The sequence below is a fragment of the Bubalus bubalis genome, chromosome 8 (genome assembly GCF_019923935.1).
Source record: "Bubalus bubalis isolate 160015118507 breed Murrah chromosome 8, NDDB_SH_1, whole genome shotgun sequence".
In the NCBI taxonomy this organism is placed as follows: Eukaryota; Metazoa; Chordata; class Mammalia; order Artiodactyla; family Bovidae; genus Bubalus; species Bubalus bubalis.
In genome coordinates this window covers 31,480,072-31,768,429 of record NC_059164.1, presented here as the reverse complement: position 1 = coordinate 31,768,429, position 288,358 = coordinate 31,480,072, and the positions used below count along the sequence as shown (strand labels likewise).

The 288,358-nt window shown below is 40.5% G+C and overlaps 4 protein-coding genes and 1 long non-coding RNA gene across 12 annotated transcripts; 2 read left to right on the top strand and 3 right to left on the bottom strand.

Moving 5' to 3' along the window:
- Positions 1 to 22,173: 22,173 nt before the first annotated feature.
- Positions 22,174 to 40,738, top strand: TRA2A (transformer 2 alpha homolog). The gene is made up of 8 exons (XM_006069623.3): positions 22,174 to 22,392; positions 32,184 to 32,317; positions 35,384 to 35,549; positions 36,439 to 36,627; positions 38,328 to 38,443; positions 39,414 to 39,539; positions 39,854 to 39,921; positions 40,093 to 40,738. Exons 1-8 carry the CDS (start codon positions 22,357 to 22,359, stop codon positions 40,101 to 40,103), a joined length of 846 nt encoding a protein of 281 aa, XP_006069685.1. The 5' UTR covers positions 22,174 to 22,356; the 3' UTR covers positions 40,104 to 40,738.
- A 27,943-nt stretch (positions 40,739 to 68,681) lies between these two features.
- IGF2BP3 (insulin like growth factor 2 mRNA binding protein 3) lies at positions 68,682 to 214,784 on the top strand. Of its 8 annotated transcripts, none has more exons than XM_044946539.2 (17): positions 68,682 to 68,816; positions 69,941 to 70,133; positions 71,338 to 71,398; positions 110,032 to 110,080; positions 132,738 to 132,845; positions 176,094 to 176,145; positions 176,240 to 176,303; positions 188,327 to 188,608; positions 191,987 to 192,121; positions 193,405 to 193,527; positions 195,681 to 195,816; positions 197,382 to 197,507; positions 204,904 to 205,023; positions 208,558 to 208,632; positions 211,267 to 211,398; positions 212,092 to 212,205; positions 212,494 to 214,784. In XM_044946539.2, exons 2-17 carry the CDS (start codon positions 69,959 to 69,961, stop codon positions 212,590 to 212,592), a joined length of 1,851 nt encoding a protein of 616 aa, XP_044802474.1. In that variant the 5' UTR covers positions 68,682 to 68,816; positions 69,941 to 69,958; the 3' UTR covers positions 212,593 to 214,784. The 8 variants fall into 8 exon arrangements, with proteins under 8 accessions (XP_044802474.1, XP_044802475.1, XP_044802476.1 ...); XM_044946540.2 differs by lacking the exon at positions 68,682 to 68,816 and adding an exon at positions 68,864 to 68,976; XM_044946541.2 differs by lacking the exon at positions 68,682 to 68,816 and having other exon boundaries at positions 69,515 to 70,133; positions 204,907 to 205,023.
- Positions 169,548 to 170,787, bottom strand: LOC112586468. Its single transcript, XR_003110901.3, has 2 exons — positions 170,655 to 170,787; positions 169,548 to 169,769 (listed from the first exon to the last, which is right to left on the bottom strand). It is a non-coding gene; the product is annotated as an uncharacterized LOC112586468 (long non-coding RNA).
- Positions 214,785 to 215,640: 856 nt separating the features above from the next.
- MALSU1 (mitochondrial assembly of ribosomal large subunit 1) lies at positions 215,641 to 240,212 on the bottom strand. Its single transcript, XM_025290973.3, has 4 exons — positions 239,927 to 240,212; positions 238,287 to 238,465; positions 217,847 to 217,928; positions 215,641 to 215,853 (listed from the first exon to the last, which is right to left on the bottom strand). Exons 1-4 carry the CDS (start codon positions 240,165 to 240,167, stop codon positions 215,666 to 215,668), a joined length of 690 nt encoding a protein of 229 aa, XP_025146758.3. The 5' UTR covers positions 240,168 to 240,212; the 3' UTR covers positions 215,641 to 215,665.
- A 20,277-nt stretch (positions 240,213 to 260,489) lies between these two features.
- On the bottom strand, positions 260,490 to 285,830 carry GPNMB (glycoprotein nmb). The gene is made up of 11 exons (XM_006043367.4): positions 285,612 to 285,830; positions 280,146 to 280,298; positions 278,190 to 278,333; positions 276,160 to 276,324; positions 273,418 to 273,576; positions 272,774 to 273,085; positions 268,516 to 268,614; positions 267,624 to 267,726; positions 265,051 to 265,265; positions 262,015 to 262,108; positions 260,490 to 261,574 (listed from the first exon to the last, which is right to left on the bottom strand). The coding sequence occupies exons 1-11, from the start codon at positions 285,679 to 285,681 to the stop codon at positions 261,421 to 261,423; spliced, it is 1,668 nt and encodes a 555-aa protein (XP_006043429.3). The 5' UTR covers positions 285,682 to 285,830; the 3' UTR covers positions 260,490 to 261,420.
- Between the last annotated feature and the right edge of the window lie 2,528 nt (positions 285,831 to 288,358).

The following is a 288,358-nucleotide window of genomic DNA, read 5'->3' as shown; positions in this document are numbered from 1 at the left end:
TCAGGGAACTAGATCCCCTGTGCTACAACTAAGACTTGGTGCAGACAAATAAATATTTTAAAATAAAAGGTACAGACTTTCAGTTATGAGATTGATAAGATCTAAAGTCCTAAGGCATAAGATGGTGACTATAATTGATAATGGGCCTCCCAGGTGGCTCAGTGGTAAAGAACCAACCTGCCAATGCGGGATATGTGGATTTGATCCCTGGGTCCAGAAGATCCCCCGGAGAAGGAAATGGCAAGCCACTCCAGTATTCTTGCCTGGGAAATCTCATAAACAGAGGAACCTGGCGGGCTACAGTCCCTGGGGTCGCAAAGAGTTGGACCAACTTAGTGACTAAACAACAACAACAATAAAGTTGATAACACTCTTGTAATTTATAGTTGAAATATGCTGAGAGTAGAACTTAAGTGCTCTCACCAAGGGAAAAAAAAAACTCAATATGTGAGGTAATGGTTGTGTTAATCAATTCCATGGTGGGAATGCTTTTACAGTGTGCGTGTGTTAGTCGCTCAGTTGTATATGAGTGAGTGAGTGAAGTCGCTCAGTCGTGTCCGACTCTTTGCGACCCCATGGACTGTAGCCCTCCAGGCTCCTCCATCCATGAAATTTTCCAGGCAAGAGTACTGGAGTGGGTGGCCATTTCCTTCTCCAGGGGATCTTCCCAACTCGGGGATTGAACCCGGGTCTCCCGCATTGCAGGCAGACGCTTTACCATCTGAGCCACCAGGGAATCCCAATTGGTATATTTGATATACCAGTTGTATATAGGTATATCAAATCATCATGTTGTATACTTTTAATATATTAAGATTTTATTTGTCCATTGCACCTCAATAAAGCTGAAGGTAGAAAAAGGAAAGAAATAAAATAGTTGTCTACAAGAGGAGAATAAAGAGATCAGGGAAATATATTGGTGGGTAGCATTAAAGGCCCACCTGAGGTTAGGGTTCATAAGCCTGAAGACAGAACAGTTAGCATAACTGAATGCTTTTCTTCAGTCACATCCAGCTGCAAGGTAGGCTCTGGGTAGATGGATAATCAGATTTTACCAGGGACAAGGAAAAGTTGTGAGGATCTGATTGTCCTAATCAGATCAAAAGCTTGTGGAAATCAGACTACTAGAGGGAATGGGCTAAACTGATGGAGTGGTTAGAAAATGGGCCACATGAAATGATGGAAATGTTGTGGTTAAAGTCAATGACAATGAGAAGTGAGCAGGTGACTGAGGTGGGGTGGAGTAAGATTCTTGCAGGAGAGGAGTACAAGAAACTGAAGCAAGGATGTTGGATGGATAGAGAGAAATGACCAAGATTTAAGACAGTTGCAACATTGAAGAGAATGACGGTGAAAGAGGAGCTCAAATAGGTAGATGACTGCAGTAAAGAGAGGGAGTGTCAAGACTGAACAGAAATTCACAACTAAACTTTTCCTTCAGGATTTAGGGGTCGATGGGTGGGGGACTGTTTGAAAGCAGTGATGAGATGAGATACTTCCAACTTCTGTTATAAGAAAACACAGACATTTTATTATTAGATTTTAGTATTAGAGAAGGCTGCAGGGGAAGTAATTCCTCCAAGACAGAGGATCTCGACCCAAGCCCTGTTGATGCTTGAGGCCTGAAGATTCTTTGTTTTGATGGGCTGTGCACTGCAGCATCTTTAGCAGCATCCCTGGCTTCCAACCACTAGTTGCTAGTAGCATCAACCCAGCTATTGTTGCTGTTCAGTCACTAAGTCGTGTCTGACTCTTTGCAACCTCATGGACTGTAGCACACCAGGCTCTCCCATCCTCCACTATCTCCCAGTTTGCTCAAATTCATGTCCACTAAGTCAGTGATACTATCTAACCATCTCATCCTCTGCTGCCCCCTTCTCCTCTGTCTTCAATCTTTCCCAGCATCAGAGTATTTGTCCGTGAGTTCCACCGGGTGGCCAAAGTATTGGAGCTTCAGCTTCAGCATCAGTCCTGCCAATGAATAGTCAGGGTTGATTTCCTTTAGGATTGACTGGTTTAATCTCCTGGCTGTCCGAGGGACTCTTAAGAGTCTTCTCCAACACCACAATTCAAAAGTGTCAAATCTTCAGTGCTCAGCCTTCTTAATGGTGCAACTCTCATACCTGTACTACTAGCAAAACCAGGGCTTTGACTATATGGATCTCTGTTGGCAAAGTGATGTCTCTGCTTTTCATTATGCTGTCTAGGTTTGTCACAGCTTTCCTTCCAAGGACCAAGCAGTGTCTAGAGATATTCTTGGTTGTCACACTGGAGGTGTAAAAGAAGAGAAGAATTTAACTTCAAAGCTATAGTCACCGTCCGCAGTGGTTTTGGAGCCCAAGAAAATAAAGTTGGTCGCTGCTTCCACTTATTTCCCCTTCTATTTGCCAAAGTGATGGGACTGGATGCCATGATCTTAGTTTTTTGAATGTTGCTTCAAGCCAGCTTTTTCACTCTTCTCTTTCACCATCAAGAGGCTCTTTAGCTCCTCCTCACTTTCTGCCATTAGAGTGGTGTCATCTGCATATCTGAGATTGTTGGTATTTCTACTGGAAACTTTGATTCTAGCTTGCGATTGAACCAGACTGGCATTTCGAATGATGTACTCTGCATATAAGTTAAGTGAGCAGGGTGACAATATACAGCCTTGATGTACTCCTTCCCCAATTTTGAACCAGTTCGTCGTTCCATGTCTGGTTCTAACTGTTGCATCTTGACCTACTTACAGGTTTCTCAGGAGACAGGTAAGGTGGTCTGGTATTCTCATCTCTTTAAGCATTTTCAACCATTTGTTGTTACCTACACAATCAAAGGCTTTATCGTAGTCAATGAAGCAGAAATAGATGTTTTTTCTGGAATTCCCTTGCTCTTTCTATGACCCAGAAAATGTTGGCAATTTGATCTCTGGTTCCTCTGCTTTTTTTTAAAATCCAGTTTATACATCTGGAAGGTTTTGGTTCATGTACTGCTGAAACTGAGCTTGAAGGATTTTCAGCATAATCTTGCTAACATGTGAAATGAGTGCAGTTGAACAATAAGCTCAAACATTCTTTTGCATTGCCCTTTTTGAGGTTGGAATGAAAACCGACCTTTTCCAGTCCTAAGGCCACTACTGAGTTTCCTAAATTTGCTGGCATACTGAGTGCAGTACTTTAATAGCATCATCTTTTAGTATTTGAAAGAGCTCAGCTGGAATTCCATTACCTCTACTAGCATTGTTCGTAGTAATGCTTCCTAAGACCCACTTAACTTCACACTCCAGGATGTCTAGCTCTAGATGAGTGACCATATCATCATGGTTATCTGGGTCAAGACCCTTTTTGTATAGTTCTTATGTGTATTCTGGCCACCTCTTCTTAATCTCTTTTGCTTCTGTTGGGTCCTTACCATTTCTGGCCTTTATCGTGCTCATTCTTGCATGAAATGTTCCCTTGATATCTCCAGTTTTCTTGAAGAGGTCTCTAGTCTTTCCCATTCTGTTGTTTCCCTCTATTTCTTCGCATTATTCATTTTAGAAGGCCATCTTATCTCTCCTTGGTATTCTATGGAACTCTGCATTTAATTGGGTATTTTCCCCTTCCTCTCTTGCCTTTTGTTTCTCTTCTTTCACACCTCCAGTGTGACAGCCAAAAATATCTCCAGATACTGCAAAATGTCCCCAGGGAGCAGGGGACATTTTGAAAACCACTGAACTAGAGAAAGATTGTGCAGGAAATACTCAAAGAAGAGAGTTAAAACATAGGGAGGTTTTACAGATGATTAACCATGAGCATCAAAAGGCACAGTGGAAAAGATGGGGATAAATTTCATCTGAAAGGTCTTCTGTGCACTAGTCAAATCATACCATCAGCAGCAGACATATCAAGGTTGGTCCTATCAAAGTGTTTAAAAGATATCTCTCTGCTTCCTAAGTTGCTCTCTTTGATGTCACCATTGCCTAATGAAGGTTGATGACAGGGTCAATAAATTAACAGGCCTTGCTATTCCTGCAGCTGTAAAGACATAAGCTCCACACCAATGCAGGAGTGCCACTGAAATTCCATTGTGCATTGAGGTTGAAATAGCAAAGCAAGAATGTCATCACAGAAAGTTCTGAAAAATGGAAAAGATGCTACAAATTGAAATTAAGTTTAATCTGACTATTCTGTAAAAATAATGTAGGTGGTTTAAAATATTTTTTTGAGTAATCAATTTCATATGGTTCAAAATTAAGAAGGTACCGAGGGCTTCCCTAGTGGCTCAATGGTAAAAAAAGAATCTGCCTGCCAACACAGGGAACACAGGTTTGATCCCTAGTCCAGGAAGATGCCACATGCCCTGGAGCAACTAAGCCCATGTGCCACAACTATTGAGCCTGTGCTCTGGAGCCTGAAATCGTGACAGAATGTGGTCCACTGGAGAAGGGAATGGCAAACCACTTCAGTATTCTTGCCTTGAGAACCCCATGAACAATATGAAAAGGCAAAATGATAGGATACTGAAAGAGAAACTCCCCAGGTCAGTAGGTACCCAATATGCTACTGGAGATCAGTGGAGAAATAACTCCAGAAAGAATGAAGGGATGGAGCCAAAGCAAAAAGAATACCCAGCTGTGGATGTGACTGGTGATAGAAGCAAGGTCCGATGCTGTAAAGAGCAATATTGCATAGGAACCTGGAATGTCAGGTCCATGAATCAAGGCAAATTGGAAGTGGTCAAACAAGAGATGGCAAGAGTGAATGTTGATATTCTAGGAATCAGCGAACTAAAATGGACTGGAATGAGTGAATTTAACTCAGATGACCATTATATCTACTACTGCAGGCAGGAATCCCTCAGAAGAAATGGAGTAGCCATCATGGTCAACAAAAGAGTCTGAAATGCAGTACTTGGATGCAATCTCAAAAACAAAAGAATGATCTCTGTTCATTTCCAAGGCAAACCATTCAATATCACAGTAATCCAAGTCTATGCCCCAACCAGTAACGCTGAAGAAGCTGAAGTTGAATGGCTGTATGAAGACCTACAAGACCTTTTAGAACTAACACCCAAAAAAGATGTCCTTTTCATTATAGGGGACTGGAATGCAAAAGTAGGAAGTCAAGAAACACCTGGAGTAACAGGCAAATTTGGCCTTGGAATACAGAATGAAGCAGGGCAAAGACTAATAGAGTTTTGCCAAGAAAATGCACTGGTCATAGCAAACACCCTCTTCCAACAACACAAGAGAAGACTCTATACATGGACATCACCAGATGGTCAACACCGAAATCAGATTGATTCTATTCTTTGCAGCCAAAGATGGAGAAGCTCTATACAGTCAGCAAAAACAAGACCAGGAGCTGACTGTGGCTCAGACCATGAACTCCTTATTGCCAAATTCAGACTGAAATTAAAGAAAGTAGGGAAAACCACTAGACCATTCAGGTATGACCTAAATCAAATCCCTTATGATTATACAGTGGAAGTGAGAAATAGATTTAAGGGCCTAGATCTGATAGACAGAGTGCCTGATGAACTATGGAATGAGGTTCATGACATTGTACAGGAGACAGGGATCAAGACCACCCCCATGGAAAAGAAATGCAAAAAAGCAAAATGGCTGTCTGGGGAGGCCTTACAAATAGCTGTGAAAAGAAGAGAAGTGAAAAGCAAAGGAGAAAAGGAAAGATATAAACATCTGAATGCAGAGTTCCAAAGAATAGCAAGAAGAGATAAGAAAGCCTTCTTCAGCGATCAATGCAAAGAAATAGAGGAAAACAACAGAATGGGAAAGACTAGGGATCTCTTCAAGAAAATCAGAGATACCAAGGGAACATTTCATGCAAAGATGGGCTCAATAAAGGACAGAAATGGTATGGACCTAACAGAAGCAGAAGATATTAAGAAGAGATGGCAAGAATACACAGAAGAACTATACAAAAAAGATCTTCACGACCCAGATAATCACGATGGTGTGATCACTTACCTAGAGCCAGACATCCTGGAATGTGGAGTCAAGTGGGCCTTAGGAAGCATCATTACAAACAAAGCTAGTGGAGGTGATGGAATTCCAGTTGAGCTACTCCAAATCCTGAAAGATGATGCTGTGAAAGTGCTGCACTCAATATGCCAGCAAATTTGGAAATCTCAGCAGTGTCCACAGGACTGGAAAAGGTCAGTTTTCATTCCAATCCCAAAGAAAGGCAATGCCAAAGAATGCTCGAACTACCACACAATTGCACTCATCTCACATGCTAGTAAAGTAATGCTCAAAATTCTTCAAGCCAGGCTTCAGCAATATGTGAACCGTGAACTTCCTGATGTTCAAGCTGGTTTTAGAAAAGGCAGAGGAACCAGAGATCAAATTGCCAACATCTGCTGGATCATGGAAAAAGCAAGAGAGTTCCAGAAAAGCATCTATTTCTGCTTTATTGACTATGCAAAAGCCTTTGACTGGGTGGATCACAATAAACTGTGGACAATTATTCAAGAGATGGGAATACCAGACCACCTGATCTGCCTCTTGAGAAATTTGTATGCAGGTCAGGAAGCAACAGTTAGAACTGGACATGGAACAACAGACTGGTTCCAAATAGGAAAAGGAGTTCGTCAAGACTATATATTGTCACCCTTCTTATTTAACTTCTATGCAGAGTGCATCATGAGAAACGCTGGACTGGAAGAAACACAAGCTGGAATCAAGATTTCCAAGAGAAATATCAATAACCTCAGATATGCAGATGACACCATCCTTATGGCAGAAAGTGAAGAGGAACTCAAAAGCCTCTTGATCAAAGTGAAAATGGAGAGTGAAAAAGTTGGCTTAAAGCTCAACATTCAGAAAACTAAGATCATGGCATCTGGTCCCATCACTTCATGGGAAATGGATGGGGAAACAGTGGAAACAGTGTCAGGCTTTATTTTTCTGGGCTCCAAAATCACTGCAGATGGTGACTGCAGCCATGAAATTAAAAGACGCTTACTCCTTGGAAGGATAGCATATTCAAAAGCAGAGACATTACTTTGCCAACAAAGGTCCATCTAGTCAAGGCTATGGTTTTTCCTGTGGTCATGTATGGATGTGAGAGTTGGACTGTGAAGAAGGCTGAGTGCTGAAGAATTGATGCTTTTGAACTGTGGTGTTGGAGAAGACTCTTGAGAGTCCCTTGGACTGCAAGGAGATCCAACCAGTCCATTCTGAAGGAGATCAGCCCTGGGATCTTTGGAAGGAATGATGCTGAAGCTGAAACTCCAGTACTTTGGCCGTCTCATGCGAAGAGTTGACTCATTGGAAAAGACTCTGATGCTGGGAGGGATTGGGGGCAAGAGGAGAAGGGGACGACAGAGGATGAGATGGCTGGATGGCATCACTGACTCGATGGACGTGAGTCTGGGTGAACTCTGAGAGTTGGTGATGGACAGGGAGGCTGGCATGCTGCAATTCATGGGGTCGCAAAGAGTCGGACATGACTGAGCGGCTGATCTGATCTGATCTGATCTGATCTGAAGTCTGCATGGACCCTAGATCCTGTGCTCCACAAGAGAAGTTCCCACAATGAGAAGCCTGCAATCAAGAGTAGCCCCCACTCTACACAACTAGATAAAAAGCCTGTGCAGCACAAAGCATGAAGACCTAGCACAACCAAACCTAAATTTTTAAAAAAGAAGGTACTAAAAGGTTTATAGTAAAAACACTCCCTTCACCTAAACCTTTAAGTTCCCCACCCCCAGGGAAAGAATGTTATCAGGGTCTCTTACACCCTTTTAGAGATACTCTGTGTACATACAAGCTAAGCTTGTATGGATACTGAATAGGTTTTTTTTTAATATGTTATATTCTTAGACATGATCACACCACTACCATTCTTGAAGTTATAAATGATATTATTATATACAGCACAGTTTAAAACTCATATATATATATGTATATATATCTGTATTAATAGTTTATATAGGGATTTTCCTCAAGGTCCTGTAGTTAAAGACTCGGTACTTTCAGTGCAGAGGGGTGCAGCTTCGATCCCTGGTTGGGGAACTAAGATCCCACATGCTGCAATGCAGCCAAAGGGTAAAAAAATAAATTAAATAAAATATAAAAAAAGAATAGTTTATATAAATGATTATATATCATTTAATAAGTCACACAACATCATAATTTTTATATAGTGTCCTTCTATGACTTGTTTATAACACCTGATTCATTTTTACTGCTGCAAAAAACTGAAACAGAAAAAAATACCATCACAGATTCATTTTTGCCTCATTGGGGCAATATCATCTGATATCATTTTGGAACCACTTTAAGTGACTAAGGGTCAACATAATGGTTTCATATCCCAGATAGCTTGTTTAGCTTTCTCTCTGTTGACCTCTTTTTTTTTTTTAACTTATAGCATTTAAAAATTTGAGAAATACTTCATATAAAATAAAATTCACTAGTTTATACAATTCAGTGGGTTTTGGTATATTTGCTCTGTTGTGTAACAACCATTATTTTAGTTAGCTCTCAATTGTCAGTCGTGTCCGAACTCTCTGCAACCCTGTGGACTATAGCCCGCCAGTCTCCTCTGTCCATAAGAACCATTGCTGCTGCTGCTGCTGCTGCGTCGCTTCAGTCGTGTCCGACTCTGTGCAACCCCATAGACGGCAGCCCACTAGGCTCCCCCGTCCCTGGGATTCTCCAGGCAAGAACACTGGAGTGGGTTGCCACTGCCTTCTCCAATGCATGAAAGTGAAAAGTGAAAGTGAAGTCGCTCAGTCGTGTCCGACTCTTAGCGACCCCATGGACTGCGGCCTACCAGGCTCCTCTGTCCATGGGATTTACCACTATCTAATTTCAGAACATTTCCATCACCCCTAAAAGAAACTTTGTACCCATTAGCAGTTAGTCCCCAATTCCCCCTTCTCCTCATTCTCTGGCAATCGCTAATCTACCTTCTGTCTCTATGAATTTGCCTACATTGACATTTCACATTAATCATAAATATGTGATGTTTTATGTTTGCCTTCTTTGAATTCATATAATATTTCAAGGCTCATCCATATTGTAGCAAATAATATTCTATTGTAGTGTACCACATTTTCTTTATCCACTCATCAGCTGACAGACATTTGTATTGTTTTCACCTTTTGACTGTTTATGAACAATGCTTCTATAACTGTTTGTGTACAAGTTTTTGTGTGAACATATGTTTTCAGTTCTCTTGGGTATACACCTAGAAGTGGCATTTCTGACTCATACTGAAATTCTCTGTTTAACTTTTTCAGAAACTGCCAAACTGTTTTCCACATCAGCTACGCCATTTTACATTCCTATGAGCAATGTATGAGAGTTCCAACGTCCAATTTCTTTGCATCTTTGTCAACACTTGTGATTGTCTGTTCTTTTATTTTATATTGGAGTATAGTTATGGTTTTTAAAAATTACTAACCATCGGAGTGGGTATAAGTGGTATCTTGTAGTTTCCATTTTCATTTCCCTAATGACACATAAAGTTGACCATCTTTTCATGAGCTTATTGGCCATTTATATATTTTCTTTGGAGAAATGACTATTCAGGACCTTTGCCCATTTTCTAATTGAATCATTTGGGTTTCTTTTCTTGTTGAGTTGTAAGCGTTTTTATATAGTCTAGATACTAAACTCTAGCAGATACTTTCTCCTATTCTGTGATTTGTATTTTCACTCTGTTGATAATGTCCTCTGACACAGAAAATTTTAAAAATTTTGGGGAGAGGGATAAATTGAGAGTTTTGGATTTAACATATACACACTGCTATATATAAAACAGACAAACAACAAGGACCTACCATATAACACAGGGAACTATATTCAATATTTTATAATAGCCTATAATGGAAAAGAATCTGAAAAAAATACACATATATATATGTTCATGTGCTGTGCTTTGTCGCTCAGTTGTGTCCGACTTTTTGCAACCCCACGGACTATAGCCCACCAGGTCCCTCTGCCCATGAGGATTCTCCAGGCAAAAATACTGGAGTGGGTAGCCCTCCTTCAGGGGATCTTTGCAACCCAGGGATGGAACCCAGGTCTCCCACATTGCAGGTGGATTCTTTACCAACTGAGTCACCAGAGAAGCCAAAGAATACTGGAGTGGTAGCCTATCCCTTCTTCAGGGGATCTTCCCGACCCAGGAATCAAACCAGAGTCTCCTGCATTGCAGACGGATTCTTTACCAAGCTACCAGAGAAGCCCATATATGTACTTGTATAAATAAAACTTAGTCACTTTGCTGTACACCTGAAGTAAACACAACTTTGTAAATCAGCTATACTTCAATTTTTAAAAATTTATCCCTTTATTTTTTTAATCTCATTTACCTACCTTTTTCTGATTGATATTGACCTTTCTTTTACTTGTCAATGTTAAAATCTAGTTCCTCAGAACTGGCTAAACTGTTATAGGTTAATCTGGCAGTGACCTGCTATGAGCTCCCTAGGTGATAAAATGCATCTCAGTGGAAAAGCACAGCAAGTAGAAATCCCTTTCATTTCTATCATTGAAAAACCTCACGTGCCACTTTTGGAAGTGACTTATATCAACACTTTACTCTGAAATTGACAATTAAAGGTAAAAAATTAAGCATTTATCCTTTTTAGTAGGAAATATATTTCAGAGTAGTCAAATAATTTACAGTTTATGAAGAAAGCTCTTTCTAAAGATTATTATTAGAAAAAAATAAAAAAAAAATGAATTAAAACTCAAAAGGGAAAAAAAGCTATCATTTTACCAGAACATTGCCAGCTGGTGAGCACAGAGATAAGACGGAGGGGGAAAGTCGCCATTTTGAATAAAATGATTGATATAGGCAAGGATTTCCAATGGATACTGAGCCTATTATATGATGTGCTGATGGGAAATTATATATTTGGATGGTGTGGAGATATCAATCCCTGACTGCTTGCTGGTCAAAATGGTAGAATGTGGTTCTGCAGAGGAGGGATCTTGACTCATGGAGAAGGAAATGGCAGCCCACTCCAGTATTCTTGCCTGGAGAATCCCACGGACAGGGGAGCCTTGTGCACTACAGCCCACAGGGCTGCAAAAGAGTCAGAAAGGACTTATCAACTGAACAACAGCAACAACACTTGTACGTCTGGATACAACTGTAACCCTTTGCAAATACATGTATTGCAAATATTTTCTCCAAAATAAAAAAAAACCTTGTCTTGGTGTCAATGCTGATGGGGTGACTTGACACCAGGTTGCTTCTGATACATAACATACTGCTTCACCCATGAAATAATCTTGCCAAAAATATTTAAGTTGAATCTAATTAAGCCATTCAAAATTAGGAAGTATAGAGAATACAGGAGCAAATTAAATGACACTATTATTTTTTCAGTATTTATTTTTAGTTATTTATTTGGCAGCACTGGGTCTTAAGGGCAGCACATAGGATCTAGTTCCCTAACCAGGGATCCAAACCGGGCCCCCCTGCCTTGTAAGGGTGGAGTCTTAGCCACTGGACCACCAGGAAAGTCCCATTAGATGACATTGCTGTTTGTTTTTTATTTGATGAGTCACGTTGCACTCTTTTGCAATCTCATGGACTATAGCCTGCCATGGGATTTTCCAGGCAAGAATACTGGAGTGGGTTGCCATTTCCTCCTCCAATTAAATGACATTATGAGGAAACAGATATACCTAAAAAGATGGACTTAGCACAGGTCTGCAGGCCAGGTCTCTCTAACAAGTGAATGTCACTTAAAAAAAAGAAATAGAGAGGTGTGTGTAGGGAGGGGCAGGGCGTGGGGTAGAGGGGAAGGAAATAAGGAAGGGAGAAAGAAAAAGAGAGGGTAGGAAAAATTGGATCATTCTAAATAAAAGAGATTAAAGATAAAATGAGAAAAAGCAATCTTGGTGTTTGATTAGACCCAAACTTTAAAAAAAAATTTTAAGAGTTTTAAGACAATAGCAGAAATTCAAGAATGGACTATTAGGCAAATTTTTAATTTTAGGTGTGATAATGATATTGTAGGAAATAATATTGCAGTTATATAAGAAAATTCATTTTTTAAGATATGCATGTTGAAACAGTTATGCAATATCAGAGTATTTCAATTTAATTTAAAACACTTCAGCATTATACTAGTCTTTTTCGTGTGGATGTTTAAAGCAAATTAAAACTTTGTATGTTGAAAAAAACTATCACTGCAGGATAATGAACTTTTTGGACACTCCTGCTGCACTGTTAAAACAATATCAACTATTTTGTGTGTTTGCTTTTTCTTTTATGGAAAAGTTTTGTATGATCTCAACATTAGTTCTTGGTTAAAATAAGCAAGTTTTGAGTGATTGAACACTAACTTTGGGTCTGCTCATTTGAGCTCTGTATCTGCAATGCCAGAGGGGGCACTGGAGTCTGGTGGGTAACCCACCCAAGTTTAAATCCCAACTCTGCCTTGTGCCAGCTGGCTGGCTCACCTTGAACAAATTACTCTACTACTTTCAGCCTCAGTTTTCTTATCTACAAACTGGAGGTAATAATATTAATAATTCTTCAGGTTGCTGTGAGTAATAAGTGAGATAAACTATATTGATTTCTTAGAACAGTGCCTGATACATGGTGAGGACCCACCGGTATTATTATTGCTATAAGACCTTGGGTGGGTCACTCAAACTTGTGCCTCTGTAAAACCAAGAAATTGGATTCAGTTCAGTTCAGTTCAGTCGCTCAGTTGTGTCCGACTCTGCAACCCCATGAACCACAGCATGCTAGGCCTCCCTGTCCATCACCAACTCCCAGAGTTTACCCAAACTCATGTCCATTGAGTCGGTGATGCCATCCAACCATCTCATCCTCTGTTGTCCCCTTCTCCTCCTGCCTTCCATCTTTCCCAACATCAGGGTCTTTTCAAATGAGTCAGTTCTTCACATCAGGTGGCCAAAGGATTGGAGTTTCAGCTTCAACATCAGTCCTTCCAATGAACACCCAGGACTGATCTCCTTTAGGATGGACTGTTTGGATCTCCTTGCAGTCCAAGGGACTCTCAGGAGTCTTCTCCAACACCACAGTTCAAAAGCATCAATTCTTCGGCGCTCAGCTTTCTTTATAGTCCAACTCTCACGTCCATACATGACTATTGGAAAAACCATAGCCTTGACTAGACGGACCTTTGTTGACAAAGTAAAGTCTCTGCTTTTTAATATGCTGTCTAGGTTGGTCATAACTTTCCTTCCAAGGAGTAAGCCTCTTTTAATTTCATGGCTGCAATCACCATCTGAAGTGATTTTGGAGTCCCAAAAAATAAAGTCAGCCACTTTTTCCACTGTTTCCCCATCTATTTGCCATAAAATTGGATGAGATTATTTCTAAACTTGTTTCCATCTCTCTCTATTGGTGTAAGTGACTTCCCTTCCCCAAGCCTTCATGTCTGCATTTAAAATGAGGAAACTGGAGATACCATCTATTTCTAATATCTCCAATCAAAAAGGATTCTCTTCTAAACTTCCATGAATACAGATATGAGCAGGACAATTAGATTCAAATAACCAAAACCTCCTCACATGCTAAGAATGAGGAGGTGAGTTTGCGGAGGGAAAAGATACTTAACATATTTTCAATTCCTCCCAAAATCTACCTGAGTACTGATGCTTTATTAATGAGAAAATGTGCATAAAATGGTTAGTACATAGATAGTACAGCTGATGTGGATGACATCATGATGATGGTAGAAATGCTATCATGGTAATGATAATAAGGAGAGAACTAGGAAGATTGCTTTTTTCCTTTGTCAGGAAGTCAGCAATAAAAAGGTATCATTTATCCCTGAGCCAGGAAGATCCCACATGACACAGAGCAACTAAGCCCGAGGGCCATAGCAATTGAGCCTGGGCTCTAGAGCCGGCGAGCCACAATGAGAAGAACTACTGAGCGCTGCAACTAGGGAGTAGCCCCTGCTCGCCACAACTAGACAAAAGCCTGCACACAGCAACGAAAACCCAGCACAGCCAAAAATAACTAACTAAATAAAAACTTTTAAAAAGGTATAATTTCCCCATAAAAAAGAGTGGGGCTGTTAAGTAATCAGGCTAAGTTAAAAAAACATAAAAATGTATAAGAAGGGGACTTGCCCTATCAGTCATTAAAACTTAAAAATGTTTATAATTAAAATAGTGTGGCACTGATGCATGAATAGACAAAAAGATTAAGCAAACAGAATAGAAAATTCAGATATAAAATTAAATGCATAAGGAAATTTAGCATATAAAAAAGGTGGCATCTTGCATCATTGCAGCAAAGATGAGATTTTTAATAAACGTTGCTGGGACAACAGGGTAGCTATTTGGAAAAAGCTGTATGTCACACCATACATGAGAATAAACTCCAAATGGATCAAGAACCTAAATATAAAATATGAAACTACATAACTCTTGCAAGAAAACATGAGTAAATTCTCCTTTAACCTCAGTGTAAGGTTTTCTATTATTTAAAATCAAAAGCAATAATAAATGAAAAAATCTGACATGTAAACAACTGCAGGTAAAACAACTGTATGCAAAAAATGCCACAACCAAAACCAAAAGGCAACTCACAAACTATGAGAAAATTCTTATAACATGCATCACAGATAAAAGAGCAATATCTTAATACATAAAAAAGCTCTTCAAAATTGAGGGACAAATCCAATAGGAAAATGGAAAAGAGATATAAACAGACATAAATATGTATGTTTAAACATAAAAAATTAAAAATTTTAAACTAACTCATAAATAGTTCACTTAAAGAGACTCTTTATGGACAAATCAAGGATAATTTGAGCAACAAAATGATAGCAATGGATTAGACCACATAAATGAAATAAATATCCATGAGCCCATGCTGATAAAAATGAATAACTGAGAAGAGAGAAATAATGGGAGAAGAATAATGGGAGAAGATAGAAAGGTTTTCCTTAGAATCAAATTCCAATTAATAAATGTAGAAGAAAGGATGGAAATATAAACCACTGTTTGACAAATGGTAGGGTAATTCTTGCTGCTGGCAAGAAAATATTGAGAAGGAGGATATTTATAGAGTCTCAAAAAAATCTCCCCACAAGATACTTTTTCATTACTAAGAGAAAGAAAGTAACTTTACAGTGAGGAAATTCAGCAACTACTACTTGATAAACAGTAATTGAGGTTAACATCTCCAGTAACAAGACATACTGACATTATGAACCTTTTAGATATGATATACTGAGATGAATGCAACATCATTTCTGTGATACTCTTGCCAAAATGCGTAACACTGATTTAATCAGAAGAAAATGTCAGACAAACCCACTTTGAGGTATGTTTATAGAACAGCTGACCAGTATTCTTCAAAACTTTCAGTGACTTTAGGTGAAAGGCAAGGACTGAGAAGCTATCCAGATTAAAGGGAGATGACAATTAAATGCAATGTATAATCCTAGATTAGATCCTTGCCCAGAAAAGGGTGACCAGTAGGACAACTAATGAAATTTGAATATTCAAGTCTGCAGATTAGTTAATAGTATGTAAGCTTCCTGGTTTTGATGATTATACCCACAAAGGTCTGTATAGGAAAGCTATAGTTTTTCCAGTAGTCATGTACAGATGTGAGAGTTGGACCATAAAGAAGGCTGAGCACCAAAGAATTGATGCTTTCGAATTGTGTTAGAGAAGACTCGTGAGAGTCCTTTGGACTGCAAGGAGATTCAAATTAGTCAATCCTAAAGGAAATCAACCCTGAATACTTAGTTATTGGAAGGACTGTTGCTGACGCTGAAGCTCCAATATTTTGGCCACCTGATGCAAAGAGCCAACTCACTGGAAAAGACCCTGATGCTGGGAAAGATTGAAGGCAAAAGGAGAAGGGGGTGGCAGAGAATGAGATGGTTAGATAGTATCACCAACTCAATGAAGTTGAGCACATTCCAGAAGCCAGTGGAGGACAAAGGAGTCTGGTGTGCTACAGCCCATGAAGTCGCAAAGAGTCAGACTAGACTTAGCAAATGGACAACGACAATATGCAACACAAAAACACTTGAGGAAGCTGAGTGAAGAGAATTCTTTGTACTATTTTTACAACTTTAAAAAACAATAAGCTTGAAATTATTTCAAAATGAAAAGAGAAAAATAGAACTTTGTTCAAATAATTATTATCCTTCAAAATACTGTCTCTGAAATGTTATTTATTATAAAGTTGTAAAAACAGTTTTTGACTTTTTCTTTTGAAAGTGCTTTCTGTATCAGTATAATGTGACACAAGAAAAGCAGTTTCTTGCAATATTTTTAAAAAAAAACTATTATGAAAAATTTCAAACAAAAAAGTGGAGGGAATAACCCGTTTGTTTCCATCATGACCTCTACATATCCATTACCCAATTTTAACAATAAGTATCCTCATTATATTCACAGTATATATTTATTTGGGTTCTTTCTGGAATAATTTAAAGCAAGTCCAAGATGTCATTTTATGGTAAAGATTTTTTTTCTTTGAACATATCCACCTTAACATTATTACATCTACTAATATTAATTCCTGAAAATGATCAAATTCCCAGGCTTAATTCAAATTTTGGTGTCTTGAATCAGTTGGTTTGAATCAAAATCATGAGGTACATATTTGATTATGTCTCTTAAGACTTACTTTTTATAGCCCACCTTCCCCTTACACCTTTCTTTTTAAATTTATATAATTTGTTGGAGAAATTAGGTTATTTGTCCTATGAAACCTGATTACATCTTCTTGGTGTTTGGTCAGTTTTTTTAAACATATTTTTCTGTCACCTATATTTCATATAAATTGCTGGTTAGGTCTAAGCCTTAATCAGATTTGAGTTGAATTTGGAGGAATCATGAATACTTAAAGAAGGTGCTTTGTAGTTCTTACTTGATCACATCAAGAAGTATCTCACTTTTAATGGTACTAAGATTGACTGAGGGACTTCCCTGGTGGTCCAGTGTCTGAGACACCACACTTCCAGTGGAAGGGGCCCAGGTTTGATTCCTGGTCAGAGAACTAGATCCCACATGCTGCAACAAGACCCAGTGAAGGGAGGTTCAAATGGTATCTGGCCAATTCCATCTATCTTTTTTAAAAGTAGATGTTATAAACAAACAACTCAATCAAAAAATGGCTTAAAAGTCCACCTTGCATGGTTGGGGACGACAGTTTGATCCCTGGTCAGGGAACTATGATCCCATATGCTGTGGAGCTACTAAGCCCCTGTGCCACAACTGAGACCCAACACAGCCAAGTAGATGGATAAATATTTTTTAAGTCTACAAATAATAAATGCTGGGGAGGATGTGGAGAAAAAGCAACCCTCCTACACTGTTGGTGGAAATGTAAATTGGTGGAGAGTTTGGCGGTTTCTTTAAAAATTAAAAATAGAACTACCATATGATCCAGCAATCTCACTCCTGGGAAAATCATATCCAGAGAAAATCATAATTTGAAAAGATTCATGCACCCCAATGTTCACTGCAGCACTACTTTTAATACCCAAGACATGAAAGCAACCTGTTCATTGACAGATGAATGGATAAAGATGTGGTGTATATACATATATATATATATATACACACACACCTTGGAGAAGAAAATGGGATGGCAAAGAGTTGGACACAACTTAGTAACTAAACAACAACATACATATATATGTATGTATATGTGTATATATACACACACAGTGGACACAACTCTGTAAACCAATTATCCTTCAATTAAAAAATAAATTTAAAATTAAAAACAAAGAATGGAATAGTGCTATTTGCAATAATATGGATGGACTCAGAGGTTATCATACTAAATGAAGTAAGCTAGATGGAGAAGGATAAATATATAATATCACTTATATGTGGAATCTAAAAAATGAGATTAATACAAATAAACTTATTTATAAAACAGAAATAGACTCACAGTCATACAGTTTGTAAATTTATAGCTCCAGAGGGAAAAGGTGGAGGATAAATTGGGAGTTTGGGATTAAAATACACACACTACTATATATAAAATAGATAACCAATAAGGACCTACTGTATAGCACAGGAAACTATACTCAATAGCTTATAAGAACCTATAATGGAAGAGAGTGTAAAAAATGAATTTTATATATAGATAGATAACCGAAACACTTTGCTGTACACCTGAAACTAACACAATGTTATAAATCAACTATATTTCAATAAATATTTTTTTACAAGCCAATGTTATAAGATTTCCCTGGTGGGCCAGTGGTGAAGAACCCATCTGCCAATGGAAGGGACACGCCATTGGATCAATCTCTGGTCCAGGGTGATTCCACAGTACACTGAGCGATTATGGTCCTGCGCCACAACTACGGAAGCCCACAAGCCCTGGAGGCCGTGCTTGAGTAGCCCCACTCTTGGCAACTAGAGAAAGCCAATGGAGCAACAAATATCCAGCACAGCCAAAAATATAAATAAAATTTTAAAGCAGATAGTATATATGTTCAGCTCTATCAACAGCAGACACAGTCAAGTCTTGAAATCTAGACCAGGGGTAGCAATCTTAATAATGTTTTTCAATTACCTTTCCTAACATAGAACTGTGGTTGAAGGTTCACATCAACCTTTCATCACAAAGTATTACGGGAAAAAAAGTTTTATGAGGAAACTAATTTTATTTTATTTTATTTTTGGAAACTAATTTTAAAAATGCAAAATGCAAATAAGGCTCAAAGTCATCTCATAAAGTATCACCACAATTTGAAACCAAGTATTCAAAAGCAGAGACATTACTTTGCCAACAAAGATCTGTCTAGTCAAGGCTATGGTTTTTCCAGTAGTCACGTATGGATGTGAGAGTTGGACTGTGAAGAAAGCTGAATGCCGACGAATTGATGCTTTTGAACTGGGGTGTTGGAGAAGACTCTTGAGAGTCCCTTGGACTGAAAGGAGATCCAACTCTATTGGTCCAACCATGGACCAATAGAGTCCATTCTAAAGGAGATCAGTCCTGGGTGTTCTTTGGAAGGAATGATGCTAAAACTGAAACTCCAGTACTTTGACCACCTCATGTGTAGAGTTGACTCATTGGAAAAGACTCTGATGCTGGGAGGGATTGGGGGCAGGAGGAGAAGGGGACGACAGAGGATGAGATGGCTGGATGGCATCACTGACTCGATGGACGTGAGTCTGGGTGAACTCTGAGAGTTGGTGATGGACAGGGAAGCTGGCATGCTGCGATTCATGGGGTCGCAAAGAGTCGGACACGACTGAGCGACTGAACCGAAATGAGACAGATGTGGCGGAGAAGACAATGGCACCCCACTCCAGTACTCTTGCCTGGAAAATCCCATGGACGGAGGAGCCTGGTAGGCTGCAGTCCATGGGGTCGCTAAGAGTCGGACACGACTGAACATCTTCACTTTCACGTTTTACTTTCATGCATTGGAGAAGGAAATGGCAACCCACTCCAGTGTTCTTGCCTGGAGAAACCCAGAGATGGGGGAGCCTCGTGGGCTGCCATCTATGGGGTTGCACAGAGTCGGACATGACTGAAGCAACTTAGCAGCAGCAGCAGCAAACAGATTTGGGAGTTTTGACTATGAAGATTTATAGAAACATCTGAGTTAAAAAAGATTAGTTAGGGAACTTCCCTGGTGGTCCAGTGGTTAGGAATCTGCCTTCCAGTGCAGGGGACAAGGTTTGAATAGTTAGAGAATTAGGTTCCCACATGTCTCAGGGCTACTGAACCAGCGTCCCTCAACCTGAGAGTCCCCATGCCACAACTAAGACCCACACAGCCAAAAATAAATACATAATTAAATAAATTAATTTAATTTAATAAGGGAAATAAGCATTATTAAATAATAATAAGGAAAATAAGGGAATAATTATTAAATAATAATAAGGGAAATAAGTATTATTAAAAAATTGACACAGTTGTCTCAGGGAGGAGTGAACTCATTATAAATCCCATCTGTGAATCAGTTCAGTTCAGTCCTTCAGTCATGTCCGAGTCTTTGCCACCTTATGAATCGCAGCACGTCTGGCCTCCCTGTCCATCTCCAACTCCCAGAGTTCACTCAAACTCACATCCATCGAGTCAGTGATGCCATCCAGCCATCTCATCCTCTGTCGTCCCCTTCTCCTCCTGCCCCCAATCCCTCCCAGCATCAGAGTCTTTTCCAATGAGTCAACTCTTCGCATGAGGTGGCCAAAGTACTGGAGTTTCAGTTTTAGCATCATTCCTTTCAAAGAACACCCAGGACTGATTTCCTTTAGAATGGACTGGTTGGATCTCCTTTCAGTCCAAGGGACTCTCAAGAGTCTTCTCCAACACCACAGTTCAAAAGCATCAATTCGTCGGCACTCAGCTTTCTTCACAGTCCAACTCTCACATCCATACATGACTCCTGGAAAAACCATAGCCTTGACTGCTGCTGCTGCTGCTGCTAAGTCACTTCAGTCATGTCTGACTCTGTGCGACCCCATAGACGGCAGCCACCAGGCTCCCCTATCCCTGGGATTCTCCAGGCAAGAACACTGGAGTAGGTTGCCATTTCCTTCTCCAATGCATGAAAGTGAAAAATGAAAGTGAAGTCGCTCAGTTGTGTCCGACTCTTAGCGACCCCATGGACTGCAGCCTACCAGGTTCCTCCGTCCATGGGATTTTCCAGGCAAAGAGTACTGGAGTGGGGTGCCATTGCCTTCTCTATAGCCTTGACTAGACGGACCTTTGTTGGCAAAGTAATGTCTCTGCTTTTCAATATGCTATCTAGGTTGGTCATAACTTTCCAAGGAGTAAGCGTCTTTTAACTTCATGGCTGCAATCACCATCGGCAGTGATTTTGGAGCCCAAAAAAATAAAGTCTGACACTATTTCCACTGTTTTCCCATCTATTTCCCATGAAGTGACAGGATCAGATGCCATGATCTTAGTTTCCTGAATGTTAAGCTTTAAGCCAACTGTTTCACTCTCCTCTTTCACTTTCATCAAGAGGCTTTTGAGTTCCTCTTCACTTTCTGCCATAAGGGTGGTGTCATCTGCATATCTGAGGTTATTGATATTTCTCCCAGCCATCTTGATTCCAGCTTGTGCTTCTTCCAGCCCAGCGTTTCGCATGATGTACTCTGCATAAAAGTTAAATAAGCAGGGTGACAACATAGAGCCTTGACGTACTCCTTTTCCTATTTGGAACCAGTCTGGTGTTCCATGTCCAGTTCTAACTGTTGCTTCCTGTCCTGCATATAGGTTTCTCAAGAGGCAGGTCAGGTGGTCTGGTATTTCCATCTCTTGAAGAATTTTCCACAGTTTATTGTGATCCACACAGTCAAAGGCTTTGGCATAGTCAATAAAGAAGAAATAGATGTTTTTCTGGAACTCTCTTGCTTTTTCAGTGATCCAGTGGATGTTGGCAATTTGATCTCTGGTTCCTCTGCCTTTTCTAAAACCAGCTTGCACATCTGGAAGTTCACGTTTGACGTATTGTTGAAGCCTGGCTTGGAGAATTTTGAGCATTACTTTACTAGCGTGTGAGATGAGTGCAATTGTGTGGTAGTTTGAGCGTTCTTTGGCATTGCCTTTCTTTGGGATTGGAATGAAAACTGACAAATTACTTCAATAGCATGACAGCAAATGCTGAAGAAAAGTTGAGTGCTGACTGCTACTGCTAAGTCACTTCAGTCGTGTCCGACTCTGTGCGACCCCATAGACGGCAGCCTACCAGGCTCCCCCGTCCCTGGGATTCTCCAGGCAAGAACACTGGAGTGGGATGCCATTTCCTTCTCCAATGCATGAAAGTGAAAAGTGAAAGTGAAGTCGCTCAGTCGTGCCCGACTCTTAGCGACCCCATGGACTGCAGCACACCAGGCTTCTCCATCCATGGGATTTTCCAGGCAAGAGTACTGGAGTGGGTTGCCATTGCCTTCTCCGAAGTGCTGACTAAAACCATTCAAAATAAAAAACCTACTAATTATGAAGACGATTCCAGTTTTTTCTGTTCCATCTAAATCCACTTGGAAAATATATAAAGGGACTAAAGTCAATAAAAACTTATGTGGTGACTGAAAATCTTTAAAAGGACTGACGCTTAAGAAAGATCTGAAATTCGAACATCAGGCGGGCAGTGGGTTCCGAAGCGCGGAGGGTCAGAGCTTCTGCGGCGGGCGTTGCTAGGCCCAGGCCACCACAAAGCCTCCTTGGGGGCGGGGCCTCTTGACGTCACAGAGACGCTCCGCCCCTTACGTCGTACACTAGGGAGGCCAGAAGATTTCTGGCGGTGCCGGCGCCATTTTGCTGGAGCCTGCGACCGAGTGGGAGTGGAGTGGAGCGGCCGTTGTTGCCGACTCTTTCCTCCTCCCCACGGTCCAGTCAGCGGGTTGATTAGGCCATCGGCCCTCAAGCCGAGACTTGTCTCTTATTTAGTTCTGGGGAGCGCCTGGCCGACATGAGTGATGTAGAGGAGAACAACTTCGAGGGCAGAGTGAGTACAAAGCCGCGGGAGCCGTCTTTGGCGGCGGCCCCGATGCTCGGGGTTTCACGGGGACAAGCGCGGTCGGGCGGGGTTGCGGGGAGTCCTGCGGGGGCCCGCTGGGAGCAGCCTCTGGAGCCATCGAGGTCGCTTCTTCACATCCCAAGATGGCTTCTGGGTTACACTCTTGCCCCAAATACCACGGATCATCCCCCTTCCCCCTTTTTTTGGAGACTGACTGATAGCCGGACTCCTGGGTCCGGTTCCCACGCCCCCCGCGGGGCACCTTGCCTTCTCCCCACCCCGAGGCTTCCTTATCGCTGTTCCAAGGTGTGGGTCCCCGTCGCGGTGGGGCGGGAGGAGACGGCAGGGAGTTCCCCTCCGGCCGGATAGTGGTAGGTGCTTCCTGCGGTGGCGTTTCTGGCGACCCCGAGCATCGTAGAGGGTCTCGGGGTCGAAAGTGCGCGGGGCTGCTGTCCGGGCGGGGAGAAGCTGGCGCGGGACTAGCTGGGGCCTGTGTCTCCTTGGCTCTCTATTGCAGTGAGCGGCCGCGTCTCTGTCGGAACCGGCGGCGTTGCGTCTATAAAGGCGAAAGCCTTGAGGTTGAAGGTGGGACGAGCCTAATGAAGTGGTTAGTCAACGACCGCACCGACCCTTAAGCGTTCTTAAGACGAGAGCTGTGAGGGGAAAACTACGCAAGGAGCCCTTCTCCTTTAATGTCCCTTCTGCTTTCTTTTCACTTCAAAATGAATGTGGAAATGCTATAACGCCTTATTTTTCTAATTCCTTAATGTTGGGCTTTTTTTTTCTTTCTTTCTTCTTTATATCTCAACTTTATATCTCAATGCTTTTCCTCCTATGACCTTTAAACACTCACCACTCCTTTACAGGTTTTTACGGTAAAAAACAAAAAGGACTCTTCTGTCTTAATCTTACATAACTGAACAAATTTCATTGCTCAGTATTTTTACAATAGTTTGTGCTATTCTCTTAATTCAAAAAGGTTACCTGAAAATTCCAGCCCCTCTCTCTCCCATTTCTCTTCTCGACCCATCCTCCAGCAAAGAGGCTCGAAGTTTTTCATTATTTTGGGTGTGATGAATATAAACATCACACAGATACCTTATCCTCAGCTTAAAGATACTAGGAAGTTTAGCAGTGATTGGGTTATATTTCGGAAGTTACCCTCGTAGTGAAAATTGATGAAAGTGAGTTAGTGTAAAACCGTGTGAAGAAAACAATCCCCAGACAGCATTTTCTGGCTCCTGTGTTGGCATTCTGGTCACTAGGGGAAACGCATCAAAAACACTAGGTGCAGAATAAGTTTTGTCTTTTTTTAGACGCTCATAAGCATCTGGAAACAAATAAACCAGAAGAAGGTCGATTTAGACTTTTGTTCTTTTTGAGGTTAAGACAAAAAAAGCTATCTTGAATGCCTTTAAGATTGGTTTTCTCTATTAAAATGTGAAGTCTGTAGATACCAATGAATTAACCTGCTCATTTTGTAGGGTGAGGTATTGATGGTCCCAACAAAACTTTTTAAAAAATCATGTAATTCTTGGTAATAGGTAGTCGTAAGCTGCTTCTTGTTTTGAAAATGTTAGCTAATAATGGGAAGAAATTTTACTGTCAGTTAAGTGCAATTTTGGGGAGTTAATGTTTGTTTTGGTTTGTGGGAAATTGAAGAGAACTACTTTGGGGACCTTATTTTCCTTTGAGGTCTTACCTTTTTTGGGGGGGTCATCAAATTGAGAAATTTGGCAAGTTCTAGGTAATTGTTCCTTTACCCAGCTAAGAAAGTAATATATGTAAGATACCTACCCAATTTTAAGCTAAAATGCATGTAGGCATTAACTATATATTTTAATAGGAAAAGGCATTTTTACCTTTTCCTCCTCTTTTACAGTGTTCGTGGTCATAGGAAATACTTTTTCACATCTGATACCCAAGTGAATCAACTCAGTATGTTCACCAGTTACCTTTTGTTTTTTGGGTTTTTTTGGTAGGTTGAGGTAATTGTCTTTGCTCATAATTGGAAGAAGAATTAGAAGAGTGGGAGACAGTTTTCTGATGATGTACTTTTTTTTGTTGTTTTCTTAAAGCAGTTTCATATTCAGCAGTGCTTTTAAACTATAGTGCCCTTGGTTTTATAAAATAAAATTGTTGTGTTATCTTTCTACGTAAATGTAATAACGTTTTAGAGAGTCTCAGAAAAGGATTTTTAAATGGTGTTTCTGAAATGTTTTAAGTAGTTGTTATACTTCAAACTTTTTGATTGAAACAAAGAAAACATCAATAGGTTAGTGTTCAGATTTCATTTCGTTTATGTAAGGAATAAACAACATATGTTAACCATATCTTATTGAAAAGATATTTAAAATGACTCTATGGAAACTTTGAAACATATTAAAGAAACAGGATTGATACTAATAGTTCCTACTTTTATAGCATTTTACAATCTCCCCCCTCACCATCTTTGACAGATTTTCTAATTTACAATGGCTGGAGAACTCTTAACATTTTAGAAATTAAAAACTGATATACCCAAAAGACAATACAGCCAGGAATCTTGAGATTTGCAAGTCCTAATCCATTGCTTATTGCATGCAAAAAATATGCTATGTATATATTTTGATTACTTTTCTTAAAAGAGCACACTCCATGTCAGTGTCTCAGAGCTGTTAATGGAGTTTGCTAAAAACAATTACAAGAACTTAATTTTCCATTATAGATAATTACCTCGAGTTTCCTAAAACATAAAAGAGCTTTATAAAGGAAAATATAATTTGCTGAATTTTTGTTAAAAGTCACCCTAGCAGTTAATCAATCATATTCCCTTCGAAAGTATTAAGCATCTCTTACCTTTTTTGTAAAGACCAGATGTTCCCAAAGGAGAGAATTAGGAGTCTGATTTGTGATAACTGATAGCTCAAATCTGGGTAAAAGTCAGAAAATAATCAAGTACTGTGTGATAGAATTAATAAGAAATTCAGAAAATGAAGTTGAATGATTTTGTGAGCCCAGAGGAAAGGAAAAGTTTTATTTAGTATGTAAAACTTAACATTGCATATTATGATAAGGGAAATACGAATATTGATTGTAAGAATGAGACAATGGGGAGGTTGCTAGACTACATAGGCTTGACTGTGTAGTCAGATAGTGAAGGAGTTTGATTTCTAGATTTAGGAATTTGGACTTAATCCAATATGTGGTAAGGAGCCATCCATAGATTCTTACGAGAGTAGCATAATGAAAGGAATTTATTTCTTTAGAACAGAAAATAGCAGAGGAAGAGCAGCAGGGTACACTTAAAATATTTAAGGAAGGAGCTTATGAAAAGTCTTATCTAAACTGGACAGCAGTGGGATGTAAAGACTGAGCAAGAGAATTTCAGGGGATCCAGAAGAATAGCGATACTTATTAAAATAAGTCCATTTAAGCAGTTAGCTTGGCATGTGCATCAAGTTAACAGAATTTTAAGTGGAACTATCTTTATTTGGAGTTAGGAGTGAGATTGGCACTTGAGCTGACTTTCTTGGCATGTCATCTTCATAAAAATAATGAATAGTTTGCTGTGTACAACTTCAACTAAAATTAGGATTTCAATCTCAAAAAATTTTAGTGTCCTTGATAGAAATTAAGGGGAATGGAAATTAATATTTTCTTGTTATTTTACTTATTCCCCTCTTTAAATTTAAAATTTTAAAAATTAAAAAAAAATTTTTTTAATGAAACTTAGAAAAACATTGAGTCCAATTTTTTTTTTTAAAACAATGGCCCTGAGTTTCTAATCTAGGTTAAGGATCCTTTATCATGTAGGAGTCTATCTTGTAATTCCATGATTGTTATACTTAGTAGAATTGCTGAAGAGGAAGGATAATACTTACTCAGGCATCCTGTTTTGAGAGCTTGTTCTGGCTTCTTGAGTAGCTGGGATATTTTAAAGAGACCCTAGTATTCCCATTCTTAATAGATGAATAACTGGATAATAAAAGTGAAGAGCAAATGCAAATTCATCTATCAATTTGGAATTTAAATTTGTGTGTTAAGATATTTTGTTAAGGAATATCAAAAATAGGGAAAGGTTTTTTGCTTTTTCTTAATTGAAACCTGTTTTGTAATAATAAGGGTGATGACTATGCCATTAAACATCCAGCTTGGCCAGTAGTTTCTTTTTTTAAAAAAAAACCCCTTGTCTTTTTTTTTTAAATGAATACAAATAAAATTGAAATCCTATTTTATAGATAAGGATGTTAGCAGTTTAGGTTTAAATAAAAAGCTAGTCCAGCTTCTTCAGCAGTTTAGTTTTACATATCTCATCATGTCAACCTATTGCAAAAGAGTAAGGCTTCCATTCTTTTAGTAGGAGTATTATTGAACTTTGGGAATAGTCTGTGCCTCTTGAGTTTAATTTTTTTTCTGAAGTAATATGTATCCAATTTTAATACTTTTTTGTTCTCCCCATCCATTTATTTAAGCAGAGAATTTGTAAAACTTCAGAAAATGTTTTAACGTTCAAATTTTTATATTTGAGATTCTTTCACTGAAGGGTGCTCATTTGCTCAATCTAAGCAGAAGATGGGATTTTTAAAGGGAACAGTACAACCAGTTGTACCCAGGATGCCTAACTGTACTTCTACAGATTTGCCATAGTTACTACTTATAATTTGTACCATTCCTAAAATGAGTATAAAGAGTCTTGGGATCTGAAAGACTATCAAGGGTAATATTTAGAGATAAGAGTCATTTTTTTAAATACAGATAAACTTTGTTTATGGACTTAATTTTGTAAATGAACTGAAGTTACATCCTTACGGTATAGTGTGTAGTATACAAGTGTAAAAATGGCCTTGAGTAACCAGCATAAGTTTTTTAGAGCTTGTAAATACTGTGAAAACCTCTTGATAGCATCAGTGGGTGCTCAGTCATCATGTAACTAACCCTGAGACCCCCTCCCCTTTGGGTATAAAAGGTATATATCCTCAAGCTGAGTGAGTTAATAGTTACTATTCACACATCGTAACCAGTTTAGTAGGATAGACGCGAAGATGAGAAAATGGTAATGATTGGATGGGAAATCAGTAAACACTGTAAAAAGAAAAAAATTGAGAAGGAAATAATGAAAGAAAATGTGATTTCCCCTCCTTTAAGTTACTGCCATAATGTAGTTCTGTATAATCTTTATTGTCTCATGATTTTCACCAAAGTATGAGAGACTAGGCCTGAACAGTCGGAGGCAGAAGAAAAGTAGTTTTTTCCCTGAAACTAAGGCCCTGTAGTCTTACTTACTCAAGATTTGTAAATACTCCATAACACTAAAAGATGAGAACATAAGTAGGAAATTTTGTAATGGGTTCTTAGTGGTTTGTTTTAATATAGCTAAACTACTTTAGTCCTTTTACATTTATTTTTTATACCTTTGAAGTTGCCACTTACACACTGGTTTTTTGGACAACTGATCATAGCGTGTAAGCTGACTGGTTTATGAACCACGTTTAAAGTTTGTACAGAAGGAAATTTCCTGGTGATCCAGTGGTTAGGAATCCATGTTTCACAGGGATCAAGGGTTTAATCCCTGGTCAGGGAACTAAGATCCCACAAGCCACATAGCATGGCCTAAATAAATAAAATTTGTACGAAAGATTTGTAAATTTTACAGGTAATTTCACAGTGTGACATGAGTTTAAATTTAACTGCCAATTCTTTAATAAATTGTCTAACACGTTGCCAAAATTATTCCAAACTTTAGAGACTATAAAGACATACAAGTTAGAACATCTGTGAGCTTTTGTAGATACAAAAATCACTTTAATCTCACTTAAAATGCAGCATACTGAACTTTAAAAGAAGGTAAATTATTTTAAAATAGCTAATATTTTGAGCAGTTGGTATTTGCTTTTTAAGAAATTGCTCTAATACTAGTTATGGATTAAAAAGAGTGAAAATATTTCTTTTGTAAGCTTAAGGATCTATAAAAGAAACAGCTTAATACTCAAAAGGAAGGAAGCAGAACTCCTATAAAAACTGAAAGACTGAAATACATGAATTGAATAAACACAGACTGTTGTCTACAAGTCCTGAAGACTGAAGTTCTTCATACAATAAATATAAGTTATTTGGGTAATTTAAATCCCTCCCACCCCCAGGTATAGTTCACCTAAACGCACTAGTATGTTTCTGTGAAAATCTCTCAATTTTACAAAGTAGTAGGGAAATATATTTTGAGAATCTGTTTTAAAAACTTAGGCTATATTCATATAGACTTGAACTTCTGTCAACTTGGCACTGTTACTTGGCATTGGCCTTGGAATTTGCCTTGTCATAATATTAGAATGGGTTATAGCATAACATTTTTATTAGTTTATTTTAATGGGCTTTAAGTATTAAGCATACCTATGGTTGGAATTTGTTTTCCATCTATAATATACTAGGTGTATTAAAAGACACTGCAGTTACTTGCTGTAGGATTTTTTCATGTTCTGCAACTACATGTGCGTATTTAATAACCTTTTTCCTGATTAAAAAGTAGTACATGGTTATAATATTTTTACACGTAGATAATTCTTAGATTGAGTACATGGTCATGGTATATTTATACATAGACAATTCTTAGACTGCTTGTATGGGATACACTACAGTAGTTTTTAGAAATCATAGTTAGCTCCTTTTTATTTTTGGCTGTGTACTTCAGCTACCACTAGAGGCATCTTGTTAATAAAGAATAGTTAAAAAAACAAAACAAAACACTATTTAAGCAGGTTGTGCTGTGAGAACTTTCTGCCCAGCTCCTGGTTTATAGTAGGTAAGGTAGACTAGAAGCCTACTTAAGATATATTTCTATTAAAATTTGTGATATGATTTGGTTGAGTCATTAATCTGCCCATTTCAAGTAGGCACTGTGTTGGTTGGTGGGTCCAGATGTAGGTTACTTAGGAATTTGCAGAACTTCTTGACAGATTGAAGAGCAGGTTAAGTAGTCTCTAGTGAAACGGGACAGATAACACCCTTCTCAATGTTTATTTTTCTCTTTGCAATTTCGATTCTTTTTCCAAATTCTGAATAGTTGTATGAATTTATTTGGGAAAAGTTGATATTACCATTTCATAATGAAAATAGTCAAAGATGGAAAAGAATAATCTAGCATTTGTCCACAAAGGGCTTATTATAGTCTAATTTCTAATGCACAGTGAAGAGTAAAAGTTTTTTATGCTTTATAGTTTTATTTTTTAGTTAAAGTTTATTGACAGTTGTTGATTTACCTTTTTAGGTAGATGTTTCTAAATTGTTTTTGGAAGTTACTGACATCTTTATAAGTTAAAATGACTGACATCTTTATAAGTTAAAGGGGAGTTATGAGCACTCTTTCTTAACCTTGAATGATTCCATTAAAAAAATAGATGCATTTTGAGGTTTCCCTGATAGAAAAATTGAAGGGTAGGTAACAGAGGAGGTTAGGTATTTGTGACACCTTGGATAATAAAAAGCAAAAGATATTCTGTCATATCTTAGCTTTTGCTAACAAAGTAAAAGGAAAATTATACATTTTCCAGTGGGTTGCTATGCCAGAAATGAGATTTAAGATTTAAATTGTTCCTGGGTTACCTTGTTAATGTTAATACCTAAAAAGTGGTTACTTTCAGCACTATTGAATAATTTTCTACTATTGTTTTTATGATAGAAGTCTTTAATATATAAACTTATTTCTGTCTTAAAAATTAAAGGTTGTAAGAGTATCAGAGCACACAGAACACAAAGCTTTTTGCATATATAACAAGGGTTGTAGTGATGTTTGTAGATTTATACCAAGGGATCTGTTTATATAAAAAAAAGCCAAAAGGGGGGGTGGGTATATTTTTACCTAATAAAATATAGGTAATGAACTGGCCTATGAGACTTCAATTACAAATGAGTGGCCATACTTTTGTTTTTAGTCCTGAATATGCTGCTTTTACAGTTTCAGTGAATGAAAAAACCTAAATTGCTATGCCTGTTCCAGGCATCTGTCCAGAAATTTAGAAAGTATCTGAGATGTGGTGAAAGACTTTCTGTAGGTAAATAAATGGAGAAGGTGGATGTTGAACAGAAGGGTGGCTATGTATTTCAGTTTGTTTTCATCTGAAAAAAAAAAATAGGCCTGGTAGCATCAATAGTACCATTTTTGAAAAATAAGCCTGAAGGAAAACTTCAAGGAAGTTGGGTGATAATCTTAATGACATAAATGAAAATTGGTGGAAAATGGGTTTGTTTTTACTAATAATCAAGGGTTAAGTGGACAGAGAAAACAAACTGTCCATCCTACTTTGGTCATAAGTTCTTCATGTCTATCAAAATTTTAAAAACAGGCTTCTAATAAGTTTTAAATGATTTGGAAAGTTTTGATTTATATCCAGTTTTTTTAGAAGCCAGTCAGATTTCTGATAAATGATATAGTCACTGAAGGGAATATAAGTATGCATAACTATATAAAATATGCAAAAACTATGAAAAAGGTAGGATAAACAATAAAGACCATGATACTAATTTACAACTACTAGGAACTTAAAAGCCAAAGGGGAAATTTTTAAATTTCATATCCCTCCCCCCCCCCTTTTTTTTAGTATGCTTGTTTTATTTCAGATTGTGTCTTTCTGGTTAAAGTCAGAGTAAGCAAAGATAGGGGTCAAATAATCAGGAAATGTTAGTAATTTTACTAATTGTGTTTTACTTCTCTGAACCTCAGCATGTGTCCTATAATAGGTGAGTTTAGATAGGTGTGTTCAGATATTCCAGCCTGTGATGCTTTGCTTTAACTATATCTTGGTATCGTAGCCCGGCTTAGGGAAAGCTTATTTTGAGATCATTGGGAATCTTCAGGTTATAAATTAGTGAATACTTAAGACATAGGTATGGGGGGGTTGCAGTTAATGTTAGAGTTATGCTTGAATTAAGTATTTATATTAAAACTGCTCACATTTTAGGAACTAGGATGAAACTTGAAAGGGGAGGAGGGTGAACAGTATGGTAAAAAACATTTAGAGAAATTCAGTAAATTCTCTTTAATTGTTAGAAACTAGAGTTTTGAACAATTTTAAAGATTATAAAATTGTTTTTTTAATAAACTAGTTATTTGCACTTTACCTGCTGGCTTTTCCATTTGGTAGATAACATTCTGAACTCCAGCAGAGTTTTATAATCCCCACGTGCTTAAATATACTAAATGTTCTTTTTCCATTAAGGTTAATGTTCGTGAAGAAATTGAAGAGTTTTTTCCAAGAATGTGGAAGATAAATCAAGATAAAAGAAGGCTAATGAAAAGTATTAAAGATCAGAAAATTAAAATTGAATGGGGGAAAAAATTGAACAGAAGATTGGTCAGATAGAAGCACTTGAATATTTTTTTAAGGCTATTTTGAATTGTTTTGGGGAAGAATACACGAAGTATGAAAAATGAAAAACTCAATGAAGAATGAAGAGAAGTAGAAAGCAAGAGTGAAGTAGAATTAAAAGAATCTGGAAGAATGAATGGGTCCTAGGTTAAGTAAATGTATGGTTTATGTTCCAGTGTCTGTATGATCAAGTTGTAGATGAATTTGCATGATTACTTAGTTAATAGAGAATTGGTGATCTGGTTCAAGTAGGGAATTATTGAGGACAGTTAGCAGTATTAACAATGGGTTATTAATGAGCTGAAATTTTTTCTGGAGGGTGTTGCCTAACCATTTGTTTTTCAGGAGCAATCAATATAAATAATTACGGTACTTTAAATGTTAGGTGTTAGGCATCTATGTGACCAGTGCCATTTGTAATACTGTCTTCTTTGTTAGGAGTCTCGCTCTCAGTCAAAATCTCCAACGGGAACTCCTGCTCGTGTAAAATCGGAGAGCAGGTCAGGATCTCGTAGTCCATCAAGGGTTTCCAAACACTCTGAATCCCATTCTCGATCAAGATCAAAATCCAGGTGAGTGTTTAAAATAATATGTGAGTATGTTTAAAATGCTTTTCTTGGATTTTTCTGGGCAAAGTGGTTTTTACCAAATCCCTCATTTTTGTTGTAATTTTTTCCTAGAAATTTCACTCAAAATCATGACTTTTTTTTTTTAACAATGGAGTTTAGAAATCAGTGGTATGTTACAGATACAAAGACTTAGATAGGGTAGAATAATTTGTTAGCTCTATTAATCTAGAGCTGTTACTCGTTATTAATACAAATTAAATATGTTGATTGATTTAAATGTGCTGGGTTATTTGATATTATTTCAGCAGTATTTGCACAACAAAAAGAAAATTTTCTCCATTGGAGACCTGGCTTACAATTTAATGCAGAAAAGGTTGATATATGTACGTGGTACTGGTTATCAAAAGGATTTGAGAAGCTTTTTCAAGTTTCACATTACAGCTACATTCTTTAACTGAAGATTTTGACTCATTAGGTCCAGGGTGGAACTCTGATCCTCTGATCAGATAAATTGTTGGAAAGTGGTGCTGGAGTGATTCAGAGTTCCAGCCACTCCCCCTGATTACAGCAAAGACTAGTGAGCCCTTGCAGGGTTCACTGTTTCAGAGATCTCAGGTGTACTGTTGTGGAGCAGTGGGAGGAACAGTTAAAAGCAATTTGGACAGTTATTTTTATTTTGATAAGTCATTGTAATTTCTTGATTAAAAGACATAATTTATGTCTCTGAATAGAGTATCCTTGTAAGGGGACATGAAACAGGAATCAAAGGCTGTACTTTTCTTGTAGTCTACAGTTGGTTCTTTTTCTCTGTTGTATCCAGGATCCAGCCTAGTGCTTGATTTGCTAACCACTCTACATATTTAACTGAATCCACATGTGCAGAATTGTGCTCCATAGAATTCGGGTGTGGAATCAGAAGTGAGCATATTTTCATTTTAGGACTTTTGTGGTTGCTACTCTCAGCCTAGAATATTCTTCCTTCATGATATTCTCAAATCATCACTTGATTCAGTTTTATGCTCCTGTATCACTGGAGAACATTAAATACCAGTGCACACACACTATTCCCTTACTCCTAATTATTTTTCATGATATTTATCACTATCTGACTTGGAGAAGGGATAGGCACTCATGTCACTTTTCATTACTTTAGTCCTCCTTCAGTATCTGTTGGTGAGGGGGGCAGGATTGGTTCTCCTGTGCATACCAAATTCTCAGATGCTCATGGGTGCATGCTAAATCATTTCAGTTGTCTCTGACTCTTGGCAAGCCTATGGACTGTAGCCCACCAGGCTCCTCTGTCAGTGGGATTCTCCAGGCAATACTGGAGTGGGTTGCCATTTCCTCCTCCAGGGGATCTTCCTGACCCAGGGGTTGAACCTTTGTCTCTTGAGTCTCCTGCGTTAACAGGTGTGTTCTTCACCACTAGCACCACCTGGGAAGCCCCTCTCAGATGCTCAAGTCCCTCACGTAAAATGGCATAGTACAGTCAGCCCTCCATACCTCCATACAGGACCAACACATTTAAATGTAACAGTTGGTATTTTATGTAACAACTAGTTTTATTAATCTTTTTATTTTTTAAATTGAAACTATAAATTAATGCTAAGGAAAATAGAAAACCCTGTTCAGTGTTCCTATATGGACACAAGTTTTTTCTAGTTCTACCCCACCTCCCCATGATTAATTTCTTTTGGATAGTAGGCCATTCATGTTATTGTTTTCATTTCAACTCGGAATTGTTTGCCAAGGAACCTTTGCTCTTGGTATTCCTAGAACACTTTTCCCCTGCCTACCTAGTAAAATCTCCCAGCTTTATTTAAATTTTCTGGCCCTTAGCATTTATAACATTTACTGAATGCCTCGTGGAAGTTATTTTGTATGACTGTCATCACTGCTAGTCTGGGTGTTTAAGGACGATGAGATGAATAGTAATAAGAAATTCCATTTTCTTTGCAATGGGAAGAATGTGAGTAATTGGAAATAATCAAACAGTAGATGAACTAGGGAATCAGCAGTAGAAAAATTGGTGAGATGCTGTAGAAGGTTTGAAAAAAATGAAGACCATTAAACATGAGGACTGTTAGATTAGGTGGGCAGTTTAGGTTGTGATGAGTTAATTTAGCAGGTGCTAGATTGCCGCAGGCTAAGGAAAGACTGGAGAGGAAATGATACTTAACCATGAAGGGAATATAGGACAATACCAAAAAGGTAATAAGACTCAAACACTTTTATTGTGATGGTAGTTGGTTGGTGGTTTGTTATGTCTTTTTTTTTTTTTTTTTCCCATTTTAAGAGTATGGTATTAAATGCATTCATATTGTTGTACACATCACAGCCATCCATCTCCATAATTCTTTTTATCTTGTAAAACTGAAACTTCGAGTTAAACAAGGACTCTCATTCTCCTCCCCTTCCAGCCACTGACAAACCACCATCTTTGTTTCTGTCTCTATGATTTTGACTGTTTTTCTCATCTAAGTGAAATCACAATATTTGTGTTCTTATAACTGGTTTATTTCACTTGGCATAATGTCCTCAAGGTTTATCCATGTAGTAGAATATTAAAGAATTTTCTTTCTAGTGCTAGTTGATATCTTTCTTTTTAAAGAAGGTGAAGCCTTAACATGATTGTAAGGTAAGGTGAAAAGAGTTAACTGGAAACAAGGAGGAGATACAGTCTACAAGAGGAAGAATACTTTTTCCTCTAAAAGGATAAACAAGCTGAAAACAAGTAGGGATAAACGTATAGGTCCTTGGAATTGTCAAAAGTTCAGAAAGCTAAAGTAAAACTAATGAATCACTAACAAAATTTGTAAAAAATTTACTGTGCACATACCAAAAAGACAGTTTACAAATAGGGAGCACTCAAACCAAACATGGAATGAGGCTCAGTGGTGTGTTGTTATTAATACAAAGCAGCTTATAATGGTGAGCAGGCGATGTCTTCAAGTATTTGATGATTAAATTAATGACTAATCTGTTTTTATCAGCCTTCAGTTGTTCTTATTTTTAACAGTGTTAGCCATTTTGTTCCAATATTTTTACCTAAATTTATTTCTCTCAAAGGTCGAGGTCAAGGAGGCATTCTCATAGACGTTACACTCGATCCAGATCCCATTCTCACTCTCATAGGAGACGATCTCGAAGTAGGTCATATACACCAGAATACCGGCGTCGAAGGAGCCGAAGTCATTCTCCAATGTCTAACCGGAGAAGACATACAGGCAGCAGGGTATATGGTTTTTAAGTTAATGAAAACCTTTTATGTGTCCTGTGTCTTTAGTCATAGTATAAAATCTTGCTTTTGTAAGAGCTAGAGCACTGTTTAAAAGTGGTACTCCAGAAACATCCTTGGCTATATGAATATTGTTTATATGCATTCAATTGTATTTTCTTTTCTTGACTTTTGAGTCATTAAAAGAAATTTGAGGGAAAACATGTTGCAAGAATTGAAATAAAAAGCTAACTTGAAAATATTGAGATTAAAAGTTTTACCATGGGAAGAGGGTAGCAAGGAAATACCAAGCAAACACTTATATTGAGCAATATGCGAAGTTCCTCAGTGCGTTAATAAATGCAGTTAACCTTTCTGTGAGACAGGTTACCTTATTATTGATAAAGAAATTGAGTCTTGGATATGAGGTTTGATTCTATTTAACGGTGATGGAGTCTGCTATTATTTAATGGTGTTTTGAAATCAGCATATTAATTTTTCAAATCTGGAAGGAATATCCTTGCTAAAGAGTGAAAATAGAAGAGGGGAGTCTAATCAGCAATTGCAGATGAAGTCAGGTTGAGTACAGATCTATAAGGGATATAAAACATTTGAATAAACTAGAAATAGACATTAAACTAAAGATAAATTCTTAGTATTTGTTCTGAAAATTGCTGGACTAGTGAATTAGTGACATTTTTATTCAGTCTATAACCTGAAGTATATATTCTAAAGAAGGCTTGAGTGTACTGTGAACTGTAAAATATAGCTCATCTGGTTTTTTCCTTTTAAATTCTTGTTTCCAAGTGACTTTGTGTATTGGATGAAGTGCCCTAAGCAGAAGTATTTCTGTATGTTTGTTGTTGTTTTTTTAATTTGGAACTTAAATAACATCTTTATTCAACAGGCAAATCCTGATCCCAATACTTGTCTAGGAGTGTTTGGCCTCAGTTTGTACACAACAGAGAGAGATCTTCGCGAAGTATTTTCTCGATATGGACCATTGAGTGGTGTCAATGTGGTTTATGACCAGCGAACTGGACGGTCACGGGGATTTGCTTTTGTTTATTTTGAGAGAATAGATGACTCAAAGGAGGTAATTTTTTGTAATTATTTTTGTCACTTTGAAAAATTTCTGATGTGCATTATTTAGTATTGAGTTACTTTTGAAAGTTGATTAATAAATTTCCAGTTCCATAAACATTATGTGCTCTTTAATTCTCTGACATAGTTTAAACTCTTCCTGTTAGTGTTAAAATTGGAATATTCAGTTTCACTTTCCAGCTAAAATGCATATAGGCATATCCTGATTAAAATCTGGCCTTGTGAAGTAGTGTGTGAGTTAAATGGAAAAGGTGAAGTGTATATAAGTGTTCTCTTTTGAAAAAGCCTTATTCATGCTCTAAGCAAATGATTACATTGACTTTTAAAAAATTGTGTTTAGGTTTAATCTGTTTAATTTTTTTTGTGTCTGATTATCTCCCTGTCTATACAGAGCTTTGTTTTTCTATTCTCTTAATATTCATCTATCATTCTGTTCTATAAATGAATAATAATACATGGAAAGAGTTGATACCTTTTCATTTTTGTTTAGTGCCCTTAATATGCCTAACAGAATGATCCCAGTCAATGTCAGAGATTTGAAATAGTGTTGTTCTAATGTACTAGGTAATGGATTGTAGAGGAAGCAGTAGGCTTGCCTTCAAAAGTTCATGGTGATTGAATTGAAAATTCCATTTTAAGGAATTTTTGAAGCTCATTTGTTAAAGAACGGAAGGTACTGGCTTGTCTTTTTTGTACCATTTTATATGTGACAGTAGTTGGGTGTAGGTCATTGTTGCTCTTTGTATCAATAGTGTTTGGTTACAGTATAAACAGTCAAAAGCATATCTTTCAACAGTAATAGATGCTATTGACATCTGATGGTAAAGCAGAGATGATATTAAACCTTCTGCAATGCACAGGATAGCCACCGACAACACAGAATTAACCACTGCCAAATGTCAGTGGTAGTGTCGTTGAAAAACCTGGATAAGTCGAACAAAATAATGCTCTCAGTTGAAGGCATTTATACGATAGACATACTAATAGACACTAGTGGGTTTTTATTGTTGCATATTTGTGTTTTGTTTTTTCCTGTTCTCAATTAAAGGATAAAGGTGTAAATTTAGAAATACCAGGATATCTGACCTGAAGTAAAAGTGCAGACAATAGCACAATTAAAATTTGTGTACATATGAAGCTTGTTTGCCCTGCCTTTTGACGCCCCTGCTCCTTAGGTTTATTTCTGAATGAGGTAAAATGGAATGACAGCCTCACTTAGTTCCAAAATGCTTCTTAAAATGTGTTAAAGTGGTTGATTTATTAATGCTTTTATTAGTATTAGTACCAAAGGGCAGAATGATAGAGAGTATGAGCACAGGTATAATCTTGGTGGCAGATTAGAAAGTCCTTCGTATTTGAAGCTCACTAGGTGGCAGTATGTTATTTTAGGAATGGCTTGACAAGTTTAGACCTGTTCACTGAATTGCACTTTGTGCTTTGAGTTGCTCAGACTGAAGCTAGATTCTGAAGCCTCAGAATTCTGCAGGTTCTGTGGTTGCTTCTTTATAACTTTTAACACAAGCCTGCGTAAGTGTTCTTGTGTACATTGAAAATTCATTATTATTGACAGGCATATAGCAGGAATTAATATGTCAGGTCCTTGCTGTTTTTACTTGAAAGAAATGTTTACCAAATTTTCAGTTTTGAAAGTTTCCCCTTGGTAAATTATGCATGACTTTCTGTCTTTTATAGGCTATGGAAAGGGCAAATGGAATGGAACTGGATGGTAGAAGAATTCGGGTGGATTATTCTATCACCAAGAGAGCACACACACCAACACCAGGCATATACATGGGCAGACCAACTCAGTAAGATTTCGAGTTTCCTAAGCTGAAGTTTAAGAGTCAGAAAGCCCCAGAAATGTGTGCACATCTTTGGTTAATCAAAAGATAAAACTTTTTCCCCCTGTAATTAGAATTGAAAGTTATTTAATGTGTGTGTGTGTGTGTGTATTATTTGAATCACTTTAATTTTTTATATGTATATTTGATCAAGGGGACAAATTAAAACTAGTTGAAGTGCATTCCTACCTCTTTTCTTGTACAATGGAATTATTAAATGCTAGAAAAATACAGTATGCTTTTAAATACTTCTTGTTCTATTTATGTGACCTTGGAAGCCTCTGTGTGTAGGAAAAAGTTTTTTAATATATTAAAACCAGAGAGTGAAAGAAGGAATATAAGCTTTCGTTTAATGTGAAGCCTCTTGGGGGAAAAAAGGATTTGACAAGGAGAGCCCACTGAAAACTAAAGTGAAAATAATGTCCATATGATTAAGAGTTAGGAAAACAACAAGGAAAAGAGGGCTTAGAATTTAAGTTCGCTGATAGACATTTGAACACCAGACCTTAACATTTAGTGCTGGACTTCAGTATTAAAGTAGTTAGTTTTCTTTGGTGTTCAGGCTTGGATACTTTTAAATTCTTGAGGTTTATTAACTGCTTTTGAACTGGTCATAGAACATACATCTTAGTACTTAGGTACTTTTTCTCAGCACAGTGCTTTCTTTCACCTTATTGAAAAGGTCTTACTGATTTGGATAGTGCATTCTAAGTGCCTTATAATTTGTAGTTAGTGAAATTATTCCTGGCTATTTATTGTTATAAATATAAAGCAGAATACCATAGGAGTCAACAAAGTAAGACATTGAAGTAACTGGCATGAAAGGGTTATTGTTTCTCTCTTAGCTTCTTCCATTTTATTTAAGTATCTATTTGTATTAAATGATAATAGAAAATAATCATGCCTGTTGATGTGGAATTTGCACCTTTTTCTATAGCAGTGGCGGCGGCGGCGGCGGTGGCGGTGGTGGAGGTGGAGGAGGTGGCAGACGTCGAGATTCTTACTATGATCGAGGATATGATCGTGGGTACGACAGATATGAAGACTATGATTACCGGTACAGGTAATGTTGTAACTTACGATTTCTGTTCTGAATTAGATGATAATAGTATTGGCACTTTTAATTTGTTTAATGTGTATTGATAAAAATGAGTGAAATATGGGACTTCCCTGGCAGTCCAGTGGTTGATACTTTGTAGTTGAAATGAAGAGGCATGTGTATTTGTATTGGCCAATACTCACCTTGTATAGTTGGTGCATTGAAAAATTAACAGCTTATCTTAGATCTGCTACTATTTTGAATGATGAAATTTTTGTTCTTATCTGCTTCAGTGTAGTGATTATGTGCTTTGCTAAGTAATCTTTTATTTCCTACAGAAGAAGATCACCTTCTCCTTATTATAGTCGATACAGATCACGATCAAGATCTCGATCCTACAGCCCAAGTATGTATACTTTTGCTTTTGTCACATTAAAAGCCTAATTTGTAATTAATGGCTTATTTTAGAAAATTAGGGTGTGTGGTGACTGTTAATAGTTGGGAAAATATTAGGCAAGTGAAACTGTAATTGTCATTTGACTTAATTTTTTTTTTTTTTTTTTTTACTCTTTTGCAGGACGCTATTAATAAGCAGAGCGGTTGCAGTTGAGGACATCTTTTTCTCTTTTTTTAATTCTGGATTTCCCCAAGCTTCTAATCCTTCCTACTCCTCAAAAAGAACCCTTAAAAAATCTTTGGTTTGTTTAGCATCTACACTTTGTCAATTGTATTGCTATTTTCCACCCCTTTTATTATATTCTTAAAGATGTAATTGTCATTTTTGACTAGTTAAACATCTTGAGTAAAAAAGGAACCCCCATGTTATGCTTTGTAAATGTTTTTTTTGTTTGTTTTTTTGCTTTTATGGAAAATTCACTCCTAGCTTATCAAAATGAGGAAAGAAATGATCTTTTTAAAGCTTCTTTTGTGTTAGATAATGTATTAGACATTGTATTAGAGGTCTGCATTTACTACAAACTCCTTTTTCTTTTGGGGAAGTTAGTAGTAGTTCAGTCAGGTCAAGTTTGTCTGGGGTGGCATGGAACAGTCAAATAGTTGAGTGTAGAAAGTTTGAAGCTATAGAAGAAAACACTTACTTGGTCATTTCTTTTGAAGAACAGAATTTTTGAACCCTAAAAATTACATCTTTTTTTAGAAATGAAAAGCTTGTGGACTCCTATAAAACATGTTGTATTTAAAATACATTTGTTGAAACTTAAAAACGTAAAGTGTGATTTTTGTGTTGAATTTATTAATCAGTGAAGGACAGCCCTTATTATTTATTACTTAGAGCAATTGTATAATTGCTATTAGAAATTTTGGTATTGGGACAATGGTTTAGGCAGGCTGTTTGTATAGAGTTCTTAGAAGTAGTGGGGGTGGGGGTAGTCTTCTTTCAAATAAAAGTTAATTTCTTTGAAAATGGGACTCTCTCTTTATTGTGGTACAGTGGGAAAATATAACTGGATTAATTTGGATTTCCTTTTTCCTAGTACTTTTGCATGCACCTAAATGTATAATTTGTGTCTCTTCTTCAGTCTTGAAAAACCCTTTTCTTTCCTCCCTTTTTTTGTCAACTACCAATGTTGATAGTATTCAGTGTTGAAGAAAAGATAAATAGTATGGTTTATTTCTTCAAGAAGCCCACATTCTAATGGGAAAACACACTTAAATCACTGTAATGTAATGAAAGGGGAGGCTGTACGAATGAAGAGGTGGATGATTTTTCAGGTGACCTTTAATAAAAAAGTATAGGAACGTGAGCCTCCTTTGTTTTCTCCCTCAAAGCAATGGGAATAAAATTAGATTATTATGATCTGTATTGCTAGCTCAGTGAGATCTATGGAATACAAGTACCGCGGATATCTTTATTAAAAAGCTAACTTGCCACTAAGGGCTGTCTTAGAGAATAAAGCTCTCTCTTGTTGGTCCCTACAGGACTTTTGTTCTTTAAGCCGGGTTATTTAAAGACTGGAAATCATTGCCCTAATGAGAACATTAATTTGTTGACTGTAGGAATACTTTAAAAATTTATGTATCATCAAAAAGTAAAAATGTTAGCCAAAATGTGGAAGAGAATTAATAGCCACATAAAGAGATACTGAACACGATTAAAGACACAGTATGTAGAGAATAAATACCCTGGCAGTCCAGTGGTTAGGACTCCACTGACTGCTGAGGGCCAAAGTTGTCTCTGGTGGAGGAACTAAGATTTCCACAAACCACACAGTGTGGCCAAAAAAAAAATTATTCATACATACTGTAATAAAGGTGCATGAATGCGTTCTCAAACCTGCAGTAATGTGAGATGATACAGTGCCCATGTGATGAATTAAGTGAGATGAATGAAAGGCATTGTTAGGTTACAGTCGACCTGAAAATACGTCAGAAGGAGGATCATGTGCTCCAGGTAATGCTGGATCTTGGATTTACGATGATGCTGATGGTTGGAGACCCTAAGAAGGATGAATGAAGCAGGATGGTGCAAGAGTTCATCACTCAGAGTGGCTTACAATTTAAAACTTATGAATTGTTTCTGGAATTTTTAATATTTTTGGATTATTTGGTCAAATTTAGGTAATTAAAACTACAGAAAGTGAAAGGAGGGACTGTTGTATCTCTCTGATGGTAATTTAATCCAGGAATAGATTTTTAGGGCATGATTTTCAGACTGCTACAATTACTGCTTTGTAAATTTGAGAGGATACTTCCTTGATACAGGGAATGTAACTGGCAACATCCTTTAACAATGAGTTGGGAATAAAGGTGACAAACTTGGAAAAACTGACTCTTCAAGGAGAGGGCCTAATCCTACTCTTCCCTCAAAAGTAAACTGGGACGCATTGGTAATTGAAGTGTGACAGGGTTAGAGCGTCAAATGTGGCTCTGATCACTTTAATTAGGAAAAATTAAAAGGACAGATAAAGGGTTGAGTAGGGAGTTTAACTTAAATAGAATTTCCATTGCAGAAGACGAAAAAGTTGAAGGTGGTTGTGTAACAACGTGCTCATGCTACAGATCTGTGCACTTAAAAATGGTAAATTTTATGTATAGTTTGTTGTTCAGTTGCATCCGATCTTTGAAACCTCATGGACTGTAGCCTGCCAGGTTTCTCTTTGTCAACACATATCGTAAACAATGAGGTAATAATTATAGTACCTGTTATTCCTGATGGAGTAAGTGTCCAATAAACACATATATAAATGAGTGAGTTAACAGGGAAGTCATTGGTGGAGCCTGCTAATTGATGAAATGCCCAGTCCAAAATTTCCATCAAATTAAAATTGAAGTATAAAAGGGATATGACAGAAGGAGTCTTGGCTGAATCATGATGACCCTAAAAAACGGATTAAGAATCACTTTTAACATAAATCTGTTTAATGAAGAGGCAATTTTATAATTACGGACTTTCGTGGAAGTCCAGTGGTTAGGACTCAGTGCTTTCACTGCAGGGGCCTGGGTTCTATCCCTGGTCCAGGGAACTAAATTCTGCAAACTACATGGTGCAGGCCAGAAAAAGAAAAAAAATTATAATAAAAGTATTGGTACTTAAGTCACGTTGAAAATTCAGTTACCCAAAACATCCCTAGTGTCAGATAATTGAAGTTTCTATTTGATATTTACAAAATCAAGTGCAGAGTAGTCAATGGAAAATGGTTTTTGAAACAAAAAGGGACATGAATTTTATTTTCAAGTACTGTTACATTAACAAGTATTCCTTAAAATTACTTGTGAAGGCATATACTTTTAATACAATTTAACTTTTAAAAGTATGGGTTGCATGATCTGGTTTCTCAATTATTTAGGGTTTTCACTTTTTAATATAAATTTAATAGGTGCAAACTCAAGAAGAAGAAAACCAAAAACATTTGTTGTCTTGTATACAAGGATCCCTACACCATTATACATTATTGAATGGGAAGACCTAGTAGTATAAATACTGCAATCCTTACACAAAATTTCTATGTATGTAAAAACATGCAAAAGGGGGAAGGGTTCTGTTAACTGCTTATAATAACATCTGTAAGATTTGCAGTTTGGGAGGAGTGGATGAAATTATTCCAAGGACCAGATGGAAGAATGTACATAGGAATGAATAAACAGGAATAGAATCCAGAATAGATTCAACTACATTGGAGAATTTATAAAGATGACATTTCATTTTGGTAGAAAAATTAAGAGATGGTAAAATTGACTACTTGGAAGACGAAGTCACTCAGTTGTGTCCGACTCGTGGGACCCCGTGGACTGTAGCCTACTAGGCTCCTCTGTCAGCGGGATTTTCGAGGCAAGAATGCTGGAGTGGGTTGCCATTTCCTTCTCCAGGGGATCTTCCTGACCCAGGGATCAAACCCAGGTCTCCTGCATTGTAGGCAGACGCTTTACCGTCTGAGCTACCTACCCCACATTTGGAAGACAAACCCTTGGCTTGTACTACGTTAATGCCAACAAAGGTCTGTCTAGTCAAGGCTGTGGTTTTTCCAGTAGTCATGTATGGATGTGAGAGTTGGACTATTAAAGCTGAGTGCCAAAGGATTGATGCTTTTGAACTGTGGTGTTGGAGAAGACTCTTAGTCCCTTGGCCTGCAAGGAGATGGAACCAGTCCATCCTAGAGGAGATCAGTCCTTCATTGGAAGGACTGATGAAGCTGAAACTCCAGTCCTTTGGGCACCTGATGAGAAGAGCTGACTCATTTGAAAAGACCTTGATGCTGGTAAAGATTGAAGGCAGGAGGAGAAGGAGATGACAGAGGATGAGATGGTTAAATGGCATCACCAACTCAATGGACATGAGTCTGGGTAAACTCCAGGAATTGGTGATGGTCAGGGAGGCCTGGCTTGCTGCGGTCCATGGAGTCGCAGAGAGTCGGACATGACTGAGCGACTGAACTGAACTGAACAGGTGGATTAGATACCTAAATGTGAAAAATGAAGCTATAGGTTACCATTTGGCAACCATGATAATAATAATTAAGCAAGACTCTTTCATGGATGCCAAAACTAGGGTAAAGGTATGAGGAATAATGAGAAAAACAAGACTCTGAAAATCTTTCCCCTGAAGGTAATTGGTAATTACGAAGGGAAATAGTTTGTACAGTTGACCCTTGAACAACACAGGGGCTAGTGTACAGTTTATAGTTAACCCTCTGTATCTGCACTTCCTCTGTATCCTTGGATTCAGCCAACCAGGACCACGTAGTGCTGTAGTATTTACTACTGGAAAACTATCCACATAAAAGTGGACCTGTACAATTCAAATTCACGTTGTTCAAAAGTCAACTCTAATTGTATACTGGAGAAACCTGGCAGAGATCTTTTAACAAGTAATCAAAGGTAACATCACAGTAAAGGAACTGATGGACATCACATGCTTCCTGATACGAAACACGAATGACAATATCACTTTTGTGACAGTCCACAAAATATACATAACTTGACTAATCATGGGAGAAGTTAACTCCCAACTGAGAGGCATTCTATAAAATGACTATATGCTTCAAAAATGCCAATGTCATGAAAGATAAGACTGAGGAATAAAGGAAACTAAAAAGACATAAAATGCAAACCATGATCTAGGATTGTCTTTTATTCTTTTTAAAATATGACTTTTAGATAGTTTCATTGTGTTCAGTCATGGGGATGCATACCATTGATCAATCATTCCTCTAGCTCTTCCTTAAGTCAGCTTTATTGTATAGTTTACATAAAAGTACATTCACCACTTTTAAGTGTATAATATGATTTTTTATTAAATATGTACAGTCAGGGTTTATATTTTTAATCTACTTCAACAGTTACAGAGCACAGAAACCTTTTCATATCAAAAATTATTCTTAGTACTTTTTAGTACCTACTGTATTAGAGAAGGCAATGGCACCCCACTCCAGTACTCTTGCCTGGAAAATCCCATGGGCGGAAGAGCCTGGTAGGCTGCAATCCATGTGGTCGCTAGAGTTGGACACGACTGAGCGACTTCACTTTCACTTTTCACTTTCATGCATTGGAGAAGGAAATGGCAACCCACTCCAGTGTTCTTGCCTGGAGAATCCCAGGGATGGGGGATCCTGGGGGGCTGCTGTCTATGGGGTCACACAGAGTCGGACACGACTGAAGTGACTTAGTCATAGCCGTATTAGAGAATAAATGCTGCAAATTGGCTTTCCAGACAGACTGAATTGGTGTAAAAAAAGAATGTTGTATTTGAGTTTAAGTAAAAGTTAATCAGGGCTTCCCTGGTAGCTCAGGTGGTAAAGAATTTGCCTGCAATGCAGGAGACCTGGATTCAATCTTTGGGTTGGGAAGATCCCCTGGAGGAGGGTATGGCAACCCACTCTAGTATTCTTGCCTGGAGAATCCCCATGGACATTCTGATTCATGACATCAGAGGAGCCTGATGGGCTACAGTCCACGGGGTTGCAAAGAGTCAGACGCGACTGAGCGACAGCACAGCGCAGAAGTTAAGTTCTCACTAAGCTAAAGGTTATTCTACTTTTAGGTGACAGAGATGTCACCTATTCTACTTTTATGACACAGAGATGTGTCATAAAAAAAACTAAGTGCTAAAATCTTATTTAGTGAAACAATTTTCATAAGGTCCTATAAATTCCACAATAAAATACAATTAGACATTAAGGTGTGTGAAGATTGTTAAAAGTTGTTTATTGGAGTAAAAGCAGGAAGTAAACATTTTTAAAACTTCAAGAGTTGAAATAAAAGAGTTTCTGACTAAAAGTCAATTGATGAGAGCATTTAATTAACCAGATCACTCCAAGAGCTGATCAAAACTCTACTAAATCTTGGGACTTCCCTGGCTGTTTCAGTGGTTAAGACTCTACACTTCCAATGGGCACAGCAGGCACAGGAAATCCTGCCCAGATCCTGCATGCTGCCAAAAAATTAAAAATAAATAAAACTTTACCAAATCTTAACATGAATATTCATAGAAATGGGCCAAAGTTTGAGTTCAATATGTTGATAGTATACAGTACTCCAAATCTGAATTGGACATTAGAATTCTAGTCATCTCTGGAGAATAGGATGCTAATACATTGTAAAAACTAATTGACATTTTAAATTGGGTTTATATCTTAAGGTACACCAAAGATATACACTTTACTTACTAATTGCCAAACTATATAACATGAAAAGTTTGCTTTTAAATTTAAATAGTGGGACTTCCCTGAGGGTCCAGTGGTTAGGACTAAGCACTTTCACAGCTGAGGGCCTGGGTTCAGTCTCTGATCTGGGATCTAAATATCTGCAAGCTGAGCAGCACCACCAAAAACAACCAAAATAATTTTAATAGATACTTCTAGAAATATATCTTAGATATACATGAACATGGGCACAAATATTCACATATGAAATTCCTTATTGATGCAACTTAAATGTCCATCAACAGAAAACTAGTAAAAAATACATTATGGCAACCTACTCAAAACTCTTTAGTCATTCAAAAAATGAAAAACATTAAGAAAATGATACAATCTATATGTACTGATATAACCATCAAAATATACGGGTAAAGTGGAAAACAAGGTATAGTACAATATATATTCTATGCTGCCATTCCTGGATCTCTAAGTATGTTCACCCATTAAATGGAAATACAAAAATACCTGCTGTAAGTAGTACTCTGGAAATACATATGACATGGACATTCCCTCTTGGGAGGGAAGCTAGTTGACTGCAGGTTACATACTGAAGGGAGGCTTAAATTTCACAGTACCTTTTTTAGTACTGTTTGAATTGTAAAAACATAGGTGTTTTTATCTATCTAAAATAATGTAATCAAATTGTGATTATTTTTTTAACTCTGAAAATGTAGAATTTTAAAATATGAAGTGGTAGGTATACTTCATCAAATTCAGTGAAAAATAATTCTCAATATCTGGGAAAAAAACAAATTTTTGTAGAAAATTATTCAAGAAAAGAGAGGGACCCTCTTACCTGGAAGCATCTCTCAGTTGCCATTCTTAAAATTGGTCATTTGAATAAGTAGTCCATAAGTGCTTGGTCAGTCTTTTACACTGCTTTATTTTGTTTTACCATTCAGTCAAACATTCTAAATTGGAACCTCAGGGTTGAGTAATGTCTTAAAATGATCTAACCCAACTCTCCATCTAATAACTGAATTTTCTTTAAAATAAGATACTCCTTACAGGAGGTAGTTTAAGGAAATGAGTCTTAACCTAGGGTCCTTGGCTTGGGGGTAGTGTCAAGAGAAATCCTGAGCCTTTGAATAAGTATTCAGAACTAGCTGTGTTTGTGTTTATTTTTCTAAAGAGTTTAATGCTCCCACTAGATTCTAAAAGGTGTTCATAACCTTCCCCAAATTAAAAAAGCATGGCCTTTTGGACTTAACAGAATTGAAGCTGTGCATAATTTGAAAATAATGAATGGAAATACTGATGTTGGCAGCCCATATTTTTCTTTTTGTGAGAGAAGGAAGATAGAAATACATAGAAAGAGTAAGGGAAGGTGATGGAGATCTCTGCTGTGATGGATTTGAACTGGAGGTATCAACTGAGCTTACTGCTACTAAGTCACTTCAGATGTGTCCGACTCTGTGCGACCCCATAGACGGCAGCCCACCAGGCTCCCCTGTTCCTGGGATTCTCCAGGCAAGAACGCTGGAGTGGGTTGCCATTTGCTTCTCCAATGCATGAAAGTGAAAAGTGAAAGTGAAGTCACTCAGTCGTGTCCAACTCTTAGCGACCCCATGGACTGCAGCCCACCAGGCTCCTCCGTCCATGGGATTTTCCAGGCAAGAGTACTGGAGTGGGTGCCACGCCTTCTCCGATCAACTGAGCGTACTCGTGTTGAAATACGCTTCCTTTCATCAGTGTTGCCCTCCATAGTGACAGAAAGCTTAAACACACCAATTTCTAGAAGAAATAGATACATTTATTAAAGAACTAATTCAGGAAAAAGTGCCAGGCCCAGGTGATTTCCATGGGTAATTCTGACTCAAAAACCAGATAATACCACGGTTATCCAGATTATTTCAGAAAACTTTTTTAAAAATCCAAATTGTTTTGTGAAGTAAGTTTAACGTTGATATCTAAACTTAAAAGTGGTACAAAACATAAAACTGCAGACAAATTTCATTTAAGATGACAATGCAAATAGTCTCTATGAGTTATTAGCAAGTAGAATCTAAACAGCATTTAAAACAAATGTACCAAAGAGGATTAATTCTATATATACAAGGATGTTTAATAGTAAATTCATCATAGTAATAGTCTAAGGAGAAAAATCATATGATTATCTCCACAGCTGTCTAATGACTCTTGACAAATTCAATAACTGTCCTTTTTTTTTTTTTTTCCTTTTTTTGGAGGCCATGCCACATGACTTAGTGGGATCTTAGTTCCCCAACCAGGGATTGAACCTGGGCCCTTGGCAGTAAGAATGCAGAATCCTAACCACTGGACTGCCAGGGAATTTTCTCAATAGCTCTTTCTTGTAGTTCTGTTTTTATTTTTTATTAGAATGAAGCAACGATTTAAATGAAAGGAATGAAATCATATCAATTTGAAAAAAAGCATAAGTAAATTTATAATCTAAGTGTGAAAGAATCCTTTCTATTATGACTCAAAATCATTTGCAATAAAAGAAATTGATAAATTAAATTACATAGAGACATAAACTGTATGACAAACACCATAAAGTTGAATGAAAATGATAAACTGCAGAAAATATTTGTAAATATATTAAAGGGGCAAACTTCATGTTTGACACACACACACACACCCCCCACCACAAACTCTTAAAAATGAAGGCTAACACACACACACACAGAAAGTATGGGATAGTTCTTTACAGGTGATGCCAGTTAGTAAATGTATAACTGATAGAATTCAAAAGTCATCATCTATTCCTCAATATAATAACAAATTCACATAAATTAGCAATGGATTCTAAAACCCTTGGATGAATGGTTGTTGGAAGAAAGGATATTTGCATGGAGTCAAAGTTTCATGCTACATTATAATCATAAAAGAAAGCAATATTCCTTTACAATGGAGAGAGCTGGCAGTTACCACATTAATAAAAGAACCAGATTTAGCAACATTAATAATGGAACAACATAAGCGCTCCATGAACCTGTATTGTAATAAAGTATAGGGTTTACAACTTTAAGAGTATTCTTACCAAAAGTGTTTAACCTGAATCTAATTTGGAGAAACTAATTTGACAAATTCAGAATGTGAGAAATTCGATGAACAACCAGCCTGAAAGGCTGGGGTGGGGATGGAATGGTTTGGATTAAAACACATTGAAAAGATATGATTTCTGTAGGCTATACTTAAAACTTGATTGCATCTATGCTATGCTAAGTCACTTCAGTCGTGTCCGACTCTGTGTGACCCCATAGACGGCAGCCACCAGGCTCCCCCGTCCCTGGGATTCTCCAGGCAAGAACACTGGAGTGGGTTGCCATTTCCTTCTCCAATGCATGAAAGTGAAAAGTGAAAGGGAAGTCGCTCAGTGGTGTCCGACTCTTAGAAATCCCATGGACTGCAGCCTACCAGGCTCCTCCATCCATGGGATTTTCCAGGCAAAAGTACTGGAGTGGGGTGCCATTGCCTTCTCTGTTGATTGCATCTAGACCCTAACAAATAAACATCCACAAAAGGTATTTGGGTCAGTTTGGGAAAGTGAATTTGAATAATGCATATTAGCTAATATGATTGAATGAATGTTAATTTTCTTAGCTGTGAAAAATAGCATAACGATTCTATGGGAGAATATTATTATTCTTAGAAGGTGCAGATTGAAAGGGTGAAGCGTCAAGATGACTGAAGCCTTTTTCAAATAATTCATACAAAAAACCAATGTGTGTGTGTATATATATATATACACACACATACACAAATCAAAAAGGTATATGGAATCAGTGTACTATTCAAAGTTTCTATAAGTACAAATTTATTTAAATAAAAATTGAAATGTTTCCAACCTATAACTTAAAAAGGAGACAACTGTGGCTAAACCATAATTATAATTTTTTAAAAAAAACTGGAAAAAAACCTTAGCTTTGAAAGTAAAAATAATCCCAGTTTTCAGCAGCAAAAAAGGAAAGGAAAAAAAAGTAAAACAAAAAGGAGATGACTAACCCAGTTCCTCAAACAGCATTTCTGTAGCATGTGTGAAGTGGAAGTATTAGTCTCTCTGTCATGTCTCTTTGCCACCCCATGGACTATAGCCCACCAGGCTCCTCTGTCCATGAGATTTCCCAGGCAAGAATACTGGAGTGGATAGCCATTCCATTCTCCAGGGGATCTTATTGAACAAGGGTCGTCTGCATTGCAGACAGACTCTTTACTATTTGAGCCACCAGGGAAGCCCTTCTATAGCATATGTGGTGTGAATTACCATTCCTGGCTAGCACAAGGAATTTCACTTAGCTAACTATAATGCAAGTAGGTATAGAATCTTTTTCAGCAGATTAATCCTTTAGAAAAAAATTATGGTCTCATAGTGTGAGAAAAGTGCAACTAGTAGCAAATTGTGTACTATATAAACAGAATAGTCTAAAAAAAATTTTAAAGATCACCAGTTAGATAAAACCATCACATAATTGACAAGAATATATTGACTTTAGATTGAACTCTCTCATTATTTAATACTTTTTCTATTTAAGGTATGAGTTTAATTAGTCTTTGTTTTTTGAATCTTAATAGTTTCAGCCTACAGAAGGTGATCAGATCAGATCAGATCAGTCGCTCAGTCGTGTCCGACTCTTTGCGACCCCGTGAATCGCAGCACGCCAGGCCTCCCTGTCCATCACCAACTCCCGGAGTTCACCCAGACTCACGTCCATTGAGTCAGTGATGCCATCCAGCCATCTCATCCTCTGTCGTCCCCTTCTCCTCCTGCCCCCAATCCCTCCCAGCATCAGAGTCTTTTCCAATGAGTCAACTCTTCGCATGAAGTGGCCAAAGTACTGGAGTTTCAGCTTTAGCATCAGTCCTTCCAAAGAAATCCCAGGGCTGATCTCCTTCAGAATGGACTGGTTGGATCTCCTTGCAGTCCAAGGGACTCTCAAGTATCTTCTCCAACACCACAGTTCAAAAGCATCAATTCTTCGGTGCTCAGCCTTCTTCACAGTCCAACTCTCACATCCATACATGACCACAGGAAAAACCATAGCCTTGACTAGACGAACCTTTGTTGGCAAAGTAATGTCTCTGCTTTTGAACATGCTATCTAGGTTGGTCATAACTTTCCTTCCAAGGAGTAAGCGTCTTTTAATTTCATGGCTGCAGTCACCATCTGTAGTGATTTTGGAGCCCAGAAAAATAAAGCCTGACACTGTTTCCCCTTCTATTTCCCATGAAGTGGTGGGACCGGATGCCATGATCTTCGTTTTCTGAATGTTGAGCTTTAAGCCAACTTTTTCACTCTCCACTTTCACTTTGATCAAGAGGCTTTTGAGTTCCTCTTCACTTTCTGCCATAAGGGTGGTGTCATCTGCATATCTGAGGTTATTGATATTTCTCCCGGCAATCTTGATTCCAGTTTGTGTTTCTTCCAGCCCAGCGTTTCTCATGATGTACTCTGCATGTAAGTTAAATAAGCAGGGTGACAATATACAGCCTTGACGTACTCCTTTTCCTATTTGGAACCAGTCTGTTGTTCCATGTCCAGTTCTAACTGTTGCTTTTGGCTAGAACTCATGTTTAATTTTATATGTAGTAGAACCAAAAGAGCAAATGATGACCAAGGGTCTGTGAAATGTTGGCTCCCTCGGTTCTTAAAAGTAGTGTTAGGTCAGGTTTCTTCTTGGGGTGAGGAGAAGGTTCTGAAACTAAGTAATGGTAAGGTCACATAACTACATAATGTAGTAAACGTCACTGAATTGTACATTTTAATACAGTCAAAGTGGTTAATGGTCAAATGGTTAATTGTTTTAAAGTGATGCTAGAATTTCTAAAGGCTGGTGCCTGGGGGACAAAAGCTCCCTCCCTCTTCCTCTCACCCTTATTTATAAGTGAGGTTTTTCAAAAAATGAATTCTGCTACGATGACAACTCTCTAGATGGAAGTTATTATCCTCTTGTGTATTCTGCATTTGTTCCCACAAAAATCAACTGAATTATGTCTGTGTTGGCTGTAATGTTTCTCTTTGCTTCCTTGATGGCTCAGTGGATAAAGAATCTGTCTGCACTGAAGGAGACACAAGAGACGCAGGTTCAATCCCCGGGTCAGGAATATCCCTTGGAGGAGGAAATGGCAACCCACTCCAGTATTCTTGTGATAAAAGTTTCTCTAGAGAGTATTTCGGAGAAGGCAATGGCACCCCACTCCAGTACTCTTGCCTGGAAAATCCCATGGACGGAGGAGCCTGGAAGGCTGCAGTCCATGGGGTCGCTAAGAGTTGGACACGACTGAGTGACTTCACTTTCACTTTTCACTTTCATGCATTGGAGAAGGAAATGGCAACCTACTCCAGTGTTCCTGCCTGGAGAATTCCAGGGACGGCGGAGCCTGGTGGGCTGCTGTCTATGGGGTTGCAGAGTCGGACACGTCTGAAGTGACTTAGCAGAGAGTATTTAAATACTATACAGCAACAAATAAGCTATAAGGAAAGTCAGCCTTGGGTAGCAATTAACTGTTTCAGGAGAATTAGTAAAATACTAGAGTTCAAAAGGGCTTTAAAGATCACTTAGTCCAGGGAACAGCTAGATAAAATTATAAGGTTAAGCTTGCGTGCGACACTGAGATGAACCTGATATGTTCATCATTAGTAGGTAAGAGTATCCTTGGCATCCCCGGTGGCTCTGCGGCAAAGAATCTGCCTGCCAATGCAGCAGACAGGGGTTCGATCCCTAGTTTGGGAAGATCCCCTGGAAAGGGGAATGGCAACCCACTCTAGTATTCTTACCTGGGAAAACCCATGGACAGAGGAGCCTGGCAGGCTACAGGTCGTGAGGTCACAAGAGTCGGGCACGACTAAACAACAACAGCAAACAGTATCCTCTGTGGGATAAAACAGGGCTGATGATTTTTTTTTCACCACATTAACACACTGGTTTACAGTTATTTCTTTTCCTCCATCCATTCCTATAAATGTGTCTTCTGACTCATCAGCTTCCCTGGTGGCTCAGATGGTAAAGAGCCTGCCTGCAGTTCAGGAGACCTGGGTTTGATCCCTGGATTTGGAAGATCCCCTGGGGAAGGGAACAGCTACCCACTCCAGTATTCTTGCTGGAGAATTCTATGGACAGAGGAGCCTGGAGGGCTGCAGGGATTTCCCTGGTGGTCCAGTGGTTAAGACTTCATCTTCTAATGCAGGGGGAAATAATCAATTCCTGGTCAGGGAACTAAGATCCTACATGCCTCGAGGCAAAAAAACCCAAAATATAAAACAGAAGCAATACTTTAAAAAAAGAACATAAGAGTACAAAATAAGCTTCAGTGTAAGTAAGAGGAAAAATGAGAAGCTCTGATCCAAGCAATAACCAATACCTCAGAAAGAGACTGAGAAGTTAGTGTGTACCCAAGATGCAGGTCCAAGAAGCCTGAAATTTATCCACCCTGGGGGATACTCGCACATTGCTGAAGCAAGATGAAAAAACAGAAATTCTCCTTCCATGAAATTATAGTGAACCCCTGCCTGGATGTTGACTATTGTTCTGTAAACAACAAAAAGAAGACAGAAGTCTAGAAAAAAGCAATAAATAATCAAAGATAGCCATCAATGAGTATCTTAAGATCCCAGACTGAAAGAACCAGGACACTATAAACTAGAACATTAAAATAAAAGGTTATATGATTAAGGTTCAAAAATTGCTGAAAGGAACTGGTGGAATGAATGTGAACTTGTTTGGTATTTAGAAAGTGTACTTTCACTCTTGAGAGATCTTTGGAAAAATCAAAGTTGTTTAGAGGGTAGGTAGTGAGTTTCTTGTGACCTCTATTGCCAGTCTCTGTTAGGACATGATGAACCAAAAAACTTCTGAGAAAAAAATTTTTTTTAGTTTATTTGATAAAGTCATTGTTTTTTGAAGGTAGTTTGATATTTCATATTTAGATATATTCAAGAAGGGTTTGCAAGAATTCCTAAAAACAATCTTTATGGGCCATTAAAGAAAGTTAAGGGCTTTTGGGGTATGTCACTGACATTTTTAAGGGCTGTATAAATGGCATTTATATCTTCCTCTTACAGAGCGAGAAAGGACATCTCACATATCAATTTCTGCCCTCCACAATGTCCTACACCTTTGGGGGCTCAAATATTTGTTGAATAAATAAGAAAACGCTACTATCCCAATTGTTTTTTGATGACACTGATTAGGGTTTCCCAGGTGGCGCAGTGCTAAAGAATCCATCTGCCTATGCAGGAGATGTAAGTAAGAGACACGGGTTCAATCCCTGGGTCAGGAACATCCCCTGGAGAAGGAAATGGCAACCCACTCCAGTATTCTTGCCTGGAAGATTCCATGGACAGAGGAGTTTGGCAGGCTACAGTCCTTGGGGATGGCAAAGAGTCGGACATGACTGAGCACACACACACACAACATATATTAGAGAGAGAATTGTAGACATGAGTAAGTTCAGTTCAAAATATACCCAATACATCAAAGTCTTTACAGAAAAACGTATCGCTAGATTTCATCATTTTCCGAATCTAGTGATTCTATAAACAATTTTTGTTAGCTAACTACATAATAAAACCATATGGCTTTGTACTACTACATTTTGGATAATGCTGTTTGATATTGCCCATCATGAAATGATAAATGTTAAAGTTAAGGATTCCATAAAAATAATAGATTTCCATACCTGAAAAACCAGTTATTTCAAAGTAGAAGGGGAAGACTTCACAGTAGCCTTCCAGAATCCCATTTGATAATCTGTATGAGGTTCTAGACAACTTTACTTTTTTAACGTGAAAATGACTGTGTAATAATTTAGAGTTTTTGATCGTAGACTGGTTCTTTTTCTGGACAATTTTTTAAAAATGATTTCTTCTCTTGAAATAGGATTGTATCATAAAAACCTTATACTTACTCAATGTAAGTTGCCAAATGTCACAAAAATCATTCATACAACTAAGTCTCAAAAGTTTCCTCTGAATTCAGTTCTGCTCTCTATTACTTTTTAGAAGTTAGCCTGTGCATGAAGTGATTAAAGTTTATGAGGCTCTATTTGATGTGATTGTACTGATAACAGAGCTAATCAGATTCTTCAGCACCTCACAAAACTGGAAACTTAAATAGTTTTGATTAATTTTGTTGCAGTTAGTCTATATTCTCAATCCCCAAAGTAACTAGTTTTTTTCTTTGAAACAGGGTTACCACATGTCTTTTAGACAGTGGAATAGTGTGAATTTGTACCCCCAAACCCCAGCATTTCTATGTTCTACAACTTAAACTGAATACTTGCTTCATAAAGGGCTGGATGTTAGACAGTATCATGCATTCATTCATTCAACAAATACTTATTGAGTATATACTACGTGTCAAGCATAATTTTAGGTATTGGGAAATTAGCAATAACCAACATAGACCTAACCAAATCGAATAAAAAACCTCTGCAAACTTAGAGTTTACTTTATTTACAAGGATAAATCAGACTTGCTAATCAGTTTACACTGATAGAGGACATAAGTGTAAACAATTTTAATGATACATTTCTTACAATATAAAAAGTGCTATGTCAAATTTACATTTCAAAACTCTAACATCAGAGGAGTGAGAGGTTATTTCTAGCGTCAAGAATCACAGGATTCATGGAAAATAATGACTTAGTTGAGACCAGCCTACATGTGTAGTCTAAGCTATGAATAAGTGGTACATAATTACTTCAAGTTCATTACATTACAAAATAAAAGAACCAAGTAAAATGAGGTAAGCTTAAAATGTACAGTGTGTCTACTTTTGAATGTGTCATCGGCATGAAAGATTTTCAACATGAAAAACGCAACAGCACAAGAGGTAGAAGGAAAAATCAACCCAAATTTGATCGGCTTCTTTGTTTTCAAACATTATTCGTTCTGATTTTAGACCGTAAGGACTTTCCTTGTTAAAAATATAAATTATTGCAGTGGAACAGAAATTTTATAAAGTAAAAATATCTTCTATATTTACATTATAAATAACTTCAAAGTTGCAGGGCCAGGTTAAAAAGCTTTATTTTGGTAAGAACTGGAGGTATAAACTAAATAAGCTAAATAATCTTCTCTGCGATTATCAATGAGAGTCTTCATCTACTTTCATATTACAAAATTTTTGTTAACAAAATATATTTTCAATTTGCATAGATTCTAAAAATTTTAAGTCTCTGAAAAAATTTGAAATATCATAGGGGAAAAGCACAATAATTTCCAATAAATTACTTTTTGTTTGCTTTGGAACTTATTATTTTAAATAAGTGACAAATAGAAATGGCTCCTAAATCACTCAGTTTGTTCCACTGAGCTTTTCTCTTCTTCATTTTATGAGGATGAAACAGATAGAATGCACAGGGATACTCCTAATCACAAAGCATTAAAGCTGCATCTTATAATGGTACTCATTTCAAATACTGAAAATAAACAATCATCTGCAGGATCTTTTATTTTCTCTTACAGCCCTGCTAATCTCACTATTCTTGCCAGCTTTTCAAGTCACCACTCCTAAAGCTGTTTAACATAAGGGAGCAACTATGCTGAAGTTCTTTAATTTTAGGAAAAACTTCTCTTGAAAATGTTGCTCAAATGAACATTTCCAGTCTAGAGGAAGAAAAGCCAATCCAGGGATAGTCACCTTAGCACAAATGAAGTTTTTACGTCTCTCTCTTTTTCCAATTCCTACAAAATATTTCAAGAAACCACCAGGAACAGAAATAAACATGGACATTATAACTGAGCACTTTAAATTCTTTAAATTCAATGTACATGGTCTTAACCTAATGATATTTTGTTTACCTTTAGTTTGGTCTAGTATATTTTCCAATTGGTCTCAAAAGGCTCCAGTTTTTGTTCTAATTATCTTTGTTTCTATAAAATGAAAATAACCAAGTTGATACACTCTTTAGTAATCTAAGGGAAGCGGTCAGAAAATTAATTTAAAGGCAAAATGTAGTTATTAGTAAACATTCATACTGACTGATCTATCATCCAGTAATTTGATATTTGATTCATCGGTTCCAAAATTTTGATGTTTTGCTTCTCCTTGTTAATTCTCTTTTACCTATAAACTCTGTATTATGGTAATAATTTCTCATCTAAGTTCATACGAAGCATGAGGCTCTAATTCTAACAGAAGAAATCCATTTATGGAAATAAATTGGTTTACTTGGAGATTTGAGACAAATTTCGTACAATCTCTGGTCAAGACACTGGCTTGTGATGGTGGTTGGCATCAGTAAGGAATTCCTTTATAGAGGCTAGTTTTTCAATTGTATTCTGCTTTCACTACCAACTCCTATTTAGCTGAGGTATTTAAATAAGTTTTCTTTTCTCTGATACTAGTTACATACACACAAAATCTCCATTATTTTCCAGTGTCAAGCAATAATCCCTTCCCCCCTTGCATTTGACAGAACTTTCTGAAGTGGTCCGATAATTTCATTGATATTTCCAACCTTAGTCCTTTTTCTGAAAAACGAAATACCACAAATATTTGTAGAAAGCTTCCTAAGTGTTCTGTTGTTGTGAAAAAGGCAAAGGATGGTATAAATAGTTTAACTCTCTTTACAACTGTGGAAACAAGACCAAGGAGGTTAAAAAAAAAAATACAAACCGACCCAGGGTCACAGCAGGGTCAGCAACACACAGAGAAAACAGACTCCTCTGTGGCATCCATGGTTTCTGAAGATCAACAGACTTACAGGTACAAGAAGTTCCTTAAGTGTAGCTTTTAATTCAAAGGTACAGCCAACGACTTTGAGCTCTGAGAAAAGGTTGTGGCTCATGTCTCTAGTGAGGGGTGGGAAACCCGAAGGCATTATGGCTAGTGACTACCACTCTGTCCTGGTGTGAGTGAATAAGAAAAGAGCTAGGGGCAGGGTGGGTTTCTGCCAGTTGTTCTGCATCCTGCAGGAGATAAGGAAAGTCTGAACTACACCATGGGGGAGATACATATGCAAACAGACGTATGTGTGTATATATATACACACACTTCCCCCCATCCTCTGAAATTTCACTAAAGCAAAAGAAAACAAAATTCAAACCCAGTGAAAAACTATTGCTCATTTGGACTAAATCCCAACATACCATTTTAAAAGTTTGATATGAGGAGGGATTTCTTAGCTTGCTGCTGAGAGTGTGTAAGGCGGCTGTGAATACAGATTTCTTGGCTCCTGAAGGTTCTGATATGGCTGGGCCTTGAGTCAAGCTTTCGAGAGAAGAAAAATCTTCTTCCTTATCAGCTTTTCACACTAAACTTGTTTACTTGTTTGGGATGGTTTAAATGAGATCCTGGGTAAAGTGACTGAGATGAATCAGGTTAACTTTTTTTTTTTCCAAGGTCTCTTCTGCCTTCAATCTTTTCCCTTTTAATGACATTGCAGAACTTCTGATCTCAATATATGTAGGTGTTTGTTTGTTTGTTGTTTTTAAAGTAATGATACTGGGTCTGGGCAAACCTCACCTTGGGTTTTCTTATCACCAAAATTTGGAAAAAGCATTTCTACTACCTTCCACTTAGGATTGCCATGTGGTTTCATTCAGTGATAAACACACCTCTGCCCTGCCACCAAACTAGCTGGGTGTCTGCCTGCTTTGACCTCCCCTGGCCTCAATTTCCTCAAATGTAAAAGGAAAATCTAGCAGATCTCTAAAAGTATTCCCAGTCCTCAAATTTTAGAATTGTTTTATAATGAAACAAGTTCAACTGAAAGACATGTAAGAGAGAAGATACTCTGCACAATTCCCTAATTAATGACACAAAAGAAAAGTCCAAACTTCTTTATTCAAACATCCAAGAATCTGGAATATATAAAAGGCTATATTCCCACTCTGGATCTTTTAGGACTAAGTTCTAATATGAATTGCCTCAATCTCTGTTTCCATTAAATAAAAAAGTGCTAAGAGTTTACGTATCCAAAGACCAAATTTTAACTACCAAAATTACATTTTAGAGATATCCTAACTTACTATCTGCTATAGTGAATCTAGATATCTTCCGGTTCACACAGCCTTTTCCTGCTAAAATGCTTCAAACATTTTGACTTCCCTTTACACCACAGAGTGCTTTTTTGAGGTTACATCCATTTAGCCTGGGCTTTTGAAAACAATAATTTGCATATTTATATTGGTATATTCATAGTGGAATTTAAAATCCAGCATATAACCTCATTTTACATTGCATAATCATTTTGGTAATGCCACTCAGCGGCAATTTGCTTAAATTATATTGTTTTCAAAATGCATTTCTGTTTAAATGTCCAACTTCCAATTAGTTGCATATACATAAATCAAATTCTCTAATATCTGTAAGTTACCTGTAAGGTTATTTTTAAAAAAAAAATCAGCAAAACCTGTTCCATGGGCTTGTAAACGCCATTACATCTCCTGGTTTTTAATAGGTTATATTTTGAGTTTTCAGGGAAAAATTAGATGGAAAAGATCATATTTTAATCCACAGATTACAGATTTTAACAAAATAGTAGTATTCAGCTTAACTTTCATGTTTTCAAATTTATTGCAAGGAAATATGAAAAAAAATTTAAAAGAAAGTAATTGATTTTTATATCACATAAAGTTACATTAAATAAAACCACAAACTTTTGAAGAGATTCTTCTCATGATTAGTAATAACTGCAAACCAACAATACACTCAAATTTTAACTGTTACAGACTTTAAATAATAAAAACTATAAGCTTGATCACTGGGTTTGTTTGTGGGAAGATACTTTAATATTTAGCTTAATCAAGACATGCTGATTTTGATCTTTTTCTTGCTTATATATTTTCTCTGCACTTTGGTTGTAATATATTTATGTCCATTAACTATCACATCTGAGAGTAAATTCAGCTTATTACTATATTAGCAGAACATTGATAGAGATAAGGAAAGAAAATAAATACATCACTTATGACAACAAAAGACACTGTTTTATTTAAAAAGCAGTGGTCATTCTTCATCCGTCAAAAGCTCAAAGTGTTAAAAATATTTGGTTATCCTACTGTAACATGAGTTTCCCCCTACTTTGTAAAGAAATAATTTAGGGATATTTAATAATCAAGGAAAGAGAAACTTTTCTGAGAATAGTAATAGGAAGGGGCTATCATTGATTGAAACAACATACTTTATTTATAGCCACTAAAAACTTTATTGGTGGTCGGCCCTGAAGAAACATTACAGTTTAATCTGTTTCTCTATTCCTCAATAAATAGACAAAATGCAGTAAATAATAAAGTAAAAATTCACTTAAAATCTGAATTTCCTCTCTATAGGTTTCAAAACACGTTGTTTTCACAGTAACAGCACATCATACCTTTGGCTTTTTTCTAAAATTAGGGATATTTTCTCAAATAATGCTATTACCTCGGATTAAAATGAACCCTCCATATATGGATCATATGCACAGAGGAAGTGGTAGAATAATCTGACAGAAAGGATCTGTGATAATATTATTTCAGTAAATTGAACATCTATCATTTAAAAAATATGTGATATTATTCTATAAGTTTAAACATTCATTACATGTATGTTTTAATAATGTTATTTGATATTTTAAACTATGTATAATAGTTTTTAAAAAATAGATAATAAGGCAAAGAAAAACAGAAAATTCCAAACATACTTGTATTACTTAAATTCTAATGTTGATGTACTAATGACATCCTAATTCCAGTTCAGTCTGTATTATTACTCTTCTCTTCCCACTGTTAAAAGCATCATACTGAAGTATTCTGATGGTTAAAGACAAAACTTAGTAAAACAGTGCTTACCTTGCTTCTTTTAACCTGCAACTTGAGAACTGAACACAAGTTCTATCTTGCTTTACTCCACAAATCTCTACAAAGAACTTCTCAGCAGGAATATGTACATATGTTCTCCTGTCCAACTGCACACACTGACTGCATTCCATACCTTCCATACCCGGCAAAACTGCCCTCAACTGGAAGATTTGTTGATATTGAGGGGAAAGAGTAATGTCACCTTTTAACCCTGTTGTCTAATTGGATTAAAACACTTTCTCAACTTTTTTTGTTGTTATTAATTTTTAAAACAAAATTCAATTTAATCTGCAAAGTCATGATATCAGCTGTGGATTAAAATAAAATTGGAATATATCTCTACGGTTGCCAGAGATGAGCATCTATAGTATACTACACCAAAATTTTAGAAAATTTTTATGTGGCTTTTTATGCATGGCTATTCATTTAAGTCAAAACCAAAAAATGGCATCTGAATCTTGGTAGGAAAGAAATGCAAAAGCAAATGAATTACCATAAGGTGTATGGTACCAGAATCAAGGAGCAAAATTCTGGGCAATTTTCAACAAACGAAAGAAAAGATGGTGATATCATTCAGTATTTACTTGTCTCAGAACAAAATGTTAGTTAACAGTATAACAGAAATCATACTTTTTTTATATAACAAAATTGATTTTTTGTTGTTTTTTATGACCTTTGTTAGTGTCCTTTTTATGAATTAAATTTTTGATAGCTGGATTAGAATTAGAATGGGTTAGAATTAAAAAGAGGAACCATTCAGTTATGGTAGCTTAATGGAAAATATTCAATAGTAATGTTTCTTGTATCAAATTATACACATTTTTATGTCTTTAACAATATTTTACAGAATAAGATTTAGTTATATTTAAATTTTTCTCCAAGTCTTGGAAAAATACTTTTAGATTACAATAAGATAGGAATAGTTTACAAAGAAAAATAACTTAAAAAATAGAAAAATTACTTCAATGACTGGCACAAACCAAACCAAAATTAAATAAGGGGTAATTATCAATAGTTTCAATTATTGATATTAAATTTAAACCTCAGTTAAAGCAAAATCTTGCCTTTGAGAAGGCATAGAACTATTAGTTTAAAAAATAATTGATCAGTAAATACGTCATTGGAGAAAAGCAACAAAGAATACTACCAACTTTTGTATGTTTAAACAACCTACTACAAAAAAGAACTAAATGTTTCAACAAAAGTGTGTTAGGTATGAACTTTAAGACAAATCTTTATAGTGACAATTTTGATAAAAGCTTTAGACTAGGTATTGTTTTTTGTCCCCCCGCCCCTGCTGTATCTTATGTTCTCAGATTCTGATGAATTTTAGCTGAGATGTTTTGAAATAATAATAAAATCTTCACCTAGCCTGCTGCTTCCATCTTTAAAGCTGGAATCATCCTGCTAGAAAAGCTCAGGATCAAAATGTAAAGTGAACTCAAGAAAGAATGAATTTTAAAGACTCAAAGTGTAAATGATAATGATCTAACATCATTCCTGCAAGTAAGGAACTTATAAATATACTCTGCCTTATTAAACCTTAAAATTAACTTTTGATTTATAGACAGCATGAGGGCTTCATCAATTTATCTCTAAAGCTGATTTGTATATACATGTCATGAAATCTGCTGTTTCATTAAGGGAACTATAATCCCTTTTTATTTTTCTTTTTCTTTGAATGGGATTCTGGAAAATAATGTCAGGAAAACAAAGGGGATGTGTCTTTTAAATGTGTTAGAAAATGCTGAGAACTAGTTATAACCTCAGCATGTGCTTTGCTTTCGGATTATTTTAGTGGGGAGAGGAGGCTCTTATTGTTCTCTCCAGTGGGATTTCATGCTTGGATTACTGTCCCATTTTACTCCATTAGTCAATACATTTTCTCTCTACTACCATCTTACACCCTTAGCAGGAAAACCTGCAGGATAAATGAGTTGCAACCAAGAAACAAGTTTAAATATCCAAGTCTTCTCAGCCTCCCTATACCCCTCCCCCCACAAACAAAAGCCTATCTTCTTTGTTTCCTATGGCTGGTCTGCAAAAGCTTATATACACATCAATTGCCAAAGAGTCTTTTCATTAAAAGTTTCATCCCCTTACCCCCTAGAGTAGCAATAATAAGTGATTATTTTTTTTTAAGTTTCACTCATGTGAAGCAGTAAAACAAGAATATAATTGCAATAAAAGGAATCATATTTATCTACTGCTTTAACAATTATGTTTTAAGTTACCAGATGGATGAAAATTCCGATTCCTGACTTAATAATTGAAAATTTAAAAAAAGAGAGTTCTCTAACCAGAAAAAAGTTTTCTTAAATAAAATATTGGTTATATAAATCTTTGAATTCGAGAAAACATTTGAAAATAGCTCAGGTTTTAGAGTTTTGGTTTGTCCAGATTATTTTGGAACTTTTTTTAACAATTGAAATTTACTACATCATTTTCAAAATATAAAAATTACACAATATATAAATCAAAATCTAGGGTCATTTTACAAATAATTGTATCTTCATATTTTAAATTTCTTAGCTCTTTAAGATTTATATAAATTATTAGCTCTGTAATCTTCAGTATTTACACTCTAATTTAGTCTCTAAACTTTAATTTCAAGTCAAAGTAAGCCATTTGTAAGTTACTCTGGTTTCTGAGAAATAATTTTACATGAAAACTTCAAAAGTATTAACCACGTGGGTTAGTGAAATGTTGTTGAATCATACAAAATGTAAACAAAATGCATTTTAAAAGTTTTTCTTTACTAATTAAGTCAGTTTTAAAAATACGTTTTCAAGAGCTGCTCTTTAAAATATAAATTGCCACGTACAATTTATATTTTATTCCTTCAATTAGATAGTTTTAAGAGACTAAAAGGGAAAAAAAAATACAGAACTAAGCAGTTTTTCCAAATGAACTTTAGAGGATGATGTAACTTGACTACTAGCTAAGAGTTAACAATATAGAAAAAAAAATCTGAACCCTCTGATTTCAGCCAATTCTCTCAAAGTTTTAAAATATTTACTAGGTTATTTTCGTTTTACTAGTTTTAAACCAAATCAAGTATTTTGTCAAGACTTACAAAGAACCACAAAATTATCTGTAAACAAATTATTGTTATATTTCTGATACATTTCCTTTTCTTTAAATAATCAGTGAATTGAAAAGCCTGTTATGGAATTAGATATACCAAACAAATTCATACTTCCCTCTTCTGTAATGATCAGAATTCTGATTTTCAATTTGTTTTCGAGACCAATAGCAACTTATGTATAAATTACAAATGTATCGAACACACCACTACCTAGAACACATCACTATTGCTGGTAGCTTTTTCGTTTAATCTAATTAAATACGATCATTCGTTTGTTCTGTGCTTTTCCAAGATAGATTCATATTTATTTTTTCTCACCGTCTCCACCAAACGTCAGTAAAATTAGAACATTTCAGCTACAGAAATCGCTAATCCTTCAAGGTCGGTCTCAGCTCTTTAGTCTTAGGGAAGCTTTAACTAAAACGTGGTCTCCGTAGAGTTGATTTTACCAGGAATTTTTCGTTTGCTTTTTTTGGAGGGGATTGTTCGGTTTTGTGTGAAACAACGCTGTGGACCACAAAGGGGGTTAGGAAATGAGGGGGCGGAATACGTAGATTTCTCTAGAAGCCCCGGAAAAATCAAACACCTGGAAACGTATTGTTAATTTAACTAAAAAAGACATATAAATTCTAAAGCGTCGGTGGAGTCGAGCAGGGAGACGATGTGGCTCCAGTGGCGGAGCAAGGAGCAAACCTACGACCTCCGGACGCTGGACGTTGGGGGAAGGGAAGGGACTCAGCGGGCACCACGCGGTCAGCCCCAGGGGCGGAATTCACATGCACAACTATTTTTCATTCTTCCTCAGTTATCTCCCTCTTTTCTTTTTGGGGGTTAGGACTGGACTCACAGTTAAAGGGCAGGAAAAATGAGAGAACTAAGAGGGGAAGCCAATCTTACCCCTCAACAAGAACAAAACCAAAGAGAGGGAGCAAAGGGTTATTTTCGCGCCACAAAAGATGGAAATCCAAGGGCGGCTCGGGGGCCAATGAATGGAAACCAGCAAACTGCTTCGGCGGCGGCAGCCGACGGTGATAGGCTCCCTCCGTCCACCAATCGGGTGAGAGAAGCCCCCTACCCCCTCCGCAGCCAGGGGCGGCGTCTCTCTCCACGCCGGCTGCTCTAACTCGGGCTCGGCGAGTCGGCCCCTAGGAGCGCGAAACTCCTCCCCGGAGCCGCGTTTGCGCGCCTAGGGCTCCCCTCTCACTGCCCCGCCCCGCCCCGGCCAGAGGCAGAGGGTTCAGCGACTGCTCCTTGCGATTTTTCTCCGTAGGTACCAAACATCCCCCAGCTCCGATGAGCCCCTCGCACACACTAAACAGGCCGGAAGTGCGGCAGGGTCGCCAAACACGCTGCCAGGTTCGCCCCGGCGGGCAAGGGAAGTGCTCAGGTCGGGTAGTGCGGCGAGGGGGACACAGGCTCCCCTGCCTGGGCCCCCACGTCTAACGCGTTCACGCGGCTCCGCGCGCGGAGACCGAATCCGAGACGCAGCCAGAAGGCGCCTGTCCCACGGCGGGGCTAGGGCGGACGGGTGGTCTAGGGCCTCCGAGGCGAGCAGCGGCCGACGAAGGATCTTCCCGAGTGTGAGCTGCAAGGATCCCGCCCAGTTTCTCCCGGCAGAACCGCGGGGAGAAAGGAAACATCTCTCAGGGCACCATCTTTTATTTTAAATAAAAATCACTGAAGGCATATTCCGAAGAGAGGGAAGAACCAGGCTGCCGCTAATTATTATGCATCTGGTTTTAACAGATCAGAGTCCAGGAGAGCTGTTCGAAGGAGCAAGAGTATATTTTAAAATACCTTCTATGAGGCCCAGGCGACGCGGCACTACGTGCCCACCCGCCTTAAGGACTTCGGCTCTGGGCTGGTCTCAGAGGAAGCCGGGAATTAGGGTTAGCAACAAGAATGCCCTCTCCCCCTCCTCTACCTGCTAAGCCGTCGCTCATAACCTGTAGGTACAGCAGCGGTAACCGACCTTCTAAACACGGCTTTTCTCCTTTAATATTACACTGACCCATAAGAAACATTTTTATTGCCTTCAGGTCAGGAGATCAGGAGGAGGTGCAGCTGTCCAAAGGGTAAATAGGCTGCAGTTGGAAAGCCTAAACCGCCTCAGAGCACATACAATGGGTGGGAGTCCTTCGTGGACTTAACATTTACTAGGAGCTGCTGCTGCTTCAGAAAGAACTTGGAGTAGCCTATACACACAGTTAATTTCTTGTGACACTCATTAAGACTGGAAGTTAGATTAACCTTATAATCATTCTTGAAAATCCACCGAAGTTATTTTTACACTTGAAATGTCAGTAAAAAAAATACAATTACCTATGGTCTTTTTACTCAGCCATTGATTATATTACTGATTCCTCAAATGCATGGACGAGTCGAAGTGGAGTGGGCTATATTTAACTCCCTTTTTGATGGCTGAACTTATGTAACTCGTGTATGTTTTTAAGGTCCTAGACGGAGTATCCAGTTTGTTATAATAATACACACATTAAGTTCACAAGAGCCCCAGGAACATATTTCATCAAAACTGCACACACTTGTTTTAAATCCCAGCTGTTAGATTTGTTTGATAGTGAAAGACAGGCATGGACTAGTATTTATGGAATATAAACATTTTATCCCATGCTTTAGAAGTAGATATTTTCTTAGGTCTCAGTTTTAGTAAAAGCAAATACAGTCAACAATCCAGAGGGCACCATTCAATTGATTTTTGAAAGCATGCTGAACATATAAAGTTTTTATGAAAAATTACTAAAATTTAAATGATCAACAGACTAGTTTATAAAATTCAAAGAAAAGCAAATATTACTAAGTGAATGAAAAGTATATTTCTATAGCTTTTGATCACATGCAACAGGTAAATAAAATTTATAATTTAATATTTACATTTTGAATATGACACAATCAAAGAATACATGTGCTTTTTTCTTTCTTGGAACGAAGGTTCTCTTTTCAAAAATATGAAAAGGAAAAATAAGTAAGCTTTTTAAAAAAGTTATAACCAAAAATTTAAAATTTCACCACCTAAATGTTCTTTGAAGATACTGCTCATAATACAGTTGTAAACACTGAGGAACATGTTTACACCCTCCATATCATAAAGTAAAAACATTTCACTAAATTAAACATGAATGAAAATATTTGTGAAAGTGAGTTTACGTTTAAAAAGTTGGATTAGCTTGGCAGGAAAGAAAAACCTGTTAGAAAGAACAGTTGCATTTAAAATGGATGATCTGACACCTTCCGGTTTCTTAACACAAAACTGTAAGTTCTTTTTAAAAGAAAAAATGTAAATGCTCTTTATATCATACAACCATTCCCACATATTGAAAACATAATTTTCCATTCATTTTTCAGTTGGAAAACATACATCTTTAAATGCATGGGTTTGACCAAAAGAAATGAACTTTATCAATTATCATAATTACTGATGATATAGTGTAAACAGTATTTTCTGTACTACACATTTTTCTAATAATAAGAGTATTAAGTGATTATAAAGACTGCTTAAATTTCCATCCTATTAATATATATAATTGCAATCATTAAAAAAAATAAGCATTCTTTTCCATGGAATACCTGTTAAAAATATACCACAAGAATCCTGGTGCAAATGAAGCCTTTGAGTGGAGGACAAAATAAACGACTCGTGGCGATTTCGAAAAGAAACCCAGCACTCATTTCCGTGTTCCTCGTCTCCAGTCCTCATTTCGTTGGCCCTGTAAGGCTCCATCGGGCCCAGACCCTCCCCCACCGCCCACCATTGTACTCGTTACATACAGGGGAAATTATGAATGGTTATAATGGCCAAATGCAGGCAGAAAAGCAGCAGAAAGAGACTCAAGCAATTTTTCAAGTGCAAGTTACCACTTAGGGGTAACGCACAGCGGTGTTCCTGTTTTAAGAGTCCCAAGTTCTCCAACTAAAATTCTTTAAATAAAAGTACCAGCCTACCCCACTCCTCCTCTTCCTCCTCCTCTGGAAACTACAGGAAGAAATGGTTTCCGTTTAAATACCGACTTTTCCCACTTTGACTTTTCTGCTCCGGCCTCCGAGGCCCGGGACGCCCCCATCCCAACGCCAGAAACCTCGGCCCCTGCGCTCCCCTCCCCCACCGGTGGCCAAGCCCGCCCCCGGCCTCATTGATCCCGGAGCCTTTTCTGAATCGCGCAACCAATAGCAAACGCGAAGCCCAAAGCCACCGCGAGCGCAGGCGGAGGCGGAGGAGGTGTCGCCCAGACACCCGCCCAGGACGCCGCGGGCTCCCATCCCCCACCGGCCTGGCTCGGGGCCGCCCCACTTTGCCGGTACCCGCGCCAGCAAAGGGTGCACAGGGTGGGGCGCGTCGGCCCGCCTCTTCGGCTCCCTCACATCCCCCCACCCCCTCGTTGCGTTTCCGTCCCCGCCAACCCCTGGAAAGGTGCTCGCGGTTTGCCGAGGTTACACTTCTGTCATCGAAGCCACAAGGCGAGTTCGGAATTGTGACTCTTTGGCTTTGTTTGATTACCTATTTTTAAAAATCGAGTCTTTAAAACTCGGGTAAATAGAGCTGAGGGATTGCCTAGTTAGCACCCCCACTCCAATCACATTAAAAAAAAAAAAAATCAATACTCCTCCCGCCCCCTCTCCCCTCCTGGAGGATCCGCCCCGACCAGATAACCCTTTCTAAACTCTGTGATGACCATCAGCTCCCCCAGCCGCGCTTCCCTCCGCGACCCCGGCTGCGGCTTCTTTAGCATTTTCCGCCCCTCTTTCTCCGCCCCTGCGCAGGGTCCTTCGCCCAATCTCGTTACCCCTCCCCCTCTTCCTCCTCTTGCTAGCTTTTTTTTTTTTTTTCCTGCGAAACCCACTGAAATTGAGGCGCTGGGATTCCTCACGTGAGACGTTGATTTGTAGTTTGAACACGTGGCTCATTCAAAAAGCCGGACACTAGGAGCGGATTTTTTCCGCCTCCTGCGCCTTCCTCCCCTCCACCCCTTCTCCCCTCCCTCCTGCCAGTCACCCTTCTGGTTTTTTTTTTTTTTTTTTTTTTTTTTTTTTATGGGGAGGCGGCGCTTGCCCTCTCGTAGTGTGATATTTTCACAGTCCGTCGGTCGATGCCAGAGGGTTTGGGGAGGAAAAGACAAAAAGTAGTTTCCCCCCTCCTTTCTCTCCTCCTTTTTCTCGCTAATCCCGCCTCCTCCTCCGAGTTAGGAAGACTCTTGGATGCGTTTGGGTTGTCGCTAGGGTTTTTCTTTTTTCTTTTAATACCTAGAAAAGGAAAAAACAGGAACCCTCGGATCTGATTTTTTTCGCTTCTCGTTCCTGTCCTTGGTTCTTACTGTGTTTGTGTATTTTAACGGCGAGAAGAGGAGGGGAACTCGCCGGATCCATCCATCGCTGTGGGTGGTTTTAATTTTTCGTTTTTCTCCTAATTTTTTTTTTTTAAAAGCAACAACCACTCTTCACAATGAACAAACTGTATATCGGAAACCTCAGCGAGAACGCCGTCCCCTCGGACCTAGAAAGTGTCTTCAAGGACGCCAAGATCCCGGTGTCGGGACCCTTCCTGGTGAAGACGGGCTACGCGTTCGTGGACTGTCCGGACGACAGCTGGGCCCTCAAGGCCATCGAGGCGCTTTCAGGTGGGCCCCGGGCCGGGCCTGCCGGGGTCGGGCCCGCGACAGCCCACACCGTGCTGTCCGCACCGGGCCCCGGCCTGGGCGGGTGCGGGTGCGCCTGCGGAGAGCAGCCGAGGCCCGGGCGCCCGCACGCGCGGGTCGGGGCCCTTCCCCCAGTCGGGGCGCCTACCGGGCCCCGCGGCTCCCCTCCCCCGCCCGGATTTGCGGGCGGAGGGCGAGCGCGCTGTCCAGAAAACCCCGTCTCGGGCTTGGAGGGGAGCGGGGGCACCGTGCGGCGCCGGGGACCGGGGTTGGGGTGCTGGAGCGGGGAGGGGGGAAGCTCGCCCTGCGCGCCGCCCGGGCCCAGGCGCGTGCTCCAGGCTCCGGCACGCCGGGCCTTGGGGGCCGGGAACGAACGCCCGATTCTCGTTCCTTTCTTACCCTCTGTGTGTGTGTGTGTATGGGGCGGGGGGGTTCTGGCGGTGGACTCGCTGTCTCCTCTCGCCCCCAGAGCTGGGCCGAGGGAGAACTCCAAAGTGGCCTGGACCTCGCTGCCTAGCGAGGCCGCGGGCTGGTGCCGCGCACGGGCGGCCCCGCGCTCCCCTCGACCCTGCGGGGAGGCGGGCGAGGGCAACCCCCGGGTTCTGGGCTCCATCTTCCCGGGTCTGACGAGCTACGGGGAGGTGGGCGCGGGCGACCAGGGGTCGCCTGGGAGCCCGTCCCCCTGCGGGGCCGGGTTTCGGGCCGCGGCCTCCGGGGCTGGTCGGGCGCGCGCGGGGGAAGGATGCGCTCGGGTCCCGCTCAGAGCCGCGTGCCTTTCGGGGTGGCGGACGCCGTCCCTCGCGCGTGGTTCCGCTGGTGCCCAGCTGCGCCTCTGGACGTTCGCTCTCTCGGCGCCTGCCCGGCAGTCCTTAAGCCTTTCCCGCCACTCACTGCCCGTTCCCGGCGGGCCTGGGCCGAAACCCCCGGGAGAAGGGCCTAGGCGCCCCCAGCTGAGGAAAGCCCACGCAGCCCTTTGCCCCGAGTTTGTCTGCTAGGGTCTCGGGGGACGCGGGCGGGGAAGGCCGAGGGGGGCGGGGAGACTGTCACCGACCTCTGCCCATTGATTCCTCTTTTCCCACCCGCGCGGGGCCGCTTTCTGTCTCGGCCTCGAGCCGCTCGGGGTCTGAGAAGGCCCAGAGAGCCGCTCAACTCGGCCAACTGTCCTGCACCTCTTGTGTGTCCGCAGGTAAAGTGGAACTGCACGGAAAACTCATAGAAGTTGAGCACTCGGTCCCCAAAAGGCAGAGGTGAGCTTGCTTAGCATGTTCTCATTGATTCCCTTCTCGGCCATTGGGAGGAGAGAACACAGCTGAAAACAACTTTTCCACTTATTGGGGTTGCTGTGTGGCTTGGCGTTTCTCGTTTTCTTTTGCATTTATGTTTCTGGCAGGTGTGTGTGTGTGCACACTGCTCTGTAGGAATAGACAGCTCGTCTGTGGCCCTGCCACCGGATTGTTTATACTGGTATATAAAGTCGCTTAAGGAAGCTCTTTCAGTTAAATGTTCTCCGGCAGAGAACAGGTCAGGTTGGTGCAACAGAAAATCAAGAGTCTCCGAGGGCAGTTTCTGGGCATCCGTGGGAATTGGGAAGCAGTGGGTGACCGCCCCCCCCCCCCCCCTTAAACCATAGGAGAGGCGAAAGCAGCAGCGGCCGCGCGCGGGTGTGGCGTGCCTTTCCCTTCTCTGTCCCACGGTGGCGGGCAAGAGTCTTGGGGGGCCGTCCGCGCATCTGAGGGGAGAGGAATTTGCCTTTACCCTGGGAGCTCCCCGTGAGGGAACGCCTGGGTTTCTCCTGCCCAAAAGCGCCTTTCAGTTCCTGCAGAGTAAGACGGTTTTCTGCAAACCCGCCTTTGTCTCCCGGCCTCCCCCCTACCCTGCTCCTCAATTTTAAAAATATTTGGCTTGTAGATAAACCACCAAGAGATGGAGAAGGTTGAAGATTTTTGCTTCCTCAACAAGGGGGGGGGGCGGGGGTTGCACTTTTTGGAAAGCATGTGTAGTGTGTCAGTTTACAAAGCGTTTGGAGACTTTTGTCCCTGGACTATTTTGGAGAAATGGCTCCTTTCTCCCGAGCAGGCCAGATCCCGGCTCTCTAACTCCGGCTGGAAAGGCCCTGCTTCCTCCCAGTGGGTACTGGGGTTGGCCTGTGCCTTGCTGGCTTCTGTCCAGTGGGGTTAGGGGTTCTGCCTTCCCCCATCCCCCACTCCCGACCCGTGACCCAGCGGAAAACTGGAAGTTAATTTCAACTAGAGCTGCCGGAGGGGGAGCAGCATCTGGTTAGGTATTGGTGAGAGTGTTTATGCTGGAGGGCTGAAAGGGTTTGATATGCATTTCCCTGGTGCTTGACTTGGAGAATTGGCTACCCAATAGGTCAATCTTAAGCCTGTTTGTAGATGGAGTTTTCTTCCAGGTAAATAATTTCCACCAACTGTGTTTTTGTTTACGAGCTTGTGGGATTCTTGCGGATTTCTCTTCATGTACTATACTTAATTTTCGTTAGGATTAGTTGGGAAGTGATTTAGTTCTAGCTGGGAATTTTGGTAGTGGTCAAATTATTTTATATAGCAGAATGGAATTTTAAAAGCATCTAAAACAATACAATGTGTACTGAAAACTCTAAATTGATCTCAGTTTAATATCAGTTGAAAAATTAAAAGTGATAGTCTGCATTGTTTCCTTACTGGAAAAAAATGTAAGCATATTCTGCGAATTCTAATTGGTTTTTGTTTAGCCGCTGTGTCTTATTAATTTTCTTCAACTGTTGAATAAGAAATAGGCAAATAGTTGTGTTGAAGAACTGACATTTTAACATTCAGGAGTTGCTAAATTTAAACTTTAAATGTATTGACCTGCCTGTGAATGCAATTAGTTTGTCTTATTCTCCTGATTTTTCTTCTCTAACCTTGTGTGAGTTTGTTCCTCATGTGCAGGGAATTAAAAACATTGTCTGGTAATAGACTGCTTTTATTCTTAAAGGCTTTTACCCAACCTAAAAACATACTTAGCAGCCTCTGTCATAAAGTAACAAGTAACTATTGAAGAAAGCACATAAAGTAAAATGTTACTAGTGGCAGCAAGTATTAAACTGGAGAAGCTTCCACTGATGAACTTGGTAGATTAAATTTTCTAGCTGATTTTCATTAGTCATTGAAATGTTCAGGATTTTGAACCATACAGTGTTACTAGCAAAGTAAATAGGAGTGAGTACATTAGAGACAACGTTTTTTTTTTTTTTAACTGATTTATTAAGAGAGCCGTCAAGGAAGCCCTTTGCTTGTATTGAAGTGGTTAAAACCAATAATGGAGCTTGATTTTTCTGCCCAGGGAGATTTGCTGGAAACCTCTATTACAATTTGGATTTAACTGACCCTTGAAACGGTTTTGCAGTTTTCCTTATCTGGACTGTTCTACTGTCTGAATAGGCTTTGGAAGAGAGCAGAGAAGGCACCTTGGTGATCCACATATCCAGCACCTAGAGGGTGGTCAGGTGGTATTGATAAGAGTGACTTGAATACTGAAGCCCAGTTCTTGCTGGTGAGCCTGCTGGGCTTCTGGGTGGAGTTCTTTGTGCTTAGCAGTCATTGCATTCCATCCCATCATCATGTGGGCATCTGAGGCAGGCACACCCACATGTGCAACAGTGACCTTTATACCTGCTGTGCAAGGCATGTTGGGAGCCCTAGGCTGAAGAATGCTTATGGCAGCACTCTGAGATGGATGAATGGGCTTGTACCAGCTAAATAGGGGAGCAGGCCAATGGGTGATGTGATGTGACGTGTGGTAGGCTGGCCAAAATTCTGACGGGGAGCAGAGGTGGGCGGACCCTTGCTGGAAGGGGCCTTGCAGAGTTTGGTTCAGACCAAGCTTAGTTCCTGATTACTGAAGTCTCAAGGGAATGTGGAAGGAATGTTGCTTTTCTGGATTCAGATACCCCTCAGTTGGGGGAGATTATAGCAGTGCTTCAGTTTGAGATCCTCTGCATTCAGAATGAAGAGAACATTGCATAGAGTACCTGTGATAGTATTGCACTTTTTTTTTTTTTTCCAAATGTGATAGATACAACACAGGACAACTTGGCTTCACTCTGGAGGTATAAACTTTAAAAAAATTTCCCTCCCTACCCCTGGGGGAAAAGGTGGGTGTGAAAATTGTCCTGGCTTTGGAAGGCCATAGCTGACTTTGGGTTGGAAGAGTCACTGGTGTCTTGTGGTACCTTGTATGTGCCCCTATATATTTATGTAAATAGCACTGATTTCCTTTTGTTATGTTGTGGGCTGTTGGGCATGGGAGAGGGAACAAGAAAGTCGCTGACACTGGGGAACTTAGAGGATGGTGGTTTGTTTTCCACTACTTTTAAATTACGAAAATTGTCACATTCTCCAACTTTTTCTAGCTTAAACTTCCTCATGCTTTAGCTGTTAACCTTGATTAAAATTGTATGTAGCCAAAACCATATTGAATAAAAGAGAAAAAATAGTGGGATATTATAGTTAATATTTTTCCAGGAAGGATCTGTTAAAATAAATAGTGGTGCCTAAGCTCAAGTATCTTTGTTTTTTGCTTCCTTGCAATAATTTTTAAAGAAAGGAAATTAAATGGATAACTTATTTCAATATCAGAATCTTGTGTTTAGCATATAAATGGGATAGAGCATGTATAAAATTACTGGGGTTTTAAATATATCTTACTTTAAATGGCTACGTAAAAGCTAGTGCTGCATTTTATATAAAAGTGGTTAAGTATAGACTAGGATGGTGCCAGGGTAGCCATATGCCAGTTAACCAGGGCATAAGACCCTAGTGTCTCAGGACATTAAAAGCTGTTTTTAATGGTAAATATTTTAACAGGATATGCCCCAATGTGTTTTAACAGGAATGCTCCTGGGTTATCAGTGGTGGTCCAGGTGAATCTTGTGCATTAGGGAAATTTCTCACACATTCGTAGACCTAAGGTTCTGAATGTTAGGAAACTTTTGTGGCTAGTAAAGGTTATCTTTGCAATGCAGGGTTTAAGATCAGTAATGCATGACTGCTTAAGTGGTTGTAGCCAATGAGATTTTTCTTGATTTCATGTTTTCTCAGTACAGTTTGATAAAGTTAGGAAGATTTCTTGCTTTTCTTTCTCACTTTATTAGATTTTTATTTTTATTTTTTTCGGGTTTTATTATTAGATTTTTAAAAAAATTTTTGATAAGTAGCTTCTGTGTGTCTGTCCATGATAACAAGGAAGACGTTATGAAAACATGACATGTGCCTGGAGCCAGTGGGAACTGAGAATCTTGGCTTCTGTTTCTGGCTTCCTTTTGATTTGTGGGATGACTTACATTCTCTGTTCATGCCAAACGCCATTATAATAAACTAACAAGGGGCATGCTTTGTTCAGAGTTTTGAGTTCTGCTTGAAATGAGTGAGTTACCAGCTAAGATTTAAAGGTGTATTTTGGAATTACAGAGAGATGGGCTTTCCCCTGTAAGGAGCTTGCATTTCTTTTCTGTAGTATGGCCGCTTAGTTGCTTTTGCACCTGTACCTCGTTTGGGCAGTCAGCATGAGGGACACGGTCTTCATCATACTTTGAAAGGCTTTTGTGAGTCACACCACTGCAGTTCATGTGTTGTTGTAGGTCTGGGATTCCATATTAAAGTGAAGCTGTTGAGCCACCTTGATGTATATTTTGAAGCAGCTCCATTTTAACATTCTTGAACAGCATTCAGACAGCAACTATTCCAGCAGTAATTTTGATAAGTGTGAATTATCCATTCAGGAACACTGGTAGTTAGTTGGTTTGGTCTGGGAGGAAAGAGAATCTACTATTTTTAGTGGAGGTTCCTTTATCAGCTGTTGATTCTGATTCAGGCTTGTAGAGTCATAAGACAGGAGGTGGCAGTGTGGGAGCAATGACCAAGGGATAGAATTGGCATTTTTAGTTAGGATCTCTGCCCCATAAATCTGATGTTTACTAGTGGGCTTTGACTGTGGAGTTTTGTTTGGAAGCTGGTTGCAAACATAGTTTTCAGTGCTATGTTAAAACTGTGTATTTTATCATGGTCTGAAATTGCTGTTTGGTAAGTGTTCGGTATTGGTAAATACACACAGTTAAAATACCAATATAGTATGTGAATTTTGTTGACCTGAAAGGGAATCTATAGTACATAAATTATGTGTTTTAGAGAATTATGCCGAGACTATTTAACTTGCTTAAGAAATGGTTTGAAATTAGAGACGTATTATTTGAGGAATCTAGTGTAAGTCTAAGAACCCGCTTGCCCCAGTTCAGGAGATACGAGAGATGTGAGTTAGATCCCTGGGTCAGGACGATCCCCTGGAGAAGAGTAAGTTGCTGTTGTCTTGAGCCACCAGTTTTCAGGGTATTTTACTGTGCTTCTCTGTGATCATATGGGTCTGCTAGGTGGTTAGTTCTGTTCCACTTGGTATCATTTTGGGTCATTTACTAAGCTGGGCTAAAAGGTCCAAGAAGACTCCACTCACATGTCTGGCCTCTTGGTGCTTGTCCAGGTCATCTTTCACCATATGGTATCTTGTTACTCAATAGTGGCCCCTGGCTGGTTACCCCTAGTGAAAGCAGAAGCTGCTGGGCCTTTTGAAGGCTAGGTGCAGAATTGGCACATTATTGCTTTTAATTTCATTCTGTTGATTAAGGCAGGCCATGAGGCCAGCACAGGTTCCAGGGGAATGTGGAAAGAAGTTAATGGTAGAATTGCATGCATGTTCAGAGAGGAGGAATTGGTGGTTGCAATCTGTATAGTTCTTCCACAAGTTGAAGGATCCACAAGCATCCCACATGCATTTTGGCTTGAAAATGCTTAGAACGTAAAATATCTGAAAATTGTATTTAGCTCTAGGAATGGGGAGCCAGTCGACTTGTAATGTCTTAGCAAGAGAGGATGGTGTTAGCTCAGAGGTGATGAATAGTGGTCAGTCTCGGTTTATTTCGAACGAACAGTTAGTAGGATTTACTGATGGGTTAAATGAGGGGTGTTTGAAGAGAGAAGGATGACAAGGTTTTTTGGCCAGAACAATTGGGTGGAAGGTGGTTGCCATTTTCCCAAATAGAGGGTATTGTGTGACAAATAGGTTCTTGGGTGGAAATTAGGAACTTTACTTTTTGGCATATTATGTTTCTAATTCATATTAGAAATTTGAAATGATGAAGCTGAGTAGATATTAATAGTTGGATATATTGGTCTGGAGCCCAAGAAAAGGTGGGAAGTACAGGTGAAAAATTAGAGGCTTTGTTAGCTTATGATATTGAAGTCACGGAATTGGACAAGGTCATCAAGGAAATAAGTGTGGAACTCTTGAAAAAAGGGGCTAGCAGAGAAGAGTGAAGGAGGCCAGTGATTAGTGGAAATCAAGCACAGTAAACTGTTTCTGAGAGAGAAGTGAGGAAAGCCTGTGGAGAAGGAGCGTTTAATCCACTGTGTAGAATATCTCTGAACGAGTGTGCTTTAGATGGATGAGTAAGTGACTGAGGGTGGTGTTAAGTCTCAGCCTTCTGGCTGTGCTGTAAATAAATGTAGAGTGATTTATGAATTTTGGAGCAACCTGAAATACAGCCTCTCTTCCAGAATTCATGTATTAGGCTCTTTTTTCATTTTTTTTTTAATGTTCTGGAAACATCTAGAAGCATATTCTATTTATAAGTTGCTAGAGATGGAAGAGGCTCGTACGTTCAGTAGATCCTCCTCTTGCTCAGTGGACAAGATGTTGGTGACAGTTGACCTACCCTCTGGCATCTGTTTTGACACTTCGGGTGACTGTGAGCTCGCCTTCTCAAAGACAACCCCTTCTGCTTTTTATTAGTACACATTTGGTTCCAAAACAGTGCAGACAAAGTCCAGTGCTTCCATGTGCTTGTCTAAATACTTGATTAAAGACAATGTTGGAAACTAATGGTCACAATATTTATGAATATTATGGGCTAGGTTTAAAATATTTCAATCACTTTGTCATTTTAGTATACTAGAATAAGTAAAACATTCCGTGTATTTTATTCATAACAGTGAAGTTGTAAGAAATGTAAGAAACCCTTGAAGTACCCTAAATTCCCTCATTTTTGCATATTAAAAAATCTGGTCCTTGGTAAAGTAGCCGCCTCCTCAAATTATGAATTCCGTCTTTGGCCACAGAAGTCACCGAAACAAGGTGATGTGTTAGAGTAGTTGGTTTTGAGACAGGTGGCTTGGTGTGAATAACTCTTCTGAAGACTTTCTTTGTCTATGCAAGTCCTTTGGTTATAGAATACTGCTTTCAGAATGTGTTAAACACCTACTATTTTAAGAGAGGAAAACTAATAAAAATGAGATAGCACAATAGGGTCCCCCCGCCCCCAGTGGTATTTGCCATAAGCCCTGGGAGAAGAAGTGACTTGCCCAGGACACTGATTAGTGGAACCCATTTCCAAACTGTGACTCTACCCTGTCTTCATTCCTCCCGTTTAAAGTTGTCAAATCCTCAAAAGTAGCTTACACAGCAGCCTGATCATGTTTGCAGTGGCAAGTCAGAGCAGACACTGTTTCTTGGTGTCTCTGAAGAAAAAAGAAATCTTGTTTGGCTTCTTCGAGGGGTTGATTTTCTTGTCTTGGAAAAGGACAGATACAGCTAGTCTGGATCCGGGCTTACTACAGAGTAAAAATATCCGGACATCCTGTTTTAAGATAGAAAATGAGACTACTTTTTCCGTGAAACTTTTTTTTTTTTTTTTTTTTAAGCAGCTTCATGTTTGTATAAATGAACGGCATGGAAGTTGGAGGGGGCCTAAGGAGATAAGAGAGTGGAACAGAGGGTGTGAAGAGGTCGATGCTGTGGCTTTGTCCCAGGCAGGTGGTTGTGGCTTACAGCATGTGTTGCAGATGACAAGGATGTAGAGGTGTCCTGGGTGGAGTGCATGGCGCCTGGTTGTCCCAGTTTGTCACCAAGTTTAGAAGGATCCTGCCTCGAGGGAAACGTCTCTTAAACTTAGAATATTAAAGATTAAGAAAGAGTAGGAGGGAGAAGTAATGCTGAAACCTCTTGATGTAGAGTCCTGATGCCTGCCTCACATCGTCTTGTTGAATAGAAGAGTGTAGCCAGAAAAATGTTACATCTGAGTTTGAATCTCATCTCTGCTTTTTGAATTCATGATGTTAAATGTCTAAGGATGAGAAAATGAAATCTGGGAGGTCAGTGTGGAAAAGAAGCCTTATAGAGCCCTGGGGAGGTGTATAAAGCATCACCCAGTAATCACTCCCATATCAGCTGTTGTGTTTCTCCTTGATGTTGAAATGTGAAGGCTGGATGTATATTATTTGGTGGTAATAACAGATATAAAAAATTTTTTTCTTCTGGGATGTGTGCTCATAAAAGTAGAAATCTTTGGGTGGTGTCTTTTGTGTTTTTATGTTCATTGAGCATGAATTACTTTTTTTAAAAAGGTATAACCTAGGAACGATAGAGTACATAAATATTAAATAAACATCTTGATACATTCTTACAAATGTGTACACTTCAATTAATTTGAAATGTATGAATTATGAAAATGTGAAAATACTTTTTCTTTAATCCTCCCCATTCCCATGCATTTCCCAGGTCTTACATTTGGTAACTTAGTATATTATTTTTCAGAAATTCTCCTATGCGTGTATCCACAAAACACTTTATAGTAATCCAATCATACTGGTTTTTTTTTTTGCTTTTACTGAGTAATGTATCCTGAAGAAACTTCAGTGTAGGTACAAATAGTTAACTCTCCTTGAACTAGCAGTTACATCAATTTGCTTAGGAGTGCAACAAATTAAATGTTCTTTTCATAGTGATTTCAGTTGACCATGAGTGTATGTATGTCATAGGACTCTTGGATATTCTTTTTACTTAAATATTTTTATAAGGTAAATTCTTAGACTGGAAATTGCTGTCAAAAGACATGCACATTTCAATTTGGAAGTACTCTACTGAAAACACTAAATTTGTTATGTAGAGTGAAGTAAACCAGAAAGAGAAAAATATCATATATTAACACATATATATGGAATCTAGAAAAATGGAATAGAGATAAAGATGTACAGAATGGACTTGTGGACATGGGGATAGAGAGTGGAACAAATAGAGAGAGAAGCATTGACATCTATATGTTATGATGTAAAATAGTGGGAAGTTGCTGTATAACACAGGGTGCTCAGCTGGGTGCTTTTTGATGACCTAGATGGTCCGGATGAGGGGGCGTAAGGGAGGGGACATATGTTTATGACTGATTCACGTTACTGTACAGCAGAAACCAACACAACATTGTAAAGCAGTTATCCTCCAGTTAAAAAATTCAAAACACTAAATTTACTGATTGATACGGTTAGTCATAATTGGACAACCAAGGAGCTGTTCGAAATGAATTGGGTAGAGAGACTATTGGTCAGAGCTCAAGCATGGAGGGCTGTGTCATTTTAGGAACAGCCTTATTCTTTCTACATGGATGTTGTGCCGACTCTGACAAGTCTAGGTCCTGATTCATTTGTGTCCCTTGCATGTAAAAATTAAGTCAGAGCTATAAAGATTAAATTCTGATAACTGGAACTTCCCTTGCGGTCCAGTGGTTAAGACTCCATGCTTAGGATGCAGGGGGCATGGATTCAGTCCCTGGTCAAGGAACTAAGATCCCACATGCTGACTGGCATGCTTCCTCCGCCCACGCCCCGAAGCCCCAAATCTGCTAACTTAGAGTTTGATTACCTGGGGTTTATGTTCTTTTAGCAACTTGAATTTTGGATCTTACCCCAGAAACTTAACAATATCTTTTTGCAGTCGGAGCTTTACTAAGTAATATTTTGAGGAGAAATTTGATTGAAAATTAGTTTTCAAAACAAAGTTTTACTCCTCTTACCACTTGAGCTAGCCAGGTGGGTACTGGAGAGCTTATTTAAGAGAACCTATGACGATGTTAAAACTGTTGGAGCTGTGACTGAGTTTTTTCTAGTGATCCCCAAATGCTGATTTTTTTTTTTTTTTAAGTCAGCTGTTCTTGCAAAAATGGAGAAGCTCTTGCTTTTCTTTGGAGAGATAAGTGAGGTTGAACATTTTAATTTCTCTGTTTTGTGGTCTGCAGTTTACCTATTGCTGCAGTTTTTTGAGTTTCAGAAATGGATTCATTCCTTACGGCTTAATAAAAATTCTTAATTTAACTAGCATAGATGGAGCACCTGTGCTGGTAGACCTCTCCATGCTAGATTTCAGGGGTTAGAAAGAAGAACACATTTCTTTTTCTGAAGAAAAGTAAATGGAGTATAGTGACTTGCACTTTGTTCTGCTTCAATTCCTCAGTGATATTTTTGTCTTAACACTAACAGTGGCTTACTGTGCCAATGATCCCAGAGGTGGATTAATATCTCTACAGGTAGAGAAGTTGTAAATACACCATAGGGTATGTATGGGATACCCCAGAAACATAGGGGGGTCGTTGGCCTTAGCTGAGTGCTGGTGCAGCCAGCCAGAGAGAGGTTCAGAGAGCAAGACATGTGAAGGCAATTGAAGCTGTGTGCGGTGGGGATGGCAGAGCAGAAGGGAAACAGAAGCCAAGGCATGGAGGTGCGAAATACCCTGGTGTGTGTGGGGGCATGGCAAGCTGTTTGGAATTAGAGAGACCCGAGTGTGAGGCAGGATGTTGGTGAAGGCTGAGCCCAGAGGGGCAGCGAGAGCAGCCGGTGTGCTTTAGGAGTTCTGATTCTTTGTGTGTTTAACTTCAGGGGCTCACTCACTCCAGTTTATGTCGGTTAGCAGATGGTTATTTGGGATCATCTCATGCAAGACTTGGTGCTTGGGGTTAATTTTGGGATCTGCTCACCAGAGATTATGTTGAACTGCTTTTACTTTATAAGTGCTTCCTGGAAACAGCTGTTCCCCAAATCATTCCATGGGCATGGAGCTGTTCCCAGCCCTCTGACTAGGATTTGGGTAAATCGTGAGAGGACTAAGAACGCTATAGTAAGGCTGACTGAGCCTTAGCTGCTTTTTTTTTTTTTTAAGGTTGAGTGAAGAACCTACCCGTCAATGCAGGAAACGTGGGTTTGATCCCCAGGTCAGGAAGATTCCCCTGGAAGAGGGCGTGGAAACCCACTCCGGTATTTTTGCCTGGAGAGTCCCATGGACAGAGGAGCCTGGCAGGCTCCAGTCCATGGGATCACAAAGAGTCAGATATGACTGAAGAGACTTAGCACATGATAGTCATAGTTTTAATCAGTGGTGATGATTAAAGCACCTAGTATTTGATTTTTATTATGACATCTCAAATGATGTAATGAACCTTTGAAGAAAAATGAGACCCTTCAATGTGCATGTGCTATTAACTGAGCAGAATTAGAGGCAGCAGTGCACACTGTTGGGAGGATCAGTGATCTCTTGCTTGGAATCAGACAAACATCAGTTAGAATCCTTGCTCAGCTCTGTGTTCCCTGGCAAACTGATGCTACTCTGGACTTCTCAGTATATCTGTTCAGTCCAGTCACTCACTTGTGTCCAACTTCTGGTGACCCCGTGGACTGCAGCACACCAGGCTTCCCTGTCTATCACCATCTCCCCGAGCTTTGCTCAAACTTATGTCCATCAAGTTGGTGATGCCATCCAACCATCTCATCCTCTGTTGTCCATTTCTCCTCCTGCCTTTTTATCTGTAAATAGGAGCAATAAGCTTACTGTACAAGTTTATCTGTAAATAGGAGCAATAAACCTTATTGCAGAAGGTTGTTGGGAATTAAATCTTAATGTTTGGAAAGGACTTCATCGAGTATCTGACACAAGTAGTATTGTTTCATATTAGTAAGCTTGTGTATTTATAAGTGGTGATTGAAAATAAGAGATGAGTGTATCTATTTCTGTGTAATCCCATACTTTGCTACTGATACATGGAAATGTTTGACACTTCTTTGTAGAGCATGAGTAATGCATTGTGGATGTTAAGAGTTTGTACTTTAGGTCTAGATGTGTATATCTTGGGATCCCTAAGATGTTTTAGTTAGGAAACTATCTTAAGAGAGATCATATTTTTTAAAAAGACCAGGAGATAAACTCCTGTTAATTTGAAAAAGGTAGGCAACATATGACAAAAATGTATACAGGATAAGCAGCAGTTCAGAAAGGGATCCCTGAAAGGCTTATCTACTTAGCAAAAGATATCCTCTCTTGCTCATCATTAGGGAAATGCCAGTTGTAATGCCATTTTCCCCCATCAAGTTAGGAAAATGAACAAGATTAATAATAACTGGTATTGGCAAGCGTGTGTAGGTATGGGCATTCATACAGCAAAGACTTCTTGGCATGCTATTTGGGAGTATCTGTTAGAACTGAAATGTGACTGAAAGGTATCATGGGATACAACCTAGTCTTCATAGTTGTGTGGCCTGTAAGTATAGTTGTAATGAACAGTATTGTAAAGGAGCTCAAATCGCTAGGCAGGACTTGGGAAGAAGGTCTTTGGGTAGAAGTCTAAAGTATGTGCAGATAGACTTTCAGGTTTTATTATTTTACTTACTACATTTTAATAGGTATTATCAGATAATCTGAAACTTCCACTGTTGTCTACTTTCCAAGCAGAGAAGATTCTTAGCCTTAATTTGGCTGTCTGGGATATTTTGCTCATATATTTGCTCATATTTACTCATTTTCGAGCTTTAGGTTTTTGAAAAGGAGGACGAGAACCAAGAACTGCTTTTCTTTCTTCAAAGCACTTTGAAGTAATGTTAAACAGTTTTTAACTGCTGCTGCTGCTGCTGCTAAGTCGCTTCAGTCGTGTCCAACTCTGTGCGACCCCATAGACAGCAGCCCACCAGGCTCCCCCATCCCTGGGATTCTCCAGGCAAGAACACTGGAGTGGGTTGCCATTTCCTTCTCCAGTGCATGAAAGGGAAAAGTGAAAGTGAAGTCGCTCAGTCGTGTCTGACTCCTAGCGACCCCATGGACTGCAGCCTACCAGGCTCCTCCGTCCATGGGATTTTCCAGGCAAGAGTACTGGAGTGGGGTGCCATTTAACTGTTAGGTCTTTGTTAAAAAGACATTTTTTTCCCTCCCCAGTATTGTTTAATAGAAAATTGGAAATGTCCTCTCAAAGAAAATGTACCATACTCTAACAAATTATACTGTGGTATATTTCTTAGCATTTACGAAGAGTGATATAAATTTAAATATGCTGACATGTGAAGAACAAACTGAAAAGCATGTATGGTATAGCTCTTAAAAGATAGATGTTTGGCAGTGGAGGGGTGGAACTTTCATAGGCACATTTGCATGAAAACACATGAAAAGGGCTAGAAGCTTACCCACCAAAAAGATTGGTTATCTTTGCAAATAAGAAGTGACTGAGGAGGAGAGAGGCTCATCTTTGGCTTTATTCTTCATTCTAATGGTCCTCAGACTTTTTGGTTTTGATTCTTTGATACTTAAAAACTGAGGCTCCTCAAAGAGCTTTTATTTTTTTTCTTGAAATATACTGTGTAGAGGGCTTCCCCAGGTGGCTCAGCAATAAAGAATCTGCCTGCGATGCGGGAGATGCCCGTTCCATCCCTGGGTGGGAAGATCCACTGGAGAAGGAATTGGCAACCCACTCCAGTATTCTTGCCTGGGAAATCCCATGGACAGAGGAGCCTGGTGGGTTACAGTTCTTAGAGTCTCAAACGGACTGAGCATGCACACACTGTATTAGAAATCAACTCAATACTGTTTTATATTACTTTAAATGAATAATACATAGTGTGTATATTGTAATATATGTTACTATAATAAACATAACAATAGATTTTTGTAACAAACTCATCCAAAGCCAAAATAAAAATTAGAAAAGTGGAATTGCTTTAAACATTTGAGGATTTCTTTAATGTTTGCCCTAATAGACAGCTGGACACTCATAACTACTTAAACATTCAATTTGTTGCAGTATATTGTTCTGATTGAAATATATGAAGAAAATCTAACTTCACATAGATAAACTCTTAGAAAAAGAAAGAACTATTTTAATAGTCTTTTTACATGATTATGGGTATTTTTGTTCCTGTACTAAAACTCTGCAAGTGGAATTTTTTAAAGGTTAGTTGCATTGTGGAACCTGAAATCATACCAGTAAATATTTTTTGTTCTTTCTTACATTAAAATCCATTGGTCTGTCTTGCATTTTGATCCTGAAGTATTGGGAAACTGTCGAAGCTCTAGGTGGTAGATAAGTCTACTGAAGTTCTGATTTTTACTTAATAGCTTAAAATTCAGTCATGGGCAACAAATGCTATTAGTTTTTCTTGAAGTATCTGGCTGGTTTTGTTCTCTTTTGAGAAAATGTCTATCAGACACTCAATTTTTAATAACCATGGTTGAAAACTGAAAGTGTTAGTTACTCAGTTGTGTCTGACTCTTTGCAACCTCATGGACTGTAGCCTGCCAGGCTCCTCTGTCCATGGAATTCTCCAGGCAAGAAGACTGGAGTAGGTTGCCATTCCCTTCTTCAGGGGATCTTCGCGACCTAGGGATCGAACCTGGGTCTCCTGCATTGTAGGCAGATTCTTTACCCTCTCAGCTACCAGAGAAGCTTAATAACCATTGTTAGTCTATTGTTATTTCAAGTAAAAGTGGTGCTCCATGAAAAAAATTGAGTGGTTCACTGTTAAACGGTGCTTTTTCTGCAGACAACCGTATTAGGTAGCCAAGTGCTTTCTGTGTATAGCCCTTCTCTTCACATAGGTTTTAACAGGATGTGTTCTCAAGGGTTACTTAAGAAAATTAATTTTTACTGCTTTATTAAGGACATTTAAAAATGAATCTCAGGGGTCTTCTCCAGCTGTCCAGTGCTTAAGATTGCCTTCCAATGCAGGGGTCAAGGCTTCGATCCCTGGTCTAGGAACTAAGATCTCACATGCTGCTTGGTGTGGCCAAAAATTAAAAAAAGAAACTTGTAATACTGCAAGTGCCTGTGATTACGACTACCACAGGTTGGTCCCATTGCCTTAATTCATGCTAAGGTGCCAGCAGTTTACCTACCACTGGTTTTGCACCATCAGGGCAAATGTCAACACGGTGAAAGAGGCAAATGACATCTTAGTGAAATAGTTTTGACTTCTTGGACCTCTTTGAAAATGTCTCCAGGACCCCCAGGAGTCCACCTGTTGTATATTGGGAATTGCTGCTCTACAGAGGAGTATGATGTTTGAAATTATTAGTATTAGGTATTCGTGTGAATATGTATTTACATCATAACACAACAGATGGCAAGAGAAAGTGAGGGTTTTATGCAGCTCCATGACATGTTAGCCTCAATAGGGAATTTTACCCAAATCAGTCTGTGAAAAACAAGAGTGAAAGAGAAAAAAGATGGAAAAAAATACAAGAAACTAAATATGAAAAGAAATGAAATTAAAAGACGCTTACTCCTTGGAAGGAAAGTTATGACCAACCTAGATAGCATATTCAAAAGCAGAGACGTTACTTTGCCAACAAAGGTTCGTCTAGTCAAGGCTATGGTTTTTCCTGTGGTCATGTATGGATGCGAGAGTTGGACTGTGAAGAAGGCTGAGCACCAAAGAATTGATGCTTTTGAACTGTGGTGTTGGAGAAGACGCTTGAGAGTCCCTTGGACTGCAAGGAGATCCAGCCAGTCCATTCTGAAGGAGATCAGCCCTGGGATTTCTTTGGAAGGACTGATGCTAAAGCTGAAACTCCAGTACTTTGGCCAGCTCATGCGAAGAGTTGACTCATTGGAAAAGACTCTGATGCTGGGAGGGACTGGGGACAGGAGGAGAAGGGGACGACAGAGGACGAGATGGCTGGATGGCATCACTGACTCGATGGACGTGAGTCTGGGTGAACTCCAGGAGTTGGTGATGGACAGGGAGGCCTGGCGTGCTGCGATTCATGGGGTCACAAAGAGTCTGACACGACTGAGCGACTGATCTGATCTGATACAAGATAATGAAATAGTTAGGGAGCACTTAAGTGTGCATGAGCAAAATGAAGTGAGTGTGGACACTTGGGCAACCACAGTTCAGCTTTAAGTTCCTCAAACCAAAGTGAACCCTACATGGTGACTCCAAGTCTTGCCTGAGAAAACGAACAGCCTTCGGTGTAACCTTTGGTTATTCCTAAAATGTTAAAGAGGCCTAACTTTTAGAATGAAAGAGCAACATCAGAGTTTCTTTTGGCAGTTGAGATGTTTTGAGGCTGGAAGCTTGTGGTGACTCGTATTTGTAAGGGTGACCAAGTGAAGAGTCGAGCCTCTGACACATTTCAGCCAGCTTTCCTTGCCCTATATAAGTTAGTTAGTTTTAGAAAATAACTAATTTTGTTCATATCTCCAGAGAGGTAGTTTTCTTCTCTTAGGCAATGATTTTTTTTTTTTTCTTTTCAAGAATTAAATACAACAAGGACCTTTCACAGTATTAATATTTCACAAGTCTTTCCATTTCTTTTATTGGCTTGAGAAACCTTGGTAGCTTGCTATCAAGCTCTCTTTCTCAAATGGCTTTGTGTTAGAGATCTTGACATTTTTTAAGTGATCAATTCAACAAAATTTGTTTCTTACCTGCCAGGTACTGCTTTAGTACTGCCAGGTACTGATTCTTGGGAGACAGAAGTGAGCAGAAGATAGTAACTTGCTCTCATGTAGTTTAGCGTCTAGGACTGCACTGCCCACGAGGGCAGCCACTGGCCACATGTGACTGTCAAACAGTCAAAATGTGGCCTGTCCAAACTGAGATTATGTACGTGTGAAATATACACTGGATTTTGAAGATTTGGTTCAAAAAGAGAATATAAAATGTCTCATGGATAACTTTTATATTAATTTTACCTATTTTCTTTTTACTTGAGTGTGGTATTGAAGAATTTAATATTATTGCATAATATTATTGCATCTGTGGCTTGTTTTATGTTCTTGGACAGCACTGCTTTAGATGAGAGGGACAAATACACAATGTGAGGCATATTAAAGGCTACAGAGGGAAAAATAAGGCAGGGTAAGGAGGGATGAGGACAGTTGGCAAGGGTTTGGGTTTGGTGTGTTCGTGTTGAATGATTAGGGGAAGCCTCATCCATGTGGTGCCTCATGAGCAAAGGTTTATAGGGAGTAAGGGGGTGTGAGAGGAGCAGGTGGGTGCCCTGGGGAAGAGTGACACAGGCAGAGGGGGTGGTGAGCCCAGGAGTCCCAGCACCTGCACATATTCTCTGCCTTTCTAGTCACCCAGGAGTCATCGTGGCTGAGTCAGCGCAGGAAGGGGGAACTCTGTAGGAGATGGAGTGCCTGCTGGCGGGGCGGGATGGGATGAGGAGAACCCGTGGGAGGGTCTACAGAGTGGACAGTTTGGATGTTGTTCGGTCGCTAAGTCCTCTCTGACCTTTAAAAGGGAATTCTGCTGGAACTTCTCTGGCGGCCTGGTGGTTAAGGTTCTCTGCTTACAATGTAGGGGTGTGGGTTCGATCCTTGGTTGGGGAACTAAGACCCCATATGCCACGAGGTGTGGCCCAAAAAAGGGGGGAACTCTGCTGAGGTTACACTGTGGTGGATGAAGGGTGATGAGGAAGGCCAGTTAGGAGAAAATGGGCTGCTGTCCACGGGGTCCCCAAGAGTCGGAAACGATTGAGCACACACAGTTGAAAAGGCTGCAGTGGTGGTGGTGATGCGTGGTTAGAATGTTGTGTTTTGAACATGGAGGGACTGGGTGCAGGGAATGAGGGGAGAATCAAGGGTACCTTGACTCAAGCAACTGGAAGGATGATGTTTCCACTAACTGGGATGAGCTAGACTATGAGAGCATCATGATGAAGGGAGAGGGAGATGAGTTCAGTTTGGCCAGGTTTGAGATGCCTGTTAAGACGTGGAGAGAGAACAGTGAGAAACAGTCTATGGAGGAGGAGGCAGTTTGAATGGGGGCTCTGAGAGGATGGAGAGGAAGTGAAGGGGAGCAGGGAAGGAGCTCAAGGAACAGCTCGTGAGCTGGGAGGAGAGACTTGAAAGAAGCACCTGGAGGTGGTTAGGAACGTGTTTAAGAAGAGTTGCAAGCTGTGACAAATGATGTGGAGCAGAGTGACGCAGGAGGTGGCAACATTGTCCTCACGGGTATCCCGACAGGTGCAGTGGTGATGGGACTGTAGGGCTCGGAGCCCTCAGTGGTGGGGATGTAAGAATGGGTAGACGGAAAGGAAGTCAACAGTCAACAGTGAGCGTGGATACTTTTTCACGGGATTTGCTGTGAAGACAGCAGAGAAATGGGGTGGTACTTGGAGGGGTTGTAGTTAAAAGGAGGGCTTTAAAAGTTTCCTATTTCAATTTGTAGGAAAGTTGCAAAAACAGTACGCATTATACATGTACCTTCCATCCAGTTTCCCCAAATATTGGTTTTGACTACTCCAGTTTTCCTGGGTCATTTGAGAGTAAGTTGCAGAATTACCATTTGTCTCTAAGTACTTGTGTATATTTTCTAAAAACAAGGACATTCTATTAAATGACCTAGTGAAATTATTAAAAAAAAAAAAAAAAGAATTAACATTGAGACAATGGTATTTACTCTACAGATGTTATTCACATTTTGCTTTTTGTCCACAAATGGTCTTTTTGGATCCTGGATCCGATCCAAGATTATAGACTTCATTTAGGTGGGTGTTTCCCCCCCCCCCCCCCAAACGGGGGCAGTTCCTTAGTCTTTTGTCTTTCGTGGACTTCATGTTTTTGATCAGTGTAGGCTGGTTATGGTGTAGAATATCCCTCAGTGTGGGTTGGTCTGATATCTCCCTGTGGTTACAATCTGGTTATGTTCTTTAGCGATGATGTGGTCAGTGTATCTCACCAGGACGTTTGAGATGCGGATTTTGTCTGGTACTCCTGCGGATGTTGACAGTTGGCTAAGCTGTGTCTGCCAAACTTCTCCAGTGTAAAGTCACTATTTTCCCCTTTGTATGAAGACTCTTGTGAGGGAATATTTTGAGACAATATAAAGATTCTGTTCTCATCATGCTTTCATTGATTTTAGATTTCATTGATGATTCTTACCTGAAACTACTATTAACTGTAGTGGCTGCCAAATGGTGACTCTCCACTTCTGTTATTTCTTACATTAGTTAGAATTTTACTTTAAAGAAGAACTTTCTCTGCTCCATTTATTTTGTTTTATTAATTTAATTTTTAACTTGAAAAATTTATTTTTAGTTGGAGGATAATTGCTTTACAGCGTTGAGTTGGTTTCTGCTGTGCAACAGCGTGAATCAGCTGTAAGAATACGTGTACTCCTCAGTCTTGAGCCTCCCTCCCGTGCCCGCCCCCGTCCCCCCGGCTGTCACAGAGCACTGAGCTGAACTCCCTGTCTTGCACAGCAGCCTCGCACTTCCTGTCTGTTTTACGCGTGGTGGTGTGTGTATGTCAGTGCTCTCTCAATTCGTCCCAGCCTCTCCTTACTCCATTTATTCTATTCCTTTATGTTAGTATGGATTCATACTAGTTTACAGAGTACAACATGTTGCTGCTTTGTCGTTCTGTGACAGTGAAGGCCTTTAAGGTGAGAGGTATCACAGCATGGTGGTGTGTGCTGAGGACATGATTCATCACACATGGAAAAATGATTGTGATGATCTACTGTCCACAACACCAAATGAAATCTGTGCGTGCTTGTACTTCATTTGAGCAGCTTTGTACTTAAAAACAGGCTTCAGCTGCCTAAATGCTACATAAATCTAATATATTTGAATCTGTTCTGGGGCTGTCTTATAACTAGTGAAAGTCAGGTCATTCTTCATGTATATGACACATGAAGTCTAAATTCAGATAATTTAAACTCTGCCCCTGAAAATGTAATAATCACCTAGTATGTGCATCACTTATAATAATTGTTAATCATATGTAGGTTATTTTTTCCACACCATTTTAACTTTGTTTTTGCTCATGACCATGTATTTTTCCCAGTTGATTGCATTTTGATGTACTAATTCTATAGTAGGTATGAAATTGGAAGAGTATTGCCATCTATTTCTTTGGTGTTCCTCTTTAATCTTAGAACTGTTGGTAAGCTGTGTGCACACTACAATGAAATCTTAAACTTTTTTTGGAGATAATATATTGGATATAGAATACCCACCAGAATAAAGCAAAACTAGTTTTCTTTTTTTTTTGTGGTAATTAAAAAAGTTGGAAGATTAAAAAAAAACATATATATAGTAAAGTTTAAACTGTAAAAATGGCTAAAATGATTGCAATAATCTTTTTTCTCCATCCCCAAATGGATCCATTGTGTAGTTTCTTGTGGCTTTATTGTTGGGGACCAGACTTGTATACATATACAAGCATCTATGATTGTTTACTTTTTATAAAAGTAGTTTAGTTCTGCCCCTTACCATTTTGATGTTTTAAAGAGCAGTTTTAAAGGTGCTTTGGAAACTGGGAGGGGGTAAAATTGTGAGAATACAGTGTATGTTCAATACTATTAAAATGGTGGAGTCTTCGGGTAAGAATAAAGTATACTTACCCATATATGGGCTGATAATACATTAAAGCTTGTTTAAATGTGTTTGTTATTAATAGAGTGTTAGCAGCATGTTAGGTTTCATTATTAGTACTTGGTGTAGATTATTCTGATTTTCTGAGAACTCCAGCACGTGGCTTACCTCTATCATCAGTTACAGAATGAAGAAATGTGTTGTGCAATGTTAAACTAAAAATTTTAAAAAGAACGAAAAAACCCCCAAACCTCTGCAAAACCTCAAAGTAGTCCTTTTAAAATAGTATTTACATAATGTTAGATTAACTGGAACTCCTTGAGTGCTCTAAATTTAATTGATTTTTTTCCCCCAACATTTTGTTTATGAAAATTTCTTTAAAACTTTAATTTTACTTTTAGTCTTTTAACTTTTTGTTTTTATTAATTTTTTTTAATGGTGTTCTTGAATTGGTTTTTTGGGTTCCCAAACTGCTATTTAAAATTAGGGTTTTTTACGGAGAAATCTTTAAAAAACTCTGGAAAATACTGAAACTGATTTGTTAGTTAAAAGGTAAATAGGTTAGAATTTTAAATAAAGAAATTATTTTTAGTTTTTAAACTTCATTATAAACATTTTAAAGTGAAGTTATGTTAATGAATTTTTAGCAAGTGAGATGAAATAAAGATGTGTTTTAATTCCAAATAGAAGTGAAGGACATTTAGTGCCCATCAGTCTGGCTGATTCTGAATTTATAGACTTGTTTAAACTAATAGGTTTTAAATAATAAAATAGTTGTTATTCAGCATCTCAGAATTATAGCTGATAATTCATTACTACATAATACAATATATCTAAGATTAGTTGTCTTGAATTTTAAACGATTCACTAAGTTTATTTTAAAATGTTACCATTTATACTGTCTAAATATGTAGATCTGACACATCTTAGTTTTGCTTATGTTAGATTTTTGTATTAGTAGTATTAGTGTTTAACTTTTTCATAACAAGTGTTAAATTTTATAATAGTGTAATTTAAAAGTTAAAATTTCACCAAACTACTTCTGAATGGTTTGGTCAAACATAAAATTCCAGTTAGCTAGTTTCATTGTAATTTTTAATTTGGTTTAAATACTGCCACCCTATATCTCTATCTTTATGAAAGGACTAAATGAATATTTTAGTAACATCAGAATACCTAAAAAAGAATATTTAACTTTTTGATTAAATTTGAAACACTAAAACCTTTTAGAATCCGTAATTGGTTTCATCAAATCTGAGTTTGTGTATTTATATTTCTTGTTATTCTAGTAATGAAGAAAACAGAAAAATGCTAAGAATTGAAATTTTTCAAAATAAAGTTAAAAAAAATACATAGTTCTGACTTTGCAAAGTTTTTACTGATTTCGCAAAACTGAAAAATTTCCAAGATGCCTTTAATTCACAGCCAATTGATAATAACTTTTCCTCAAGAGATGGCCTTTTAAAAGGTCTGTGGTGAATTTGCAGTTTTATTTTCATTCAGCTTGTGAGTTGAGTGTGCCCAGGTGCTAGAGAGACACAAAAGCAGTAACTTACAGTGTTGAAAGAGGAAGATTAACATTTTGTAGTAATCTTATACTCAGTTAAGAAAGCAAATTTTTAAGAATGATATGTACATTAACATTTTTAGCTATTGTCGTAATTGGCAGTAATGTTAAATGCATTGCTGGACTGAGTTTTTTAGACGGTCTGCTTAGGTAATTTGCAGTTTTTGGAAGAGCTGTTAAGATTCTGAAAGTGTTTATATAGAATCTACACAATTTTAATGTGTGTGTTGTTACAGATAAGTCAGATCTGGTTCTGGTTGGATATCTTGAAGCTATTTGTTTGATCTCATAACTGTTAAGAGTGAATTTACAGGCTCTTGGAAAGATAGACCAAGTTGTATATATAGTATTTTTCATGTTGGTTTTTCTACTTGTATGAGAATGAAGATAGAATTTTGTAGCTAGTTTTTAAAAACTTACCTACTGTATATTTAGCATCTAACCCCAGTCCCCAAATACCTAAAGTTATAAACCCAGGAGTAAATAACTATTTTAGTGATGTCCAACAGATAAATGTATAGGGAAGGTATTTAGGATTCTCAATATTTGTGTTTGTGGGTTTTTTTTTTTTTTTTTTTTTTACTTCATCGCTTGGTTTTGTGTGATCTTAGTTCTCGGACCAGGGATTGAACCTGCGCCTTTGGCAATGAGAGTTCCTGGAGGAATGTAACTGATATATTTAAGATGTGTTCTGGTTTTCATCATCAGTGGAATGTGCTAAATGTAGGTGTATGTGTATAATGTAGAATCTCTTAGGAAAAAAAAGTTAAAATTTTGACCTAGGTCTTTCCCCAGCCTTTCTGAAGCCTGTGTAAAAATAAAAATGACCCGGTATGTGAACAAATGGTGGAGAGAGAGGTTTTACAGAGCCCTAGTGTGCTGCCCCCTGGTGGATGGTCTGTCTGGCTCACATAGGTTTTTGCACTTGTTTCTACAAGTCAGTCTTTAGCCGATTAAAGTGCTTGGCTGTTTTACATGTTCTTAAGTGTTTTGAAAATGCATAAGCTTTTATTTCAACATTTTTACAAGGTGTTAAAGTCTAAAGTCCAGCCCACTAAAATTTAATGTCCTGTACAGATTGTTAATGACAGATTTAGTTTATGGTGGTTTTTGTATAGTAAAGCTTTCAAAAGGGTTACAACATTTTGGGAGTGGGGGGAGAAAGGGCCATTTAAAACTTGCGGTATCTGTGTTATGGAGGAAGTCTGAGAGCAGGTGGATGACTTCCAGGTACACTTGAGGGTAATTAGTGAGTCCTCTGCAAAGGCGAGAGCCTTTTATACCTTTGGTGCTCGGTGTCCTCTCCTTCTAGCTTACTCTAAACTTCTGGGCCAGTCATCTCTATATAATAAAGATGACCAGAAGTTTCTTCCTTTGAGAGATTTGTGTCCTCCATGGGCTTGGAGATGTTAGTCATGGATAGTGTGCTTTTGTGTATTATCACAGTGAAAGGTTATCTGCAAAGTCTAATAGACTATCTAGGTTATTTGCAAGGCTTCAAAAAGAGTTGAGTTGCCTTCGATGAGGAATGTCAGAGAGACTTGGATTAAACTTGTCCACCTTGTTTTCTTGATACATGACCAACTTTTCTCTACAAAATAGACAACAAGGTCCTACTGTATAGCACAGGGAATGATATTTAATATCTTACAATAACCTATAATGAAAACAGAATATGAAAAATAATACATATGTATAACTGAATCACTTTGCTGTATACCAGAAACTAACACAACATTGTAAATCAACTATATTTCAATTAAAAATACTCCAAATCAGAAAAAAATTCAATTACATAAAACAGAATTTTCAGGTTCTCTTGCAAGCAATAACAATTATTATTTTATTTGCTTGATTATACAAAATGTATTAAAATTGGAAATATAAACCATGTGCATTGTATAACTGTGCTTGGAAACAAGGCATCTAAACTTTATTGTTCAGACTCAGGTCTACTGAGATTATTGTAGTTACTAAAGTTAATGAGAAGATATAACTTGACCAACTGCAACTTTCTCACTTAAAAAAATAGAAAAAAACACAAATCCAAGGATTTGTCTTGGGTAAGGAACACATCCAGGTAGGAGTAATATGAAATAAAATGTTAATATTGGGATATCCCTATGTTCAAAATACAGAACTTTGGAAACTTTAGTTCTCTTGAAACATCTTCTTGTAGGTATAGTTCACTTAGTGATGGTGACTTTTATATGGAAAATAACTATTCTATATAAAATGTTGTTAGATCCTGAAATTACCTTGATAAATGGAAATAAAAATCAGTTTTGGCTTTGAGTAACAAGTATACTGGGCTTCCCAGGTGGCTCAGTGGTAAAGAATCCGCCTGCCAATGCAGGAGATGCGGGTTCCATCCTGGGTCAGGCAGATCCCATGGAGAAGGAAAGGGAAGCTCACTCCAGTATTCTTGCCTGGGAAATCCCATAGACTACAGTGGGCTGGTGGGCAACAGTCCATGGCGTTGCAAAGAGTTGGACATGATTTGGGGACTAAACAACAACAATCAAGTATACTAAGTTTTAGATCAGCTCGTCTAATTGAAAGATGTGAACTAGATATATCTATAAAATTTAAACTTCTCTAGTTGCCTCAGGTAGAAGTAAAAAGTAGGAGGTGAAATTACTGTTTTATACTGTCTAACCTAAAACTTTAATGTGGGATGATTATAAAAATTGTTGAGTAATTTTATACTCTTGTTTTTGTACATCTTTAAAATCTGTTAAATGTGTTACATTCCTAGAACAATTCAGTTTGGACTGGGTGTGGCCAGTGAGAAGTCTATTGGACAGAGTAGCTTTAAGATACACAGCTTGTAAAATCACTTGTTAAAAATATGAGTCTTGCTGGAAAAAAAATGTAAGGGTATTTATAAAATTAGTTTAACTGGAAAAATGTGGGAATGATTAATTTTCAGTGTGACTCAAAGTAGAGATTTCATATCTTAGTACTTCATTCCCTTGTGACCACCCTAATTTTTAAGGAATATATGTGTAATTTGCTATGTTGTGTTACACTTAAAATTTTTTAGATTTAATTTTGAATAGATAATGCATTTATAGTACATGGTTTAAAATATTTTAAAAGACATTAAAAGAAAGTTCTTTCTTATTCCTATACCTCAAACACCCATTTCTCATCCCAATCTCTTCCACATGTCCACTGTCGGTAGTTTCTTTATTCATAATCAAACAAAAACTAACATACATTTTTTTTCCCTCCCTCCTTTTTTACTCAGCAATGGAGTTTTTTCCCCCTGCAACTTGCTTTCTTCCCCATATATTTAAAAACATATCTTGGATTTGTTTCTCTATCAAGATATAACTAGCTCTTTTTTGTAACAGCTAATCGATTTAGTGAGTCCTCTATTGATACACATCTAGGTTGTTTCTGATATTTTTCTATGCAGATAAGTCTGCATGGAAGCATTGTGTGTATGTGTGTGTGTATGAGCATGTGTGTTTACATACTGAAATTTCTGTTAAGGGGGAAGAGTTTTTCTCGGTTGGTGCAGGTGCCCTGGTTCAAATAAGGAATCTCAGGCGGCTAATATTACACTTTTGAAAGAGCTATCCTTTGGAGTCATACAGGCAAAGAGTCTTTTCTTTAAATAGACACTGCCCCTGATGTTCAGCTGCGTGTGTTTCTCTGGTTGGTTGAAATACTCATGGTGACTTTTCTGGTGAAAGACACATTTTCAGCTTCTCAGTGTGAAGACTAGAGAAATCGTTTTGTTATTCAGGAATCAAGGATCAATTTGTGTTCTGTTAATTCAACTATTATTTTTCAAAGTGATCTGAAATCTTGCTTTGCACATATCCTAATAAAGTTCAAGAACTTTATGGGACATGTAATCTACAAGGAAAAGAGCTGGCAGTGCATATTTGCAGACGTTAGTAATAGGAATGGCTCGCAGAAGAGCACCCAGCCTTTCTTGGATTCTTCCAACTTTCCAGCCATACACTTAGGGCTGTCAGACTGTTCCCTACAGATGAGGGTGGGAGTGTGCACCTTTAAAAGAGAAATACCGCTGTTTCCCTGAAGGGGACATGGATGTTACTCCCATGAAGATCTGGAAGCTGGGAAATGACAAAATGAATCACCTTGGATTCTCACTTAGAACTGTAATGTTTAAAGAGACTGTTGTTCCTTTACTTGAGTAATTGCCGGTTATGAACCAGGCAGTTGGCTAAGTGCTGTAGTATACAATAGTGAATAAGATAGAAATGACTTGGCCTTCATGGGACTTGCCTTGTTAAACAGACCTCATGGGTGCGCGGGTGCCCAGTGGCCCCCAAACTTAAGTGTGTGTGAAACCGCAGTTCCCTGCCCCATCCCCAGAGGTCCTGATTTAGGAGGTCTGTAGTGGGGCCCTGACGTTTTCGTTTTAAGTAAGCCTTCCTGGTGATGATAATGTGGATGTTCTTTAGACCACACTTGGAATGACATCTCCTTAGTTTTTAATTTTATTGAAGATACTTAATTTATATTGTTGTATTAATTTCTGCTCTACAGCAAAGTGATTCAGTTATGCATACATTCTTTTTCATAATGGCTTATGACAGGATATTGAATATAATTCCCTGTGCTATACAACAGGACCTTGTGTTTATTCATCCTATATATAAAAGTTTGCATCTGCTAATTCCAGCCTCCCAAACCTTCCCTCCTCCACCCCTTCCCCCCTTAGTAACCACAAGTCTGTTCTTTATGTCTGTGCGTCTGTTTCTGTCCTGTAGATACGTTCATTTGTGCCATATTTTAGACTTCACATGTAAGGGATATCATAGGGTATTTGCCTTTCTCTGACTGACTTTGGCTGAGTGTGATAAAATCTCTAGGCCCACCCTGTTGCTGCAGATGGCCTTATTCCATTTGTTAATGGCTGAGTAGTGGTCCATTGTGCTTATACAGCACATCTTTATCCACCCAGCTATCCATGGACCTTTCGGCTGTTTCCAGAGTGACATCTCTTTACTGGTACAGTTGAGGGGACAGTTTGTTTTCTTTTCCTTTCCTCCATCCAGAATTAAATTCACCAGGCTCCTGCATTCCCTTTAAGTGTTGCAGCAAATATGCTTTTCTTTACAGGACATGTGACTTGTTACCTGTCAGTGCAACTGATGGGACTCAGTCTTGTATAGAGATTCTTAACCTGAGGTGTACTCAGGTTACTCCTAACTCAGCCTTGCTCCCTCCTTCCCAGTTTTACTGACCCTTCTTGAAGAGTGTCCTGAAATGTCTAATATCTTCTGCGAGACTCAAAAATCTTTGGGGGACAGAGAAAACTGATGTTAGAGAGCTAGTTAGAACTGTTGGAATCTGTAACTGCTTTCTCTTGATTAATCTTATGAATAAGAAATGATATCTTATTTTTCCCTTAACAATTAGTAACATTTATTTTATAAAACACAAAAGCAAAAAGAAATTGAAAACTACCCATGATTCTACCAGCCAGAGCTCATCATAGTCAGTATTTTGGTGTTATACTTCTTCTTTATTTCTGTTTGTTTATGTGAATGTGTGCACATTTTTTCTGTTTCTACTTGGGGACATTTGTTCATTTATTGTGGTAAAACACATTTTAAAATGAGATCATATCCCATGTTTTATAATATGCTATTTTTCAATGAACAATGTTATGAACATATGTCCTGATTAAATATTACACATTTATAATGTCTCTGAGATTTTGTTATATATTGTAATTTGTTCAGCTTTTTGTCCAACAGTTTTATTGAGGTATGGTTTATACAGTCAAGAGCGTCTCTTTTATTTTTATTGTTTTATTTTATTGTCTAAGTGCATCTTTTTAAAATTAGAGCCTAGTTAATTTACAGTGTTGTGTTTGTATCAGGTGTACAGCAGAGTGATTCAGTTACGCATATATAGATGTATTCTTTGGCAGATTCTTTTCCAGGATAGGTTATCACAAGATAACCTGTATGGGAAAAGTTGCCTGTGCTATACAGTAGGTCCTTGTTGTTTACCTGTTTTATATATAATAGTGTGTTTATGTTAACCCCAAACTCCCAATTTATCCCCTGCCATCTCCAAGTGCATGTTTTTTAAACTGTGCAAGGCAGTGAGTTTTGACAACTGTATACACCTGTTAAAGTACAACCACTGTCAAGATATGGAACACTTCTATCCCTGAACGTGTATCTATATTTTTTAGGGGGTAAGATACTTTTTTTCCTTTGAGCGTAGCCCTTTTGCCTGGACATCTGGGTTCTTCCCAGTCTTCCTCATTTGCATGCTTATAGCTAAGTTTTTGAGCCTGTTACAGCTTTGCCTAGGGGGAGAATGAAAGGGGAGAAAGCTTGAGAGGCTGCGCTGCTTGTCCGAGGACTTCATAAGAGACTGCCGGCTCACCCAAGAGGCAAGGTTATGCCGGTTGGTGCTCGTCACCAGCAGTGTGAAATGAGTCATTTCCCCTGAAATTCATCTAACTGGAGTATTCTGCTTAAAAAAAATTGAGGTCGGCCTTTTAAGGAGCTCATTCTTAACTGTATAAAATAAGAAAAGATAGATTTAATTATTAATACATTATTGAATGTTGGAATTAGTACAGGTAATTGTATTGAATTTGGCCAGGTTGAACAAGTTCCTCTTTGGGCGTAGCTTGTGTTGGTTGGATACAGGTAAGAATGAAAATCTGCAGCGGGTAAAGAGTGCCTCCACGTGACAGGTTGAAGAGGCTATGCCACACTCCTCTGAGCACAGCCTCGGTTTTTTATTTGAAAGTGACCAGTGCACACGTTGGAGAAGGCAGTGGCACCCCACTCCAGTATCCTTGCCTGGAAAATCCCATGGATGGAGGAGACGGGTGGGTTGCAGTCCATGGTGTTGCAAAGAGTCAGGCGTGACTGAGCAACTCACACACACGGTGCACACACGGACCATGTCCCGGCTCTTTTTTTTAGTTAGCTGCACCTAGTCTTAGTTGCAACATGCAGAATCTTTAGCTGCTATATGTGAACCCTTAGTGTGGCATGTGGAATCTAGTTCCCTGAAGAGGGATTGAACCCATACCCCCTGCATTGGGAACTCAGGAGTCTTAGCCACTGAACCACCGGGAATTCCTGTCCCAGCTCTTTGTGTAAGAAATCAAGGCAAAGAGGAATATGTCACAGGTTTAGTTAGATTTGGTTTTTTCTTCCCAACTTGAGCTCATGTTAGCTGTGTTACATCATGATTCAAGCCTCAGCCTCTTTATCTGTGATGTGAGAAATTGGTGATTCTCTTGATTTGTTTAAGAGATGGTAGAAAAAAAGAGCACAGATGGCCTTTGGGAGGAATAAAGAAAATGAACACGAAGGACTTACAGCTTCCAGGAAGGTGGATGGAAGATTGCAAGTCTGATACACTTGTGTGTCTTGAGTAGGACTTAGCATGAAATGACTAACTTTTAAGTGCCTAGGTGCCAGTGTATACAATTTTCATAATATATCTTGAGGCAGCTGAATTAGCTGAGTTTCCAGCATAGTTGGAAACTATGGTTTCCATACTTTCTTGGTGTTCACAGGTGTCCATTTAATGTCAGTATTGATTCTTAGTAGTGAATTGACTGTGTGCCTTAAAGCTGTGGGGCGAAGTGAGCATTTTGCTTGAGGTTGGCATGTCTTTGATCTTTGGGTTTGACATGCAGGCTTGTACTTTTTCTAAAGTGTTTCTTGATAATAGTTATGTTATTGATTGGATTATAAGTGAAATCAGTAAGATGGAATATAGTTAGGAGGATGGACTGTGGAGCCAGAATTCCCAGAGCTGGATTCTGACTCTGCTGCTCCTTAATGTGTGTGTTTGGACAAGATGGTGGTGTTCAGTCGCTAAGTCACGTCTGACTCTTTGCGACCCATGGACTGCAGTGTACTGGGTTTCCCTGTCCTTCGCTATCTCCTGGAGTTTGCTCAGATTCATTCATGTCCATTGAGTCAGTGATGCCATCCAACCATCTCATCTTCTGTTGCCCCCTTGTTCTCCTGCCCTCAGTCTTTTCCACCATCAGGGTTTTTTCCAACCAGTTGGCTTTTCACATCAGATGGCTAAACAGTTGGAGCTTCAGCTTTATCATCAGTCCTTCCAGTGAATATTCAGGGTTGATTTCCTTTAGGATTGATTGGTTTGATCTCCTTGCTGTCCAAAGGACTCCCCAAGAGTCTTCTGTAGCACCACAGTTTGAAAACATCAATTCTTCAGTGCTCAGCCTTCTTTATGGTCCAACTCTCACATCTGTACATGACTACAGGAAAAACCACAGTTTGGCTAAACAGACCTTTGTCAGCAAAGTGATGTCTCTCCTTTTTAATATGCTGTCTAGATTTGTCATAGCTTTCCTTCCAAGGAGCAAATGTCTTTTAATTTCATGGCTGAGTTACCACCTGCAGTGATTTTGGAACCCAAGAAAATAAAATCTGTCCCCGCTTCCACTTCTTCCCCTTCTGTTTGCCATGAAGTGATAGGACTGGATGCCATGATCTTCGTTTTTTGAACATTGAGTTTTAAGCCAGTTTTTTTACTCTCCTTTTTCACCCTCATCAGGAAGCTCTCTAGTTCTTCTTCACTTCTGCCGTTAGAGTGATGTCACCTACATATCCGAGCTTGTTGATATTTCTCCTGGGAATCTTGATTCCAGCTTGGAATTCATCCAGCCTGGCATTTCTCATGATGTGCTCTGCATATGAGTTAAATAAGCAGGGAGACAATATGCAGCCTTGCTGTACTCCCTTCCCAAGTTTGAGCCAGTCTGTTGTTTCGTGTAATATTCTTACGGTTGTGTGTGTTCGTCACTCAGTCATGTTTGCAACCTCATGGACCGTAGCCCGCCAGGCTTCTCTGTCCGTGGAATTCTCCAGGCAAAAATACTGGAGTGGGCTGCCATTCCCTTTTCCAGGGGATCTTCCTGACCCAAAGATCAAACCCATGTCTCCTGCATTGTGGGTGAATTCTTTACTGTCTGAGTCAGTAGGAAAGCCCTTGGACAGGTAAAGTTGTGCTTTTATCTTAGAATCTGTAAAGTGCTGACTTGTGAGGTTAGATAACAGACGTTGTCTTAAGCAGTTTGGGCTTCTATATAGACTGAACGGCTTAACAGATGCTTATTTCTCACAGGTCTAAAAACAGGGGAGTCCAAGGTCAAGGTGCAGGTGGGTTCTTGGAGTTCTTGCTGAGGGCCCCCTTCTCGGCTTGTAGACCGATGCCTTGCTGTGGTGTCACATAGCCTTTCCTCAGAGTGTGCAGTGAAGACAGCCCTGGTCTCTCTTCTTAGAAAAACTGTAGTCCCATTATGGGGGCTCCATGCTCCTGTCCTCAGTAAGCCTAAATAATCCTCAGAGGCCCATCTCCTAACACCATTGCATAGGACGAGGGGCTGCAACATACGAATTTGGGGTGGGAAATGTAAACATTCGGTCATTAATGGACATAAAGCGCTTTCTTGTTTACATTCTTATTTATACCTGGTGTCTGGCTTTAATGTGAGGGGGGGAGTAGAGATCAAAGACTTTTGGCAAAAACCTAGTAATCTAAGTCGAAAATAACCATTCGCACTTCCCTGCTGGTCCAGTGGCTAACTTCTTGCTCCCAAGGTGGGGGGCCCGGGTTCGATCCCTTGTCAGGAAACTAGATCTGGAATGCTGCAGCTAAAAGATTCTACATGTTGCAACTAAGACCGGGAGCAGCCATTTAAATAAATAAATATTAAAAAAAAATAAGAAACAAAATAACAATTGGCCCTCCATGTCTTGTGAGTTTTGCATCCATGGATTCAACTCACTGCAGATGAAAAATAATTGGGAAAATAATTCTGGGAAGTTCCAAAGAGGAAAACTTGAATTTGCTTTGTGTGGGCAACTATCTGCCTTTTATTTATATTGTATTTACATCCGTTTACATAGCATTTACTTTGCATTAGGTATTATAAGTAATCTAGAGATTTAAAGTATTTGAGATACTATCCATTTTATATAAGGGGCTTGAACATCTGTAGACTTTGGTATCTGGCCAGCAGGGCTGGGGGTACTGGAACCAGTCCCTTTGAATATGATGGAAGGATGACTGTAATCAGCATGGACATGTGGTTCATTTCTTGTTCCAAAAAAATGTATATTGTCTAGTTCTGGCCTAGAAGCAATATGACCAGCCCAATATCAGTGAGCATTCTAGTGACCAGGTTGTGTTTCAGTATATTATTTCTGACTAAAAGGAACCAGTGTTTGTAGACAGAACTGGTTGAAGATGGCGGCCGAAAGTGTACAAATTGGAACCTGGATAATCATAACAAAGCAGACAAGCTCCCAAAGATTACTGGAGAGCTGCATCATTTCAAAAGATGCAGGATCTGTGTGCAGAAGCTTCTACTGATTAGCCAAAGATGGGGGATTTCATGCAGTGGGTTGATAAACACAGAATATCCATGCATACATAATGCTGTGTGTGTGTGCTAAGTCACTTCTGTCGTGTCTTGACTCTGTGTGACCCTATGGACTGTATAGCCTGTCAGGCTCCTCTGTCCATGGGATTCTCCAGGTAAGAATACTGGAGTGGGTTGCCAGTGCCCTTCTCCAGGGGATCTACCCTACTCAGGAATCAAATCTGCGTCTTTCATCTAACCTGCATTGGCAGGCTGGTAGAAAATAAGCATTTAGCCGTCTTTGGACAATGCCAGGGGACCAATTCATTGTTCTGAAAAGTTTGAAATAACAATGTCTTTGAACTGCAGAAGGAGGACACTGAGATGAGGGTTTGCATGAAGCTGGTTTATTTTGGCGATGGTTTCAAGAAGCAAGAGTGAGGGAGTGGAAAGAGTGAAACGGAGGCTTGGGAAAAGCCAACAAAGGGCACTTTATTGAGGAAACAGGGCCTTTGAGACATGAACAGATATGCTTCCCAGGTGGAAGAACAAGGGCATTTATCTACTGGTTCCCACATTCTCCTCTATAATCTGCAGATTGTCTTCAGGGTTTCATCTCTCCTCTTCCTCTGGACTATCCTTGAACTCTGCTGAGGCTTGGGTGAAAAACCTGAGGAAAAACAGATGCCTAAGGGGTGCTTAGGGATAGAAGGAGGACAACTTCCCTGTGCCCAGGGCTGTCCCACAGTGGTGGATGAAATCAGAGATGAGCTGGGGATGTGATAAGTGGCACAAAACCCTCTGCTGCAGAAAGGAAAGAATCAAATGTTTATCCTGCCTTCACACTCTTCATTGTGGTTCAGAGTCTCCAGATATGTGATAAAGGAAAGTTGTTCTTCATGGAAGAACTCCAGGTAAATTTAAAAAGTATGGAAGGCATGATACAATGCTGCTGCTGCTAAGTCGCTTCAGTCGTGTCCAACTCTGTGCGACCCCATAGACGGCAGCCCACCAGGCTCCCCCGTCCCCGGGACTCTCCAGGCAAGAACACCGGAGTGGGTTGCCATTTCCTTCTCCAATGCATGAAGGTGAACTCGCTCAGTTCTGTCCGACTCTGAGCGACCCCACGGACTGCAGCCTACCGGGCTCCTCTGTCCATGGGATTTTCCAGGCAAGAATACTGGAGTGGGGTGCCATCGCCTTCTCTGATGATACAATGAGGAAATCCATTTTCAACCTTGAATGCAACAGTGGGTTTAGGGACTGATCATTAGTGACTGCAGCATCACAGGAAGACAGCCAGAGATAATGTATCTTTTCATGGAAGTACACAGCCTCTCCCTGACCAACAAAAATCTTCAGGTCCAGCTACCACTTTTATAGGGTCAGAGTAACATATTAAATACCACCATGGGGAGTGTAAGTAGCAAAATCCAGGCAGTAAGAAACCAGAGAATGGCAGGTTTGTGTGTGTTTTTTGTTTCCTGACTGAGTGCAGCAGTGTGTGCATGGGACCTTTTGAAGCAGTTAGCCATTATCTTCATTACCTCCACCATAGTTTGGCCTCAGGTCAAACAACAGGGGGTTTCCCTTGTGGCTCAGCTGGTAGAGAGACCTGGGAGAACCTGCAGGAGACCTGGGTTCGATCCCTGGGTTGGGAAGATCCCCTGGAGAAGGGAAAGGCTACCCACTCCAGTATTCTGGCCTGGAGAATTCCATGGACTGTATGGGGTTGCAAAGAGGCTTTCTTATCTCTCCTTGCTATTCTACTTGCTATTTGTCTACTTAAAGATTAACTTAAAGACAAACTTAGAGTTAGTAAAAATACTATTTTAAAAGACATGAGAATGACAGAATTTTAAAAGACATGAGAATAAAGACAAACTTAGAGTTAGTAAAAATACTATTTTAAAAGACATGAGAATGACAGAATATATGGTTACATTCCGGGAGGTAGGCATCGGGGAAGAGCATGGTAGTTTCAATTGTCTTGTTCTAATTATTTGGGTGGGTGGATTCATATATGTCTTTGTTTTGTATTAACAATATAAAGATGTTATGCATCTGTGTATATCAAATTCAACATAGCAAACAATTATTAATATTTAAAATGACTCAGAATGCAGTGAATAAAACCCAGAATGAGTTACTTGTACAAGATTTATGACCTTGACCTTCAAATTAATAGCAAGAAAATGGAGTGAAGGGATTTTCTTGTGTCAAACAGACCTTAAGAGACATCTACTCTACACATGTGGGCATATTGTTGGTATCTTGATATAAGCAGATCAACTGTAAAAAGATAGCAATTAAGCAATTGGAAATAGAGTGGGTATTCTGTACCTAAACAGCATATTAAAAAGCAGAGACATCACTTTACTGAGAAAGGTCTATATCGTCAAACCTCTGGCTTTTCCAGTCATCATATATAATGTGAGATGAAGTGTGTACAGTTGGTTCAGCAAAAAGGCTGTGTGCTGAAATATTGATGCTTGTGAATTGTAGTGCTGGAGAAGACTTCAGTGTCTCTTGGATTGCAAGGAGATCAAACCAGTCAATCCTAAAGGAAATCAACCCTGAATAGGAGGGACTGACGCTGAAGCTCCAATGCTTTGGCCAAAGACCCTGAGGCTGGAAAAGATTGAGGGCTAAGAGGGTGACAGAGGATGAGGTGGTTAGATAGCATCACCTACTCAGTGGACATGAGTTTAAGCAAACTCAGGGAGATAGTGGAAGACTGAGGAGCCTGGTGTGCTACAGTCCATGAGGTTGCAAAAAGCCGGACACAGCTTAGTGACTGATCACCAAAAATGTTCTGTTCTTAAGGAATTTTTGTTAATCATTTTAAGAAACTATAATGATGATAGTTATTTTCAAAGCAAAAAGGTCCTTTAGTAGGTTTTTCCAGATGTACTACATATAGCATGACAGGTTGTGTATGTGGGATTTGTTGGTACACATTTGAGTAGAAATAAACAAGATTTAGGTAGGTAATCATACTTGATAAACTGATACAGGCATATGGAGGTTGATATGATTTCTCTAGTTTGGTGTCAATATGAAAATTTGTATAAAATCAATTTAAATCTGTTCTATTTATTACTAAAAATTTTAAAGATGCCCTTAGAAGTCTATATGAGTTCTGTTGGCTCTTAATCCTGTACTTAAACCAACTTTTAATAAATAGTGAGTACTGGATTTTACAGAAACTATTTCAAGCATAATAAGCATTTTTGAAAGGTTAAATGGAAGAATTCCCTGGTGATCCAGTGGTTAAGACTCTATGCTTCCAGTGCAGGGAGTGTGAGTTTGATCCTGATCAGGAAACGAGGATCCCACAGGTTGAGTGAGTGGCAGGCCAAAAAAGAAAAAAAAGGTTAAATGAGAACTTAAACTTTACCTCATTTTTCCCTGTTGGCAGAAAAGCCTTAAATTAAATTCTATATGACTAACTTATAAATAGATTGTGTGGAAGTTTTCTTTGAAATAGCACAGGTGATTAACTTCTTATTCTCTTGTTTCTGGGGCTGTTGATCTTCCCACTGTAGTTTTCTGTATTCCCACTGTCTTCCCACTGTAATCCCACCATGATTTTATTACATCAGCTGTAATAAAATCATTGGGAATGTTAGTAGTTTCTGCATGGTGGATCTGTGAGTCTTGTGTTTTTGTTCCCCTCTCTGTATTATAACAAATGTTAATTTAACTATCAATTGAGTGCTTCTCAGCTGCCAAACAGTGTTCCACGCTGTGAATGCGACAGTAAACAAGAGAGCCTAACGAGTCCCTGCCCCTATGGGGTGTGATCCTCGTAATAATACTTGGGTGTGTTTTAGGAAGAGGTGAAATGCCAGCTTATTTTGTTGGTAGTTAAAATTAAACGCTAATGATTCGGTAATCACAGAGGAGAAACAAATACCAGTATCTGTTTTCTTGACTTTTAGATATTTAGAATCTAATTTAAATATAACCCAGTTCTGAAAGCTCAGATGGGAGATGGGAGCTGGGAAAACAAAGTCAGAAAACACAGTTCTAGATGTTAAAACACTGTGCTGTGCTTAGTCGCTTCAGTCTTGTTCAACTTTTTGAGACCCCATGGACTGCAGCCCACCAGCCGCCTCTGTCCATGCGATTCTCTAGGCAGTAATACTGGAGTGGGTTGCCATGTCCTTCTCCAGGGGATTTTCCTGACCCTGGGATCAAACATGAGTCGCCTGCATTGCAGGCGGATTCTTTATCTCTGAGCCACCAGGGAAGCCTGTCAAAATACTAACTTTATGAAAATAATCCTGATGTTTGTCTAAAGTGAAACTTTAGAGAATCAGATAATGGAAACTGGACAGTTAAGGGAAATAATTATTCTGGTGTAACTTCTAATAAATAAATAGGTGTCAGATGTACAATTTGGAGAATATGTGGGGAAAACATGGCTAATGGATTACTTCTAATGAACAAAAAATGGTGTCCTGTTTAAAGAAATTCTTGGGAGCCTTGTGAAGTAGGCATTTGTTCTTGTAATAAAGAAGAATTACCTGCTTGGTGACCGTAACTCTCTGTGTACACTTTTGTGTGTGCATTGGGGAAATTTCTTTAGTAATATATATACACATATATATACACCCAGAAACAGAGTCCAATAGGGTTGAATCCTGGGTTTCTTAACATTGTGCTGTTTTTTCTTAATGTGTCAGTTGCTTGATTAAGACAGATTAGTACTTGCAAATGTGTAGTAAATAATTCTTACTTCTTAGTTACCCAGGCTGAATATTTACACAATGTGAGTAACTTTTCTGCTTGCTAAAGCAGTACATGGAAGATTTGAAATCTGTGTTTTAGGAATACTTTTATTAGGGTGTGTTTTTTTAAGGTTTTTATAGAAGAATATAAAACTTATACAAAGACAGAGATACAGTATGCCTCCAGCAGCTTTAACAGTTATTAGCACACGATTTATCTTTTAAACAAATTCCAGGATAGGATGTGTAAAATCTAAGACTACACGGTGTTTGAAAATGTTTTCTTAAATTGACATTCTCTCACTATCTCTGATACTTTGCCCTTGGTGATTATGCTTTGTTTTACTATCTAATAAAAATAATGTAAAAATGATTTTCCCTTTATCCTCTATTTTATGATTACAAGCAGGACATACCTGAGTTTGGCTAATTTACATGCTAATTTAGCGTTCCCTAAAGGCGGGCCACAGCCCATGGGATCGCCAGGACCCAACCTCGCGACTGAACAGCAGCGAGGGGATGGGCGGTGTGGGTGGCGTTCATTGAAGTTTTGTGATGAGCGGGAAAGAACTGTGGTATCAATGTAGTCTGCGCTGAGGTCCCTAGAAGCGGATCATTGGCCTGGAAAGGGAAACTGACTGTAGAGCTAGAGGTTAATTATTTCGCTTGAGATGTCATGCCCAGTTGCTAGTCTCTTTTTAAAAAATAGCTCGTTGACTTTAAATTCCTTTCCCTTGTAAGAGGGTGATTGGTGTCCAGAGTACAGTCTCAACATAATTTGTGTTGCTTCCTTCTTTCCATCCTTCCTCTCTTACTCGGATAGTTTTGAGGAGGGGGTAGAAGAGCAGGAGGTGTGTAGTATAATAGTTTTTATTATTTTACAAAGTATATATTGTGTTCTATATACATAGTATATATATATAGGAATATGTGTAGGCATTGAAACTCAGGTGGGGGGGTTTTAATGTTTTTTTTTGTACCCTGGATTCCTTTGGCAGCCTGAAATGTGTGGACCTCTTGGAATATTTTTAAATGCATAAAATAAAGCACATAGGATTATAAAGGAAATTATTTTGAAATACAGTTAGAAAATGTTAAAGCTAATAATAACATGTGTTTCTTAACATACATAAGTAACAAGTTCTAGCAGCACAGCAAACTATCACAGTAGTGAATATACAAGATCTGCAACACCTTAATGTAAAATGAAAATGCCTGACTTATTTTAATGTCAAGAGTACAAGCCATGTAATTCTACTGTGGTTTAATGCCAACATTCACTATTGAAGGCGGCTAAATATCACTTAGGGGATAGTGAAAATAAATGTGACCCCCACCCCTCTGCACCCCACTGCTCCTGTCCACCTTCGTTGAATTCTGTCCATGAATCCTTTGGCTGTGATCTCAGATTAAGAACATCTGGACTAAGGCTTTGTGTTCTGGGATGCTTGCTTTGAGGCTAAAGGGTTTGAACTTAGCATACAGTCATTAGATGAAATGTGTTCACACATTGTATCTGCCAGTTTTAGTGGCTTTTAGAGTAAGCCACAACAATCCAATGATGCTAGGTTTCTAGTGGTCTCAGTGTGCATCTTGTGATTAACTTGGTCTCCTTTTTCTTTCTTGGGCTGTGTTTTCTTAGTATATATTGGTATGTAGTTAATAAATATATCTTAGGTAGTTTCAAAACATCCATGTTGGCTATAAATATCTTTTGCTTTTATGTTTTTTTTTTTTTGTTTTCTTTTAAAAAACATTTTAATTCTTCTGCAGGATTCGGAAACTTCAGATACGAAATATCCCGCCTCATTTACAGTGGGAGGTAAGAACTTCTATGTTTAAAACTAAGATTTTAGTATCTAAGCCTGTTGATAGTTTTTCCGAAGATTTTCCTCCTCTTTCCACCTCTTGGATGTGCTTGAACACAATCCTTCTCTATTATGGTCTTTGTCTTGCACTGGGCTTTTCTTTGTAAGAGTATATTACTTCTTTGAAAACAATCTGCTCTTTGAGATACTTTAAGAAATTGAAATAGGTTCTGGTATAACTGGGCAAACTTCGTCATTCAATCACATCCCACAGAATCTTGTTTGAGATCTTTCTATGAGTTTTGCTCATTGTATTTAAATATGAAGTTCTCTGGCAGTCTTTTTTAAAAAGATAAATACTGCTATTTATGCTTTATTTTAAAATGTTACTGTGCTTTCTTTTGCTCAGATGGTGGCACTGTGGTAACTGTATATAAACCCAAATCTTTTAGCACAGTTGAATAGCCTGTGTCAGCAATTTCCAAACTATGTTGATGATGTCAAGGTGAGAATTTGAGAACTCAGTAGCTGAAAAGATAAAAGAAAATGTCTGTTGACTCTTTCAGATAATGGAATGTGAAAATTCTTAAAACCTACTTCGGAGATGGTAGTGCAGGGAAAACTGCTCAGCTTTTATGTATTTTTAATATAAAAATCAGGAGTAACTAGGTTTGTGTGTTTAACATTAGTTTTCTAAAATGACATTTGAAGAGTCTCTGAACTATAACCATCATCAAAATGCAAAGAATGGTTAAAAGATTTGAGTTGGGTCTCCAAGTCCTAGTTGGTAACAGATCGCTTATGCTCACAGTATTTTGCAGCACATGTATTTTCAGAACAGTATTACTGAATTTAATCTTTGCAGGAGGACTTGATTCTTTGGTCTGTCCTGAACATTTTTCAAGTTACATAATGTATAAAAGGTATATTTTGTAGACAGAATCAGTGACTTCTTAGGTTAAACTCAATGCATTTTCTTGTTTTAGTTTAACATTTGTTTAGGAAATTCAGTATCTTGAAGGGTGGGTCCCTGAATCGAATGTTATGGTATCAAGATTACTGGTTTAATCCCAATTTTTATTAATTTATTTTAAAGTGAAGTATTGTTGATTTACAATGTTGCATTCGTTTCTGGTATACAACTAAGTGATTCAGTATTATACACACACACATATATACATACATATTCTTTTTCAGATTAGTTTCTGTTATAGGTTATTTTGTTGTTGTTTAGTCACTGAGTTGTGTCCGACTCTGCAACCCTATGGACTGTAGCCTGCCAGGTTCCTCTGTCCATTGGATTTTCTAGGCAAGAATACTGCAGTGGATTACCATTTCTTTCAGGGTATCTTCACCCACCAGGGATCAAACCCGTGACTTCTTCATTGACAAGTGGATTTTTTTTACCACTGAGCCACCAGGGAAGCCCCTATAGGTTATTATAAGATACTGAATATAATTCTCTGTGCTATGCAGGAGGTCCTTGTTAGTTTATTTATAGTAGTGGCATCTGTATTCATTAATCTCTTCATTTTAACCTGGGCAGCGTTAAATGTGATTTTCTATCTGGGAACTATATCTGGTGTGACATAGCTTTCGACGAAAGAGTCAAGTGGTGGCAGCCACTTTTAAGTGAGTTACTGGTGTACTAGCATATCATCTGTAGGCAGTGGTTGTTGCCTTATAATTCATCCATCCTGTTGCTTCAAATTTGGATCGCAGTGGATTCTCAAGCATTGTTGATTGTACTTTTGGTGGCTTCTCAAGCTTTCAGTTCATTGCATTCTTCCTTATTCTGGGTAAAATTTAATCTCGGATAATAAATCTTTATTTGTCATATCTAACTTTTTCTTTTATATTTCATTTTCCCTCCCCATAGTCCTTTGAGGTGAAGTAAAGTTGGAGACATTATCTCCATTTTCAATTAGGCAAATATGGGCCCACAGGGTTCAAAGAACTAAGTAAGAACAGATACAGAATTTAAAGAAGCATGGAACTAGACTTTGAAACTCTTGACCTTTGATCCCTTTGAAATTTAAAGAGTGGTTTGAAATACTGATTAACAAAATTTATTGAGGGTTTGTCAGAAGTAGGATGAACTGTTGGGATTTTTGCTTTCCTTGAAGACTTGAATGAACACCATCTGTTATTTCCTTTCTGAGGAGTCAGGTTTTTGAGGGTCTTTGTTTTCAAACTTTTTATTTTATACTGGGGTATAGCCAATTAACAATGTTGTGATAGTTCCAGGTGAACATCGAAGGGACTCAGCCGTACACACACACATCCATTCTCCCCAACACTCACCTCCCGTCCAGGCTGCCACATAACGCTGAGCAGAGTTCCTTGTGCTATACTATAGGTCCTTGCTGGTTACGCATTTTAAATATAGCAGTCTCTTTCATTTGTATCCTTTCTTTTTAGATTTCCACGTATAAGGGATGTCATACGATAGTTCTCCTCCTCTGACTTCATTCAGTATGACAATCTCTAGGTCCATCTGTGTTGCTGTAAATGGCATTTTTCATTCTTTTTAATGGCTGAGTAATATTCCATATGTATATATGTACCATATCTTTGTCCATTCCTCTGTTGATGGACATCTGGGTTGCTGCCATGTCTGGGCTATTGTAAATGGTGCTGCGGTGAACACTGGGGTGCATATACTCTTTTGGATCATGTGCTTCTCTGGACATACGTGCAGGGGTGAGATTGCAGGGTCATGTGGCAGCTCTGCCGTTAGTTCTTAGGGAGCTCTGTGCTGTTCTTCACAGTGGCTGCATCTATTTAATTCCCACCCGCAGAGTAGGAGGGTTTCCTTCTCACCCTCTCCAGCATTGCTGGTGGGTTTTTTTGATGATGGCCATCCTGACTGGTGTGAGGTGGTATCGCATTGCAGTTTTGATGTACATTTCTCTAATAATTAGTGATGTTGGACACTTTTTCATGTGCCTTTTGGTCAGCTCTGTATATTCTCTGGAGAAATATGTATTTAGGTCTTCTGCCCATTTGTTTATTGGGTTTTTTGATGCTGTGAAGCATCATGAACTGTTCATAAATTTTGGAGACTAATCCCATGTTGCTCACATCATTTGCAAATGTTGTCTCCCAATCTGCATTGTCTTTTCGTTTTGTTTATTGTTTCCTTTGTTGTGCAAAGTTCTTGAGTTTAAGTAGGTCCCATTTGTTTATTTTCATTTTTATTTCCATTATTCCGAGGAGTCACTTTGTGTAAAATTTGATTTGTACACCCTGACTGTGGCGGTTGTCTCATGCCAAAGCCTTATAGAAGGTGATGGTTTTGCACTTACAGGTTTGGACTCGCTCTACAATGGAGAAGTTAGACTTTGACTCCACTAATTAGTCTTAGAATCACTATAGGGAATGACCAGACATTGCATACTTCCTGACTTGATACAATAGGAAATATATAGCAACACAGATGAAGTACTCTTGTTAAAAAAATAAAGGTTTAAGTGGGATTCAATGTCAATCTGACTTTGAGTTTCTAAAAAGTATGGAAGGGAGAGGCACAGGTGAAATGATGCCATAAGAAACATAATAGCCAACTCCAGTATATGGGACATTGTACAGGACAGATGACATTATTTACTCATCGAGCAATAGCATATTAAAAGGGAAGGGGACTGTTAAGGAATGAGACTTCTGAGGATAACAAAAAAGCAATCATACACCTGAACTAAGTTATTTGTGAACCTTGTAAACAGTCTTGAAGGAGCAGCATGGAATATCTTGAAAAGCCTCAGTTTTTTGCAAAAGGCTTTTGGAATCAGAATTGTATCCCAGCTCCACTACTTACTAGTTAGGGGATGTCTGAAGTGATTTTTAAAAAATTCTTTTAGTCTCATTTTCTTCCTTTCTAATATGGGGATAATAATAGCCACTTCATTGAATTGCTGTGGACATTAGAAGGATTATATATGCTTAAGCCCTTAAAAAATGCTTAGTACATGTAAGTGCATGCTACATTTTTGCTATGATATGAACAACGAATTCATTTCCTCCCAGCTTTAAGTTCTTGTGCTTAACTCAGATCCAGCCTACAGCACAACACAGAAGACCACTAGATATCACACCAAGAGGAATTTAGTGTGCAGAGTTACACAAGTGCTAGTTACACAAGTGCTGAACGAACAAAGATGGAACACATAGATACTGGCTGTAGAGAGCAGTTACACCCTGAGGCTGAGTGCGAAGACAGGGGCCAAGGGAAGAGGTTGAGGTTATGAGATACCAGAAGCTGGAACGAAGGGCTTAAGTAACTGAGAATGAGCAAAGGGATGCTCCCTGGCCGTGGCTGGTGCTGGGGATGGGGAAGAAGGGAGGTGATGAAGCTGGTTCTGGGGATGCCCAGAGCATCTGGAGTCTGAAACCCATTGCTGTTAGGACGATGCTGAGAGGAACAGCTGATTAATGGGGAAGAACATGTGCCATTTCTTCTTCTGCCTTCCATTTTCCCTCTAGTGCCTTCTTTTTTGGATATTTTAAATTTTTATATATGTATGTATGTATTTGGCTCTGCCAGGTTTTTAGTTGCAGCACGTGGGATCTAGTTTCTCAACCAGGGATCGAACCTACGCCCTCTGCAGTGGGAACATGGAGTCCTAGCCACTAGACCACCAGGGATGTCCCTCTTCTAGTGCCTTCAATCAGCAGAAACCAGTGAGAAACCACTGACAAAGGTGCAACAGGGTGCAAAGTCCCAGCCCCCAGCATCGCAGAGTTGAAAGGTGAATTTGGAACTGAGAGCTTAATATCCAGTCAGAGCTCCATCTCAGAAGCAAAAATCCCTCGCCTATGCTGTTGGTGCTCTTCTGGGCCGTTTTCTGTGAGGTCCTCAAAGAAGTGGCAGATCTGGGACCATGATGCTCTGAGGCGCTTTATAAAGTCTATAACTGGATTGTTAGTGATCCTTATACCACTGTGATAGCTTACTTTCTATTTCTTATTTATAGTGTCTTTACACCACTATATTCTACCGAATGACACAGGGGGACTCGGGTTCTTCGGATCCTGCATGCCTTGTGCGTCATGCTGGGGCTAAATGATTTCTAGCCATTTTGTTTTGGATGATGATAAAGTGCACTCAAGGACTCTGGAGTGGCTAAATGTTTCACTAATGTGTTTTAGTAGGTAAAATATGGGAAACTTAACTTTTAGAAGTACCTGCTGCCAGAGAGGTGAAAGTGAAAAATGAAGTCGCTCAGTCGTGTCCGACTCTTTGTGATCCCGTGGACTGTAGCCCACCAGGCTCCTCTGTCCATGGGATTCTCCAGGCAAGAATACTGGAGTGGGTTGCTATTTCCTTCTCCAGGGGATCTTCCTGACCCAGGGATCAAACCCACGTCTCCCGCATTGCAGGCAGATGCTTTAACCTCTGAGCCAAAGAGGTAGGTTTGTTTTTTCCCCTAAGTATGTGGGATGTAGAAGGGAACTAGGAGAAACTGTTTCCTCTCCACCCCCCACCCTGTGGCCTTTTTTATTTAAACCAGTTGACTTAGTAAAATTATTTTTTGGGGGAACATAGTTGCTTTCCAATGTTGTGTTAGTTCCTGCTGTACAGCAAAGTGAATCCGCTCTACGTACACATATATCCCCTCTCTCTTGAATTTCCTTCTCATTTAGGTCACCACAGAGCATTCAGTAGAGTTCCCTGTGCTATACAGTAGGTTCTCATTAGTTATCTATTGTATACATAGTATCAACTATATATATATGCCAATCCCAATCTCCTAATTTATCCACCCCCACCCCCCACCCCTTGGTATCTATACACCTGTTCTGTACATCTGTGTCTCTGTTTCTGCCCTGCAAATAAGGTCATCTGTACCATTTTTCTAGATTCCACATCTGTAGGCTAATATATGATGTTTGCCTCCCCACTCCCCCACCCCTGATTTCACTCTGCATGACAGACTCTAGTTCTGTCATGTCTCCTCAAATGATCCAGTTTCCGTCCTTTTTATTGCCGAGTAATATTCCGTTGTGTACATGAATCACATCCTCTTGATCTACTCATCTTTCAATGAAGCATCTGGGCCTTGAGGCAAAGGCAACATACATTCTGCATTTTCCAGCAAGTTGTAATTTTAAAGTGTGCATTTCTGAAGTATTTTTCAGATCACATATTCAAAATTATGTGATATTCAAGCCACCCTCTTGGCTAAAGTACTTGAAGAGTAGATTTGTGATGTGACCAGAACTGGAAGGGCTCCTCTAAAGATAGGTCTTGATGGTGGACAGATCTGGATCCTCAGATGCCTCAAGAGACATAGACATGATTTATGGGACAAGGATTTAAGGGTTCCTTGGCAAACACCAAAGAGGTGAGGAGGGGATAGAGCCCTAGCAGAGCACTTGACTTTATAAACAAACTCCTTGAGAATCCTTTTTCTTTTGCCTATCTCAATGTCTTAAATTGGTCCCATTTTCTGAGTTTAAGGAGTGTCTGTCTTCATTTAAAAAGTAAATTGCCAAGGCCTCAGGAAAGGGCTTCTTACAGTTACTCCTAATCTTACTATCGTAATACTACTCTCCAGTCAAGGTTACTAGTACTTACAACATGTTAAAAGAGGAGACCTCCCTTGAAGGGAAGTGTAAGACCCATTAATTACCTAAATGAAGTGTCTATAGTAAAGGGCAAGTTAGGTTCTTATTTGGGGGTCACGTATTGAAAGTAGAATAATGTTTTTTCACAGAGGTTATTGTCTGGGAAAATACACTGAGCTGTTGGGTAATGGTCTGCTCTTGCCTGGAGTGACTGTATTTTTGGAGGCAGGATTTTGAATATGTGATCTGACAAATACTGATGGGGAATGCATAGATGACCAGTGCAAGTTCTATGTGTGAAGCAGGGCACTCAAAGCCGGTGCTCTGGGACAACCCAGAGGGATGGGGTGGGGAGGGAGGTGGGAGGGGGTTTTAGGAGGGGGGATACATGTGCACCCGTGGCTGATTCATGTCAATGTATGGCAAAAACCACCACAGTATTGTTAAGTAATTATTCTCCAATTAAAGTAAATTAATTAAGAAAAATTAAAAAAAAGAAAATTACAATTTGCTGGAAAATGAAGAATATAAGTTGGTTTTATCTCAAGGCCCAGATATCAGATATTTCCTGGACTTCATTGAGGTGAGAAGATGAATATTTCAGGAAGAAACTCTGAAAAGGTTTCCACAGTGTAAAGTTCATTGTTCTGCCACGTTCATTGTCTGGTGTGATGGAATAAAGGAAGTAGGAGCTGTCTCCTGGTCTAAACCTAGGGAAGTAAAGGGGGGCCCCTTCATAGCTAAAGCATCCTCAGCTTGCATCCAGGCTTCTGACATAGCACTGGATTAGCCTCTGGTTCTTGGCATGGAAAGCAAGTAGCCAGTACACTGAAAATAAAAGCCCAAAGTTTTAAGTTGAACATTGTAATATAAGATATTCTTTGCTTTTTTTTTCTCAGCAGAGTCATCTTAATTTCTCTTTCAAAGGTCTCTTTGGTTCTTCTGTGTAAGCTTAAAGCAGTTTTTGGCAGTAAGTGGATCTTGTCAGAAATCTTGAAAGGCTTTTTCTGTAGGGACCTAGGATTGTACTAAACACTTTCTGTATTGAAACACTTAGGCTTGTTAGTTTGAACGTACCTCCTGGTTTGGAGAAACTTGACTTCTAGGGCATAGGGAATGTTAGAAAGCCTTGCTTCCTTCAGTGATTAAAAGACTTTTTTTTCCTCTGAAATTCGGGGGTGGGGAGTGTGGCATTAGTGTAAGATGTAGTATGAAAAGGCGAAACTTCCCTGTAAATTACACCAAAGTGAGTCCTGGCCACTGTGGTAAAAGGGCTCGAACTTCAGAGAGATGCCCGCATTTCAGACTGTACCGAAAAATACACTCTGATCAGACATCTTCTTGTAGGATGAGGCAGGTACTTCTAATGGAGAAATGCTTACTAACGAGGGTGAGGTGTAGATGTCAGAAATTTCCATATGATTAATAACAGTTTCTTAAAGCTGGTAACATCTCAGTGAAGACTCTTTCTTTCTGTGTGGACTCTGAAAGAAAGACTGTAAGAAAGTCTTTCTGTAAGAAAGACTGATATTAGGAGACCTCCCTGAATTCACTACTGGGATATAGAAATAGCAATGTCATTATGCTGGGTGCTGGCAGAAGAAGGGAAAACAAAAGGGTCTTTATTTAGAAACAAGGAAGGAAGCAAGAAAGTAGTGACGCCTTGTTAACTAGTCTGGGGGGAAATAAATAATAGCATAGTTAGAAGCATAGCATAGAATATTAGCATGGCATAGAAATAACTCATAGCACTCCTTCATGGGAAGCCTTGGATGACTGTGTGCTGGGAACCCGACTGCCTGAGAGACTAGGTTTGGGTGGGGTGACTTCCAAATGAAGAAACTTAGGCAGGGGCCTTGGAGTCTGTGAGGTGAAGTCCCCAGTGAAGGCTGATGTCCTTAAAAGCACAGGATTTGTCATTCATATTCATCTCTCATAATGCTGAGTCCTGTTTGGTGCCCTGGTCAGTGTGGTTTGGTGCTGCGTGGTCCATGAGGGGTATGCAAATGAATGCCATACAAAAATTAGATGAGACCAAAGCATCTTAAATATAATCAACAACGTAACAAGGTGAGGTCCTTTAACTCAAACAGCAAAAAAATACCTGTAGAAACTTGGGGTTTACATTTAAGCATGAACTGAGCAAGAAGTCATAGGCATTAATGTGAAATATATCCATAGCTGTTTGGTCTGGACAACCTGGGGAATTGGCCTCTGAAGGGTGGAGGGCAGTCTTGTGGGACTGAACCCTTAACCTGCGAGCCAGGTTCTATCTACCTGTGTCAGAATTGAGAAAGTGTCAGAATTGAGCTGAGCGATCGGACACGCATCTAGTGTCTGAGAATTGGTTATTGGTGGTGTGGGAAACACCCCCTCCCATGTTGGAATTGGACCTAGCAACCCAAAAGAGGAAGTGTATTCTAAAACAGTATTGTATTTATGTATTTGGCTGCACTGGTTCTTAGCTGCGGCCTGTGGGATCTAGTTCCCTGACCAGGGATTGCACCCAGGCTCCTTACGTTGGGAACACGGAGACTTTAGCCACTGGACCACCAGGGAAGTCCTGAAAGAGGAGGTTTTGTTGGATGGTTTGAAGAATCATCATGGCTTCAGTGAATTTGAGTACGAAGAGTTGTTAGAAGTAGTTGACGTCGATCAAATAATTTTGAAGGGATGTAGCAGGCAACTGAGACCACTGACGCTGCCAGGTGATCTTTCTTCCCCATGGCTTGACTCTGAGGACTGGCCAATAAACCACTGACACTTACTGAGCACTAACGTGCCGGTATTTCTGGTCCTGATCTGCTGAATAACTTGTTTTAATCTTCACCACAGTCCCATGATCTTACTTTACAGATGAGACAGCTGAGGTCAGAGAGGTGAAGTAATTTGCCCAGGGTCATGCAGCTGGAAAGTGGTAGAGTTTCTGCTCTTAATCAGGTTACTCAAACAGAACACTTCCCCTGAAAGGTAAGTTTCTATTTCTTGAAATGATCATCACTTATTTGCTTTCATAGCAAATATGGCCCTGAAAGTTTGACAGTGAACCCAATAGAAACTGGATCTTCCCTGGGTCTGGAGGAAATACATGGTTATGTGCAATGAATGGGCTCAGATTATTTGGGGAAGTTATTGGTAAACTGTTCTGTTTAGCCACCTGTAGACAATAGAGTTCTTCATGCATCGTTGCTCTGGGAGGGCCCAGACTCTGCCTTGTTTAAAATGAGCTGGTGCAAGTTGTTCGGGGAATACCAGTGTTCGCCTGTGAGCCCTGGATGATTGGTGTACGAGGCATGTGTTCTGGTCCTAACCAGCTCCCTATCTGTGTTTGCTCTGCCCTTGCATGTGATGTCTGGAATTGTGTCCTGTGCTTCATAGTTCTTCTGAGATGGTCATCTCAAAGGTCTCCAGGTCCTTTATATAAGCTTTTTATTATGAAAAATATCAAACAAAAAGGCTAAATCGACGATACTTTGCAACCATTATCAATGTACAGTCAGTCTCTCTTTTTAAAGTATTTATTATTCATTTGGCCGAGTCAGGTGGGTCCCAGTTGTGCTACGAAGTTATCTTTCGTTGCCGTGTACTGACTCTCTAGTTGTGGCTTGGGCTTAGGAGTTCCAGTGGCAGGGCTCAGTTGCCCTGAGATATGTGGGATCTTAGTTCCCTGACCAGGGATCAAACCTGTGCTCCCCTGCATTGCAAGGTGGATTCCCAACCACTAGACCACCAGGGAAGTCCCAGTCTCTTCCTTTTTTAAATAACTCTATAGCTTCTTCCGTCTTTGCCCAGATTATTGAAGTACATCCTGGACATCCCATCACTTAATTCAGTAAACACTGACTTCATCTCTAAAAGTTAATGTCTCTGTATTAGTTTGCTAGGGCTGCTGCAAAACACCACACACTGGGTGGCTTAAACAACAAGTCTTCAGTCTCACACTTCTGGAAGCTGGAAGTCTGATATCAGATGGCACTAGTGATAAAGAACCTGCCTGCCTAAGATGCAGAAGATGCCTAAGACACAGGTTCAATCCCTGTGGAAGATCCCCTGGAGGAGGGCATGGCAATCCACTCTGGTATTCTTAGCTGGAGAATCCCCATAGACAGAGGAGCCTGGCAGGCTACAGTCCATGGGGTCACAAAGAGTCGGACAGGGCTAAAGTGTACTTAGCACGCATGCATGAGGGCCGTGAGAGAAGGATTTGTTAAAGGCCTTTCTGATCGGGTAGTTCCTTGGTTTGTGACACTGTAAATCCAGCCTTCACATGGTTTTGCTGTGTGTGTGTCCGTCCAGATTTCTTTCTCTCTCTCTCTTTTTTTTTTTTTTTAAGATTTTTTGATTTGAACCATTTTTAAAGTCTTTATTGAATTTGTTACAATACTGCTTCTGCCTTATGGTTTTGTTTTTTTTTTTTTTTGGCCAGCAAGGCATGTGGGATCTCAGCACCCTGACCAGGGATTGAACATGTACCCTCTGTGTTGAAAGGCAAAGTCTTAACCACTGGGCCACTAGAGAAGTCCCCAGATGTCTCCTTTCTATAAGGATACCAGCTATATTGGATTAGGGACCATCCTAATGACCTCAACTACCTCTGTAAATATCCTATTTCCAAATACAATTGAATTGTATTTGGAATACAGTCTAGAAATCAAGACTTCACCCTATGGATTTTGGGGAGGATGGATATAATTCAGTCCTTAACAGTCTCTTTAAAAAATTCATGTGTTAAATGAATAGTAACTCTTACATATCAAATCTAATCATATTTCCTTGATTATCTTTTATAAAAATTTTTTGAGTCAGGATCCAAATAGGATCTTTTTTAAGACAGTTAATAGGTTCATCTTTTGGGGGGAGGGTGTAGTGTATTTGTTGAAGTTGGTTTTATTCTTTAGAATGTTTCGCATTCTTTGCTGAACTATATCCGTGTGTGGTCACTTTACACGTTCCTCTGACCCTTGTGGGACTTGGATTAGAATCAAGTTCACTTTTGGCTTGCTTAAACATAATTTGCATTTTGGGGTTGTGAAATGCCATTGATCATTGCTTAGATTCAATACTATGTGGCTGTAAGATGGTAATACTCTAATTCTACTGTTTCTTCATATATTAGTTAGAATGCATTTGTATAGAGGAACTTGTCCTTATTAGCTATGGAATTATTGAAGGAAAGATTAAAGGCAGGACAAAAAGGAGATGACAGAGGAGAAGATGGTTGGATGGCATCATTGACTTAGTGGACATGAGTTTGACCAAGCTCCGGGAGATGTGAAGGACAGGGAAGCCTGGTGAGCTGCAGTCCACGGGGTTGCAAAGAGTCAGACACGAGTGAGCAACTGAACAACAGAAATAGTCTGTGTAGGAGAGAGGGAAAATGGTTGATTCTTTCCACTCATTTACTGCCTTAAAACATTGGGTGCCTTGGCATCCTACAGGGATAACCAATGAGTTGTTTTTGTTTTTGAACCAATGAGGTTTTGTGTGTAGTTGTGAGCTCATGAGTTGAAACATACATGGCTTTCAAAATTACTAGAATCGTTCTTACTGATGATCAGATTATCCAGTCCTGAGAGGCCCGTCCTCCTGATGCCTCCTTACTAGTTGATAGCTTCCTCGATTGTTGGTTTAAGAAATTCCAAGTTTGTCTTGTACATTTCCTGTTGCAAGGACTGGAATAAGCCCTTGCTCCAAAAAGCCTGCTGTCTTGGGCAATGGTGTTTAGAGATCATAGTGTGATCACATCCCTTGGGACAACATCCATTGACGTTTCCTCGGTCATTCATTTTCTTGCAGCATTTATGTTCAGTTCCTCTCCCTGCAGGCTTTAGTCGTGGTTACTCTTGTGTATTATTCCCCGACATGTGCTTCTTCATTCTTTTTTTTTTTTTTTTTTTCTGGCCACGCTGAGCTGCATGCAGGATCTTAGTTCCCCCACGAGGGAGTGAACCTGCACTCCTTGCATTGGAAGCTCGGAGTCTTAACCACTGGACCACCAGGGAAGTCCCATGCTTCTCCATCTTAAATGTGAACAGTTCTATACACTCTTTTGTTTTTTTCTCTCTGAGAAATTCCACTTGTTTCTACTGTCTTTGTTTTTGCTATTTGGAAGCAAACATTTACTTAAATATCCATTCAACTAAGGTGTCTAAAATCGAATCTTCTCTCTTGAATCGTTGCTTTGCTTTCTCTGTGAAATGTAATATTGCTTAGGTCATTTGGGCTTGGCCTTGACGTTATCCTTGATTCTCTTTCTCGCTGTTGCTGTCTGACCACAGGGCACCGGGTGGTGGTAAGCACCCCTCCTCCACTCCCAATGCCATGCTTCCTTTGGTTTGGTTTTCTTTCCTGACTACTACCCTGTGGAGGATTCACCTCTAAGTCAGCCATCGAAAGCATCTCACCATGTGTAAATAGGGAAAACAGCCTGTAGGCACAACCATCCTGTGGAGGAGTGTCCATGGAGGGCTGCTGTTCATGTGTTCCCAAGCTGTAAGATAATTTTTAGAGGTGCCTGAACACTAATTTTAAGATGCTGTGTTAGTGCCAAGTTGTGTTGGTTGGCCAAGTTGCCAAGTGCCAAGCTCTTTCAATTTCACAACCTGCAGATGAGTCCTGTAATACTTCCAGCGAAAACAGTTGGCCCTTTTCTGTCTGAATTACATTAAACTACTCACAACCACAAACAGATTGCTTATGGTTGTAAACAGGAAAGGTCATAAAAAAGAAGTTTTCAGTTTCAGTAGTATTCACTTCAAGTCATAGGAGATTAAAGAAAAAATAATTGGTAAGTCTCTGTTTCTGATTTACATGATTGCTATACTGCTTCAAGTTTAGATTGGTGATTAGGAATAAATGCTACCCCATGAAAAACCACTGAGAGGAAAAGAAGTTAACTACTTGTGGGTGGGAAATAGTGTAATAGTTATCCAAACTTTAATGCTCCATAGCCAAAAAAAGTGACTTTTAAAAAGCTTTAAAGATGTTAAAGCTTTGTAATCTTTTATTTGCACAGGATCCAATAGATCTTTGTTTTAATGTACCAAGAGCTCTAAAAGCACTGACCTAACCCTTGCTGTTTTTGGTGCAAAATGGTACTCTTGGAGTGTGAAGTAAGAGATTTGTCCACTTGATTGAGGCCATAAAGACAGAGGACCTGTGTCATTTTCTTGACATTTCTGATATCAAATACATGGCATCTTTCCAGTACCACTTCTTTGTTCCTCCAAAACCAACTTAAGTGTCTTAACAATTCAGTTCAGTTCTGATGTTGTTCAATTTAGCATCAGACTCCACAGGACCACCCTTGTTTCAGATGCCAGGTGCAGAGGAATGCCCAGGCTACTCACAGTTGTTCCTGGCTGACCACAAAGCTGGATGGAGGGTCCCACAATACCCTGCTACCCTTTGACAGTTCACTAGGATGGCTCACAGAACTCAGGAATGTCCGCTACTTACTGTGACTGATTTACTCTGAAGGGTACAACTTAGGAACGGCCGAGTGGAAGAGATGCACAGTGTAGGGTGTGAAGAGAGGCTGTGGCGCTTCCATGCTCTTTCCGTGTTTGCATTCTCCCCACATCTCCACATAGTCACCAGCCCAGAAGCTCTCCAAGCCCTGTCCTTTTAGGGTTCTGTGGAGACTTCCTTACACTGGTGTGATTTATGAAGTCATTGGCCGTTACTGATTAACCCGATCTCCAGCACCTCTCCTCTTGCCAGGGGTGGAGAAGTGAGAATGTAAGTTCTGAACCTCCAGTTGTGCCTTAGTCTTTCTGATGACCAGTCCCTCATCCTGAAGCTGTCTAGGGGTCCACTGAGACACGGCTCATCAGGGTGAAAGATACTCCTCGTCACTTCTGTCATTCAGGAAACTAAAGGATCTGTGTGTTGGGAACCAGGGATGAAGACCAAATACATATTTTTTATGCCTCAGGAGACAGATTTATCCTCAGTGACTGGCATCCTTGGCACAGAACTTTTCAAAGTAGAAATGGTGGGAGAACAAGTTGAATTCTAGCTTTTTATGTTGTAGCCATCTTATTGTAGAGGGGCCTTCTGGTAATTTAGAAGAAGGCAGTCACAAACCAAGGAGATTACCAAGTAGCTTGAATTGAAAAAGAAAGCCAAAACAAAACCCCCCAAAACCCCAAAACCTCTGGTGGGAGTTGAGTTAGGAATAAGGTTGAGGGTCACACCTTGTGTCCCATGTAGTACTTTGAGCTCCCCCTCCCCTTTCTACCTCTGCCTCCTACCTCTTGCTGCTAACACCATTTTATTATAAAATATCCAAACCAGGAACAGCCAGGTGAAATGGACACATAGGGCTAAGTATGGGGGAAGGGCACGGGGCTTCTTCCCCTCATATAGGCTTTCCCTTTTTTCCTCCCTCTACTTTTTTTTCCTTCCTGTTTTTGAAAGCACAGAGTTATATTTAAACAAAACAAAACTCCTAGTCCCACATTGAGGTTTTCCTTTCTTGTGATGGTCATTAGAGAGCAGTTGAACTGAATCAAAGGTGAGTTTTGTTCTGTTAATTCTGTGATATGTACAAAAGTGGATCAAACTCAGTGAAGATCATCAAAATGAGGTGTGCGAGTTAGCCTGTAATTTAATGGGACATTTGTGTGTGCCCCCCACCACCCAGTGAGGGTTTATTTTTTAAACAATAGTGAATGGAATTCCCTGGCGCTTCAGTGGTTAGGACTGGCACTTTCACTGTGGTGGCCCTGGTTCCATCCCTGGTCGGGAAATGAAGATCTCATGGCCAAAAGAATAAAATTTCGTCATGGCCAAAAGAATAAATAAATAAACAAAAAACAAACAAAACAATAGTGAAAACTTCACTTTAAGGAGAAAATGAGTAACCTATTTCAAAATATTGAAAAAATGAAGAATGCTTAATTTACTCATACAAACCATCTAAGATCATCTGTAAAAGGACAAGCCCAGAAGAGCAAAAATCAAAACGCTGACCGTAGTGTGATAGCCTTGTAGGTAACTTTTATTTTTTATCTTCTTCAGAGGATCTCTGTTTCATCGTTAAGACCCTTTTCTTAATGGGATATAACTTAAATACTTTAATTGGAAGCTAAGGTTGAGTGTATTTTAAGGATGAATATGGGCTTATTTACAGATGGCTAATGGCTCAGACGGTAAAGCATCTGCCTGCAATGCGGGAGACCCGGCTTCGATTCCTGGGTCGGGAAGATCCCCTGGAGAAGGAAATGGCAATCCACTCCAGCACTCTTGCCTGGAAAATCCCATGGACGAAGGAGCCTGATAGGCTGTAGTCCATGGGGATGCTAAGAGTCGGACACGACTGAGCGATTTCACTTTCACTTTCATGGGCTTATTTGATAACCAAAATAGGGATGAGTTACTGAGTCCAAGAAGGCAATGGAGAGAAATAAGTCTGATTTTTTTTTAACTGGAGGATAATTGCTTTACAGTGTTGTGTTGGTTTCAGTCATACATCAGCATGAATCAGCCATGGGTATACATATGTCCCCTCCCTCCTGAAATTCCCTCCCACCTCACATCCCACCCCACCCCTCTGAGTTGTCACAGAGCCCCAGGTTGAGCTCCCTGCATCATACAGCAAATTCCCACTAGCTTTTTGTTTTATATATGGTAATGTATATGTTTCAATGCTACTCTCTCAATTCACCCCACCCTCTGCCCCCACCCCAGTGCCCGCAAGTCTATTCTCTGTCTTTGTCTCTGTTAGGCTAAGGCTAGGCTAAGTCACTTCAGTCGTGTCCGACTGTGTGCGACCCCATAGATGGCAGCCCACCAGGCTCCCCCATCCCTGGGATTCTCCAGGCAAGAACACTGGAGTGGGTTGCCATTTCCTTCTCCAATGCATGAAAGTAAAAAGTGAAAGTGAAGTCGCTCAGTCGTGTCCGACTCTTAGCGACCCCATGGACTGCAGCCTGCCAGGCTCCTCTGTCCATGGATTTTCCAGGCAAGAGTACTGGAGTGGGGTGCCATTGCCTTCTCCATTGTCTCTATTGCAGCCCTGCAAATAGGTTCATCGGTACCATTTTTCTAGATTCCAAGAGGAAGCTTTAAGATTGATGGTCAGGAAAGCTTACATACTGTGTCAGATACAAACTACTGGATAGGAAATCTCTTTTAACATCCCTTAAAATAAATGAGTATTGGAATCCATTGAAAGTGACATGCCGTTCAGATAAACTGGGGGCTCTTGGTTTCTTCATCCTATGTAAAAGGAGTCTTCAGGAGTCAGACAGGACATATGTATAGAGACTTAGGTTAGGGGGTGGAGGAAGATGTTAGTTTTGTTGGCTTTCTTTATGACTCTATCATGTTCTTGATGTCTTCCTGCCAACTAATTTACTGTAATAAAGAACGAAATTAAATATGTTTGAAAATGGACTTTTTTGGGGGTATAATTTTTTTTTTTTAAGTTTTACCGTGTACATATTTGTGTTCTGTCCTTGCAGTCAGGATATACGACCATCCTGTCACACCAAAAAAAGCAGCCTCATGATAGCCTTGTGGCGGCACACCCAGCTGCCCCACCACCAACTAGAGAGTTTTTGGTGCGTGTCATATGATAAACACATTTAACTTTATCGGAAACTGAGACACTGGTCTCCAAAGTGGCTGTACCGTTTTTACATTCCCACCAGTAATCTGAGTGATCCAGGTGGTCAGCACCATCACCAGCATTTGGTGATGCTGGTGTTGATATTTTTTATTTTAGCCGCTCTAATAGTGTGGTATCTCATTTTGGTTTATTTACGTTTCTGTAGTGGCCAGTGATGTTGAGCAATTTTTCAGGTACAAATTATCTTCTGCATATCCTCTTTGAAATGTCTGGTTAAGTCTGTTGCTACTAAATTAGGTTATTTCCTTTTTATTGGGTTTTGAGATTTCTTCATCCTTTGATACAAGTCCTTAGTCAGCTATGCGATTTGTAGATATTTACTCCTCTTCCCATCCCCTTTTCTTTATCAGAACAGAAGTTTTAAATTTTACTGGAGTCCAACTTACTGACTTTGACTGTTCCCCCTTTATGTTTAGTACTTTGGGCATGTTGTCTAGAAGCACTTTATTCAGGAACCTTTATAAAGGTTTTCTCCTGTTGTGAAGTTTTATAGTCTCATGTTTTACATTCAGACCTACAACGCATTTTGTGTTAACTTTAGTATAATTTGTGAGGCTCAGGCAAACACAGCTTTTGCATTTAGATGTCTAGTTAATCCAACACAGTGTGTTGGAAGACTATCCTTTGGCCATTGAATTGCATTTGCATTTTTTAATTAATGAATTAAAAAAATTTTTTATTTGAAGGATAATTGCTTTACATAATTTTGTTTCCTGCCAAGTATCAACATGTATCAGCCATAGGTATACATATGTCCCTTCCCTCTTGAACCTCCCTTTCATCTCCCTGCCTATCAGACCCTTCTAGATTGTCCCAGAGCCCCTGTTTGAGTTCCCTGAGTCATACAGCAAATTCCACTTGGCTGCCTATTTTACATATGGTACTCTTGCCTGGCAAATCCCACGGACAGAGGAGCCTGGAAGGCTGCAGTCCATGGGGTCGCTAGGAGTCAGACACAACTGAGCGACTTCACTTTCACTTTTCACTGTCATGCATTGGAGAAGGAAATGGCAACCCACTCCAGTGTTCTTGCCTGGAGAATCCCAGGGACGGGGGAGCCTGGTGGGCTGCCGTCTCTGGGGTCGCACAGAGTTGGACACGACTGAAGCGACTTAGCAGCAGCAGCAGCAGCATTGTAAGTTCCATGTTCCTCTCTCCATACATCTCACCCTCTCCTTCCTCCCCTCCCCACTGCATCCGTAAGTCTGTTCTCTTAAATCTGTTTCTCCATTGCTGTCGTGCAAATAAATTCATCAGTACCATCTTTCTAGATTCCATATATATGCATTAGTATATGATATTTATCTTTCTCTTTCTGACTGACTTCACTCTGTATAATAGACTCTAGATTCATCCACCTCATTAGAACTGACTCAAATATGTTGCTTTTTATGGCTGAGTAATATTCTATTGTATATATGTACCATAGCTTCTTGATCCATCTATCAGTGGACATCTAGGTTGCTTCCATGTTCTAGCTATTGTAGATAGCGCTGCAGTGAATATTGAGGTACATGTGTCTTTTTCAGTTTTGGTTTCCTCAGGGTATATACCTAATAGTGGGATTGCTGGGTCATATGATGGTTTTATTCCTAGTTTTTAAAGGAATCTCTATACTGTCTTGCATAGTGGCTGTATCAATTTACATTCCCACCAGCATGCAAGAGAGTTCCCTTTTCTCCACACCCTCTCCAGCATTTATTGCTTGTGGACTTTTTGATGATGGCCATTCTAACTGGTGTGTTAGAAGACTATCCTTTCTCCATTGAATTTCCTTTGCATTTTTGTCACAAATCATTTGGCCACAGTTGTGAGTATGTGTCTACATTCTCTTCTGCTCCACTGATTTATATGTCTATCCCTTTTTCAATACTATACTTTCTTGGCAGGGGCTTTAAATAGTAAGTCTTAAAATTGGGTAGTGTTATTGTTCTAATCTTTTTCAAATTGTTACTGCTATTCTAGTTACTTTGCCTTCCATATATATTTTAGAACCAGGAAGTCTATATCTGCAAAAATTCTACTGGAAGTAAACAAGTCTTACTTGTGTTTTGTGAGGTTCATAACTATGTACTCAAATTGGGTGCTGTGTGGGTTCCTATTATAAGTGATTTTTTATTTTAAATTGTAAAATATGCATAAATTCACCATTTTAACTATTTTAAACCATATAGTTCAGCAATGTTAAGTATTTACATTGATGCTAAACTAATTCTAAAAGTATGTGCGTGTGTGTTTTAATGTTTTGACCTCTCCATGAGGCTGGAAGGACCTTAGTTCCTTGACCAGGAGTTGAACTCAGTCCTGGCAGTGACAGCACTCACTCCTAACCATTAGATTGCCAGGAAATTCCCCTAAAAGCTTTTTTTTTTGGTTAATGATTGTGTGAAATTTTCTACTTAGACAAATCATGTCATTGCAAATAGGCATAGTTGCACTTCTTTTCCCTTCTGTATGCCTTTTGTTTGCCTTGTTACACTGATGAGGGCTTTGAATGAGAATAGAAATAATAAGACGTTGCCTAATTCTCAGTCTTTGTGAGAAAACATCCAGTCTTTGACTTTTAAGTAAAATGTTAGCTGTAGTACTTTTGTGGATTCCCTTTATCAGGTTGAGGATATTCTTTGTGTTCGTAGTTTGTTGACAGTCTTTATAGTGAGTGAATGTTGGTTTGTGTCAAATGCTTTTTCTGCACAAATTGATATGATCATGCAGTTGCTTTAGACTGTTACTGTGATGGATTACATTGTTCTTCAAATATTGAACCAATCTTAGATTCCTGAGAAAAATTCCACTTGGTTGTGGTGTTTTATTCTTTGAACTTATCCCTTGATTCAGTTTGTTAACTTTGTGGTTGACAATTTAGTGTGTCTCTGTCCATGAGGGATATTTGTTGGTAGTTTTATTTTGTGTGTGTGTTGTCTTTGACTTTGTTATCAGGGTGATATAGTCTCAAACTGTCCTGTGAAGTGCTTGTTTATGTGTTTTGTAAGAGGTTGTGCTGAGATGACAGTATTTCTTTTAATGTTTGATAGCATTTGCCAGTGAAACTACCTGAGCATAGAGATTTCTTCCTTAGAAGATGTCTTATTTATTTTTTAGTTCAATTTTAATATTTTTACATAGTTACAGAGCTTTTTGGCTATTTTATCTTAGGTAGTTTTGGTGATTTGTAGTTGCTTCAGAATTGGTTAATTTCAGTCAAGTTGTTGAATAGAGGTGCACAAAGTTTTGCAGTATTCCCTCATTATCCTCTTAATTGTCTGTGGGGTCTGTAGTATTATCTCCTTTATTCCTTATATTGGTAATGTGTTCTCTTGTGTACACACACTCTTCCTCTTTCTCTCATCATCATTGTCAGTCTTGCCATAGGTTTATCCATTTTATCTTTTTTCTCCAAGGAAACAGTATTTGGTTTCATTAATTTTTTTCCTGCTTTTTTCTTTTCATTAATTTGACTCTTCATTATTTTATTTATTCTACTTGATTTGGGTTTATTTTATGCTTTTCTTTGCTAGTTTAAGGTGGAAGCTTTGGTTATTATTAATTGGAGACCCTTTTTTAATTCCTAATGTAGATATGTGATGCTATGAATTTCCCTTTAAATAACTTAATCCCATAAATCTTGGTGGGGTGTTTTTTGTTGTTCAGTTCAAAGTATTTTCTGATTTCCCTTGAAACTTCCTTTTTGACCTATGGACTTTTTTCCTTAATAACTTGTAGGTTTTTTTTAAATTATTTATTTATTTGGCCGCATTGCATCTTAGTTGCAGAATGTGGGATCTAGTTCCCTGATCAGGGATGGAACCTGGTTCCCCTGCATTGGGAGCAGAGAGTCTCAGCCTCTAGACCACCAGAGAAATCTCTTAACTTGCATTAATAGTTTAATTACACTACAGTTGGTAAGTATATCTTGTATACTTACATTTCCTTAATCTGTTGCCACTTGTTTTATATCTTCATTTTAGATAGGTACAGTATATTTTGGCAAATGTTTTGTGTTGTTGGGTAGAGGGCTCTATAAATGTTGTAGTTCCAGTTGGTTGATACTGTTCAGTTCATCTGTATGTTTGCTGGTTTTTGGTCTCTTGTTCCATCTACTCCTGAGAATGGAGTATTTAAATCTCTTATTATAATCATTTGCCTATTTCTCTGCTCAGTTTTGTTTTTGTTTCATATATTTTGAAGCTCTGTTGTTCCATCTGTTTACACTTAGGATTGCTATGTCTTCAAAGTGAATTGACCCTTTTATTATGATGGAATGTCCTTCTTCATTTCTGATAGCTTTCTTTGCTCTTACTTTGAGATTAAATACCACTCCAGCTTTCTTTTGATTAATGTGTGCATGGTATCTTATTACACTATTTTTTTTACCTTCAAGATTCAGTGAGTTTCTTTCTTTTTTTTTTTTTTATTTAGGCTTAGCCAGGTCTTAGTTGTGGCATGTGGTATCTAGTTTCCTGACCAGGGATTGAACCCAGGCCCCCTGTGTTAAAAATGCAGAGTTTTATCCACTGGACCACCAGGGAATTCCCTGAATGAGTTTCTTTAAGGTGTCACATAGTTGGTTTTGTAGGCTTATTATTATTAACATCCTTAGTCTCTACCTACTAGATACCAGCAGCTCCCTACCTCCCCAAGTTGTGACCATTAAAAATGTCAACAGATATTTTCAAAGATCATCTTGGGGACAGTGTAATCCCCAGCTGAGAGCCACTGTTGTGTAAGTAATGTGTTATTTTCCTTTGGCTGCTTTCAAGATTTTTCTTGGTCTTTGATTTTCAACAATTTATGATATGTCTTCAGATAGATTTTGGGGGGGGTTTATCTTGTTTGAGGTTGTAAAGAGAAAGAACCCCGTTTTCCTCCTATGTTGGGAAAAACTCAGTTCTTTCTATGTGTTTTCTTTCCTGAGTGTCTCCTTTATCACTCAGAACACTTCACTTCTGTCACTCTAGTCACCAAAATATGTGGAAAATTTCCTTTCAACAAGCAGTTCTCTGTAGCACCTGATGGGTGCCCTATAATTTAACTTAATTCTAATACTTTCCACCTGGAGAAAGTGTCAGATCCCAGAAGTTAAAGGCTTGGTCCCAGGAGACTGCACGTGTTAGTTGCAAATCTGGGTTGTTATTATTACATGTGCTTCTGACCAACCAGCAGTTATTATACCTATGCTTCTGACCAACCAGAGTTAGATAAGAGGTTGCAAAGACCTCCCTCCTTGGTTTTGATTGATTTGCTAGTGGCTTACTAAAATCAGGGAAACATATGCTTACATTTACCAGTTTATTCATTGTTGTTGTTTGGTAGCTAAGTCCAACTCTTAGTGACACCGTGGACTGTAGCCTGCCAGGTTCCTCTGACCATGGGTTTTTCCAGGCAAGAATACTGGAGTAGGTTGCCATTTCCTTCTCCAGGGGACCTACCCAACTCAGGGATCAAACCCATGTCTCCTGAATTGGCAGGCAAATTCTTTACTGCTGAACTACCCAGGAAGCCCCTTGCTGCTGTTACCAGTTTATCATAAAGGATCCAAATCAAGAACAGCCAAATATAAGAGTCGCATTGGAAAGGTAATGGGGGAGGGCATGGGGCTTCCCTTTTTCCCTCCCTCTACTTTTTTTTTTCTTTTCCCTGGTTTTGAAAGCACAGAACTATATTAAAACAAAACTTGTAATCCTACATGGAAGTTTTCACTTCTTGTGATGCTCATTAGAGAGCAGTTGAACTGAATCAAAGGTGAGTGTTGGTCTAACCCTGACTCAGGAGTAAAGAATCCACTTGGCAATGCAAGAGACTTGGATTCAATCCCTGGGCAAGGAAGATCCCTTGGAGGAGGAAATGACACCCACTCTGATATTCTTGCCTGGGAAATCTCATGGACAGAGGAACCTGGCGGGCTACAGTCTGTGGGATTGCAAAGAGTCAGACATAACTTAACCTCTAAACAATAATGACAACCAGTTTGTTAAAGGATATAATAAAAAATACAGATGAGTAACCAGATGAACGGATCCATAGGGCAAGGTCTGGGAGAGTCCTGAGAGCAGGAGCTGCTGTCCCTGTGAAGTTGGGGTACATCACCCTCCCACTGTGGATGTGTTCACCACCTTTAAGCTCTGTGAACCCCCTACTTTGGGGACATCATGTAGGTAGGTTCAGTTAAGTCCATTTCCAGTGCCTCTACCCTCTCTGGAGGATGAGGGATGGGACTGAAAATTCCAGGCATCTGATCATGGCTGGCTCTTGCTGGTGACCAGCTTCTAACCACAAGCCATCCAAGAACCCACCTAGAGTTTCCTCCGTAAAACAGGAGATATACCTAATGCTCTTACCACTTAGGAAATTAGAAGAATTTTAGGAGCTCTGAGCCTGGAAGGGAAGAGGTTGAGGTAGGGAGACCAATATATGTATTTTCTATTATCTCACAGGGGTTTGCTGAACTTTTTCAATCTATACATTTATATCTCTTATCACATTTGGAAAATCTTCAGTAACCATTTACTCAAAGGTATTTTCAGCAAACATTTTTCTTTTTTCCTGTCTTTCTGAGATACTGATAACATAAAAGTTGGACCTTTGGTAATTTCCCATGGGTCTTCGAGCCTCTGTTCATTTTTTCCCTCAATTGTTCAGATTAAATAATTGCTGTTGATCTGTCTTCGTGAGTAATGACGCTTTTCTGTTGTTTTCAGTCTGCTATTGTGTTTATCCGTGAGTTTACTTCAGGTTTATTTTGGTTCTAAATTTTTATTTCTTTTTCATCTCCTACTTCTTGGACATTTTCTTCCTATACTTTTCAAGGGTACTCACCCTTTGGAACATTTTTGTCACGGTTTCTTTAAAGTCTGTCATAATTCCATCATCTGTGTCATTCTTGGCATTTTCATTTGTTGATTGCCTTTTCCCATGTGGGTTGAGATTTTCCTAGTTCTTTATATAAGTGATTTTTGGATTGTGTATTGGACATTTTGAGTATAATATTATAAGACTCTGGATCTTGGTTCACATCCTGTGGAGAATGTTGATAATTTCATTTTCGAATGCAATTCGACCCAGTTGGCTTCAGGCTGTGAGTTGCAGCCAGCCTTCTGCAATTTCACTTCTATTTTTGAAGCCTTTGAAGTGCTCTCTGGATTTGTCTCTTGTGTGTAGCGCTCAGTGGTGGCCAGTTTGGGCCCTGGGTGGTGCTCTCTCCCGTGGTTCTGCTCTCCAAGTCTTGGGTATGCTGTTTGGGTTCTGACATAGCATGCATGCGCTGGGGCTAAATCCAGGAGTTCCTAAACACCCTCATGCTGTTGCTTTCCTGAGCGCCTCTTTTTGCATCAGCTGATTAGTGCTTTGATTCCCAAGGGCTTCTCTTTCTGGTTCTTCAGCCAGAAAAGATACGGCCTTAGTTAGTCTGCTTGGTTGTGTGTTTCTCATGACTGCATTCATGTCTGGGACTAAGTGGCAGGAAGACTGGGGCAAAAAAGCGATATGATTGAACCCACCCCCTGGGGACCAGAACTCCTTCCATCATCAGCGTTTTAGGTACCCTTTCCTGCTCCTTGAACCAGAGCTATAGGCCTTCTCCTAGAGCTCTGTCTAGGAGAGTTTCCAGTTTTAAACTGTTCCAAGTCCAGGCTGGGGCATACCAGAGGGAAGAAAGGCAGAATAAATCAGCTTGCATTCAGTGGTACTTCAAATTCACCATTCCACCTGCTGTCATACACTTTTCAGAGTCTTCAAATAGTTATGTCATATGTTCTGTCCAGATTTTATCATCATTCCATGGGAGAAACAGGGTAGAACATCCCCACTCCATTTATAGTTTTCTTGTTACTTCTAAACTTCAGGAGGTGAAATTAGTGATAAATGATTTGATAGCATTTATTTCTCAAGAATAGAATAACTATTCTCAAGTAATTTGCTTTAAAGTTATTTATTTTTTTTCTCATAGGTAACCCTTGGTTGAACTAAGGCTGAGCAGGAACTTAGCTATCATATACAAAAAGAAACTTGTATTCAAGCTGTCCATGTGATCGAGTACTGAAGGTGTGTGTAATGCTAAAAGAGATCGTTTCACATTTACACTTATCAAAGCCTTTACTTTTGGCTCTTTCCTATTGCTTCCCACCTTTGATGTTAATGAACAAAATACTCAGGGTTAACACGAGGGAGAGAAAGGTTCCCAGGCAGGAGTTTAGAACAAAAACCAACTGGGAATGGCAGGGTACTCTTAATCCTATTTCTAATTTTAGCATCAGCAACCAGAGAGGCAGGGTTGCCTCAGTACTCAGGGCAATTTTTTCCCTTTGTGTTTCTGTGTTGCTGAATGGCCTACTTGATCTTACCCCAAATACAGGCTTACTATTTAGAGTTCTTCTTATGTGGGGATGAGAAAGGCTATAATTTTCTGTAGTCGTCCCTGGATGTATAGTATATACCCTGACATCTTTTCGGGATTCCTCAGCTATTAGTACTTAGAGACAAAGGAGGTATTCAGAAAGCCTTGGTTAAACTGAGAAAGTAATGTGATGCAGTTTAGGACATGACTATAACTCAGATAGACATCGGTGTTCATCTTAATAGATTCTTTCTTGGTCTAATGTTGTTTTGTGTCACTTCTTCTCCATGTACAAGTGTATGAAAATGAAAGTTATTTAATTAGCTTAGTTGAATTGATGGTAATGAACTGACAGTTCAGTCTTTTTTTGTTTTAACAAGTCCTATATTTGGTTTGTCCTTTTTTACTCATTTTTAGGCTTAAGATCCCATTGCTAGCTCCCATTTCCCTCTTTTCTTTACTACTCTGCCTTTAAGTTTTAGGTCAGCTTCGTGGCGTATACATTGGAAGCCCTGACCATGAGCAGGGCAGGATGCTAAACTCGGTAATAAGTTCTCATTTGATGCATCCAGCCAACCCTAGATATAGGAAGGAAATAGTGCTACCTGACTTTCGGGGTGGGGTGGAGGGAAGGTAGCTGAGAGATGGAGAGACTTGCCTAGGTCTTGGAGCTGACATTGGATGAGTGGGCTTCACACCACGCAACCTGACCCTAAAGCTTCCTTTTTAAACTGCAGTAGTTTTGTCATCTCATATGTAAGCACAGGAATGTGACTTTTCACGTCCCAGCACGTCTCTTTATGACTTTGAACACCACTCTATCAGCATGTTTTTATTTAAATAGACTGTAATTTCTTACCATGTTTGGCCTATAATAAATACTGAGATACTTAAATCAATAGACCTACATTTTCAACCCTCAGACCTACACCCTGCTTTTGTTGCTGTGTTTGTATAGCATCCAGGGGAGAAGGCAATGGCACCCCACTCCAGTACTCTTGCCTGGAAAATCCCATGGACGGAGAAGCCTGGTGGGCTGCAGTCCATGGGGTGGCTAAGAGTCGGACACTACTGAGCGACTTCACTTTCACGCATTGGAGAAGGAAATGGCAACCCACTCCAGTGTTCTTGCCTGGAGAATCCCAGGGATGGGGGATCCTGGTGGGCTGCTGTCTGTGGGGTCACACAGAGTCGGACACGACTGAAGCGACTTAGCATAGCATCCAGGATCCTAGTTCATCTACCAGCAATTGAACCCATGCTCACTACAGTGAAAGCTCAGAGTCCTCATCACTGGACCATCAGGGCAGTCCCTGTACCCTCTTTTTACCAAATATTTTCTGATGTCCCAATTATACTGCTGAAGTGAGATTCATAGAAAATGTAATAATTATACATGATTTAAGTATTTTAAAATATATATCATTTAAAAATCAATACAGTGTCCTAGTAATAGCAGAAAGGAGAAATAAAAGGTACATAGTTTATACAAAATAATTTTTCAGTACAGAAACACTTCAGCAAAAAAAAAAAAAAAAGAAGAAACACTTCAGCATGACCAGAGCTTGAGGCACAGTGAAACAGTCAAGGACTAGTACTTGCACTATTACACAATAACCCCCAGCAAACTGATACTAATAAATAGGGATGACATGTGTGAGTGTTGTGCTGTTCTCAGTTAAGTGATTTTTTTTATATAGTGATGATGTTACTGTTCATTTGCTAAGTCATAGACTCCTCTGTCCTCCATTATCTCTCAGAGTTTGCTCAGACCCACGTGCATTGAGTCGGTGATGCCATCCAACCATCTCATCCTTTGTTGTCCCCTTCTCCTGCCTTCAGTCTTGCCCAGCATTAGGTCTTTTCCAGTGAATTGGTTCTTCAAATCAGGTGGTCAAAGTATTGGAGCTTCACCACCAGTCCCTCCAATGAATATTCAGAGTTGATTTCCTTTAGGGTTGACTGGCTTGATATCCTTGCTATTCAAGGGACTCTCAAGAGTCTTCTCCAGCACCACAATGCAAAGGCATTGATTCTTTGGCGCTCAGCCTTCTTTATGGTCCAACTCTCACATCCATACATGACTATTGGAAAAACTGTAGCTTTTTAAAAAAATTATTTGACTGCACCGTGTCTTAGTTGCAGCATGTGGGATCTTTAGTTTCGACAGATGGGATCTAGTTCCCTGACCAGGGATTGAACCCAGGCCACCTGCATTGGGAACACAGAGTCTTAGCCACTGGACCACCAGGGAAACCCCCATAGCTTTGACTATACAGACCTTTGTCAGCAAGGTGATGTCTCTGCTTTTTGTCTAGGTTTGTCATAGCTTTCTTTCCAGGGAGCAAATGTTTTAATTTCATGGCTGCAGTCACCATCTGCAGTGATTTTGGAGCCCAAGAAAATAAAATCTGTCAGTGCTTCCACTTTTTCCCCTTCTAGTTGCCATGAAGTGATAGGACCAGATGCCATGATCTTAGTTTTCTGAATGTTGAGTTTTAAGCCAGCTTTTCATTCCCCTCTTTTACTTTATCAAGAGGCTCTTTAGTTCCTCTTCACTTTCTGCCATTAAAGTGATATCATCTATATATCTGAGGTTGTGGATATTTCTCCCGGCAATCTTGATTCCAGCTTGTGCTTCATCCAGCCTGGCATTTCGCATGATGTACTCTGCATATAAGTTAAACAAGCAGGGTGATAGTATACAGCCTTGATGTACTCCTTTTCCATTTTGGAACCAGTCTATTGTTCCATGTCCGGTTGTAAATGGTGCTTCTTGACCTGCATACAGATTTCTCAGGAGGCAGGTCAGGTGGTCTGGTATTCCCACCTCTTTCAGAATTTTCCACAGTTTGTTGTGATCCATACAGTCAAAAGCTTTGGCATAGTCAATAAAGCAGAAATAGATGTTTTTCTGGAACTCTCTTGCTTTTTAGATGATCCATGGATGTTGGGAATTTGATCTCTGATTCCTCTGCCTTTTCTAAATCCACCGTTCACATACTGCTGAAGCCTGGCTTGGAGAATTTTGAGCATTACTTTACTAGCGTGTGAGATGAATGCAATTGTGCGGTAGTCTGAGCATTCTTTGGCATTGTCTTACTTTGGGATTGGAATGAAAACTGACCTTTTCCAGTCCTGTGGCCACTGCTGAGTTTTCCAGATTTGCTGGCATATTGAATGCAGCATTTTCACAGCATCATCTTTTAGGATTTGAAATAGCTCAACTGGAATTCCATCTCCTCCACTACTTTGTTCGTAGTGATGCTCCCTAATGCCCTCTTGACTTCGCATTCCAGGATGTCTGGCTCTAGGTGAGTGATCACACCATCGTGATTATCTTGGTTGTGAAGATCTTTTTTATATAGTTCTGTGTATTCTTGCCACTTCTTCACTAAGGGAAGTGCCATAGTGGTGATTTATTATTTATTGTTCAATTGTTCAGTCGTGTCCGACTCTTTGTGACCTCACGGACTGCAGCACGCAAGGCTTCCCTGTCCTTCACTATTTCCCAGAATTTGCTCAAACTCATGTCCATTCAGTTAGGGGTGCCCTCCAACCATCTCACCCTCTGTTGCCCTGTCTCCACCTACCAACCCTCAGTCTTACCAGCATCAGGGTCTTTTTCCAATTAGTTGGTTCTTTGCATCAGGTGGCTAAAGTATTGGAGCTTCAGCATCAGTCCTTCCCACGAATATTCAGTGTTGATTTCCTTTAGGATTGACTGGTTTGGTCTCCATGCTCTCCAAGGGACTCAGGAGGCTTCTCCAGCACCTCAGTTTGAAAGCATCAATTCTTCAGCAATGACGGTGATAAGCAGGTTAAAATATAATTGCATCTTGGGACTTTCCTAATGGTCGAGTGGTTAAGAATTCACCTTGCAATGCAGGGGACATGGGTTTGAGCCCCAGTAGGGGAACTGAAATCCCACATGCTGTGTGCTGCAACCAAGACCTGGCACAGCAAGTAAATAAAAGAAAAAAAAAAGCATAATTGTATCTTGACTTACTTGGTGGTTGCAGTTCTGGAAGGTAGATTACATATTAAAACTGAGCAATAAATCCTTAGGGTATATACTGAGGAAAAAAATGTGGTTTTTGTGTATGTGAATGTTCAGACCTTGAAGAGCTGTGCATGGCAGGGGCGTCTCCCCTGTGTGAGGTTGTCCTCCTTGAGTCAGGATGAGTGATGTATCTGGTCTCTGCCTGGCCAGTGTGATTAAGGTCCTTTCTCCTACCCCAGAGGGCCCACAAATTTATAAAACCACCCCCTAAGTTGTGAGATTTTCTCCATTGAGAACTACTGCTCTAGGTCATTCCTTCTCCAGCTTAATGGTAGGATCAGTTTTTTGGGTTTTGTTTTTGACCTCTCCATGTAGCATGCGGGATCTTAGTTCCCCGACCAGGGATCGAACCCATGTCTTCCCTGCATTGGCAGTGTGGAGTCTTCACCACTGGACCACCAGGGAAGTTCCAAGAATGAATTCTTAAAATTTCTAATCAGTGACTTTTTAATGCAAAAATTATTAGGAAAATGAAATTTTAAGTCAGTCCAAAAGGCAAGTCCTGACTTTTTTACTAGATTCAGCAGACATAAAAAATTCCTGGCAATCTGCCATAAAAATTTCTTTTTATCCTTTTGTCTGTTCTGCAACTTGTAGGATATTAGTTCCCTGAGCAGGGACCAAACCCCGGACCTTGCAGTAAAAGCACTGAGTGCTAGCTAAGTCCTAACCACTGGACTGCCAGGGAATTTCTGTAAAAAGTTATAAAAGTTCTAAATACTTAATATTCACTCTGAACCTACCTTGTCACAGTATGGTCTCTTTATCTCTGTCTTTCTATCCCTGATGTCACCCAAAATGAATGAATGTATCTGAAAAAGTCTTTCTTTTGGAAGATTATAATTTCATTCTCTCTAACCAAGCACTAAAATGTTTTATTCACAACACCTCCTTTGTTGTCCATAAATATTACTTTTTATAAAAATTCTTATTGTTGGAAGTGAACTTAACTGCCTTCATTATCCAGGGATACTTCCTATTCCATGACACAAATTTGCAGTGTTGTGTGACAGGCATAACTCAAACTGGTTTGATCTCTCATGAGCTAGTATTAAAGTCTACTGCATTTTCTCTATGCAGATCCATAGAGAAGCAGTGACTTTTCCAATCTTTAGTTCAGAGGACTTCCTGCAATGTTTTTCATACTGTGAAGAGTCTTAGTGAATGAAGACATTTTCCACAACAAGCCAAGATGATAAAATGCCTCCAGCAGTTCACGTTGTCGACATTGATGGCAGAACACCCCCAGCAGGGGCCCTGCACCTGTGTTCTGAGAATCTGTTGGGAAACTGCAAGCACTGTCCGAGAGAATGGATGCTTTTGGCTCAGTGACCGAATCTGAAATGTGACCGGCTTCCTTTGCCTATTTTTTGGGTTCCCCTGAAACAGAACAATTGTTTGATTTTCATAGAGCTCTTCCTTCAAGTGTAAGTAAAAACATGAGTTGTGATACCATCCTGAATACCTTCTCTCCTCCAGCTGACTCTTCACACTCCGTCTTTCTGCTGTGATGCATACAGCTGGCCTTGGCCTGTGATTGTGTGAGTGTTTAAGGGGTGGGCCCAGGCACAGCACCACAAGGTGGCTTTTGAAGTGAATCAGAAATGCTGGGGCCTTGAGGTTTTGGTGCATTAGGGAATTATCTAGTGGTCCAGTGGTTAGGACTCTGTGCTTTCACTGCCGAGGGCATGGGTTCCATCTCTGGTTGGGGAACTAAGATCCCTAAGCAATGTGGTGTGGCTAAAAAAAATTTTTTAAAAAGAACATAAAAAAAATTTTTTTTTTGGTGCATGTTACATGTTATTTGTGCGTCCCACGTGTCCCTAAAGAACCCGCCTGCCAATGCAGGAGACGTAAGAGACACAGGCTCCATCTCTGGGTCAGGAAGTTCCCCTGGAGGAGGGCATGGCAATCCACTCCAGTATTTTTACCTGGAGAATCCCATGGACAGAGGAGCCTGGCAGGCTGCTGTCCATAGGGTCGTAAAGAGTCGGACACGACTGAAATGACTCGACACACGTGCACACGCTATTTGGTGGAAGGGCGTGATTCTGTTACCTACCTTGCCTTGGGAGGCCAGGTTGGCCTCGTTGGAGCAGCCCCCTTTCGCTGTGACTGTGTAGCAGAGGTGGTGGTGTGCTTTGGGGAAGTTCTGTGAAAGCACCTGGCTCTCAAGATGTGTGTCCTGAGGAGCAGAGCACGGTCAGCTGGGGCTCTCGGAAGCTAAAACCACCTGTTCAGATATGGCTCAGATACATCGTGCTCTTTGACTTTTACGGAGTTGAGCTGTGTTCATCCTAGATGGATTTACCTATATGTGGTCAGCAGTAAAGAGCAGTATAATAATTTGGGTGGAGAATTTCTGTATATCGTCTTACTCCACAATCCTCCATCCTACGGAAATGGGGTACAAGAAATATGAATGATTCTTCAGCTGCTTAGCTCCCCTGTGCCTCTCATGCAGACTGAGGATAGGTTGAAAGCTCTGCAGTTTTTGTCGCATGTCCCGTAACCACTAGCCAGTAAGCTGATACGGTATTTGTGGGACTTGGTTTTATCTCGGTTGAGGCCCTCCTGCCGTCTTCTTGTGGCCTCTTTGTCTTCGGTTGTAGGGTATCTCTTTTCGTAGGTTCTAGTGGTTTTTTTGGTTGATGGTTGTTGAGCAGTTGGTTGTGATTTTTATGTAAGACGAGGTTAACTCATGTCCTTCTACTCTGCCATCTCGAGCCGAGAGACCCTGTAAAGAAATAACGGTTTGTTCCAATGTTGGAGGAATAACTGGCTCATCTGGCCTTAGTGTGTGCTGTGAACTGAATGTTTGTGTCTCCCCAGAATTTTCACGTTGAAGCCATAATCCCTAATGTCATGGCATTTGGAGACAGAGCCCTTGGGAGATAATTAGGTTAATAGGGAAGAGTAGAGCCCTATGTATCGGATAGGTGCCCTTACAAGAAGAGACACGGGAGATACTTTCTCTCTTGCCATGTGAGACTATAGCAAGAAGGGACTGAGTGTAGGCCAGGAAGAGGGCCCTCAGCAAGAACTTAACCAGGCTGACACCCTGATCTGGGACTCCAGCTTCTAGAACTGTGAGGAATCCGTTTCTGTTGGGTAAGCCCTCCAGTCTCTGGTATTTGCTACAGCACCTCGAGATGACTAAGATGTTGGGGACACTGTAGAGATGTGGTATTCTGCTTAGAAATTTTATCTTATAACTGACTTTTTAAAATGTAATTTTTATTTTGTATTAGAGTATACAGTGTTGTGTTAGTTTTAGGTGTACAACCGAGTGATTCAGTTATACAAATGCATATACCCATTCATTTTCAGATCCTCTCCCCATATAGATTATTACAGACTATTGAGTAGAGTTCCCTTTGCTATACAGTAGGTCCTTGTTGATTATTTTCTATATAGTAATGTGTATATGTTAATCCCAAACTCCTACTTTATCCCATCACCACCTTTGGTAACCATAAGTTTGTTTTCAGAGTCTGTGAATCTGTTTCTGTTTTGTAAATAAGTTCACTTGTTCCATTTTTGTAAGATTTCATATATATACGTGATGATCATATGGTGTTTGTCCTTTGTCTGACTGGACTTAGTATGATAATATCTAGATCCATCTATGTTCCTGCAGATGGCATTATTTCATCCTTTTAATGGCTGAGTAATATTCCATTGTATATATGTACCACATCTTCTTTATCCATTCCTATGTTGATGGACATTTAGGTTGCTTTCGTGACTTGGATGTTGTAGATAGTGCTACAGTGAGCATTGGGATGCATGTATGTTTTGAATTATGGTTTTCTTGGGATATATGCTTAGGAGTGGGATTGCTGAATCATATGCTGCTGCTGCTGCATTGCTTCAGTCGTGTCCGACTCTGTGCGACCCACAGACGGCAGCCCACCAGGCTCCCCCGTCCCTGGGATTCTCCAGGCAAGAACACTGGAGTGGGTTGCCATTTCCTTCTCCAATGCATGAAAGTGAAAAGGGAAAGTGAAGTCGTTCAGTCGTGTCCGACTCTTCGCGACCCCATGGACTGCAGCCTACCAGGCTCCTCCGTCCATGGGATTTTCCAGGCAAGAGTACTGGAGTGGGGTGCCGGTATTAGTTTTTTACAGAGCCTCCATATTGTTCTTCATAGTGGGTCATACTTAGATTCCCACCAACAGTGTAAGCCGTAGGAGAGTGCCCTTTTCTCCACACCCTCTCTAGCATTTATTGTTAGCAGACTTTTTAATGATGGCCAGTTGTGACCAGTGAGAGGTGGTACCTCATTGTAGTTTTGATTTGCATTTTTCTAATAATCCATCAGGATGAACATGTGCATTTCGGCCATCTGTATGTCATCTTCCTTAGGAATTTTAAAGTGACTTGTAAAGTCTTCTGTCGTTCCAAAGTTTCCAAATATATATAAAGAAAATAGTGTAATAAACCTCCACGTACCCAGCTTTAAAGATTATCAGTATTCTGTTCTTGTTTTATTGTCTCTATCCCCTAACTTTGGTTTTGGGGACTATTTTAAAGCAGTGCAGGGTTGACTGGCACAGAACATTGGCTTTACATGCAAACATAAAAATAGGCATGCTAGGCTCCTATTGGTGCTCTAAGAATTACCACACATTCTGTGGCTTAAAACAAAATTTTATTCTCTTTTCAGTTCCAGAAGCCAGAAGTCTGAACTCAGTCTCAGAGGTCAAGGCGTTGACAGGGCTGTTCCTTCCAGATGTGGAGGAGAAACCATTTCCTTGCCTTTTCCTGTGTTCAGAGGCTGCCTGAATTTCCTGGCTTGTGGCCTCTTCTTCCATCTTCAGAGTGTGTCACTCTGGTCTCTGCTTATATTGTCACACGGTCATCTCTCTGGCTTTGATTCTTCTTGTGCCCCTTGTATAAGGAGCTTTGTGAGAACATCCAGCCCACTCGGATCACCAGGCATAAGCTCCCTAGCTCAAGACACATAATTGAATCATATCTGCAGTCTCGCTTGCCATACGAGATACTTCAGGGATGTCAAATCAGTGGTAGGGCCACGATCTCAAGAGGAGGGGCCCTAATCACTGGGGAACACATGAAGGCTAAGCTTTTCAAAACCTAGCGAGATTTTGATTCAGAATACAGCTTGTCATTTTGCACTGAGCACTTACCTTTCCTGTCCGATAACAGGGAAGAAGGAAGCACGTGCTGGTGAATAACTGATGCCTTTTCGGACATCACATTCATGGTGGTACTGTGCATGCCCTCTCTTGGGTTTGACCTTAACCAGCCCATGTGACTGTGTTCTCCCAGACCTAGGGTCATTTTTATCTCTCTCTCTCAGGTTGCTGAGCCCAGTCCCTCCCCACTTCTTCTTCTGTCTGTTTGTATAAGCCTTTGTTAAACTGATTTGTGTCCTTACTATATGCAGGAGCTGGAGAGGCTTCCAGGGCTTTGCTTTTTGTCCAGTAAGTCTGAAGACTTGTCTTCGTAGAATATAAGGCAGAGGTGACAGGGCTTCTGTGTTCGAATATCTAACCCCAAAATGATGGAGTGGAAGACTGGGAACTTTGTGTGAAGGTGACTCAACCTGACAGAGCCTCTCCCTTTCAGGATCACCATGAGAACCAGCAAATAACACAGGTGCCTCGCCCCATAGTTCAGTAGGAATTAATAAACTTCTTCAACAGATTTTGTTCTTTGGCTGGAGCCAAAACCCCATCACTCTCTTCGTTTCAGGGCTTTTGCACACGTTTTCTCTGCCAGTAATCCATTTGCTCCTTTCTTTTTTTCCTTAATTCCCGTAATTACTTAGCCTTTAAGACGTCATTTCTTTCACAAAGCCTGATATTTTCTGCCATATCTGAATTAGGTGTGTCTCTTATATTTCTCTTAACCCTACAGTACCACTCAGCACTTGATATTTTAATTGCCTTCTGACTTATTTCTGTTCTCCCCTCGGACTCTCACCTTAGGGACCAGGGGCTGTCTAATGTGCTGTCAGCAAAGACACAGAACCAAGCCTGGTGTAGACCAGATCTCTGGTGTGCCAAGCCTGGTCAGCATTCATATACATTTCTTGGCTGGAAACTTTTTTAACTCTGTAATGGATTTTTAAATTTTTTTAAACAGTTGGCTGAATTTTAGAGGGGGAATGTTGGGAGGTGTGGAGAGGATAGGTAGAAGGAAATACGATGTAAATTTTTTGTCTCAGGTCATTGCGTTTACTGAAGGAGGAATGAGTCATTGAAATCTTCTTTTTTTTTAATTTTATTTTAATGATGTTGATTTTGTTTCTTGTGCTTTTTTTGTTTGTGGATTTTTTGAAGGGATGGGCAGAAGCAAATTGAAATCTTGCTACAAGCAATATGGGGCCCTTTGCTAGCAGGGAGCAAGTGTTTTAGTGAGAAATCTGGCTGGTATTTTATCTTGCTTTGACTGCTTGTTTTAATGTTATAAGTAGTTGAGTTAATAATTTAAATACCATTTTACCTTAAAATTCAGCTTTGTGTTTGGGGTAAAGCTGTTTCTTCCCTTCCCCACCCCTCCCAAAGAAAAACCTCAGACCTTGTGTTGAAGCAATGAGTCACAAAGGAGTCAGAAGCATCACTGAGTGATGCTCCCAATGGCTGTTGCCGAGCAGGCTGTTTTCCCAGATGCCCGGCTCATTAGGGAGGATTAACGCTAAGTCGTCCTGAGTTTATACCCATCATTACCTCTACATTCTCCTTTCTCAGCAAATCAGATGCCCATCAGCTTTGAGCAAGTTCTCTGTGCCTCCAGTATTCCACTATTGTTGAATGCTACTTGAAGTGGCCCAGCTCAACAAATATCTCTGATTATTTTAAATAATCTTTATGATATCTTTTCCATAAAACACCTTAGTCATGTTTCTTTGCTTAATTAAACATGGGCAAGTCTTCAATCAGACACAGCTTTGTTTCTATATGCCAGAAATTTTATTCTGACTTGGTATTAATTAATGTTTGTTTAATAAGAGGACCTTTGGTCCTGTGCTTCCTCTGCTTCCAGAGACTGAGCTGTGTATTTAGTACATGGCAGAGTCTTGCTTTCTCCTGGGTGCAGCTTGGTGCTATTACTGAGCTTCAGGGTCACCTCCACCTGATAGTGTGCTTTTTGGTTTTAATTTTCTCACTAACTTCATACTAGTTTAAGTTCTTAACTTCCTCTGGCTTTATTTTTCTTTCATGGAAAATAATTTTTTAAATGTTGTCTTTGTAAGTTGCTTCATCCTTTTGGAAAGTGCAGATTTTTCTATAGCTAGAAGACCTTGGTGTATGAAGTAGATTCATGGTCTCCTACCTTTAGAAAATGAGATTCAATCACTCTTAGTTTTTTCTTTATTTATTTTTAATTGAATAATTACGATATTGTGTTGGTTTCTGCCATACATCAACATGGATCACCTATAGATACACATGAGCCTCCCTCCCACCCCATCCCACCACTCCAGGTTGTCAGAGTCCCAGTTTCTAATCAGTTTTTTAAATCAAATGACCCATATATACTTCCAAAAATTATGATATGCATATGTGTAAGATTCATCCTTCATTCAGCTTGCCAAAAATTCATGAAAGTGTGCATGGATTTGTATACCCCTTACAATTACTCTGGGTTTCCCTCGTAGCTCAGCTGGTAAAGAATCCTCCTGCAATGCAGGGGACCCTGCTTTGATTCCTGGGTCAGGAAGATCCCATGGAGAAGGAATAGGCTACCCACTCCAGTAATCTTGGTCTTCCCTGGTGGCTCAGCTGGTAAAGAATCCACTGCAATTTGGGAGATCTGGGTTCGATCCCTGGGTTGGGAAGATCTCCTGGAGAAGGGAACAGCTACCTACTCCAGTATTCTCTCAATAACTCTATGGAAACTCTCTTGCCTCTGAAGGACCCAGTCCAATGATCAAGGACCAATGGTAGGACATCCGTGGTACTTGGGTTGCCTTGCCTCTCCTTTCCACAGCAGAGACCCTAGTCTGGAGGGACAGTTAGTTCTTAGTCATGGAATCTAGAGTGGGTTAACTCTAAGCAAGGTGACAAGACTTGATGAGTGTCCCCTTGAGGAATTGGGTTTTTCTCACTATGAACTTCTAAGAAATTGACCACTGGCTTTTGATAGCAACAAGTGTTGGTCCATTTTAATTTTTAAAATTAAAAATATTTTATGTTGGGATTTCTGTAGTGGTACATTGGATAAGACTCGGTGCTCGTGGTGCAGGGGGCCCAGGTTCAGTCCCTGGTGTGGGAACTAAGGTCCTACACGCTGCAACCACTGAGCTGCGTGCTCTAGAGACTGCCCACCACAGCCAGAGGGGCCCAGGCGCTTGCGACGAAGACCCGCTGCAGTCAAAATTATAATAATAAATTTTGTGTTCATTGTAGGAAAAAGATCAAACTGCCCCTCCCCCCCCCCCGCCCCCGCAAAGAACCTATAATGCTATTATCCAGAGGTTGCTATCATTACTAGTTGGGTATTTTTGTTATCTATATAAAGGGTGAGTTTGTTAACTGTCCTTACATTTTTTTTCCTCCAAAATGGTTTTCTGCACTGAGTGAATCAGCTTTTTCTTGAGCTGAGCCTTTGTGCTATCTGAGACTCTGACAAGTTCACTCACTCCAGTTTCCTTTCTCATGTGAGGCTTAGCCAGGCATTGGGAATTCTTCACAGGTCAATGAGGAGGGTTCCGCAGGTCTGCCTGAGTTTTGGCTGTGGCCACATCTATGGCACTGAAGGCAGTATTTGCCAGTATTTACAATCAAGGAGTGTTCTCAAGGGAGAGAGGAGCGTTCTCCTTTTTTGTATGCTTTCCTCCCAAATCATTTCTGGACTCGAATATTGTCTCTTGGTATTTTTGTAGTGCCAGTTAAGCTGGGTAAGGTGTGTAGCAGATGACAGGGGTGTTGTGCATTTTAATCTGAATGCACTGTATTTTAATGTCATGGATATCCTAGAGAGGTCAGTAATGAGATTTTACTGTGTGTTTTAGCTTTGTTTACAGATGCTTAGCAATGTACTTAGAGAAGGCGATGGCACCCCACTCCAGTACTCTTGCCTGGAAAATCCCATGGATGGAGGAGCCTGGTGGGCTGCAGTCCATAAGGTCACGAAGAGTCGGACACAACTGGACGACTTCACTTTCACTTTTCACTTTCATGCATTGGAGAAGGAAATGGCAACCCACTCCAGCGTTCTTGGCTGGAGAATCCCAGGGATGGGGGAGCCTGATGGGCTACCGTCTGTGGGGTCACACAGAGTCGGACACGACTGAAGTGACTTAGCAGCAGCAGCAGCAGCAATGTACTTGTGCTTGAACTTAAATGCATTTGAGAGTAAGGGTTAGAAGTGGTGGATACTGTAAAACCACAACATTCCTTATGCTTCATCTTCCTCATCTTGATTTTATTCTGCTTTCTATATGTTGTGATTTTGTCAACCACAGTATGTGTTGGGATTGTCTACAGACATCTGTCAGTATTAGCTATTTTTGTTTCTACCCACAGAAAAGTTTTTTTGTTTGTAATTTTTGAATGAAACGTCTTTCTTATTCTGCCTTGTTTTGGTGATGTATTTGATTCTAAGAAAGGCCATTGTTGGGGCTTTTGTGTTTTGGGGGTTTGGTTCTGAAGGGGTTAGAAGTGGGTAGCGTGGGCTTCCAGTAATAGGTCTGGAACAGTGATGTCTGCCTGTGTGTCAACGCCCATCATCGTCAGAGCTGTTGTTGCAGCCCTGGAAAGTGGGAGTGTTGTGGAGAGGCTCCCCCTCCATTTGTGGGTGACAGATCTTACCTCAGTAGCCGCAGAACTAAGAAAAGGCAGAGACAAAATCAAAGTAACAAGCAGCTGTGAAGTTTTTAGGCTTCTTTCCATAAATAAGAGTCCTGTGTGCTATAAAATCGTGGTATGGCATCTGTGTCCTGCATATACACCCTGAGGAGGGATGGAAGGGGTAAGGACGCTGTGTGCTTTCAGATTCTGTATTTAGCTCTAGCTGGCATCTGAGGGATTTCATTCATGTGCGGAAATGAGGTGTCCTGGAGGGGTTGCCTGCTCCCTGATTCTTTCAATTAGCTGCTCCTGATAAGAGGCGTGGTGGTTTGCACCATCTCACAATATTCTCATGGCTTCATCCTTTATGTCCTGGCCAGTCAAGAGACAGGCCAACTCTTTTTCATTTGGTGTTTTGATTTGAGCTGCTTTTTTTCCCCACCAGAAGCTGCTGTCAAAGGAATGACTTAAATACTATCCTGCTCCCACCGCCATTATAAGAAATACAGCTTTATTGGATAATATTTAGAAAGTAAAGTACAAAATAGTTTTAGTATACCTTTCCTATTCCTATGCAGAAATACACATGTTGAATCGGCAGATCAGAGTGTGAATTTTTAGGCCATTTACTGTTAGAAAATATAGGTTAAAATCTTGTGCTCCTTTATAAGTCCCCCATGAAGAGATGAGACTAATTGTTCACCTTTATCCTCTCCAGCATAATTCATGTTACAGTAATTAAAAATCTTAGCCAATTTTACTTGGAAAATTTGGCATGATTATTTCAACTGGTATATTTACATGACTTTGACCAATAATGAACATTTTAAAATGCATGTCAACCATTTTTAGCTGTCAGTTCTGTTCTCCAGTTATGTCTTGATAATAACCTCTCACACTATTAGGGCATACGGTAGTTACGGTGTGTCACAGTTTGTGATTAAAAGATTTATCATCCATTTGTTTCTTTTTTCCATTTCTGCAGGCTTGTAATTTTTAAAAAACAGTATTGATCCTGTTGCATGTAACTTAATATCCTGCTTTTGTTTTCCCCCTTATTTAACCTTAGGTGAAGAACAATAGAAGAAATTCATAGAATGAATAGAAAGACATTTATAGAAATATAAATGTATAATTATAATAGACATTTATAGAAAGATAAAAATTTAAACAATAGGAAAAATAGTGAAATAGAAAAGTGAGAAGATACAATAATCAGCAAAGACAAACATTTCCTTGAGAAAACTGATAAAGCAGATGAGTCTCTGGCAATATTGAGGAAGTTTAAGGCCCAAATAGCTAATTTTAATATGGGTGAAACTCACAACATAAATGTTAAATAGAAAAAAAATTTGCACAGAATACAAAAAATTTCAAGAATATGTATCTTAATATATTACTTCTGTATAAATACATATGTGATAAGGCTTTAAAGAAGAGTAGGGGAATGATAAGCACAAAATGGTGAACAGTGGTTCCCTTTGTGGACAAATGAAATAAGACGGCTTTGCAAAGTGGCTGTAGATCATGGGTTTGATTTATTTCTTAAAATGGATAATAGGCACTCAAGAATTAATTGAACTACTTTCATTTTCTTTTAATGTGTGAAAAATTTTAAAAGTTAAACATTCTATATGTCAAAAACAAAAACCCAAGAAGTTTTTCCTCATGTAAGACTGGGAGTAAATCTTATTTTCTCAATTTATAACAATTAAAGCCATTATAGTAAATATTTTATATGTTACAGTAATATCTTTAAAGTTTACTTTGGTAAGTTTTTGGAGACGGCAATGGTGCCCCACTCCAGTACTCTTGCCTGAAAAACCCCATGGATGGAGGAGCCTGGTGGGCTGCAGTCCATGGGGTCGCCAAGAGTCAGGCACGACTGAGCGACTTCACTTTCACTTTTCACTTTCATGCACTGGAGAAGGACATGGCAACCCACTCCAGTGTTCTTGCCTGGAGAATCCCAGGGACAGGGGAGCCTGGTGGGCTGCCGTCTATGGGGTCACACAGAGTCAGACACGACTGAAGTGACTTAGCAGCAGTTGGTAAGTTTTGACATAAGTTTATCCATGAAACCATCACCACACACATAAAAAAAGAGTGTAACTATTACTACCTAGAAGTTTCTTTATACCCTTTTGTATTACCCTCAAGCAACTACTGCTCTGCTGTCTTTCATTAAAAATTAATTTGCATTTTCTGGAGTTGTATATAAGGAGTTATATAATATATATTCTATTGGTCTGGCTTCTTTCAGTCAGCATGATTTAAGTTCGACTCAAGTTAGTGAATCAACAGCTCCTTCCTTTTAAAATCTGAGTAGTATTCCATTGTGTGGACATACCACAATTTGTTTATCTGCTGATAGACATTTAGCTTGTTTTCTGTTTTGATTACTAGTATAAACAAAATTGATATGAGCATTTATGAGCTGGCCTCTGTACGCATGTATGATTTTGTGGGGACTCATTTAGACCGCCAAGGTTGATAATGAAACTTATTTTAAACTGAAGACATTTAAAATTCAACAGATGCAGAAAGAAGCCTTTTCAGAGCTTTCCTTATCTGACTGAAGGCAGAAGCTTCTGGGAGTGTTGTGAAGTCACTCAGTCATGTCCGACTCTTCGTGACCCCATGGACTGTAGCCCACCAGGCTCCTCCATCCATGGAATTTTCTAGGCCAGAGTACTGGAGTGGGTTGCCATTTCCTTCTCCAAAAAGAAGATTTTCTCCAGAAAATCTTCTTTCTGGAAGTGAGGCTGCCATAAATACTTTTCTGGGAAGTTTAACTGGTCTGAAAAGAAATGAAGACCACTCACTCCTTTATAAGCAAACATCATCACAAGCTTTATCTCCCATTTGTTTTTCCTGTGAAACCTCTTTCCTCCTCGTTTTTCCCTCATCAAGTTAGGAGTATAAATGCCTATCTTTGTTTCAAGAGCCACTTCTTTTGTGTGCTTCAACACACATATATCAACAAACTTTGTATTTTCTCCTGTTAATCTGTCTGTTGTCAGCTAAATTCACAAGCCACCAATCACTGAACCTAAGTTGGGAGAGGATAAGCTTTTTCCTCCCAACACTTTGATTTCTCTTGGCGGGAATTCTAGGGTGAAATAACTGGGTTATATGGTAAGTCCGTGTTTAACATTTTAAGAAACTGCTGAACTTTTCCAAAGTAGCTGGGTGTGAGAGGTTCAGTCCTAAAGTGTGTGGTTCAGTGGTTTTTAGTATATTCACTGAGTTTTGGAACATCACCACTGTGTAATTTTAGAGTATATTTTCATCACTCCAAAAACAAGCAATTAACATTCATTTGGTTTTCCCTTCACACTAGCCCCTGACAGCCACTAATCTGCTTTCTGTCTGTATAGATTGCCTATTCTGGACATCTCATATAAATGGAATTCTACATTATGCAGCTTTTGTGGCCAGCTTCTTGCACTTGGTGTACTTTCAAGGTTCTTCCATGCTGCAGTGTGTTCCTTTTTTAAAAAATAAACTTATAAATAGTTACAGATTTCTAGAAAAATTGAAAAGAGGGAGTTTCCATTTTCTCCACAGCTAGTCTCTCTGGTTGTTAACAGCTTTCATTCATTTTGTGGTACATTTATCATTTTTCTTGACGGCACCACGAGTCATGTGGGATCTTAGTTCCCCGACTAGGAATCAAACCTATGTCCCCTGCAGTAGAAGCACAAAGTCTTAATAACCATTGGACCACCAGTTCAGTTCAGTCGCTCAGTCGTGTCCGACTCTCTGCGACCCCATAAATCACAGCACGCCAGGCCTCCCTGTCCATCACCAAGTCCTGGAGTTCACTCAGACTCACGTCCATCGAGTCAGTGATGCCATCCAACCATCTCACCCTTGGTTATCCCCTTCTCCTCCTGCCCCCAATCCCTCCCAGCATCAGAGTCTTTTCCAATGGGTCAACTCTTCGCATGAGATGGCCAAAGTACTGGAGTTTCAGCTTTAGCATCATTCCTTCCAAAGAAATCCCAGGGCTGATCTCCTTCAGAATGGGCTGGTTGGATCTCCTTGCCCCATTTATCATAGTTATTGAACCAACATTGTTGGGTCCTGGTTGATAATAAGCTAAAGCTCATACTTTGTTTAGATTTAGTTCCTTCTTACCTAACAACCTTTATCTGTTTCTGGATCCCATACAGGATTCTGCGTGACATTTCATTGTCCTGTCTCCTTAGTTCCTCCTTACTTTCCTTTTTAGTTGTTGCAGCCTCTGTGTTTTTGATGACTTTGACAGTTTAAAGGAGTACTGGTCACCTATTTGTAGAAAATTCCTTAGTTGGGACATGTCTGAAGTTTTTCTCATGATTAAACTGGTTTTATGGGTCCTGGGGAGGGAGACCAGAGAGATAAAATGCCATTCCTGTTACGTCGTATCAGAAGAGTGCATACCGTCAACATGACATTGCTGTTGATATTAACCTTGATGAAATATGTATGTTAGATTGCTCCACTGTAAAACTCCTCCCCACCCCAAACCCCCTTTCATACTGTACTCCTGGAAAGAAGTCAGCCTAGGGGAGCAGAGTGTTATGCGCTCCTCCATGAGAGTGGAGTGTCTATGTAAATTATTAGGATTTCTTCTCCATGTATATTTATCTATTCTCCCCCATTCATTTGTTCAGTCATTTGGACTCATGGATATTTGTTTTGTTTGGATTATAATCCAGTGTTAACTTGGTTTTGTTGGTCTAGTTTTGGTTGTTGAGAACTTTCAGTTAGCTCCTGGGTCCCTAAGCACCATTGTATGTGTTTGGTGGTTTCTTGTTTGTTTGTTTGTTAAGCACTTTCTTTTTGACACTGGAAGATATTCCATAATCATCCTGTATAATTCTTGCTACAGTCTTAGAATCAGCCATTTCTCTACGGAGATTTGGCTCCTTTTGTTTGAGAACGGTATTAGAAGCCAAGATCTGGGCAGTAGTTATGACCTTTGCTACTGGGGTGCTTATTGCTTTCATCTTCTCTCCGCTGACAGAGCAAGGGCATGCATGTGTATAGACTAACCTGTGTTATAAATGTCCATAAATATCAATGTGTAACCATCTATGTTAAGCTAAATATTACTGATACTTCATTTCTTTTAATTGCTAAATATTCCATTGTGTTGCTATACCACAATTTATCTGTTCTTCAGTTGATGGACATTTGGATGGTTTCCACTTTTTGAATATTGCAAATAATGCTGCTGTGAACATTCATTTCATATACAAGTTTTTGTGTAAGTATATATTCTCAGTTCTCTTGATAGTAGACTTAGGATCATTCTTGATGGAGGTGCTGAGTGATATGGCAACAATATATTTTGAGGAACCGCCAAACAATTTTCCAAAGTGACAGGGCTGTTTTATATGCCTACTAGCGATGCATGAGGGTTTCAATTTCTCCACATTCTTGCCTGCAGTTATTTTCTGTCTTTTTATTTTAGTCATCCTAGAGGGTATCATTATAATTTTGATTTGGATTTCCCTAATTGAATTTTTTTTCATGTGTGTATTTGCTATTGTTAGCTCTTTTTTTTTTTTTTTTTTGGTGAAGTCTTGTTTAAATCTTTTGAACATTTAAAAATGTGTTTTATCGCTGAGTTTTGAAATTTATAATATATATTCTGATAAAGGGTTTTTGTCAGATATTTTCTTTGCTTGCAGTCTCCGGTTTGTCGTCTTATGTTCTCAAGTGTCTTTCAAAGAATATTGGTGATAATTCTTATTATCTTATTGATTTGCATAAACTGTGTCCTCATTCTTTAGTTATATTAGATCTTTTAACTTCAAAAATATTTCATTTTTTTAAAGCTTTCTAATGGCACCCCACTCCAGTACTCGTGCCTGGAAAATCCCATGGACGGAGGAGCCTGGAAGGCTGCGGTCCATGGGGGTCGCTAGGAGTCAGACACAACTGAGCGACTTCACTTTCACTTTTCACTTTCATGCTTTGGAGAAGGAAATGGCAACCCACTCTAGTGTTCTTGCCTGGAGAATCCCAGGGACAGGGGAGCCTGGTGGGCTGCCGTCTATGGGGCTGTACAGAGTTGGACACGACTGAAGTGATGCAGCAGCAGCAGCAGCAAAGCATATACAAATGTAAAGAGACCAGTATAATAAACTATCCCATAGACCCATCACCTAATGTTAACAACTGTCAGTTTATAGTCAATCTCATTTCCTCCCCCATCAGATAATTCTGAATAAATCTTACTAAATAAGTTTACTGATAATTATTTCAGCATGTATTTCTAAAATATAAGAACTTAAGAAAATAAACCAGTATCATCACACAAATTCATATTATAAAATTTGAAGCATTCAGATATTGTAGTTGCCCCACACATTTAAAAATTTTGTTTCCATTCGGTTTCTTTTTCTTTTTTTCCCCTCTGCCTCTTGATCTTTGGGATACCTAGTTCTTTTTGTTTCTTATTTCCTTGCCATTTGTTAAGCTGCAGCTTTTGTTCCTGCCTGATCTTTTTGTTGATCAGCGGATTCATCCTTGCATTATACTTTCATTTCTCAGTCCTCTATAGCCCCGTGTATTGGTAGGTAGATCTAGAGCAGTGGTCTTAATCTTGGCTGCATGTTACAATCAATTGGGGATTTTTATTAAAAAAAAAAAAGTCTAGTGCTCAGGCTATATTGTGGACTAATTAAATCTGATCTCCAGGGTATTAGGACCTAGGCACAGGATTTTAGGCTTCTCAAGTGATTCTACTGTGTTGGTAAGGTTGAGAACCACAAAAGGCTTGATCAGATTCAGATTCCCATTTCACCTCCTCTCTTCCTCCTCTTCTCTTTAAGCAAGAATTATTCATAGGTGCAGGCACAGACTTTGGTCAGGAAGTGCATACCTGGTTTTCTCTTTCTGTGGTGTAGCAGCAATAGATTTTGAGAAATCTGTTTCATGAAAGGCAAAGGGATTTTCTGATTTTATTATTTTTTCATTTATGAATTGAACCACTTTCATAAAAAGAAACTTTCTCAGATGAACTGTGTGGTTACCATGACATTCTGTTCTTTAAAAAATGGCAAGCTGAGTATTTGCTAATATTTATTTACCAACTTGAAGGTCTCCAGTAGTAACTGATACTTTTCTTGAAACACTTTGAGTTTATAATAACACTTTCTGTTTCAGTCCATTTTTGGTTAGCTTTACTGTGGTCAAATTCTGGTCAAATTGTCTCATTTTTAGCCTCTGGGAGTTCTTTCAAGTTGGCTCCTGGGTCCTTTTGAAAATACACCTGCTGTCTTCATGATTAAAGCAAGGAAGCTGACATATAAATAACACTGAACTAAAAGTTTTCCTTATTTTTGTAAAGAAAATACACAGTGCTTAGATAAAATACCACACAAAAAGTCACAATTTCAGTTGGCTAGGGAATTGAGCGGACGACTTTCTGAACATCCTTTAAGTTTTGGCTACACACATGTGGCACACACAAAGAGGATGATAACGGGCAGTGTTGTTTGCACGCTAGTTTTGGGTACCTACCAGGTACGCTGTGCAAACAGTTCATGACCATTTTTTCTTTTTTTAATGTCTGTATAACTGGTAAAACTAATTTGTTTATCTCATTTTGTGTACAGACTGTTTGTGGTTTCTTATTCTTACAAATAGGGCCCCTGGCTCCCTATTGTTTAATTAATATAGTTTTATTGAGCTGTAGTTCACATATCAAACAACTCATCTATTTAAAGTGCACGATTCAGTGTTTTTGGGTATATTCAGACACATACAACGAACCACAGTTAATTTTAGAATGTTTTTATCACCTCAGAAATACTGTACTCTTTAGCTATCACTCCCCCCACCCCCATCTCTCTTAGTCCTAAGCAGTCTCTAAACTTCCTCTCTCTATAGATTTGCCCGTTCTGGACATATCAGAAAATGTAATCATTGTAGCCTTTGTGTCTGGTTTCTTTTACTTAGCAAAATGTTTTCAAGACTTCTTCATGTTGTAGTATGTATTGCTTTTTATTGCTGAATAATATGAGTCATATGGATATACCATGTTTGTTCATTCATCTGCCGTTGAATATTTGGGTTGATTGCATTTTTTGGCTGTTAAGAGTGATATTGCTTTGAACATTCACGTACAATTTTTTTTGCTGTGTGAACATATGTTTTCATTTCTTTTGCATATATACCAAGTAGTGAAATTGCTGAGACTGATGGTAACTCTGTTTAAGGTTTTGAGGAACTGCCAAACAGTTTTCCAGAGTGGCTGTACCATTTTACATTCTTAACAGTAATGTATGAGACTTCTGGTTCCTCCACATTCTTTGACATTCTTGTTATTATCTAACTTTTTGATTTTAGCTGCCCTAGTGGTGTAAAGTGACACCTCATTATGGTTTTGGTTTGCATTTCCCTTATGACTCATGTTGGATGTCAGGCATCTTACATGTGCTAATGTATGTGAAGAATTGAAAGAGTATTTGGAAGTTAGTTTCTGTGTGTACATAGAGCTGCCCGTGACATGGGTTCTCTGTTGCTCTGTAGAATTTCCAGTCTAATTGTTTGCAAAGTCCTGTAATTGTTTGCAAAGATAGCACCGTGAAGTACATTCTAATTCGAAACTGAACAGGTAAATGGCCTATTATAGTAAAGACAAGACCCACAGTTAAGTATAAGGTGCTTACTGTGTGGAGGATGGGGGAGGGTGTGTTTGTTTCAAAAAACTGCCATAACAAATTTCCGCAGACTTTGAGAGCTAAGAGAGAACTGTCATCTCCCACAGTTCTGGAGGGCAGCAGTCTGAAATCAGTGGTGGCGAGCCTCTCCGAGCTCCTGGAGGCTGCCGGCAGTCGTGGGTGTCCCTGGGCTTGCAGTTGCGTCATCCTGGTCTCTGCTAGGTGGCCCTGTGGTGCTGCTCCCCCTGTGTGTTTTGTGTCCAGTTTCCCCTCTTCTTCAGCGGGTGCCAGTCATTGGGTTAGAGGCCATTCACAGTACTGGCGGGGCTTCCCTGGTGACTCAGATGGTAAAGAATTCAGCTGCAGTGCAGAACACCCAGGTTCAATCCCTGAAAGGCGAAGCTCCCTTGCAGGAGGGCATGGCAACCCACGCCAGTATCCTTGCCTGGAGAATTCCATGAACAGAGGAGCCTGGCGGGCTACAGTCCATGGGGTTGCAATGAGTTGGACATGACTTAGTGATGAAACCACCTCTGGTACCGGTGGACATGGATTTTTAACAGACACTCTTCAACCTAGAACAAGAGACTGAGGGATGGCATTCTAGACAATATTAAGAACCAATAAATGTTCTGTTTTTAAAATTGATGAGAGATGAGGTTGGAGAGTAATTCGTGATAATGTTTTGAACCATATTAAATTGCATGGGTTTTTTTTTTTCCCCCCTGAGAGCCAAGGGGAGGTTCAGGGGTTTTAAATTTAAAATTCACATAGTATAGTGGCTGTGTTTGTTGTATTCATGGCTGAATATTAATTTTGAAATAGCTTTTCTATATTTGAGGAAATCACCAAGTTATGAATCTTCCAACCCATCTTAAAAATTGGTGTTCAAATTTTTAGCACCCCCTGCTACTAGGATGTAGAGAGCTGACCATGGTTTTGCTTCTAAAATATACCCCTATAAAATAGACTTTGATTCAGTGAGCAGTAAGAGACGTGGAGTTGCCATGTGGACAGCAAGTACATGGAGTTGGTACATGGAGTTTTAAACTGACCAAGTAGAAGCCACGGAGCATACAGATTCCAAACCAAATATGTGCTAGAGGTGGTGAGCTGTAGACAGGACTCTGGGAATCTCTGAAGTTGAAGGAAGCACAGAGGAATAGTTAGAAGAGCAGAAAATTGAGACCCACCTCTTCTCAGAGCCCCAGCATCTTCTTAAACCCCAGGTGACCCTGGTTGGTGAATAAATAGAACTTCTAAGAGGTGAATTTGCTATTTGATAGATTTGATTTCCTGAAAAGTTGACAGTTAATTAAATTGTCTTCTTCAAGTATAACTTCTGTTTGACTTTTTTTTTTTTTTTTTTAATTTTATTTATTTGGCTGTGCTGGGTCTTAGTTGTGGTGTGGAATCTAGTTCCCTGACCAAGGATCAAACCCGGGCACCCTGCACTGGTAGCACAGAGTCGTAGCCAGTGGGCCACCAGGGAAGTCCCTCGCGTTGACTGTCGATAGAACTTTGTTATTTATTAAAACCTTTACAGTTACTTAAGCATGTCCACTTCCAGTCCCAGTTTATCAGTAATAGATACTATCTAAGTTGGTACCCAGATCTTTCTAAACAGCATGAATGAAGAAGGATCATGTTACAGTGCAAGGCGTGCAATCTGGGTGAAAAGCTCGTGCAGCAGAATTTGGTACCGAAAGCAATACTCAGGGGCTTAGTTAGCAGTTTTTAAGTATAGCAAATATATGTCTGAGCTCCAAGTAAAGCCTTGATTTTGAACACACACTGCCTGAGACTGAGAGCCTGGGTAAGTGTGGGGTCACCCTGGGGGACCCTCCTGCCCCACCTGACCAAAGCATTTCAGAATGGGGAAATGCCAAGGACATTTGTATAGGCTACGTTTGTCACTAACTTGGCAGTGCTGTGGTGGCTTGTCCACACCGCTGGTCAAAAGCAACTAAACTTCTGACATACATGTTTGTCACAGGGAACACTTAAGCCATGGAGGGAAAGGATCTCACTTGACTTTTATCCCCGGGCCACCCTTCTGGTGCCCTGACCTTGTCTCGGCGGTGTCTGTGCGGTGCTGTACGGGGGGTTGGTGTGGGTGGACGCTTTCCTTCCTCTGCCCAGTCCCCGAATAATTCATGGGTGTGGCTTTGCCATTTGTTCAGTTGAACCAAAAACATGTTCCATTTTAAAGATGATTTAAAGATGGTCATTAAGGAATAAGCCAAATTTTTGGTTCAAACTTTCAGTTTGTTCAGTTGAAAAAGAATGTGTTTTATTTTAAAGATGGTTATTAAGGAATTAACCAATTTTGGGTTCAATTGTTTCTCTAGCACTCTCCAGTGAGAGTCTTAAAATAGGACAGGAGAACCTTCATTTTCTTTCTTTCTTTTTTTTTTTTTTGGTGGCCTTGAGTCATGTAGGATTTTAGTTCCCTGACCAGGGGTCTTACCATGCCCTCTGCAGTGGAAGCTTGGAGTCCCAACCATTGGACCGCCAGGGAATTCCCAACTCTCATTTCTTGGTATTACCTTTTTGGAAAACAGTGTAAAGACCAATATAATCCAATTTAATGACCTCTTTTCTTCCCTGATTGCAAGATTACTTGTTCATTGTAGAAAATTTAGAAAGTGACAAGAAGAAAAAGCCTTTTTCTCAATGGCCACATTGTAAGGTTGGACTCCAGGTTTAGTCTAGTATGGTAGGTGCTTTTACAAGGTTGGGTCATGTCTGTTTATATCCTGTTATGCTTTAAGATTTTCTGTATTGGAAATTTGGGCTATGAAGTACATATCATAAAATAGGCCCCTTTAAAGCATACAATTGGGCTTCCTGGTAGCTCAGATGGTAAAGAATCTGCTTGCAATGTGGGAGACCTGGGTTTGATCCCTGGGTCAGGAAGGCCCCTTGGAGAAGGGAATGGCAACCCACTCCAGTATTCTTGTCTGAAGAATCCCATGAACAGAAGAGCCTGGCAGGCTACAGTCCATGGGGTTGCAAAGAGTCGGACACGACTGAGCGACTAACACTTCTTTCACTTGCAGTGGTTTTTAGTGTATTCACAAGGCTAGGAACCATCACCGCTATCTAATTCTGGAACATTTTCATTATCCCAAAGAGTAAATAAACTCACAGCATTTACAGGCACTGCCCTTCCCCTTCTAGCTTCTTCCCAGCTGCTGGCAGCCATTAATCTGTTTCTATGGAATTGCCTATTCTAGATATTTTGTGTAAATGGAATTATACGTATCCTCTTTGACTTAGTCTGCTATTCTCTAGGTGCGTCTATGTTGTAATATGTACTTCATTTCTTCTTTTTTTTAAATTAATTTTTGGCTTCACTGGATCTCTGCTGCTGCACATGGGCTTTCTCGTTGCAGAGAGCAGGGGCTACTCAGTAGTTGTGGTAGGCTTCTCATTGTAGCGACTTCTCTTATTGAGGAGCACAGGCTCTAGGGCGCGCGGACTTCAGGAGTTGTGACTCACAGCCCTGGAGTACAGGCTCAGTAGTTGCGGTGCACGGGCTTAGGTGCCCCTCAGCATGTGGAATCTTCGGAATATTCCCGTACCAGGGATCAAACCCATGTCTCCTGCATTGCAAGGCAGATTCTTAGCCACTGGACCACCAGGGAGGCCCTACTGCATTTTTTTTCTATAGCTCTGATAATATTCTAGTACATGAATATATCATGTATTGTTGACCTATTCATTAGTTCCAGTTACTATAAGACCCCATAGACCCAGTAGAAGAGCTGCTGTGGATCTGGAGGACTAATTCTTATGGGAAATATTTTATCAGTATTTACTTTGGAATCAACCTTTATTTTTCTTCTCCAGATGCTATTTTTTTACTTTTAAATAAGCTTTAATTGGGGAAGTGGGATGGTCTGCTACCACTTTTGAAGGCCTCTACAATTTTGAACATTTTTCACCTCTTTTAGATAAGTCATTTCTTTTATTTCCCACAGGAATTCTGAAAAGTTTTATTTTACTCATTCTCACAAAATCAGGGGGAAATTTTTTTTTTTTAGATGTAAAATGCACCATCTACTGTATTCCGATAAGAAAGGCTTCCATTTTGAATAGACAAAATGGGAACCTAATTCTCTGCTTAGTTTCACATTTCTGATGCCTGGAAAAAATTTTCTACTGGCTAGTTTCCCATTTCATATATCATAAGCCTGGTTTCTCCTCCACTTACTAGATAGGTCTAAGGAAAGGGGCCGTAGGTACGTTTGTATCATGATCGGCAACCTCTAGCCCCGCACACTTTGTGTCAGATATCTGGTGGGGCAGCATAGGGTGGTAGGGGCTTTTCTGGAAGCTAGCAATATTAATTATTGTTGTTCAGTTGCTAAGTCCTGTCCAACTCTTTGCAACCCCATGAACTGCAGCATGCAGTATTGGAGCTTCAGCACCAGTCCTTCCAATGAATATTCAGGGTTGATTTCCTTTAGGATTGATTGGTTTGATCTCCTTGCTCTTGGATAAGAATCTAAAGAGTCTTATCTAGCACTGCAGTTTGAAAGCATCAATTCTTCAGTGCTCAGCCTTTTTAGGCCCAAATCCCACATTCACACATGTCTACTGAAAAAACCGTAGCTTTAATCATACAGACGTTTGTTAGCAAAGTGATGTCTCTGCTTTTTAATACACTGTCTAGGTTTGTAATAGCTTTTCTTCCAAGGAGCAAGTGTCTTTTAATCTTGTGGCTCCAGTCACCATCCTTAGTGAAATCGGACACTTTCCATTTTTTCCCCATGTATTTGCCATGAAGTGATGGGACTAGATGCCATGATCTTTTATTTTGAATGTTATGTTAAGCCAGCTTTTTCACTCTTCTCTTTCACCTTCATCAAGAGGCTCTTTAGTTCCTCTTCACTTCCTGCCTTATTAAAGTGGTATCATCTGCATATCTGAGGTTGTTGATATTTCTCCTGGCAGTCTTGATTCCAGCTTGTGAGTCATCCAGCCCAGCATTTCATATGTACTCTGCTTATAAGTTAAAAAAGCAGGGAGACAGTACTCCTTTCCCAATTTGGAACCAGTCCGTTGTTCCAGGTTCGGTTCTAACTGTTGCTTCTTGTCCAGCATACAGGTTTCTCAGGAGGCAGGTAAGGTGGTCTGGTATTCCCATCTTTTCAAGAATATTCCACAGTTTGTTTTGATCCACACAGTCAAGGGCTCTAGCATAGTCAATGAAGCAGAAGTAGATGTTTTTTTTGAAATTTCCTTGCTTTTTCTATGACCCAGTGGATGTTGGCAATTTGATCTCTGATTCCTCTGCTGCTGCTGCTTCTGCTGCTGCTGCCAAGTCGCTTCAGTCGTGTCCAACTCTGTGCGACCCCAGAGACAGCAGCCCACCAGGCTCCCCCGTCCCTGGGATTCGCTAGGCAAGAACACTGGAGTGGGTTGCCATTTCCTTCTCCAAAGCATGAAAGTGAAAAGTCAAAGTGAAGTCGCTCATTCGTGTCCGACTCTTAGAAATCCCATGGACTGCAGCCTACCAGGCTTCTCCACCCATGAGATTTTCCAGGCAGGAGTACTGGAGTGGGGTGCCATTGCCTTCTCCATCTACCTTTTCTAAATCCAGCATGAATATCTCAAAGCTCTCTCCATTCACATACTGCTGAAGCCTAGCTTGAAAGACTTTCAGCATTACTTTTCTAGCTTGTGAGATGAGTGCAATTGTGCAGTAGTTTGAGCATTCTTTGGCATTGCCTTTCTTCGGGATTGGAATGAAAATGACCTTTTCCAGTCCTATGGCCACTGCTGAGTTTTCCAAATTTGCTGGCATATTGACTGCAGCTTTTCACAGCATCATATGTTAGGATTTGAAATAGCTCAGCTGGAATTCCATCTCCTCCACTAGCTTTGTTGGTAGTGATGCTTCCTAAGGCCCACTTGACTTCTCACTCCAGGATGTCTGGCTCTGGATGAGTGACCACACCATCATGGTTATCTAGGTCGTTAAGAGCTTTTTTATATAGGTCTTCTGTGTATTCTTGCCACCTCTTCTTAATCTCCTCTGCTTCTATTAGGTCCATATTGTTTCTGTCCTTTATATGTCTATCTTTGCAAGAAATGTTCCCTTGGTGTCTTCAATTTTCCTAGAGAGATCTCTAGTCTTTCTCATACTGTTGTTCTCCTCTGTTTCTTTGCATTGTTCACTTAAGAAAGCTTTCTTATCTCTCCTTGCTGTTCTCTGGAACTCTGCCTTCAGTTGCGTATGTCTTTCCCTTTCTCCTTTGCCTTTCCCTTCTCTTCTTTTCTCAGCTATTTGTAATGCCTCCTCAGACAACCACTTTGCCTTCTTCCTTTTCTTTTTCTTGGGGATTGTTTTGGTCACCACCTCCTGTTCAGTGTTACGAACCTCCATCTATACTTGTTCAGGCACTCTGTCTACAAGATTTAGTCCCTTGAATCTTTTCATCACCTCCACTGTATAATTTTAAGGGATTTGATTTAGGTCATAGCTGAATGGCCTTGTAGTTTCCCTACTTTCTTCAATTTGAGCCTTGAATTTTGCAATAAAGAGCTGATGATCTGAGCCACAGTCAGCTCTTGGTCTTGTTTTTGTTGACTGTTTAGAGCTTCTCCATCTTCTGCTGCAAATAATCAGTCTGATTTCAGTATTGATCATCTTGTGATGTCCATGTTTAGAGTCATCTCTTGTGTTGTTGGAAGAGTGTGTTTGCTATGACCGGTGTGTTCTCTTGCCAAAACTCTGTTAGCCTTTGCCCTGCTTCATTTTGTACCGCAAGGCCAAACTTGCCTGTTACTCCAGGTATTTCTTGACTTCTTCTTTTTGCATTTCAGTCCCCTATGATGAAAAGGATACATCTTATTTCAGTGTTAGTTCTAGAAGGTCTTGTAGGTCTTCACAGAATCATTCAACTTCATCATCTTCAGCATTAGTGGTTGGGGCATAGACTTGGATTACTGTGATGTTGAATGTTTTCCTTGGAAAATAACTGAGATCATTCTGTCTTTTGGGACTTCAGCCAAGTACTACATTTCAGATTCTCTTGTTGACTCTGAGGGCTACTCCATTCCTTCTTAGGGATCCTTGCCCACAATAGTAGACACAATGGCCATCTGAATTAAGTTCGCCCAGAGCTGTCCATTTTAGTTCACTGATTCCTAAAATGTCGATGTTTACTCTTGCCATCTCCTCTTTGACCACATCCAATTTATCTTGATTCATGGGCCTCACATTCCAGGTTCCTATGCAACATTGTTCTTCACAGCATCGGACTTGACTTTTACCACCAAATACAACCGCAGCTGGGTGTTGTTTCTGCTTTGGCTCGGCCTCTTCACTCTTTCTGTAGTTACTTCTCCTCCCTTCTCCAGTAGGATATTGGACAACTACCAACCTGGGGGGCTCATGTTTCAGTGTCATATCTTTCTGTGTTTTCATACTGTTAATGGGTTTCTCAAGGCAAGAATTCTGAAGTGGTTTACCATTCCCTTCTCCAGTGGACCACATTTTGTCAGGCCCTAACTAGCAGGGACATGCTCTTCAGCCCTGGTTGTCCCACTGCTGGCCCTCATTGATTGTGTGAAACCTTCACTGGCTGTCGAGTGTTGATCAGCGGGTGGCCCGGGGTAGAGGCAGAGGCCCTGCTGGAGTGGCTGGGAAGGGGGTCCAGGGGAGGCTGGAGCCCGTGTTGGAGGATACCCAGGAATGGAGGGCTCCTCAGTCTCTCTGCTGCCAGTGAGCTGCCCTGGGGCCAGTCCGCTGCCAGTTTAGCTATAGGCTATATGAATGTGAATCTTAAGATATCCTGCTGATCTCTGACTTGGTGTTTGTCAAACCAGCTCCCTCTAACTGGATCCCCCAAATGCTTCTTCTCACTCCAGCCCCACTCACTAGGGGGTGCATGACAGTTCAGTTCAGAGTAGAAATAGGGGTTTGCTGTGTTTATTTTAATCACAGTATGCGTTCGTTTTGCAGCTTTAAGAAAACTTAACTGTATAATCTATTGCCAAGGTCCTTCCTAGGGCCTAGAAGCAGTTCATGCAAGCAAGTACTTAGAAGCTTAAAGAAATTACTGGGAAATTGAACTTCTGATATTTACCTTAATGAGAAAGAAGGCAGATATTGAGGGAAAGAGAAAGTTTTTATTATAGTGTCCTCTTTTTGCCTTGGGTCGGAAAAGGTAAATAAGTCACTTCATTAGTTATTGCCTTTACGCAGAAGTATATTGGCAGCTTCATCAGGCTTCTGAGCCCATGTCTTCCCCATTTGCTGTAGTTGTTTGGAGTGGTGATCCTGGCCGTATCCACTTGGGTTGCTTCTACGCTTTGATTGTGAATAATGCTGCTGTGAACATAGGTGTTGGGATATCTCTGACTCCCTGCTCCCTTCTTCTGGGTAGGTATCCAGGAGTGCAGCTGTTGGATTGTATGGTAATTCTATTCTTTTATTAGATTTTGAGGAGCTGCCATACTGTTTGCTGTAGAGGCTGCACTCTTTTACATTCCTCCCAGCATGTATGAAAGTTCTAATTTTTCTACATCTTGCCAAGACATGTTATTTTCATTTTTAATTTTTTTTGTTATAGCCATTCTAGTAGGTACAAAGTGTTATCTCACTGATTTTGATTTGCATTTTCTTAATGACTAATGGTTTTGAGCATCTTTTCATGTGGCACACAAACTTCTAAAAACATCCAGAAAGATCCACCCAAGCTGACAGTGGTTTCTTTTAGCACTTGGGGGAATAACTGGTTTGAAAGTCATTACCTAGTCAGTAAGAATCCTAACTTTGCATCATTTAGAGAGAGTGTGTGTGTGTGTGGGTGTGTATAGCCATTATTTCTATTAGTAAACTATAGAAGAAGTTCATGCTGGTTAATATCTTCATCTGATTGAGGTACCTAAAAATAAACTGAGCGCTTGAACAGGTGGGGAGGTTTATTGACCCAAAGAATTGATATAGTTCTTTGCCTTCTGAAAGATGATTTTGATCTTGCTGCAAAATAAGGATTAGATTGCTTCAGTCTGAACCATTATACGTCTTCTAATTGTACAGGGAAATGAGGCAGTTTATTTGACCAAGGACTCAAGAGTGTGAGCTCTGAAATCTGACAGCTGGGGTTTAAATCATTTCTCCATCACTTCACTGTCTGTCCAGCTTCAAATACTGTATAACTTCTCATGTCTAATTTACCCATCTATAAAATGGGATGTTACCTCCGTGGGGTTTGTGTGGATTAAATGAGTTAAAATAGATTAAACGTTTGGGACAGTGCTACCACTAGAAAACACTCAAATGTTATTACTCATAATTTATTACCAAAAAAGGGCCAGTGTAGTTGGAGCGAGAGTGCCATAGGTGATGGGCCCCTCACCTGGAGTCTTCAGGGCTCTCATTAGGGACTTTGTGGATTTTGTTGTTGTTGTTGTTTTGTTTGTTTTTTGGCTACCCCATGGGCATGTGGGATCTTAGTCCTCCACAAAGGGATCGAGCATGCACTCCTTGGATTGGAAGCATGGGAATTCTGAAGCACCAGGGAAGTCCTTATTAGGGACTTCGCGATTGTGTCCCAAGTACAATGAGTTGATTAGCTCAGCTTTTAAAAATTAGTCTAGCCCAGTGCTGTCCAACAGAAAGCCCCTTCAGGCCACTTATATAGTTTAAAATTTTCTAGTAGCCATGTTAAAAAAGCAAAAGAGAAATGAAAAGTATTTTTGATATTTTACTTAACCCAGTGTATTACAGTTTTAACATGTAATCAGTATTTTTAAAATTGAGATTTTATATTTTTTGTACTAACTAGCTGTTCAAAGTCTGCTGTTTGTTTTATACTTAAGCGCATCTTGGACATGGATTGGACACATTCCCAGTGCTTAATAGCTACATGTAGACTTTGGATGATGAAGATCTATTATGAGAACAACTGGAAACAAAAGTGAAGATGGGAGACAACATGGGAGCATGTTGCAGTAGTCCAGAGAGAGATCTGGAGGCAGTGTGGTGGCAGAGAAGAAAGCAGCTGGCCGGCCGAGGGCATTAGGTAGGAGGCAGCGTGTGTAGGTGGACTTCCGTAGATGAGCTTGAGGGAAATGCAGGTGCAGTTGCCAAGGTTGAGTGCACGGTTCCTAGCGTACGTGATTGTAGATGGTCTTGCCAACTTACTGTGAAATGTAGTAACAGACGAGAAAGGGACTCACGCTGGGCTTGGACCCCAGGTGTCAGGTTTCAAGCATCGCCTGAAGAAGATGATCATCTTTCTCTGTGACTTCATGGTCTGTGTGAGTGGAGGGTAACTTGGACTGTTCTTGCGCTCAATTGCTCTAATCACATGACTTTTATGGAATCCTAAATTATAGTCGCCTCCCCATGTAAGAGTGTATCTTGTGACAGGTGAGGATGGCTAGAAAGTTGTGAGGGCTGGGAGATCTGTGTGCTACACTGGAGGCTGAGATTCCCCCTGGATGTTTATTCAGTTTAGCCACTCTGTTGTATCCAACTCTTTGTGAACCCATGGACTACAGCACGCAAGACTTCCCTATCCTTCACTGTCTCCCAGAGTTTGCTCAAACTCATGTTCATTGAGTCCATTCACTGAGTCAGTCCATCGTCCATTGAGTTGATGATGCCATAGAACCGTCTCATCCTCTGTTGCCCTATTCTCCTGCCCTCAGTCTTTCCCAGCATCAGGGTCTTTTCCAGTGCGTCGGCTCTTTGCATTAGATGCCCAAAGTATTGGAATTAAGCGTCAGTCCTTCCAACAAATGTTTAGGGTTGATTTCCTTTAGGATTGACTGCTTTGATCTCCTTGCTGTCCAAGGGATTCTCAAGAGTCCAGCATTACAGTTCAAAGGCATCAATTCTTTGCTTGGCCTTTTTTATTGTCAAGCTCTAACATCCATACATGACTACTGGAAAAACCATAGCTTTGACTATGCAGACTTTGTCGGCAAAGTGATGCCTCTGCTTTTTAATATGCTGTCTAGGTTTGTCATAGTTTTTCTTCCAAAGAGCAAGCGTCTTTTCATTTCATGGTTGCAGTCACCATCTGCAGCAATTTTGGAGCCCAAGAAAATAAAGTCTATCATTGTTTCCATCGTTTCCCCTTTCTAAAACATCTAGCTGTGGTTTTTGTTTGTTTTGTGTTTGGCTGTGCCATGGGATCTTGATTCCTTGACCAGGGATTGAGCCCTGGCCCTTGGCAGTGAGAGTGTGGAGTCCTGACCACTGAACTGCCAGGGAATTTGCTCCCTCTAGGTTTTATCAGTGATGAAGATGATGTGCAGCATGGCTTGTCAGGTTGGCAGTGATCTGGTCTGTCTGTGTATGTTGATCCCCTTGAGTTGAAAGTCCATTTCACAGGAATGGTTTGAATGTTACCCAAGTAGTTATAATGGTAACATTTAAGAGAAATATATATTAAGGTAAATATTTTTAAAAATTATCTTGTATTTGAAATTTGTATCATTATTTATTAGAAATGTAATTGGTACGTGCAGTATAGAATTTTTGTTTTTTTTTAATTAATGTAGCTGGTTGTCTGTAGACAGATGTAAGAGAACAAAGTTCCTGGGATGATTTATCCACAGCTGGCAACAACTGGTTCCTGTTGCTGTAAAATGTGTTGAGCTGTATTTGTAGGAAGTTCCTTTCATGTCTGATGGCTTTTCTTCTGCTCCTGTGGGAATGAAGAATAGGCAGAATGACTTCATTTTTACAACCCCTCCTCAAAGATTGAGTTTGATTTTGTGTTCGGGAGGTTGTTGTTTGTGTGTGTGTGTCTGCGTGTGAACAAAGTGTGCTGGGGCAAGAGTATTGAATATCCTACTTTTAGTTTTAATTTTTCTGGCTTTTATAATGCTTGTGACTTTGCACGTGTACTTTATTTAAATGTGTGTTGTGTCACTTCATTTGTGTCCGACTCTTTGCAACTCTGTGGTCTGTAGCCTGCCAGGCTGCTCTGTCCTTGGGATTCTCCAGGCAAGAATACTGGAGTGGGTTGCCATGCCCTCCTCCAGGGGATCTTCCCAGCCCAGGGATCAAACCTGCTTCTTTGTCTCTTGCTTTGGCAGACGGATTCTTTACCACTAGTGCCACCTGGGAAGCCCTTTTTATATCTATTCATGATAAATATTTCTTTATATCACTGTAGACTTTTTAGTGAATCTAGAATTTGTTTCCTTTGCTCCCACTGAAGAGGGTGCCTAGACTGTATCCCCAACACTGTCCTATCATCTTCAGAAACGCACACGTTCAGTAAGGAGGACTTGGAATCTAGGGTCATGCATGTCTTATCCATTATCTGGAGCACGGGAGCCAGGGTAACATTTAGGAAGAGGTTACTTGAGACACTCCTTACGAATAATCACATCACTATGGTTAATAATCACTAATCTGGTGGGAGAATAAAGATCAGTGAAGAGATCATGAAATGACATTGCTTTCTCTTCCAGGATTAGGTCAGCTCAGGTGCTATGGAAATGGGGACACTTTTCACAGTCTTGAGGGTATGGCTGGAGCAAGTGTGTGAGGGAGATGTGGGCAGTACCAGATCATTGATTACCTCCTGCACCAGGTAGAAGTTTGGCATTTTGAAGACACCGAAGAGAAGTAACTTGCAGCAGGAGGGCAGTTACTGGGCTGGAAGAAAGGCTTCAATCAGATCCTTGCTTCAGATGATTCAGAATTGATGGGACCTGAGCAGTGGGTATAAAGAATAAGTCGTCAGCAGTTGATATATCTGCAGAGCATGGATTACACCACACCCATAGGTGGTCAGGCTTCCCTGTTGACCCAGTGGTAAAGAATCCGCCTGCCAATGCAGGAGGTACAAGAGACGTGGGTTCGATCCCTGGGTCAGGAGGATCCCCTGGAGAAGAAAATGGCAACCTACTCCAGTATTCTTACCTGGGGAATTCCATGGACAGAGGAGCCTGGCAAGCTACAGTCCATGATGAGGTCACAAAAGAGTCGGACACAACTTATCAACTAAACAACAGCAACCGTAAGGGGTCAGCTGAAATATGGTTTTATGGAGGGTGGAAGGAGGACTTCTGTGGCAGAGGAAATCTGAAGGAAGATTTTCAGTTCTTTATTTTGGTATTCTAGATTGAAGAGAGGCAAGAAGAAACTGTTGATTATGATGGTTTCCCGAATGTATACACAAAGGCAAAACTGATCAAATTTTGCACAGTTCATTGGGCTTCAATAATATTTCAAGGTTTAAAAAAACAAGGCTGTTATCTAGTAATATCGACCTTAGTTATTTTTAACAGCTTTATTGAGATAAAATTCACATACTGTATAATTCACCCATTGGAAGTGTACAGTTCAGTAGTTTCGAATGGTAACAGGCATGTGCAGCCGTCACCGCTGTCTGTTTTAGAACATTCCCGTCCCCTCAGAGAGAAACTTTTAGCTTTGTCCTCCACCCTCACCTGCCCTATACAAACACTTGTTTACTTCTTGTCTCCATAGAGCTCTCCGTAACAGATATTTCATATGCGATATGTGGTCTTTGTGACATGTCTCTACAACATATCTCTGCAGCGTGGATGAACCTTGGAAACCTTATGTTAAGTGAAAGAAGCCAAAGTTTTCCAAGGTTCATTCACGTTGTAGAGACATGTCAGTTCTTCTTTCCTTTTTATGGCCGAATGAAATTTCATTGAGTAGCTGTTCCACAGTCTGTTTATCCATTCATCAGCTGATGCACACTTACATTGCTTCCACTTCAGTCTGTTGTAAGTTTAATTCTTACTGCTCTCTGATGGCAAGCAATGATCTTTGCAGTTATCCTGTTATTCTTTCCTTGCTGTTTTCTACATTTGGATGAATATTTTAAAATAATGTTGAACATTTGGGATTTTTAAGTCCTAAATGTATAAAAAGGAAGAATTCAACCAAGACATCTCCTATGAGGCTTTAATTTACTTCAATACTTTCGTTTTCCTCCAGGAGTTTAAACTCTCCAGTTCATAGAGAAATATTTCCTTTCGGATTTGAGTAAAATAAATGTATTTAGAAATAAGAATTGGGGTTTAAGAGATTCGAGAAAATGTTGGAAATGAGCAGTGCAAGAATTTTTGTTTTTAACTTCTACACAAGGCTGTTTAAAAGAAAACATTTAGTGGCTGAGCTAGATGGCTGCTGCTGCTGCTAAGTCACTTCAGTCGTGTCCGACTCTGTGCGACCCCATAGATGGCAGCCCACCAGGCTCCTCTGTCCATGGGGTTTTCCAGGCAAGAGTACTGGAGTGGTTTGCCATTTCCTTCTCCAATGCATGAAAGTGAAAAGTGAAAGTGAAGTTGCTCAGTCGTGTCCAACTCTTAGTGACCCCATGGACTACAGCCCACCAGGCTCCTCCGTCCATGGGGTTTTCCAGGCAAGAGTACTGGAGTGGGGTGCCATTGCCTTCTCCGGAGCTAGATGGGAGAGATGGAAAATATAAGATGTTCTAGGAGTGGAGAGGAGACAAGAACCTAGGGGTGGATGGTTTCTGTGTCAGATACTAGGAACCTTTGTCCTTCTTCCTAGTGAATGCAGGATGAGTCAAAACGTTAGAACTCATCAAGTGGAAGTTGTGTTTACTCTGAGAGTTCCGTGGGTTGCAGTGTCGTGATAGAATTGAGTAGTCCTGTAGCACGTCCGGGTGCCTACCTAGTAGATTTAGAACTGGTTACCATGGCATTGCTCAGTCATTTAGGGGTCGGAAACCCTTCTGGGATTTGTGAATCTGACGAGGTTACTGACAGTAGACAGACTTCTCCCATCTCTAAGTTGTGATCACCCCCATAAAGCTTTGAGTTGGCATCCATATATGTCTAGGTCAAAACCGCCTAGGTTGTGTTGTTAAATTGTTCTCATCTATGTACCAAGATTGATGCTTGACTTTTTTAGAGTTATAGTTTTTTTTTTTTCCTTCTGGTTTTAGAGTCAGGTTTACATACAATAAAAATTTTTTACATATGATAAAAATTTACCATTTTTAACATATAAGGGCTGTAGTTTCTAATTCCTAGAGATTTTACACACGGGATAGTTGACAACCAATAGCATTTATCATTACTTAGGAATAAGATGAGTAAATCTTATAAGCAATTTTGTTTTGAATATACTAAACTTTGTATAATATATGCAGTGAAAAACTTGGACATTTCCTCAATTTTAGTTAAAAATTTACTTGTATTTATTTCTGTATGTATATTCACACATAAATACATACCTGTTTGTGTGTGTACATATATCAGTGTATATATACACACATCACTTTGCCATTGGGCCTTTTGGAGACATGAGTTTCATGAGCATTGTTGCAGGTTTAGTCAGCATTGTTTATAAGTCATGAGCATTTAACTTTCATAGTGATTTCTCTTAATAGTAAAAGTTAATGTAGTATAAGCTAAATGATGTGACGACTACTGTATTTAGTGAAAAAATTGCCTTTAGGGAAAATTAATGATGTTTATTTAAATTATCGTACTAAATTAGCACTTACCCCCTATTTTCTACACGCCTCTTCCACCATCTCTAGCCGCCTCAGTAGCCCTGCCCCTCAAGATGCCCAAGTTGTCTTGAAGTGAAGTGAAGTCTGTCAGTCGTGTCCGGCTCTTTGCGGCCCCATGGACTGTAGCCTACCAGGCTCTGCAGTCCATGGGATTTTCCAGGCAAGAATACTGGAATGGGCTGCCATTTCCTTCTCCAGGGGATCCTCCCAACCCAGGGATCGAACCCGGGTCTTCTGCATTGCGGACAGACGCTTTACCATCTGAGCCACCAGGAAAGCCTTAAAGCTCTACTATTAGAGTGACTTTCATTTAAAAGCTAAATTTTAAATGGCAGATGTCTTCCCTGCTGTTTTAATTATTTAAATTGGAATGAGTTAAATATTTTTTAAGAATTCTGTTAAGTGACATAGAAAACCATTTATTGGTATTATTAAAAATTTTTTTAGTTTAAAAAATATAAGTAGATTTCTGTTTAAAGTTTTTGGTTTTTTTTTTTTTTTTTAAGGCATTACGTGTTGTATATTACCTATTTCATGGCATTATGGAAGGTTTCCTGTTCTTTGGCCCTTATTAAAAATTATGTCTCATCCAACATTACATGCATAGCAAACTTATCTCTAGAACAGGTAAACACTGTTATCAGAATACTGTTCCTATTAAATTATACTAGTATTTCCTCCTGAGAACTAGTCACTTCTTTATGAACTATTTGAATGTCTTTTTTAGGTACTGGGGATAGTACAACAAACAAAAAACATTCCCATTCACACTGAGCATGCTTTCTGGTGACTGAGACAGACAAATTAAATTTTAGGTAGTCAGTTAAGTGTTTTGAGTTCAAAACAAAAAACCAAACAAATGAAGCTTTATGATTTAAACAGTAGCTGTAATTTGAGACAAAGATCATGGCGCTTCTAGACCTCACCCACGGGAAATTCACCATGTCAAAGCTTACCTGTGAAGATACTAACAGTTCCATTCACAAATAGGGGTGAACCTTATTTAAAATGGAAAAACAATTAAAAGTTCATCTCCAGACAAACATTGCTGTACATTTCAATCTGCACTCAGCAGACAAAATAAAAGCCTGAAATGTACCATGTAAGATAAACATTCCTTTAGAAGAAATTGCTTGAAGTTTAGTAGGAAATTGCCATTAAAACTTATTCAGTGTGTTTCTTGATGGTTTACTGTGTCCTGGGGGAGGGGGGCGGCCAGAAAACATTTCCAAGGGCTGTCCTTCAAATTTTGCAATAAAATTGATGAGTAAGTGCTTTACTATAAACTAATAGAAGCTTTGTTTGTTTTACTTTTCAAGAAAAACTTGTTAACAGTTCTTAGGAGCAAAAGATAGTTGAATTTGGCTTATACTGATGAGGGATGCCTGCAGTTTATAGTATGATAAAATTTAGTGACTGTTTTCACAGCCTTTTGTTACGTTATCATGCATGTGTAATAATGCAGCTACAGGAAAGACAGTGTCCAGTTGTACTTTTTCCCAACCCATTCTAGGCTTAGAAGACTCTTAGTATAGATGTACTTCTTTTTATATTTTCTACTGTTCAGGAATTGATAAACCACTCAGATTAGTCTTTAGTTCAAGATTCCAAGCAGGATATCTTTCTTCATTTTGCTAGCCTGCCTTGAGAGTGGTCTGTTCTGATACATCCTTTAAGCTGTAAAAGGAAGTTCTTTAAAAAGGAAAATCTTAAGAAATAAGCCTTGACTTGGGCCCTTCTCCTCTGCAAGGAGAAAGCGTGACTGTGTGGTGGTGGTGTGTGTCTGAGGAACACACGCGTCCTTGTCCTCGGCCTCAGGACGGGCGGCTGTGGCTCTGCACACTGGCTTTCTGGGCCTGTTGTTGTTGTTCAGTTGCCGAGCCGTGTCCGACTCTGCAACCCCTTGAACCCCAGCACACCAGGCTTCCTTGTCCTTCTGTCTCCTGGAGTTAGCTCAGGCTCATGTGCATTGACTTGGTGATGCTATCCAACCATCTCATCCTCTGTCGTCCCCTTCTCCTTTTGCCTTCAATCTTCCCCAGCATCAAGGTCTTTTCCAGTGAGTTGGCTCTTCACATCAGGTGGCCAAAATATCGAAGCTTCAGCTTCACCATCAGTCCTTTCAATGAATGTTCAGGGTTGATTTCCATTAGGATTGACTGGTTGGATCTCCTTGCAGTCTAAGGGACTCTCAAGAGTCTCCTCCAGCAACCAGAATTCAAAAGCATCAAGTTTTCAATGCTCAGCCTCCTTTACGGTCAACTCTCACATCCGTACATCTTGGTTAGATCAGCTTGAAGTCAAGGACCTCCAGAGAGGCAGGAGTGAAAACCCACCAGATGCTCTCTCTGGGGCCCTTCTCGCACTTCTGTATTCCCAAACCCCAGTTAATTTTGGGAGGCTCATTTCCATCACAATTACTTAAAAACCTTCTCCTGCCCTTGCTGATAACACGGGAAACTGAAAACTTGTAATTTTGTCTCCCCCTCCTGATAGGTGCTGGATAGTTTACTAGTCCAGTATGGAGTGGTGGAGAGCTGTGAGCAAGGTACATGTCTTCTCAATTGCTTTCAAATTTGTAAAAGGAAGAAAGTAGAAAGAAAACTAACTTGTTTTCCCTCTTCTTTTTTTTCTTCCTGTAGTGAACACTGACTCGGAAACTGCTGTCGTCAACGTAACCTATTCCAATAAGGAGCAAGCCAGACAGTAAGCAGTTTGAAACTTCTAATCTCTATGTAATAACAAGGTTGAATATAGTACTTTTATTTTGGGATAGTGGGTAGCAGACAACTTTATTTTGCGAAGTTTGACCTTGCAAATCTTTTTAAGTTTGAATGTCTGTTAAGAATCTACATCGGTTAAAGTTTTATTACATTTTCAATATAATGTTAATGCCAGTAATAGTTATAATATGATGCTGAATTATATCCTGTTGGCAAAGTGTTCTGCACGTGGGTATCATTGCCAAATTACATTAATAGACCTTTTTTCCCCTTATTATTGGTATGATACATACATTCCTGCTGTTCTACACAAAGATGGTAAGTTAATCATGTGTTAAACCAACACCAGTGTTAAATGTTAAGTTTACCTGTTACTTATTTTTCTCATGATTACCAAATGTCATTTAGAAGTGTGTAGGCATGGCACTAATGTAATTTGGTGGGAAAAAAATATTCCAGTGCAACAGACAAGCAAAATTTCACAGATCAAAAAATTTCCCCTAGGAAAAGATAATTCTGTTGGCTTGGGAATAATCTTAACAAGCTGATTGACCACTGGAGAGAAGAAATGAGGTTCCCGCAAATACTGCTTTTGACTGGTCTGCTCAGAACACAGATGTGGAGGGATGCGCCCGGGGTGCCGAGTTGCGCTCAGTGTTCAGGCGGAGCCAGCCTGTCCTCTCTATGGGGGAGCAAGGGCCATGCTGACTGATCCTGAACCCTAAAGGGGAAGGGCAGAACCAGCGGCACGAGTGGGAAAGAGCGGAGGGCCTCTGAGAAGGAAGATAGGGCTGGGGAAAGAGATGGAAATCTGCATAACACAAGGGGAACTTTTGTTTTTAAAAGTCAGTAATATTTACATGGTTCAGAATTTTTAAAGTCTAGATGCGTATACTGCATGTCTTCCCTCCAGTGTTGTTCCCCGACCACTTGACTTGACTTCCTCGGAGATAACCATATAGAAGACTAGTACATCTGTGTGTTCTTCCTCCTGTTTTACACAGATGATGCCATAGCATTTGAGGGTTTTAAACATATATAACATCTCTCTTATAGTTGCATAGAATTTGGTTGTATAGATGTGGAATGTCTTAGTCTCAAATTAGATTTTTAAGTCTCTTGCAGTTGTGAACAAAGATAATAGTGAATCCCTTTTGCAGTCATTTTTCAAGTGTATAAGTACAGTCATAGGTTAAATTCTTAGAAGTAAATTTGCCAAGTCAAGAAGGATGTGCCTTTTTTGTTGGATATTGATGAGTTATCCTTTCTAGATCTTAAATGAGTTTAAATTTCCCCCCAGCACTACGAGAGTGTCCCTTTCTCCTTGATTTTCCCTAACACAGGGCTTTATCAAACCTGGCCTGTCAAGTGAGTAAAAAGTAGTATCTAATCATGTTAATTTAGCATTTTCTCAGAAGCCAGACTCGAGATTCACTTTAAACGCTTTGAGACTTTTAATATATATTAAAGACTTTTTTTTTAATTGAAGTATAGTTGATTAGTAGTGTGCTAACTCTGCTTTATAGCAGAGTGACTCAGTTTTACACATATATGCTTTCTTTTTTCAGTATTCTTTTCCATTATGATTTATCTGAGGAGACTACAGGAGAACCTTGTTTGCCCATTCTAAATGTAACAGTTTGCATCTGCCAACCCCGAATTCCTGGTCCATCCCTCCCCCCACCCTTAGCAAGCACAAGGCTGATCTCCATGTCTGTAGAGACTCTTAACAGATTTTAAAATATTCAAATTTTCCTTCTCTTTGTATCTTTCATTTATTTAACATAAATGTTAGCAGTTTATGTGCTTAGTCGCTTAGTCATGTCCAGCTGTTTGCTACACCAGGCTCCTCCGTCCATGGGATTTTTCAGGCAAGAATACTGGAGTGGGTAGCCATTTCCTCTTACAGGGGATCTTCCTCACTCAGGGATTGAACCTGTGTCTCTGGAGTCTCCTGCATTGGCAAGCAGATTCTTTACCACTGAGCCACCTGGGAAGCCTCAACAGTTTATATGGAGACATAGAATTGTAGTATTAGTTGTAAAATACACTGATTTCTCACAAACTTTATTCTTTAATCATGGTATGAGAGGAACAACAGGAAAATACCACATTTTATACCTAAAGTAGAGTGAGGGTAAAAGTGTGCAGTGAGAAAGACAGGTGCTCCATTCATTTACACGATTCAGTTTGTGCAAAGAGCTCTGCTAAGTACTTGACAGAGCCAGCTCTCTGGTAGATGGAAAATAAGGGATGCCATGATAAACCCAAGGATATTTGAGGGTTGTTGGAGGCCAGTCCCAATTGCCTTACTTGATGATTTATTATCTGAGGCTAGCTTGGTAAAGAGGGAAATGCTTAGTGTAACAGTTATTTAGCCATATGGGAGAATGTCTGTTGGAGAATACCTACATAGCTTTACATAGCTTTGAAGAGATTTAAAGTGAACTTGGATGGGGACAGGTTGACATTTAGCACCCTACCCGCCTTAGAAAAATTCCGAAGCATTAGGCGGCACGGGGCAGACTGCCCATCAAGGCAGAAGACATGCCTAGCAAATGTGGAGATGTTTTAATTCCAAAAGTACTTTGTAATGATTGTTAGAGATTGTCAGGATCCTGTGGATCACATGAAGGGAGGAAAAGACTGTTAGGAGTTTGTGGTTTAGGTACCTATAGCATCTAAAAAAATGAGCTGGGCATTTCCAGGAGGGAAGGTCATCATGTCCTTTATTCTGGTAGCCAGTCCATTACCATTCATTGAGTGTCAGCTGTTGACCAAAGGTTGCCAGTGAATAAAGGCAGAGTTTCTGTCCTCAAGGGTGTGCCCCTGGTGCTGGAAGAATGTTTGGAGAGGGATTACTTGATTTAATTCTTGTCCAAGTTGAATTTTCCTTCTAAGAATCCTGGGTTTTCTCCACCTCAAGAATTTCAAAGATCAAAGAGAATTAGACAATAAGTGAGTATTCATAGGAAGTTAACAGAATGGACCAATAGTTTTGTGGACAGTGTTATGAAAGCTATTAGTTTTCTAGTAAATTTTTTTTAAAAGATAGGAAGTGCACTATCATTTTTTAAAGGAGAATTAATTGTATTTGAAAGGCATTTGATAAAGTGGAAAAAGCATGGACTCTGAAGTCAGGCAGCTCTGACTGTAACCGTAACCTCTCTGAACATCTTTTCTCAGCTACAAAATGAAGGCTGACAAGAAACAAATATATTTGTGTATATATGCCCACATATATAGACAGTGGTCTTATCAAATGGCCTGGCGCCCAGTAAATAATAATTCTGGTTCAACCCATTGGTCCTGGGCACGCACAGAGCAGCTAGTCGCGCCTTGCGCAGGGGAAGGCTGATCCATTCAGGACTTGTCTGCCGAACGCAGCGAGCCTGTTCTCTGAGCTCCACCAAGACTGTCTGCTGCCTAAGCTAAGCTGGCATGATTTCTTCCTGCCTTTCCCATGGCAGCCATCCAAAGCTTACTTCTCTAGGTGATAAGGGCTGAGTTGACATTCTCAGTTGACATCTTTAGCGTGTGTTAACATAGGCGTCTCTGTAACTGGGATGTGCTTATGCAGGTGTGAGTAGAGTGTGGAGACTAAGAGGGTTCATTTCTAGAGTCTGGTTCCATGGAATGGACTCCTTGTGACACTTTTCTAGCTGTGACTCTGCTCAAGTTAATGTTCCTTAATATAATCCTGTCTGTGAGATGCGAAGGTAGTAAGGCAATAGCTATTAAACATTTTCCCAGCATTTTTCACTGCTGTAGAGAATGCCCTGTTACTGTACAGGATGCTTCTTTTCAGATAATAACTGGAGTTATTATAACCCTCAGGAGTTAGAGACCTAGTTCCAAAGCCTCTTTTTACTCAAAGCTTTATGAGTGACACACTTCTTTTTTTTGGTAATGAATGACACTTTTAAGAGGATTCCTCAATAAGGCTATGTCTATAGGACAGAATTTAACCTGGAAACTCCTGCCATCTTGTGGCTAAGAAAAAAAATCAAAAGTTAACAGTGCTAATAGTACTAGGAAATACATATATTTGTTTTAACCACAAGCCTCAAATTACTAATGTCTTAGAATAATAAATGAGTAAAAATAACGAAAACTTATTTAAATCAGGAATATGTATTTAGTGTTTCTTGTTCCTGGAAGCAAGACAGACTTGGATCTCATAGGTAACCTATTCCTTCCATCTTCTAGGGATGCTCAGATAACAAAGACTAATTCATTGGAAGATTTGTCATGGGTGACAAAGAAATAACCCTTCAGAATTTCTACATATTTAGTTCTTTTTTTACTTTAGAGTTACTATTTATTTTCTTTTTTTATGTATTTAGGGCTGTTTATTATCTAGGTCAGTTCAGTCCAGTCGCTCAGTCGTGTCGAGCTCTTTGTGACCCCGTGGACTGCAGCATGCCAGGACTACCTGTCCATCGCCAACTCCCAGAGTTTACTCAAACTTATGTCCATTGAGTCAGTGATACCATCCAACCATCTCATCCTCTGTCGTCCCCTTCTCCTGCCATCAATCTTTCCCAGCATCAGGGTCTTTTCAAATAAGCCAGTTCTTCACATCAGGTGGCCAAAGTATAGGAGTTTCAGCTTCAGCATCAGTCCTTCCAATGAATATTCAGGACTGATTTCCTTTAGGATGGACTGGTTGGATCTCCTTGCAGTCCAAGGGACTTTCAAGAGTCTTCTCCAACACCGCAGTTCAAAAGCATCAATTCTTCGGCGCTCAGCTTTCTTTGTAGTCCAACTCTCACATCCATGCATGACAACTGGAAAAACCATAGCCTTGACTAGACAGACGGACCTTTGTTGGCAAAGTAATGTCTCTGCTTTTTAATATGCTTTCTAGGTTGGTAATAACTTTTCTTCCAAGGAGTAAGTGTCTTTTAATTTCATGGCTGTAGTCACCATCTCAGTGATTTTGGAGCCCAAAAAACAGAGTCTGACACTGTTTCCCCATCTATTTCCCGTGAAGTGATGGGACCAGATGCCATGATCTTCGTTTTCTGAATGTTGAGTTTTAAGCCAACTTTTTCACTCTCCTCTTTCACTTTCATCAACAGGCTCTTTAGTTCTTCTTCACTTTCTGCCTTAAGAGTGGTGTCATCTACATATCTGAGGTTATTGATATTTCTCCCGGCAATCTTGATTCCAGCTTGTGCTTCCTCCAGCCCAGCGTTTCTCATGATGTACTCTGCATATAAATTAAATAAGCAGGGTGACAATATACAGCCTTGATGTACTACTTTCCCTATTTGGAACCAGTCTGTTGTTCCATGTCCTGTTCTAATTTGCTTCCTGACCTATATACAGATTTCTCAAGAGGCAGGTCAGGTGGTATTCCCATCTCTTTAAGAATTTCCCAGAGTTTGTTGTGGTCCACACAGTCAAAGGCTTTGACATAGTCAATAAAGCAGAAGTAGATATTTTTCTGGAACTCTCTTGCTTTTTCGATGATCCGTCTAGTCAAGGCTATGGTTTTTCCAGTAGTCATGTATGGATGTGAAAGTTGGACTGTGAAGAAAGCTGAGCGCCAAAGAATTGATGCTTTTGAACTGTGGTGTTGGAGAAGACTCTTGAGAGTCCCTTGGACTGCAAGGAGATCCAACCAGTCCATTCTGAAGGAGATCAGCCCTGGGATTTCTTTGGAAGGAATGGTGCTAAAGCTGAAACTCCAGTACTTTGGCCACGTCATGCAAAGAGTTGACTCATTGGAAAAGACTCATGCTGGGAGGAATTGGGGGCAGGAGGAGAAGGGGACGACAGAGGATGAGATGGCTGGATGGCATCACGGACTCGATGGACGTGAGTTTGAGTGAACTCCGGGAGTTGGTGATGGACCAGGACAGGGAGGCCTGGTGTGCTGCAATTCATGGGGTCGCAAAGAGTCGGACACAACTGAGCAACTGAACTGAACTGAAGGTTTTTCTAAAGATAAATTTGGCATTTTATTTTTAAAAATTGATATAGTTAACAATGCTGTGTTAATTTCTTCTGTACAACAAAGTGATTCAGTTATGCATACATATGTATGTGTGTATTATATATAATGCACTGAGTTATCCGCAGTGGCTCAGTGATAAAGAATCTGCGTACTATGCAGGAGCTGCAGGAGATGAGGGTTTAATCCCTGGGCCTGGAAGATCCCCTGGAGAAGGGAATGGCAACCCACTCCAGTATTCTTGCCTGGGAAATCACATGGACAGAGGAACCTGGTGGGCTACAGTCCATTGGGTCACAAAGAGTTGGACATGACTGAAGTGACTTAGCATGTATATATATATGTGTGTGTAGACACACACACATTCTTTTTTGTATTTTCCATTATGGTTTATCCCAGGACATTGAATATAGTTCCCTGTGTTATATAGTAGAACCTGTGTTGTCCAGGGATTCTTATTTCTGGTGTGTATTTTTTTTGTTGTGAAATAGAAATATAGTTTATATATTGAAGCTATTATTGCAGATCTTTTTATATCAGCCTGAAGATTTGTATAAAGTACACACAGAAGTGTTAGAAACAACTTGGCTGATGGCTAAGGGGAGGATGTTGACTCTTAAACTTTGAAAATTATGTAAATGGAAGATTTATTCTAGAAAAAGGAACAATAGATCAAGTAGTAAGACAAAGAAGTTTTTTGCTTTTTTTGCCATTCACAGATAACCAGTGTGAAATTTGACATCAAGTTCAGTAGACTTTTTCTCATGCATTACAACTTATTATTTATTATTTACAATTGATTTTTATTGGAGTATAGTTGATTTATGATGTTGTGTTAGTTGCTGCTGTACAGCAAAGTTAATCAGTTATGAGTGAGTGAGTGAAAGTCTCTCAGTCATGTCTGACTCTGCGTCTGCATGGACTTCTCCAGGCCAGAATATTGGAGTGGGTAGCCGTTCCCTTCTCCAGGGAATCTTCCCAACCCAGGGATCTAACCCAGGTCTCCCGCATTGCAGGCATCTTCTTTACCAGCTGAGTCACCAGGGAAGCCCAAGAATACCGGAGTGGGTAGCCTATTCCTTCTCCAGTGGATCTTCCCAAGCCAGGAATCAAACCAGGGTCTCCTACATTGCAGGTGGATTCTTTACCAGCTGAGTTAGTAGCTGGTAGCTACCAAGGAATCAATTATGCATATACATATATCCAGTCTTTAGATTTTTTCCCATATAGGTCATCATTACAACTTTTAAAATGCCAAAGATCATTCTGTAGAATTGTGCAGGCTGTCTTTCCATTAGCTGTATTTATACTTTTAGTAGTCTCTCTCTGGTATAACATCCCTACCACAGTCTGTGTAGCTAGTCCTCTGGTGGGCATCTAGGTTGTTTGCAGTGTTTTGCCATTAGAACTAGTTTGGTAATGAAGTCTTTCATTGTTTCCTTAAGATGCCTCCCTGCAGTGGTATTACCAGGCTTTTGGTAATTATTGCTGAATTGTATGTCTCAACCTCTTACTCTTGGTACAAGGAGAAAATGGAATGATGTGACTTTTCAATGATGGCTAAGCCTCATTTTGTTAGGACCTACATGATACCCAGCAGTGAGATCTAGGAAGAAGGAAACAATTTTAGACATGGCATTTATCAAGTCGAAAGACCATAAATCTGGTCGTTTATAGTTTTTCAGGTGAGGAGGCTAATGCCAAATCACAAAACGACTTTTCCAAGGTTCCTTGGCTACTTACTGTTTAAGCTGGTTTAGAATTCTAGTCTCTCATTCACTACTCAGCTCTGTATGTGTGTACCATTGGATACATTTAACTTCTACGAGACTCTGTTCTTCTTACTCTCTAATCCTTGAGATAAACTACTTATTCGTTCTTCCAAGGCCCTTTCAGTCCTACCCTGTGATCTACCCCAATAAACTTAGCAGTGCGATTAAGTGCTACCAGCCAGCAGAACTGCTCATGGGTGGGAATTTCCTGGTGGTCCAGTGGTTGGGACTCTGCGCTTCCAATGCAAGAGGCATAGCTTTGAACCCAGGGCAGCCAAAACGAAGCAAAACAAAAACTACTACTCACCATCTTCTGATTGACTGACAATCACAGCAAAGCAATCAAGTAATGATGGGAAACAGCATTCTGAGTAATACACATGTGGGATAAACATCCTTGAGTTCTGCTGAACTGAATGCATATGTTTTGAATAATTAGATGACAGTTTTTTGATCAGGTATCTTGCATGTACAGTAAGGTTGGTGAAAATACTAGAATGTTTTCCCCTGAACTCAGCAGACCACTAGATAACATAGCACGGAGAGGTTACAGCGGTAGACTTAAAATTCATCAGTGTATAGTCTTCAGTCATGAGACAGTCGTTGCTGGCAGTTTATGCACTCCTGTACCTTCAGCTGTGCCCAGGTGTGGAGTGCCATGTGGTGAGGGGTCAGGAGCCCTGGCAGCTAGCAGTGGGGTATACACAGGGCAGGCTGTTTGCTCTCTGACGGGAACAACCTGAGTTTGGAATCTCTGGGGCCCAGACAGCACTGGGTCCTGGAGCACTGTGCCGCCTGGCCTCCCGATGGAAAGCATCTTTTCTTTTCCCCTCAAAGAAATCTTAAAGCAGAACAGTGAAGCTGGGAAGTTATAGTTATAGTTTATTCCAAGTTGAGAGTTGTTTCTCGGAACACACGTGACTGTATTTGGATACACAGAAGCATCTGGTGACTTACATGTTTATCTCTATTTATTTCCATGGAGAAGGACATCTGTCTGTCTGTCTGTATATGTCTCTTAATCAGGAAAGAAGCTAATTAACTTTTTAGTAACATGGACTGTAGCCTGCCAAGCTCCTGTGTCCATGGAATTCTCCAGGCAAGAATACTGGAGAGGGTTGCCATTTCCTTCTCCAGGGGATCTTCCTGACCCAGGGATGGAACCCACATCTCCTGCATTGCAGGCTGCTTCTTGACTTTCTGAGCCACCAGGGAAGGGCTCCCCTGCCCCCAACTTCTTTTTTTAAAGTAACATTACTGACTTAATTGCACAGTCACTCACTGTCTTCTGAAGTGCTCAGTTTTAGAGTGGGGAAGGATGTTACTGTGAACTGTTGCCTTTTATGTCCCAGGTCGAGTTGAGCCCTTCATTGCATGCAGCTCTCCTCTTGTCTCTGAAAGAACCTTCAGGGATAGGTTTCTCTTGGGCTTTGAAAAGCTTTATCTCATTTGTTGAAACATCTGTAATTCCAAACTTTCTGTAGTAAACGTACATCATCGATGTTAATAAAATTTCTAGCTGTTGTCTTCCTTTAGAAATAGCCAAAATACTTTAGGGCCTTTAATCCACATATTCTTTAGGAAAAAAGGAGAGGGAAGAAGGCAGGAAAAATGTGTTAACTGAGGGTTCTTGTATCAGGGCATTGGTAAAACAAGTTTTTCTGTGTGTCTGCTATCACCTGTGAAGCTTATGAAAAGAATGCCATCTTTAGCTATTTTTAAAAAAAAAAAATTGAAGTATAGTTGATTTACAGTGTCTTGTTAATTTATGCTATACAGCAAAGTGATTCAGTTACACACACATACATACACAGGAAAAGAATGTCACCTGATACAGAACTCAATGGAAATATCCCAAGATATATTGTATTTGGAAAAACAACAAATCACAAGACTATGTATATCATGATCCCAGCTACACTTTTTAAAGAAGGTACTGAACACTTAGACACCTATGTGAACAGATGGAAAGAACTGGTCCGTTTGCAGAAGTTAATCACAGTTAACAGTTACTCTGGGAAGGGTCTTGGAGGTAATGGTGACAGAAATTTCTTGATACTTTGCTAGTCTGTATGACTGGGATCTTTTAAAGAGTTAATTCGTGTGCACGGAACTGTAGGACAGTGATGAACAGGCCACTGATGTGCGAAAAGGGTGGAGTTCTGAGTCCTGAGGACATTGGTGTGTCTTGTCTGATTTTCTACATCTGCCATGCAATTTCATGGTTTTGTTACCCTTTTTGGTGCTGGGCCTATTCTCTTTCCTTTTGAAATGGAAAAATCTCCAGATAAAGAAAGCAGTATGTGAACCACAAATGATCATTCTGAGCAACTAGACAGAGCATTTTATGCCTGTTTTTCTCTCCTTGCCTGGGTTGAACTCAGGGTCCACTGGAATACCATCTGAGCAAAGATTCTGAGTAACCCTGGAGAAAGCATGAGGCCTTTTTTTTTTTTTAATTTTGTTGTGCACTGGGAGTGTGTATTATTAGGGTGATGTCTATATGGCAGTATCTTCTGTCAACTTTTATTGAGTTCTTCACATTTAAAATATGTAGGTAAGCTAGAACACACCAATTTATCTTATAAACTTAGGAATCTTACACACTTATCTCATAAATGATAAGTTAAAGATGCCAGACATCAGTATTTACATAGAAATGTAAACAGGCAGACTCCTTCTATGGTGTGAGGAGCCGAGGGAAGGGGCAGTCACTGGAAGGAGGTCCTAGCGGGGCTTCTGGGACACTGGGGTGTCCTAACTCTGAATCTGGAGATGCATGCTCACTGTGAGAAAACTCATTGAAATGTTTGCTTAAGATTGGGTACTTTCCCATAGTTCAGTTCACTCGCTCAGTCGTGTCCAACTCTTTGTGACCCCATGGACTACAGCACGCCAAGCCTCCCTGTCCATCGCCAACTCCTGAAGCCTGCTCAAACTCATGCCCATCGAGTCGGTGATGCCATCCAACCATCTCATCCTCTGCTGTCCCCTTCTCCTCCTGCCCCCAATCTTTCCCATCATCAGGATCTTTTCAAATGAGTCAGTTTTTTGCATCAGGTGGCCAAAGTGTTGGAGTTTCAGCTTCAGCATCAGTCTTTCCAATGAATATTCAGCATTGATTTCCTTTAGGATGGACTGGTTTGTTTGATCTCTGTGCTGTCCAAAGGACTCTCAAAGAGTCTTCTCCAACACCACAATTCAAAAGCATCAATTCTTCGGCCCTCAGCCTTCTTTGTAGTCTAACTCTCACATCCATACATGACCACTGGAAAAACCATAGTTTTGACTGGATCCGCCTTTGTTGGCAGAGTAATATCTCTACTTTTTAATATGCTATTTAGGTTGGTCATAGCTTTTCTTCCAGGGAGCAAGCAAGCATCTTTTAATTTCTGTACTTTTCCATAACAAGCCTCTAAAATGGAAAAAAAAAAAAAAGAAAAAGTAAAGCTCCTCTCGAAATAGATGAATGGGTACATGGATGGATGGATAGATAGGGAGAAGACAGTTTTCGTTGTTTCCTTTGGTCCACCACCACCCCTGTCTCCCTGCCTCAAATCAGATCATAAATTCCACAAGGTCATGGATTGCCTTTTTCCCTCAAGAACAGGCTCATAAGAGGTATTGAGTGATTTTATAGTGGTAAGTAACATGAGTATTAAATTCTACTTCCTCCAGTGAGTGGCTCAGAGATTTTCATCCTTTGATTCTGAAAGTGCTTTAAATATTTGTTTTTAAGACATTAAAGCAAGGGAGGTGTGCATTGTAACATCTTTTCTATTCTGATTTGGAAAGACTAGCCAGAAGGAGAGCCCCCTCTCCTGACCTGTGGGGGTCCTCATATGCTGTTATTGACTTCGTGGTGAATAAATTAGTAAGTGTTGTTTTTTGTTTGCTTGGGTTTTTTCTGGCCACACTGTATCTTCTGGGACCTTACTTGCCCGCCATGGATTGAACCCAGATCTCAGCAGTGAGCGCACCAAGTCCTAACCACAGGACTGCCAGGGAAGTCCCCAGTTAGAGTTTGACAAAATGTTTTTTTTCCACTTGACTGGTAAATGGCTAATATGTTCCCTTGGAAACCTGTCTGTTTTCCCCATGTGTCTTTCAAAGGGAATGTGGGCAGGGAGTGTTAGGTGTGTTCTGTATTTGCTATCTGTTCAGGGGCTTTATTCATGAGCTTTACAACCAGGAATCCTGAGTGGAAGAGGTGGTATTGCTGTTACTCAGCCGGGTTCCTGTTCCCACCCCCTGCTCCTTGTTGATTTTCAGAGCTTTAGACAAGCTGAATGGGTTCCAGCTGGAGAACTTCACGCTGAGAGTGGCCTACATCCCCGATGAGATGGCGGCCCAGCAGAGCCCCTCCCAGCAGCCCCGTGGCCGGCGTGGGTTTGGGCAGAGGGGCTCCTCGAGGCAGGGGTCTCCAGGGTCAGTGTCCAAGCAGAAGCCGTGCGACTTGCCTCTGCGCCTGCTGGTTCCCACCCAGTTCGTTGGAGCCATTATAGGAAAAGAAGGCGCCACCATTCGGAATATCACCAAACAGACTCAGTCTAAGTGAGTATTTCCTGGGGTACGGTGGGTATTTGAATCTTCATAACAGGGTATGCTGCTTGCTACTTCATGTCCTCCTGACATGGTTATGATCCCTTCTTGTATGCTACTTGGGAATCTGGAAAAACCTTGTGATTTGATATCTTTAGTGCTCATTTTATAAAAACCTGGGGCTGAACCTTAATCTCAAAGAGAACTTTAGATTTTCACACATGAATGGAAAACAAATGATACTTCTGATGGGGGAGGCCCTGACCTCTAGGTGGTTCTCTGCTCCCCCACCTCCTCCCCGACCTCCACTGGTACCTGCCTTCTGTGCTTTTAGAAGTAATTTTCTGGGTCCAACACAGAAGAGTTTTTCAGTCTTGCTTTAGTTCAATGAGGAATAATTCAGTTTATGATCTGTAGTTATCCTGTGTTTAAGCCATGTAGTCAGAATGGTTCTTTCTTGAGGATGTTGTTTGATAGTTTTAATTTGCAGATTTTGGGAATTAGAAGATTCTCCATCAAATACTGGAGCTAACTTTTTAGGAGTAGAAAGCAGGAGCTATTTGTTTTTATTTACCACTGTAGTCCCAACACTGGGCATGTTGATGGCTCTCATTTTTGTCAAATGAGTGAAATAACTGCATGTGAATTATGTTTAATTCTTTTAATGTATATCTAAGGCACTGTCTCAGCTTTGGAGCTCCAGTGATTATATGTTCGTGGTTTTGCTCTAGTAACCATCCTGTGATGCTGTATGTGACGAATTTGACCCAAAGCAACTTGATGATGAACTCTGTCCTTGCCCTTCGTTGTGTAAATTGCTACCAGGCACATCTCTGGGGCAGTTGCCACCATGTTTCCTGAAGAACTGTGGATGTACTAGAGAGAAGAGGGAGTGTGTACACGCCTCTCGAGTCATTCTATACGGAAGGGCAGGGAGATGGCCTTGGGCCAGCTACAGAGATGGCTATGGATCGTTTTGCTTTTTAATTTTAGTAAGAAAAATTATTTTGTGTGGCCCCAGGAGTTAAGCAGTCTTTTCCAGAAAGTACAGCTATGGTGCTGTGTTTGTTCCAAAGGCTTAAGAGGTTGTCCACGTTGATCGCAGGCCCCACGCCGGCCTTCAGGTGGCGGGCCCATTTCTGATGTAGAAGCAAAGCGAACCTTGTCTGGTGGTGGTCATGCGCTCACTCCCCCGGAGGAGTGGTGCCTGGCCCTGCCTCCCCACACTTGGGAGTGGGGCAGATGCAGAGTGCTGGCTACCTTTGTGCAAAGTCGGTGGCCTTGACTTCATCATGTTAGAGGGTGGGGACGCCACCTGAACCATAGCCCAGGCAGTTTCCATCTCAGATTTGCCTCATTTTCATACAAGAGCTTCTCTTTAATTCTCTTATCAAGAGCGTCTCTCTTGCATTGATTCCCTGTTACCTGCAGAAACTATTCGGTCGTTTCCCTTCCTCATCACATGGCAGATGAAAGTTGTTCCTTTTAAAGCTTCTCATTTCCTTGTCAGAGAAAAGAGCTTCTGTGATTTAAATGAAACTGTTGGTTTTATTTAAGCAGGAAGATGGAGGATGGAGAGGGAAGGGAAGCGATAGTTGTATTCGATGATTCGCTTGCAGCTCTGCCAACAGATTTAATTAACTCTTGCCATTGAAACTAGTCATTATCAGATGCTCTGCTTCTGGAATAGCCTCACAGGGCTGCCCTAATCTGTAAAGCAACATTCCTTACTCTCGGAGGATCAGAGTTTAGTAATCCTTAGCACAGTGAGCAGGTGCAAATAAACCGGAGGAGGGAGATGAGCACGTCAGCTGCTGGAAGAGAAGCAGTACTTAGAGTGATCGGAGATGGAAACCAGTGACTGGAGAGGGTTCCTGAGATCAGAGCTGTTACATGAGATACTCTTTTTATTGGTTATTTCTAGATATTCCTTATTTGTTTCACTTCTTCATTGCCCTTATTTTTAGCTGTAGGTTTTAATTCTGAGATAAATCTTGGGTTTTCAATTAGGCATTTGGGAAAATGAAATCCAAGCCTTGATTTTATTGGCAAAATGTAGTGGTCATTCAATAAAAGAGTTAATCTCCATCTAACCCCCAAGGTGACCACTGTTGAGCTGGGAATATGTCTTTATAAGACTTGTTCCTCGTATCTACTAACACATGTAGCTTTAAAAGGGAGTTCATATCATGGTGTGTAGTGTGTTGTTTTTTCACATAAGATCAAGGACCTTTTGCTGTGTTGGCATCTGTAATTTTACCACATTTATGAACAGCTGTGTGATACGGATATGTTCTTTAACCGTTTCCTCCTGAGTGGTATTTCCAAGATAGTTCAATTTTCCTTGTATTACAAACAGTGCAGCGGTGCACATGCTCGCACCAGTGGCTTCACCCCATGGTGATGTCCCCCAGCAGACATCCGTCAGTGTTGGGAGACAGTTTGGGTTGTCACACCTAGATGGGGGCGGGGGTGCTACTGGTGTCTACAGGGCAGAAGCCAGAGATGTTCAACATCCTGCAACGCACAGACTAGCTTCCACACCAAAGAACTAGCCTGACCCCACATGCCGATACTGCCGGAGGGTGAGAAACACCACTCTTAGCCCACGTGTGAGACTGCATCCGTAGGAGATATTACAAGAAGTAGAATTCTTGGGTCAAAAGATCATAAGCAGTCAAGCAGATTGTTCTATACTCTGCACCATGCCAGAGATGTGCGTGTCCCAGACACCCGTCCTCTTGCCAGTACTGAATTGCATCTGTGCAGGTCTGGAAGAGAACGGCACCTTGGTATAAGGACCAGTGAGACTGAAGATAATGGCGTGTTTAGCGGCCGTTTGCCTCTTTTGATAAAGAACCGCCGCCCTGTCTTTGGGTTCCACTCCTGCCCTGTTTGTTGTGGACTTTGCCCTGATCGGGAAGGCAACGTGGAGAAAAAACCCGGCAAGAGGAGCCCGGGAGTGAAATCCCACCGTGACGGACGGTGGCCACGCTGCATCGGTGGAGTCAGCAGCCCCCGGCTTGTGGGGTTCCAGCTCCAGTCCTCTAGGCTTGGGTTCCAGGCTCCCTTGTGTTTTGAGTGGAAGAAAGCCTTTTGTTTGAACCCAGATTCTTGGGTGTGAGATGTTTGACCTGTGGCACTTAAAATTAAGTACGTGCAGCTTGGGCAGAATAAAGAGATGCCCCTGCATGAGCAGAGAGAGGGGAGTATTCTTGGAATTAACATTGGCCTCATCCATGATGACAGCTTATCAAGACTTGCTTTTGAGGAAAGTGAGTCACCCACTCTTTGCCCAGAAGTGCTGTGACTTTATAGGTGGTGAAGACAGAGTTTTGTGAATACACGCTTACAGCTCTTGTTTCCCTCTCCCCTTGTGCCCACCCTAAGAATTGATGTCCATCGGAAAGAGAATGCAGGTGCCGCTGAGAAGTCAATTACTATCCTCTCTACCCCTGAGGGCACCTCTGCAGCTTGTAAGTCTATTCTGGAGATTATGCATAAAGAAGCTCAAGATATAAAATTGTGAGTAAGGAGGATTAACTGGTGGGGAGGTTGATATTTATGCGGTCTTATTTTGGGGATTCTTTGACATAATTTTTGGGAATTGCCAGCAGACAAAGGGAAATGCTGTCCCGAAGAGCGACAGAGGGTTGGCACTGTTGTTTTGGTGGTTATAGAGCATAAATCTTTTAAACGCTTCGTTTTCATTCATGTTTGGCTATGTTGCGAGTGGTGTTAATTGGAAAAGTTCAGCTGTAAAAAGAAGGCAATTGGGGTCATAGGAAGCTCACCTAAGGTCCAAGAAGCATCCCTGGGATTTACCCAAAGCAGGGACCCCAAACCCTCACTCCTATACTTGGAGCTCGTTGGAGCTCGGCCTGCGTCTGCCAGCCCACCCTGCAGGAGCAGGGAGAACGGAGCTGGGAAGTCCCCAGTCTTGTGTCGTGGGAAGCTGGATGTTGACTTAGGTGTTTCCAGTTGAAGCTCTCAGTCTCTTGTGGGAGCCTTGAGCAGAGGCGGGTTCTCTGCTGCCTGAGGCATCTAGCACAGATGTGCTGAAAGGGAGGGTCCAGAGGAAGATACTGGTCCTGGCCTGGGGGCCTAACAACCTGACCTAATTGGAGGGACCTTTGAAGTACATTACATATATTTTAATTAGAAGGTGTTATATGTTGCTTTATTATAAGAATAAAATTCCTTTTTAGAATAGAGAAAAGTGAAGGAAAAGCCCACCACTTAGATGACCCCAATGACATGTTGACACAGTGCTATGTCCATGACTTGGAAAGTCAGAAAGGTGCAAAGTGAAAAGTGAAAGCCCCCTCTCTTACTCTTAGACTCTTCCCTCCAAAGTGTAGCCCTGTTGAGTTTCTTCTGTTTCCCTCTCTAAATCATGCATTTTATCTCCAGGGGGGTATTTAAACATTATTCTAAAACCATCCTGTTTCGTGTTGTACGTGGTATTCTGGTATCGGGGGTTTCAGAATATGAGTTTGAGTAAGGTGTTTTTAAAGAGCTAACTAGAATCCATTATTGGAAGACATTCCCTGAGATGAATAAAAGAAAACTTTTAAAAATTAACTCCTATCCAAATACTTGCCAGTGTTTTTTTGTCCCCCTCTCTTCATGCATTGCTAGAATGTGGGCTAATGGTCAGCAAGCTTTACAGCGTACCTGGCAGAATGCTTCCCCTACGGAAGGCAGGAAGTCAGTGTTCAATGAATGAATATTGTCCTTTTACCCTAGAATAGGTATACTTACTCTGATTTGATGGCCTTTTTATTTTATTTTATTTTTCTTTACAGCACAGAAGAGATTCCTTTGAAGATTTTAGCCCATAATAATTTTGTAGGACGTCTCATTGGTAAGGAAGGACGGAATCTTAAAAAAATTGAGCAGGACACTGACACTAAAATCACAATATCTCCGTAAGTGCTGCCTGGCTTTCTTTTGAATTAGAAAACTTGGAAAAATACCATTTCCGAGCCATAGGTTATGTATGAAGCGGATCACAACTCTTGGAGCTGGCCTGCCCCACCCCACTTATGCTTCAGTTCTCAAACCCCTTCTGTCCTGCCTGCTGTCTGTCACCCACGGTGAAAGCGTCCTCTGTTCCCACTACAAAGGCAGGACACGCTAATACCCGACATGCGTATTTCCTCACTGAAGTCTTGCTGGGGTTTTCTGGCATCTGCTCGGAAAGCTGGAATGTATAACCCTGCATATTATCCATCACTGTATAACAGATTATCCCAACATTGGCCACTAAAGACAAGGGTAAACATTTCTTGCTCACCTGGTTTCTGTGGAGCAGGCATTCAGGAGCACAGCATGACTGGGTAGTCCTGCTTTGGGGGTCTGTTGATGTTGCTGCCAAGCTGATGGCTGCTCTTAGAATGTGGCCTCAGCTCCTCACCTCAGCTCAGCACCTCCACAGGGCTGTGTAGGGGCACCTTCAAGTCATAGCAGCTCTCTTCCCTCACAGTGAACAACCTAAGAGACAGCAAGATAGAAGCAGCTGTGTCTTTTGTAACATAGTCTCAGAAGTCACTCTCTTGACCATTTTTCCTATGGTTGTTGACACAAGTCAGCTTCAGTCAGTGTGGGAGGTCGGTCACTGGGGAGTGGGGATCTTGGAGGCTGGTTCCCATGCGTACAGTCCATGAATGCTCTGAAATTATGTGGAAAGGCCTTTCTCTTCTGAGGGTGACTTTTATTTCCTTTAGGGCACCCTAAAAAGTTGAGGGGGAAAGAGACTGATGAACTAATGAAGAATAGTAGAGAAAGACTGGGGCAGTATGTTCATGGAGCAGGGAGTTTTCGTAGAAGTGGGGGTGGAAAGGAAAGGGGAGAGTCCCGGTTGGTGGGAAAGGAAAAACTGCAGAACAGTAAAAAAGAACAAGTGATCCTACCCTGTCTTGAATTTTATGCTCAGAAAGGGGGAAGGTTTTAAGAGGAGAAAAAATACATCATAAAGGCTATTCTGGAAGCAGCTATTTTAAAAGCTGTAATAGAAAATGCTTTTCAGGGGAGAGTGGGTTGAGCCTGAAGAGGAGACATACACTTGTTTACGGGGTCTGAGACGAAGCATCTTCATTATGTAGATGTTTATATTTTAACAAGTATGGGAAGAAGTTAACGAATAACATCCCATTCATCTGGCTCATGTTTAGCTTGAGACACTTTGCTAGTAGTGAAAATGAGAGTTTTAACTCTACGAATATGAAGGGAAACTGTCCCAATATTCTGTATCCTTTCCATCCATTTCCTGAGTCTTGTTTCCATGGTAAGTGCCTCCCGTGGGTCTCCCTTCCAGGCTGTTGAATGGCTGAGACTTAGATGGCCCCAGTGTCATCTGAATGGATTTTGACGCTTCTACAGGAGCTGAAACGGCAGGGAGTTTCTGAATATTGCTGTTACGTCTTAGCTTTTTAGTTGTCTAAATGGTCATCAAGGGACTGTTTTTTAAATTCAGTCAAAATGGATTGATATGTATTATTTCCTCAAGCCTATGTCAATCTAAATTCTAAAATTAGCAACAAAAATAAGCTTAGACATATGAATTCTGGGTGCCATTTTGGAATATTTTCTTGCTTATCCCTTGCTTGGTGACCAAAAAATGCAGTTGCACGACAAGGCCAATTACACCCCAGTTGGTCAGTGCAGACTAGAAATGCACTTATTAAAGGTTATATTCATCTGGTTCTTGGGTTCCACTAAAACTGTGGGTTCCTCTGGATCATTTTCTTTACATTTCACTGTTCAGTTGTGAAAAAAGCTCACCTTAAGTGGTCAAGAAGTATAATTTGTTTAAAACATGGACTTAGTTGAATTGCATACACCCAGAGATACTTAATGAGAAGGTGGGAGGGGCAGTATTTTCTATTCTCCTGCAGCTTTACAATTCTTGTATTCACAACTTTTGGGGCTTACTCAAATTTCATGATGTCTAACCACCTACTTTTACACATTGCCAGCCTCCACAGTTGGGTTTGAATTGCCATCTGTGGTTGAACTATTATTAACTGTCTCCCTCCTATAATTTCCGGTCTTTTTCTTGCCTCTCTGTTTCAATCTGCAGATTGCAGGAGCTGACACTGTACAATCCGGAGCGCACCATTACGGTGAAAGGCAACGTGGAAACATGTGCCAAAGCTGAGGAAGAGATAATGAAGAAAATCAGGGAGTCTTACGAAAACGATATTGCTTCTATGAATGTTAGTTTTCTTATGAAGGAAATGTCTTTGTTTTGATGAACAGTTCAAAGATGTTTTCAATTGCCTTAACATTGATTTCTTTAATGGTGTCATTGTTAGATGTGGTTTCTAATTGACTTTGAGCACCAGGGTGAGTGCCCTGGGATAGTTGGGCAGACACAGACTTGGACTTCAGGCTTGGCCATCTTTTGTGATTTTAGCCAACTTTGCGCCTTAGCTTCTTTACCTGTGAGGTAAGGCTAATACCTCTCTAAAAAAGGCTAATCTCTCCCATACAGTGTGAATTTGAGGGAGATTGTAGTATTATAGGAATGTGGGCTTTAGAGTGTGTAAACTGGTTTGAATCTTAGCTCAACCATTTATTAGCTGTAGCTTTATTCTCATAGATGACATACTTGGTCTCTCAGAGCACCAGTTTCCTCATTTGTAAAATGGGGCTACTGCCTACATTGCATGCTTATTAGGATTATAATAGATACAGTGCATATATAAAAAACTACTGTTATGAAGAGAAATTTAAAACCTAGTTACTTGTAAACCTTGATAAAACAATTTCAAATGACAAAACAATCTGTGTAGCGCAGGTAAGGTAATTAAAGTGCATTGCTGCCGTGCCATAATGGATGGAATGGTATGGAAAATGTAGCATTTCAAAAGTCCATCTTGAATTTTCAAGTAAATGATTGAAAAAAGAAAAGTTCCTGTTGGGCCTGCCATCTGAAACATTACACCTGAAAGAAGGGAAAGTGTAAAAATGGTACTGCCGTTGTGAGAAGTGCCTTAACTGCTAATCATTTTACCCCCACATGACTGCCTCCCTACCTTCACATGATCACTGCTCATCCAGATGTTTCAGGGTCACCTGGGAGTAAATCCAAACCCACATAGGCCTTGTAAAAACAGGCTTGAGGATGCTCAAGTCTGAACTCTGCAGTCTCCACCTTATTTTCTCAGCCCTTGGCAAATGAAACCAAAACCAAATCCCATTTCTGGCTCCTGGATCCGTTCCAAAGATAGGTTTATCTGAAGGGACAGGAGGATGGAACCTGATTCCCAAAGGGCTTGGTTTTGTTTTAGGTCTATAGACTCAGGACCACCAAATTTTTTTCATGGAGTAAAGATCTCTTAATATCTGTTACCTGTTCTGCTTTTTAATGAACATATCTTGTTTGCTTGCTTCTTCAATTCATGCAGGATACTCAGTTTCTCTTTACTGTGTGCCCAGAGCATACAGATAACATGTATGTCTGAGCACTGAGAGCTGCTCGTAAAGGCAAGGAAGCCTGTGTTCCCTGCTTGGAGAAACCTGGTGTGCCTTCAGATCAAAGAGGAGGCAGACAGCACATGGAGTTGAAAATAGCAAGAATTACGTGCAGACATAACCTGTAACCCGAAGTATAATCACATGGAACATCTGCTTTGTTTTAAAATTTAACTCACAAAATGATTTTTTTCTTTACTTGACAAGAGGTCACAATCTGGATATTATCACATATAAATGCTCACTTGTACTTGATCTTGTAATTGTAAAATGAAGGGACCTTTTTTTTTTTTTACTATTGCAGCTGCAAGCACATCTGATTCCTGGATTAAATCTGAACGCCTTGGGTCTGTTCCCACCCACATCTGGGATGCCACCTCCCACCTCAGGGCCCCCATCAGCTATGACTCCTCCTTACCCACAGTTTGAGGTAAGAGAGTGTGCCCTGCGTTTCCTTATGGTTGAGGGGGGTGACGTCAAGGGACACGGTCAGACTCTGTCGCCCTCAAGGGGTGTGACATTAAGTGCTAATTGGGGAAAATCTTAAGGTGAAGCCTGACCCCTGTGGGACCACTCGTCACTGTGGATCTGGCTTTCCGGTTCTTGTCACTGGGACCTTCTTCTCTTTGTAGACATACATGAGTTCTTTCTTTTGACGTTCTTGGGTGGCAGGGTTGTCAACATGTGTTTTCAGATATCAAAAGAAAAATCTGAGACTCTGGGGAGGGGGAAAGAGGTTACTTATTTTTAAATGTAAAGGAGAGGATTTTGAATAGGCTTCCTTCATCCTGAACTTCACCTGAAAGGTCAGTAAAGACTAGATACGTTTTCCATTCTTCATGCTGTACTTTATTAAGTGGTGGGCTCAAATCGTCTTGCCCACAAATCTGCTGTGTATGTGTGTTTGTGTGCAGACATTATAAACAGCTCTTACTTGTTTTGTAAACAGGTGTCATTAGGAAATAATTGTGTTAAGAAATTGTAATTTTTAAATTGCTTTTTAAGAGTAGCATTTTCCCTGAGGTTAGAAATAGGAGGCCAGTGATAGCATGAAGATAAGTGCAGCCTAGCAGACACTGTATACAAGAATTTTTTTGGAAAGGAGTTCTCAGTTCATTTGCATTATCAATAATAATTTAAGACAATCGTGAAATAAAATTAACATTCTAGGATCTTCCTTCTTGAATTCGCTTTTCTATCTCTTTCTTCCTGTTTGACTCTCTTATGATATAAAGTTGTGAGTGGTACCTGCTACACCAAACTGAGGGAGGTGTTCAGGGAAAAGGTGGGGGCTCTGTTCTGTTAGTGCTTTGAGCACTTGTAGAATAAAAAGCCATTGGAGGTCTGCAAAGAACACGGGTTATGAGACTGATCATATTTTATCCCTGTAAGAGTGCGAATTTCCTTTGCCTGTCCTTGAAGCCACCCAGCTGTTGGGTGTGCTTATTAGCTTTTGCTCTGGCCTTGTAGTGTGTGTCTTTCTGCCATTGCTGTTGGCGACATTTGCATCTTCCCCTGCTGCTCACCTGCCACTTCAAACCTCTTTGAGCCTAGAAACCATGTAACAAAGCTCCTTAATCTAAAGATAGGTATCAGAATTTCATATCACGTGTGAATAGACTTGATTCTAAAGCTTTGTGAGGCTTCCCAGGTTGAACCAGTGGTAAAGAACCCACCTGCCAAAGCAAAAGATTTTAAAAAAACATGGGTTTGATCCCTGGGTCAGGAAGGTCCCATGGAGGAGGGCAACCCACCCCAGTATTCTTGCCTGGGAAATCCCATGGACAGAGGAGTCCAGCGTGGTGTCCCACAGGGTTGGACACAGCAGAAAACTTAGCATGCTCACCCACAAAGTTTTGCGCCACAGCTAAAAGTGATGTGACGCGGCTACTGTGTTCGTAACTTGGTGCTAAAGGGGATGGGTGGGAAGAAAGTGAGCCCTGGAGGGAGGCCCTGGGCCCCACCATCTCTCTGTCGCTGTAGGTCAGTCTCCTCTTTGCTCTAGGCTTCTTTGCTCATTCACACAGTGAAGAAACTGAGCTAGGTGAATGATCTCTAAGAACTCTTCTTTCCAGCAGTTTTAATTTTTACAGAATTTGAAATTTTTTCTTACAAATTGAAGGTTTGCAGCAATCTGCATTGAGCAAATGTATTAGTAACCATGTTTCCAATAGCATTATTTTTAATCAGGTATGTACAGTTTGACATAATGCTGTTGTACACTTAATAGGCAACAGTGTAGTAGAAACTTACATGCACTGGGAAACAAAAAAATGTGTGCGAATTCACTTTATTCTGATACTCCATCTAATGCAGTGGTCTGACACTGAATCTGCAGCGTCTCTGGGGTGTGCCCGTATTTAAAAACTGGGTTAGAGAATTAAAGGTCGGTAGGTGCTTGCTCTCGGCACTTGACAACACTCCTGCATTACTGTTCTGTAGACATTCTCACCGAGAAGTCAGGTTACTCACAAAGATAGTCTCTTTATCCTCAATGCCTGTAGGTTAGTAGCAAATCTCTGTGTTTACTTTATACATTGCCTGGCAAGGAGTAGGTATTGATGACTAAATCGTTCAAAGACTGACTCTGTTTTTATGCGCTGCTTCCTCTTTTAGAATTGTTTCATTTTTCTGCTCATGTTTTCTTACTTGTGCTTTGTAACATGAAGTAGAATTTGATGCATCTCGTCTTTGGATAAATTCCTTGTCTCTGTTCTGTTCCAAAACTTTGCCCGTCCCTCCCCCTAAAACGTACTCTTCTTCCCGAACCTGCCAGGTTGGTGTTTCCAATAGAGCCAAAGAGTTGGTTCTTCCAGCAGACAAAAAGTCTCTAGTTCCTGCCTAGCAGCTGGCTCATGCAGTACTTAATTGGCAGACTTCGAGTTTATAAATGACAGGAAATGCTCCTTTCAGAGATGCTCACACAGTAGGGAAGAGGCAGTTGGCAGCTAGTGAGCAGAGGAGGAGCTGGAATTGGCATCACACACAACAGCAGCCATAGCTGGATGGTTTGGCAGCTTGCGCTGGGGTTGGCAGAAGTTAGCTCAAGAGCTGTTGTCCCCATCATTTTGATAGTGCCTTTGGAGTCTTCCCAAGCCTCTAGAACAACAGTGTAATCTTAAAATTGCTAACTTTCTGCTTATGGAAGAGACAAGAAAGGTGAACACTTTCTTGGGTCTTATCTACTTTGAAGTGGTCTTTAAGAAGCAAAACTATAATTTGAAAGGGACTGTTAGATCAAATGACTTGCATGGAGTCTTAGACCTCCTCTTTAGGATGTCTTATGGTGGGTGTGACTCATATGCTGGTAAACAATCTCAAAGTAAATAACTCATTGCATATATTATCTCTAAGAGGTCTTGTACTTAGTATATGGAGAAACTTTCTTTGCCTTTTTTAAAAAAGACTTAAATATTCTGTTCAGGTCATGAAGTTGAGTAAACTCAATTCCAGTTCCAGGCCAAAATCCATTAAAACGCAACAAACAAAACAAAAAACCCCCAGGAGTATGTATCTTACAAGCCAAAGGGAGATGCTGGCATCCTTCCAGGTTCCTGGAGGCTGGTCTTGTTGGCTGGCATGCTTGTCTCCGTGCCTTTGTGATGTCTTAGATTCTGTTCCCCACAAAGTAAATACACTTAACCTTACTGTTTGCTCATTCTTCTATCTCCTCATGATAGATGATTAGGAATTACTCATTGGCAGACTTCACCAGTTAAGCAAACTTTCAGTTGAGCAGCTTTGTTCTTCTGTTATTTCAAGCACAGAGGCTGCCAAGGACTCCAGAGGAAGTGCTGCCAATAGGCATCTGGCAGAAATCCACTGGGAAGCAGCTTGTGGCCTGAGTATCATTCACCTCTGAGGGTTTAGGAAGAAGGGTTCAGGGTAACGTAGGTGAACATTAACTTCCATGTGAAGAATGTGGAACATGAAAAGGTAAAGTTGATGAATCTTCTCAAAACCACCTCAGTCTTAAATTCACAGGTGAAAGAGACTTGTCATAACCCACTGTTATGGCTTCTGAACTTTATAAGTAAAAACTGTTTGCTTATTTGGGTGTCCTAACCTGAAAGCTGAGCGCCGAAGAATTGATGCTTTTGAACTGTGGTGTTGGAGAAGAGTCTTCAGAGTCCCTTGGACTGTGAGGAGATCCAACCAGTCCATCCTAAAGGAGACCAGTCCTGGGTGTTCATTGGAAGGACTGATGCTGAAGCTGAAACTCCAATACTTTGGTCATCTCATGCGAAGAGTTGACTCACTAGAAAAGACCCTGATGCTGGGAGGGATTGGGGGCAGGAGGAGAAGCGGACGACAGAGGATGAGATGGTTGGATGGCATCACCGACTCGATACACATGAGTTTGGGTGGACTCTGGGAGTTGGTGATGGACAGGGAGGCTTGGCGCGCTGCGATTCATGGGGTCACAAAGAGTCAGACACGACTGAGCAACTGAACTGAACTGAACCTGAAAGTATGGCTTACCATGCAGAGTCCCATATAAGACTGGGCTGGTTTAGTGACTGTCCGGTAGACAGGACATTTATGTCTGTGCCAGTATAAGGTGCCTTATACTCCTCGAGGAAATTTTGCTTGGGAAGTAATTTATGGTTAGGGATGTGCTTGTTGGATTTGGAACTGGACAGAGGGATCTGGGTAGCATTCAGAAAGGTCTTCATCAGGCTGCAGACATCTGATGAGTCACTTTCTCATTAAGGTGCCATTGTCAAGAGCACAAACCACAGTCCCTGAGTCTGGGGCACCGCCTCCTGGCATGCTTCCTTCACTTCCTGCTAACCTGCCTTGTAGATTTCTGTTACTTCTGCTTTCATCCCAGCGTGGAACATTTTTGTCTGCATAGCAATGCTTTCTTCATGACTTTGCCCTTCTTTCTGCTTGTTCCTTTCAGTCCTTTTCTCTTGACCGCCGTTCCTTTCCCACAGCTTCACTCACTTGATCTATGTATTCATTCATCATCTGCTACCTCACTCCCACCTCCCCAAGGTCAGTGAAACAAAAGCACCAGTAGCCTGTCACCCACCACTGATGGAAAGATGATTGCTTTGTCCAGCTTTTGAGATGGCAGTAGGTACGCCTGTGGCTTTTCTCGTAGCTGTGGTGGTCAGTGTGTTTCTTCCAGGCTGAGATGCTCAGGCTGTACTGTGAGGTTTGGGGACTTTTGGTCTGATGGTCCTGGTACTTCAGGCCACTAAGAACATTCAGAAGTTACGCTCTGGGGTCAGTCCCAGGAAAACCAGTTTTTACTAAACAAATAGCTTTTCTCTCAAATATATGATAAATCATGTTATTAATTTTTTTCTTAGTTTTAATTAATTGCTAAGAAGCATAGAGCCAAATTTGTAGAACAGCAGCATTTCTGATTCTCTTTTCTGTTGAGGTCCCTCTGCTCTTATTTCTTCACTTCTTTTGTCTTTCTAAATCTTCTGTATTTTGTAAGCAGCATAAAGTATTCCTGGAACGTGGCCCAGAAAGCAAATAATTACATAGTCATGGCAAAATACAATGGGGCAGATTTTGGCAAGTTACATGATAGATTTAGTCTGATCCTTAGAAAAGTCTTAAAAAAAAAAAACAAAGGTCTTTATTACTGCCAGAGCCCTGACTCCTCACCACCCCCCTTAAAAAAAGTGTACTCAGAAGAACATTACACGGATGTTCTTAGCAAGACAAAATAGATCCTATCTTTACTTTAGAAGAGCTTCCCTTGTGGCTCAGCTGGTAAAGAATCTGCCTGCAGTGTGGGAGGACTGGGTTTGATCCCTGGGTTGGGAAGATCCCCTGGAGAAGAAAAAGGCTACCCACTCCAGTATTCTGGCCTAGAGAATTCCAAGGACATCCATGGGGTCGCAAAAAAGTCAGACACGACTGAGCAACTTTCACTTTACTTTAGAAAATTGGTTAATATAAGGACCGGAATGACAAAATAAATTGATATTAACATTGAGCACAGTTTATAGGCAATGTCATCATTAATTCAGTTCTATCCAGTTACTAAGAAAGGCCTTAAATTGTCCCTCTGGAATAAATGAGTTGCTGTGTTCAGCTGTGTCTGACTCTTTGCGACCCTGTGGACTGTAGCCCACTAGGCTCCTCTGTGTATGGAATTTTCCCAGCAAGATTTCTGGAGTGGGTTGCCACTTCCTTCTCCAAGGGATCATCCTGACCCAGGGATCGAACCTGTGCCTTTTGCATCTCCTGCACCGACAGGTGGGTTTTTTACCCCTGCACCATCTGGGAAGCCCCTGGAATGGATAGTTTACGGTAATTGCATAACGCCCTGGCAGCCTGTGATGTATGGTGCTTCCCAGAAAGAGGCATTGTTCCTATGACTTGGAAATACTGAAGGGTGGACTTATTTTTTGTTCTTCCCTGATGAATAGCAGTAAAAGTTGGTTTGGCCAGGCTGTGCAGGACAGGCCTCTTCCAGAGATCTCTACAGGCAAGAGTTTAGTGGGAAGGCAAAACCTCTTCTGGTGTGTGTTCTAAGAATGCTTACCGAGCCCCCAGGGAGATTTCATTAGGCTGACAGCTGTGTGAAGACCTGCAGTGTTACAGCGTCCTGGGAAACATAGGAAATACCAAGTTGTGAAGAATATAATGTGCGCACATCTATTTATACTGACGCTGAAGAAACAAAGTGTCGTGATCAGAGAAAAGCACAATGGCTTTTGTCAAGAATACTTTCTGGAGTTGAATTTTAGGTTAACTTGGATAGGAACTGAAGGGGCACAGGGTGCAGGGGTGGTTAACAGAAAAAGGAAGAGGCTTAGAAGAGCAGAGTTCCGATTTTTCTGTGTAGGAAACAAGACATCGGGTCTAGAATCACACGCTGCTTTAATTTTCTGTACGTGGGAAAGGCATGTTTTAAACCAAAATGACTTCCCTCTGTCTTTTACACATTTATTGACTGTAAGATAATTAACATGAGAGTTTAGAAATATAAACTTTAAATGTGCATGCTGCAATCCAGCATTTTTATTACATAAAATCTTAGAAGTATTTGTACATGGGCACAAGATTTATGTTGAAAGATCTGACTATAATGTTAGACAAATTAGTGAGAAACTGGAAACCATACTTTCTTGAAGTGTTCCCAAAAAAGTCCTCAGATACAACAATATAACTGTCAGGGAAAGATACAGGAATTGGGTTTTTTGGGGGTCAACTTTTCTGTGATGTGCTTATTTTAGTCTCATAATCCTTAAAAGTTTCAGTTGAAAGTGTCTTACAGATGCTTCAGATGGATGTATGCAGATGAGACAACAAAGCTGTTGATTTCTTTTCCTTGGTCCAGTAGAGCATCTTTCCTTTGTGACTCAATTAAACTTTTTTCGGGGCGGGTGGTGAATTTTTAACTGAGGTATAACTGACATACATTTTCCGGTGATTCAATATCTGTACATACTACAAAGAAAGAAACGGAAGACTTGGCATGCTCTCCGTCCCCACACAGGGCTTACGGGGAGAGAAGGAAGTGGTTATTGACACGAGCAACCTTTGTGTGCTAAGAGTGGTTATGTCATTTGCTGGACCAACATTAAGTGCCACAAAAGTTGTTGTAATTCTGTAACTCAACATTCTAAGCTTTAAGGAAATTGTACACAGAAAAGTGGTATTATTATAAATACTAATGCTTTCAGGATGAATATGGGAACTTGCCAACCTGTTAGGTAGAGTCATATCAACTTACTGTGGTGATTTTTCCTAAACTATGCTAATATTCCTAACAGTACAAGAATGCCCCCGCCCCTATGCCCACACCACAGCCTGATCCGTGTCCACTGAACACGGATGTCCTGTCTTTCCAGCAGCAATCCGAAACGGAGACGGTCCATCTCTTCATCCCAGCGCTGTCTGTAGGCGCCATCATCGGCAAGCAAGGGCAGCACATCAAGCAGCTCTCTCGCTTCGCAGGAGCGTCTATTAAGGTACTGTCCTGCCAGCTGCGGCTCTCCTCTGCTTTGAGGACAGCACGCCACAGAGATGTGAGTCTGTCTGTCACTTTCTGTGAACTGAATGTAGCAGTCTATACTGGGGTTACGTAGGGTGTGGTAGGAAACTCCGTGTAACAACACTAGCTTAAACAAGGTAAGCTAAATTCTCTCTCCAGAAAAAGCAGTCTGGAGGTAGAGAGCCCAGCACTGGAGTGGGGTCCTGCTCCGCCATGTCCTTGGACATATTTCTTATAGCTCATCCCCGGGGGCGGCCTTAGTCCCTTCCTCCCTCCCAGATGACGCTACTGCGTGTCCTAACAATCAAGGCTGTAATGCATTTGTTTTAAGGAATACACAAGCCGACAGAGCCTTGATATAGCCATAGCTTTCGTCAGGAAAACATCAGTGTACTGGAGGTTTTGTTTTGGTTATGTCTTATAAATATTCGAATATGGTACCAAAAAACCCACATTGCACTCAAGTGTTTATAATATCTTTATTTATAACTGGGAAATGGGGAAGAAGTCAACTAGGAAATGCATGAACTGTGGCTTATCTGTATAATAAAGATTCAGTTCAGTCGCTCAGTCGTGTCTGACTCCTTGCGACCCCATGAACCGCAGCACGCCAGGCCTCCCTGTCCATCACCAACTCCTGGAGCCAAACCCATGTCCAAAATAAAGATTGCTTAGCACTAAAAAGGAGGGAGCTATTGATAAAGACCACACATATTATATTAAGAGAAAGAAGACTCAAAGGCTATATACTGTATGATCCCACTTATGAAAGTTCTGGAAAAAACAGAACTGGAAATGGAGGAGAAAAATCAGCAGTTGCGAGGAACTGGAGGGAGGGTTGGGAACAAAGAGCCAGCAGGAGGGGTGTTGAGAGCACTAGGCTGCTGACCAGGCGGCGCGCACAGCTGTGCGCTTGTCACCAAGTGGGCGGCCGTGTACATACACCACACAGGTAAGGAAAAAGCAAAGTACACAGGGCAGCCCTCATATGCTGTCTTGCAGCAAAAGATTAACAAAATATGTGAACAGTAAATGCGGCCAAAATAAACAGGTAAAGGAAAAGACATGGTAAAAAGACCAAGTGGTGAACTAACTTTACTATCCTGTTAGTTTCCTGATTAATGAATTAAATTAAAACATGCTCATGCACAAAAAAGAACCTACCAGATACGTTGTTTTTGGAAAAATTCCATCAAATCTTTTATGAACAAGAATTGGGTATTTAGACACCAGGCTCTTTTTCTTTGTCTTTCTTGGAGTTTTGATGATGAGGGTAAAATGTTTTTCTTTCCAAAAAGTCTGAAACATGCATAATGTGAAAGGTGCTTTAGCACTCTTAACACTTGGCTAGATTTCCATAATGTAAGTTCCCGTGTAGGGACTTTAATATGTACCTGTATGTCTGGTATCACCAAACCATAGTTATTTGTTAATTTACTGGACGTTAAGATTGTTCCAAATTTCTCCTGCACAGTGATGGAGTAAGTTCTTTTGATCATATTGTCATATACAACCTTATTCTTTCACATGCGTCTACACAAATGGATCTGGTGAGTCTCAGGGCATGTGCTTTCTTTTCAGCTTCTCAGACATTAGAGCAACTTGTACTCCTAACCTCAGTTTTAAACTCAGTATTAAAACTCAACATTCAGAAAACTAAGCTCATGGCATCTGGTCCTATCACTTCATGGCAAATAGAAGGGAAAACAGTGATAGACTTTATTTTTGGGGGCTCCAAAATCACTGCAGATGGTGACTGCAGCCATGAAATTGGCTCCTTGCTCCTTGGAAGAAAAGTTATGACCAACCTAGACAGCATATTGAAAAACAGAGACATTACTTTGCCAGCAAAGGTCCATCAAGGCTATGGTTTTTCTAGTAGTCATGTATGGATGTGAGAGTTGTACTACAAAGAAAGCTGAGCGCCGAAGAATTGATGCTTTTGAACTGTGGTGTTGGAGAAAACTCTTGAGAGTCCCTTGGATTGCAAGGAGATCCAACCAGTCAATCCTATAGGAAATCGGTCCTGAATGTTCATTGGAAAGACTGATGCATGAAGCTGAAGCTCTGATACTTTGGCCACCAGATGCAAAGAACTCACTCATTGGAAAAGACCCTGATGCTGGGAAAGATTGAAGGTGGGAGGAGAGGATGACAGAGGATGAGATGGCTGGATGGCATCACCAACTCAATGGACATGAGTTTGAGGAAACTCCGGGGGTTGGTGATGGACAGGGAGGCCTGGTATGATGCAGTCACAAAGAGTTGGACATGATGAACAACTGAACTGAACCTCAGTATAGGAGTGCTCTCCCCTCCAGGCCTCTACCACCAGTACTGACAAAGACAAAAGTTCTTTTTAAAAAAGGAAGCCAGGGACGTCCCCCAGTGGTTAAGATTCCGTGCCGTCACTGCAGGGGGATGCAGGTTAGGTCGCTGCTCAGGGAGCTGAGATCCCGCAGGCTGGGTGGCCCAGTGAGGGCTACGGGGGAGGGAAATCAGAATATTACCTTCTTTCTAGGGGTTTTCTGTGAATAATTCTGAGTGTGGCCTACAGTAATTATTGGCTTTTTTTTTTTTACAGATTCAAAATTAGTGCCCAAAGTAGGAATAGTATCATTTTGGGCCTAAGTAACAGAAATGTTAGCTTTATTTTCAGGGAGTGAGAAAGCATGACTCTGGTAAAAGAAAAAACCTGGTCTTGATTTGTAGCTGTGTAGGACAAGGTGTACTAGACTGTCAGTCATTGATAGTGATCACACTGAGTGGCAAGTGCGGTAGCTTTTATTGTAGTTTTTGCTTCCTACTCCCATTATTTACTATAGGGAGTTGCTTCTTGCACAGCAAATGTCTAGCAAAAAATTTTTCTTCAAACAATTCCTACCAGCCAACTGTCTAAATCCTTTCTTACTGAGGGAACACTGGATTTTTCTCCCTTCAACAGTCTCTGCAGCATATCCCTGGCCTGGCCTTTTGTGTGATTTCATATGCTCTGCTAAAATAGAAGAGTCTGAGTTCACTCTTCTGTCAGATTAACATTTACTCTACGTGTTACTCCAGTGAGTGTACTTTGGGGGGACATACGTACCATGTATCTATACGTATGTGTACATACCACGTTGTAGATTTGTGACCCGAGCAGTTTCTTGCACTTGTGGGAAGCCCAGGGTGTGATGCTGCGTGTGGGACCAAGGACCACACGTTGAGCACCCGCTGGTGCAGCGAGGAGCAACATGACGGTGGAGCCAGACACGGCTCTTCCCCCAGTTCCACTTGCCTGTGTCATCACGGCCAGGTGACGACTGCCCTAGCCTTTGGTCTCCCTGTCGGTGAAGTGGGCCAGGCGAAGTGTAGGCAGGAGCCATAACTAGTGGACCCGCGCTCACCACTGCCTCTCTAACTTTCTTCCAGAAGGCTTATTTTCTGCATTCAGTAAGTCATGTGCAGTTTGTGTAACATTTGGTATCAGTGGAACTGGAAAGTGCTGTGACCTGTTTCTGGTCTGTTACAGATCGCTCCAGCTGAAGCACCAGATGCTAAAGTGAGGATGGTCATTATCACCGGGCCTCCGGAGGCTCAGTTCAAGGTACGTGCCCTGGAGTGTGTGCACAGATGACAGACGAATGCTTCTTTTCAGAACCTCCATAACCTGGCCTCTCCCTTAAATAAATCCAGTACTCAGTAGAAGGACTCTCTCAGTGAAAATTGCTAAGACTGAGAACAGAGTAGAAACATTCCCCATGTTAATTACATTTTAAAAATACACCAAAACCTCGGTTTGAGAGTTGTGTAATGGTCGTTGGGTTTGCCTATCTCCCAAGGGAATTTGCTCAGTGCCTTGTTAGCAGAGATGAAGGTGAGGTGATAAGAATGGTTTGTATGCTTTGTTACTCTCTAATCTTTCCTCCTGTCCCTAAGAAGCTTCGACCTTGACTTCAGATGTTCCTTTTTCCTCTTACCCTTGAGTTAACTTCGGTTAACACCCTGGTCCAGTTTCTCGATTAGTCACTCTAATCTTCAGAATTTTAGAGGTAGAAAGGGCAGGGACTCTTGAGGCATCTGTCCTGGTATGAACCATGGGTCATTTTGGGGGGCTTGGGGCCAGAATGCCTCCCACTCTGTCCTGAGAGGTGGTGCAGTAGGGGGATGAAGACCAGAGCCTTTGCAGCCAGGCTGCTGGTTCAGGTACCAGCTCTGCCATTTACTAGTAATACGACCTTGGGCAAGTTACTTAACCTTTTCCTAGCTAGCTCCTCATAGTAAAATTGGGGTTAAAAACATCCACAAAGTTTAAACAAGGTTATATGGTTTAATAAATCAAGTAGTTAAAATAGTGCTGGACACACAGCAAACAGCATAAATGCACTGGTGTGTTAAGCAGACCTGGGCTGAATCAGACTAAGGCCATGCTAGAGCCTCAGATTCACACATACATACATACCTTTGAGTATATGATTCTTCCACAAAACTCAGTAGGGTGTCTGGTTTGTCACAGGTAAAAGCAGCTACTCAGTTCAGTGTGATTTACCGGAAACGCCTGTCCTGTTTCTACTACTTAGCAGCTGTGTTAACAGGACAACTCTCTAAGCCTTAGTTCTCCTAGCTCTAAAACATAGCTAAGTTATAAACCATCACTTTCTTTGACCTCTGTTTCCATGGGCCATTTTTCACTAAAAATCTGAGTTATTTTTCATTTCATTTACAGGGTACAGGAAACAAAAGGAGGTGCTTTGAGATGTAGGTACAGTTGGCTAGGCTCAGACTCAGGCAAGAAATTTACTTCTTCATACCAGCCTTGTGGTCCTAGCAGTTCAGATCAAAACTCAGAAATGCATCCTCCCCCAGATACTTACAGGACGAGTTACTTTTAGCCTGAAATATTAAAAGATGAATACAAACATAAGTTATGTTCTTACTGTTTTATAAATGGATCTTATAATTTTTATAATGCTTGTATGCTGGGAAGTTTAGGTTGTTTCTCCATACCCTCTGTTGCCCATGTCTTAAACGGGACACGTAAGAAAAGCTCTAATGCTTCAGTATCAGTTATGTGATCAGTGATAATTACAAATTATTTTAGAGGTCTAAGTATTAGAAACAGATCTAAATATTAGAAAATAAGCTCTTAAAATTATAAATACTGTTTTGGAGGACAATATATATCCTTTGGGAGAAGGCAATGGCACCCCACTCCAGTACTGTTGCCCGGAAAATCCCATGGATGGAGGAGGCTGGTAGGCTACAGTCCATAGGGTCGCTAACAGTCGGACATGACTGAGCGACTTCACTTTCACTTTCCACTTTCATGCATTGGAGAAGGAAATGGCAACCCACTCCAGTGTTCTTGCCTGGAGAATCCCAGGGACGGAGAAGCCTGGTGGGCTGCAGTCCATGGGGTCGCACAGAGTCGGAGACGACTGAAGCGACTTGGCAGGCAGTAGCAGCATATATCCTGTGTGTCCTTCGACTGTTAATAAAATTATACCTGTGGCCTGAGACTTTGAGGATGACTGAAATATAGGGTACTAAGATGAATTTTTTGAATGTCTGTAACCCCCTAAAATGAGCTTCTCTCTGCACCGATGAAAACATGTTTTGTACCTGTGTTTTTGTTCTCTGCTGTGGCAGCCTGTTGGATGAAACCAACTCTGGCTTCTTTTTCCTTTGGTGTATAGCAGAGCAAATTTGTGGCTATACATAAAAGAGATTTACTATGTATAATTTCTGGTTGTATGCAGCAATTGACAGGATCTGTTTGACTGCATCAGTTGTATATGTTAACTTGATTTTGTAGCTTCCGTCAAAGTAGAAACCATCTGGCTAAGATGAAGAAATGTTTGACAGAAAATACTCCTTGCTGGCCCATTTAGACATGAGCTTGGCTTCCTGTGAGCCTTGTGGGTGGCTCTGTAGTTCATTCAGTCTCTGTTACTCAAGAAAACTGCAGTTACTATCTTACTGCCAGCAGGAGAGTGTTACCTTTCAAGACTGGAGCCAACGGTCAGTCATCAGCTGCCGCAGCGGTGCTACGCCACCACTGTCGCCACCTTTGCGCGGGCTCCTGCCACCTCCTGGGCAGCGGGCCACCCTCAGGCGCAGATGTATCCCTGCAGAGGGCTGCTCCCGTGGGGCCAGGCCATTAACTTTGCCCACTGCAACATCAGTGACCCTTGGCCTTTCCTACCTGAATGACACTGATAGGCTATGTTCTCATCTGTAGGCTCAGGGAAGAATTTATGGAAAAATTAAAGAAGAAAATTTTGTTAGTCCTAAAGAAGAGGTGAAACTTGAAGCTCACATCAGAGTGCCATCCTTTGCTGCTGGCAGAGTTATTGGAAAAGGAGGCAAAACGGCAAGTACTTCAGCAAAACCTGTGCAGTGGTATGACAGGGAAAGCATCGAAAGGTACTTAGGAGTTCCACGTCCCTGAATTTGGGCTAACTTATAAAAGCAGGACACCTGGGCCAAGGTTTGGAGAAGACTGCCCTTTGTTCCTCCTGAGGGTTGGGTGTCAGCTACTGGGGAAAGCAGCGCCTCTCTTTCAGACCACTTTGTGGGAGAGGACTGTCTCTTGAGGGGCCTTTTGCATTTTTCTGTTGATAAACATCAGCTTTTTATTTCTATTGTGCAAAAATACTAAATGACATGAAAACTTTAAAAAGTTTCATCTACCTTTATAACTTACACATCCTCTATAACTGAAAACTGGTTTCCAGTTTCTCTTTAACATATATAACTTCAAAATTGTAAACAGCTTTGAAAATGACTTGGAAGTAACTGCAAGTATGTTTTGGAATCAGATTTTTAGGGTTTGAATTTGGCTTTGTTATTGATTTATGTAACTGTAGGTAAGTCAGTTTCTTTGGGGATTAGTTTTAATTATCTTGAAATGGGACAATACTAATAACCAAATAGAATTATTAGTATATTAGATGAGATTTACAAAGACATATTTTGGTACAAGCGTTCAGGAAATGGTAATTTTTTAAAAAATAAAAAAACCCCAACAGTTCCACTTAACATGATTTCTGTTTATCTCCTTCAGGTGAATGAGCTCCAGAATTTGTCAAGTGCAGAAGTTGTTGTTCCCCGTGACCAGACTCCTGATGAGAATGACCAAGTGGTCGTCAAGATAACTGGTCACTTCTATGCTTGCCAGGCAAGTGGGCTCCAGTGTGTCAGGGCAGCTCTGCAGCTGCCTTCGCAAACGGAAGCCATTCTCCTGTGGGTGTCTCCATGCCATACAAATATTCAAGGCTGTGTTTGATGCTTAATACGTTAAATCCCCTTTCAGCAGGTGATTTTAGAGACTCTGCTAGCAAACTAATTAGTACGTGTCTTTAATCTTCAAATTTTAATTTGAAGTTAATTTTAAAAATGGAAGAGGTAAAATAATTTCCTGTAATACTTGATCAGGTAGACGTTTCAAGGCCCTCTCCTTTTGCAGGTTGCCCAGAGAAAAATTCAGGAAATTCTGACTCAGGTAAAGCAGCACCAACAGCAGAAAGCTCTGCAAAGTGGACCATCTCAGTCAAGGCGGAAGTGAAGGCTCAGGAAACAGCCCACCACAGAGGCAGACGCCAAACCAAAGACAGACTGCTTAACCAACAGCCGGGCGCCGACCCCTTACCCAGCATCACATGCACAAGTTTTTACCTAGCCAGTTGTTTCTGAGGACCAGGCAACTTTCGAACTCCTGTCTCTGTGAGAATGTATACTTTATGCTCTCTGAAATGTATGACACCCAGCTTTAAAAAAAAAAAAAAGAAAAAAGAAAAAAATGAGGGGGGAGGGAGGGAAAGAGACGAACTCTGCACTTCCCTTTTGTTGCATTTCTCAGTATAACAAATATCTAATTTTTAAAAACATTCATTTCCCCCATGATGCCAGAAATTGGCTTAAATGGTGCATTCATGAAACTCATCAAGTAAAACTAGATTGCTCCTAAGTCCAATTGTTAAAATTGGATCAGAACAGAATTGTTACAAGTACTTAAATGTTAACCTATTAGCATAGAAAAACTGTTCTCAGTTTAACACTAACATAAATAACCTAAGGGAAGTGCTGAATGGTGTTGGCAGGGGTATTAAACGTGCATTTTTACTCAACTACCTCAGGTACTCAGTAATGCAATGAAAGCAAAATTGTTTTTTGTTTTTTTTTTTTCTGAAAATTTTATATACTTTATAAAGATAAGTCCAACTGTTTTTTAAAAAATAAATTTAATTAGCTAACAGGCGAATAACTGAAAAATTTTACTTCTGGCTGGTGACAGTAAAGCTGGAAAAATTTCACGTTTTTTGAGGCTTCTGACAGTTATTAGTTGGAAATTCCAATAAATGTTCAGTGATACGGAGCAGTGCCTATATTTGGAGAGCAGCAAATACCTTTTGTTTATGGTAGGGAAGTTTTTGATGGTACTAACGGAGCAAAGTGGTTGCAGGAGGTTTTGGAACGACTAGTTTTAAATGGCTTCAGGAGACTTGTTTTTCTGTTTGGCTATGTGATTGAATGCATAAATGCTTTGTGCTTTTGACTATCACTACCTAAAGTAAGTGTATCTGTGGAGACATGCAGCCCCCGTGAATTTAATCACTTGACTGGCAGGAAGAAAGCTTTAGCTTGCCTTACAGGATGCTTAGTTTGCCAATACACTTCAGACCAGTTGGTCTATGCTTGGAGCAGACCCCAAAAGAGTTGCTTTGTGAAGACCAGTGGGGCAATCAGATGGTGTGACAGTGTTTAAAGGCAATAAAAAGGCTACATCTCCATGTGCCAGGCACTGTCATGAGCCTCAAAGTAAGCTGTTTTGAAGATTTTAAGCAATGATAAATCAAGATAAATGAAAGGCCACCTAAAATATCACATACAATGCAGGAGGATTTCTGTATTCTCTGCACCAGTTATCTGAAAATAAGTCAAAAGATAGAAAAAAGAACAACTTTGGAAATATAATTTCAATGACTGTGATAATACATTTGACCTTTGCTACTGAACGCATTCACCCATTCCTTAACTTGACGGCAAAGCCTGGTATGTACAATTACATGGGTGTGGGTGGTCTCCGAGGCCACGCTGCTCTCAAGAGTTGTTGCTTTTGTTCATTAAATAATCACAGTCATCATATAATACTGATCTGAAGGGCAGATATCACCCGTAAAGTATCATTTTGCTTCATTTGTATTTCAAGATGAATTTCTACACGGACTAGGTAAGTTTTTCTGAAGATCACTGTATCAATTAAACATTTTGAAAATGACTTGAAATGTTTTTCTAAATGTTTTGAGAAAACCAGTTTATTTTGTAGTTTTAGCCAAAAAGTGCCCTTTTTGTCACTGAATTCATCAAGCGTTTGTTTTTTCTATACAATGAATTGCTTAAAAGAAGTAATGGACTGGCTTTCTGGTTGGATTTTGGGTATAATGGGCTTAAGGCCAGAGCTCTTCCTCAGTATTTGATTTTTCAAGCTTTTTTTTTTTAAATACAGATAGGTGCTACATTTATATCTGCCTGTTTAAATTCTGTCATATTTCACTTCTAGCCTTCTAGTGTGGCAAATCATGTTTTACTTTCAATGAAGCATTGGTAATGGAGTATCTGGTAATACTAGGAAGTAATTCTGTAATTGAGTTTTGCACTCACCACATATGGATCATTCCTCATCTGTAATGTGCCCCAAATGCAGCTCCATTATCCAGATACCTTGATGCAGAATAAAGTACTTCATTATTAGGTGCAGCCTGGTGCGTAGTATGTTTTATTTTTGGCTTTTCAGATTACTGTGAATGTCCTGAATTTCATCAAAATATAAACTTAGTATTACTAAAAATCCATGTCAATCTCAAGGTAGGCACCAGTATCTACTACTGGCCTTACTGTGAACCTTGATATTAATACTGTTACATATGAACTGAGAGTGAAAAGGTAAGTTACAGGACCTGTGGGGTGGTTTTGTTTTCTGCTTTGGCTATACTATTCCATAGAATAAGATTTAAATTTAAGATTACGATCTCAACAGATAGTTCAAGTGAAAAACACAGGAGCCAATGCAACTTTTAGGCAATCTGCTGGAGTCTCAGGAATAAAGACAATATATTTAATATGAATATAATGATTCGTGGCATGAAAATGAGCTCAGTCAGTCAGTTCAGTCACTCAGTCGTGTCCAACTCTTTGCGACCCCATGAATCACAGCACGCCAGGCCTCCCTGTCCATCACCAACTCCCGGAGTTCACTCAGACTCACGTCCATCGAGTTGGTGAAGCCATCCAGCCGTCTCATCCTCTGCTGTCCCCTTCTCCTCCTGCCTCCAATCCCTCCCAGCATCAGAGTCTTTTCCAATGAGTCAACTCTTCGCATGAGGTGACCAAAGTACTGGAGTTTCAGCTTTATCATCATTCCTTCCAAAGAAATCCCAGGGCTGATCTCCTTCAGAATGGACTGGTTGGATCTCCTTGCAGTCCAAGGGACTCTCAAGAACCCCTTGAAAATGAGCTCACTTACCTACAATTTCCATGTGTCAGGATTAGAACCCAAAGAGAATACCTGTTTTCGTAACAACTAACTAGGTTAAAAGAAGTGACTCAATCCAAATTTGAAATGACTAAAGCAGTTCATTTTATTCACATTTAAACTCCACAGGAGTCAGAGATGAAGTGTCATCTTCTAGTCCAAGAATGAAGTCTTCAGGTAAGGTCTCAGGTGCTATCTGAGCTAACTGGTCATCGTAAGAACGTAGGGTCCATAATTTTTCTAATTCATAGGTTTCTCTGGTTTCTGGAAGCATCAAATGAATCACCATGCTGCCTACCAAGGACAGATAAGAATCACAAGTGAAGAAGCAGTTCATTTACTTTTATCCTTCTGATCTCACAAATCTGTGACAACTGGAGCAGTGGTTCTCAAAGTGTGAACCCCAGATCAGCATTACCTGAGAACTTATTAGAAATGTAAATTGCGGACACCATCTAGCAAAAATACTGAAGTGATGCTGTGCTTTTCTCAGTGCATCATATTTAATACTCCTTGTGATAACCTACACAAGCAAAGGTGGGATCTGTCAGGCTTCGCTTGGTAGACGATCCGGAAGCACTGTAATTCCGCACAGCCTGTGAGCTAAGCGCTGGCAGAGTTTTATCTTAGAAATACTGTCTCCTGGCACAGAGAGAGAGTTTGCTTACAACAGTGGTTCTCAGGGACTTTGTTGTTTTTTTTTTTTTTTCAATTTCACCTTTTTTTTTAATTGAAGGATAATTGCTTTATAGAATTTTGTTTTCTGTCAAACCTCAACATGACTCAGCCATAGGTATACATATATCCCTCGCCCTTTTGAGTTTCCCAAGAAATGCAGCAAACTCCCATTGGCTATCTGTTTTACACATGGTAATATAGGTTTCCATGTTACTCTTTCCATACCTCTCCCCCTCTCCTCCCGCCCTGTAAGTAAATTCTTCAGCACCATTTTTCTAGATTCCATACCTATGCATTAGAATACGATATTTATCTTTCTCATTCCGACTCAGTTCACTCTATAATAGGTTCTAGGTTCATCTACCTCATTAGAACTGACTCGAAGGCATTCTTTTTTATGGCTGAGTAATACTCCACTGTGTATATGTACCACAACTTCTTTATCCATTCATCTGCTGATGAACATCTAGGCTACTTCCATGTTCTAGCTATCATAAATAGTGCTGCAATGAATAATGGGATACATGCATCTTTTAAATTGTGGCTTCCTTAGGGTATATGCCTAGGAGTGGGATTGCTGGGTCATATGGTGGTTTTATTCCTAGTTTCTTAAGGAATTTCCATACCGGTAGTCTTCCATACTGGTTTTATCAATTTACATTCCCACCGACAGTGCAGGAGCGTTCCCTTTTCTCCACACCCCCTCCAGCATTTATTGTTTGTAGACTTTTTGATGGCCGTTCTGACCTGTGTGAGGTGATATCTCACTGTAGTTTTTTTTTTTTTTTTTTCCCTCTGTAGTTTTGATTTGCATTTCTCTAATAATGAGCGTCCATCGGGACATTTTTAATTTTCACCTTTTCAGGGTGCTGCTAAGCATCCTACAACGCACAGAGTATCCCTCCCCGCCCCAAATGCTAGCAGTGGCATGGCTGGGAAACCCCGATGGGCGCAGCCTTGGCAGAGAGTTTCTACCAGTGTAGCTGCGGGCCTGCTTCCTGCCCATCGCAGAAGACGTGCACCTGATCACAGGGTTCATCTCTTTGAACTACATGCTCAGGTGTCATCCAGTCCAAAAATGCTGCTTGATGTTGCTACTGCTCTTGCTGAGGAACAACTATGTTTTATCAACCCCAAAAAAACTCTTTTAGCTCACAAGATAAGATTTCAGAGCCTGCACAGTTCTACAGGCACTGTTTTTACCTTTGTATTAAGTGCATTCTGGGGAATTACTTTGAAACTATGTATATTAATTCGCAAATCTGTTAGGTCTTCTCAGAATTCCAGTCTGCTTTTCTTATTCCCTGTGCCTACAATGCCCTTCCTTACAGGAGTTACTTAAGGCCAAGGTTCTATGTACACCAAGGAGCCTTCTACCGCCTTTGGGGATCTCTCCCATGTTATTCATCCTGCTTGCCATCAGCTTTCTGACCTGTGTGGCTACTTAATACACACAGGTGAAATGAAGATTTCAGATGTGAAAAAGACCAAGTAGGTTAAAACCAAAGAAAACTTAAAACAACTATCAAAAACTTTTTGTGGGAAAACACCCAGACCGTGATCCTTGCATAACTGAACGTAGTTTGAGATTAGTGATACAGTAACTTACCAAAGTCCACACAGAGCCAGTCATCAGTGTCCTTCCCTTCGATCTTAACGTGAGGCTCACTTTTATATTTCAGGTGTTTGTACTGAAAAAAGCCAAGTCACATGTTAAAGGGGAAGAGGCTGAGGGACGTCTATTCTTACTGAGGAGTCTTGGACTTATTTGGGAACATGCTTATTCATTTCTCACAGCTATGCCAAACCCCTTAATAACAACTCCCCCCTTAAATCCTACCCACGTCCACAGCTCTCTCCAGAAGCCCAAACCATTGTGATAGGCAGTCAAAGTGCTTCTGAGGTAGACAGGCCTAAATTCAATAACCAGTTCTCACCAACTTCTGTCCATCACAGCTTCCCTTCACCCTTGGGAGGCAGAGGTTTCTTCCTGTTTCAAGGCTCAGGCTATTCAAATGCACCCCATATTTAATACAGCACTATTTACAATATCCAGGAGATGGGAGCAACCTATATGTCCACTCACAGATAAATGGATGAGATGTAATACATATATACAATGGAATATTACTTGGCCATAAAAAGGAGCAAAACTGGGTCATTTGTAGTGATATGGATGAACCCAGAGTCTGTTAATCGAGTGAAAATAGAGAAAAACATCATATATTAACGTTAATATTTTATATTCTATGTTATATAGAAAAAAGGTACAGATGCAGAAGAACAAATTGGTGGATGAAGGGAAACAGAAGGCTAAAACTAATTGGGAGAGCAGCACTGCCATGTGTAAAACAGCTACCAGGAAGTTGCCACACAGCACGGGGAGCACAGAGTTAGGTTTTCTGATGGCCTAGAGGGACGGGATGGGGGAGTGGTGGTGGCAGGGAAGCACAGAGGGAGGGGCTGTATGTATACATATAGCACTGTAAAGCAATTATACTCCAAATAAAAATAAATTTTAAAACAGATCAGTAATCGTGAAAAAAAAATTTTAAATACCCTGAGAAAACTGGAATCAACAAGAAAAACCCACCCAAATGTTCATGGCAGCACTATTTACAATAAATAGCCAGGAGATAGACGAAACCTATGGATAAAGAAGATGTGGCACATGTATACAATGGAATATCACTGAACCATAAAAAAGAACGAACTTGGGTCATTTTAGTAAATGTGGATAGACTGATCAGAAAATATAACAACATATGTGTGAAATCTAGAAAAATGGTACAGATGAACTTATTTGCAGGACAGGAATAGAGAAGCAGATGTGGAGAAAAGACCTGTGGACACAGGGAAAGGGGAGGGTGGGATGGATAACATAACTCAGCCAGAAAAAGGAGCAAAATTGGGCCATTTCTAGTGAAAGTGTCATTCAGTCGTGTCCAACTCTCTGTGGCCCCATGGACTGTAGCCCCCCAGGCTCCTCTGTCCGTGAAATTCTCCAGGCAAGAGTACTGGAGTGGGTTGTCATTTCCTTCTCCAGGCGATCTTCCCGACCCAGGGACTGAATCCAGGTCTCCTTCATTGCAGGTGGACTCGTTACCAAATGAGCCACCAGGGAAGACCAATTAATATAAAATATGGAATCTGGAAAAATGGTACAGATGAACTGACTTACAGGACAAAAACAAGCAGAAATAGAGAACGACGAGTGGACACAGGCGAAGAGGAGGGTGGGATGAACAGAGAGCAGAGTTGCTAATATATACACTGCCATGTGTAAAATACATAGTAAGCAACTGCAGTACAGACAGCTTAGCTCATGTTCTGCAGTGGCCAGAGGGGTAGGATGGGGAAAGGTGTGTGTGGGAGGGAGGCTGGAGACGATACATGTATACTTATAACTCATTCACAGTGCTGTATAGCAGAAACTGACACAACAATGTAAACCAAATATCCTCTGATCACCATTATCTATGGGGAAAAAAGAACTATCTTATGACCCAGCTATCACAATACAGGATGGATCTCACATCACGTAGAGAAAACCACAATTCAAAAACACATACCCACTGTCCACTGCAGCACTATGTACAAACAGCCAGGACATGGAATCAACTAGATTTTCATCCACAGATGAATGGATAATAAGATGTGGTCCATACATAGAATGGAACATCAGTCAGTGAGGAACTAAACTGGGCCGTTTGCAGTGATGTGGATGTACTGAGAATCTGTCATACAGAGTGAAGTATGTCAGAAAGAGAACCAAATATGGTATATTAACACATATGCATAGAATCTAGAAAAATGGTACAGAAGAACCTCGATGCAGGATGTGACGGTCGCAGAAGCAGAGAAGGGACATGTGGACACAGGGAGAGAGGAGGCTGAGACGAACCGGGAGTGTAATGTTGACATATACACACTACCACTGTAGTGAGCCAGTGAGCCCGTGGGGAGCTGCTGTGCGGCTCGCTTGGTGCTCTGTGAGGACTAGCAGGGTGGGATAGACGGGGTGGTGGCCGCAGGGAGGCAAAAAGGGAGAGGATCTATGAATATATATGGCTGATTCACTTTGTTGGACAGCAGAAACTAACACAATATTGAAAAGCAATTATAGTTCAATTTAAAAAATGTAATTATAAAAGGATCAGTAATAAAAAAATTAAACATGGTACTACCACACAACCCAGCAATCCCACTACTGGGAATGTAATCTGAGAAACCGTAATTCAAAGACACAAGCAACCCCAATGCTCACCGCTGCACTACTAAAATATCCAGGACATGGAAGCAACCTACATGTCCATCCAGAGATGAATGGATAAGATACTGTGGTACATACATACAAAGGAATATTACTAATAAAATGGACACACTTGAGTCACTTGTAGTTACATGGATGGAACTGGAGCGTTGATATAAGTAGGAAAGAGAAAAATGAGTATCGTATTAGCACATATACACGGAATCTAGAACAAGGGTACAGTGAACCTATTTATAAGGTAGAAATAGAGGCACGGAAGCAGAGAATGGACATGCAGACACAAGGGAAGGGGAGCCGGGGGACAAACTGGGAGGGCAGTCTTAACTCGTCCACACTGCCATGTGTAAAAGCGGCAGCCGGTGGGGAGCTGCTGCGCCGCGCGGGGAGCTCAGGGAGGTGCCGTGTGATGACCTGCAGAGGCGGGACTGGGTGGTGTGAAGTGGGGAGGCGCAGAAAAGGGGACATATGTACACATACAGGTGATTCTCCTGGGACAGCTTTACAATATTGTAAACCATATATATACTCCAATTGAAAATAAAATTTAAAAGATCATTTATCATGAAAAAGAAAATAAAAATAGAAATAGCATATGACTCAGAAATCCCATTATTAACATACCCTGAGAAAATGATAATTGAAAAAGACACGCACCCCGATGTTGACTGCAGCACTGCTGACAAAAGCCAAGGCGTGGGACGGACCTAAAGGTCCACCACAGGGGAATGGGAAGAGGTTGAAAATTTGCAGATTTGGAAATGATGCAGTATTTTTAGCAATAAAAGCAATGAAATTGTGCTATCTGCAGTGATAGGATGGGCCTAGAGTCTACCTCACAGAGTGAAGTAAAAAAGACAAAATCAAATATCACATATTAACACATATACATGGAATCCAGAAAACTGGTACAGATGAACCTATGTGCAGGCCAAAAACAGATGCAGAAGCAGAGAATGAACATGTGGACCTGGGGGAAGGGCAAGCTGGGATGAATTGGCGGCGTGGCGTTGCCATGTCTGCACCACCGTATGTGGAACACACCGCTCCTGGGAGCTGCTCCAGCACAGGGAGCTCCGCGCCATGCTCTGCGAGGGCTCAGGTGAGCATGATCTGGTGGGCTGGAAGGGGGGCTCCAGAGGGAGCGGGCTTACGTATACTTACACTTCCTTCACACTGCTGTAGAGCAGGAACTACCACAACACTGGGAACCAATTACACGCCAATTAAATATAATTTTAAAAAAACAACCATTATTCATGAAAAAACTAAAAACAGAACTACCACATGAATCAGCAATTGCACTGTGTATACACCCAGAGAAAACCACAACTGAAAAAGACACACGCACCACAATGTTCACGGCAGCACTACTCACAAAAGCCAGGACATGGAAGCAACCCAGATGTCCATCCAAAGATGAATGGTTGAGAAGATGTGGTACATACATACAATGGAATATTACTCGGCCATAAAAAGGAAGGAAATTGGGTCATTCGTAGATATGGATGGAACTAGAGTCTGTTGTACAGAGTGAAGTAGTAAGTAAGTCAGAAAATCAAATACTATTTATTAACACATATATGGAATCTAGAAAAATTAGACATATAAACATATATGCAGGTCATGAAAAGAGCTGCAAAAGTAGAGAATAGACATTTGGACATGCATGAAGGGGAGGGTAAGAACAATTGAGAGAGTAGCCTTGCATATATACACTGCCATGTGAAAAATACCTAGTAAGTGGGAAGCTGTTGTAGAGCTAGAGACCTGAGCTTGGTGCTTTGTGATTTCCTAGAGGTGTGGGATAAAGAAGGTTGGGGGTGGGAGGGAGTCACAAATGGAGGGGATTATGTATAAATACAGCTGATCACTCTGTTGGATCAGCGTGATCAGCTGTATTCTAAATCAATTAGAGTCCAATTAAAATTCAAATTAAAAAAACTGAAAGAAGATCAGTAATCATAAAAAGAAATTAAAAAGAACCACCATAAGCCCCAGCAATCACATTTCTGGGCATAAAATCTGAGAAAACAATAATTCAAAAGCTATGCATATACACCCTGATGTTCAATGCAGCAATATTTACAATATCCAGGACATGGAAGAAACCTAGATGTCCATCCACAGATGAATGAATTAAGAAGATATGGTACATACATACAATGGAACATTATTCAGCCATAAAAAGGAATGAAACTGGGTCTTTTGTAGAGCTGTGGATGGTCCCTGACTCTGTCATACAGAGAAAACTCAGAAAGACAAAAACGAATATGATATATTATCACAAATATATGCAATCTAGAAAAATGGTACAGATGAAACGATTTGCAAGGCAGGATAGACACGGAAGTAGAGAATGGACATACGGTCATAAGGGAAGGGAAGAAGGGGACGCACTGGGAGAGGAGCTCTGCCATGTATACACTGCCGTGTGTGAGGCATTCACAGACAGCTGGTGGGACGCTGCTGTGTACCCGGGGAGCTCAGCCGGGTGCTCTGTGATGACGACAGTGGGATGGCATGGGCTGGGTGCAGGGAGGCTCCAAAAAGGAATATATGTATACAAGTAGCTGATTCCTTTTATTCTGAACAGCAGAAACTAACACAATATTGTAAAGCAATTATACTCCAGTTAACATACAGATTAAAGAAATAAAAGTTCACTAATCTTGAAAAAAGACTAAAAATGGAACTACCATATCACAGCAATCCACTACTGGTATACACTCTGAGAAAACCATCATTCAGCAAGGCACAGGCACCCCAATGCTCATTGCAGAACTAATTACAAAAGTCAGGAGATGGAAGCAACCTAATGGTGAATGGATAATGATGTGGAACGCATACAATGGAATATTACTCAGCCAATAAAAGGAACAGAACTGTGCTATTTGCAGTGATGTGGATGGGCTAGACTCTCCGAGTGAAGTCAGTCAGCAAGGAAAATCAAGTAACACATGTTATCACAAATATATGGAATCTAGAAAACTGGAACAGATGAACCTATTTGCAGGGGAAAAATAGAGATGCAGAAGCAGAGAACAAATACGTAGACACGGGGAGGGGAAGGTGGGACAGCTGGTAGAGCAGCTGCCATATACACCACATGAGTAAAGTGCGCAGAGGGAAGCAGCTGTACAGCACAGGGAGCTCAGCTCCATGCTCAGGGATACCCCAGAACGGCAGGATGGGGAAAGGGCTGTGAGGCAGGGAGGCTCAAGAGGAAGGGGATATATGTATAATTCATTCACATTGTTTTACAGCAGAAAATAACACTCAAATCCAAGTTTACTCCAATTTAAAATATAGAAAACCATTATTCATGAGAAAAAAAAAAAACACCTAAAAACAGAATTGTCATATGACCCAGCAATCCCACTAATGTGTATACACCCAGAGAAAACCGCAATCCAGAAAGACACGCACTAACTACTACGTTCACTGCAGCGCTGTTCACAACAGCCAGGACGTGGAAGCCACCGAAGTGTCCATCCACAGACAGATGGTTAGGAAGATGTGGCAGATTATATAATGGAGTATTACTCAGCCCCAAAGGAAGGAAACTGGGTAACCTGGAGTTTGATGTGGATGGACCTAGAGTCTGTCACAGAGAGTGAAGTAACTCAGAAATCAAGTATCCTATATTTACACATGTATGGAATCTAAAAAATGATACAGATGAACTTACATACAGGTCATGAATGGATGTGCTTAAGTGGAGAACGTCACATGGACACGTGGAAAGGGACAGGCACGCCCAGTTAAGGAGAGCAGCGTTGTCACACACAGTGACACGCGTGGGCGGCTGCTGTACAGCACTTCAGCTCACTGCCTTGTGATGACCTAAAGGGATGGGCAGAAGGGGTGGCAGTGGGAAAAACGCACAAGGTAGGGTGTATATGTATACATACACCTGATTCACTCTGTGGGACAGCAAAAAATAACAATGTAAATTGATTGCAGTCCATTTTAAAACAAACTCAAAAGAATTTTTAAAAGATCAATAATGCTGGACAAATAAAACTGCCAAAAATAGAAGTACCATATGCTCTGGGAATCCCTTACTGGGCATGTATCCTAAGAAAACTGTAATTCAAAAAGACACCTGCACCCCAATGTTCAATGCAGCAGTATTTACCATGCCCAGGACATGGAAGCAGTCTAGATGCCCGTCCACAGATAAATGGATTAAGAACTGTGGTAGGTACAGTGGTGTACTGCCGGTGGTGCTTGAGCCACTAAGTCGCGTCCACCTCTTGCGACCCCATGGGCTGGAGCCCACCAGGCTCCTCTGTCCATGGGGTTCTCCAGGCAAGAGTACTGGAGTGGCTTGCCATTTCCTTCTCCAGGGGATCTTCTGGACCTAGGGATGGAACCCAGGTCTCCTGCACTGCAGGCAGTTTCTTTACCAACTGAGCTACCAGGGAAGCCCATACAATGGTGTATTACTTAGCCATAGACAGGAACAAAACGGGCATTAGCAGTGATGTGGATGGACCTAGAGTTTGTCATAGAGAATGAAGTGAGAAAAACAAGTATCATATATTAAGACATATATATATGTAATATAGAAAAATGGTACAGATGAACTTATTTGCCAGGCAGGAATCGAGAGGCAGACGTAGAGAAGGGGCATGTGGACATGGAGAAAGGCAAGGGTAGGATGGCTTGGGAGACTAGCGTTGACATATATACACTGCCATGTGTAAAACAGAAAGCTCTGCTTCAAGCTCTGTGGTGACACAGAGGTGAGGGACTCAGGAATGGGGTGGGTGGGACACTCGAGGCAATCTATTTGTAAGTCATTCAGAGTGCCACACATCTAAAACTAATGCAACATTCTAAACCAATTCTACTCCAATTAAAATACATTTTAAAAATTAAATAAAATACCACTTTTCATGAAAAAAAAAAAAAAAAAATCCCCTAAAAACAGAACTATCATATGACCCAGCAATCCCACTACTGGGCATATAACCTAAGAAGACCATAATTCAACAAGACACACTGAACTCAATGCTCAATGCTGGACTATTTACAAAACCCAGGATATGGAAGCAACCTAGAGGTCCATAAACAAATGAATGGCTTAAGAAGACATGGCAGGCTTCAGATTCAAGATGGTGGAGTAGAAGGACGTGCACTCATCTCCTCCTGCGAGAGCACCAAAATCACAACTAGCTGTTGAACAACTATCGACAGGAGGACGCTGGAATCTACCAGAAAAAGATACCCCACGTCCAAAGACAAAGAAGAAGCCACAGCAAGACGGTAGGAGAGGCACAAACATGATAAAATCAAATCCCATACCTGCCAGATGCGTAACCCACAAACTGGAGAACAATAATACCAAAGAAGTTCTCCCACTGTTGCAAGGGTTCTAAACCACACGTCAGGCTTCCCAGCCTGGGGATCCGACAGAGGGCCTGGGAATGCCCAGGTAATTTCACTGGAAAGCCGAAGGGATTCAATTACAAGACTTCTGGAGGACTAGGGGGTGAGGGAGACCCAGTCTTAGAAGGCACAAACAAAACCTTGAGTGCACCAAGACTCAGAGGAAAGGAGCAGTGACCCCACAGCAGACTGAACCAAAACTACCTGCTAGTGCTGGAGGGGCTCCTGCGGGGTGTGGGTTGGCAGGGGTTCATCACAGGGACGGGGGCACTGGCAGCAGCTGTCTGGGAAGGTCCCCTTTGGAGTAAATAAACCTTCTTGAGGGTCACCATTAACCCTACCAGAGAGTCCATAGAACTCAGGGCTGGGTCGCCTCAGGCCAAAAAGGTATCAGGCAAAGAGTGCAACCCCATCCATCAGCAGATAGTTGGATCTGAGCAAGACCCTGCCCACCAGAGCAAGACCCAGTTTTTCCCCACCACAGTCCCTCCCATCAGGAAGCTTACACAAGCCTGGCCCCCTCCACCAGAGGGCAGACAGAAGAAGCAAGAAGAATCGCAGTTCTATAGCAACTAAAACAAAAACCACATTACAGAAAGTTAATCATGAAGAAAAAGCAGAAAGTTACGTCCCACATAAAGGGACAAGACAAAACCCCCCAAAAAACAACTAAATTAAGTGGAGGTAGACAACCTTACAGAAAAAGAGTTCAGAATAATCACAGCAATGATTCAGGATATCAGAAAAAGAATGGAGGCAAAGATTGAGAAGATGCAAGAAATGTTTACCAAGGCCTACAAGAACTAAAGCACAAACAAACAGAGATGAATAATACACCAGAAGGAATCACTAACAGAGTAACTGAGGCAGAAGAACGGAAAAATGACCTGGAAGACAGAATGCAGAAATCACTGCCACAGAACAGAATATAGAAAAAAGACTGAAAAGAAATGAAGAGAGCCTAAGAGACTTCTGGGACAACATTAAACACACCAACATTAGCATTACAGGGGTCCCAGAAGGAGAGAGAAAGGACCTGAGAAATTATTTGAAGAGATAATAGCTGAAAACTTCCCAAACATGGGAAAGGAGATAGTCAACCAAGTCCAGGAAGCAGAGAGAGAGAGTCCCAGGCAGGATAAACCCAAGGAAGAGCACACTGAGACACACAGTAATCAAACCGACAAAAATTAAAGACAGAGATAAAATATTAACAGCAACGAGGAAAAGACGACAACATACAACGGAACTCCCATCAGTCTATCAGCTGATTTCTCAATTGAAACTCTATAAGCCAGAAGGGAATGGCAGGATGTATTCAAAGTGAGGAAAGGGAAGAATCTACAACCAAGAATACTCTATCCAGCAAGATACTCATTCAGATTTGATGGAGAAATCCAAAGCTTTCCAGACAAGCAAAAGTTAAGAGAATTCAGCACCACCAAACCACCTTTACAACAAATGCTAAAGAAACTTCTCTAGGCAGAAAACAAGAGAAGGAAAAGACGTACCTACAGAAAATAAACCCAGAGTAATTAAGAAAACAGTAATAGGATCATACATATCGATAATTACCTTAAATGTAAATGGATTAAATGCACCAACCAAAAGACAGAGACTGAGCAGATGAAAACATGTGCATGCATGCACTTCCACTTACCACATCACTCCGCTTGACCCCCCCAAATTGAATGTAATTATTTTATATTGTTAGGTTAATTATGCACCCATTATGGTTTGCAATTGTAATTATCTTTTATTTTTTGTCTAGCTACTGATTGTGAAAACTGATAAACATCTTTCAATATTATGATTATGGAACTATTACTCACTTAAGTGCATCATGATTGGTCAACAGAAAAATAACAGAATTCTATATCACCAAAACAACCATTTAATAGAAAACCTTATAATCCTTTTAAAAATCCAAATGCATATCAAAATTATCTTGGAATTTTTTGAAAAATACAAATACCCAGGTATTGCTGTATTTTGGTCAGAGTTCCAAGTATGTTTCTAATGAGCAGCCATGTTTAAAAACAACTGGACTATATGAGGATCTTTTATCCTATTTCATTTTTTCTATTTCATTTTCAATGCTCCCATTTCATTTAGTTTGTTTTCCACTTTCTCCATCTCTTTTTTTTGGATGTTCTTTCTCAAGCCTTTATCAAGCATAGAAGAAAAGCCCTTGTATACACATATATAGATAATATGTATAATTATATATATTTTAGAAAACTTACAAGTTTTGCCTAACTAACAAATTTATCAAATTAAAATCTACATTTTGATTCCACTTGTTTGACTTAGTATAAATAGAATGCTAGATTTCTATCCAAAAAGTAACAGCAGTTCACTATACAGCACACAGAACTATAATCAATATCTTGTAATAACTTAAAATGGAAAATAATTTCAAAAATAATATATGTATAACTGAATCACAAGAAAAAAAGAATTCTACTCCTTGAAATTTAGTACTTACCTTTTTGCCAGTTTTTCTAAATGTCCTATGGACATCTAATAACAATGTATGAGATACAAAATTTTAAATATATTTGTGTAGGATATAAGATGAATACAAATTAATATAAATAGAAATCTATTATATTTTGAATTATTAATGACATCATTCAAAATGCCTTTATTCTTATTTTTTCTGCACTTGATAAAATATTCTCAGAGAAATGTTAATACGTCTCACTATGACTATATATTTTTTTCTTTTCCCTTCTATTTTCTGCTGATTTTTGCTTTATGTATTTTTGCTTCTTTGTTATTAGGTGCCTAATGGTTTATGATGTCTATCTTCTTTGTGAATTGTACCTTTTACCATTAAGAATATTCATCTTTGTTTCATTTAAAAATAGATAATCGTCCCTAAAAAAGATGTGGGGGGTGTGGGTGTGTGTATGTATATATACATATACGTACACAATGGAGTATTATTCTGCCATAAAAAGGAACAATATTGGGTCATTTGTAGTGATGTGGATGGACCTTCACTCTGTCATACAGAGTGAAGTCAGAAAAACAAATACCACATATTAACATACAGATATGGCATGCAGGACAATGGTACAGATGATGCTATCTGCAGGGTAGAAGTAGAGAATGGACGTGTGAACCCAAGGGAAGGGGAGTGTGAAGCAAACTGGTAGAGTAGCGCTGCCACATAAGCATCACCATGTATAAAACACGTAAGTGCTGGGAAGCTGCGGTGCAGCACAGGAAACTCAGCTCGATGCTCTGTGATTGACCCAGACCGGTGGGAAGGAAGGGATGTATGTATACTTATAATTTATTCACACTGCTGTACAAAAGAAACTATATAACAATGTAAACCACTTTTACTTCAATTAAAAATAAATTTAAAAAAAAGACCATTATTCATGAAACAAAACTAAAAACAGAACTATCACATAACCCAGTGACCCCACTACTGGGTGTACACCCAGAGAAAACCGTAATTCAAAAAGACACACACATCACAATGCTCACTGCAGCCGTATTCACCAGAGCCAGGACATGGGAGCAAACAGTGTCCATTCACAGATGGATGGATAAGCAGATACGGTTTACACACCCATATACACGCACGGTGGAATATTACTCAGAGATAAAGAAGAATGAAGTTGGGTCATTTGTAATGATGTGCATGGAACTAGAATCTGTCACACAGAGTGAGTTAAGTTAGAAAGAGAAGATCAAATATTGTATATTAACACTTACATGGAATCTAGAAAAATGGTACAGATGAGCATACGAGCAGGGCAGGAAAAGAGTCCCAGAAGTCTTCCCCAGACATACGGACATGGGGGAAGTGCAGGACAGGATGAATTTAGAGGCAAGTGCTGAAATATATACAGTGTCATGAGTAAAACAGGCAAGCAGCGGGAAGCTGCTGTATGCACAGGCAGCTCAGCTCAGGGCTTTGTGATGACATAAAGGGCTGATGGGATGGAGGGCATGGCAGTGGGAGGGAGCCCCAAAGGGAGGGTATATATGTACACATGTAGGTGATTCGCTTTGTTGGACAGCAGACACCAAGAACACTGTAAAGCAACTGTACTCCAATTAGAAAATAAATTAAAAAATAAAAGATCATTAATGTGGTAAAAAAAAAATCTAAAAATAGAACTATCATATGCCCAAGCAATCCCACTCCCAGGTATATAATCTGAGAAAACCATTAAGTCAAAAAGATATGTGCACCCCAATATTCAACACATTATTTACAATATCCAGGACACAGAAGCAAACTAAATGCCTATCCACAGATGAATGGATAAAGATGTGGTATATGTATATACACAAGGGAATATTACTCAGCCTATACACCCATAGAAAACTCTAATTGAAGAAGACACATGAGGCTTCCCTGGTGGCTCAGTGGTAAAGAATCTGCCTGACATTGCAGGAGACATGGGTTCCATCCCTGGTCTGGGAGGATCTCAGGTACTTCATCGTGACTAAGCCCGTGCACCGCAACAATTGAGCCTGTGCTCTGGGGCCCAGGAACCACAACTGCTGGGCCCACGTGCTGCAACCGCTGAGGCTCGAAGCCCGCAGGCCCTGGAGCCAATGCACTGAGAAGCCCATGCACCCCAACTAGAGAGTAGCCTCCGCTCACCACAACTACAGAAAGCTCACGCAGCAAAAGAGACCCAGTATAGCCGAAAATAAATAAATAAATAAAATTGTTTTTAAAAAAGACACGTGGTGCCCAATGCTCACTGCAGCACTATTTACAAAGCCAGGATATGAAGTAACCTAGATGTCCAGCCACAGATGGATGGGTTAAGAAGATGTAGTACATACACACAATGGAATATCATCCAGCCATAAAATGGAAAGAAACTGGGTCATCTGTAGTGCTGTGGATGGTCCTTGACTCTTACGAGGGTAACAGGCAGGAAGGCCAGGGGTCTCCAAATGGAGGAAAGAGGCTGCAAGTGTCAGACAGTTTTTCTCTCTGTTAAGTTTTTCTCTCTGTTAAGCAGCAGGAGGAAACAAACTACTCTTTTAAAATTCTGTGTTGCCATGACAACACCTGGTTCCACCTGAACTTAACTTTTCTCAAACCATGAGCTAACCAATGCATTTTTTTATGGAAATGTTGGTCTTAAGCTATGTTAATGAACTACGCATTTACCCCAGACTCGGTCTTCAAGTCAGTTCCACCTAAGACTCAGAATGGACCTGACAAACCTGTATGTTTTACTCATACACTGCTCTCCTAATCTATTCTAATAAAACTAAATATTTACTTGGAAACCTGCCTTTCTTCAAGATTCATGTCAATCATTTTATGGCCCGGGATGACTCATCTGGTGCCAATGTTATTTCAAAATGCATGTTGTAGGTGAGGGGCCTGGTGCCACTCTGAGCTTTGAGACATCTCCTTTCTCGGAGAAGGCAATGGCACCCCACTCCAGTACTCTTGCCTGGAAAATCCCATGGACGGAGGAGCCTGGTAGACTGCAGTCCATGGGGTCGCTAAGAGTCCAGCACGACTGAGCGACTTCACTTTCACTTTTCACTTTCATGCATTGGAGAAGGAAATGGCAACCCACTCCAGTGTTCTTGCCTGGAGAATCCCAGGGACGGGGGAGCCTGGTGGGCTGCCGTCTGTGGGGTTGCACAGAGTCAGACACGACTAAAGCGACTTAGCAGCAGCAGCAGCAGTAGCTGTATAACATCCGGCTAAAGACTAGCAGGTGGGCACTCTTTCTGCCCCCTTCTGATGTCTATGTCAGAAGCTTTCTCTCTTTTATACTTTAATAAAACTTTATTACACAAAAGCTCCAAGTGATCAAGCCTCATCACTGGCCCCGGATAGAATTCTTTTCCTCGGGAGGCCGAGAAACCCAGCGTCTTTCATGGTTCAGCAACACCCTTTCATACAGAGTGAACTCAGAAAGAGAAAAACAAGTCTCATATATTAACACATATACATGGAATCTAGAAAAATGATACAGTTGAACTTATATGCAGGTCATGAACAGAGCTGCAGAAGTAGAAAATGGACATATGGACACACGGGACAGGGAGAGTCAGACCAACTGGGAGGGCAGAACTGCATAAACACACCGCCATGTGTAAGCCAGCCAGCTGTGGGTGGCTGCTCTACAGCACAGGGAGTTCAGTTCACTGCTTTGCGATTACCCAGAGGGACGGAGAGGGGTAGGATGGAGGGGGCTGGGGTGGAGGGAGGCCCAAACGGAAGGGATATACGTATATATAGGTGATTCACTGTTGGACAGAAGTTAACACAGCATTTTAAAGCAATTATATGCCCATTAAAAAATAAACAGAAGATCATTAATGACGAAAAAATCTAAAAACAGAACTACTATTTGCCCTAGGAATCCCTTACTGGGCATATAACCTGAGAAAACCATAATTAAAAAAAAAAATAAAAAACTCCACATGCACCCCAATGTTCAATGCTGTACTATTTACGGTAGTCATGGAAGCAATCTAGATGTCCAACCTCATATGAAAGGAATAGGAAGACATGGTACATACATACAATGGAATATTACTGAGCCATAAAAGGAAGGAATTCAGTCAGTTGAACTGAGGTAGATGTATCTAGAGCCTCTCATACAGAGTGAATAAGCCAGAGAGAGAAAAATAAATATCATATATTACTGCTTAATTAGAATCCAGAAATACAGTACTGATGAACCTATTTGCAGGGCAGGAATACAGACACGGATATAGAGAAAAGACCTGTGGACACAGGGGGGGCTGGGGACACTATTCATCACGGTGGGATGAGTTGAGAGAGTAGCACTGGAATGTATACATTACCCCGTGTAAAACCAATAGCTGCTGGGAAGCCGCCGTGTAGCACAGGGAACTTAGCTCCGTGCTGTGTGGCGACCTAGAGGGGTGGGATGGAGGCTCAAGAGGAAGGAGATACGGTTACACATACAGCTCAGTCTCTTTTTTGGATAGCAGAAACTAACACAACACAATAAAGCAATTATACTCCAACTGAAAAAAAAAAGAAAAGAAAACCTATGCAGAGCACTACTTTACATAAATCATAGCCAAGATCTTTTTTGATCCACCTCCTAGATTAATGAAAATGAAAAATAGAAGACACACAGGATCTAATTAAACTGAAAAGCTTTTGCACAGCAAAGGAAACCATAAACAGGACAGAAAGAGAACCTTCAGAATGGGAGAAAATATTTGCAAAGGACACAAGTGACAAAGGATTAATCTCCCAAGTACACAAGCAGCTCATGCAGTTCAATAAGATAAAAAAACAACCCAATCAAAAAATGGCAGAAGACCTAAATAGACATTTCTCCAAAGAAAACATACAGATGGCCAACAAACACATGAAGAGATGCTCAACTTCACTAATTATTAGAGAAATGCAAGTCAAACTACAATGAGGCATCATCTCACACTTCAGAATGGACATCATCAAAAAATCTACAAGCATTAAATGTCTAAGAGGGTGTGGAGAAAAGGGGACCTTCTTGCACTGTTGGTGGGAATTTAAGTTGACACAGCTACTCTGGAGAACAGTATGGAAATTCCTTGAAAAACTAAAACTAGAACTACCGTTCAGTTCAGTTCAATTCAGTTGCTCAGTCGTGTCCGACTCTTTGCGACCCCATGAATCGCAGCACGCCAGGCCTCCCTGTCCATCACCAACTCCCGGAGTTCACTCAGACTCACGTCCATCGAGTCAGTGATGCCATCCAGCCATCTCATCCTCTGTCATCCCCTTCTCCTCCTGCCCCCAATCCCTCCCAGCATCAGGGTCTTTCCCAATGAGTCAACTCTTCACATGAGGTTGCCAAAGTACTGGAGTTTCAGCTTTAGCATCATTCCTTCCAAAGAACACCCAGGACTGATCTCCTTTAGAATGGACTGGCTGGAACTACCGTATGACCCAGCAATTCCATTACTGGGCACATAACCTGGTAAAACCATAATTCAAAAAGACACACGCACCCCAACGTTCACTGCAGCACTGCTTACAATAGCCAGGACATAGAAGCAACCTAGATGTCCAGCAACAGGTGAATGGACTAAGATGTGGTACATATATACAACGGAATATTACTCATTCATAAAAAGGAGCAAAACCGGGTCATTATTAGTGATGTAGATGGACCTAGAGTCTATGATACAGAGTGAAGTAAGTCAGAAAGAGAAAACTAAGTATTGGATATTAAGGCACATATGTGGAATGTAGGTGAACCTATTTGCTGGGCAGGAACAGAGATGGAGGTGTAGAGAACAGATGTGTAGACACAAGGTGGATGGGGGTGGGGCAGGGGTGGGATGAACTGGGAGATGGGGACTGACATGTATACACTACCATGGGTAAAACAGCTAGCTAGTGGGAACCTGCGGGAAGGTTCCCACCTGTGCAGGGAGCTCATCTCAGGGCTGTGGTGACCGAGAGGGGTGGGATGGAGGTTCAGGAGGGAGGTGATATATTGTATTCTTATAACTGATTCACTTAGTTGTACAGCAGAAAGCAATACAACACTGTAAAGCAATTATACCCCAATTAAAGAAAAAATTAAATTATCATTAAGGGGATGGGGAGAGGGATAAATTAGGCAACTGGGACTGACATATAGACAGTACTATAAAATAACTAACAACCTACTTATAGCACAAGAACTCTACACAATATTCTGTAATGACCTAGAAAAGAGTGGATATATGTATATGTGGGGCTTACCTGGTGGGAGAAAAAGACTGCAGGTCAATACACTAGCAAACCAAATTCAACCCATTAAAAGAATAATACACCAAAACCACAAGGGATTTATTTCTGGAAAGTAAGGACGTTTCCACGTGAAAATCAATCAATGCAATAAACCATATTAACAAAATGAAGAACAAAAACCATATAATCATCTCAAATACATGCAGAAAAACCATTTAACAAAACTCAAAGCCTTTCATGAGAAAAACTCAACAAAGATTAAAAAAAAAAACCTCCTCAAGATAATAAAGGCCATATATGAAAAGCCCACAGCTATTAGCTATCATCAAACTCAATGACAAAAAACGGAAAGTTTTACCTCTCAGATCAGGAACAAGACAAGAATGCCCACTTCTGCCACTTGCTAGTCAACACAGTACCGGAAGTTCTAGCCATGGCCATTAGAGCAAGGGAAAAGAAAAGAAAAAAGTAACCGAACTGGAGAGGAAGAAATAAAACTATCTCAGTTTGCAGATGACATGATCTTATACCATAAAGAAAACCAAAAAGACTGTACCCAAAAAACCTGTTAGAAAAAATGGATTCAGCAAAGTTGCAGGATATGAGATCAACACCCCCAAATCAGTTGTACTTCTGCACACTTAAAAAGCAACCTGAAAGGGAAATGAAGAAAACAATCCCGTTTGCAATAGAATAAAAAAGGATAAAATACTTAGAAATAAACATAACCGAAGGAGCAAGACTTGTACACTGAAAACTACACAGTGCTGCAAAGATGACACCAACAAATAGATGCCCTGCACCCAGGGACTGGAACACAGTATGGTGAAGACTATCTACAGATTCAATACAATCAATCCCTATAAATCCCACAACTTTTCTTTTTTTAAATAGAAACAGAAAAATCCTAAAATGTGTATGTAATCTAAAGGGACCCCCAAATAGCCACAAACAATTTTAAAAGGAAAGAGCACAGTTGACGATCTCAAGCTTCCTAATTTAAAAACTTATTATACAGCTACAGTAATCAAAATAGTCATCAAGACAGACTTACAGACCAATTCAATAAAGAGCCCATATGTTCAAATGTTTTTTCAACAAGGGTGCCAAGTCCACTCAACAGGGAAAGACAGTCCTTTCCACAAACAGTGTTGGGAAAATAGATACCCACAGGCAAGATCTTATACCGTCTACTAAAACTAATTCAAAATGTACCAAAGATTTCAACATGAAACCTAAAACTATACAACCCTTAGAAGAAAAGAGTGGAGGGACTTCCCTAGCAGTCCAGTGGTTAAGACTCAAAGCTTCCACTGCAGGTGGTGTGAGTTCGATCCCTGGTCAGGGAACTAAGACCTCACCTGCAATGCAACACAGCCAAACAAAGAAAACGTGGTGGAAAAAGCCTCACGACATTGGATTTGGCTATGATTTCTTGGATATGAGACCAAAGGCAAGAACAGAAAAACTAAAAAACTTCTGTGCATCAAAAGACACTATCAGAGTAACAAGGCAACCTATAGAATGGGAGAAAATATTTGCAAATCACATACATGACACAGGGTTTATATTCAGACTATGCAAAGAACTCCCGCAACTCCACACACACACACAAAATCAATTAAAACATAGACAAAGGACTGTATTCAAGCACTGCAAATGGGCTCATAACCATGTGAAAAGATGCTCAACCTCACTAATTATCAGGGAAATGCAAATCAAAATCAGGAGTACTACTTCATGATCCTTAGACTCTCTCAGACAGTAAGAATCTGCCTGCCATGCGGGAGACCCAGGTTCGATCCCTGGGTAGGGAAGATCCCTTGGAGAAAGTAATGGCAACCCACTCCAGGATTCTTACCTGGAGAATGCCATGGAAAGAGGAGCCTGGTGGGCTACAATCCATGGGGTCAAAAAGAGCTGGACACGACTGAGCAACTAACACTTTCACACTTTCAGACTCATTTATCAACAAACTGGAAAATAACAAGTGGTGAGAAGTCTGAACACCTGTGCACTGCTGGTGGGGCCATGAAGTGGTACAGCTACTATGCTCGAGAATATGACAGTTCCTCAAAAAATCAAACATAGCATCACCGTGATCTGGCAATTTCACTTCTGAAATTAAAAGCAGGAACATGAACAGATACTTCTCCACTCATGTTTATAGCAGCATTATTCACAATGGTCAGAAGGCAGAAGCAACCCAAATGCCCACCATTTGGGTGGATAAGATACAATATGGTATACACATATATTAAAATAAATATCCAGCCTCAAAAAGAAGAAAATTCTAACACATGCGACAACACAGAAAAACCTTGAAAAATATTATGCTAAGTGAAATAAGTCAAAAGGGCAAATAGAGTATGATTCTACTCAAGGAGGTACTTATTTATGTAGTCAAGTTCAGAGACGGAAAGCAGAATGGTGCTGCCAGAGGCTAGGGGCAGGAAGAATGGGGAGTTCTGGTTTAACGTGTACAGAGTCTTCTGCAGGATGAAAAATGTTCTGGAGATGGATAGTAGTAACCATCCTACAACAATGCGAATGTAACTAATGCCACTTAACTGCACACCTAAAAATGACTAAAATAAGTCTCATGTTATACACATTTTACCACAAACAAGAACAACAAAACTTTCTTGACTTTGCCCTTTTCTCCCTTCTCACCTAAAATTTTTGTAAAAAGTCATTTCTATTCCCCTCCCTTGCTCTTCCACAGAAACTTTCTCTGAAAAATCTCTCATTCTTTTTACATCTCCAAGTTCAATGGTCACTTCTAAGTCTCACTTACTCTATTCTACTATTATCTCTGACAGAGACCCTAAGGTCCTTTTTCCTCCATGACCTCCCAGTCCTCTCTCTCCAACTACCCGCCTTTTTAAGAATCTTCCTTTGTTCTGCCCTGTTGCACCAGGTTTTGTTCTCAGTCTCCTTATTTTACCACTCTTCTCTAAGGCAATCCCAGCTACTCTTTTGGTCTTAACTGTCCCCTCCATGCCTAATTTTCAACAGGGTGAAATAAGTCTGTTTCCCTCTACAGTGGTATCAGAATCAGGTTCCAAGTATATTTTCTTCCTCATTCTGATTCCTATTCAGTCTAGTTGGAATATGAACTACCTTTTCTTTCGTCAACTAGACTTGTGATTTCAGAAGACAAGGACTAAATCTTTTCATTTGAATTAAACTCTAGGCCAGCACTACCAACAGAACTTTCTGCAACTGCGGAAATGTTTTATATTTGCACTGTTCAATATAAATAAGCCACATGTGGCCCCCAAGCACCTAAAATGTGGCTAGTACAGCTGAAGAACTGAATTTTTAGTTTTAATTTATAGTTACATAGTCACATAGGGCTAGTGGGTAATTGGACAGTTTTGTTCTAGAAATCCCTCAGTAATACTGTATTCTAGTCTGCCTCAGGTTACTTTAGTACTTTTTTCCCTTGTCACAGAGACAAGAATATGAAATAGCCTGACCCACTAAGGCTAGATATTGGTCCTTATAACTTTCACCATCAAAGAACATTAAACACTTGTGCCAATTCTGGGTTTCTCATATAATCTCTGTGACGGGTTTAGTTTTCAAGTGCTGCTCTTCAGTCTGATGCATTGACACTATTCCATTAAGTTAAAGATTTCAAAGAAAAAGAAAGCATCCTACCATTTTCACAATGTAGTGGGCCATGGCATGCAAGTGTCGAGTAGAAGTGCCACTACCAATCACAAAGTAATCTGTGTATTTCATTTCTGGAGGAACTTTGATGACACAAATGTCTCTTGCATTTTCTTGCCTCAGAAGTGAAACCAGCATATCGATGTCAAACTTGAGACCAGCGTAATCTGAAATGCACAAAGATGTGGTTGTGTCAGGTGGCCAAGAGAAGACAGACGTGCTGTGCACTCAGAAATGCAGGCAGCTGACAGCAAAACTGCTCCTCCGGGAAGGTGTTCAGATCTGAAATGTTTTGTAAAACAACAGGGCCCAGGCCTCCTGGAAGTTGAACCTGGGCTCTGGCTTCATATAGCACTACTCAACTTTTCTGGGAAGGTGCTCAGGTCACAGAAGCCACCACATCACCAGCAATAACTGCTGCTGTTACAGTACTTGAGGAGACAAGTAACACTGCTCAAGCAGAGGAGCTACACAAAGAGAGGAAAACAGAAGCACAATCTGGGGAGGTGGTAATACTCTGGGACATATTAAACTGAATTCCAGCCAGAAAGGGTCACAGAACTAGCACTTGGAACTGGAATTCTTAGGTAGTATCTGGCCCACAACCCTCACCTGAGAAACTCGGACCTAGCCAAGTATGTGTGGCCCCAGACCTACCAATTCGAGGGCTAGAAGTTTAACAGCAGTTCTCATTCTGAACTCTCAGGTTTTTCTTACAATGTCATTTGGGTTATGTAACAACTGTTATCTGTGAAAATCTTCCCCGTTCCCCCCTCCCTGGAGATTTAGATACTTGGATTGTCACCGTGATGTATTATATTATAGCCTCTGGACCTACAGTTCTCTTAAGCTTTAAAGTTGACTTTCAAGGTGCTAGATGTTAACCTCTCCCTCTCATCTTTCACAGGTGTGATCTGTTTACCATCTCTCAAGCGTCTAAAAACTTACACAAATCAGAGGCCCTTAAATTGGCCATATCTCCTATTAGCGCTTCTTGCTGCTGCTACTGCTAAGTCGCTTCAGTCGTGTCCGACTCTGTGCGATCCCGAAGACGGCAGCCCACCAGGCTCCCCCGTCCCTGGGATTCTCCAGGCAAGAACACTGGAGTGGGTTGCCCTTTCCTTCTCCAATGCATGAAAGTGAAAAGTGAAAGTGAAGTCGCTCAGTCGTGTCCGACTCTTAGCGACCCCATGGACTGCAGCCTACCAGGCTCCTCCGTCCATGGGATTTTCCAGGCAAGAGTACTGGAGTGGGGTGCCATTGCCTTCTCCATTAGCGCTTCTTACTGCACCCTTTAGCCCCCAGCCCCCAGCTCCTCCTCAGAATTCTCACGCCCCAACAACTCTTGACAAGTCCATTTCTCGGGATCCTAGGAAGAGAGTGAAGGGAGATGAGGACGCTGAGGATGTGATGCCAAGAGTCCGGCGTGGCTATTCGGACGGACGCCTGGGGTTTCGGAGGCTGATTCAGTTCATCTCTTGGTCTCACTGTGAAATGCAAGGCTGGTGCCAACAACCTTTGCAGGCCGTTCCGGTTCTGCTTTGTATAAGTTTTGGAACCCCAAGAAAAATGCAGAGAGGAGAACTCAGCATCCACGAAGGACCCGCCTCCCTACTCCATGCCTGTACCTGCGGTGCCAGACTCCGGGAGTCCCTCCACCTGCTCCTCCAGACCTGGCCCGCCGTGCAGGCCGCGCGCTCGGTCCGGGGCCAGGCAGGCCCTGCCGAGTGTTGCCCTCGCCGTAGGCCTTCCCACGGCCAGCAGCCGAAGACGGGGCGCGGCACTAGCCGCGGGCCACGCGCGAGGGAAAAAGGCCCTGCGGCACAGCTGCGCCCAGAGTCGCAGCGCCACAAAGCTGCCGGGCCCCATCGTAACAGCCTTGCGTCGACTCACGGGGCGGGGCTTAATGGGGCTCGTGCAGGTGTGCGGCTTTCGATTGGCTAGGTCAATGCGGCTGGGCACGGAAAATTGACGTCAGGAGCGTGGGCATGGCCAGAAGGTGGGCCGTGGGCGGAGTATGAAAACCAGGCAGGGGAGGAGGATGGTAACCCAACAGTGACCCGGAAGAATTTAGGTATTAGGCAAATATTATTTTTTGAAGTGACTTTGTAATTTACACTACATTTTTGCTGTGATGATTCTGTTTCTAAACATATAAGATTGCAAGCTTGAGAACTAATTTTACGTTTAGGTATAACACATTGATAAATATCTGAAGTAATGCATATTCGTCAGAGTAGGTTTTTCTTTGATAATATTTCGATTTTTCTCACCATAGGTAGTTATCCTAATTACTAACTAAGCCATAGTAACTGTATGTTTAATAGCAGTCTTCCACCAAACACCCGGATTTGCTTTTGACAAACGACACTGGCACTTAAACAGCCATAGTAATGAACAATATGAAAATCATTATATCTTTTCTAAATTAATATTTTACTAATTGAGTCTCTAATGAATCAAACTTCTAACATTTCAAGTAAAAAAAAAAAGGACATAAAATAAATTTAAACCAGGCAAGTTTTCCCTACTTGGTTATGAATTTTTTTTCCCCCTGGCTAGCATTCACATGTTTCAAGTAAACACTCATTTGCTTTGTTCTTAATTCATTCTTTCTACATTTAAAAATGTTTACTATATACAAGCTGCTGAAACACATGAAGAGAGACAGTTTGCCATTAGCCTTCTTTGCCCAATGGTGGTTTCTTTGTGTTTTACTACTGCTAAGGCAACAATACAAAGAGTATTTTAAAATTTAGTAGGAGTTTTTTACTTTTCTAGAAAAGTGGACTAGAATTATCCCAATATATATGTATCTAATTCATAATCTAACATTTGGGAGAAGAGGAGCGAAAGAAAAGGAAATGTAATAGTTAATCCAATGTAATCCTAAAGTTCTCAATCTCTTAGGCTTCGCTCCATGCCTTTTGCCTCCAGATCCATCTAGAAATCTGAAATTTGTCAAAATAGAGAGAGAATTAAATAGAAAAGGTGTTGTGGAACAGACAGGTTAGTTTAAAAGGGGAGAGTTTTATCAGAAATTATTTTTACACATTTTAATAACAGAAATCACAATGTAGAGCTTAAAAAAAGAAGCCTTTCTCTTTCTCCTCACTCCAAGCTCTATCTCACTACTGGATATACTGTTTCAACATCACTAGCAATCAAAGAAATACGAATAAAAGCAACAAAGAGATCCCTTTTCCAGTCAATAAAATTGGCACCAATCAATAACATGTGGCAGTAGCAAGAGGGGGTTGGCATTCTGATACATTGTGAAGGGGTGTAAAATGTCACTGCTCCTTCCTCAGAAATCTCAAAATACATCTGTTCTTTCTTCAAATAATTCTTCTTCTATGGATTTTTCCTTAGAAATAATTTTTCCTTTTCAATAAAATATCTAGATTCTAGGGAATTCCCTGGTGGCTCAGTGGTAAAGAGTTTCCCCACCAATGCCAGAGACAAGGGTTTGATCCCTGATCCCACATGCCTCGGAGTAGCTGGGCTTGTGTGCCGTAACTACTGAGCCTGTGCGCTAGAGCCTGGGAGTCGCAACTACTGAGCCCATGTGCCATAACTACTAAAGTTCGCGTGCCCTGGAGCCGCTGCTATGCGATAAGAGAAGCCACTGCAATGAAAAGCCCATGCACCGCAACCAGAGAGGAGCCCCTTCTGGCCATAACCCGGAGAAAGCCCGCACGGCAATGAATACATCTTTTATAAATAAATAAAATTTAAAAATAAAACATCTGGATTCTAGTAGTTTCAAAAGAAGAATTTAGGGATTAGGAATTAGGTTTTGTATAAGTCAGAGCACTAGCATTTCACGACTCACCTTGCGTTGCCTTGCACTGGAGTGACACGCTGTGTCCTCTTCGTATTGTTGTTATTTTTTCTTGATGTCTCCATTCACCAAAATGTAAATAGTATGAAGGCAGAAATTTTTGTTTAGTAACTGTTCTCTCCATGGTGTCTAAAGCTGAATGTACAAAAGTTGCTTCTGTTGATGACATTGGAATTAGGACATAGTCCATTACCAAAGAAATTATCAAGATTCCCTCGCAAATTGGAAATCCCATGAGGAAAATCTGCTGTCCTGGGATGGGAGGCAGAGGTAGAAAGGACCATTTGGAACACATGTTTAGGTCAGCCCTTAGTTACACTCTCCAGTGGACTTATTTTATGCCAATGGACTGCACCTTGGGGCTCACCTCAGTGAGAATAAGGACTGCTGAGTTGCAGTTCAAGATTGAATTATAGGATGTGAGAGCTGAAAGAAACCCAGGGAGGAAAAGTGATTTGCCTGTGGCCAAGCTGGAAACAGAAGCTGATTCTGAACTCCAGCATGCTAACTTCTGAAGGGAAGAGGCTAGTAGATGAAGGGAGCAAATATTATAGCTCAAGTGCCTGGAACAGTGCCAAGTACCTAGTAGCCACTCCAAATGGTCGATACATTACTTACTTGCTTTTAAAGAACTCCAGGCATTCATTTTTAAAAATTAAAAACAACAGAAACTAAATAAGCACCTGTGTGTACCACCACAAATATTCACACTGCTTCAAGTTACTTTTTTTAATAATAAGAATAAAGTGTTACAGATACAGTTAAGGCTCATCTTCTTCACTTCCATTTCCCCACAAACATGAATTTGGTGCCTCTCCCAGAATTTGCCATCAGTTCCGTGTTCCACTGGTTTTTCACATCCCAAACCTGTTTTACCACCTGCGTTTGCCATCTCATTTAATGGGATCATCACACACACACCCAATTCTCCTAAACTCTGGACTGCGTTCACTGCAGGATCTTTCTGCAACAACTGTTCCCTTGTCAAATCCTGTTTATGCTACTTCCAAAATACTTTTTGAATCCAACTTCTAGTCTTCATTCTCACTGTTCCTTCCTTCGTCTGAGACCTCAATAACTTTTGGCTCATTACTGGGACAGACTCCTACCTGGGTCTCCTGTCTCTAATCCATCTCTATTCTTTCCATCCTCCATCCTGCCAACTAAAATTATTTTAGCCTCATCTGTTCTTTGCTGTTTTCCAAACACGCCATAACCTTTCCATGCTGAGCTTTGCACATGCTATTCCATGCCGTGTTTCTAGAATGCCCTTCTTCCACCTTTGCACATGACAAACTCAGACCCACTCTGTAAAACCTACTTTAAATATTAAGATATCTACCCTGACTCTCTCAGATGGTCCTTCCAAAACCCTTCATCCCTTCGTTCATACATGTCTTTAACATTTACCATGTTTGATTGGATGATATAACCCATTTGAAAAGACTTAGATTTCCAGCTCTTCTGTTTACTAGCAGTGTAAGACTGAAGTCCATTAATCTCCTGGAGCCCTTTATTTATCACTTCCTCTCAGTGCTTTTTCCAGCACGGATACAACTGCTGATATGATCCCACAACATTTTGGACTTTCAAATACAAATATATGATATGGATGTGTGTGTGTGTGTGTGTGTGTGCATGCACACGCTCAGTTGCTCAATTGTGTCCTACTCTTTTGTGACCCCATGGACCATGGCCCTCCAGGCTCCTCTGTCCGTGGGATTTCCCAGACAAGAATACTGGAGTGGGTTGCCACTTCCTAATCCAGGCAATCTTCCCAACCCAGGGATTGAACCCATGTCTCTTGCATCTCCTGCATTCGTAGGCAGATTCTTTACCACTGCACCACCTGGGAAGCCCCATATGATATGGAGGACATTTACTCTGCTCATCCTCTCTCCTTCTGTCTGAAAGCTCCTAAGGGGCAGGGACTATTCACGTTTCCCTTTCCTGCCCTCGCCCTGCGCCTGGCACTGGAAACTTTGGTGAGCGTCCTTGAGAAGATAGTGAATCACAAGTCTACTGTATGATCCACTGGATAGGTGGGTGACCAGCTATATGCAAGCTGCACATTAAGAAGAAAGTATACTCTTCATTGTGAAGATGAGTACGTGTAGGGCTGGTAGCCTTCAAGTCCCTATCAATTCCTGTCGGCCGTGGGAGAAAAGATAGCCTCGTTGCCTTCCAGCACCCAGGAAACCGAGGGAACAACGTGGGTGCTCAGAGGCCCAGCTCTGGAGTGAGCGACAGTTCTGAAATCTGAAGGAAAAGACCTGCCTAAGCCAAGAGGTGGGAATGTGAGCCTGCACCTTCACTCAACAAAGAGGCTCATTGGAAAAATGGTGGAGGAGTTTCTTCCCACAGAGGAGCCTCCTCCTTGAGAGGCCCCTGGCAGGAGGGACTCTGTGATGCCCTTAAACCACAGGCTCCATGCTTCCTGGGATGCCAACAATTCATCCCATTGCCAACCTCAGTACCCACTCCAGGCTGCACTCGTGCCCTTGCAGCACAGAGGGCACGACTAGCAAATGAACAGAAAACATCTGAGCAGCAGGCAACACAGACTCCACACTCTGCGGGCAGGTGGGGTGAAGAAAGACAGAAGTGGCGACCTCTAGGTTTATAAAACAATGAGTCCCTGTCACCCAACTTCTGCTTAAATGGATTTTCCCTCTTCTACTACAAAAAAGAGGACAAAGTAACTTTTAAATAGAAATACACAAATGTAGCACTTCTAGAATTAATTTATGAAAGAGGTAATTTTAATCCTAGCCCTTCCCTCTGCAAGGTCTCCCGAAAGCAGAAACAGTACAATGAGAATGGAAATCTCAGGAAATTGGTGAAACTTAAAATGAGGCAGGAATATTGGCCGACAGCTGCAACTGCCCAGTTACTGCCCAGTTGTGGAATGAGCTGCCCTGTGAGGTTGGGAAGGGTAGCTGAGCTGCAGAGAAGTGGTCCCCACCTATTTCACTATAATGAATAACTAAAAATTGTGGCTATGTAAGTATTAGTTATTGAACACATTCATGACAAAAAGCTGCTGTGAACAAAGCAACTCTTTTAAATAAAATTATATTGAATTGTGATATATCCTTTGCAACCAAAAGATCCAGCCATTAGGAAACACAGAAGCATAGTAAATTCATGCATGGAGTAAGCAAAGACTGGACTTGATAAACTTCCTAGTCCCCAAATTGTATGAGTTCACCCATTCATTTATTAAACAATGACGTATTAGTTGCAGCATTACATGTCCCGGAGTCAAATGTGGGTCCATCAGGAAAACCTGCTCAGCCTTTCTCTAGTTCAGCCTGCTCTTTTTCTTCCTCTCTGTTCTCTCTGATGCAGGGTCCTGAGGTACCTCTGGTTTCATCTCCCAAACCAGCACCCCCGACCCCTCGCCAATCCCTGAAGTTAGCTGCAGCTTCCCCCCTTCCTACCTTCCCACGATGCTCCAGGAAACAAGTTCAGGACCCTCTTGACTTTGCAGCTAACAGAACGAACAGGAGGCTCCTCAGTTAACACACCAAGGGTGTATTAAGATCCACAAACTTCAAAGTCCATGTAGTCATGAACATTGATTAATTTATAATTCCTGATGCCCTCAGGAAGCCGCTTCAGCCATCCATTCTCAGCACCCCAAAGAGAGAGATTATCAAACCATCCTCCCCTTCTGATTCTGTCTTTAAAAAGCAACCAAGGACTTAAAGTCCACACCCAATAGCAGATGTCTCTGTTCTCAAACAGGGACATTTTGCATTTCTGAGAACCTCTCTGATGGGTAACAGTCTTTCCCCTGAGTCTTTACCAAGTAGGAAAGACCTGTAAAAATTGCTTTCATTAATTAACTTTAAGGACTTGTTGCCAACAAGCTGGGTCTAACATCACAGAAAATGATAAATCACAGATAATGAGAAACTGCTATTTTGGAATCATTTTCATGAGAATGGAACATCCCACTCGTGCCTAAAAACTCGACGCACGTGGGTCGATTCACACTGAGAAGTGGTTTTGCTATCCCTCCTGCAGCTGAAGCAACACTTCAGATAAAGGTGTTTCAGAGACAACTCTCTACATCTACCTCAACTGCACAGTCTAATGAGCAAGGCCCCTGAGTGTGCTGTTCAGCCCTGCTGGTCATTAGATGGTGACACTCTTCAGGGAACCTGAAACAGCATTAATAACAGGACACGTTTCTCCTTTGTTTACACAACCCTTTTGAGTGATTGACAACAACAGCCCCAGCCCTGTGAAACTCCACCTGTGGCACTATATGATCACTCAGAGGCTCTGTGGCCCTCCTGACCCCCCAAGAAATCAGACCCCCCCACCCCTGCTTCCTCACAAGACCATGAGTTGTTTTCTTTCAGCCCAAACCTGACTTCTGATGAGCCTCTGATTTCTTTTCTGATCAGATGCCTTGATAATCCAGTACAGATCTGGCTCAGCTTTTCCTTTTTTTTTGATCCCAGTTTTATGAGTTGCCTCCCTTTTGTAATTATTATTCCAAGACTTGAATAATTCAGAAGAGCAGATGTGTGTGACCGCTGACGGCTGACCTCCCAGGGACTGGTTCAGAGCAAGCAAGCTCAGGCTCCTCAGCAGTGGCCCCCTCCTCTGATTGGATCCCCGCTTTCGAGGGCTTGCAGTCCCACTCCAAGTCACCTTGGCAGAAGGGTGCCCAGAGTGGCACCTGTCAGAGGAGCTGAGGGGACACTTCGTTGAACCTGAAACTTCACCTTTAAAACAGCGAAACCGACAAAGGTCCATATACTCAAAGCTATGGTTTTTCCAGTAGTCATGTACAGATGTGAGAGTTAGACCATAAAGAAGGCTGAGCACCAAAGAATTGATGCTTTCTAACGGTGGTGCTGGAAGAAGGCAATGGCAACCCACTCCAGTACTCTTGCCTGAAAAATCCCATGGATGGAGGAGCCTGGTAGGCTGCAGTCCATGAGGTTGCTAAGAGTCGGACACAACTGAGCAACTTCACTTTCACTTTTCACTTTCATGCATTGGAGAAGGAAATGGCAACCCACTCCAGTGTTCTTGCCTGGAGAATCCCAGGGGCGGGGGAGCCTGGTGGGCTGCCGTCAATGGGGTCACACAGAGTCGGACACGACTGAAGTGACTTAGCAGCAGCAGCAGCAGCAACGTGGTGCTGGAAAAGACTCTTGAGAGTCTGTTGGACAGCAAGGAGATCAACCCAGTCAATCCTAAAGGAAATCAACCCTGAATATTCATTGGAAGGACTGATGCTGAAGTTCCAATACTTTGCCACCTGATGCGAAGAGCCAACTCATTGGAAAAGATCCTGAGGCTGGGAAAGATTGAGGGACAGAGGAGAAGAGGATGGCAGAGAATGAGATGGCATCACAGACTCAATGGACATGAATTTGAGCAATCTCTGGGAGACAGTGAAGGACAGGGAAGCCTGGTGTGGTGCAGTCCATGGGGTAACAAAGAGTCGGACATGACTTAGTGACCAAACAGCAACAACAACCACCTTTGGACCACATCTAAAGGGCAGCAGTGATAATACACATTCTTTTCCACTGTTGCAACAGATCAATCCTCTTATCTCCTTGGTGGCTTCCCAAATTTAGCCAACCAAAAAAATTCGGAGAAGTGTAACCAGTGAGTTTAGGAGCACTCCAGGCTGCTCCATTCAGGCTTCTTAAAATGCAGAGGGGCTTCCTTAGTCCCCTGGGAGACCAGTCATTGTGTGAGTGGCTACTGGGGCTCCTGCATTTCCTTGTGGCTCTCTTGTTCGTGTTATTTTTGCTCATGCAGCTGCTGCTGTCAAGACCAAGGGGACAACATCAACTGCACAGCCTTTCAGGGACCAATAACATTTATAGCATTTGCATGGCTCTATCAGATTCACTTATTTTCACAAACATACTTTTCAGTACCTACTATGTTCCAGGCACTATTCCAGGTGCTGCAGACAGGATCCTTGGCCTGAAGAGGTTTCCTTTCTGGTTTGGGAGATAAATAAACAACAATAAGAGCAGAAGCCAGGCGATTACCATCCCACCTGATAAGTGCTATAAAGGGTATAAAATACAGGCTGCTACGGGAGCATTAGTAGCATCAGACTGGGTGGCTGAGGCCAGGGAAAACTTTCTGTTTTGAAAGCAAACAAACCAACAAAAACCTAAGGTTGAGCAATTGTTGAAGCTAAAATTATGTCTTGAGAGTGGTTTCTCTCTCCTTTTGCATGCATCTGAAACTCTCTACCTTAAAAACAAAACCACAGTAACAGAAACTCTGCTCACTGTTTCTAACTGTGAGTATCATGGTTCTCAATTCTAGAAGCTTTTATTAATAGAAAGAAGTCCATTTAAGCCAATGTTGATTGTCTCTCATTCCCTCAAAATACTTTCAATTTCCTTGTCTTTAGCATTAAATGTATGAAGCATATGAAACTTATGTTTTGTATCTGACCATTCCAATATATTCAGGCTGGTTGCCAGCCTGACTCTTTTTATCGTGTCTACAGATTCATTCATGAAGAATTATTTGCACATATGTCTAGTGAGTTATTGTTCTGTTTTTAAATTATGATCCCATATATCTTGAGATTTTATCTGTTGAAATTCTGTAAAACTTAGAGTTCCTGAAGAGAAAGTTTGTATTGCTTCTGCCAGGTATATGGAGCCATTCATTACTCACCGAGGGCCACTTTAAATGAAATGTTTAACTATGAATTTTTTCAGTACCAATACCAATTCTAAAACCACATGAGTACAGGCTTGTGGTTCGGAACTCTCAGAGGGGACCGTTCCTTTCATTTCTCACTTCCACCCCTACCACCAGAGTCCTGAGCCAGCTCAGTCAAACATTTCTACTCTCTACCTCAATGAGGTGCATATTTGTCTATTTCACCCAGCGAGGATATCATTCCAGAATTCTGACTTTATGCAAGAAGCGGGTGGAGGGGGGTTGTCCTTCCCTCCTGCCTGGTCTTCACATGTTTATCTTTAACCCAAAGAGCAAGTCTTTAAACTCAAGCTCTGGCATCCTAGGGATGCGTGTACACACACTAAACCCCTAGAAAGAACTCTGGTTTCACTGCTTGATGTCTCCTGTTTTCTCTAGATCTGTGTTTTTTTGAGATAGATTCTGGTCATGAAAACTTCTCCTTACTTTCCTGCTGGCTTGATCATGTTTTTATATCTTATTTATATCTTATTCAATATTTTCAGTCGAGTTGTAATGGGAGGAATATCTTTCAGCCTTGGGCCCATCTTATACTGGGAACTGAATCAACAATTGGGATTTTATCTTTTGTAGTCCCCCAAAGGGTCATTTTCATCTGACACTGAAGATCACTCATGACATGGGCACTAGCAGGTAAGCCCTCTCGATCTGGCCTGCCTCAATTTCAGCCCCACTGTTCTGAAGCCTTCAGAAGCAGACCCCTGGCCCCGCATCCTCAGATAGTCCTGACTCCTCTGAAAGTCCTTTGTTATAGGGCCAGTCAGAGGTCTTGGAATCATCTGAAGAGTCACAGGGGTACTGGGTTATTATTGTTCTAACTCTACAAGTTGTGGGGTTTTTTTTGCTAACTGTTAATTCCCATTTCCAAGGATAAAGTTGCCTTAATTGCATGTGAAAAGGAAGAACTTAAGGAGTACAAATTTTTTATGGCTCTAGGTTTCATTCATTCTTCTTCTTTGCAATACTTTACAAACACTTAGGAAACAACCCTTTTTCCTTTGAAAATCAAGCATCTGTGATGTCTGAAGATTTTTTTTTAAGTATATCAAGTTTATATACATAATAAAGCAGGGATCCATCAGATGAACTTGACACTGAGGAAATTAGACCACTTTCTACACTTAGAGGATCATTCAAAGTCCAAAACTAAAACCCAATGTATAACAGTCAGGGTACAATTGTTAACTTTTTTCTTTAAACTTAAGGAGGTACCACGCAAACAGGATGCTTCTTAAATAATCGAGAAGAATCTTACATAATCTACATCATACCAAGATGCAGCAGTTGTTGTTGTTGTTAATGAGAGGATTTACCCTGCCCTTTGTTTTCTACAAAATAAGATATCTATGATTTCCTAATAAGGAGGCTTCTGCTGGTAGGGGAGGCTTCCCGACTGAAGCCATGGTGGGAATCTTTGCTTCCTTCTTTTCATTCCCATTGCTCTCTTTAGGGTTCTGAAATAACGTGGTTATGATCAAAGTAAGACCCAAACACCTCTCCCAGGGGGACACGTGGTAAAATGTTAAGAGTATCAACAGCTGTGATGAGACAAGCTCATGTTGGGCAAGTCACAGTGGCCTGGACTGACTATAAGATAACAAATTTAAGCCAATCCCACTGAAAGGATTCCAGTTGAGAAGCATTCTAAGTCTGTATTCTCTTTCACTGGGCACCCCTGCCTCCACTTTTCTTTCTATCTGACATGTCCAGGCTCTTGCCGCACAGGCAACGACCGCGAGAAACACACAACACCGCGTGCTTGCACCTGCCTGGAAAGCCCATGCTTCTCACGCTGAGAAGCCACACAAAGGCTTTTCCCTTGCTCGAGGACAAAACGGCTTGAACTCCGCTTTGCTTTTGTTTCACACTGGGTCTGCTCCCCTCTGCCAGATGACCACATCAAAAGTGATTCCTCTGGGGAAAGCACGGGCAGAACACTCTGACAGAATTCAAAGCAAGATCTGTACATCTGAAACTAACACAACATTGTAAACCAACCAAAGTCCAGTATAAAACAGAAATTTTTTTAAAAAAAGAAAAGATACACGCCCCTCCATGTTCATAACAGCACTATTTACAACAGCCAAGACAGGGAAGCAACCTAAATGCCCACTGACAGGGAAATGTATAAAGATGTGGTCCATATATACAATGGAATGTTATTCAGTCATTAAAAAGAAGGAAATTATGCCTTCTGCAGCAACATGGATGGACCTGGAGATCATCATACTAAGTGCATTAAGTCAAACAGACAAAGACAAATATCATATGATATCATTTATATGTGGAATCTAAAACAAATGATACAAATAAACGTATTTACAAAATAGAAACAGACTCACAGACTTCAAAAACAAAGTTCTGGTTACCAAAGGGGAAAGGTTGGGGAAGGGATAAATTAGGAGTTTGAAATTAACTTACATACCCTACTATATAGGGCTTCCCTGGTGGCTCAGAGGGTAAAGCGTCTGCCTACAATGCAGGAGACCTGGGTTTGATCCCTGGGTCAGGCAGAAATCAACAAGTACCTACTATATAGCACAGGGAACCACACTCAAGATTCTGCAATAACCTACGTGGGAAGAGAATCTGAAAACGAGTAGGTGGATGTATACGCATACCTGAGTGCCTTTGCTGTACACCTGGAACTACCACAACGCTGTACACTGACCATGCGTGTGTGCTAAGTCACTTCAGTCGTGTCCAACTCTGTGCAACCCTATGGACTGTAGCCTGTCGGGCTCCTCTGTCTATGGGATTCTCCAACATGAAATAAAAGTTATATTAAAAAAAAAACCTCATGGGTGGAGGGATGGGATGAATTTGGAGACTGGGATTGACATATACACACTACTATGTATAAAATAGGCAACTAATGAGAACCTTCTCTATTGCAGAGGGAGCTCAGTGCTCTGTGGTGACCTAAATGGGGGAAATTTTAAAAAAGTGGGAAGTGGGGGTTATGTATATGTATAGCTGATTTGCTTTGCTGCACAGCAAAAACTAACACAATATTGTAAAGCAACTGTGCTCCAATAAAAATTAATTTTAAAAAAACCTATACAAAACAAAAAGTTGTTTCTTGGGCTGTGACAGAGTTGAAATGCGGGGTCTTGAGACATGTTTCTCTGAGGTCCCCTGTCTACATGATGACAGCTTGTGTAGACGCTCCCATGGGTGTGGGTGGTAGCAGTTTTAACTAGACTAATTAGTCTCTGTGTAGCCATAATCCCCCAGCCATGCTATTAACCCAGTGGCTGACCTTCAGCCTCTTATTCTGTGCTGAAACAAATACCTTAGCTAATGACCTGGAGTTTGAGGTATTTTAAACAGTAGGAAACCAGCAAGTTGCCTCAGAGCAGCCACTTAATGATTATTGATTTCAGTTAGATTTTTTCCAAAAGGTTTTCTGTGTTAGCTTGTAGTGGGAAAAAAAAGACACAAATATGTGAGGTAGGAAAATAACAAGACAGGATTTAACTAACCGTATACATACTGCAACAGAGCTGCCCAGGTGGCTCAGTGGTAAAGAATCTGCCTGCCAATGCAGAAGACACAGGTTTGATCCCTGGGTCGGGAAGATCCTCTAGAGAAGGAAATGGCAACCCACTCCAGTATTCTTGCTGGGAAATCCTACGGACAAGGAGCCTGGTGGGCTACAGTCCATAGGGTTGCCAAGGGTAGAACACGACTGAATGCACAAGCACAGAAAGCACATATACTGCCACAGCAGAATGCTGTGCTATGCGTATTTTAAAACATGACTCCAAATTCTTCGATACTTTTCCCATTGAGAGGTGGGATCTGTATCCCCTCCTCTTAAATCTGGATGGGCTTGTGAGTGTTTCAACTGATAAAACATGGCTGAAGTGACACTATGTGACATCCGAAGCTCGGTTAGAAAAGGCTATGCCACTTCTACCTGGCTCTCTTGAATGACTGCTCTTGGGACATCCCCTCACAGAACACAAATTCTGCATGGTGAGAAGTCTGGGGTGCATGGAGAGGCCACACTAACATGCTCTGGTCCACAGCCCCAGCTGAACTCAGCCTTCCAGTCATCCCAGTTGGTGCCCCAGACATGTGAGTGGGGAAGCCTCCAGATGATTCCAGCCCCTAGTCTTCCCACCAAGGCCCCAGACATCATGAAGGAGAAGAAAGCCAACCTTGTAGTGCTCTGTCCAAGTCCCTGTGCCATCGGATCAGTCAACACAATAGCGACCTCACACCACTAAGTTAGGGATGTTTGTTATGCAGCCATAGTAACCGACACCCACTTCACCTCCAAACAAACCATTCAAATTGTGCTAAAGAAGTTCAGCAGAGAGCCCAGCTCACGTGTACTCAAGGAACATTTTGTTGAAGCAGAGGAGAAAGCACTTTATGCTGGGTCGGAGAGGAGAAGACAGTGGGAGCCCAAGGCTGGATATGTTTGATTCTAGGTAGAGTGAATAAACCAAATGGCGAACAGGGGGGGTTCTGGCAGCAAGGAGTAGAGCATGAAAGTGGAAAGGAAGGTGGGGACCAGACTGCAGCACGACTGTATGAGGCCCATCATATGTGGGTCATCAACCCAAATGCAGGCCTGAGGTACGAGTTGTGATATCACCTCAGTTCTGCTCCATGCTCATCCCAGGGAAAGGCAGTGATTTAAGGGTTAAACTGAATCCTCATCTGAAGAAAGGCACTTTATTACTTACAGATGATGTGCCTCCCAACCTGCCACCGCAGACAATCTTGGAGGTCACACTGGTGTCTGGTTGTCCCTGTAGGTGATGGGGTGGTGACTGAAGACTCCTTAATACCAGCTCAACAATTCCAAAATTATCTTTTAAAAGAAAGCCTTGGAAGCACCAAGAGTATGAGTATGGAGAGAGAGACAGACACACAGAGAAAGAATTGGGAAAGCCATTTGGAGAGCATTATTAGTAATCAGGGTCTGAAGTGATAACAGCCTGATGGAAGTACATTGGAGTGGAAAAGTGAGAACTTGTTTTTTTAAAAACTTACAGTTATCAAAGGGGAAAGTCAGGCACTGAGGGATAAATTAGGAGCTTGGGGTTAACATACACACACTACTATATATAAAAAGGATAATCAACAAGGACCTACTGCACAGCACAGGGAACTCCACTCGATATTCTGTAATAACCTATATGGGAAAAGAGTCTGAAAAAGAACAGATACACGTGTATGTATAGCTGAATCATTTTTCTGTACACTAATTTTTCTGAAACTAATGCAACATTGAAAATCAATTATACACCAATATATTGATAAAATAAAAATGCTTTGAAAGGCAATACTTGAAAACTACTGAAGAATACATATAGCATGAAGATAGAATACAAAGAATAAGAATAAAACAAATCTATCACTCATCTCACACGCTAGTAAAGTAATGCTTAAAATTCTCCAAGCCAGGCTTCAGCAATATGTGAACTGTGAACTTCCAGATGTTCAAGCTGGATTTAGAAAAGGCAGAGGAACCAGAGATCAAATTGCCAACAACTGCTAGATCATGGAAAAAGCAAGTGAGTTCCAGAAAAACATCTATTTCTGCTTTATTGACTATGCCAAAGCCTTTGACTGCGTGGATCACAATAAACTGTGGAAAATTCTGAAAAAGATGGGAATACCAGACCACCTGATCTGCCTCTTGAGAAATTTGTATGCAGGTCAGGAAGCAACAGTTAGAACTGGACATGGAACAACAGACTGGTTCCAAATAGGAAAAGGAGTACATCAAGGCTGTATATTGTCACCCTGTTTATTTAACTTATATGCAGAGTACATCATGAGAAACGCTGGACTGGAAGAAACACAAGCTGGAATCAAGATTGCCGGGAGAAATATCAATAACCTCAGATATGCAGATGACACCACCCGTATGGCAGAAAGTGAAGAGGAACTCAAAAGCCTCTTGATGAAGGTGAAAGTGGAGAGTGAAAAAGTTGGCTTAAAGCTCAACATTCAGAAAACGAAGATCATGGCATCCGGTCCCATCACTTCATGGGAAATAGATGGGGAAACAGTGGAAACAGTGTCAGACTTTATTTTTCTGGGCTCCAAAATCACTGCAGATGGTGACTGCAGCCATGAAATTAAAAGACGCTTACTCCTTGGAAGGAAAGTTATGACCAACCTAGATAGCATATTCAAAAGCAGAGACATTACTTTGCTAACAAAGGTCCGTCTAGTCAAGGCTATGGTTTTTCCTGTGGTAATGTATGGATGTGAGAGTTGGACTGTGAAGAAGGCTGAGCGCCAAAGAATTGATGCTTTTGAACTGTGGTGTTGGAGAAGACTCTTGAGAGTCCCTTGGACTGCAAGGAGATCCAATCAGTCCATTCTAAAGGAGATCAGCCCTGGGATTTCTTTGGAAGGAATGATGCTAAAGCTGAAACTCCAGTACTTTGGCCACCTCGTGCGAAGAGTTGACTCATTGGAAAAGACTCTGATGCTGGGAGGGATTGGGGGCAAGAGGAGAAGGGGACGACAGAGGATGAGATGTCTGGATGGCATCACTGACTCGATGGACGTGAGTCTGAGTGAACTCCAGGAGTTGGTGATGGACAGGGAGGCCTGGCGTGCTGCGAATCATGGGGTCGCAAAGAGTCGGACACGACTGAGTGACTGATCTGATCTGATCTGATCAGTCAACTTAAGCAATAAAACATGGCTGGCGCTATGGAAGCCCTCTGAGTCCTGCTCCATTACCTACCCGCCCTGTTTTTCCTCCCCAGAGGCAACCACTGTGCTGAGCTTCATACAACAATTCTTTTGCCTTCTTTCCCATAGGTTTATTATGTAAGTTTTTATGCATTCCTATATTGCTTAGTTTTCCATGCTTTTGAAAACTTTATGTAAATTGTATCATATTGCATGTATTCTTTCACAATTTTTTTTTCTGTCAGTATTACATTGCAAGTCTTTCCTTTGGGTATTTATAGCTGTGGGTTTATTCGTTTTCACTGATGATTAGCATTCCACTGTACGTCACAACTGCTTCAGCCATTCTGCTGTGGAGGGACGTTTACGCTGCTCTGAACATTCTTGTCCGCGTTGCCTGGAACACCTGTGGGTTTCTCTGGGGCATTCTACAGCAAAGAGTGAGACTACTGGCCCCTAGCTTTGTGCATCTTCACCTTCACCAGGTAAGGCCAGATTGCTCCCCATTGCACTGGTCCAATTTAAATTCTCAACAGCAAAGTACAAGTAATCCTGTGTTCTCACATTTGCCAGTATTTGATTTTGTCAGATTTCTTTCACTGCCAGTCTTGTGGGTGTGATACCAATCTGTTTGTGTGATCATGTGCATTTCCCTAACAATTCTTTATGTAATCTGGGTACTAATCTTATATCAGTTACATGTATTGCAAATAATCTTCTTTCACTCTGTACCTTTCAATTTTCAATTAACTTTATTGAGGTATATTTCTGCAAAAGGGTTTCCCAGATGGCTTAGTGGTCAAGAATCCACCTGCAATGGAGAAGACGTGGGTTCAGTCCCTGAGTCAGGAAGATCCCCTAGAGAAGGAAATGGCAATCCACTCCAGTATTGCCTGGGAAATCCCATGGACAGAGAAACCTGATGGGCTACAGTCCATGGGAGCAAAAAAGAGCTGGACTCGACTCAGCGACTAAGCAACAAAAAATTTCTACAAAATAAACTTAACCATTTTAAACCTACAATTTGCTATCTGATAAATGGATACAGTTGTCTAACCACTAAAATCATGCCATAAAATGTCTCCCTTGCCCCTCAAATTTCCCTCATGTGCCCAGTCGCTCTCCTTCCCCAACCTCCAGTGTCAGGCAAGCACAGATTTGCTTTCAGTCACTATAGTCATGTCTTTCTTGGGATATCATACAAACAGACTCATTCAGTGTATCTGACTGTTGCATTTAGCATAATATTAGCTTTTGAAAATCATCCATAGTCTTCCACCTCTCAACAGTTTATTCCTTATTGTCAAGTAGTATTTCATTGTATGGATACACTACAATTTATCCATTTACCAGTTGACAGAAATTTAGGCAGTTTCTAGTTTGTAGCTATTACAAATAACATTATTATGAACACTTACATAAAAGTCATTGTGTGAACATATGTCTTCATTTCTCTTGGGTAAATACCCAGGAGTAGAAGAGCCATGTGATATGGTATACTGTATATTTAATTTTATAAGGAACCATGCAGCTGTTTTCCAAAAGGCTGAATTGTTTCTCTTTTTGCACTTTCATTAGTGGAGACTGAGAATTCTGTAGGTTTTTAGACAAGAAGTTTATGGCCATTTTTTCACACAGTACTTTAAAATTGTGACATAATTTGATATACCAATCATTTTCTTTATGGTTGGTGTTTTGGGGATTTACAAAATCCTTTATCACTTGGTTATTCATATTGTGATTCTATTTGTAATTTCTCTTGCAAGGATTATCAGATTTTTTTTCTTCAGAAAGGCCTTTTTTGATATTTTCCCATGGCAGTTTGTAGGCAATGTACACTTAACTGTGATCGATAACACAGTGTGTGTTGTCTTTACAGAATAATGTGACATGAGATTGAGGGTAAGAGCTCAAAGCGCTCAGTGTAGAAATGTACGTTTCATGGAACTGAAATTCTCTGAAGAATTCTGTTTTCTCAGTTCAGTTCAGAATGGAGTTCAGGAGTGCTTTGCAACACAGATCAGCACATTTTTTTGATCAAGGACTACATAGTCCATATTTTGGGCTGTGCAGACCGGACCATCTCTGTTCCGACTACTCAACACTGTTGTTGGAGTGCCAAGGCCATTGCTGACAATGCAAGAATGAATGACTGTGGCTGTGTGCCAAGAAAACTTTATTTACGGGCACTGAAATTAGAACTTCATACAACTGTTATGTGAAACAAATATCATGTTCTTTTTTTCAAACATTAAAAGATATAAAAACCAAATTTGGCTTGTGTGCCATAGAAAAACAGGCAGAGAGGCAGAGTTGGCCAACCCTGGCTTTAGAACACATCTTCCTGACATCACCATGAGGTGAGTGGCCAACATCACCCTCACCACTTCATGCAGTAGAGCGTGAGAACCTGAGAGCTCATCCAGATTAGTTTTCCTCTCCTCCTCCGTTTCACAGAGGAGGTTTTGGTGCCTGACTTCAGGCCATACAGCTTGTGAGTGACAGTGTCAGGCTGGAGCCTGGGTGTCTTGATTTAAGTCCTACCTACCTTTCCCCACTCGGTTCCAAAAATCAAAATTTAAGATTTCATCCACAGCCACAAAGTCCTTCTGCCATTTCTCATCAGCAGTTCATCATTTTTTTTTCTAATAAATTTAGAAATTTAGGAATTTATTCTAATAAATACCTTAAAATTAAGGATTCAGTAAGCTCAAGTTATACAGAGAATTAAAGTTAAATACAAAATACCATTAAGGCATCTACATTCCAAAAGGTCTATGAAGATCTCCAGAGCAAATTTTATTCCAGAATTTTGAGGACAAAAAGGAAAGGCAATTCTGTTGTGAGTAACAAAGGAATCAGATTAGATGAGGCCAATGTGGTGGACGGGATGCGGGGACTCCAGGCCAGAGGGTAGGGCTCTCACTGCAGTAAGAATTCAAACTCTTGTTTCCTGTTCATGGCTCTCTCGCCTTCACACCAGAGCCTGGGACATAGTGGCACTCAATAAATGATGGTTGAAGGATAAAAATCAGGTTGTAAGGGGTGATTCCTGGGAAGCAGTCTCTGAATTTTTAGGTTATCTATTCCAGCAGCTTTTGGACCACTCTGAAAAAATTTGAAATGACTTCCCACCTCCCAAAGGCCCCACCAGAAGGTGGGCACCTTCACCCCTTGGATAGCTATCTTCTCATCATAGCCTGTCACATAGATTTGGAGTTATCACACATTCCGGATATAATGAATGCATTTAAAGTATTGCCTTCTAAACTGTTAAACAATTGAAAATTCAACGAGGGCAACCAATGTTTATGAATGAGTCGGAAGTGTTTAAAATGCAGACATTTATAAAGAGTCTGAGGAGTAAGAAATTCCCAGAATAATTTATTACCTACACATTTCAATTTTGTCCGGAAGTTCTAATTCTCAGCAGACATTAATCAAGCCATTCCACTCTCTTTTAGGTTACTTCTCCCATTTCACAGATAGCAATTCGGCGGAAGTTAAATGACTTGTTGCCAAGGTCACACGGAGAATATAAATCTAAATAATTCACGGTTTCAGTTCTCTCTCCTGCCATTTGTTAGATTGAAACCCAGGGAGGTTTCCTGAGGATTTCAACCTGCTTCCCTGGTGACAGACTGTATATTTGCTGCTCTCTGCTGCCCTCTGTTGATAGGAGAAGGCAAGAGTGGATCTCAAGACCACGATTTTCGCCAAGTTAGGTCTGGGAGCAGCTGTACCAACATCACATGGAAACTGTTAAGAAACAGAATTTATGGAGCCTGGACCCATAATTTTGGGGGGTTGGGCTCAGTAATCTGTGTTTAATAAACCTACAAGTGATTCTGCTTCAACTTGATATTACTTTTCTGTTTCCGGTATGAATGTCCTGGCCTCCTAGTTATCATAAAAATGGCAAGCCCCTTCACACTGCTTCCCACATGTAGTATCCATACCGTTATGCCATATATGCAGTACTTTTCATGTCCATTCATTCTTCCAGAGCGGCCTGCAGGAGCCCTGTGAAGTTCCCTGGTGGCTTAGATGATAAAGAGTCCTCCTGCAATGTGGGAGACCTGGGTTCAATCCCTGGGTTGGGAAGATCCCCTGGAGAAGGGCATGGCAACCCACTCCGGTATTCTTGCCTGGAGGATTCCTATGGACAGAGGAGCCTGGTGGGCTCCAGTCCATGAGGTCACAACGAGTCCAAAATGACTGAGCAACTAAGCATCGGAAGCACAGCACACCAACTCCTTAAGAAAATCTTCACCCATTCTTAAGAAAATTAACAATTCTCTAGTATCATTTGGCATCCAGAGTGTACTCAAATTTCCCTCAGTTGCCCCAAAGAATGTCTTTCATGGCTGTTTCTTTTTTAATATTAGGATGTAATCTAGGTTACTAAACTGCTTTTGGTTATTGTGTCTCTATATTCTTTTAGCCTAGAATATAGGTCCACAAACTATGGCCCATAGGCCAAATCTGGCCCGCCACCTGCTTTTGTCAATATGCTCAGGCTGGAACAAAGCCATGCCCTATCATTTATGTATATGATGGCATTTCTGCTACAGCATTGGAGTTGAGTAGTTGCAACAGACACCATATGGCCCATGAAGCCTAAAATAGTTACTACTTGGCCCTTTACAGAAAATGATTGCTGATCTATGACCTAGAACTATCCTCTCACATTTATTTTTATTACAATACTGACTATTCAAACAAAGACTCAGAACAACTGCTTGTAGAAAATCTTCTTTTAGATTGGTGTAATTATATATATATAAAATTTATCAAAATTTCATATATTGTTTTCATATACTTAAAAACATAAAATACTCGGAAATTACCAGCATTCCTTGGGACAAAGTTAAACAGCTTTTTATGTGTTAAAAGTATACAGGAAAATTGAAAGGCAAACAAAAATTAGAAAAATAATTCCAAGGTCTGGTCTCTTCTCATACTTTATTTTTCAGGAAGGAAAAAAGAATGTCATGACTGACACAGGGTAGTTTCAGTTACAAATGAAAGTAAAATCCTTACTGATCAAGTTTCTCATTTGAATAGGGAAATGGGTAGGGAAACCAGAAAGACTTCCTTCTTTGGGAAATCACAACACATCATTTCAACTATGAGTGCCAGAGTCTACAGAAATTCAGGTATGTCCACAAGATTGTCAACAGGACTACAGGGCCATGTGCTTGGCAACACGCCTGGTATACAGAAAGTGCCACATAAATGTCCATGGGAAAATGAATGAACGAGTACTGACTCTTTACACATTTGGACTGGGCAGGCAGTCATGATAATATTCACACATTTATTAGCCTAGTCTTTTTTTTTTTTTTTTTTCAGTATAGCAAGCATGCACAGCTTACTAAAAGCTGACCCGTTCTGTTGGGAGCTCATGCATGTTCATTGACACAGGATTCAGGGAGCTTGGATCATGACCTTCAGAATAGGAATTCACTGGTTTTATGTATACGGTTATATGGAAAGCTAGAACATGTCCAGCCTCTCTTTCCAGTTAACTTAGGTCAGACTCTAATGAATAGTACCTTCTCCTGCTACTCTGAATACAGCATATCTATCCTACTGCTTACCTAAGACATTGTAAGTGAAACATAAATCATCATGAAAGGAAGCTCTATTAATTGGTTTTATCAGTTATATAACATGGAAAAGAATTAAACTACATGCAACCTCAGCCATGTCCCTAAAATGTCATTTAACCTATAAAAATTAAAAAAAATTGGACCTCCCTCACACAATCTATATTTTACATATATCTTTTTAGAAAGTTATCATCATCCACTCTAGCAAGCTGACATAAATGGTGCTGAGGATGAGCTGTTGGTCAGAAGTAAGGCTGAAGATTCAAAGAATTCCTGGTTGGTTCTTGAGCAGTGGATCTTTTTCCTGGTTTCCGGGGAAGAACAGGGTCTTTGCATGATTGAGGAAAACATTCAGGCCTTTGCCTCTGATCACGATCCCAGGGCTGTTTTCTATTGGTTTGTATTCCTTGTGTTTTCTGAAAGCAATGTGTTGGACAGATTAAAAAAAGATCTCCAGCTGGAAAAGGTTGCTTTCTACAAATCTTTCACAAGTTAAGTGCAGAATCGTTCATTCCATTTAACTTATGGCTTTTAAGACAGTGTTGTCTTATGAGAATACATTTTCTCTTCTTTATGCAAGAAATGTGTCTGCTTACTATAACTTGAGATTATATGTTAAGCATTAAACTGACGATCTGGTAAAGTTATTGACATTTGGTAGCATTTTTAGGGATTAAAAAAAACCACAGCAAAATTAATAGGCTAGTTTGCTATTCATCATTCAGTAGAAGATTTTCTTCCCACACACAAAATGTTTCAAAGCAGAAAAGGGAAAACAGCCCACTTGTGCAGAAATATGCCATTTATTTTTGACAATATACTCTAGTGATTTAAAGTGTTAGAACCAGAAACTTACTTGTACATCAAAAAGGCGATCACAGTGACGAGTATGGCCAAGCAGCCAAGGGAGACCAGGATACCATTTGCCATTCTTAAAAGGGAAGCTGAGTCTTAAAACAGAAGCGAGGTCATATTAGTGACAGCTTCCACCTAGAGGACATGCTGCTTATAATGTAATTAAATCAATGAGGAAGGGAGCAAACAGAAGATATATGGCTCCTCTGAGCTTTCAGTAATCTTTCCCTTTACATAATACATAGTCTTCAGGGAAGCTTATCTTCCATTTAGAGAATGAGTTAGCACGTCTGGAACACTGTGTTAAGGGCTTAGAAGATGTCATGTCCTGAAGACACCTGCTCTGGTCTGAGTTAACCCAGCCACGCCCATGCAGCAAAGGGCTTCATGAACTTTCTGCCCACTTCTCTGGCCTCATCTTCCACTGCCTACCTTCCAGCTGGGATAAGATCCATCCTCCCCATGCTCTTTCAAATTTCCATGCCCTCTGCTGGGAATGCTCATCACCAGCATCTGACCCTTTGCAATGCCTTCCAGACATGCATGAGGGCATTGGGTCATGCCTTCCTTTGTCATGTCTCTCCTAGTCACCCTTCCTCTGCCTCCACCACACTGTATTCACAATTATTTCTTTGGATTATGTCTTCTTTGTTCTCCCAGAACCCAGCAAATCAACGAGTCTTGTCTCTGCCATCAAAGTATAAGCAAAGTTGGTCTCTGTTCCCTCTGTCTTCTCCGCCACCATCATAGTTCCAGCCACCAGCCCTCTCCCTGGTGAGGACATCTTCATCATCTGCTCACTTGCACTGTTACCTTCCAATAATCCTGGCTTCACTCAGCAGTCTGAATGATCATCTAAAAGTGCTAATCAGATCACACTTCAACCCTGCCAGCAGTTCCCCTTACACACAGAATAAACCCAAACCCTATCAGTGGCACATAAGGATCTAGATGGGCTGTTCATTCTTGAAATGCAGGTCTCAGTTCAAAGGAGGCCCTTTGCCAAGTGGGTGCCACCAAGCTGGCAGCACTTTCCTGACCTCCCAATCTAGAGAGTCCACCTCTGTCTCCTCTCTTCCATGCTTGTCACTCTCCATGCCTTGTTTCATTGTCTTCACAATATCATTTTATTTGTTTATTACCTGTTTCTGCTCACTAAAGCGGGGATCTTCCTTACCTTGTTCCCACTCTATCTAGGACTGTCTGTGTGGTGCCTGGAGCTGTGCTGGGCATGGAGTGGATACCCAATGAATATTTTTTGAATATATCCCAGGTAATTCATGAACATTTGGTGAATCAATGATTAAAAGTCATTTCAGCTAAAAGTCTATGGGTTTGGCTTCAATGATCAACTTTTGAAATTCTGACTCTGAAACCCAAGTCATCACTTTACAATTTCCATTTAATTAAAAGCTCTCTTTCCTTTCTTTTTTGGATTTTAAAAATGCCTCAGGGAGGGACTTTCTTGGTGGTCCAGTGGTTAAGAATCCACCTGCCAATGCAGGGGACATGGGTTCAATCTTTGGTCCAGGAAGATCCCACATGCCACAGAACAACCAAGTCCATGCCCCACAACTGCTGAACCCACACTCTAGAGCCTGTGCTCTGAGAAGCCACTGCGCAAGAAGTCTGAGTACCACAGCAGACTATCCACCACTTGCCTCAACTAGAGAAAGCTCATGCCTGCGGTAACTAAGACCCAGCACAACCATAAATAAATAAATAGAACGGCTCAGGGACTTCCCTGCTGGTACAGTGGCTAGGCTTCGTGCTCCCAATGCAGGGGACCCCAATTTGATCCCTGGTCAGGGAACTAGATCCCACATGCCAGAGGTGAAGAACCGCATGCCGCAGCTAAAAATCCCACATACTGCCACAAAGATTAAAGCTCCTGTGTGCCACAACTAAGACTCAGCAGAGCCAAATAAATAAATAAATAATTTAAGAGCAAAATACATGCTCTAATGTGCGCACAATTTTACCTGTCCCTTCCGTTCCACCACGTAGTACTTCTTTTAAGAAGTAAAGGAATATTTTACAACATAGCCAGTTACATGTGAAATTCAGTTAGGGTCACCAGGTAGAGTCCCTAGGGGATAGGGAAAATAAACAGCCACCAGTGAGCGGGAATTTCTCAGTGAAATTCCTTCATCCACTTTGTCAACATTTTATCCTTCTGAGGTTAAGGGAACAAGGAGTAGTCTCTCTGCTGAACATTTAAGGACTGGGTAATCTGGTTTGTTTCCGTCTCAGTGTAATGCTTGGTAGACTTTGGGAAAGAAAAGAAGGGTCCATGGTAACTTAGAAGGGAGCCAAGAGTCCACCTGGTTTCTCATTTCTCTTCTTGGCTTCATGTCTCCCCTTTGTTATAGTTTAACTGGAGAACATTGTTATTTTTTGATGTTCGGCTTTACACTTTCCCTTTGAAATACAAACCTATCCAAGCATTCAGTGACCACATCCCATTATTACTTGTCCACGATCATAGCTGATTTTTTTCATCAAAAGGCTTTTCTTGGACTTCTCTTGTGGTCCTGGTGGTTAAGAATCCTCCTGCCAATTTAGGGGACACAGGTTTGATCCCTGGCCTGGGAAGATTCCACATGATGCAGAGCAACTAAGCCCATGCACCACAACTACTGAAGCTCGAGTGCCTAGAGCCTACACTCCACAAGAAATGAAGTCACTGCAACGAGCAGCCTTCACACTGACACTAGAGAGTAGCCCCCACTCACCACAACTAGAGAAAAGCTGTACAGCAACAAAGACCCAGCACAGCCATACATAAATAAGTAAAGAAATTTAAAGGTTTTCCTTTGGCCATTATTTCATACATTCTCTCTCTCTCATCCCTTCCCTAAGTAGATTTGCTATTGTATTGTAATATCATTTTTCAAATCCACATTAATGACAGTTCAATGAATTTTACACTGGAATAAAACTAAACATTGAGAGTGAAGTGTTGAATAGTTTTAGTATCAGACACATGCTTTATCTGCAACATGAAATGTTCGTACAACCATAAAACAAAACTTACTTCTGCTGTTGATAGAGACGAGGGTGCTCGTGAGGGCCAGACTTGCATCATCCGCCAGAGTGAGGTTCATACAGTAAGTCCCAGACCCACTGAAGGCTCTCCTCACCGTCAGCAAGCACGTGTCGCCCAGCTCCATGGCCACGGGGTCGCAGACTGGGCTCTGGGTGATCTGGCAGCTGGGGTCAGAGATGATGGTGCAGACCTCTGTGGGGATGCTGGGGGGTATGAATGACATCCAGAGGGAGAGAGAGGGGAGTGTGACCTCACTTTAATAGGAAAACATAATTACACTTCTGTGAAACTGAATCCCACCTTAGTCTTACTCAAACTGTATGATGTGAAGTTGTCACATACAATTTACTCTTAAACAAGCCTGGGTGTGTGTGAGCCACTGTTTCCTCTATATGCTCAGGAAGGTGAGGCCCTAGGACAGAAGGAGGAGGAAATTATTTCCCCCAAGGCAAGGGGCTGCTGGGAACTTGCCTCTCCTCTTTGGCTCCCTAGAGACTCAAAGATGCAGGTGGCTTAGGTGTTAGGCTACGGTAGTACTAAATGCCAGTGGGCCCTGTGTGGGCCTGTGCAGATATCTGACTACAGCAGCAGCAGCAGCCAGCGCTGTTCACGCAGCACCTGCTGTGTGCAAGGCTCTGAGTTTCAGAGAAGTGACACAGCCTTGTCTATTCCTCTCAACAACCTGACGAGGCAAGTAATAGTAGCCTAATGCAGCAGGTGACAAACCAGTTCTGGGAGGAGAGCTCACTGGCCTCCAGTCACAAAAGCAGTTAGAGGTGGAGCTGGGATTTGCATAAAAGATATTTGACAGCTGTCCCTGTAACCATTCAGCTCCCACGCATTACTGTCTTAACCTCTGTTTCACGTCTGAGTAGACTTCCTGAATGGAGAGACCAGGCTCTGAAGCTAGGCTGATAAAGGCTCAGGGAATTAGATGAGTTCATGCTCTCTTCACCCTTGGCCTCTGGCAGCACCTTTGCCTCTCCAGTCAGGATGTTCTCTCTTTCTGTCCTCCCATTCTCTCCCAAAACTCAGAGAGCTTTGGAGCTATTCCTGTCATATTTTGCACTACACCACTCAGCTTGCCAGGTCTTAGTTCACTGACCAGGGATGATGAGCCCATGCCTCCTGCAGTGGAAGGGGGGTCTTAACTACTAGACCACCAGAGAATTCCCTGGAGCTCTCCCTTTGGATCAAGTATGGCCTCATTTTTATACCAGCTCATTCTCTAATCAATATATCACATACATACATACATATAGTTGCTAAGTCATGTCCGACTCTTGCGACCTGCCAGGCTCCTCTGTCCATGGGATTCTCCAGGCAAGAATACTGGAGTGGGTTGCCATTTCCTTCTCCAGGGGATCTTCCTGACCCAGGGATTGAACCCAGGTCTCCTGCATTGCAGGCAGATTCTTTACCTCTTTACCAACTGAGCTATGAGGGAAACCCATATATATCATATACACATACATTTTAATTCCTTGATTCATTTATTATATTTAAATTATTTAACTATATATAATGGGTTAATTGATATAGTATGTATATATTAATTACTTTCTATTTAGTCTATTATCTATATATGCGCATGCTCAGTCACAACTGACACTTTGTGAGCCCAGGCTTCTCTGTCCAAGGAATTTCCCAGGCAAGAATACTGGAGTGAGTTGCCATTTCCTCCTCCAGGGGAATCTTCCTAATCCAGGGATGAAATCCACATGTCCTGCACTGCAGGCAGATTCTTTACCATCGAGCCTCCAGGGAAGCCCCTATTGTTTATAGTTGTAACCAAACCACAGAAAGTCAAATTATGTAATATATTAGAAAGAGTTTTATAAGTTTTAAAGATGGACAGGGTCATCAGGCGTTGCTATTCATCAGCACAAGGACACAGCCCTTCCGCACTGGCTCCCCAGACTCCAGAGGAGCCTCAGGGAACTTCAGAGATTCTGAGCCTGCATATCTAGCTCTGCCGGGTACCCACCATCTGGAGAGGTACTATAATCATCGTGTATCTGGTGGCCCAATCTGTAAAATGAGAAGACTCGTATGATTGTGTGATGATTTGACATGAAAACGGAAGTAAAATGTTAAGGACACAGTAAGTGTCCAATCAGTAATTATTCAACAGTTAAAGGTGATGAGCATCGCTCAACTCTAGCAAAGCAAGTGCATACTTGAGAGCACTTGGGGGGGCCCTTCCTCATTCTGGCTTAGTGAGGAACTAGAATCCAAATCTGGGGCTTCCCAGATGGCACTAGTGGTAAAGAGTCCGTCTGCCAATGCAGGGGATCTAAGAGACTTGGGTTTGATCCCTGGGTTGGCAAGATCTCCTGGAGGAGGAAATGGCAACCCACTCCAGTATTCTTGCCTGGAGAATCCCACGGACAGAGGAGCCTGACAAGTTATAGTCTATGGGGTCGCAAAGAGTCAGAACTGAGTGAGCAACTGGACACACAGAATCCAAATCAACCTAACAGGTGGGAGGTGTGTGAAGGCCATTGTTCAGCCTGGGGTTCTCAGTTGGCCCCTTCCTTCCTCGGAGACTGTGTACTCACCTCCCTTGGCAGGTCACGACGAAATCCACCAGGGAGTTGTCAGGCTGTGGCCCAGGCATCGGGACATCTGTCACTTGGATGATGTTAACCTCTAGAATGCCCTCTAAAGGAACAATGCCCCGTAGAAAAACACATCAAAATACATTGCAAACCAAACCACTTCTTAACAAATCAGAAGGCCAAACAAAATGAACACAGCCTTTCGCCATGCTAGACTTGGGAAGCAATCCCAGAGTTCGGATACACGTCCAGCCAGCATTTTCAAAGTCAAACTGAACTGTTCTTCAGTCCAAGCTTGACCTTTATTCCTGGAGCCTGTGTGCGTGTCAGGAGGCAGATGACCCTGGAGGAAGGGAAGGCCTCATCCACTGTGTCTCCTGCCGAGGAGCTCAGCCCTAGGGCATACAGCTTGAGTTGTAGCCCCACCTGACTCCTCTGCTGGGCAGCTGTGAGCAGTGCCCTTCGCACACAACCCTGTGTGGCTGTTCTGTTCAGCCCCTTTCTTACACACAGGAGGTATGACTTTGTGAAATCACCCAGAAGAGGAAAGCAGGAGCTGTGGGAACTTGCAGCTGGCCTTCCTTCAGGCCACATTCATTCAGATTTCTGAGCTGCACAGGGTGAGGAGGTCCAGGCCCCCCATAGGCTCCTCGCTAAGCGGGCCTCACTGAGGGCTGGTTTCCACCGAGGACCTCCTTTCATCCCTTAGAGGGACGTCTAAGGAAGGCTGGAAAGGTAAGTGGAGATCTAGAAGCTAGTGGAGTCTTTTTTGTGCACGTGTGGTAGCACCTGGAGTGGGTGCCCTCGCTTCCCAACCCCACCCCTCCCCAGAGTCAGAGAAGGGAGTGGGTAGCCCAAGGTGGATTCTAACATCTTTCCCCCATGGTCTTACCTATAATCGTGATGGTGGCTTTAAAGTAGCCGTATCTGGTAATATGGCAGCTTTCGTCAGGAGTCTCCCTCAGCTCCAGGGCACTGTCACCAGCAGTTACTAGAGGATTTAAATAGAAAGATGTTTAGATTAGTTGCTGAGAAAGCAAAAGATGTCCATGATATAACTAAAGATCTAAATGTCTGTTTACTTGCTATTTAGAAAAACATCAAGAATTCTATACTATTAAATTGCTTCAGAAATTTGAACTAAATGCATAACAATTCATGAGATGTGACAGCTATGTTATAAAATTGTTAAATTATGTAAGCAAGCACAGTTCCATGTCTTATTCAAATATAAATAGTAAATGAAAGGTGGAAGCCATTTTAAAATGTGTAACATAATAATCATGAAATAAAGCAGGCCACAATAGATAAAATTATATTGTAATTTTGGAAGAAGGTATTCTGGGCTCAAATTCTAGGCCCCTTGCTTTCAGCTCTTTGAGACCATGGGCATATCATTTAACTTCTTGCCTCAACTTGCCCATCTGTAAAACAGGAACAATATTTACTGACCTACCAGGGTTGAACTATTAAACTTAAATAGATAAGACATATAAAACATGCTTTTCATGTCTACCACATAGGAAGTAGTTAATAAATATTCATTTCCTTGTCCCAATATGCTCTTATATATATACTTATTTAGATATAGATGTGTTATAGCATATATGACATGTAATTTTAAATGTCAAGAAGCAAACAACATGGAAAAGGGCAATTCTTTCCCCATTTGGATGTCTCATGGATCCTAGGTTTATATTCTCGAAGTCTTACAGTCCCTGTGATGAGCAGAGGTGTGAGGAAGGAAAGAAGGGAGTACAAGATACTTCTGAAAAATAGCCCTTTGAATGTGATTAGAGCAAAGAATTTAATGCTCTATTGGTTACAATTTAAAAGGCTCTAAATAAGGTGGTGGTGTTCCATTAACAAGATAAAAAGACTGGAAAGAAAATATAATATTGAAAATACAACATCATTGTCTCTTAAGTTTCCAAAGACATGAAAATGGACCCAGTTTGGGGGCAATCAAAGCTTCATAAGAGCTGCAGCTCTAACACCGGAGTATGTAAGGATGGAGCCAACTGGGAGATTTCTCCAGCGCCTCAGAGCCTCTAGCGGGGAATGAGTGTGCCTGTGATGCTCCTATGCTGAGGGAACTTCACAGCGCAGCTCTCAGAGCAACTCTGGAAACGAGTGCTCTCTGGCAGACACTTTGGGAAACGCTGTTTGGGTAAAACTCAGAAAGGTTCTGACACCATGTCAGATTCAGATGTAGGTGTGGTTTATCAGCAGGGCAGGCTGTGGCAGAGTTGGCTATATTCCCTGAGTCTCAAGGTGGTTGTTTGGAAGTTGCAGGGTAATCATTCATTGTATTCTGAGATTTAACGGATGAGCTCCAAAGAAAAAGATATGTTTGTGAAGGGTATTAGGGATGGCTGCCTCTTCCCTAGAAAACTCCTTTATAGTTTGGACCATAAGAAGGCTGAGTGCCGAAGAATGGATGCTTTTGAATTATGGTGCTGGGGAAGACTCATGAGAGTCCCCTGGACTGCAAGGAGATTATATATATATACACACACACACACATACATACACACATACATAGATGACATATATATATGATATATATATAAAAAACATGATCTATATATACATGACATATATATATATACACATATATACATTATATATACACACACATACATACTAAGTCACTTCAGTTGTGATGGACTCTTTGTGACCCCGTGGACTATAGCCCACCAGGCTCCTCTGTCCATGGATTCTCCAGGCAAGAATACTGGAGTGGGTTGCCATGACCGAATCTTCCAGGCCCAGGGATCGAACCCACATTTCTTAAGTCTCATGCATTGGCAGGCAGCTTCTTTATCACTGAGCCATCAGGGAAACCATGCATAAATACATATATCATATATATATTATAACACTGATTAGCATCAGTCTTGGAAAGGTTTTTCTTTTTAGATTTGTGCACAAAAGTCTGAAAAATGATCAGTGGCACTGTTAGCTAAGGGAAGAGAATTCTGTGGCTTAAAGCTAGTACATACCTGTCTATCCTATAGTGTAATTACCCCCCTGAGTCACCACTTCAACTTTGCTTGTGTCTCACTCCCATGGTTGCATTTGGTTTCTATGTAATAGCTGTACTTATTTGGAAGCCCCTTACCAAAGCAGAGACAACATAATTTTTGGTCAAATAGTAATCCAGTGCCCAACAACCCCAGCCTGTTAATATGGTCTGTGTAGCTAAAAATGCTCTCTCCCCCAGAGGACAAGCACTCTAACCACTTTCTCAAGTCATGGGCTGACTCCTATCATCACCTTGGCTCCCATTACATATTTCTGTCCCTCCAAGTCTCACAGTTGTTTTACGGCATTTGGGGATTGATTATGGTTGATCTAACACCTTTAGATGAAGTCAAGCAGCTTCCTTTCACTATAAAATGTAATGAATTCGTAAGGTTGCTACCTTCTATCTTATGGTTTAACCTATAGAAAATAATAACACATTTAAAATACTCTTTCTTTGACTTAAAATATCTTTTGCATATGTTATGATATAAATATGTTCTAAGAAAAATAATCTTGCTTTATAAAAATGCAATTCAAAATAGACTAACATTAAGTGACCTAACATTAAGACCTTCACCATTCGGGAATTTCTAGACAGACAAAGCAAGCATCTGTAATTTATTTTGAATTTTACACTTGGTGTCCTTATTTGTAAGGAAGACCATCAATTCTTGTAGATAAATAAATTGACTCTTCTCCAGAAATACCAAAACAAAGCTATATGTTTAGAGTTGTTCAAGGCAGTTACATTTATAATACGAATTAGAATGAACTGAAGTGTCCATCAGTAAGAGAATGGTTAAATAAATAAGTCATTGAATAACGTGAATTACACTTACATGTACTGATAATGGAAAGATGTCTGTGATGTTTGTGAAATGAAAAGAGGCAAACTGTAAAGCAATATATATTGTGTGAACCCATCTACCTAAAAATTAAGACCACAAATGCTATTTGTATTTATGGAATATGTTTGTAATGGCATAGAAAAGATCTGGAAAGAAACACTACCAACTTTTAACAGGGTTTAACTTGGGAGGAAAGAATAAGGAGGAGCTCTCGCTTTTATTTGAAATTTCTGAATTTTAATTTTTTCTAAGGAATATGCATTCATTTCATAATTAAAAGTATTTCCCCCCCAAAAAAGCAAAATCAGTAACAACTTACAGTGTCTGGCATTAGTTATGCTTGACTTAATAAGTTTTTTTTAACAACACACTTATTTATTATTAACAGTTTATTATTTATATCTAATAGGCTTGGGTTTTAAAAAAAGCCAACTGCAACAAGTCTGGACATCACCAGGGAGTGTTCTGTGTGTACGTGGCGATGGCACCCTCCTGTGCCCAGTGAGAGGACGTCAGTCTACTGCCATCCCTGGGATGCCTGGATGGAAGATGTATTCACGGCTGAGTGGGGAAGGATGGTGATGGCATGGGGTAGGGTGTGGCATCAGATGAAAGCTAATGCTTCTCAAAGTAAATGCTCAAGAACTTCTTGAATGTCCCCATATATTATTATGAGAAGTTGGGATTTAATTAACTATGCCTTATATCTAGAATAATTTTAGTGTCTGGAATCTTTCCAGTCTGCCAGCCAAGAAATATTCTCAAGGTTTATTCTTTTTTGAGCCCTTTGTAAACTACTTTTAAACATGGTTGAGTTTTCACAGGACATGGAGTGGATGTGGGCAGGGTGGGGAGGAGAATGGAAGTGGGGAAGGGAGTGTGGAAGGGGAGAAAGGACAATGGAATGGCCTGAATGTTTATGAGGGGATAATGTGTCTCCTCTTAACTAGAAAAACTGGGAGGCAAACAGAAATGTGAAGGACTGGAAGGGGGAAAGCACCTGTACACATAACAAGGAACTGTGAGAATTAGGAAGGTCAAAGAACTGTATATGAGCCACCAAGTGACTTTAAACATATTCTCCTTTCTTCCATATTCTAACAACTAAACACCGTGATAAGTAACTAAAGGAAATCAACAGGCAGAAAATGGAATCACTGCAGAGTCTTTACATAATCTCTTTAACTAAGGATCTAATTATACAAACCACATGAATTTTTTTCTAGCTGTTAAGGAGCCCTGCCAACAAAAATTAACCTGGAAAACACTTACCCAAAGGAGGGGTGGTTTTTGGAGGTCTGGGTGAGGGCAAAGGACAACGTCCAGGCACTTCAGCTTGCACAGTGAGGTTGAGGCTAAAGGTTCCATTGAACACATAGGTGTGATTCAAAGTGTGATTGTTGGAAACAAAGAGACCAGTATTATCCCCGAAGTTCCACTTGTAGTAAATGGCAGACTCATTGAGGAAGTGGCTGGGATCGTGAATCAGGACACTGAACGTAATGGGGAGGTCCCTGAGGAAGGTTTCATCAGATGAATTTCGATTGTTCTTCTGGGACATAGTTACAAATACAGGAATCTGATCTAAAATGTACATCCAAAAAAAAAAAAAAAGAAAGAAAGAGGGTATGATTGCTTGATTTTAAGTGGGTGACTTCAACAGTGCCTTTAATTTAGAAATTAAAATGAGGGATAATTCAGCATCGTTTCCCCTTTTCTAATGCAAGTTTTCTAGAGTTTTCTCGGTTTACTTTAGAAAACACAGATGGAATATGTTATTAAATATATGAGGTTGAGAAGGAATCCAGATGAAGTGTAACCTAACCCAGAATATTTGGTTCTACTTTTTCAAACCCGCTAACATCACCAGAACTCAGCGCCTCGTCCTCTGTTAATTCAGAGCTCGTATCACTCACCTGTTACTACATACACATCTTTCACTTTTGCGATGGGAACATATGCCCGTCGGTGTCTTCTATAGACAGTTACTTCCATGATTTGAGGGCCAAGACTCACGTTGGCTGTGTTGATGGAAATTGTCACTGAACACTGTCCCAACTTCTGGAAATACTGACCTTTGAGAAGATAGAAATGTTTAGTTATTGGCTACATCATATCATTATAGAAAGTTGATGTTCCTTAAAGACTAACAAATACCATTTACAGATTGTTTTGAGAAGGAAAAGCAGGGTGGGGATGCAGTCTTGGTTCCTTCAGAAAGGAAGACAGGGCTTATTTTTATATAAAACCTTATAAAACCCACAAATAAATAAATGTAGTTGTATATGTTGACTAAAATGAAAAGAGCTGTTTAAGTGGGATAATGCTGTTAGTCCTTAGTTGACAAATACTATAAGTAAGTGACCTGGCACTTGAAATACATGTGTTTCCCACAGAAAATACATTTAATGTAACAGTGAAGTGTCCAAGGGAGTTAAAAAATATATCCAAAAATCTACCTTATTTTTGTAATAATATCACTGCTACTGCTGCTGCTAAGTCGCTTCAGTCGTGTCCGACTCTTTGCGACCCCATAGACGGCAGCCCACCAGGCTCCCCAGGCACTGGGATTCTCCAGGCAAAAACACTGGAGTGGGTTGCCATTTCCTTCTCCAATAATATTACTAGTTCAGCTATATTGCTGAGCAACTTTTTTTCTTTTAGGGAACTAGATTCCTCCACCTTTTAATAATAATATTTGTATATGAAAATGCAGTGATAAAAAAGAAACAGGTATGGTGGATATGAAAAGGAATGAAGTAGTTTCATTGACATTTCTAGGACCCTTGAGTCTTTTTTCTTTCTCCAACTGTAACCTAAATCTAATCACCACTGACTAGCTAGTGACAGTAATTTTCTCTCTTTTAGGGCTCAAAGATTTTTCTAATCTTTTTGAGGCACCTGTCATAGATGTGTCACTTGAACAAAAGGTATTAGAAGATGGATACTTGTAAGATGGGGACGTTTAAAGACCACGTTCATCACATGATCAAAGGTGTCAGGAAAGAGGGTGCTTCCCCAGGCAGTCCAAGGGTTAAGACTCTGTGCTTCTGCTGTAGGGGGCATGGGTTTGATCCCTGGTCAGAGAACTAAGATCCCACATGCCGCGAGGTATGGCAAAAAAAAAAAAAAAAAAAGGTGTCAATAAAGGTTCAGGATCCCCCTTTACCTTGAAATGCAGAGGCAGTTCTGTTAGACACTATAGGGGGAAGACATGTCTCTTGGAATTAGTGATACGTGAGGAAATGCTAGTTCTGGCACCCAGAGGCAGACCACAGTGGCAGCACTTCGCTGAGAGAAAATATCCATTAACTCTGAGACTTCAGCAGAAAAAGGAAATTCAACACAATCTTGTTATGAAAACAGCAATTTCTGGACTAAAAGCTGATGTTAAATAAAGACATCTTAACTAGCTAAGTTAATGGATGTTAACTAGGCTAAACAGAATCTGAAGTGTTAGTGAACTTATGTGACTCCGTGCACATGACAAATGTCATTTCAGGTCAAAGAAATGACATTTTGAGAGTTAACTGACAGGGCCACAAAGCCCTGAAAAAAATTTGCTTTAAATCAACGAGCATAGTATTTGTTATATATTTTGTACTTTGTTCAACTGGAGTGTATTATTAATATGTTGCTTTGATTTGTAAATAATTGAAGAGAGAAAAGCTCTCTGAAATTCATTAAGACTGACAAAACATTCTGAAATTTGGAGTTTGTGTGATGGCTAGCAGATTAGAACCACTCAGAACCAGATGGAACCTAAGATTTTTAACTAAGAATTTAGCAGCTTTGTTACTAACAACCTAAATTTAGTCCTCCTAAAAAAATAATCACTAATAATAAAGCAAAACGGATTCCACTTGTGGTTAAAAAAAAAAGAAGATAGGTTATGTCAAAGAAGAAGAGTATTTAGATTATTTTACTTTTATATGATAGAATTTATATAGTCATTAAAATAATGTATATAAAGAATTTTAGAGAATTCCCTGGTGGTCTCTTGAGTGATTAGGACTCAGTGCTTTTACTGTCAGGACCTGGGTTTGATCCCTCGTTGGGGAACTAAGATCCTGCAAGTTGCATAAGAATTTTAGTCAATGCTAATAATTTTGACCAAAATGTGTATATGTTATTATCTTAATCAAGAAATACTAGAAAAAAGAAAGAAATACTAGTAGAGAAAGCATCATCATGTTAACAATGATAATCTCTGGTATGAATTATGATGACTGATTTTTCATTTGTGCTTTTCTGCATTTTCCAAATTTTCTACTAAGAGGACAAGTCTAATTCTTTAAAATTCTTTTTAAAACATAAGAAATTAAAGAATAAATCAACAAATGACCATCCATATGCCATTCAAATATCATTTTTCATATTACTGTTTTAGATAGAAACAAATTGAGTAGTTTTTTTTGTTTGTTTTTTTTTTAAAGAAAGCCAAACCTGTCTTTTTCTCCTTTTAACTATTTGATGTCCTAGAGAAACGGCAAGGCTAACCAAGATTTTATTTTTATCCCTCACTGAAGGAAAGTTAAAAGAGTAATTGTTAAACGCCAGGTGTTGTAATTCTCAATAATAGAATGAGGAAAGAAAAAAAAATTAAAAATTTTAAGGAAAGGTAAAGAAGAAACTAGGGGGGATTGTAATAGCCCAACCAAGTGTGTGGAACACGTAGACAAAATTCTTTTTCCAGGGGCGAGGAAAAGGCTTCCCATCAGGGAACACGTTGTGATGGCCTTCGCTCGTGTCGTTTCCCCAGTCACTGTCCTCTGTCCACGCTGTCCAGTTGTAAACATACGGGTCAGGAGATGCACCAGTATCTAAACAGAGAAAGAGGCACACCATGATTGTCATCTGGACTCAGAATGCTCAAGGTTCACCATTGAATTAAATAACTATTCATATTTTTTCATAACTAGCTGAGATACGGTTGGACAACTAACACCCTAATATTCAGAATTCATCTAATGGTACCTTTATGACTTGGATCTTTTTCTACCTACATGTTGTATTTCAATGAGGTATATAAAGCATATAAAGCAATATATGTATATTGTATATGTATGTGTATATATATATACATAATATATATGTATATAAAGCAATTTTTCAGAAAAGTTCAGAGATTTCATTTAATATGTTTATCTTCATATTTGGGCTCCAAATAACAAGCATATTCAAACCAAACTGAGGGATGCTGTATCTTTTTATTTTGATTCACTCTCTCTCTCTGTAGCTTTTTCCCCCTAACTCATTTGACATCATGACTTTCTTCTCCTAAAGACTTCAGCACACTTCTAAGAATAAAGACATTCTCCTTCATAAGCATACCATTACCATCCCTGCTGCTGCTGCTAAGTGGCTTCAGTCATGTCCGACTCTGTGTGACCCCATAGACGGCAGCCCACCAGGCTCCCCTGTCCCTGGGATTCTCCAGGCAAGAACACTGGAGTGGGTTGCCATTTCCTTCTCCAATGCATGAAAGTGAAGTCGCTCAGTCGTGTCTGACCCCCAGCGACCCCATGGACCGCAGCCTACCAGGCTCCTCCATCCATAGGATTTTCCAGGCGAGAATACTGGAGTGGGGTGCCATTGCCTTCTCCAATTACCATCCCTACCAGAGTCCAATCAAGGGTCACATCCTGCACATGGCTATTTCACATCTTCAAATGATTTGGAAAAAAGATGTATAAATAGAAATACAGATAGATGGAAGCAAACAGAAAAAAAACATTAAACTTGCTGAATTACTATCTACTTGCTCACTACTTTTCTGTATGTATGACATTTTCCACTTTAAACAAGTCATGACCAATATATTTTCATCTGGAACAATCTTCTCATCCTCTTTTTTTTATGTTCACTGACATTTATGGACAGCCTTTTATTTATCTGTCTATTACAGCCACTATTTATTTTTTATTCTTAAATTGTCCCACACATGGCCAGTAGGGGCCCCTCAAGCTGCCTCTGTGTCCCTGTGACATATCCCCATTACTTCCTTGTTTACTGGCACAAGATGTCCCTGGCTTACTTGCTAGTGTCCTGTCCTACACCTGGAATCAGTCATTTCTTTCAAGAGCTCTCATTTCTTCTAACGGTGAGAGATACTTTATAAAACTTCCCATGTAAAAGTTTTTTTACATGGACTCTTTCATGTAAAAGAGAACTGCATTGTCATTTGAAACATTAGTAAGAATCAACTTGTTTAGGGGGAAAAAGCAAAAAAAAAAAAAAGCTACAGGCTACTAAACACAATACTTGTAAATTATCAAACTCTTTCTCTACAGAATTTATTGTTTTCCTCATTGGAAGATGAATCAATAAGAAATAAACCACTGGCAGTTTAATAGAAGTTCTAAGTAATAAAATTAGATCATCACTGCCCTTACTAGTCTTGTTTCTGATTGAAGAATTTTAGTACTTACTTGAGTTTTTAAGGTGTTGAGTTCTAAAACAAGATAATTCCCCTTGATGTGTCTGTAATCATTCGTGCTCTTTAACTTGGACAAAGAACTTCTCTGCTTTAACTAACAGCAAAGCAAAACCAAAATATATGCATTTTATCATTTGTGCTAGCCATGTTCTTTCTGTGAGCAGAAACTGATCTGATCAACAAAGAGCTATCAGACTATTCTTTGAGAAGCCAGAATTCCATTCCTGTGATGTGAATAACATTCCTTACCATTTCTGCAGTTCTTCTCATAAACTATGTTGCCACTGGCATCTTCCTTTTGGCATCTGGGGAATACCAGGTTCACTGCGAATGTTATGGTTGAGCCCACCAGTGCGGGGGAATCACTGGTCAGAACCGCCTGCACACAGCCTCCTAGGACATAGAAACAAGGAGCTCAGTGATCAAACATCTCTTGTCCTTTTCACTGATGAATAAAAAAAAGAAAGCTAAATCCACAAATAAGGGCCAGAGGATCCTTCTGCCTCTTTTCAATAAATTATTTGCAGGATTCCCAGCTTTTGTTGTCAGAGTACAACACTCCAGAAGATGAACTTGGAAAGTCAGACCAACTGAAGAACTCTCTGACCACAGAGAGAACAATTACTTAAATAATTAAAAATCTGTTGGATTGAGGAAACAAGTATTAAAGGTTTGTAATTTTTAATTTCAAAGTGAATGACTGAAGGAGTCATTCATTTTTGATGTGAATGGAAAGATAATAACTTTCTGACAAATCAAGCTTTTGAGCCGATCAAAGTGCTCTGGAATCTCAGAACTTTTGAAAATGACCATTCCCCCATTAAACCTGCTTGCTTTCCAAAATCTTCCAAGAGGTACCAAATGTACATTTCTAAGGAGATTAAACTCTGTGTGTGGAGGAGAGTGAGGAGTTTAGAAAGTGATACTGTGACAATAAAGGGAAGACTGCCAAATCCGGGTGCCTCCCACTTGCTAACTAGCGCACTGTCACTCATGGTCGCTTCCATGGATAGAGTTCACAACCTACAGCACCAACTGAAATAAAAAAGTACAGCTGTTTGGCAAATGGGACCTAATCAAACTTACACGCTTTTACACAGCAGTCAACAGAATGGAAGAAAATATTTGCAAATGATTTGACCAACAGAGGATTAATTTCCAAAATATATAAACAGTTCATATAACTCAACAACAAAAAACAAACAACCCAACTGGAAAATGGGCTGAAAACCTAAGTAGACATTTCTTCAAAGAAGACAAACAGATGGCCAATAGGCACATGAAAAGATGTTTAGAGAAATGCAAATCAAAACTACAATGAGGTACCACATTACACCAGTCAGAATGGCCATCTTCAAAAAGCCTACAAATAATAAATGTTTGAGAGGGTATGGAGAAAAACCCTCTTGCACAGTTAGTAGGAATGTAAATTGGTGCAGTCACTATGGAAAACAGTATGGAAGTTCAAAAAAAAACTAAAAACAGAATTATCACATGACCCAGTAATCCCACTCCTGGGCAAATAGCAAGAAAAAAACTACAATTGAAAAAGATATGTGTATCTCTATGTTCATAGCAGCACTATTCACAATAGCCAAAACATGGAGACAACCTAAATGCCCATCAAGAGAGGAATGGATAAAGAAGATGTGGTACATATACACAATGGAATACTACTCAGTCATAAAAAAGAACAGAATAATGCCGTTTGCAACAATATGGATGGAACTAGAGATTATCATACTAAGTGAAGTAAGTCAGACAGAGAAATACAAATATCACATGATATCAGTTATTTGTGGAATGTAAAACATGGCACAAATGAACCTATCTGTGAAATGGAAACAGACTCACAGACAGAGAGAACTGACTATGGTTGCCAAGGGGGAGGAGAGGTGGAGGGGTTTGAGGTCAGCAGAAGCAATCTGGTACACATAGAATGGATATACACCAAGGTCCCACTGTGTAGCACAGGGAACTATATTCAATATTTTGAGATTAACCATAATGGAAAAGAATATTTTAAAAAAAGAATGTGTATAAATATATACATACATATATATCTGAATCACTGCTATACTGCAAAAATTAACACATTGTAAACCAACGATACTTTGATTTAAAAAACTGAATCACTATTATACATTTGAAACTAAAAAAAAGAAAAGAAGAAGAAATTACAGTTGTTTGAGTCTTTTGATTTACCTTTCCAAGAGCTTTTCCACCTCGAGTCTCCCCTCTTCCACACTGGATAGAGTTTTTCATTCCAGTCATTTTCATCTGATGACCATCCACTTAACTGGTTGTGCTCCCGCATATAACCAGAAGGTCTTTCGTTACTCAGCACATCATGAAAGCCTATAACAATATTTGAAAAAAAATTATTTTGTCTACTTATCTCTCATTTAGCAGGTATTCAGAGAAGCCATACTGGAAGGATGCCACCAGCCTCTCTTCCTCCTTGCTGGTAGGAGGAGGGAGCAGCACGTGATTCCCTTCTTCATGGAGGCAGATGAACATTGAAAGAACATTGATCTGGGAGCCACAGAACCTGCTACAATGAAACAGGCTGTGGGATTTCAGGCCATGTTTCTTCTCTCCGCCTTCAAATCAGACAAAAAACCAAATGTCCTGTGATACTGTGAGACAGTATCTGTTTCTAAAAAGGAACAAAGTGAGGAACAAAGGAAATCTATGTTTATTAATATATGTTCATAATTGGAAATTCAGTTGAAAGTTTGACAATGAAAAAGCTAAGATTAGTTAGTTCAAATCCCTTCATTTATGTGACATGATTCATTCAGAGACATCTTTAATCAAGTGGAAATGAAGATTTGCAACTTTTGATTCCCAGGATCAGTTTTTTCCCACGCTTCCAAGGCCTTCCTGTTTCTCAGATTCTGAGTGAGAAGCATAATCCAAACACTGATTTCTTCTGATTTTAAATGTCAAAAGTCAAGGAGAGATACACACTTAAAAGGACAGTGACAAGGAATGAACATATAGGTCCACAGAACAGACTGCAGAACTCAAAGATAGATTCACATAGATATGCCCTGTTGACTTTTGCAAAAATAATCCAATGGACGAAAGATAGCATTTCAACACACAGTGCTGTAAAAAAGCAAAAAGCCTAGGAGGAATCTTCAGGCTCTAAGTAAGAAAGAATTTTTAGACTTAGTACCAAAATCTTAATCTATAATAGAGAAATTGATAAACCAGACCTCATTAAAATTAAAAAATTCTGCTCTGCAACATCATGTGAAGAGGATAATAAGGCAAATTACAGACAGGGAGAAAATACTTGCAAGCCACATTTCCAACAAAAGAATACTATCTGGAACATATAAAGGATTTTCACAATTCACAATGTTTAAAAAAGGCAAATAACTGGACTTCTTTGATGGTCAAGTGGTTAAGACTCCATGCTTCTACTGCAGGGGGTGTGGGTTCGATCCCTGGTTGGGAGGAACCAAGAGCCTACATGCCACATAACTTGGCAAAAAAAAAAAAAAAATATATATATATATATATATTAACCCCCCCCAAATAATAGGGTAAAAGATCTGAACATACATTTCACAGATGAGAGTGCACAGATGGCAAGTAAACACATGAAAAGATGTTCAATATCATTTACCCTGAGTAAATGCACATTAACACCACAATGAGATGTCACTGTATACCTATCAGAAAGACTAAAATTAAAAACGACATCAGATGCAGAGAAACTGAATCACTCATACACTGCTGGTAGAAATGGTGTAGCCATTCTGGAAAACAGCTTGGCAGTTTCCTTGTAAAACTAAACATGCAATTACTATGCAACCAAGCAGTTGTACTCTTGGGCATTTGTCCCAGAAAAAATGGAAACTTATGTTCACATAAAAACCTGTACATTAATGTTCATAGCAGCTTTATTCACAATAGCCCAAGTTGGAACAACCAAAAAATCTTTCAGTGGGGCGAACGGATAAACTGTGGTACATGACATAGTATGGTATACTGCTCAGTGATAAAGAAATAATATTGATATATGCAACAACTTCAGTAAATTATGCTAAGTAAAAAGAACCAATTCTCCCACATTACATACTATAAGTTTCCATTTCTCTAACATTCTTGAAATGACCAAATTATAAAATTGGAGAGTGGATTAGTGGTTGCCAGGGGCTGGCAGGTGGGGTTGAGTGAGAAAGGGAAGTGGGTTTGTATTTGTGGTGATGGGACTGTTTGGTGTTTGGACTATGTCTATGTCAGTATCCTGGTTGTGACATTGTACTATGGCTGTGCAAGATGTTACCCTTGGGAGAAACCAGGTAAAAGGTACATACATGGGAATTTCTTTGTATTATTCTTAAAAGTGCATGTGAATCCACAATAGCCTCAAAATTTAAAAACTGAATGAAAAAATAGAACAAAAGCAACAACAAAAGCCCAACGGTAAGATTTTAAAAGATAGTGGGGTGGGGAAAGATGTGGGGTACACACCCAGCACCATGAGGCCGTTCCCTCTCCCCTTCGTAGGCCCTGCTCTGTCACATGGCAGCTGCGCTGCTTGTGAGCTATTAATACTTTGTCAGTACCTTCTCCTTCCTCCTTTTACCATGGCTATGATTGGAAAATGGAAAGGAATACCTTGGTGTCTGATATTCCACGAAATTCTACCCATCCTTACTTTTTGTGGCCAGGATATATCGTCTTAAGGCGAGGTGAAACGGTGCGCAGCAAGTTTCGTTGCAATGCTAATAGGCTGGGCCTCCTGTCAAACTGCCACCCAACCTCAGGCTAATCTGCCTGCTGAGCTGAGCAAGTGGTGCTGACCTGTCACCTCTCTGTCCCTCCATTCCCCAACTGCGAGCTCTGGGGAAGTCTGTCCTGAGTGGACATTGAGGTAAGACAATTCCTCCTCCAAGCAATTTAGCCTTCTTCTCTGGGAACTGATCAGTTATTAAATGCTTGTTGATCACTACCATGTCCCAAGGCAACAGAGAAGCCAAGAGATAAATAAGGACAACAGGTCCATGCACAAGGAATTACAGTAAGGGAGAAAAAGATACAAGTCTTCACACACATAAATAAAAAGGATAATTTCAAGTAGCTGATCTCACAAGAATCCCCATTACTCAGTTTCGCAAACAAAGAAAGCAAAGGTCAGAGGAGCTAAGTCACTTTTCCTGGTCCAGACCCAGGGCTGGCAGGAAGGACTGCGGTCCGGTCTGCACGAAAGCCTTCTTCCTCTTGCCCGCTGTGCGTCCTTACTGTTTCTGGCCCACCCCTCCTCTGGGACAGGGGACTGCACAGGCTCTTGGGATGTTGCGAGGCCCCACGCGGCTCAGCGGCCGGACAAGTGCCAAACCCCGGCCTGCGCCGGCACATCAGTTGCCTCTGGGCTCCCTGATTGAAGTCGGGCAGGGCCTTTCCCGGGCCGCTCACTACAGACCTTTGGCTTGGTGGTTAGGGGGCGGGAGGGGGAGTTGGGGTTGGGAGGTCGGCCAGCTTCCGGCCTCAGTGCTGGCGGCAGAACCCTGGCCCCCCTGATGCTCTCCCTCTCTCGCTCCATTCGCTATCCAAGACCTCACCACTACTGCGGGCTCCTGGAGCCGGCCCTCCGCCCCCAGCTCCCCCATCAGTCCCACCGCCTCCTGGGGAACCGGCCGGCCTGCTCTTGAGCCAGCAGTGGCCCCCTCTCTTCCTCCACCACCCAGCACCCGCCGGGATTGCACTTCATTGCAGGGCTTTTCTCTCTCGCAGGGAGAAGTGAGAGGAATGTGTGTACCTGTATCCAGAACCCTCTCATGTTAGATCTGGGCCCAGCAGGTGAAAAGCCAGACCTGGGCTCCTGTTTCCTCACCCATTGAATAGTGGCAGGACCATCTGGACTATGTAGCACACATTTATGGCAGAAAGTGAAGAACTAAAGAGCCTCTTGATGAAAGTGAAAGAGGAGTGTGAAAAAGTTGGCTTAAAACTCAGCATTCAGAAAACTAAGATCATGGCATCCGGTCCCATCATTTCATGGCAAATAGATGGGGAAACAATGGAAACAGTGGCAGACTTTATTTTGGGGGCTTCAAAATCACTGCAGATGGTGAATGCAGCCATGAAATTAAAAGATGCTTACTCCTTGGAAGGAAAGTTATAACCAACCTAGAGAGCATATTCAAAAGCAGAGACATTACTTTGCCAACAAAAGTCCATCTAGTCAAAGTTATGGTTTTTCCAGTAGTCATGTATGGATGTGAGAGTTGGACTATAAAGAAAGCTGAGCACTGAAGAATTGATGATTTTATACTGTGGTGTTGGAGAAGACTCTTGAGAGTCCCTTGGACTGCAAGGAGATCTAACCAGTCCATCCTAAAGAAAATCAGTCCTGAATATTCATGGGAAGGACTGATGCTGAAGCTGAAACTCCAATACTTTGGCCACCTAATGCAAAGAACTGACTCATTGGAAAAGACCCTGATGCTGGGAAAGATTGAAGGTGGGAGGAGAAGGGGATGACAGAGGATAAGATGGTTGGATGGCATCACCAACTCAATAGACATGAGTTTAAGCAGGCTCTGGTACTTGGTGATGGACAGGGAAGCCTGGCGTGCTGCAGTTCATGGGGTCGCAAAGAGTTGGACACGACTGAGCAACTAAACCGAACTGAACTGAACACATGCTGGACCCCTTCTCAGCACCTACCTCCCCCTGCCCCCTCCCCTGGCTATTGCCCCCTCGTGGAGTTATCTGGCAAAATCAGGACTTTCACCCTGCAAAGGTTGTTACTCTACTGAAGTGAAGCAGAGTGGACCTTCTGGGTGATATCTAACTCACTCCCTTCTCCCACTCCACACTACCTCTGCCTGGAGGATGGGGGCTGCTGGGGCCACACATCCCCTGGACTGGACAAGTGGGCTGCCTGTGAGCTTGGTGGTTCACAACTCTGGCTTCCATTCCAGTCACAAACTCCTCTTTTTAAACCAGCTCCTCATTGGTCTGGGCATCACCTTTGTTAAGAAGTCCCCAGCCTCTAACTAGAAAAGAAACCCAGGGCTTCAGCTCTTTCCTCAGTAACCTCACTACAATGGCAGCAAACTCGGCAGGTCTGTGAAAAATCAGCAGAATTTTCTTTCTTTTTTTTTTTGGCTGAGCAGCTTGTGGGATCTTAGTTCCCTGACCAGGGACTGAACCCAGGCCCTTGGCAGTGAAAGCACAGAGTCCTAACAACTGGCCTGCCAGGGAATTCCCTCAGCAGAACTGGGAACAGCTTCTGGATTGGAATTATTAGAAAGCTTGTTTCCAGACTTGGACTTCAGTTCCTCTGTGGCCCTATCCCAGTGGATGAAAACCAGACAAACTTTAGTGGGTAGTGTTGCTGTGATCTCAAGCCAGAGACTGTGCCCTTCGTGCCCCCACCCTCCCAATGTCTCTAAGAGAGCAGGTAGCAATTTTGATAGAAGAAACCTCCACAACAGAGGGGCCCTGCGTCTTTCACTTCCTAAGACCCTGGAGCAAAGAATGGAACTGAATGCATTTTGCCGTGCTCTCAACATCCGCAACCATTTCCAGAGAAAACAAGTGAGCACGAATGCTTCCTAAAGGCCAGCTGCAGACTCAGACAAACCCATAACTTCAGCCAATAGCCAGAGAATGGGTTAAAGACAGAAACTGCGAGTTACTCACGTTTGGCAGCATCCAGTGGCAATCTTGCAGCTAGAAGCAGAAATCCCAGGAAACAGTAGAGACATTCCATGCTGAATTCTCACAGACCTAGGCAATCAAGGTTTAACTTGTAACTCCTCTGGCTTCACCCACTAAGAACAACAGTGTTCTTCTGCTTTTTGCTGTGCTCCACTCTTCATTTTAATTAAATACTGAGCCTCGGGGTGGATCATGTGATGGTATTAAGCAGCATTGCTTGATCTGGTCTCTGGAGTTCAACCACTTCTACTCATGTGCTTCTGACTCACTCACCCTTGGCATCTATTTATTCACTTTTTAGATGTGCACCATTTCAGTGTTATTATTCTATATTCTAGTTAAAGGGACTTACTTTGCTATAGGGCCTGTTTTGATATCCTTCCCCAAGTAAAGTCTCTAACCTCATTGGTTATCAACTTTTTTCAGTTCCTTTGCTCATTCACTCACTCAGATCATGTTGAAAGTCACAATTATATTTCTTTTGCTATAATTTAGATTAGCAGCTCTTCCCAGTGCTACCTAGTGCTTGTACATCCCCTTCCCCCGAGAGGAAACTAAGATGGGGAGCAATGTCTTCCATCACTTGAAATTGTGGATGACATATATAAACATATGTTGTGCCAAAAGGTAACTTCAACAGCTGCACAGCCTCCGGTAGTCGAGAAATTTACTCAAGAAAGTGCATTTAGTGTATCTGTGCAATTCCATTTAACTTTTGGAACAAACTGCATAATTTTTGATAACTGCTATCAAAGCATTTATTTATGTATCACTCAGGGCAAACTGCACGCCACATACAGCATATTTATTTCATGTTACAGAAAGTACACATGAAATGTAAAAATAAGCTTGCCTAGAACATTACTGTTATCAAATCATTTCTGGCTACACAATGTGCAGAAAATGTGGCAACATGACTCTCCTGTACGTGATCATTCTCTCAGTCACATCCACATAACCGTTTTCAGAACATACAGAAGCCCTGACCAGGGGTGAGGGGAAATCTTGGGATAGTGATTTCTGTTTCAGTTGTGCTAGTGAGGCATAGAAATACATAGCCTGTGGGATTCCCTGGTGGTCCAGCGGTTAAGAATCCACCTTACAGTGCAAGAGACACCGGTTCAATCCCCGATCTGGGAACCCCACGTGCTGCCTCGGAGCAACGAAGCCTATATGCCACAACTACTGAGCCTGCGCTCCAGAGCCCACAAGTCGCAGCTCCTGTGTCCACAAATCACAACTACTGAAGCCCATGCGCCCTAGAGCTTGTTCTGCAACAGGAGGAGCCACTGCAATGAGAAGCCCACATATGACAATGAAGAGTAGCCCTTGCTTGCTGCAACTAGAGAAAGTCCGCATGCAGCAATGAAGACCCACCACGGCCAAAAAATAAATAAACCACTAAAAAAAAAAAGAAAATAGTCTGTGAAACTCCCTACCCTTAGGCCACACACAGCTCTTCAGAGCTGATTTTACAGCCTCTGAACCAACTGTGAAGTGGAAAAACAGGGAAGGGAACATATGCACAACTGAAAGAAAACCGATTTCAAATACTGATGAATAAGTGAATGATGGAAATGGCTGTTAGTTTAAAGTAATGTGAATAATCTACATAGTTCTGTTTGCTTTTTACAGAAAACATAAGTGACTTTTATAATTATAAAAAGCTTTTCAGTTTAGGGGAAACTTACTATTGATTTTTGAAAAGTATGATTTCCTTCTGTTGCTTACAATTAGTTCTGGCTTCTATTTTTGGTCAGATTAGCTCTTACTGTCTCTATGAAAACTGTCCGACTGTTCTGTAACCGAATCTTATTTAGGGTGACAGACACAGTGATCAAGTCCTCTTTTACGTCTTCCCTCCTTCCCTAGCCTATCAACAGCAATGGCAACGACCAGGGCAACAGACAGGCAGCAGGACGGAGGCCAAAGCACAGAAGTGCTTAATTTCAAAGCACTACAAAGTGGATGGTCAGTGCCTTGATCATCAACGGGTGAAAGCGTGTAGTTTACTTTGTAGGACTCAGATACTGGACGTTTTTGGATAAGAAGTATCTTCAAGTCTGTTTTTTTTTTTTTTTTCCTTGAAAAATAAAATTATACTGTGGAAAAGATTTGAAATAGTTACTTCAAAGAGGGCAGCATCTCAATTACTTGGTATTACTGGCATGATTATCCTTCTGGAAAGGCTGTAGAGAAAAGTAACAGTCAACTTTCGAGCACATCCAAAATGCCCTCTCAGCAGCCTGGCCCCTGACACCCCTCGGGTGGCCCGCAGTTCTGACCTGAGGAGCAGCCCCTGAGTGGGGATGATGGGGCAGTCACCCAAAGGGGGCCGTTGGGAGTGGTGGGCAGCAACCACACCCAGGCATCAGTCACAGCAGGCAGTAGGGGAGTTTCCTTTGATTTTAGGAATTTTTAGTTCAAACTAGTGGTTTTGAGCAAGAAAATGAAAAAGAAAGCCTCTTTCTCCCCAGCTCTCATAAACAGCTAGAGGTTGGATTAGTTCCCTATTGCCTCTGTTTGCAAAACCCACAGAAACTCGGAAGCTTGAAACTACGCAAATTTATTACCTTACGTTCTGGAGGTCAGCAGTCTGAAATGGGTCTCACTAGGTCCAAACGGCAGCAGGGAAGCTCCTGTGAATCCTCTGTTTCCTTGCCTTTTCCAGCTTCTAGAGGCCTCCCTGTATCTGGTGGCTCTGGTCCACTTTCATCTTCAAAGACAGC

What these genes read in the sequence shown, in the direction of transcription:
- GPNMB (XM_006043367.4), bottom strand. Translation starts at nt 285,681, where the DNA reads ATGGAATGTCTCTACTGTTTCCTGGGATTTCTGCTTCTAGCTGCAAGA. An exon ending in CGTCTCTATCAACAGCAGAA is followed by an intron (nt 262,109 to 265,050) that starts GTAAGTTTTGTT and finishes TTCTGTTTTAAG; the next exon opens with ACTCAGCTTCCCTTTTAAGA. An exon ending in ATCGCCTTTTTGATGTACAA is followed by an intron (nt 261,575 to 262,014) that starts GTAAGTTTCTGG and finishes CATTGCTTTCAG; the next exon opens with AAAACACAAGGAATACAAAC.
- IGF2BP3 (XM_044946539.2), top strand. Translation starts at nt 69,959, where the DNA reads ATGAACAAACTGTATATCGGAAACCTCAGCGAGAACGCCGTCCCCTCG. An exon ending in CGCCTCATTTACAGTGGGAG is followed by an intron (nt 110,081 to 132,737) that starts GTAAGAACTTCT and finishes CTGAATTGGCAG; the next exon opens with GCAAATTCTTTACTGCTGAA. An exon ending in TCGCAGGAGCGTCTATTAAG is followed by an intron (nt 205,024 to 208,557) that starts GTACTGTCCTGC and finishes GGTCTGTTACAG; the next exon opens with ATCGCTCCAGCTGAAGCACC.
- MALSU1 (XM_025290973.3), bottom strand. Translation starts at nt 240,167, where the DNA reads ATGGGGCCCGGCAGCTTTGTGGCGCTGCGACTCTGGGCGCAGCTGTGC. An exon ending in CCCGGAGTCTGGCACCGCAG is followed by an intron (nt 238,466 to 239,926) that starts GTACAGGCATGG and finishes TGTGCATTTCAG; the next exon opens with ATTACGCTGGTCTCAAGTTT. An exon ending in CTGGCTCTGTGTGGACTTTG is followed by an intron (nt 215,854 to 217,846) that starts GTAAGTTACTGT and finishes TGTCCTTGGTAG; the next exon opens with GCAGCATGGTGATTCATTTG.
- TRA2A (XM_006069623.3), top strand. Translation starts at nt 22,357, where the DNA reads ATGAGTGATGTAGAGGAGAACAACTTCGAGGGCAGA. An exon ending in GAAGACATACAGGCAGCAGG is followed by an intron (nt 35,550 to 36,438) that starts GTATATGGTTTT and finishes TTTATTCAACAG; the next exon opens with GCAAATCCTGATCCCAATAC. An exon ending in TACATGGGCAGACCAACTCA is followed by an intron (nt 38,444 to 39,413) that starts GTAAGATTTCGA and finishes CTTTTTCTATAG; the next exon opens with CAGTGGCGGCGGCGGCGGCG.